Source organism: Rhopalosiphum padi, chromosome 2, assembly GCF_020882245.1.
Source record: "Rhopalosiphum padi isolate XX-2018 chromosome 2, ASM2088224v1, whole genome shotgun sequence".
Lineage (NCBI taxonomy): Eukaryota > Metazoa > Arthropoda > Insecta > Hemiptera > Aphididae > Rhopalosiphum > Rhopalosiphum padi.
Window position 1 is genome coordinate 38,645,142 of NC_083598.1, and position 276,604 is coordinate 38,921,745.

The 276,604-nt window shown below is 27.3% G+C and overlaps 14 protein-coding genes, 1 non-coding gene and 1 pseudogene across 29 annotated transcripts; 7 read left to right on the forward strand and 9 right to left on the reverse strand.

Annotated features, from left to right (window-relative positions):
- Positions 1-2,948: 2,948 nt before the first annotated feature.
- LOC132923498 (ATPase family gene 2 protein homolog B-like) lies at positions 2,949-7,925 on the reverse strand. Its single transcript, XM_060987534.1, has 11 exons — positions 6,850-7,925; positions 6,588-6,774; positions 6,331-6,527; positions 6,061-6,248; positions 5,781-5,998; positions 5,474-5,674; positions 5,260-5,369; positions 5,018-5,184; positions 4,848-4,938; positions 4,666-4,784; positions 2,949-3,067 (listed from the first exon to the last, which is right to left on the reverse strand). Exons 1-11 carry the CDS (start codon positions 7,540-7,542, stop codon positions 3,034-3,036), a joined length of 2,205 nt encoding a protein of 734 aa, XP_060843517.1. The 5' UTR covers positions 7,543-7,925; the 3' UTR covers positions 2,949-3,033.
- A 19-nt stretch (positions 7,926-7,944) lies between these two features.
- On the forward strand, positions 7,945-8,764 carry LOC132923500 (mitochondrial cardiolipin hydrolase-like). Its single transcript, XM_060987538.1, has one exon. It carries the CDS (start codon positions 8,102-8,104, stop codon positions 8,690-8,692), a length of 591 nt encoding a protein of 196 aa, XP_060843521.1. The 5' UTR covers positions 7,945-8,101; the 3' UTR covers positions 8,693-8,764.
- Positions 8,765-10,868: 2,104 nt separating this feature from the next.
- Positions 10,869-12,524, reverse strand: LOC132923501 (geminin-like). Its single transcript, XM_060987539.1, has 5 exons — positions 12,136-12,524; positions 11,926-12,026; positions 11,720-11,853; positions 11,451-11,623; positions 10,869-11,254 (listed from the first exon to the last, which is right to left on the reverse strand). The coding sequence occupies exons 1-5, from the start codon at positions 12,175-12,177 to the stop codon at positions 11,138-11,140; spliced, it is 567 nt and encodes a 188-aa protein (XP_060843522.1). The 5' UTR covers positions 12,178-12,524; the 3' UTR covers positions 10,869-11,137.
- A 451-nt stretch (positions 12,525-12,975) lies between these two features.
- Positions 12,976-17,190, forward strand: LOC132923502 (uncharacterized). Of its 2 annotated transcripts, none has more exons than XM_060987540.1 (3): positions 12,976-13,403; positions 16,338-16,605; positions 16,687-17,190. In XM_060987540.1, exons 2-3 carry the CDS (start codon positions 16,355-16,357, stop codon positions 16,970-16,972), a joined length of 537 nt encoding a protein of 178 aa, XP_060843523.1. In that variant the 5' UTR covers positions 12,976-13,403; positions 16,338-16,354; the 3' UTR covers positions 16,973-17,190. The 2 variants fall into 2 exon arrangements, with proteins under 2 accessions (XP_060843523.1, XP_060843524.1); XM_060987541.1 differs by lacking the exon at positions 12,976-13,403 and adding an exon at positions 13,480-13,612.
- A 2,487-nt stretch (positions 17,191-19,677) lies between these two features.
- On the reverse strand, positions 19,678-22,485 carry LOC132923504 (uncharacterized). 3 transcript variants are annotated; one of them, XM_060987544.1, is made up of 4 exons: positions 22,318-22,485; positions 22,146-22,167; positions 20,227-20,498; positions 19,678-20,150 (listed from the first exon to the last, which is right to left on the reverse strand). In XM_060987544.1, exons 3-4 carry the CDS (start codon positions 20,478-20,480, stop codon positions 19,892-19,894), a joined length of 513 nt encoding a protein of 170 aa, XP_060843527.1. In that variant the 5' UTR covers positions 20,481-20,498; positions 22,146-22,167; positions 22,318-22,485; the 3' UTR covers positions 19,678-19,891. The 3 variants fall into 3 exon arrangements, with proteins under 3 accessions (XP_060843527.1, XP_060843526.1, XP_060843525.1); XM_060987543.1 differs by lacking the exon at positions 22,146-22,167 and having other exon boundaries at positions 22,325-22,483; XM_060987542.1 differs by lacking the exon at positions 22,146-22,167 and having other exon boundaries at positions 22,318-22,483.
- Positions 22,486-25,882: 3,397 nt separating this feature from the next.
- LOC132920731 (inositol-trisphosphate 3-kinase homolog) lies at positions 25,883-101,158 on the reverse strand. 5 transcript variants are annotated; one of them, XM_060983368.1, is made up of 8 exons: positions 100,857-101,158; positions 85,853-85,997; positions 27,865-27,966; positions 27,256-27,729; positions 26,996-27,130; positions 26,742-26,915; positions 26,484-26,657; positions 25,883-26,399 (listed from the first exon to the last, which is right to left on the reverse strand). In XM_060983368.1, exons 2-8 carry the CDS (start codon positions 85,973-85,975, stop codon positions 26,325-26,327), a joined length of 1,257 nt encoding a protein of 418 aa, XP_060839351.1. In that variant the 5' UTR covers positions 85,976-85,997; positions 100,857-101,158; the 3' UTR covers positions 25,883-26,324. The 5 variants fall into 5 exon arrangements, with proteins under 5 accessions (XP_060839351.1, XP_060839350.1, XP_060839353.1 ...); XM_060983367.1 differs by lacking the exon at positions 100,857-101,158 and adding an exon at positions 94,916-95,117; XM_060983370.1 differs by lacking the exon at positions 85,853-85,997 and having other exon boundaries at positions 100,857-101,157.
- A 3,032-nt stretch (positions 101,159-104,190) lies between these two features.
- Positions 104,191-105,450, forward strand: LOC132922413 (tubulin-folding cofactor B). Its single transcript, XM_060985918.1, has 2 exons — positions 104,191-104,718; positions 104,802-105,450. The coding sequence occupies exons 1-2, from the start codon at positions 104,374-104,376 to the stop codon at positions 105,180-105,182; spliced, it is 726 nt and encodes a 241-aa protein (XP_060841901.1). The 5' UTR covers positions 104,191-104,373; the 3' UTR covers positions 105,183-105,450.
- A 1,107-nt stretch (positions 105,451-106,557) lies between these two features.
- LOC132919159 (large ribosomal subunit protein mL62) lies at positions 106,558-107,767 on the forward strand. Its single transcript, XM_060980513.1, has 4 exons — positions 106,558-106,831; positions 107,000-107,185; positions 107,280-107,449; positions 107,526-107,767. Exons 1-4 carry the CDS (start codon positions 106,697-106,699, stop codon positions 107,611-107,613), a joined length of 579 nt encoding a protein of 192 aa, XP_060836496.1. The 5' UTR covers positions 106,558-106,696; the 3' UTR covers positions 107,614-107,767.
- A 794-nt stretch (positions 107,768-108,561) lies between these two features.
- Positions 108,562-138,383, reverse strand: LOC132919158 (trafficking kinesin-binding protein milt). 7 transcript variants are annotated; one of them, XM_060980508.1, is made up of 15 exons: positions 137,948-138,383; positions 134,758-134,894; positions 133,842-133,964; positions 133,309-133,413; positions 132,908-133,015; positions 113,615-113,691; positions 113,256-113,460; positions 112,787-113,100; positions 112,209-112,516; positions 111,962-112,129; positions 111,677-111,893; positions 111,325-111,605; positions 110,956-111,263; positions 110,772-110,887; positions 108,562-110,709 (listed from the first exon to the last, which is right to left on the reverse strand). In XM_060980508.1, exons 3-15 carry the CDS (start codon positions 133,942-133,944, stop codon positions 110,422-110,424), a joined length of 2,598 nt encoding a protein of 865 aa, XP_060836491.1. In that variant the 5' UTR covers positions 133,945-133,964; positions 134,758-134,894; positions 137,948-138,383; the 3' UTR covers positions 108,562-110,421. The 7 variants fall into 7 exon arrangements, with proteins under 7 accessions (XP_060836491.1, XP_060836495.1, XP_060836488.1 ...); XM_060980512.1 differs by lacking the exons at positions 133,842-133,964; positions 137,948-138,383 and having other exon boundaries at positions 134,758-134,872; XM_060980505.1 differs by lacking the exons at positions 133,309-133,413; positions 133,842-133,964; positions 134,758-134,894; positions 137,948-138,383 and adding an exon at positions 128,093-128,463.
- Positions 138,384-145,438: 7,055 nt separating this feature from the next.
- On the reverse strand, positions 145,439-147,328 carry LOC132922579 (small ribosomal subunit protein eS21). Its single transcript, XM_060986159.1, has 4 exons — positions 147,154-147,328; positions 146,901-147,036; positions 145,735-145,790; positions 145,439-145,668 (listed from the first exon to the last, which is right to left on the reverse strand). The coding sequence occupies exons 1-4, from the start codon at positions 147,201-147,203 to the stop codon at positions 145,659-145,661; spliced, it is 252 nt and encodes an 83-aa protein (XP_060842142.1). The 5' UTR covers positions 147,204-147,328; the 3' UTR covers positions 145,439-145,658.
- Positions 147,329-151,535: 4,207 nt separating this feature from the next.
- On the reverse strand, positions 151,536-161,202 carry LOC132923499 (syntaxin-like). Of its 2 annotated transcripts, XM_060987536.1 has the most exons (10): positions 161,014-161,202; positions 159,915-160,058; positions 156,621-156,749; positions 155,995-156,094; positions 155,773-155,847; positions 153,849-154,046; positions 153,662-153,738; positions 153,408-153,545; positions 152,036-152,146; positions 151,536-151,903 (listed from the first exon to the last, which is right to left on the reverse strand). In XM_060987536.1, exons 3-10 carry the CDS (start codon positions 156,711-156,713, stop codon positions 151,802-151,804), a joined length of 894 nt encoding a protein of 297 aa, XP_060843519.1. In that variant the 5' UTR covers positions 156,714-156,749; positions 159,915-160,058; positions 161,014-161,202; the 3' UTR covers positions 151,536-151,801. The 2 variants fall into 2 exon arrangements, with proteins under 2 accessions (XP_060843519.1, XP_060843518.1); XM_060987535.1 differs by lacking the exon at positions 159,915-160,058.
- A 2,130-nt stretch (positions 161,203-163,332) lies between these two features.
- On the reverse strand, positions 163,333-168,114 carry LOC132919940 (uncharacterized). Its single transcript, XM_060981887.1, has 8 exons — positions 167,799-168,114; positions 167,233-167,296; positions 166,633-166,801; positions 166,263-166,385; positions 165,118-165,173; positions 164,868-164,946; positions 164,633-164,761; positions 163,333-163,824 (listed from the first exon to the last, which is right to left on the reverse strand). Exons 1-8 carry the CDS (start codon positions 167,899-167,901, stop codon positions 163,609-163,611), a joined length of 939 nt encoding a protein of 312 aa, XP_060837870.1. The 5' UTR covers positions 167,902-168,114; the 3' UTR covers positions 163,333-163,608.
- Positions 165,317-165,387, forward strand: Trnag-gcc (transfer RNA glycine (anticodon GCC)). Its single transcript has one exon. It is a non-coding gene; the product is annotated as a tRNA-Gly (tRNA).
- A 256-nt stretch (positions 168,115-168,370) lies between the features above and the next one.
- Positions 168,371-172,747, forward strand: LOC132919938 (histone H1-I). The gene is made up of 5 exons (XM_060981886.1): positions 168,371-168,529; positions 170,035-170,912; positions 171,357-171,484; positions 171,570-171,746; positions 172,599-172,747. The coding sequence occupies exons 1-5, from the start codon at positions 168,505-168,507 to the stop codon at positions 172,681-172,683; spliced, it is 1,293 nt and encodes a 430-aa protein (XP_060837869.1). The 5' UTR covers positions 168,371-168,504; the 3' UTR covers positions 172,684-172,747.
- Positions 172,745-174,433, forward strand: LOC132919939 (protein yellow-like; annotated as a pseudogene).
- Positions 174,434-177,169: 2,736 nt separating this feature from the next.
- On the reverse strand, positions 177,170-182,562 carry LOC132920764 (pre-rRNA 2'-O-ribose RNA methyltransferase FTSJ3). The gene is made up of 12 exons (XM_060983414.1): positions 182,355-182,562; positions 181,978-182,277; positions 181,599-181,906; positions 181,366-181,512; positions 179,443-179,694; positions 179,090-179,376; positions 178,952-179,025; positions 178,736-178,887; positions 178,342-178,651; positions 178,077-178,279; positions 177,568-177,755; positions 177,170-177,503 (listed from the first exon to the last, which is right to left on the reverse strand). The coding sequence occupies exons 1-12, from the start codon at positions 182,419-182,421 to the stop codon at positions 177,272-177,274; spliced, it is 2,520 nt and encodes an 839-aa protein (XP_060839397.1). The 5' UTR covers positions 182,422-182,562; the 3' UTR covers positions 177,170-177,271.
- Between the last annotated feature and the right edge of the window lie 94,042 nt (positions 182,563-276,604).

Consider the following 276,604-nt stretch of genomic DNA (forward strand, 5'->3'; position numbering starts at 1 on the left):
ATACCTACTGAACAGAGGCGAATTTCCCATTAAGCACTATAGGCAGCTGCCTAGGGCGGCAAAATGAGGCGGGGCCGGGGCGTCGAATTTTGTAGTGTTTTATTAAAAAACATCAAACTTATAAAAAAAATTGGAAAATTAATTATTTTATATTTACGAAAAATAATTAATAATTTTTTATTTTTTTATATTTTTGTATATCGTATATAGTATACAGTATACCTATCTAGTTTATTTTAATTTATAGTCATAACTCATAAATATACTATGTATATAGAAAACAGTTTTTGATAATACTATATTTAACACGTTGGTAAGAAACAGCATGGCAATTCTGACAATACACTACTGTCTACTATTGTCTATATATTTAATATTTAGAGTAGGTATTTTGGAGGGAGTATTGTAACTTATTCATCACCTATTATAGGAGCAGTAAGTTGTTGGTGCCTATAGCCGTAAAAAAAGATAAATCCGCCTCTGCTACTTAAATAAATAGTTATCAAATAAAATCTACTTATATAATAGTTTTCAAATAGGTAAATAGAAAAACTAAATTCGAGCGTAGTTTTTGGTGGGTGGCCTGGATAAATTTTAATTTCCCAGCCTGGATTTGGTTCTCACTTCGCCCCTGAATAGGCCAGTGTTCATGGGCCTATAGTTCTATATTCTATTATTTGAACTAAGTATAGAATTATAGATCAATTTCAGATGATGGCTAAATCGCCTAAATCACGATAAATTTTAGGGTCTTTGTTTTTGCAATTAAAATTGAAAATTAGACATAACCTCCTATTTTTGTAGATTTTTGGTTTCAAAATAATTTTCATATTTTCGCGATTTTGACAAATAAATACATAAATAAAAATCTGAACTTTGAATTCTTATAAAAATAAGTACCTAGTGCTTTATTATTTCCTGTGTATTTTTGAAATACATAACAGTACTACCCCGCATTTAATTCAAAGCTTTTTGATTAAACATGAAATGTTTTATCTATATTTTTTTTAAAAATAAAAAATTCGAAATATTTTCAAATGTGCATAATTAGTTCAAATATATACCTATTTTAAAATATCTAGTATTCTTAAAACAAGCAGCCTCTAACCACTCAGATGGTGATTCTTTTATCATTATACACTCAATATTTTGTCAAGTATTGTCTTTTTTTTAAATATTTTGTTTTTTTAAAACTGTATGAAATTTTTATTTTTCACCCATTTATTTAATAGTGAAACCACTATAAACATTTTATTTTTAAATAGTAACCTATATATAAAATGTCATTGGCCTATTTTTTTTTATGAATTTTAACGTTAAAATCAATATTTTTCATTAAACCATTAGTAATAACGAAGTTATAGCTGCTCAAAGTTAAGTGGTTTTAGGTTTTTAGGTGTTCATCCTACAGGTTATTAGTACTTATTATGGCTGTGAGGAGTTGGTATGGTATAATTACAATTTACAGGTATAAAGTTTATCACTGCGTTGATAATCAATAATGAGTTTATTATAAATGAAAATATGTCCCTTTTATTATCTATTTCAGAAACAATAAGTAGTAGAAAAATCAAAAACCACCCAACATTGAAAAACTATATCTCGTTAAAAAAATTAACGAAAAATAATAATTTGACAAAACATTAATATATACATAATTTTATTCATAAAAAAAAATATCCCTATTAATTTAATACATTTTAAATGTAGGTTGCCACTTGAAAATCAAAAGTTGATAGTGGTTTTAGTATTAAATAAAAATGTCATACAGTGAGAAAAACATGATACAGAATATTTTGAAAATAAATGAAACAAAGTCAATACTTGACTAAATAATGAGCGTATAATGATAAAAGAACTACTCTGTATACAGTTTTAAGTATCTTGCCTGTTCTTGACAATAGGTAAATTTTATAAATTGTATACCAATATGGCAATATATCATGCCTAGTTTAGATTATATATTTTTTTTCATTTCAAAACATTGTATAACTATTTTTATTTAGTATTTAGGTAGGTGGGCAGTGGCGGCTTGAGTCTTCAAAACAAGCCACTCACAAATTAAATTTACTAAGACCAATGTAATATTTTTAGGTTCTTCTTAAGTAAAATTTTTTATTAATTTTTATAATTTATGATATAGACATATAGTTACACTTATATTTTACTTAAATGATCAATCTTCTGTTATGAATTATGATTAAACCTATTAAACTTAAAACTTTTTTTCCCATTTTCGGGGCAGGAGCAGTCACTCCTAGTATTCTTATAGCAAGCCGCCCCTGTAGGTGGGTATAAGGTATCTATCTATACAATATGGCGTGTATTTACATACATTAATTTTTAAAATCTATTATGACAATCACTTTTGCAATACATTTTTTTTAAATTAAGGATGTTAAATACAATTGTTTTGTAAATCATAATATTACGATTGTGATTAAAATTCATTAAAATGTATTTAAAATTTAAATAAAAATAAAACTTATGTTTAAAAAGTATCAATAAACAGTAATTTAATATATTATTATATGCTACTATTTCATAAATTTTGGTTAAGGTCAAGAATAAGCATCCAATGAAAACTAAAATTAATCAATCATATCTAAAATGTTAAAATATATTTTTGATTCATTTAAAAGTATTTTTATAATTCCTTTATTTATTTATGAGATTTATCTAATGGTTATTGGTAGTTGTCATTCATCATTAATCATTATATAGTTAGTATCTGTATATTAAACAATACTTGTTTTTATATCCTGTCGGAAAAACTATTTTTTTTTATGATATATTTATGATTTTTACACATTAACTATGACTAGAAATATGTACTCAGTGTAGTCATATAAAAATACTTATAAAAAAAGTCAAGAATAGTAGGTTAGATAGTATATACTTTTTAAAAATTAAGAGGAATAGTTAATGGATTATATATTTGAATAAAAAAAAAAAAAAAAATTTTATATATATTCAAGTATTGTAATTATTTACATAACAATAGTAGTTCAAATTCTTTATAAAACAAAATATTTACTGTTTTTGCCGAGATGAAAAGTTGTTATACCTGTGAACAAAAATACAAACATGAGAGATTATGAAAGATCTGTAATAGTATAATTAAATTAACATTTTAAGAGAACACAACACCCGCATGTGTTGTCTTTGTCCTACAAGTGTGCAACATAGCAAATTTACACTTAGAAGATCAAGTTATGTGATGACGCCCTCTTAATATAAAATATTATATCATATTAAAATTGTGCATATTTTCCTTTATTTTTTAATTATAAGTTTTACCAAAAACTTTAACGTAAAAAAAATTAAATGTATATTTTGATAGTTTTTAGTACATGAACTTCTGGGCCCTAGTTATAACATTGAAGCAATTCAAGAATAATGAGCCTTGTCGACAAAAATAGAAAACCAATGAGATGGTATGCAGAGTAAAAATTTAATACTGATGTACATTAGTTCAATTATTGAAAATATAAATGCATGCTTTAGTCTAGACTCTAGAACTTAACTTGCTATGTTACGTAAATGTAAGATGGAGACAACACAAGTGGATGTTACATTCTCTTAAGGGAATTTTATATCAACTATTTTTAAGGAATTCAATACAAGTAATTTTCTAAGTGCTTAGTAAATATGAAATGACCATAATTGTGTAAAAGAAATAGCAGAGCGCTCCTATACGCACATATCAATAACATACTATAGTCTATTCAAAATAAGACCGGACCTCGGCGGCGACCAGTTTTCGTTCGCGACGGTCAGGCACCTCCCCCACCATAGATCGCGTGTCAGGCCGAGCCGCAGAAATAAGCCACGCCCATGCGCACAACTCGGCCGCCGAGGTCCGGTCTTATTTTGAATAGACTATACATAAATAACGTATATATATATATTTTTTATGATTAACCATTAATATTCTATCAATTAAATTATGTAACAAACCAATTTATTCAATAAAATGTTTGATATTATATTTTAATTTGTCATGAAATTTAATATCAACTTTCTTACATTTTTAACTTTAAAATTTTTCAAATTTTCTAATTCTTAGTAATTACAATTTAAAAATCTAGTTTTGAGCATTCAATTTGAAAAAAAGTAGAAAAATGTTTTCTGAAGTATAATTTGCAATATAAATCAAATATTAATAATATTTAAGAGGACGCAATACCCACATGCGTTGTCTCTGTATTACTAACGTACATCATAACAAATTTTTGTTCAGCAGAATACATTTTGTGATGTTAGTTTTAATATTAGAGTAAATTTACCTATTATCAAATTTAAAGATCAGAATATTATCTAGACAATGACAAATGCTTTTAATGATATTACTATTTTAAAGTGAGTTACAGCTATGTAAAATAAACAACTTTAAAATGTTCATAATTCACTTTAAAATAATAATATCAATAAAATCATATGTCATTGTCTAGATAATATTCTTACCTTTAAATTTGATAATAGGTAAATTTACTCTAATATTAAAGCTAACATCACAAAATGTATTCTGCTGAACAAAAATTTGTTATGATGTACGTTAGTTAGACAGAGACAACACAAGCGGGTATGGCATCCTCTTAAGCACATATAATATTAAAAACATTGATATTATAAATGATAAATATTTAATACAACTGAACATACCATAAAATTTGCTCTTCAGATAATGATGGTTTAACATTAGCTAATGCATCCTCAAAATGTTCTTTTTTAACTGTTGTAAATGTTTTAAGACCATCTTTAGTTAAACAAGAGAGACCAGCCTTTAAAAAAAAAATTGTAAAAATATAATTTATTTAATTTTTAATTTATATTTCAATATTTACTTCTTTCACAACAATTGCAAGATCAGCTGCTGAAAACCTATCAGTCATTAAGGCAACTTCATTCAAAATTGATGAATCCGAAAGTGGCATACTAAAATAAACATTTAATATTAAGTTATTTCAAAAGGTATATACAAATTTAAAAATTGTATACTGGTTAAACTGTATACCTTTGTTGAGGATTATTAACAATAGTATGAAGTATGTTAAAACGCTCTTCAATTGTTTGTGGAGGAGGAACATAGATCTGACGATCAAATCTTCCTGGTCTTAATAAAGCAGTATCTATATTGTCTGGACGATTAGTAGCTGCCACAATCACAACTCCTTGTCCATGCTAACAATATTTAATAAGATGATTTAAATAATTGTATACATGTTTATAATGTTGATTATTTCAAATATAAAATACTTCTGTGTCATTTGTGATACCATCCATTTCAACCAAAAACGTTGATAAAACTCTGTCATCAAACCCAGATGATCCTTTATTTCCTTCAGAACGACAGCTGACTAATGAATCTAATAAAAAAATAAAAATAATGATTTTAATTTTTAAGATTAAAAAAGTAAAAGGTTAGGAAAACACTTTATATATATTAAATAATAAATAGTCTGTTTATTACCTATCTCATCTATAAACAATACAGCTGGAACATTAGCTCTGGCTCTTTGAAACAATTGTGAAATATTTGCTTCTGTTACACCTAAATAAGGAGAATATAATTCGGCAGCCATTGCTGTAAGGACATTCAAATTAGCTGATGAAGCTATTGAACGTACAAGGCTTGTTTTACCACATCCTGGAGGACCATAAAGTAAAACACCTAAATAATAAATATCACAAAACAATTACAAATGATAAGTGAAATAAAAAAAAATTAAAGTACACAATTTACATAATATGCTTTTTATATAGACTTTAGTCCTCACCTTTAGGAGGTGGAACTGCAAAATATTTGAAAGCCTTTGGATGAATAAGAGGCCATTTAATACAAACATCTAGCATTAATTTGACATTTGTTAAGCCACCCAAAGTTGTAGTTGAACAAGATTCTGACTTTGTAATGACTTGACCAATTCCTGATCTCAAAGATGAAGCTGGGTACTTGGCAATAAGTAAAATAGTACCATATAATATACCCATTTCTCTGGAATTCATAAATATATACATTTTTGATTTGATACTAATTTAAACTAAAGATTAACATACAATTCAGAAATTAAATTAGATTCATTAAGAATCTCTTTGAAAATTAATTCTAAATCAGCTGAAGTGTATCCTGGTGTTAATTTAGCTAAATCTGACACAATATTAGATTTTATATTTATATTTAAAATTCCACAAAAGCCTTGTATTAATTTTACTCGCTCTTTTTCTGATGGAACACCAATATAAATCTAAAAATAGAAAAGTTATGAATTAAGTTAAAACAATTATAACTAGGATTTGTACTGTGGCATTTGTAACACAGCTAATTACCTCATATGAAAATCTTGACCCTTGTTTAAAAGATGCATCAATTAAATGCGGCATGCTGGTAGTTGCAATGACTATAATTCGACAGCTATTTTTAATAGAAGTTAAGCAATCTTGTATCTGAGCACAAATTCGTTTAGCATTAGAACTTTTACTATTTAGCATGCTTTCAGCTTTCTCCAGCATTATTATACACACAACTGTAAAATATCAATTTAATAAATTTGAAAATGTATTTATATTAAAACTATATTATTCACTTTTGCTATCCTGCTCTAATAATAACTGTACTCTTTTAAATAAGCCACGAATAACTGACTCAGTAGAACCTGGATCAGCTTTTACCAAATCTGTAGATATTATGTCAAAAAGTATGCACTTCAATGATGCGGAAACATGAGTAACTAACCTTGTTTTTCCACTACCAGATGGACCAATCAATAATATCTAAAGAACGAAAAATAATAAATTATATTTTATAAAAAATATGTGCTAATGTAAATTTTTTAATAATATACTTGCCATATTACACAAAGGACTACAGCCATTTTTTGCAGCTTTGATGATGCTTTTCAGACATTTCACTTGAGATTCCATGCCAAATAAAGGTGGCACTTCTAATCCAATTTCTGCCTGATAAAATTGTATGGCAGACATTGTTTTAATAACCATTATGGTAGTATCTGAATTAATACGTGCAGCATTGTTTTTGCAATCAGTCTTGTGTACAAGTATAAAATCAATATTAAAGTTTTGTTTTAACTTAAGCCTTTTTAAATTTACTACACAATCATTATGTACTACAAATAACCGCAATAAATTATTGATGGCATCAGCCAACTTGAAAAGATTCTTGGACCAAATATGTTGATGTTTCACATCTTTAAATACGACACTAACTACCATACGTTTAGAATTGGCAACACCAATTGGTTCTATGTGCTCTTTGTTAATAGACATTTCTAGCTTCACTGTCAACGGATTGATTAGTTTGTGAGGTGCATGTTTAATAACGCTTGGATCACAACTGGCAAATACGTTTGAACAGATTACTCGAGGAATTATTTTACACAATATTTTGGCATTGTCTGATATTTTTAGTAAGACATACTGGTTGAACTGACTGTTGTCTAATATAGTATCGGATGCGTACAATTTTTGAATCATAGTCGTACCTTTAGAATCCGGTATGGCGGACAAAAATATTGTGTCCATAATGATAATAAATAAAAATAGTATAAAATAATATGTAAGTCAAGAGGAAAATTATAGTTACATTATAAATAACTCGAACATTAGATCACTAAAAGAATAAAAATGACATTTCCGATTTTCGAATGATTTAAACCAAATTAACAAAACAATATGTACACTATTATTATTACTTAGCATACATTTTTACTGTCAAATGAGAGCCATTAGTTAAAAAAACTGACAAATAAACCTAAAATGATTAAAGTACTGAAGTAGTCAACTGTGAGTGTATGAAGTATAACAAAATTCAGAAGACAGAACTACAGAAGTACTTTTTCTGTTACGATTTTACCATAGGTTTTACCCACGTGTGCTGATAAGCTGTTATCAATGTTATTGTTATTTACAAGTTAATTTAAATTTATTAATTTTATATTATATTCTAATTTTAATTGATTTTAATGTGTAAATTTTAAAAAGTTTTTTAAACCTTAATATTGTAAACTATTTACAAGATACAGTTATTCGTTATGAGCATTAAGTATAAATTTAATGTAATTTATAAGTTTTGCATAAAATTATGACCATAGTACGTTTCTTAGGAAGTGTTTTATTGGCCTGCTGTAGTGCATCATTTTCAACTTTTTTGTACAATTATTTCCATCATGAAAAAACGGAAGTAATATTTTTCTATGGAACCGTGCCAATTTGCAATATTCACCGCAATGTAGCAGCTATAACACCCATAGTTCAAAACATTGAGTGTTTTGAGTGCAAACTAAACATAATTATTGAATGCCTTAATAAAGCAAAAACAACTTTGGACATCTGTATGTACATGTTAAACCATGAGTTACTAACAAATTCAATTATTGATGCTTATAAACGTGGAGTTAATGTCAAGATAATTCTAAATGTAGATAATCCAATGACTACTTGGCAATTGGGTAGTATGGGTATCTTAAAAAAAGTTAAAAAGAATAAATATGATGAGTATTTAATGCACCACAAGTTTGTTATTATCGATAACAAAAAAGTGATCTTAGGATCTATGAATTGGACCAAAATGTCAGTAAGAGCAAATTGGGAAAATGTATTCATTACAAACAATTGTGAATTGGTTAATCCTTTCAGACAAGAATTTCAAAGGTTATGGAAACAATTTGATTAGTTTTAGAATTATTTGTTATAAATTGTAATGTATAAAATGTGCAATTTGTTATAGTAATCATACTTATATAATTATGTTGTATTTAAATTTTTAATCACTGATATTAAATATATTCATCAATTATCATTATTTAAACTAATATTAAGTTTTAACTCTATATGATACATAGTCTCTTTACCCCAGTCATATCTTTCTAGTATTACAATAAATAATAATTCATTGGTTACCAAACAAGAATTGTTATGTTTATTTAATTTCATACATATTATATACTATGCTTAAAATTATTCAATGATGGCCAACAAATAAAAACAAAACTATCAAGTTTTTAAAATCGGCAGTTTTTTTATTAGGAATATGCCAAGACCATAGTCAACAACAGAAAATTAAATTAAAAGAAACAATTAATAATAAAATGTAAGGAAAGATAAAGGGTTATAGTTAGGGCCCGGAAGTTCATGCATTTGCATGTTTTTATTGTGTGCCTCAAAAAATTGCTGGATGAGCTAAAAATTTGAATCACAATCTAACAAGTTTAAAAATGAAATTTTAGTGTGCATAATTTTGGATATTTTGAAGTTTTTAAAAATATATTCATATTTTAAAATAAAATTGCATTTTACTTGTGTTTTTTTAAAATTAATATTTCATGAATAATGTTGAACTTTTGAGTATATTTCAAAATTTATTTGTTGAAAAATATGTCCTTATAAAAACGTTGCTAATAATAAAAACCTGATTAAAATTAAAGGTCATAGGTATTTTGATAATTTAAAATTATTTAATTTATATCCAGATATGGCCTTCCAGAAGATCTTCAAATTAAATTCCATACATTTCAAATACGCGCCAATTTCTTCTGTTGATGTGGAATGGAGCATTTCTCTTTACAAGAATATGTTGGCTAATATTCGCCGTTCATTTCCATTTAAAAACCTGCCAAAATCCTTTAAGGATAAATTTTAATTATTGAAGTTAAGAGGCCGCAACATCTGCATGTGTTGTCTCCGTCTCACAAGTGCGTAACATAGCAAATGTATGCTCAACAGTTCACGTTTAGTTCTGTTAGTTTAAAAATTAGAGTGAATCCACCTATTATGAAACTTGATGGTAAGAACATTATCTGTGTTTGTATGTTGGTTTTTTACAATTATTAAGTTTTTAAGTGAGTTATGAACATTTATAATTTACGCTATGTTATATATGCATAACTTGATAAAAAATTGAACTATCGTGGAAAAACCAACATACAAACATAGATAATTTTTTTACCATCAAGTTTCATAATAGGTCGATTCACACTAATTTTTAAACTAACAGAGCTCAACGTGATCTGCTGAGCGTAAATTTGCTACGTTATGTACTTGTAAGATGGAGAAACACATGCGGGTATAACACCCTCTTAATACAAAATATTATATCATATTAAAATTATGCATATTTTCCTCTATTTTTTAATTATTAGTTTTACCAAAAACTTTAACGTAAAGAAATTAAATGCATATTTTGATAGTTTTTAGTGCATGAACTTCCAGGCCCTAGTTATAACATTGGAGCAATTCAAGAATAATGAGCAGAGTAAAAATTTAATACTGATGTACATTAGTTCAATTATTGAAAATGTAAATGTGTGCTTTAGTCTAGAATTTCTTTCTAAAGGCATGTCGTATGTACATGCTTATTTTAAGAGCTAATCACTAATTACATTTGACTGAAGGTAAAATTTACATTTTATGACTTACTAAAAGCATACATCCATATATTTTAGTGTAATATACTATACACTAACTCAAAAGAGAATAATCAGTTGGTCAACCGATTGTTATCCATTTACAGATATCTTCCACCAATGACCCATATTATTAGGCAGTTTTCAAATCAAATATAATATTAGTCATAAATGTTGGTATGTTGTCTTCAGAAAATGTCGACTAGCAAGATTAGGTGGGGGGAAATTTGGGCTCGCCACTACCAGAGCCGTCCATCGGTATACTTGAAAAGTGATTAATGATTATCCTCTTTTGAGACAAAGTATCCACTATAACATAGCGTGTGTACCAAAAATGTAAGTAGAATTTATGTTTCGATTAAAAACCAAGTAATTAAAATACAGCACATATTATAATGTTAATTATTGCACAGTAAACTAATAATAAATTTTAACTATAAATAAAAATAAAAAAGACAAACTAAGTTTTTTTATTAACTTTAAAATTAGTTTATTGCTTCTAAATGTATATAATATATTGTAAACCAATTTAGTTTAGATTTATAAAATAACTAAATCATAATTATTTTCAGTTTAATATATATTATCATAAAAAATGTTCATTCAAAAATGGATATGATTAAGTTTCATTCAAAATTAATTATTACTTGGTAGGAACAAAAAAAATCAGTTGAATAATATGTAAAAATGAATTATTTGTTAAATATAAAAAGAATTTATTCAGATTCACTGCAGGAAAAATCATTGTTGCTGTTTGGTTGCTTTGAGTCGATTGACAAATTGTCATCGTCGACATCATCATCAATTGATTTATCTTCTTCATTGAGTACTTCCTATAATTGTTTAAATATAATTAAATTTTTGTTTATGAATTAATAGTTAACATATTTTTATATAAATACTGGATTTTCATAAAAGTAACTAAAAATAGAAAAGCTAGTTAATTCTTTGATGGAAATTAAATAAAAATGTTTGTTTTAGTTTCTAGTTTAGCATAATAATTGTGTGAATAAATTATTTTATATATACCTTTAATGTGTCAACGAGATCAGTTGTTTGCTCAAGTAATTTTTTACAAGATGCATTTTCGTCTTCCAATGCCATAACCATGTTATGTAATTTACGATTTTGTTCAAGAGCTTCTTCCAAAGCCTTTCTGCGCCTTTCTGCAATAACTTCCCAGTATTTTTCACTAGGACCAGCTAAAACAGCAAATTCATAGTGATTACATTAATTGTACACAGCATAACTTTTTGGAAAAATGTGTGAAGTACAAAATGCAATTAGGAAGTTCATACCAGTGCTAGTGAGATCTTCAATAATTAACTTTTTGTAGAGGGATGGATTTATTTTTGCAACTACAGACTTTTTTTCATTGGATTTAACTTCTACTTCAGTCTTAGTTTGTGGCTTCAATATTTTAGGATCAGGACTATATGTAACATATTTATACATACAAATATATCATTATGAATATAGAATATCTCTAAATATAAATTCATACTTGTTTTGATGAATTCTACCAGTCCCAACCAAATTTTCTTTATCACCGCCGGACGGTTGCAACGTTTTCAAGCATTTTCTGGTACCTTTTTTGTTGGACACCTGAAAAATTCCATTTGATCAGTTCAACATAATATTTAAGTACCAAATGCCTCTAAGTTGATTGGTTGATTTGATTTTGTGATTTATTATATTATAAAACAAAATTTACCTTGTCCGAAATTATTCGATTATTTTCTGAAACAGTTTTCATCGTTTTATTATTGCACGACTATCAAAACGATGAATAGTGAGCGATTAATGAATACTGCTAAACACTAAAGAGGAAAATTTTTTTTATTCTATTTTAATGTAGAATGTAGATATTTGAAATCGAAAAACGTTTGATAATGTTGAAGCCTGCGCTGACTACTCGGCAGTCGGCACGGTATTCAACAAATCTTAAGTGGGAGAATCATAACAGTATGAGCTGTTTGCAGATAAAAACAAGAAAATAATGTCGGTAATCAGCTGGACACACTGGTATACAGTTTTTGTTATTTATACTTGTTTTTTTTTATTACAGAAGATTGAAGGAATGATGAATACAGCTGACCAAATGACAATTGATGTATTTGATGACAATTATGACTTAGGGTTGTGTTTTTTTTTTAACTCGTGGGACAACTTTTTTAATTGTAGTCTTGTAAAAATATCGGGGTATTGACGTATAGCTATTTTGTGGATTCAGGAAACTAAAAAAGAAATATATATATTATATATTTATTTGGGTAGGCATTTGCTATAAAATATTAATCTATACGATAAGATTTAACTAAAGAGAGACGAACATAGGTATTTGAGTGTATTTCCTATAGTCTATACTCTTTAAAAAGTAATTATAAGAACTAAAAATCGGGACTTTTTGTCCCGGTCGCTTGTAAGACAAGGAGTACAGCTGGACGCTGTACAACAATAATTAAAAAATCGTGACACGCGTCCCACTAAGAATTGAAACGGGACGCGGGACAAGTATATTAAAATTCAGGAATGTCCCGCCATGTCTAGGACGTTATAATTCATTTTCGTTGGCCACCATAGTATTCGTTATTCCATGACTTATAGCCTTTATTAAAATCTTAGATCATATATAAGATTAAAATGTTATATAGCATTTCTTTGTGTCGAGCACGTGCGACGGTTGAGGAATGACGATGCGTTTTGTATTGTTTCGTAGCCCGATGCCGCGCAGAAGTTTGGTTAAGTTGCCACCCTTGCGGAATCCGGGTGACAGACTGACTGGGCGCGGAACGTTTATTTTGTTGTTTATTCTCAATGTTTGGAGCATGATATAATAAACTTAATAATAATAATAATACTTAATAATAAATTTATTATTTCATGGTTTGGAGTTGTTACCTTTGATCTGCGTCAGTGAATTTTTACATTTTCGTCCGGTACTTCGGTAAGAAATAACGAAATACGAAGCGTCTGTAAACTGTAAGTATTTAAAATAAAATAGTAATATATAGTCGCTGATATCAGTGATATCGGTTAATACTTTGTACGTATTACATACATTGAATGCTCATTTATCGCTTCCTGAATCTATTTCATACTAGTAGTATAATTAAAAGATTTATTATTGATATATGTAAAAAGCACGCTTTATGACGTATCATCATTTTTAATTTTTTAGTCAATTTTTTGTAAGTAGTGTGTGTCGTGTGGTATTTGTAATAACTTATACACTTGTTTTGACAACAATTTTCATATAACCATATTGTATGTATTAATTGATTTACCTATACAGACTTCATTAATCTATTTATAACTAATATACTTATTTAATTTTGTTTGAAGACTAAACGTCCTCGTACTAATCAATGGTGGCTGTATAATTCTATTATCTGTAGTATACTAGTATGCTCTGTCTATAGTATTATATTGGCACGCTAATGCTAAACCAGTGAATAAGTTAATTGAGTCCGGTTTGCATTTTACTGCTACTGCCATGGCTACCTTGGTATATGTGATCCTTAATAGCTGATTGTTTGATTAATGCACTTATCAATGGATTTTTACGGATCCATAACGCATGATTGTTGAATATATTTTTTATTTTAATTATTATTGCCTTTGATTATGATAATATTCAAATAAAAATTTATGAAATAAGTCTTTTTAAACATTTTCTAACAAGAACAAATTATACAAGTGTAATTCTAAATCAACTAAACATTAATTATAAGTTTACTTTAAGACGAAGAAGTATTATATTATAATATGGTATATTTGTATATTATATGTATTAAATATCTTGTTGACTGATTTATACTTCAACTTTCAACCTAAAAATATGACTAAACACCCTCTATGACAGATTATTTTTATAACTAATATAATAACAATACCATTATGGTATTTTAACTCGACATTTTTTGAATAAGATTACATATTAGTCCACATTTGATACTCATCCCATCATGCACTGAATATGTATAACATTCAGGGAGACATTAATGTTATATATTTGGCTCACTGCTAGATATTTATAAGCTACTAATTGGGCCCAGATTTACAGGAATTAAGAAAACAAACTATATACAGAATGTCCCAAAAATAACGCTTTATTTTTAAATTAGCTAAAAAATATTTTATTTTCCAAAAATTTGCAAAAAAAAGTAGGAAATATACAGTTTCAATATAACATCCAGTTTATGTATAAAAAGTTATATTATGTTATATTAGTTATATTATGCGATTGTCCTCCACTAGTTTGTTGACAAGCAAAAGTGCAGTCTTAACCTAACTGGGACTTAGAGATGACACATTAGGAGTAACATCTCGACCACATAAAATACAAAGTTATCATATAGCCTCCACACCACTTGTTCGATTGGTAAAAGGTTTTAATAACCAACAACGCATGTTTCAATTGACATTCAGTTCGTGTTGACACTTGACAAAGTTCATTTTAAGTTATTAATTTAAGGAGCCGCTACACTAGCATTTGTTTTCTCTGTCCATCTCCCACATAATATAGTAACATTAGGAACAAAGATCTTCCGTATTTCCACGATTACGACTCTCTGCTTCAGTTAAGAGCAAAAGCACCTATTATATATTTTATAAAGAAGAGTATTTCCTGTGTATTGACTGGATAGATTTTTAATATTTAAAATTTTGAAAAAATAAATAATAGCTAAAAATAATCAAAATTATTTTAAATTAAAACATGCTTATATTTATAAAAAATGTAAAAATCTATCAATTCACAGGAAATACTCTTCTTTATAAAATATATAATAGGTGCTTTTGTCCTAAACTGAACCAGAAAGTTGTAATCGTGGAAATATGGAGTATCTTTTTTCCTATATTATGTGGGAGATAGACAGAAAACAAAAGCTGTTGTCATGGGTTATAATCTATAAAAGAAAAAAAAGTAAGATACAAGTACAATACTGTAATAGATTTTAAAATAAATACACGCTAATAAATTAATTTAATATGAAACTTTTGCAGAAAAATGCAAATTATGTGTAAAAACATAATAACTAACAATGTGCAAAGATTTGTAACATAAAACTTAAATTATTTTGTGGAAATCTTTTGAAACCAATATACTTGTTAAGTTGATAAATTGTATGTGTTGATAAAATTTAAAAAAAAAAGTTTATTTACTTATTTGTATTGTTTTAGTAGTAAGAAAAACTTTTTCATATGCACATCAACAGAATTTAAGCTTTCTAGTCTCTCAAAACTTTATATTGCTCTCTTATGCAACCTTTTTTGGAATATTCTTGTATTCTCTGAGATCCTTTACGGGCTCTTCCCACCTTGAGCAGGTTCAGAGGCATTTTTGTTCTTCTGTCATATATTTAAAAAAATTCACATCCATTTTTGCTATACAGGAAAACATGCTAACTGAGATTCAAATCCATTTCATAACAATAGTAATAATTATATAGTTTAATAGTGCATATTTATCATATAGTAGATTTTTAGAGTTATTGGTGCATATTATTTCATAAAAAAAAAAAATATATATTTATTTATTCAAATATTTTGGTTCTTTTTTGTTACTTATTTTTATTTATTTTGACTATTTTAAAGTGTATAAAAACTAAAAGAAATAAAATACTTTTAAAATGGATTGATGTTTTTGAAATAAAATTTTCTTATGATTTTTTTACATTGTACATATTTTCATGCATATTTTGGCAATGTTTAGACTTTTAGAGCATGAATAAATGCTAATTTATGCATTTTTTAGTGCATGAACTTATGAGCCCTTATAATGATTATTGTCATATTTAAATATAATATCTATTGTAGTGAGTAGTGGCCTATACCCAGCACCTACTGTAAAGTATATGATGAGCTATTATATTATTCTTAATATACTTACAAAGTTTTAACTTTTGTCAATAGAATTTCTACGCTAAAAGATGTCAAAAAATCCATTTGTGAATTGTAAATCACGTAAACGAAGAAAGGTAAGAGCTCCGATTGTCAAACCAAAAGAGAAACTATTTTGCCCTCGTACTATGGTGAGATACGATAATTGTCCCACTGCATTCAGTACTATATGGGTTTGCAAAATGTGCTTAAGAAGTATGTTGAGCGAAGATGCTGTTAACAATCATTTGATTACTTGCAATGCATTAACAAGAAGAGATAAAGTTAATCCACCTAAAAAGTAATAGTTCATATAATAGTCTTATTTTTTATTAATTATTGTTAAACATGATGCTAGTTTATTTATTTATTTTTTGTTCAGAAATGAAGATACTCATTATATTTGTGAGACTTGTAAAAAAGTATTTGCAAGGCGTGTTACACTAAAGAAGCATCTAGAAGTGCATGAAAAGTCATCGAGTAGTATAGATTCTGAAGAATCTAATGATGAAGTCGAAGAAATGGATGATGTTGATGAAGTTGATCTTTTAAATGCAGAAAATGAAGATGATGACGACGACGACGACGACGATGATGATGATGATGATGATGATGATGACGAATCTGAGGAAGAAAATCTATGCAGTAGCATTGATTTGACGACTTAATTTCATTTTATTATATTCATATTAATTTTTTTTTTTTTTTTTAATTAAATTAAATTAAATTATCTTTTATTATTTTTATATTTTATATATTATACAATTTCTTACAGGTCTTAAACATCTCAAGTTTTTTCATAGGCTCATTGTATTTTAGTTACAATTATATATTTAACTTTGAATTATGATATAAATACAAATTATAACAAATTAATTATACTTAATTTATGATTTTAAACATTTTTGTCACTATATTTGTGATGTTACAAAAGTCATATGTAATATACAATTGACCAGTGGCGTAATTTGAGAAGCATATCAGGAGTTGCAAAAATTACTCAGGATGCTCAAATCTGTGCGGGCTTTCCCCCACACCTTCCAAATTATAAAAACAAACAATATCTTAATATATTATAAATCTAAATAATTCTTCTGTTATATAGATACATATTATTAAAAACTATTTATTTTACATTTTTATAATTAATATATAGTACACAAACATTAATTTTATTTAAATTTTAAATCGCATTATCTTTTATAATTGTAATATCAATCGTTTATAGTTTTAAAATTATAGGCTGTAGCAGTCTCATTGTTATTCTCTATTTTAATGTATTTAATTTATTATAGCGAATTGTAATCAATTATATTATTTTCATTGTTGGAGTATTGATAATATTTAATCTCAATTTTCTCATTCTTCAATATTTTTTTATTTTATAATTAATTAAGAGGATATAGTACCCGTATGTGTTGTCTCCGTCTTGGACACTAACGACATAGCAAATTTTCATTCACCATTTTCAATATTCTACTGTTAGTTTTGATATAAGAGTGAATTGACCTATTATCCCACAGCCTTTTTTTTTTAGTTATGATCATTTTAAAATGTCCTTGATAATAATCTTACCTTTACATTTTATAATAGGTCAGTTCAATCTTTTATCAAAACTAACAGTACAGTATTGAAACTGGTGAACAAAAATTTGCCATCTCGTGAGTGTGTAAGACTTAAACAACACATGTGGGTCCTCTTAACTAAATAAATACTTATTTCACTTATTTTTCACTATCTAGCGATAAACCATAAATAGGAATAATTGAATAATTAACTTGAACACTACAAAAAGGACTCCTTACCTAACACCCAACTATCTTAACAGCATTTAATTATTTTTTAAATATTAATTGATGAAATTGACAAACACTGACAAAAAAAAATATTTATATCTTTCTACTTCCAAGTACATAAGTAAAATAGTACTAATAACAAAAATAACTAAGTATAATCAAAATGTTGAAATATCACAACCACTGTTCCTGTATACTATCATTATTACTCGATATTGTATAATTTAATTTTGATTTCATAAATACACCTCTATCCAAATGATTATACACAAACTAATTGACAGTTTTTTTACTAGAAGCGGCACATAATAGCTATATAAATGAATATATTAGACTTAAAAGTTGTATAAACAATCTTATGAGAAATTACAATTATTTATTCATAGTGGTTTTAGAGTAATCAAAAGAAAATAATGTTCGAAGATAATCACATATCATGTACAAAAATACTATTTTAAAAATCGATAAAAAGTTGTTTCCGAGTATTGTTCACTTCAAGTTTTGTTATTAATGATTTTGCTGCAAATAACAAAAACGACAACACTTCTTTGTGTGGTTGTTTTTATACTATAAAATAGGTGATACAACGTCTTTTAAGAGGATGCCATCTCGCATTTGCTGTCTCTTATCAAATTTAAAGGTAATATTATTTATTATTTTGACATGCTATTATTGATATTATCATTTTATGAGTAATGAACATTTTAGTTTTAATATTTTATACATAACTATAACTCATTTTAAAATAATTAAATCAATAATTGCAAATGTCATTTTCTAGATAACATTCTTACCTTTAAATTTGATAAGAGACAACACATGAGATGGCGTCCTCTTAAGACGTTGTATCACGTATTTTGTAGTATAAAAACATCCACACAAAAAAGTGTTCTCGTTAATTTGTTATTTTCAGCAAAATCATTAATAACAAAACTTGAAGTGAAAAATACTCGGAAACAACCTTATATTGATTTTTTAAAACAGTAATACGTAATATGAGATTATATTCGAAACATTATTTTCTTTTGATTTATAATGTGTTTTTACTCTAACACCACTATGAATACATAATTGTAATTTTTCATAAGATTGTTTATACAACTTTTAAGTCTAATATATTAATTTATATAGCTGCTTCTAGTAAAAAGACTCGTTATTAGTTTCGTGTATAATCATTTGAATAGGTAGGGGCGTATTTATGGAATCAAAATTAAATTATACAATATTGAGTAATAATGATAGTATTCAGGAACAGTGCTTGTGACTTCTAGTATTTGCATATTTCAACATTTTGATTATACTTAGCTATTTTTGTTATAAGCACTATTTTACCTATGTACTGTATCTTGGAAGTAAGGGTATAAAGATTTTTTTTTTGTCAGTGTTTTTCAATTTCATCAATTTATATTTATAGAATAATTAAATGCTGTTAAGATATTTGGGTGTTAGGTAAGGAGTCCATTTTGTGGTATTCAAGCTAATTACTCAATTATTTCTATTTATATTGTCAATTGTTATTACATAATATGACATTTGTACCATCATAAATATAGTAACAAATGTTTAAAATGCATAAATTAAGTATAACTGATTTGTTTTAATTTGTATTTATATCATAATTCAAAGTTAAACATATAATTGTAACTAAAATACAATAAGCCTATGAAAAAATTTGAGATGCTTAAAACCTGTAAGAAATTGTATATATAAAAATAATAAAAGCTAATAAAATTTAATTTAATTTAATAAAAAAAAAAATTAATATGAATATAATGAAATAAAATGAAGTCGTCAAATCAATGCTACTGCATGGATTTTCTTCCTCAGTTCGTAATTGTCATCGTTATCCTCATCATTTTTATTTTCTGTGTTTAAAAGATCAACTCCATCAATTTCATCAACATCATCCATTGCTTCAACTTTATCATTAGATTGTTCAGAGACTATACTACTCGATGACTTTTCATGCACTTTTAGATGCTTCTTTAGTGTAAAACGCGTTGTAAATATTTTGTTACAAGTCTCACAAATATAATGTGTACATTCATTTCTGAACAAAAAATAAATAAATAAACTAGCATCATGTTTAATAATTAATAAAAAAATAAGATTATATGAACTATTACTTTTTAGTAGGTGGATTAGCTTCATCTTTTCTTGACAATGTATTGCAAATAGTCAAATCTTCATAGTCAATATCTTCACCCAACAAACTTTTTAAGCACATTTTGTAAACCCACATACTTTTGAATTCAAACTGCTCATTACCGAATCTCACCATAGTATGAGGGCAAAATAGTTTCTCTTTTGAATTGACAATCAGATCTCTTATCTTTCTTTGTTTATGCGATTTACAGTTCATAAATGGATTTTTTGACATCTTTATAGCGTAGAAATTCTGTTGACAAAAGTTAAAACTTTATAAGTATATTAAGAATAATATAACGGCTCATCATCTACTGTACAATAGATATATTATATTTGAATATGACAATAATCATTATCAGGGCTCATGAGTTCATGCACTCAAAAATGCATAAATTAGCATGCACTCATGCTCTAAACATTATCAAAATGTGCACAATGTAAAAATTTTTGACAAATTTTGAAATAATAAGATAAAACATCAATTCATTTTAAAAGTATCTCATTTTGGTTGTTTATAATGTAATCAGTTTTTGTCAAGTGTCAACACAAACTAAATGTTATTTGAAACACGCATTGTTGTTTGTTAAGACCTTTTACCAAACGAACGAAAGTGGTGTGGAGACAATGTGATAACTTTGTATTTTATGTGGTTGAGACGTTACTCCTAATGTGTCATAGATTTATCGGCTTATAAATATTCAAAAAAGCTGGTTCAACTGTTTATCTCCAAAGTTCCAGTTAGGCGGCTCCATAAAACTCACCAAAGAGAACGGATAGGCAGTTATTATTAATTTTCTCGATCGCACTTTTGCATTTCAACAAGCTAGTGGAAGACAATCGCATAATATAATTGTTCATACATTCACCGGATGTTATACTGAAACTGTATATATCCTACTTTTTTTTGACATTTTTGGAAAAAAAATAATATTTTTTAGCTAATTTAAAAAAAAAGCGTTATTTATGGGACATTCTGTATATAGTTTGTTTTCTTAATTCCTGTAAATCTGGGCCCAATTAGTAGCTTATAAATATCTAGCAGTGAGCCAAATATATAACATTAATGTCTCCCTGAATGTTATACATATTCAGTGCATGATGGGATGAGTATCAAATGTGGACTAATATGTAATCTTATTCAAAAAATGTCGAGTTAAAATACCATAATGGTATTGTTATTATATTAGTTATAAAAATAATCTGTCATAGAGGGTGTTTAGTCATATTTTTAGGTTGAAAGTTGAAGTATAAATCAGTCAACAAGATATTTAATACATATAATATACAAATATACCATATTATAATATAATACTTCTTCGTCTTAAAGTAAACTTATAACTAATGTTTAGTTGATTTAGAATTACACTTGTTTAATAGGAATAGAAAAAAATAGAATTGCACACAGTTTTTTCTAGTCAGAAATTTTTTAAACTGACTTATTTCATAAAATTTCATTTGAATATTATCATAATCATAATTCTCAAGGCAATAAAAAATATATTCAACAATCATGCGTTATGGATCCGTATAAAATCCAGTGATATAAGTGCATAAATCAAACAATCAGCTATTAAGGATCACATATACCATGGTAGCCATGGCAGTAGCAGTAAAATGCAAACCGGATTCAATTAACTTATTTACTGGTTTAGCATTAGTGTCCCAATATAATACTATATATAGAGCATACTAGTATACTACAGATAATAGAATTATACAGCCATCATTGTTTTGTATGAGAACGTTTAGTTTTCAAACAAAATTAAATAAGTATATTAGCTATAAAAAGATTAATGAAGTCTGTATAGGTAAATCAATTAATACATACAATATGACAATATAAATATTGTTGTCAAAACAAGTGTATACATTATTACAAATACCACAAATTACTTACATTTTATTTGTCAGTTTTGTTACTGAAAAAAAATGAAAAATGATGATACATCATAAAGGCGTGTATTTTTACAATTAATGCGCGTTTAGACAAAGGTTAATCGATAAATATATAATAAAAAAAAATAACCAAATCAGAGACTATATATTACTATTTTATTTTAAATACTTACAGCCTACGCCCTACAGGTGCTTTGTATTTTGTTATTTCTTAACCGGACGAAAATGTAAAAATTCACTAATGCAGATCAAAGGTAACAACTTCCAACATTGAGAATTTGAGATTGAGAACTAAACAATAAAAATAAAATATAGTAAACACTACGCGTCCAGTCAGGCTGCTACCCGGATTCCGCAAGGGTGGCAACTTAACCAAACAACTTCGGCGCGGGCAGCGGGCTATGAATTAATCATAGACATATTAATAAAGTAATATGTCTGGAATTAATACAAAGCGCAAATAACGAGTTATGTCCCAATTATTTATAAAGTTTACACTAGTTAGATCACAAGAATAAAATATGTTGTTTGGTTAATTGAAATAAACATTTTTTTATAAATTTAAATCGAGAAATTTGGCCATTTCAATTTTGTATAAATACCCACATACCTATATTTTATAAGATATTTACTGAATAAAATTGTTCGATTTTGTTCATTATTATTATCGCGTGGAGTTAAAGTATACATGGAACTACGACGATTGTCATTGTACCATGTATATTTGTACTCATCTATCTAACTATCTTGATTGGTAATCGGTCAAAAAGTCCGTTTTAAAAAAAGTTAAACAAAAAGTCCGGATTCAGTTTTTATAGTCGGACAAAAAGTCCAAAAATACAAAATATTTTATAAAATTAATATTTATTTTAAAAATTAAAAAATGTTTATAGACATTATATTATTATATTTATTTCTATTTTCTTAATTTCATTTATAATTATATATGTAATTTATTAGTTTATTACAACATAATATTAAAACAACAATATCAAAATTTATTTTTAACTAAATACATTTTAATAAACAATGAATTTTATTTTATTTATAAACACGTCAATCTAAACAAAACAAATAAAAAATAGTATATCATAATTATAATAAAAAAATATAAATTTGTCATTATTATAGGTACCAAACTAATACTACCATAGTGGATTTCCGTTATATTTTTGTTAGTTATACGAAAATATAATATGTGTTCAGTATTTTTAAATTTTTAAAATAAATATTAATGAGGTATATTAAAATATTTTGTATTTTCGGACTTTTTGTCCGATTATAAAAAATGAATCCGGACTTTTTGTTCACCTTTTTTTAAAGCGGACTTTTCGTCCGTGATTCATCTTGATTATAATCATCTACTATATTACCATATTAGGCATATCGTATATATACGTATATATCGTATATATACTCGGATATTCCAAAATTGTTTTATTTAAATGTTTGCTTTATATGTAAGATGATTAAAACTATTTAAAACTTAATGTAGTTATTTTTATTTTAAATTTATATTTATTAGACGAAACAACGTTGATTTTTTTTTTTTTAGATTAGATTACAATTTTTACTATGATAATATCACAATATCACTTATAGATCTTTTTTTGTGTAAAATATTTTGATACAGAACATACTTTTTTTTTTATAAAAAGACAAATTAACGATTTGAATTTATAAAAATTGTTGGACATAATTCGTGTACCCAGAAAAATATTGCGGGACACAATTCAGTATTTGAGACACAACTCATTTGTAGCCACATAAAGACAAGTGCATCGTCATTTTTTAACTGTCGCACGAGTCCGACACAAAGAAATGCTATAACATTTTAATAAAGACTGTAAGTCATGGTATAACGAAAAACGAATACTATGGTGGCCATCGAAAATAAATTATAACGCCCTAGACTTAGTGGGACATTCCTAATTTTTAATATACTTGTCTCGCATCCTGCTTCAATTCTTAGTGGGATGCGAGTCACGATTTTTAGTTCTTATAATTACTTTTTAAAGAGTATAGATAATAGGAAATACACTCAAAATTCAAATACCTATGTTCGGCTCTCTTTAATTAAATCTTATCGTATAGATTAATATTTTATAGGAAATACCTACCCAAATAAATATATAATATATATATATTTCATTTTTAGTTTCCTGAATCCACAAAAAAGCTAGGCGTCAATACCCCAATATTTTTACAACACTACATTTAAAAAATTTGTCCCGAGAGTTAAAAAAAAAAATCTCAACCCTACTTCTAGCGTATGCTAGCTAAAGCTAATGTTACTAAACGTTTCTTCGCCCCTTTTGTCTTTGAATAATATGTAAAATATGTTGTATATTATGAACACAGATATATAACAATTTATTGCCTTATTGGTTTGTGAATTTGTGATACTACTATAAGTACTATATTATAAACCATGAATTAAGATAAATTATAATTCATAATAATATGACATAAAGATATAATTGTGCTAGAATATTATCTCTAAAATTACATATGCCTTTATTGATATTATAATTTTAAAGTTGTAATATTTTACATAGCTACAATAAGTAATAACTAACTTTAAAATGATAATATCAATAGATGCATATGTCATTTTCTAGATAATATTCTTACCTTTAAATCTGATAATAGGTAAATTTACTATAAACTCTAATATTAACATACTATGAGGGTTTTTCCACATACAATATGATTTTGAAATTTTACTAGTTTAATATTTTAAAATATGAAAATATTTTTTAAATACTTAATAATTCTAGAATTAAAATTTACCAAATTAATGTATTCAAGGAAAAATTAAGGTGGCATCTTGTTGAATCATCCTGTATACAAACATTATATCAGTTTTTCAGTAATTTTTGCAGGCATACACTTTGTGAACTGTAATATTTTAGTAGTAATAATAATGTTGAAAAAAATCAATAAATTTAAACCTTATGACAAAATACAATTTTATATTACAATTAACATATAATATTTTACCATGATGTGTACTTTTTCAACCACTATTATAAAATAAATTTCAAATTTGGACTAAATTTCTACCCAAGTGTCATTACAATATAAACATAAATAGTAGTGGAAAAATAATTTATGTGTGTAAATTTATGCAAAACTTTTGAGTAGAATATTTGTCTCTGTTAACAATTTTAATGTAATCAAAATGAAGCAATATTATTAATTTTTAACCTCAGCTCAAACATTAATGAAAGTTCAATGGTTTGATTAAACACAATCTGTTAACAACACAAAATGCATCATATTGTGGTGCCTAGTATACCTTTTGATTGTCCTAAGATATCTAAATTGATTGTAAGCGCCAGTCTCTTGGGTCAAAAACCAAAATTTTCTGATAAGGGTTTAAAGTTATAATTGATTTTGATCACTTACAAAGACCACTATATAGCTATTTTAACACATTATTACTACATACAAATATTATAGGCAAATAAAAAGAATAGTATAGTAAATAATTAAATAATTAATAAAGTTTATGATCTATACAACATTTTAAATTAAGTTAGATAATATAATAGATGTGTGTAATATTCCAAAAAATAAAATAGTGATTCAATTGATTTGTAGTATGAAAAGATAAAATTATTATATTTGCAAATATTTATTTAAAATTAATGCTGTAGATAATTTAAAGAATAAAAATAGTATTAATTTCAAAATGATATGATATTTTCACTTAAAAAAAAAAACAATTGTATGTACATATAAATAAATGTATATTATGTAAATACAAAAAAAAAGTTAAAAATAAAAATGCGAAATATTTATACAATGTTAATACTGGACAATTATTATAAATGAATCGAGAATTTAGGTACATAAACCTGTTGTAGTATGGATATAAGGGCAAATTATTAATAATTTATTTTTTTCTCACGCATATTTAATGAGTACTCCGATTACAAATGCTCAGGCAAAATCAGTCGCGTCAGTCAACACTGACTGAATTAGTATTAAAAAAACAATATAATATACCACTTAAAATTAATTTTAAGAACGAAAAAAAAAATAGTTATCGTGTAAAAATGTTAACACGTGATAGTAACGAGGATGTGAACCACGTTTATCTCTCGGTGTACTATAGGCGAAAATATTATTGACTAGATAAATTCCACGAGAAAGTTGAACGACGACAAAGTTTTCAAGTTTCCACTTTAATAGAGCTCGATGGCGCTACAGAATCTTTTGAGACAGGAGTGTGTAAATTCTCAGTTGACTGAAAATAATAAAAAAAGACTGACGGTTAAAGCAATGTGTACCACTACAATATATTAAAGATTTTTGAACGCAATTAACTTACCTCTATGAGATGGTCGAGACCAAACAAGAAGCCCTCCTCGTGGTTGCCCGGCACCCATGGTCGTCTGTGGGTAAGTACTGTATGTTCGGGTACTTGTCTTGTCTTAGCAAAGTCAATCAGCCAAGCGCCGATCTTAGTATCGTCGTATATGATCAAAATACTGCTACCCACAATCTTTGGTAGGAACACATCAATTTAGTATAGGTAATCGATCGAAAAAATGAACAAGTCTTCGAAACGTGTCTCGGGCCAACTTACCTCGTGAGTTTTAAAGTAATGAGAACGATCCAATTTTGACCGTATTTCATTCAGTCTGACAACCAGCCTCTGTTTGATGTCATGGCGGTCGCCCAGGAACAAAGCAAGAGTGTTATTCACTTCTTCGTCGCTTTTCACAGTCTTCAAATCCGTAACGGGCGGAGAGCCTCGAAACTGTAATGTTTTTACACAACGGTTATTATTTGATATTATGTTAGAAATAGAAAAAAAATCCTTAAATGTAGGTAAATTACCTTCATAGCTTCAATTCTAAAACCGTGACTGCACGTCGAACTCTGTTCTTCTCTGAACTGCATATACCGCAGTTTTGTGACCGCTTGCAACTTGCGTTCTTCGGCATTTGGCGCTTCGGGATCGACGGCAATCATCTAGATAAAAAAAAACAAAAACCCCGTTATTATAGCATTTTTTTTTTGCATTATCAACGTTTAGTAGGCACATATATCGCAATATACGCGCAACGCTAAAAATATTGTATTAATCATACGCTCACCTTGAGGTACAGGTCCTGTCGCGCCGAAGAGTTTTTCACCTCTGACTCCAGGAACGTGCGCGTGCCCATTTTGATGTCCATGACGTTTGGGTCTCGGAAGCCGTACAGCAAGTCTTGCAGCTCGATGAAAGTCTGTCCGTTGTACTCGACTTCCCTGTAATACTTGGGCACGATGTCTTGAAGACTAGGCTCGTTGGAAAGCGCCTCATACACGTCCCTCTCGGTGCCGCCGCTGCACTTCTTCCATATCGTACCCAGGCCGGCGGGTGCAAAACAGTCCGGATGTCCGGAAAGCTGGAACCACGACTGCTGTTGTGAGGCCGACCTACAAGTGGTCGACTGTACATTGGATGTCGCCGTTTCTTGAGACTTGACTGCGTTTCGCACTTCAGAATCCGTCGCGGTACCGGCTGTGTTCGTGCTGTTGTTGCGCAACAAAACATCGCTGGCGGGTGCACTCAACTCTAGAGCGTTCTAAAAAATAAAATAAAAGCCACATTATATTTTATCATCCTGCTGATATTTTGAGAATTTAAAATTTTAAACGGGTTTTTTCACGACCATCAATGAAGAGATAATCGATATTACATGACATATGCATATACATACCAACGCCAAGAATTTTAACAGTGAGTTTTCTTTCTTGTGGTTCTTTTTGGCCGATGAAGTCACAGTATTGCACTGCGAGTTCTTCCATTCGTTTTCGGTTTGCTAAAAAATAAAAATTCCAAATATTATTATACTATTACAATTATTGCAATATTGAAGGCCTAAAGGACAAACTATTTAGTGGCACAATAAAATAAATAAATTATTATTTATTATACAATATACCTAACACGATTGAACACTAACGAATAGAGAATAAAATAAACTATAAACACCGATACGGCTGGCACTATATCGATTCTAGACACTGTCAATTTCCGCTTTTTCTCAACCAAAATATACATAAATATGCACAAAGCAATACATAGGTATATAATAATATAATGTCGCCTCCATACTAATGAACACACATTGCGAAGCCCTTGGAATTCTAAAAACAAAATGCATATACGTTTTGCCGACAAGATTCATACGGTCAAGGTAAACCTGATATTATTTATATGTATATTAAATACTTAGAAGTGAATTGGATTCACTTTATATAATTAATATTATATATTTATCGTTACTTTTTATATTTTTTTATAATTTTGTGCGTCATTAAATCTACCTGAATTATGTGCAAATTGCAAATACATACCTACGCGCGGACTTAAATAATAATACTACGATCAACACGAAATTTTTATTTTCGTTGCCCACATTTGACACGTAAAACTGACGAGTTTTCAACGAGGTGGTCGTCAGTCACGCGGTGACTTGGTGTTTAATGGGCACATTCGTGTTATTGTTATTGTTACTGTTCTCAAGACCCCTAGGAATGCTCGACGAAAATGATGCTATGCCAAGAATAATAATTATACTTTTTAAAATCTATTTTTAAACTTATTTACAATCGCAATTCAACCGAATGGGTACTTCGTAGTTCGTACTCGTGATTTTCATCAAAGAACGTGATCGAATTACGAATAGTCATAGAAAGGTGTTATATCTGTTGAATTTAGAGATTCGGTAGTGTGAATAGTATTAAATATTAGTATTATAATGGTCGATATTATTTTCTGTCTTGAACCGTAAAATGAAATTGCGTTTAAAACTATTTAAAACTAACTTAAATAAGACATTATTTATTACTTAATGACTTTTGTAAATCTACATTAGAGAACAATTATTGTCGTGACAGCTAATATTGTTTAATAACTCCGGGTGCGATTACATTTATTTTTCAACTAATACCTAACCACGACTATTACGATTTAAACAATTTAGTGACCAGAGTTTATAATATGGTGATGGTCTGTAGCTTTGTACGTAGACACGTAGTATACCTGCTAGTTGCCACTACTACAAATAAATAGAAGTAATCATAACGCAAAATGTTTATTTTACTTATGACAAATAAATGATTAAACTATGGTGTTTTGTAAAAACTGAAGTGTGCAACGTGTATGGGCCTCTATCACAGCCGCGAGCATAACGGAATGGAGACTTGCACAATTATAAGTGGAAATAAGAGTCTATAATTATAATATCTTGAGACAATGATGGACATTGGGCCAAAAGTAGCAGTATACTGGTTAATCACATTATAATTTAGTATAGCCCGGTAGTACAAAATAAATAAAAATATACTTTTCGTTAGGCGTTCAAACACCATGCTTGAATATAAAATACATATCATGGGGGTACGGTACAGCTATATAAACTATGTGTTAAAAACACATAATAAATCATAAAATATGAGATATTAACTTGGCAAATATGATTATACAAGCAACAAAACTATTTGAAAGTGGTCGTTAAAATATTATTATTTCATTAACCTTCCATTATCATTACGATAAAAATGTTTGTGGTCAATTCTTTATAGAACTTTCGATATTCGAACCCACAAATAATTCTGATATATTATAATATTATAATATTAATATACGTAATATAACATACAATTAAAATAAACGAATCCAAAATGTATTATCATACATACAACATTTAATCTTTAAAACAAGCACTATACATTCTATAAAATCAAATCATAGTATAATAACTATGTAGTCTATGTCCAATCATATACGAATAATAATATATAGTATATTATATATTAAAATACAATAATATACCTAACAACAATATATTATTAATAACTACGGCAAAATCGCTTGTAAAAATATTAAATTTGAAAAAAAAACTTAAAATCAAATAAAAACGTTTAATAACGGTTTAAAATGTTCTCATTTTTGAATAAATTATATTTATTTTATATATTAACAACCATACTAAATTAGCTAATAATACTATCCATCACACTGCATTACAGATGCGTAGTTTTAGCTTTAAATGTAGATACGATATGAACGTACAAAATACAATATAATAATTTTAAATATACAATCAGTTATAAATTAAAGCCGAAAGCTCAACCTTTGATCTATTTATTAATGTACTCAAAGTCAATACATTTGTTCAGTTTACTACACACCTATAAGTGTTACAGAAACTTTTACCCATGAAGTAGCAATTATAAAAAAAATAATTAATATATAGGTAGATTGAAATGTGTCATTTTGTACGTGCATCATCTCTGTGCAATTATTTTTAGGCTTACAACAACGAATTATACCTATCTATACGTTGTGAATATCGGCAGTCGGAAGTACAATACGATTGCAAGCTGCGACGAAACAAACAATAAAGTGGCGACTGGCGTTGTTTCACGTTTTCGTAGACTAGGCTTAACTATATGTATAATAATACGAAATATACAACGAGGAAATCATCAGTATGCCATGGGGCAGCAGCATGTGTGTTATATCAATCTCATTTCGAATGAGCGAACCTGAAATCTGAAAAACAATGATAATAACAACACTTGCGTATTCGGCAAACGATAGATTTCAAAAGAAATTAATTAAAAAAAATTTACAATGTTATACACGTGTAGCGTGAATATTAATAAATAATAATAGTAATAAACAGCACAGCAGTGCTTATAGTAATATACCGTGTACAATACACAATAATAGGACATACAATCGGATTTGTCATTTGATGATATAGGGACCGGTGACAACGATATAACAACCAAGGTTGAAAATAGTATAACGGAAAAATGTTTGAAGATAACGGAAATGATTTAAATGCACTTTTTGTTTGCGGTCAAACGAAGGAAACGAAAACTAATAGGCAAATTGGAGGTGAACAATATTATTATAAAATCACATCACGTGGGTAACACGTTCATGTGGAAAGATAAATAAATAAATATATAAATACATAATATAGTGTGATAAGAAACGCCGCTTTGGTTATAAAAATATTATGTACCTATATAAGTTAAAAAAAAATAATTATTATAATAATAAATGCTGATATTGTGTCGATTGAGTTATATTATCCGGACCAGACTACAGGTGTCAAATGTCAATATAATATTATACTACTAAATTAATACCTTTAAATCTTTATTGAAAATGAATGAATTAACTATTTGCAATCTATATATTTGATTATTTGAATATACAGTAAAAGTATTAAAACTTTAAATATCAAAGGATCCGTTCAACCCTAACGGTCTTTGAGTATATATTTACTGTAGTTGTCTGTTAACACTTAGGTAATAGGATAATAATTATTATTATAATGTATATTTATAGGTAATTAAAAACTATTAATATACAACATTAAACTTTATTTATACATCCAATTTTATATTATGTTATATTTTACATATTGACAAACTTGGGAGTTGAGGATAAAATATGCAACTATGTTTAATGTTTACTCATCATTGTATGACATTTAAAGTTTATAAACCTTTATATGTAAATATGCAATGAACACTTTTAAACTTATTTAAATGTATTTATTTATTTTATCGTGTTAATAAGACGCGTTATATTTACATTTACACGTCGAAAGTTAAATTTCCGTAACTATATTTATTTAAATTTAATGAATTAAATATAATTTATTTTAAATTTATTTGGTTCTTCAATACTTTCATTCATAAATTTAAATTCAATAATAGGCTAAATAACTATGTAAGTCCTTTGTCCTTATAATATACTTTTATGTGTTAGTGTATATAACGAAACATTATTTTAAAAATAAAATCAATAACTATAGGTTAGGTTAAGCCTAATGATAAGTGTGTCAGGAACGATTCTGAAATTTAAAGTTTAAATGTTTTTGCCTTAAATTGATAAATACTAATACCAAGATGACCCCAAGTCCCCAAGTGTTTACACATACACGACGGTTACTCGTTGAATGTGATTATTATATTAATAAGGGTTCAATACTTCTGTTAAGTATAGACAACAATAATACGAATACACTGATAACTAACAATCAATCTTTTCTTTCGAAATGTTTTTTCGAAACACATTTCAATGATATACTACATATTGTATAAAGTTTCTACGAAAACTATTTTATATACCTATGCAACCATGCAAAATGCATAATAAATAAACGATCAATGTTTTGACGTCACAAGAAATTTCAGACTTAACATACCTACTTCATATTTATTTTTAGAAATTATTGCTGTTTGCGTATGCTGTTTTTTAATGTTAAACAACATTTTTACAGTAATATAATTCATTTTTATAATGGTAGGTACACTCTCAGTAAATATTTTTTTAATTTTCACAATCTATTTTCTATAATAGTTATACGTTTATTATACAGAACATCTAAAAAGGGATATTAGAGTGAAGTAAAATGCATTAAAAGAATGAAAAAGTGGTGCAATTCCATTATTTGCAGAGGCCACTGACCTCAATGGACTTTCTCTTTATCGTCTGATTGAAGACGAGTTTTTTTAATTCTTTAGTTTTCTATCAATACCAACAATATTTATAAAAATTGTATTAATGACAGTTTTATAGAAAAAGAAAGTAAATTTCCTAAATAACACCTCCTATGAAGCACTTATGTGACGTTAAAATCATAAACTTATGCATACTGATAGTATTTTATGAACACCGAAAATTGTTTACGATCTTATAAAATATATTTAACTGATTAATGATGCAGATACAAGTTTAAATGATAAACTGCGATTTTGAATTGAAAGTTGTTATTAAAAATTTAATGTAAGAAAAATACGTATAGGTAGTTATTTAAAATATAAACAAGTTTTGTCATAAAAAGCATAAAATTAAATACTATTATCACCCAATATTTAAGTAAATCAATTTTGAATAATAGTCATTATAAAATTTAATCTTCAACAAATAATATAGTTCACAAAGTTGAATGAAATCGTTCAAATACATTTTATAAAACCTTTAATTTTTAATGTCATCGGGATCTTCAAACTTTACTAGGATAAGTAAAAAGTAATTATAATAACAATACAACATATTATATTATACAGTTCGTGTAAATTGTGTTATATAAAAAAAATAACATTTTTAACACGCCTTATTACTAAATCTATAAAATAATTCATTATTTGTAAGTTTTATATACAACATATTATAATACATTAATAGTGATATAAAAAAAGGCAAGTCGCAAAAAAAAAATTACTGTAACTATATTGATTTATTAAACACAAATCCGCAATAAATAATAAAAATAGGATTGATTTTTTTTTTAGCATTCATGATTAAATATAGGTTGACGTGTTGAGTAATGACCAAAATTAACGTATCATACAAAACAAAAATAAAATATTTTCTTTGATTGAACATACTGTATCTACTACCACATGTCTAAGTTTACACATTACTATTATTATGAATTATTATTTGTAGTCTGTACCTATATTGGCTATATTTAAAATAAATAATTTATACGTTAGGAATAGGTAAAATAGTTAAATTCATGCATCACAGTAAAACACTAAAAAAATAAATGTTGATATCTACCAAATACTTAAAAATAATCAATTAATAATAGAAAAAAAAATTGATTTAATATAACTATATCATAAATACTATTATCATTTATCAGTTATAAATAAATATTTTAAAAATATAAATGTAGGCATCTACAGAAATATTATTTAAAATATGCAGACACAAATAATGAAATAAAAAAAAAATCGATTAATGTTATATTAAAATATCGAGATAACAAAACTACATTTATCAATGTATGTATAAAAAAAATGGCAAAAAGAAAAAATAAGTACTTTTAAAGTTTAAAAGTTAATTTATATGAAATATTATTTCATATTATCGTTAATAAGCGGTAGTGAAATTGCACTTATAAAAAGATTTATTTAACTAACTATAACTAAATACACCTGAAATGACGTCCATCGTAAAATCATTTTTTAAAAGAAAAAAATTCAACATTTATAATTTAAAAACAATAAAATTCGAAGCTTGGAAGTTGAAGTATAGAATGGTAAATTATTTTCAAATCAAACAATTTTGAAAAAAATGTAAGATTTTTAAATCGTTTAATTTGCATAGTTACTATTTACTATTATATATTATATTTATTAAGTATAATTAAATATTAAATATATTTTGATAATAACCAAATCATACGTAAATATTTAACTGTAGAATCAATGTATTTTCATTATATTAAATTGAACATCTAATTATACCCAAAATAATACAAACAGAATAAAAACGATCTGCCTTTGTTTATATCGTATACTGCTATAGGTATATTACATACATATCAAGGAACTATGTGTTTCTAAATGAGTTACGGGATGTCGGGATCTGATGAGGTAAAAATCTGTTGTGGCTCACTAGTCACTTAGGTATTGTAGCCTGTAGGTACATATTAGGTGTATATTTGTATTCAGTTTTATCATTTATTAGAAAACACTATTAATTTGTGAGTTATTATTATTTTAAATTATCTATACCATAGTAATTTCCAACACCCTATCATGCTATATAGTTAATAGGCATTATTGAGTTTGTGACGTCATGCCGCATAATGAGTACACTTATAAGTTAAAATAATTAAAAACTGCTTTTAAAACTAATGTGATTAAGTTTTTAAAGAAATAACATGTTTACGAAAATATTATGTTCTTTGTTCATTAAAATATTATAGATTGATCAGATATTGATTAGATCAGTACTAAGGATAAATTTTTCTTACTTTAATTTGTGTTACTACATTATCCTTTTCGTACCACTGTGCCAGTTATGATATCAAAGTATCAACATTTAAGATAGTCGATACAGAATATAGTGCTGTATTATTATAAATAAAAATAGTCAAGACATTACATTGCACAGTTATAAATTATAATTAACTCATGTTATATAATATATTATAAGCCAATGATCATAAACTATGGTATGAATGTATATGATTCGAATGATTAAAGCCTTTATGGTTTTATATAACACAGCATTACATTCTTTTTTTACTAACTCTTTAAGAGCACGTGACATTTTTTCAGCGTATATGTACACAAACGACAATAATGAATTGTAACAGTTAAAAATATAGTTCACCATAACCAAAATTAAAAATATGATATATTAAAAATAAATAATAATGTATAAAAGTAAAAGTAGAAGATTCTATAGATATTATTGTTTTTATTATTATTATCAAAAATTGTATTTAAAATTTTTTAATAGATTATTATAATGTATTCAGAATCGATTACACGATATTCGAATTCGTGGTTTAGGTACACATGAAATCATATAATCTGATATTAAATATATAACTACATTAACAATGATTAATATTATTTTATATTCGAGTTGATTATTAAATTAATTATTTTAATAAGAAACTTAAGATCTGTATTTTAAAATTCATATACATAAGATTAAGTACATAACATTTACAAATAAGGACGCACCAGGGGCGGATCCAGGGGGGCAATCGCCCTCCTCGTTCTTGTCTCAGACTTAAGTTTTTAACGTAATTATTTCATAGTTCATTATTCATATTTCGTAAGACATCATAGATATCATGTTTGCCCTTTAAATTCGCCCCTCCGTTATCTTGGCTTAGATCCGTCCCTGGGACGCATTCATTATAATTTGAGAAATAACAACCACTCAATTGTTAGAAAGCTGTTATAATATTATAATTTATAAGTTTAAATCATAATATTATACAAAAATATATCATAAATTCATAATTATAAGGATCGTTATCCTTTAGGTTTAGACATACGGATTTATGCCTTATATTATAAAGACAATAATATAATTGGTAAAAATGTAAAACTCAAATATTGGTAAAAATAAATAAAATGAAACATATATTATGACTATACACATAATAATATAGGAACCGGTACTGAATAGTATTTTATAATTAACTTAACAATGCGAAATTTATTGGCAAATTAAAACCGGCGATTAATTAAATATATATATAGTAAAATCGGTTAATAATTCAATATAAAACCACCCATATACCTGCCCCAAAAAAGCACCGAGGGCGATAATAAATTATCAACCGACAATCAAAAGTAGTACAAGCTTACGATTTACGGAAAAGTTAAATTATTTATCATGTAGGTACAATAATGTACATAGTACATAATAAGTGGGTAATGTGTACCTAAATCGACACAATACAAAAAAATTTAATTAAAAGTCAAGGTTTTCGTCATCCGACGAGTCTATTGTTTTGAGTAAAAACAGTAAAAAAAAAAAATTAAAATACAAACGTCTACTTTATTATTCCTGCAGTTTAAAAACTAACGGCGGACTCGGGTTGACGAGTCCTTGTAAAGACGTGCAGCAGCGATCAACACCGTTGGCCATTAGGTGCACAGTGCACACGGAGAAATGGCTATTATATATTATTATTATTATATAGATAGGAAGGTATACATGCGATTGAAATTCAAGGGAACACCTGACGACGAAACGGATAGGATGCACGCGCGTAGCTGACATCACCGTCGAGTCGACCGGATGTGTTTTCTCAAACAACGGACCTGGGTCAAAATTCCAAATTGTGTACTTTGAAATCAGAGAGGCCCCCATAGATGCGTGTTTTTCTGGGTATAATATTTAATTTTTCTACTGCACACAAAGCGATCGCGAGAGCAACACAAAGATACACATCGTTGCAGTGATAAGGATCAGTGGCGTTAACATTTTTTATCGACCAACGGACAAAATATAATTACATCCATACAACATGTGATAATAATACATAATAGTACTTGTACCGCTGTGCAAACTTGGAACACACATACCGTATACAAAAAATATCAGTAATTTACGTTGAAAAATTTGCGCGCGTAATAATATAATAAATTTTAATTTTTTAAGGAAAACAGCCAAATAATCGTATCGTTGTGTACATTTCTAGTTTATAAATACACTGCTTTAGTACATATAATATATTATACATGTATATTTATTTAAAAAACATGCGAATATGATTAAATTAACATATATAGTATATATACCTAGCCCATATTATCAGATTAGCACGCGCGTTATGCAAGAACCAAGGCTAAAATGTGTATTTTATACTGTATAATCACATTATAATCTAAAGGCGGGTGTTTTATAACGCATAATTTTTTTTTGTTTTTTAATATTCTTTCTGGCACCGAAGTAGCGGATTGTACCAAAAATATGGTCAACGTTATTTTCTGTCTTAAATGTCACATACCTGTTGAACGAGGTTACCCATCGCTGCAGTCGCGCAACTCGTGCGTACAATCGATACTTGGTAGTTATAAAAATCACATAAAAATAATAATATCTACCTATACACTATACAGTATACCTACTCGTCAACTGGTTGCTTTGCACTATAGCGTCCAGCACGAGTTATATCATAAAAGTATTTTAATAAAATATATTATACAGCTAGCTGCCGTCGACGGGAAAGTGTTTAAAAATAAAGCGTTTTCGGGAATTTTCTGCGATATATTATTTTACCTGCACGCAATCGTGAATTGATAGTGCAATGATGATAATAATCGTTAGTTCACCACCAGGAATAAATTAGAGTAAGAGTAAAGTGCGACTCAGCAAATCAACAAACCATGATAATATTATCATAATAATGAAATCGTGTCAACTCACTTTGCCGGACATAAGTTTCTCTAACTGTCCGATGGCTTTGGAGACGACGGTGAATGAGTCGAAGAAAGATTGTCTGCTGGCCACAGGGCACACAGTCATGTCGCTCATTCTCATTATATTTCTACGTTTGATTAATTGTATCTTGACGACGCGACGGCGGCGCAAACAGTAGAAAATGCGATACAAAATCGCATCGACGGAAACAATCGCAATAAATAATAATAATAATTATATGATATCGAAACGCGTTTACGAACTACACACGGTTACCACGCGACGAACAAACAATATCGACACTAAGGGATGACGACGGATCGAGGGAAAAACGACCGTTATCGTTAAATAAAACTGTTATACGACCGCGGAAACGCACTGTAATTGACAATCAAGGTGAACGATGCCGGTTGTACGCAAGTGCAAAAATGCGATATTTTACGATAATACGTGTATTAACCACAACTTATTTATTATGCTAAAAAACGATATTATTGTAAAAAAACACAAAAAACCTGGCGGACGCGCTTCGTCAACGGACCGTGTTCGTGGCGGACGCGTACGAGAATGGAAGACATATTAAACACGAATACACACGATCCAGTGGTGGCAGACTTCGTGACCAACGCTGCCTCACACACACACGCCTGTAAAGGTGAAAATACGGACGGGTCGACTATATAGTGTGGGACGAACTACACCGACGTTTCCCCTTCCCGACGACGACCGCGAACGACTACTACAATATTAATGTATACATATAATGAAATATGTATAATCATTATTACTGGCGCATTTTAGGTCATCTAAAAAAAACGTGCGAAATGCAGTAGCGGAATATTTATATCTATCAATATTATTATTAAGAACATGCTATATGGTGTATAATTTATATATATATATATTATTTATATAGATACGTTTAGTTCATAAATATATAAATACTATACTAATACTATAGTGTTGGCAGTTGTACTACATGTTGTATATACATACGTATATCGTTGTTTGTTATTGTTATTGGTTGACGTAATATTTACTATGATTTTTGAAAGCAACAAATTTTTCAGTCATACAAGTAACGTATTAATGTATTATTATAATTTGTACGTGTGTGTGTGTGTGTGTCAGTGTCAATATGATATGTGAGATGGAGTATGATATGTGAAACTCCAGAAGAAAATTTAGCGAGGTAAAGAATATCATTTGTTTAGAAACAGCGTGTGAAAGTAGTACATATTATGTGATAATAGGTACGCGTAGATAGGTGCGACACGAAGATCCGGCGACTGCAATTATATATATTATATATATATATATATATATAGTAAGTGTAAGATATTGTTTGAACTCTAATGAATAACATTCCAATGTAAAATAGTATATTATGTATTATTGTATCTTAAATGCGTATAGGATGCAAGGTTTGATTAGTCGATTGGCGATAAATGCTTAGTCGAAGGACTGGGATGCAATGGGAACCTTGTTTTAGTCAATTTAGATAACTTCATATTCAATTTACGTATCAATTATGAACGAAATATGATAAATACTAAAGTCGGAGAAAAATAAATCCTTGAATTTGTAACAAGTACAATTATTAGACATTTAGACAATTTATCAAACATCGCAATTTTCTATTTTACATATATTTTAATATTTGACATAATGATATACACGTAATAATAAATATCAAATAAATTTAAACCAGTAATTTAATAAAATCAAATTGTATCTAGAGGGTATTTTGAAGGGAGAAGTAAAAAATTATCGAAATTCTACAAAATCGCGAAAATAAGTCAACTATTTTGTAGTTTTGATTTCACATTTAAGGATTGTAAATGTAATACAAGATTTTATAAGTTTTTTGCTGGTATTAGAAAAAAGCATTAAGCTTAATAAGTAGCATTAAGCTACTATATAGGTTTCACAAGTAATTGCTAATGTTTTGCCGAAATTGGACATTCACACATAAAATAACGATTATTGTTATTTTTTTATTATTCAAATAATATAAATATTAAAAACTCAAAACATTTCACTTGTGCGTTCTACTTATCACGTTCTACACACAATGACATTTTCAAAATATTCAAATTAATTTTCTGCCATTTAAAAACTTACAAACGCAGTAAAAAAAAATTGTTTGGTCAAAGAGTTTGAAAATGTAAAATAATTTAACTCATAAGTTGCATTGCTAAATGCAATTTCAAATATTGATAATACATATTACTATATTATGCACAATCAATTTTGAGTATTCGATAACTATTTAAGATATTATTATTTAGGAAATAGGTAGTTCTAATCTTTCATTATACTATATATAATATTAGACGTTTAAAAATGACCATTCTTAGGTAGTCCATTGTTTTTTTATATGAATAAATCTTTAGCGATTAATTTAATTTATACTACTTGACTAATTATTAAAATTATAACTACTTAAAAATGTCATATCATTAGAACTTTAAATAATCCTTTAAAGATTCAATATTATTCAATTAAAACAATATTAAAATCTAAATTAAACATAATAGATGAGCGTATTATGCCATACAGAATTAAACGATAAATAAATTTAAGTAGTTATTAAATAATATAAAGTATTAAAAATAAAAATAAAAAATACCAAACTCATATAGATTGTATATATTGACTGTTAAGTATTTATCTTACTTTACTATAAGCTTGGAGAAAGTTAATGTTGTGTATCATGTAGGTTTATATAATATGTACCTATATACAAGTATGTATTGTATTTGTACTTACACATTTAATAATATCGATGTTATTATAGATTTTTAGGCTTGAGCCATAACAATTAAAAACATTTAAAAAGTTTGATTACGTTTTCATGAAAAAGATGTAATATTAGCATAGTAATATGTTATATGTATAGGTAATGACATAATCCAATTTTTCAAGGTTATACTTATACACTTATATATTTTGCAAGGTTATAATTATAGTAATTAATTATTTATTCCAATTATGATGACCAGTTGGGCGACATAAGTATAAATTATATTTTTTAAAGATTCCATAGTAAACAAATTAAATTGTAGTTTTAAAATAATAATTTTAATAAAACCTAACATAAACAAATAAAATATTAGCTATTTTTCATAAAAAAAATAGTATGTAAATATAAAATAATAATCTTAAGTTCTAAGATAATTAATCTCATAATTATACCCTTAAGACCTTATAATATGTGGTATATATTAGTTTATTTAATGGTACGCACTGTATATTAAAACACGATATACGTATATATAAAATACAATTTAAGTTAATAAATTGGTCTTAATTGTATGTAAAATACTTTTTTTACAAAAAATACAAATTAAAAAACAAGATTCTACACAGTAGTTAACAAAATTACAATACTAAATAATAAAAAAAAATCCATAAAAAGTCGATCATGCTGTATACAAATAAAAACATTTTTGAGAGGGAGAGGACTAAGATACTAGATTTTTAGTTTTATGACAAAAAATGAGTATCAGTTTATTTGATAACGATTTTTAGGAAGCTTTTGAGTTTTTTTGAGTCACTTAGGCTTACATCTTAAAGACTTTCTTTATTTTATGCCTACGAAATCAAGTACATATATATATATATATTATATAAGCAAACTACGATTTATGGTTTTGTGAGATGAATAATTAAATCATTCTAGTTGTTATAAATCGACCACATATATTGTTTCCAAGTCATTATAATATTTGTACCAAGGCACTTCAAAAAGTAAAAAATTAAAAACAAATATTTAATTAGTAAAGACGAATATACTTTAACAATTTATTAATTATTAGTTATATTAATTGTGATTTGTGTTATAACTTATAAGTACTGTATTTTAAATACCTATTAAATGGCTTTTACTGATTAATAATTGTTTATCATTAAAAACAAATTATATTTTATATACATACTTATCCATTTAGGTGGTTAGTATATTTTTTAAATATCCTATAATATGATAATTGAAGCTACAAAAGTTGGTTTATGAAATTATAGAAATATAGTTTATATGGGATCATATTTTAATTATATTTTATATTATACAAGTCTATGGACTCATGACTTTTTGCTGATAAGTGATCTGATATAGTTATTTATATTTTAAAGCGTTACTTGTCTAATAAAGTTTATTTATTGCATAATATATTGTTAAAAATGTATATAGACTTTAAACAGCGACTAAACTCTACATAAATAGTTTTCGGAAATAATTTCATTATTATAATTTATAGCCAGTTTCCCTATACCGTTAAAAATTTAATTATAATAAAATATTAGATAAAAAATACCCAGGAACTATTAATGCGCGGTAGATTTCAAAACACCTAAGAAAAAATTACGCTAAAGAGATGAGAGATGCATTCATATATAACACCGCACTGCAGCACACGCGGTGGTGCTTTCTATTAAAATAATATAACTATAAGATATAGTACATTGTGTGATAAGATTAAATCGTCTCCTCTTTTAAAACGCGGTCTCAATTGAGTCAATTGTATGTATATGCAAATAGCCGTATTTTTAGTTTGTGCGAAATTCTAAAGGGGAAAAAAATAATTTAGTAAATTATATTTCTAAAAAATAAAATCTCTGGTAATACATTCCTCTAGAGTCTAGGCTTTAATATCTGTGTAGTGTGGAAAGTATGGGTGAGTGGCATAGACGCAAATAAGAGGGCGCTTAGGGGGTATTAGCACCCCCAATTGTAAAAATAGCACCCTCAATTTTTTTTTTAAATTTTGCCTATGGTGAGTGGTATATCTGCTGCATGTTTAAAAGTAGTACAATTAAAAGGATAATCAGTTATTGAAAGTGTGTGTGTGTGTGTATCATAACGAAATTTAAGGACTTCCTATCCTTGTTAAGTCATAGAAACATGGTATATACACGCGTAAACGAATAATGAGCCACCGTTGTCATTGAATATATTGATTTGTGAGTCGAAGATTATAATACTTGTACAGTCGCTCGTATCAATCAATCAATAATTAGAATTTACGAAGACTGCGCTCTGATTATTTATCAAATATTATACGAGATAATACAAATGTATGTAATTTGTATCCGTGTAGGACGTAGGTGTATGTATGTATTAACAGTATCAAAGTATTAGCATGAATAAATAATTAAGTTTTTTATAAATTACAACTAAATATTATATATTTATATTAGTATACATTTTATTAAGCATATATTATTAGATATATACTTAAAAGTAATAACTAATGTTTTATAGCATTATGCATACTATAACTATAGATACAATAAATTATATTTTAAAGTTTAGAGACAAATATGTTATATAGTATTATTATATAGGCGCTTAGATTTTTTACTTAAGAACTTTATTTGCAGTATTTATATTTATGTATTCAAGATAAATGTTTATAATATATTTAATAATTAATATCATAATAATTATAATATATTATATTAATACAAGTCATACTATATTTTAATTATCATTGTACAAATATTGCATAAAAGACAAATTGGACGTTGAATTCACTTTAGTTTATTTAAATATGTTTTTATTTACAAATCATCATTTATAATTATTATATATGATGTAATAAGTCATAATAAGAATGAAAAAATTGTATCTTATTTTACTATGATTTCCTATAATAGAATATTCCTAGGTATATGGTAAAATTATATATTTTATTGAGTAATTATTTCAAAAATGTGTTTTGTTTTAATTTAAATTAATATTATTATGTGATTATTCATTATAGCTATATTAAAAAACTAAAAAAAAAAATCGTTATCCATAAGAATTGTTATTATCAGCATTAAGTGTTTAAAGTTTGTATTTAGTACGTGAAGTTTATTAATTTGACGAAATACGACACCAAAGCGTTGCAGGAAATATTTATTTTGATATAATAAATATTTAAATGAGGAATTCAAAATTTCAGACTTGAAATTTTAAAAACGTCATATGTTAGATTATAATATGACGCTTTTTCAACAATAACATAAAGTACAACACGTGCCGAAACACCTGTAGTTAATAAATATAACGTACTTACCTATATCGTTATAAGTTAAAACATACGAATATAAGATATATTTTTAACAAAACAAAAATAAATTATTAAAAAAAAATTATAATTAGCTTTAATAACAGAAAGACAGGAAGTGTTTGCGAACTAATTAAGCATGCATAAACTGATAATGTTTCAAAAAAAGTTTATCTTTTATTTTAAGTCTCTACCATTTTTACGTGTATGTATATTTATTCAGTATAAAGATTTGATAAAAAGAATTATACTATATTATGTTGACCTACAAACAAAAATTAAATATTTATACTTGGCACTAACACTAGTTGGCGCACAATTTTGCATGTCGATTACAATTATTCACGATTCTATAAAAAGGAGCAAATTGTACGAAAAATTGAAAACTTTATGCATCATTTCACTTAAAAAACGATTCGCAGAAACTATACAATTCTAATATATCAACTAACTAATGACTAATGAGTATAATATAATGACTAATAATAAGACAATGAACGGTATTTTAAGTATTTTAAATAATTAAGCGCCTATTTTACATTCATATAATATTTTATCACACAATAATTAGTTTGTTCATTATTTATACATAGAATAAATAAGTACAATTTGTTGGTAAAAAATAGCCAATGCCTAGGGTTTTACCTATGTCTATATTGGTGTTCGATAAATATTTTGAAACATTTGAAAATCAACTGTAAATGACCAGTGTCTTGTATTTTGTTACTAATCCTATGGAAAACCACCCGAGAAAATCGAAGAATAGTCTAATCAGAGTAACATCACAATTTTCAATATGTATACAATACATTGTAACACTGGATTTTAAAAGTTTTAATTAGTTCCAAGGGATGAATATACTAACTTAAGACCTATTAGGTAAAAAAAATACATTGGTTAGCTCCTACATTGTGGAATAAAAGATGTAGGTTTCTACACAGTAAAGAAAATAACTTATGTTAGTTTCTCTACTAATTGCTTATCTGGTCCAATATGATTATTATTGATTATAATATGTATTAGCCATTAGGTGTTAATATCTATTATATCATATTACCTATACTTGAAAATGTTAAACTGTTAAATAATTGTAAAAAAAATATAGTCAAACGGATGCTAATCGCTAATGGCTTAAAAAACTTAAAAATTGTACCAACTACCATTGATTATAAATACTATCATACCAGTATTTATAATTAATGCTACTACCTATATTATATTTCGTTTGATTCATTTTGGAAAACTAAGTACTTAACATAATTATAGTGATTGACTTTTTGTTGTACAATCTGAAATTTGATATTTATACACTTTTATTTTTCAGCGGATTTTTTAGTTTTATTTTTTTTTTAGTACTATTTGTGTTTTCCACAGAAAATGAAGGCACAATAATTTAAAAAAAAAACAAAATAAAGCAATATGATTGTAGTAATGTAGTGTAGTAATGACACATGTAATTTTTTCCACCACGTAGGAATAACGTACGTATACTTATTTTTCACCGAAACTTACACACATCTCCTGCAAACGCCACTTCTATTTAAAACGCAATCTGCAAATTACAACATACTACTCACACCCCAGAGTGCCATCGCACTTGATCACCACCGACGTCATTCTTATATTATCAAGTAGATTCGAAATCATATAATCATATAGAGTACTTGGAACCGTGTGCCTTGGGTACATAAATTATACATTTATACGTTTGTTTAAGTGCAACGTAAATGGGTGATTGTTATTCTCGAATGTCATCTATATAGTAACGAGATCGGTATTTATGCGGTGCCGTCGTGTCGACTATAAACAATATGATACACTACAGAATAGGTTTGTCCGTTGTCGTCAGTCGTATATATAATGACGAATGAACACTAATTTATTATTCTAGTACTTCGGCTCACCCAGAAAACGTATCATCGTTTGACGCACAATAATTCGTTTGCAACAATTATATTATTATAGGATTTGTCGGTGTATATATGATAGTATATCGAAAACTAAATACCCCATCAACATATTATGTACACCGAAATATCGCCGTAAAGTCACCTAACGCATGTTCAACTATTATTCGTCTATAACTGCACCAACCGTGAACCGATGACACTCGTCACGGTGTATTATATAATTGAAAAATGTACAAAACTATTATTATATAATAATAAATTTTATTATATTATACCACACTGTTGTGTTCAAACACACAACAAAGCAATAAGTTTAAATCAGCATAATATATGCATGTGCATTTCGATGTACTTATAACCTTTTTAAACAGAATTTGTTTTCTCACATAAATAAATTGAAGAGTACCTATACAGACCGAAACTAACTAATCTAACATCGGAAACATGTGACGGAAGAGTGCCTACGAAAACCACTCTTTATTTTTTCAGAAGATTTAGAGTATTCCGAAAAGATAGCATATTTTGCGATAATGTACATATTGTTATTATTCAACATTATATATTATATATACATATTATTATAATGACATAATATCAATACCTGTATTAACATGTATTGGTATTATATATTATTATTACCTAACAAAAATAAGCTATTTGTAGTGTAGGTATAGTCCTGTTGCAGACAAGGAGTGTTGTCGCATGCATTGACGTCATACCTAGATGATTTTAATAATCTACGAGTATATAATATAATATATTCTCTTACTGTATAACATGAATCGAGTGGACTCTACGTATACAAAGGATTAAAACTGAACAATAGCCTACAGGTATCCAATAAAATATATATATATATATATATATAATTTATAGTCTGCCGGTATATAGGTAAGGTTACCTGTTTATGTTTTTTTTTTTTTACTGATTACAACGTCGATGCACCTTTAACTTGATAATTTTAAAATATTATTTTTAGACAACGAAATGGACTGTAAAATTGTTTTATATATTTTTGAAAAAATATAATTAATATGGGTACTATTCCTAAAGTAGGTTACATAAAAAAATATTATTATCATGAAAACGTATAGTATTCCATAATAATAACCACGCAAAGTTTGAACGAATAATTTATAATTACCCTGATTTCTGTATTTGTGCGCATAAGTGAATTGATAAATAATCGTTATTTTATACGGTACACATGGTGGCTCCTATTTTTTCTTATGATATATTTAATACCATTTTATCTACTCAATACATTCAATACAAAGCCGATTGGAATACGCAAACAATATTTTTGTTTTGATTTTTTCAACTCCGCATACGTTCTATACATACTAATATATGTATCTAAGCCTAATAGATATTATTTGCGATTCATTATACTTAAATTTTTTATTTCACAATTTTGATTTATAATAGATTATGTGATTATGAGAATATTATTAGCTTAACAATATACAATATATACACATAAACTATATAAGTATCAAAATATCGGCCTTGAATACATATTTTGAATCGTTACCAAATCTCAAATATGCTGAGTTGTTGATACTTCAATCGCACAAATATCTTGTTTATTACAGTCAAAACAGTTTATATTTGTGAAGTAATGTTATTTGTACTCAGTTTATACTGGCTTAGATATAGATTCATAAAAACCAAATAAATCTTTAATTTGTATAATATATCGTAGAACTGAAATATTATTATCTTATTATAATTATAAAATGTTAATAATTGTTCTTACGTTTTGACATAAGGATTTTAAATAAATGTGTGTACTGTGTAGTTTTAAATTATTAATAACGATTTTAGAGTAGATATACCATAATAGAATCATATAATTCAATAGAAAAACAAAAATTGAGCAAATAATGATTTAGTTTCTCGTTGCGATGTTTTTATAACTTCTTTTATAACTATAATATTATATTAATTCACTAAGCCTCTCATATATTCCCATCTTAATCTTAATAATGCATTTTCAATTTCTGATTTTTGGAATTTTAAAGTATATTTATTTAATAAGATCAAATTTTCAAACATTTGATTTTTTTTATGACGAGGTGATATAACTTATTTTTTAATTTCAATTTACCTTTTTTATTGTTAATTGTAATTTAGATTATTTTTGAATATTTTTATGCATAAACATCAACATTTGAACGAGTAGTTCAGTTAGTTAGTTCAGTTACTATGTTTATATAATTTTTTTAAATATTATTAAATATTAATAGATAATAACTATAATTTGTAAATTCAAATAGCCTTATTTTTTACTATTTTGGATTATTTAGCTTTATGTCGTGTGTTACGTGAATGGTGAATGCAGAGAATGCAGTGAGTCCGTATGATTTCTATTTTGACCCTGCTGTTTTTCCGCAGTGCGGTGTGTCTGATACAGCTAAATATAAAGCTGTTTTGTTTTTTGCCGCATTCGTCATATTCATGTAGAACACGGTTTTAGTATATTTGTAGAGATTAAGTTTAGTAATAGAAATTGCTCATTGGAATTTCGATTAAGATATTTCAACATTTTTGTAAAAGTAATCGGCATATTAATTTACAGTTAAAAGGATAGTTTCCATTTCAAGATGTTATTTATCGCCAAAGAATACTCCTTAAACTGCATAACAAATCTAAGTAATTTAAAATATGGTCTAAAATATACATTAAAATTACAAAACTTAGAATTTTAATAAATGTATACGAAGGAGAAATATCAGAGTGAGCATGTTTGGCGAATCATTCTGCATATTATAATTGTTAATGTTTCGTTAAAGAAATACAAATTCTAGGAAATTATAATTACCTATTATGATTTGAATAACAGAATTCATCAAAATATTATCTTGTACGAAATTATCGAAAATGTATACCTAATGATTAAAATATTAAATACATGAAGTAATGGACATCGTAATAATCAATAAATGTATATATATTATATTTTCAGTTTTATAAAATTATATGTACACGCCACACGCATACCTACCTATTATGTCTAGAATTTTAATTTTAAGAAGACAGCCAAGCAAATTAATTAATTACTATTTGTATTTTAGTGTACATATATAATATATAAATTAATATACTTCAATAAATGTCTTTGACCTGTCAATCACGAAGAGTCGGTAAATAAGGTTATTGTGGTTAGGTTAAAATTGATATAAGAGATATTTTACGAAGGTCTCGTCGACTAGACATTACCATTATGGTTCAATACGTATGCACAAATAAAGTTTTCGATATTCATAACACGTTTTATATAGATCAGAAATATATCCTATTTCAATCATTAATTTTGTGCTACATAAAACCGCACTCACGATATTCCATTTTAACGTTTATTTGAAACGACACAAAAACTATATCATAGAATTATTGTTTTAACAAGTTATATCACATGATTTTTATTTATTATTACAAAACTATTTTAGTACTTCTTAAAATAAGACGTATTCATTAGAATAAACGCATTAAATAACACATTTAACTTTTTGGATTAAACACTGAAGTGGTTCATTGTTGTTACTTAGTGCCTTATTGGTATTACAGGTACACGATATTTACATTTTAATTTGCGATGTGTTTAAATAAACTACGTATTATATTTTCAATATTTATTGTTCTATATAATATAATTGATTGAAATTAGCCTAGAAAAGCCACAACGGATTGTGAACAACTACGTTTATTAAATAACGTTTAACGATACATTTTGTAAAAACATTTGATAACCTTGGTAAGTATAAAGTAGTTAATTATATTTGTACTGCCAGACATTAATTTAGAAAAATTTACAGAAATCAGCAAAGGTTTGTTTTGTCATAAAAATAAAAACAAATAGCGCAAATGTTTAAGTACCATTATGATACTTGTATAATATAATGTATTCGTATATCAAACGATATGATAAACATATTATAAAATATTATAATAATCGAAATTAAAAACGTTGCCCATAATGCAGACTAATTAATGTGTGTCTAAAAATAACAGTTTAATATTGTATACTTGGTCAGAAGAGCATGAACGAACGTCCGTTGTGAATTTATAATAATTAATATGAATTTATAATGATAATTATGTGTAGAGGTCGAAAGGTAATACAAATACGTTCATAGATTAAAATTACTTCGCGAAACCTTACCATATAGTATTAATCGTTTTAAAACAGTGACACGATTTGTTTATAATATCCTGTATCTCGAGAACCCAATATTATCATAAATATTTGCCGTAGAAAAGTTCAAATTTCCAAATTCGTTTTGTCCGAAATCGGCGCATTTGAATATATACTCGAGTTTTCATTTTTTTTTTTTTTTTTTTTTTTTTAAATTCCAGTCATCGATCTAATAAAATACTAAATGCAATGTTTTAATAAATATAAAAATACTATAAAACGCACGTATTATATTTCAATGATTGCGGAAATGTGTCTATATAGTGTCTAGTGTCTGACGCAGACGAATACAGTAGGTATACCAGTTGTACATGGTTTATACTTCAATGGTGTCCAACTCGCAGGCCACGGGCCACGGGTCACAATATATAGTATTCGTTGAGTCCATTACAAATTTCTCAAATAAAATATGGCAATTTTACAATTTATTATTAACTCATTAGCTTTCAGACTAAACTACATAACTATAACTTGAAAATTTATATCAAAATATACTTAACCTATAATCTTTATCCAAATAGTCAACACAAGATAAGAAAAACAAATCCAAATAATCCAATATAATTTTTTAATATAGGTAAAAGTGATTATTATTGTATATAAAAATACATATTGATGGCCCGCTCAAAGTTAATTGCAAACTAAAGTGGTTCGACGAAGAAAAAAGGTTGGGCATCACTGGTTTAAACAGTATGAAACGAAAATCGGTCTAGATAAAACGGATTTAAATGTATAAGAAGGAATCGAAAATCAAATGAATCATTTATTTGCTCCGATTGATTGTTGTGTTAAAGAGTCGGGCGATCATTTTAGCCATTGCATAATATAATTACTATGTTATTAAAGAAAAGACAAAATGTACATACGTCACAACGATAAGTAGATAGCTATAATATTAAGTATACATGTTTGCTAATAATATATAGGATAAGACAGAGTGATTTCCTATAATGATTATTCGAAGAAGATTTTAGAGTTAATTTTGTTTATAGATAACACAAATAATATACGTTAGGAAAATGATTTAACTTAAATGTCTTTGATTGTCAACGACCTATGACTTGTTAGATTCGTTAATTTAATTTTACAGAACCACCATTAATTCTTTGAAAATTAGTTTGTTTAAAAAAATTAAATTAGAAATGAGAAGATAATTTTGTACTCTGGTGATTAGGCATGATGATGTATTATCAAACGAAATATTAATTATTTATTATAGTTTTATGATTAAATAATAGAAAAAGTTATATAATTCATTATTTTTACAATTAAATCTAAAATTAACATACATTTTTAAACATTTGTTTTAAACGATCGTTGGTTGATGATAATAACTGTTTTTATTTTATATAAGCTATAGTAAAGTTTATATAATGTTTTTGTTTATCTTAATGGGATTATCAAAAACGACAAAATATATTTAATATGTAATATGAAAGTACTCAAATTGGAAAATTATAAGGAAAGCCAACTCTTAAATTTTAAAAATTGAATGACGATTTATATGATTTAACTCAGCCAAATTTATAGAGGACAGAGACCCTTTTTTTATTTTAAATTATTTAGTGGATACTTTTTCGGAAATGTTGGCGTATTAAAATCAAAATTCGATTACTAGTTTTTAAGTTATTTAACTATGTGAATTAAGAATAATAGGTCTATGATAATGGGTTTGGAAGATATATGAAGCAGGCAATGAAGAGTTGAAAATTGTATAGTAATTAATATTAATCTATCTATATAATTATAATTTGTTAAATCATTTTTAAGGATTATTATTCTTAGTATAACATTTAAATAACTGAGAAAATATTTGTTCGAGTTTCGAATTAGGTAATTAAACATTTTCAAAAAAAATATCCACCAAATAATTTACGATAATAAAGGGGAGTTTTCATTTGAAAAAAACAGAAGTTTGATCACCACAGGCAAGAGTTAGAATGTATCTTAAACAAGTGGTTTTGTTTAAAACATTTTTTACATAAACGTTTAAGACGTTTTAATCACTGTTTAAAGCAAAAATATTAAATTATATCCTGTTTTTTTTCTATAAAATATGCATTTTTTTTTATGGATCACGGTATATACAACCATGGTGTAGATAACAATATAAGAACGATGTTACTTTAAAATGTATACCTATATATTACACTTAGCATGCACGATGACGATATAGTTTTTCACGCCAAAATACAAGGAGAACATTGATTTGTTGAAGCCTTATGGTGGCGGTTATCTGTCAATCAACGATCGACAAAAACGTGTATTTGTTTAAATCATGCTGCCTTGATACTTAAAATAAGACAGAAGAACATACAAATTCATTGTCCGTCGTATAATAAACGACCGCCGACATAATATATCATGTTATGCTCCCTGTATACAGAAACGATATGCACTAGTGTGGTGGCACTACAATGGGCTTTAGGTCACTATTATATTAGATATAATTGACCCTGTTATCAAATTTGAATACCTACAAGAACAATATCGACGATTAGTTAATTTTTGTTTGTTTTATTAATTTAAATATCGGTCAATAAAGCTTATCGTATTTCATAAATCATCAGGGCCATACAACATTATTTTTAATATTTCTCAAATCTGACTGTATTTTCTGCAAGGCAGCTGCAATATTTGCATAAGCTGCCGCAATATTATAATGGTATACTGTACGTGTAAGTCAACAACACTGTCCGTATCTTTCTGTAATGTATTTTGATACTTATTCGATAGTCGGTTTGGAATATTTTGAAAAAGAGTACAGAAATACTTAGTGAAAAGACACGTTCACGTATTTTTTAATAATAATTCATAGCACTACTGACCTATAGGCCCCATATGGTACAAGTAATTAAACCGAAAAAACAAATCTGCATGCATCCTTTTAATGGAAACCGCGTAACATCGTAATCTCGGTACGTACGTGTATTGTTATCAATTATTCTGATGATATCTATCTACCGTATCATATCTACTACATATGCTATTATTTAGTCATCGTCGATTTGAAAGTTCAGTGGTCCGAAAACGCATTGATATATCATACCACTTGATAATATATACTAAACGGTAAACAATATAATTACGATAATGGGAGTACGCGACAAAGAGCCGAGAAAAATGTAACGAATTATAATATATGTATAATAATAATAATAATAATCATATATATGTAATTTTTTTTTAGGAATTTTCATTAGAAAAACCTCTAGGAGACAGATACGTAGTATGATGACGACAATGGATACGATAATATTGTAATAATGTTAATTTTTAATGGGAAAAAATCTCCGGGAGATATATGTAATGACGACAATGGAAATGATATAATAATGTAATTGTTATCGGTCCATTGAAAATATTTCAATACTATAAATAGTTACGTAATTATTATTTTCATATTTCATGTCAAAGTTCGATGCAATTAAAACATATATATATATATATATATGAATAATTGAATAACAAAGTGATTGCCGATCTCGCGACTTTTACGTCATCGGATATACAGTCATATCATAATATTTTATGTGAATCATATTAAAAGTATAGTCAAATTAAATTTTAAAAAATTGGGGAAACTCGCTTAGTTGTATAGCAAATATCGATTATGCCTCATCATTGACTCTTTCTTTCATCACAAGCTTGCTTAATTTATGTATCTTACCTAAGTCGAGTTAAATTTATTATTATTATTATGCAGCCAATAGGTCACTGACCACTGTAAATAAATCCACTGTTACTCGTTTGAATTCGAGTTCAATAATAAATAATTTTACACGAAAAATTATTCGGAATTTAAAAAAAACTGGTGAAAACAGCATCTATAGCTGTATTACCAGATTCCGGCCGGGAAAATAATTAACAAATATAAAATACCGCAGAATTTTAACGTAAAAAAAACAAAATCGATTTGGTCGAAACTTATGTGTAAATATTTCCATTTGCCACGGGTTTTTGTTAGTTTTTCTTTTATTTATTATTTATATATTATTATAATTATTTTTATTATTATTATATTTATTAAGAAGAGACAAAAATTAATTCAACCTACTATTTTACTAAAAGTATAATAAACATAATATATATGTAATATAATATCCTTAGGAATAGAGGATGACAGACCGCCCCCATTCAGAATCGTTTTTGTATTTAATGATTTATCATTGAATTCAAATTTAGCTCATCCGTGATTCATTATAGTAACCTACGCAATGACGAACTGCACTATTCGTAACCTGTAATGCAGCAGATTATCTATGGAGCAAAAGGATAAAATTGGGAGAAATCTACACGCTTGTAGTATACCCTAAACGTAGGAGTTCGACTATGTATAAGTGAATAGTGAGTAGTGACGAATAAAGTTACCTTTTAGTATTTTTAATTCATAATTGTGTAGTATAAATCGTAAATAATTTTTGAACTTTTTTATGCGATATTTAAATATAATTAAACTGTCGTCAAGATAATACTGCGTGGTTTATATATGTGTTTGATAGTAAGAGTGATAGTTGTTATATGTTATACTCTCAGACTTTTTCGAATAGTTGGAATAGAATTTTTAGTTTAAACACCAATACTTGTATTATCTATGACTACCCGCCGATAACGTCTCCGCACGTTTATGCATGCATATAAATATATGTATATGATGTATACATCGCTGTAATAACAGAAGGTTAATGCATCCAATGCATTTGATTGTTCTACGAACAACGCACGTTGCGTAATCCGACGAACAATTTAACAAGTCCTCGCGATTAATTTAAAAAGCTTAATGACGATAATATAATGACATGCTCGCTCACACATCATACAGAGTGATGACGTTACGCTACGCGGCGGTATCAAATTTAAACCGATTCGTTGTACATAATAAAAATTATAATTATACATAATGACGATATTCTTTTCACCTATATAATATTATGTAGTTTGCACAAAAAAAAATAATTTAAAAAATAGTGATGATAACGCTTTTTACCAACACATTTTAATGTATTTAAACTATGTACTATTATGTAGGTATATAATCAATGGTACTACATAGAAAGTATGTCACATTGTCAAAAATATTTTGATGCGACGATTTCACCCGAATCACTTGTCTAAATAATTATACAAAATATAATTGTAATTAAATTATTTAGAAAAACCTCTATACTTACTTGTGGTAGATATTAGATATTTTGATTTTAGATTAAACTAAAACTAATTTACTAATTTAATGATTAGTTACGAATTATGATATTAGTAGATCTTTAGTATTATGTTGATATTTAAGCGTTTCAAAAATACAATAAAATACGAGTATAAGAGTATTTAGTAGGATATTTAAGAACACATTAACCTCTTAAAATGATTACTCTGCAGCGATTGATATACGAAATAATTAAAATGTAATAAAGTTATAGGATTTATACAAATGTACGAATTTGGATTTGTTTATACTATATTTTTTTCTTGAATTAAACCTTGATACAACTCTACACGTGAGATGCGAGATAAGTCGATAATAATTATAATTATATATGTATACTTAATATAATAAAGTGATTCGTTAACTGTTTTAATGCACCAAAGAAAGTGAAAAAAGATTAAACTAATAATTTTGCAAAATGAATAATAAAAAACTAATTTATTATCTACCTATATCATTAGTTTATACTTTAAGAAGATTATAAAAATCAACTAAGTTATTACTGAAAAAATATGATGTCAAGAAGCTTAAAAAAAAGCATTTACGTTATTTATGTTTTTTTTTTATATATATAATAAAAACAATATATTGCAGTTAATTAATTTAAAATAGTGCAATCTAATATAGTTAAAAACAATACGCACGTTGCAAAATTACTGTAATTATTTTCCAAGTTAAAAACATTAAACAAATTACTATAATATTAATTATTTTATTTTCATAATGAATCATTTTAAGTTATTATGTTAAACGTCAAATGTAATCTTATATAAACGTTGACATTAATTAACACTTTATATGTGTGTGTGTGTGTGTGTGCATACTAATTATGGATTTAATAACAAACAATTGGTACCTAACCCATTCATTTTATTTACTGATCATTTTTGGACGTCATTCTCCCGGCGACGCCTCAATTAAAATATACAAATCAATGCCATACAGTATCCGTTATCAATCGTTTTATGCACCTGTATGGCTGTATATTTTATGTATAATATCGTATCGATCTATTTGCAGACTGATTAAGATTGAAAAAGACATCTCGTTCACAAATAGGGCATACGCAAAACGCATATTATTATTGTCTATTTTATTATGCATACGTTGTTATCAATGCATGAAGTATTGTTAATTATTAACACGAAGCAATCAATTAAATATGATTACTCCGACCTAGACGTGCGGTTGTGCATTGATATTAGGAATAATAAAATAATAATTTCAAGGGAATAATCGTCTTTAAAATAGACTTATAGTATTATATGTTAATAATTACTACATGAGTTCCAAAAATATAAGTACTACTGTATATAGGGCCATATAGTAGGTAATATAATGTCTGTAAGTACACTCAACATCATAATCACAGGACCACTAAGTTAGGGTCATTACTAGCAGGAGCCGAGTAGGGTCATATTATTGCGCACAAAATTACATTTTTCATACCAGACGATAAATAACATCGTTAAAAACCTTATAGTATTTGTATTGAAATTTTGCTTAGTTATGGGTACCTAATTATTCATGAAATGTTCATATGAAAATAACATTATGTACCTATAATTATAACAAAATAATACATTAATATTAAGGTATAAAAATGTAAAATGAGTAGGTAATTATTATTTTTTTATTAAATGTATATAAATCACTAGTGTTTCAAAAAGGAAACGCAACTGTAATAAGTGATAACTGCTGATATGTATTAAATTGTTGTAACCACTCAAAAAATACATGCACGATATACCACATTACCATCATTATTTAAAAAATGTATTAAGGTATGCAATACACAATATATTACATTACACCAATATGATATAAAATAGGTAGGTACAAAGAATAATATAGAAATTTAAGAATCATAAATTCCACCCATATATTTATAAACATGTTAATATATTTGTGATTCAACTTGATATTTAATCTCTATACGGGTGTATACCTATATGTATAAGCAGACTGTAGTATTTCACGTATTATTTTATACTCTGTATAGTGTATACCCGTCTACACTTTTAGTTACAACACATATTATTAGTCATTACGGGTCAACATAAAACGTGTAATATAATACGTAACATGTAAGTTGTAACTGTAGGTATACGTATACAGACACCAGACACAGTATAAATGAACGTTTGATATATTATATCTTATATAGTTATATATAATATCATATATTGGTAGGTAGAGGCTACCCTCTAGCTACCTAAGGTACTTAGTAAACGGACGTCTACATAAGATTCAATCGCTAATATCGCTTATAAGCATTCGTCGCAGACGTTTCGTTTCAAGTTTACTTTATTTTTTTTTTTTATATACATATACACAGATTGATTCACAAAGAATGCTCGCCCTTATTTTTATATTATTTTTTTTTACTAAGTAAAATACAATCTGTACATAAATTTGTATATAATAAGTATTTAGGAGCTTGGTTATAGGTATCGTTGAGTATATAGCTTGAACAGAGAAACTATCCATTGATAATACGCCATTGTTTTAAAAAATAGGTTTTAATAAATTAAAAAGTCTTAATGCCATTTGGAAGGGAGGGGTGCCAATCATTCGCAAGTGGATTGCTGTGATTAAAGCAAAGGAGTGCGAAATCTTTTATAATGTGTTTTTGCCACATTAGCAACACAGGGTATGGAAAGGTCATGGCGAAGAGTGTGATTAGAAACGTAATATTATTATGAAGCTTTAGTGATTTGTCTTAGGATTTTGGATTGGGCGGTCGGTAATTGTGCCACATTTTATCTACCTGCTCGATATAAAATATTAGCTTACCTTTTACTACCAGGAGATTGGGCCACAAATTAAATCTATATTTTAAAAGTGTATCCGGAGATTGGGCCATAAATGTAAAACACAAAAATACATAAGTATTTAACGTTTATTAACTAATTTTTTTTCTAATAAATAAAAATATTATAATGATATAGATTTATAATTAATATAATTTTTTCACTTTAAACTTCGTTTTCTGGCTTTTAATGTTCCTATGATCTACGCTTCTAATTTTAATATAAACTTCTGATTGAACTCCCAAAAAAAATTGTATTAAATATTATTTTATAAAAATTTAAAATTTAATGTTGGCCCAATTACCGGTTACAATAATACAAATCGTTGAAAATAGTGGCTCTCTTTCGATTGATAGGTTTATATTCTGCTATAATGTCAGTAGGTTTTGATGACCCTTAGATTTTCACATCTAATAGGTAATTTATTCAAATTCTAATTTTTGGAATTTTTAAATAAATGTCTAAAAGACCCATATTTTTAAATAACTTGATAATATTCGTTCTACTTAAAGAGTTGAATTACAAACTTCTGTTTTTTAAATGAGAAAAAATTTTGAAAATTTTATGATAAAAATTACACATAATTTAAAATTCGAACGAGTAATTCCTTGGTTATTGTAATGTTTACCTACGCTAAGAATATTAATAAGTTTTTATAAATGATTTTACTACAGATGTAATTTTGGATTTAATTTATTTTTTATGCATTGAACATTTTCATAAATTCTAAATATTAAAAATTCACTAATAATTTAAAATAATCATAATTTCCATATCTTCCAAAAACCATTATCATATAATGGACCTAGTTATTATCCTTAATATACGCACAATCGTACAAAGCTAAATAAATCAAAAACTACTCGTTCGTATTTTGAATTTTATATGTCTTATACATCCCGGCTGTACACTATATTATGGTTTTCTATGTGTAATTATTGAATTGTAACTTATATATTATATTTATACAAAGAACAGAAATAATAAATAATTAATTTCCTAGTTTCGACGTGAAAAAATTTTTCTTGAGAGTTTGAAACTCTATGTAGTATTAAGTATACTGAGTAGTTGTTCACACATTTCATTGTTAACAGAACATTATATATCTATATATTGTTATATATTTTTTTAAATTATTATTATTTAAGCAAAGCATATTTACAATCTGTAATATTGTTATAAACAATAAGTAAATTTGGTAGCTTAAATGAATAATAACATGAAATAATGTAAGGTCAACGTGGAAACCCTCAAATATTATTATCTTGTAATTTCAAAACTTGAGTATATATAAATATATAATAAACATTTGGACGATCTATTTGTGTTAAAAAATATTGATTCATTTTAAATGGTACTTATTAATAATCGTACACTTATATTATACATTGTTTTATGTTGGGTAAATAAGTAACGAATATAAATGTTAGTTTTTAAAGTAAATCAATAATGTTATTCCACTAATAATATTAATTAATACATAATACGAAACTACGTTTGTTATTATGATTATAAAGTAAATTTTCTTTTTAACAAATATCATAGCCAATTAATCATATAATAAATAACTTATAGTTATAAACTTATAAATTATAACAAAAATGTATGATTGCATTATTAACTTAAATAATACGACATAAACATTCCATTTATGTAGGCTTACGGAAACTAATAGTTGCTAAATACATAGTTATTATTTGAAATTAATCGTGTGCATATAATAGAAAAAAATCCGAACAGAATATAATGGAAATACTACCTCCTATATAGGTACTCGTATATATTAGTAAATAAGTAATTAAGTAAACTATATCGTATATTCGTGTAATATTTTAATATTTTAACTCAACTCAAGTTATGCATTATATATATATATATATATCTGCGAGTGCAATTGGTTTTTTTCATGACTTCGTAATATTTAAACATAGGTATAACACATATTATTATTATATATTATTATAGAAGGTAAGTCCAGTATATGAGTTCTTAGAATGTATGATGCTGTGAACATTAATATTAGTCACCCTAAAGTAACACATTTTTTTTAATAAATCATACTACTCTTGATTGACGCGAGAAAGTATTGTACGAAAACCGCGAATCATATTAATACGTGCACCTATACGCAATAACGAATGGCGAGTCGACACGTCGAGTCGTTAAAATCACCGTTGTTACGCAGTTTGAAATTACCTATTGTCTTTTAATTTCTTTTCTTATTTATACAAATCCCTGGGGGGCTGGGGGACATTTTTTAACTAACTATTGCGGGACAAACGCGAGTGGGGCGTTGCCAATTCGGACTAATACTGTTTGAACCGTCTCCGAGGCAGGATGCATATATTATACTGATTGACGTAAAAGAAATACCAGAGTCATCTAAGAAATAATTCACGATTTTTCCGAGAAACGCAGATTACCAACTCGCGTGCATGAACGCCTAAATACAGTGTATAATAATATTTTCACGATTAATGCGAAAACTCCTCTACAAGCTATATTTACAAAGAAGTGTAGCCGCTACGTAAGCGTAATGTCAGTCAACCATATGTTTATATATTAAAAATCTTCGATACCTAAAATTCTAAAATGATTTAAGAATTTTAAGAATAAACTTGAAAATTCTTTAATTATTTACAAGATCTGGGAATAATTTATAAAATTTTTTTAAAAAAAGTCCAAAGCCCTAAAATCTTGCAGATGTCAATAAACGGTCACGCATGGATTTTTATTATCTTCTCTCTGTCGATGAAAATGTCTTTCCAATCCGTTCTAGAAAGACTAATTCTTCGGAGTTATCTCTCTCTTATAGTATTCCAACTTGCTACCTTTCAAGACCTATTATATAGTGGTTATATTGACATCGATTTCCCCTTGAATATTTATTTAAATTTTCACTCACGTATAAATTCTATAATTATAACTTTCCGTATTCATCACAAATATCTAATAAACCTAAAGCTATCAAAAGAAATACATATAGGATCTAAAATGATAAATATGCCAATGTTATATGTAGATTAAAAAATCCTTACGCGAATATATGGTCTGAAAGGAATCAACGAGGCTTTACCTTATTCTAAATTACATCAATGCTATATTTATTTTTATGTTTTATTTCATTTACATATTTTTTTAAAGCTGAGTTTGCATTAAATTGTAATTATGCACATAATAACGAGCGCTTCTTCGGAATAAAATATCACGTACACTACTAGTATCAACATAATATTATATTCTTAATTTATATTTTCTTCGCATTGCAGCATTGCACAAAACGCCTAAAAACTAGTTGCTAATCTGACGTAATTATAGTGCAAGAATAATATTGCATACATTTAAATGTAACGCGTGCGTCAAGAAAATTGAGTTCTGATAGTGTTGGGTTACACGAGTGTATAATATATCGTTAAATATATTTTTTTTTAAATTTCAAACGCACTATTTTTCGGATCATCAATCCCCCCTCCATTTAATTAAATTTCATATATAATGTGCGCAATTTTTTAAAAATAACTGATAAAACCGTTACGAATCGTTTTAATGACGTGGCCATTAAATAACTACCAACCCGGCAACCCACCTACCAATAATGGTTTGCGATTATCATCGCGATTTACAAAAATTTTACACGCGTAGGAAACTATACTGCACTGCGTAGTATATGCATATGATGCCCACAGACAATATTATTAAAAAGCTGTTATATGTATAGTTACAAGTTACAACGTTTTTATTGGCCACGTATAATTAAAAACCCTGAATATTTAAACTGCAAGGACTAGCACGCATATATATATATATGTGTATAATGTATATGTATATTATTGTTATTATATACATATACAAAAATATATTGTATATTTACCGATGCAATAAACCTTATGAAATATCTTTAAACTGGTTTAACATAATATATTATAGTTCTATTATTTATATACATAGATATTCGCAATACATAGTAGGTAGGTAGATACTGTATTCAACGCAGTATAACAACGTCGTGATTGACGTCATTGAAGTCGCTAGAATACACGAATTATACGATTATTATAAGGCTATAATATTATATATCATTAATATGATAACAATAAATTAAATACGCACGATTAGCTAACTATACATATTTTTTTAACACCTCTATGTTATACCTACAATACTGGTGTGCGTTTTAATTTTATTTCAATATTGTCGGGACCTGGAAAAAATAATAATTAATGTAATTAATGTTTGGTCTGAATACATTCCAATGGATTTCGCTACAACTTAACTAAAAAACTTTACCTGACTAAATCATAATATCGTACCTATGTCGATTAATGCATTAATTTTTCAAATGATTTTGCACCATAGTTAAATGTGCGCGATTTATATAAGCAGAAAGTAATAAACAAAAACAATTTATTACATAATAATAGTTTAGCGAGTTAGTAGAAATTAAATCGTATATTATAATTTATAATATATACAATTTAATGATTCAATTTTAAAAGTAACCAATAAATATTCATTTACTAGAAAGTTAATTATATGTTCACTGTTCAGTTATATATTTTTACAAAATTTGAAGTAATATACAAAACAGCATTTTTTACTAATAATTATCCTTATAATTTAGTAAGTTTTTACTTCTTCGAGTTCCATCATACGTCATGTTTAACTTAGTATTCCTAAGCGGGATATTTTTCTAAGAATTACAATGTAGGAATTTATGGGTATAAAAATTTGGTTTCTAACCATTAGTCACAAGATTTTAAAATTTAAAATCTTTAAATAAAGGCAGCGGAATATTGAACCGAAATTTTGTGAATTGTTGGAATACCCTGTTTTTGAACCTCTATAGTATAGAGTCTATACTAAACTCATAAACACCATAACTTCTTGTTGCCAAATAATTACTTGCATGAAATTTGATTTAAAATTCTAAGCGAAACAACAAAACGGAGCAGTAATATGAATGTATGTTGAATTTACTATGAAGTATGTTTTTTGAGGAGTTTTTTTTTATGAATTATGATCAAAATCATAATTTTTTTAATTATAATTTATAATTTAATTTAAAACAATTTGAAAATTTAAAATTATTCTGCTTTGAAATATGAAATAAAAAATTACTACATTAGTTTTAAAAAAAATCACGGATAACTATATATATTTTTATAAATAATTTAAAATTAAAATACTTCCAAAACCTATAAAAATTAGTGTTCGACTTCAAAAATCACCTTGTGATTGGTATAAATGTATAACTACTATAACTACAAACTACCGTCTGTTTTATTGGTTTTAAAATATCTGGCCTATAACGCTGTATTATTTTTTTTTAATTTTATTTATCTAAACGCGACTTCCGGGTCACAACAAGTGAAACGAGGTAAACCGGACGCTACAAACGACATATATTTTTTTAAATAAATATTTCAATTAAATTCACCACATTGTGGTAGCCGATAAGAAAAGAATATCATTCACTATCGCTTGGCTGTATATTCGGTATCGGGTCTTAGTATACATATTTACTGTGCATTTTGAACACCGTTACGACTTACTAGTGTACAATATATTATAATATATATATATATATATAGGTGACAACAATCGCATCAATAAATTTGATAGGCTACGTTTTTCGTCTTGGGAGGGACATATTATACAACAGACACGTTCGCGAGTATATTTATATTGTATTTATAATAATATCGACCACCGGGTAGACTGTAAAGTATATACTTTTTCATCGTTTTCGTCGCGAGACACTCAAAAATCAACTCACGCACATGGCACGTAATATATCATTTATATAAAATAACACGCGACATTGGGACGGCACATCGCACATATCCATTTATATAAATGTATATAAATACTTATACTTATATATTATGCACGAGGATATAACCAATAGACATACCATATGTCCGCAGACGAAATATAAAATATTTATATATATATATATATATATATATTATGAGCAATGCGCGCCAATTAATTGTTCACCACTGTTCAGTGTTTACAACATCAGCAAAGCGATATTAAAAAAAAATCCCGATAATAATCCATTAATCCGTTTTGCGACAGTTATAAACTATAGAATTTTAAAGTTTAGGAATTATTAAGTAAAGATTTAATAATGTTATATTTTTTAGTAATTATAATGTGTATATATAGAGTATAGTGACTATAAGTACTACACTATATAGTTAAATAATAATTATACAATGATAATATATATGAATAATAAAGATTTTGTGGGCTAAGTTCATTTGAAAACTTGGAAAAATTATGTGAGTATAATAAAATATTATATTAAATATTACAAACATTATACGTATTATATTTTATATAAAACCATTGTTAAATGGTTTAATTGTTCTATTTTCTTCGCAAGATACATACAATTTAATTGCTCAAAAACTACTTTTTTTTTTAATTTCGATTTAATCATAGGTTCCCATAATGTGCCAAATAATAATCCAATACTGGGAGATTCAATATAGATGCATTTTTAAAAGATAAAAGGGTGGGTGAGCATACTTTCCACTTGTTGGTGTCTGGTGAATCACGCTGTACATATTGCACATATTATAATGAATACATAAGTCCGTGTAGGAGTAGCTCCTCCTCTGATTATGAAAATGGTCTCACGACACCTACGCGCATTAACCGATAGTAAAACACGAAATGTCCATCGTGTATCGTCTGTGGGAATGCAATGGGTGTTATCTACTTCATCGTTGTCGGTCTGAACATGTAACTACAGTAACAACGTATGCTCGTAATAATATAACACATGCAGGGCCGGATTAAGGTTTTTGCCGTCCATAGGCTGAAATAAATTTACCACCTAAGAAAAAAAAGAAGCTATTTCGTTACGACCGTTAAAATTATCCGCACTAGACTTTAGCATAAACAGCTTAAGCGGTAATACGGCCCTGAACACACGTGCCAGTACGCGAAATTATAATATTCATAAATCATAATACATATAATATAATGATGAATTTGGAAAAATTAGAAGAAAATATGTTCGATTACTCCAATACAGGAGTACAATATATTCTGCAGTCGTAATGGTAGATTGATAGATAATGATTAATGACATGCCGCTAAGTCACTGCGTATTTGCGAGACTATTATTGTAGTATTTTACATTGTTATTGGGTATAGAAAAGATTCACAAAATAATTTTCTATTCATCATATTATAATCTCTAAAATCAGGACCGTGAAATCGAAATTATAACCAAAATAAGCGGTTAGTTCTGTTCGACAATCGACGATTTTGTGTGTCAAAATTACGAGCAAAAGAAGAATGAGGATTTTTTTTTTCTGAACTATTTGCGGAATGAGAAAGCTAAAGTATCAATATAATATGCATACCAATCTATTAATGTTTAGATGATTTCTTGTACAAAGAACATATTATTATAAATAAATTAGAGCCCCACGATCTCCTGAGAAAAATGTAAAATCGATTAGGTTAATGTACAATAATTAAGAAAATATATATGTAATACATGCATAAAATAAGAAATTAAATAAACTTAACCGATATAAAAAAATCCTACGGACGGTATCATCGTTAAATGTATACAAAGAAAAGCCAAGAACTTTTTTCAAAATATCAAACACTTTAAAATTAAATTAAACACATATTTTTTTAAATCCAGATTTATCTACTCTGAAAATTATACTTATGGGTGCCTTTGGCTGATATAGTTATACAACTCATATTTTAAAACATGTTGAAAATTATTTAATACTATCACAACACATTATATTATTAATTATTATAATATCTACAAATATATTATATATGCGTTCATTTTTTTTAATATAGTCAAATAGTTTTCAACCTTAACTAATTGTTTGGTTCTATCAATGTTTATATAAACGATAAAAAATAAATAGGTATTATATAGTTGTTAACCAACAATTATTTAAAACCTGTTTTTAATTATTTTTACCTAAACTATACATACTATGTATTCTATTATACTCGTTTTTATGATATTAAATAATAAAAGTAATAATTTCAAACTAATCGAAAATTTAAATATACATTTAAATCTCTTTTTAAAATTTTGATAAACATTAAAAAAAAAAAAAATGAGATAGTCACATTACAATACATTTTAATACTAATAACTTATTCCGGCAATATTTTTTTTATGTATATTATTATTATTTTATTACACTGTTTTTGCTTAGTATACCGGTATATTGTACCTATAATTATCATATACATACATTATAGCATAATATATTATTTGTATCGCTTGGTCAATATAATTACATTTGATTTAGATAAAAATCAATTCAGACCGTACTATGTTATTAATTCAAGTGATGAAAAACACCTAATCTAACCTGTATATTATATACTCAAATTCGCTTTGCATACTTAATTTGACGCGGAAAACACGGCGACATGTAAAACTTTCCTCGATGTATTACACTATATTATAATAGGTCACCGGAGAACAACCATTCGATAATATACGGTAGTTTTTATGTAAAATACCTTTAGAAAAGATCAGCGTAAACTGTTCAATACAGGAACCAATGGTGACTATATATAATAATATAGAATTGAGTTATTTTTTATAAACATATATATATATATATATATATTTAAATAGCTATATGAGTAATTGTCAGAGGCTGTGGTTGTATTATTGCGCGCTTACTCCAAGGGCCGGATAAAGATTTTTGCTGTTATATATTATGTAGCTACGTCACTGTAATAACTTTTCTTCCTACCATTTGTTTTAACACTATAGTGACAAAGAACAGTCGATAGCTTAAACAGTAAGTCCGATCGGTACATACGTCACATATTCACTTATATGCACAGATGAGATCATCAGATTGGATGACTGTAGACAACAACCAATAAAAAAATACGAAATATTATTATACATTTTATTTTATTGAAACAATGCTACGAAATGCACTCGTTTAATACGCATTATAGTTGTTATTATCAAAACTATTATCGGCTATTGCTGTACAGATGAATACTCGTATACGTCAATGGCCCACGTATGTGTATATACAAGTAGTGTACTGTGTATATCACAGGGCGCGATCTGCAATTAACTGGACCATTTGACATGTACTGTTATTTAAACTAGTCACGTACACGGATCACGTCCGCGTGCACAAGAGTATACCTGTAACCCATTTCTCGTTGGGGCAAATACCTATTAAATCATAAACATGTCTTTGGAATTGCGAGGAATTTAAAAAATAAATTTTCTTGTTGATCCTTCATGGTTCATCAAAATAACGAATGATGAACTGATGCAACATAACTAACAAAAAATGCATCTTATGAATTTCAGATAGGTACTCTCATCCAAAAAAACACCTTTGTATCAAAAAATCGTGTGATGTTAGGCGGAGAGGTAAATCAGTAAATTAGATTTATCTTTATAATATTAAATATATATAAATATATATATATATACAGTTCTTCAAAGTCTATTGTGATCGTTTAACTTTTGAAGGACTTAGCCGTTTTTGATAACAGTTGAATAAATATATTCCTTGATGGCTTGATACTCGAAGAGTGTTTATAGATTTTTTCAGCTCCTATAGGTTGCTATAGGATAGCTCACACATTAATTTAATTTTGGCTTACAAAAATCGAATATTTAAAATTTTTTTTTGTTTATTTTAATAAATTAGCTATAGATTATTAATATTTTAATTAGTAGACATTTGGTATAAAATGATTTTAAAAAACACAATCTTAAAATCAAATACTCATGAACTAAATTATACAATGATTACTTTTAAGATTTGATTTATTAATTTTGGACGTATTTTTGTCGTAAACACATAAAGACAATTGGCAAAATGGGTACCCGAACATTGCGGCATACAAGGTAACGAAAAAGCAGATCTCGAAGCGTCAAACGCAGCCACTTCCAACCACACACCATTTTTAACATATACACATACGAAGACAAAAAAAAACAAATCATACAAATTCTAAACCACCAACGGCATAAACAATGGACAAAACAGAATACCAAGTTAAACCAAATAAAAAATAACATTCAGCCATGGCATAACCCAGGATTTAAGAGAAAATATGAAACTATAATAAATAGATTACGAATAGGGCATACATTCATCATCCACAACTATCTCATGTCAAACAAAAACCCTCCCATATGTGAAACATGTGGAGTGGACTACACAGTCAAGCACATAGTCACTGAATGCCAAACATATGAAAACCTGAGAATAAAACACCAAATTTCATCACAAATTGGGGAAGCACTAGGTCCAGAACCACAATCATCCATCAACATCCTACGGTTCCTAAAAGAAGCACAACTATATAATCTAATTTAAGCCACAAAACCTAAATGTAAATATTGTATATAACATGTAACTTAATTACTTTCTGTAAATTAACTGTATATTAAACTAATGGCCCTTGCAGCCGATGTTTTAAGAGATCAATAAAAAAAAAAAAAATTGGCAATCTTAAGAATTTAATTTACGATTTAATTTACATCGGCTTTTAAGCATTCATTCAACGAATCTGTCTCCAGTATTTTGTGTTAAAATTTAAAATATGTTCTGAATTAATAAGTGGAAAATCTTAAAATGATTTATAGTAATTGTAGTGATATTCGTATTATATATTTTAACCGTATTTTAACCGAAAAGCCAAAATGAAAACGATAGAGATATATAGATTGGTTTTAACCGGGGCAAACACAAGTAGTACACGTATAATGATAAATAATAATATTATATAAGTAAAAAATGTTTTTGTATAACATTTCTGGGAGGTGTGGCTTAACTGGCAGGAAGGGGGCCTACTGTATACGGAGACTGCTATGTATGTTATACGGGATCACAAATTCACAACACAGTCAACAATGCTAATTGTTTACTTTACACTTATTCGGATACTATTTATGAATAGTTGTTTTAGAACAAGGCCTAGAACAGAATGTGACAACATATATATAGTACATACCCATTATAATAACAATGATTTATAAACAATTACTATAATAACCTAGAGACCGATGGGTTTTATATCATTTTTTTTTAAACACATTCACAAATAATATAAAATACCTACAAGACCCATTCGTCACCGAAATAGTTGTTTAAGTATTTATCTAATTAATAAAATGATTTTGTTTTTTTTATTATTCTAACTTTAACTCTTATTGTTTTCGAAACGGAAATTAAAACATATTTTCAAGGACTAAGATTACAGAATTTAACCACAATACTTGCTACCTACAAAAAATAATAATAATAATAATAAATAATTAAATAATTTATGTACAAACATTTTTATTCTACAAAATCCAGGTATATTATAAATTACGTATACGTTATTATATAAAATACACAGCTATACCGACGCCTCTATAAGGACGTATTTTCATAAAAATTAAATCATTAATATTATAAATTCAATAAGTATAGAATATATAGAATACTATAAGTCTAATAGTCTATTTCCATACGGCCATTCGGCCATACAAAATGCGGGATGCAATTTTTAAGTGACAAAATGTATAGGGATCTAAGTAGGTAGATTGATTTTATTGAAAATTAATAATATTTTATACTAGGATAGTAGGATATTACTTAAAAGTGCGTACCGTCCTGTCAATAATGTTAAGTCTAATTGATTACAATTGTAAATATCTAAATATCTAATTTAAACCAATAAACGAGTTAATAATATTGCTAACTAAAAAAAATATTATATTATATACTTACTATAGCAAAGTGGTTTAATAATTACTAAATCTTTGCGTGATAGTGTTACGTAACATTCGCGATGTAGGGGTATGTAGATTGTACCTGTAATATTATATTACTATATAATAATTTGTGCATAAACTATTATGTCTATATACTATACAATGAAAAATGATAATTGTATTACAAACAATTTATGTTTATATTCAAATGATTATTTTAACGTATAAAATAAAACATAAATAGTTTGAATAATCAATTTTCAATTCTTATATAGGTACCTACGTACGAGCATATAGTATATAAAAATTTAAAAATAATATTTTTTTTTTGTCTAGTAGCGTCTAGACACTGAGACACTGATACACTGATAAATAACACTATAAATATCTTGCACTACAAAAAGCCATTGAATTTACATATTTCTAAACATAAATTATACATTGACTTGTATATTATGGTACAATATGACGCGGTTTGAAATTAAATATAAAAATAACACAGATTATAATACACCTTCAAATAATCCTCAGCCCTAAGCCCATAACTCAACTGCAACAAACAAATTACTAATATACATAAAAATAGCCAATATCTACCAAAAAATATAAAACAATAATATTATCTAATCTAGTATTTTAATTTTAAGCGAATACCTCTATTCTCTGTACATTTTCTGGAATCTCCAATCACCGTTGCTACGCTACTGTCTACCGCAAATGTATATTTAATATAAAAATAAATACATAATAATAGGTATATATCATAAATCTTAATACACACACTCCTATATGTTTGATGTTGAATAGCGACGAGTCAAACCCTTCGATCGTATATTTTCTATACGAAACCATGTTTCTTTATGCGAATACACGTAAGCCGATGCTATTATCGCAGTTAAATTTTTACTAATTATTTCGTCAGGTCAGGTTGAATCTAACAGTTTGCGCGTCATCCACAACCTGATAACCTGTAACTGTATAAATTGCTCAATGCGAATTTACTAGAGTGCGATTGTCTCAGCCCTATAATGTCAAAGTTTTCTTTCAACGACGTAATAATATTATTGTTTATTAATGCATTCTCGAAATATACGTAAGTTTAGTTAAAATGACAAAATAATTATGGTGACTTCTACAGACTAGATTATATCATGTGTTGGAATGCGACAAAAATACTATGAAAAAAATAAACACATCATAATGTGTCATAATATCATGATGTGAAGGTACTACGCGTGTAAGCCTATAGAAAAAAGTAGTACAATAATAATATTTAAATATTTAATTCAGTATAAAGTCGGGTGTTTTATAAAAATTTTTAATCGATTTTCAACCATCGTTGATCTTGTAACTGTATTTATATTTTATACTAATATTATACAGTTATGACACGCGATAATAAGTGAATGCTGCGGTGCAGGCAGTGTGACGTACGTAATGGCCTAGGCCTATATTTATTATAAATTATAATGTAGTGTTATAAGACTCGTAACGAGATAACTTTGAACGAGTGGTTATGTGGTACCTGTAGAAGGACGTAGACTTTACTATGATACCTATACCATTGATTATACAATAATCAATGCCTATACATACCGACGCCCGGTTATAATTTTGGATTAATAAAAATATCATTTTATTTACAATTATTACATGCAGTAGCAGTGCTACACTGTGGCGGGGGAAGGGGAGGTGAGAAAGAAGATAAGTGCTACCACTATATTTTGTTTTGTCTCAACCGTTTTTTGACATTACCTATAATATATATAATATATGTGTTTATAATACGACTTAAGATATTATTATTGTATATGTATATGTATTATATTGATACAAATCGTGGTATATAATCAAGGTAATATTTAATATGATGAGAAATTAATTTTTAATAATCTACTATAGTCTATAATCTATATTTGTATGTTTTGTAAATTTATGGAATGAGAAAATATGTTAATAACAATTAGAGGATAACGATACCGGCTGGAAAAAAATTCTGGTCTCTGCAAATAAACCACCGTACTTGTAGGTAATTTATTTTACACGTTCAATGCACAATCATAATTTAATATTTCAAAAATTCTGACTTCTGTTACGTTGTTATCATTAATAATAATTTGGTTATTAAATTTGAAAGTATTACAAAATCTTCAAAGATAATATTATGATAATAACAAATATATCATTATCGTTATGTCGACTTTATTATAGCTGATGCGTTGTGTAACGCGAAGGAGCCACAGACCATAATATACGTATTGGTAATCGAATCGTATAACGTGTGTGAAAGCAATAAGGCATTTATTTTAAAGTATTAGGTATATTTGTTACGTCTTGAACGTCTACAGTTAGGGTCATAATAATACATAATGTAATTTTCGCTGAAAATATAAATGTAAAAATCTGCAGATAAATTTAAGTTATAAATATGTTATAGGATTTTTTAGTCTTCGAACAAACGCTCCAAATTAGTTATACTGAAAGAAAATAAATGCTTGCAAGTTGCAATCATCACGCGCTAGCCAATATAAATTATAACTAAAATTATTGATTTATTAATTTTATTATACTAGGTAATAAATACTTCAAAATATCTAATAACCATAATTTGGATTATATCACAATAATTAATAAATAAATCGTACGTAATATATTTTTTTAAGTGTACCTAACCATAATCTTTATACAAGGTGGTTTACTTAATCCTCTACACTCACTATTTCAAAATTATTTAACTATATAAAAAAAAAATTAAAACTGAAATAGTTAATGTAGGCACTTAAATGTATCACCTGGTATATTATATTGATGATATTTAATGCAATTCAAAGAACTGAATTTTAATTCATATAATATCTAAATAAAAAATGATAAATCTTCAAAATGAATATATTATGTGTACAATATTTAATAATTTATATGGTTTATACCTAAGTATAATGTATAAATTTAATTTAAACGAAATATTTTTAGCTGTCTAGTTTTACGTAATCTGTTTAATAAGATGAAATTCTCGACTTAAATTGAGTTTAACAAATTCAATAGTTCACTTTCAGTACACAAATTAGGAAGCTACAAAATATACAAATAAAAACATACACAAAGTCCAGCATGTTGGTATTTTAACAAAATTTCCATAATTTTATAAGATTTAGATAGTGGATTACAACGCAGACACTTATTCATCGTAGAAACAGTTTCACCATGAGAAATATAATAACACTTAACATAACAATAATGCCTAATCTTAAGATATAATACAATATATTATAAATATTGACGAATTTTTACTCAAAATAGATGGTACGAAATCTTAATCTGTTGAATAATCGTAATAGTATTGACTGAGGCGTGAATTTGTAAAGTATTTAATTGTAAAAATTCATTTTTGACACAGATAAAATTGTATACTCGTATATAACTGGAGACTGTATTATTTGTTAAAATGCATTTGATTTGTGTTAGCAAAAAAAAAATTACGCTCATCATGCACAAATGACAATATACATTATACTTATTATGGTTTCATAAATTATTTATGGCTGTATTTTTATCCTCGAAGAAACTTTTATTTCCCACGTTAAATTATAAAACTGAAAATTTATGATTACGCAACAATCAAAAGTGCCACTGATAATAGATCCATTTCACATGTGTAACTGCATTTCTTTAAAAATGTATTAACATTTGTTATACCTACACATTTTTCAAAATAATTAATCGAAATTTACTTTATAATGTGAGCGCATTTAAGTCATACATGTATCCTTTACCAAGTGTATTAACAAGTTTAAGAAGTCTATAAAAAAAAGTATTATACTTACATTATAGATATTATTGTATTGTAATATTAAATTTAAAAAAATATAAATCACTAAACTTCTAAAACGATATTCAGCGAAGTTAGGTTGATCATTTTTTTATAATTTTTATTGGACAATTTAAAAATATAAATATCCATTAAGTATATCCGCGTCAAATTTCTAATTTTAAAAAGGCAATATATTACTTTTTAAGACTTCTATATACTGCCTCAAAAAGTGGCGTCCTTGTAATTAAAATATCAAGGAGACTTAAGTACCTAGCTAATACGTTATCACGTTGAGTTATGTTCGTATGAATAATTTTCAAGCTAAAAGCCTATGAAAGAAAAAATGTAATACATTTTTTTAAGTATGTCTAAATGGCTAAATAATAATATTGTAAGAATTAACAAGAAATAATTAGCATATTTAACGAACTAAGTCAAACATTTTGAATGATAGGTGATTTCTGTAACTAATTATTTTGGACACTTGTTGATAATTTTACAAAAAAATAAATACTAAATACGCGTTGTACAGAACAGAAACTGACAAAGCTTTAAAATTTCATATTTTTCATATATTTTACATATATATATAAGTATATGTATTTCAATATAATACATCAATACGGTATCACTTATACCAGCTTCCACTTGTTGCATATTGCATATAATATGATCCTATTAAAGTAACATTTAAATCAATTTTCGAGTATATAGTTATATATGCTTTTGTCCGCATGGCAAAACGATCACAAACATACAATTAGCTAAGATTAGCGCTTTTAAGCTAAAAAATATTTTTAATCCGGACACGGCACAAATCTTAATATACCCATCATACTAATATTATATATATATACATTTTTAAACAAAATTATTAAAATATATTGTACTCTAACTCTATTGTTTTACTCAAAAACCAATGTTAGTCGTCTGGTGTCGTCTGTCTTAGGTCATCCTATTACTATTTCTTAATAACATTACATGACATCAGACTATCGGTGTTCCATAAACTCAAGAAATAACTTGGTCGTAGACGTCATATGATCGAATAAATAAATATGACACATATATATATATTCACGGTTATTCGAAATGATAATTGTTATAGGTATATGTATATAATATCTCTCTCTCTCTATATATATATATGACTTGATATACGTATACTCATTCCTGACGTTATTATAAAGTTGAACCGGTATTTTAAGACAGTAATTACACCTAATGCATATACTGAAATTTGATATCAAATGGAAAAAAATTGCAACTCCGATTATTAAGCATTAACCAAATAGTTTAAAATATATGACGTATGGACGGATATGCGAATATGGCCGTAGGTATACAATACGAATATTTAAGAAATCACAGTAATTGTGTAATTCGTACAAAGCTAAAAATAATTATTGATACATAGATAGTAACTCATTCGAAATAATATATGTATTAATAATAACAACAATATATATATATATAATATATATAAATAGAGTAAGATTATACATAATTATACCGTAAGGTAAAATAATATAATAATTATAAAAATGTGTTCTTATAATATCTATAGTCATATAATATTCATTATATTATGCTCTTCTTGGTAACTTATCTACCTATTACCTTTTTTAAGACACAACGTTATTGCCTATTTGCATACATTATGCAAATACATACACATATTATTGTATTATATAACCAATAAATTATTTTAAATAACCTACATTTGCATGAAATTTATTTAATATTAAAAAAAATAATAAAATTTGTATAAATAACTGTACGAGTATAATTTATATATTTAGGCACTATACTATTTGATTTTTTTTTTGATTTTTTTTTTTTTAATGAAACGATTTACTCCCGAAAAGATCTATCCTTTATTTCCACTCGTCATTTTTAAACAGACTGTGTCGACTTTTCTTATAAAAACGCTAGTTTTCAATTTTTTGCATATTATCGTATAATATTAGCAGGACAAATCTAAGCCCTTCACGCAGACTTCAAACAGTTCAAACTTCTCACAGTTAAAATCTATTTACAAAATCAATCTACCAACTTGTTTAACCTACTAAGACATGCAAAAAGTACGTAATATTTCAAACTAAGTGACAAGGTCCGTTTGCTCAAGCGTGGACGTCCCCGTGATGCTCTCGCTTAATCGCTTAACAAAAAAATAAAAAAATATATATTTATTATTATCTATTATATCCTATACTTATCATATATTTTACATATCTATGAACATTTTTGGAAATAATTTCATTATCATAGATGATTGTCAGGAAAACTTTATAATAATAATAATAAAAAAAATAATGAAGTGAGAAAAATGTTAAGTATCTAACATGCTGACCATTCGTTCGAATGTGTTAGCTATAACTATTATCATAATCTTTTTTTTTCAAATCTTGCTTATTGGTCACACAACAAGATCTTGCGTACTATTATTAATTTATGTAATGTGTAGATAAAATGTATATACGTATATACGTATATACGTACAGTAGTTTCCGCGTTTGCACGTAATTTTCCTGTTCAGCCAATGGCATACCTAGTTTCATATTATACTTAATTTTTATTTGTCGTACCTACGGCTTTATACGTCATGTAGAGGTACGCGATTTAACTTACTGATCTAAAAACCTCGATAGAAAACAAGGAAATCAAAAGGAGGATATCTTTTCGGATTTAATATTAATATATATTATATTATGATTATTATATATAATATATTTTTATTGTTAATATATATATGTACAATGTACATGTATATAAAGCTCTTTTAACAGTTTTCTTAATAAATTAAAATTCCTTTCATTTGTTTACCTTACTAGCAGTTTATCTTGTAAAATGTTATAATTTTTTCCATTCATAAGACAATTTATTATTTTATTATATCACCTTGGGTATTTACTGCTAAGTAATATTTTTTTTATTACGTAGGTAGCTTATAATCATATTTTCTTATACTAGCAACAACTATTAAAAGTATACGAGTTAATTATTTTAAAAAAATAATTAAGTTATAATAATAATAAAATTGAGAATGATAATTTTTTACACGAAATTGAACAATCAAGCTTATGTTTACATTGAAAAAACAACAAATAATATAATGTACGTAAATTATAACATCAAAACATTAATATAATTATTATTTGTTATTATTTAAAATGCTACTGTAGTACATCGAATGGTTATTAACATACAATTATCAAAAGAATAAAAATAGATTACAAGAATAAAAAATATATGATTAATTACTAATGAGAGATATTATTAAAAATAAGCCCATGTTGTTTTAGTTCATATAAATTGATTTTCTGTATACAATGTAAAAAAAGGTTAAACTACAGAGGGCTTAATTAAGTACGAGTAGAATCATTTTATTTTAATTTCACAACATTAACTTTATAGTGACGTAGGAAAATTGTATTATTTCATCACGATCTAATGGAAATATTCTTATCGATTTATTTTGAATTTTAATTTATTGGAAACTGATAGAATCATAACTGACTAGAAAAACTGCAGTATTATAATACAGAAATATAATTTTCAAAAACAAGTGATAATAGGGTTAAATAATATATTCCAATGTACGTACTACAAAGTACACAGTCGGGTGGAGAACAATTAATCAATATATATAATATGTATACATAATATATAAATGCGTATAATATGACTATACGAGTATCTACATAACTTTAGAAAGACTTTACAAAAAAAATAATAAACTAAAATATTTTAAACAGCATTGACTCTGATATAGAAAACTATTACTTTCATAAATTTTTAAATAATTGTTCATACATTAAAATAGTGTACAGTAATACAGTATTGTAAAATACAATTGACAACAATAACCACCAAACATATAAATTCATTTTTGAGTCTACATATATTTTTATTGTAGGTACATCAATATAATATTATATAATATCATAATTAATAACACTTAAATTTGCTGTTCTTCAATTATTGTACAGAATTATATTTTATAACAAATTTGAAATTACACACACTTAAATAATTACTTTCATAAAGTGAAGTGCACTATCTAAAATAAAGTAAATATTTGAAAATGAGTTTTTCTTATTTTTGAATTTATTTGCTTGTTACTAACACAAAACAATAATAAACATATATTTATTTCTAAATCAATTTTTAGTTTATACCATATTTAATAAAATTAGTATATAGATATATGTACCGTGAACCTATTAAATTTATTAAATATTTCTTAGAATATTATTTTAACCGTAACATATTTCTATGATATAAGTGGTGTAGTAATTTACTTTTTTTTATCCTATTACTGATTAGGACGAATAGGTAATAAAAATATATTACAAAATTTCAATTTAGAAAGTTAACTAGATCAAAAATAGTTTGTCTCACTTACACTTAAAAATTAAGACATTATATGGTCTGTAACTCATTATTATTGAGTTAAAAATTTAACTACGTAAACGCAATCGAATTCTATAATTAACCAAGCAAATAAATATCAAGAAAAACAATATGACATGTCATTTTTATAATAAGCTATAGCCTATAAGAGGGGTCTGGGTGCAAACATATGCTGCGTTTTTTTCAAGGATAAAATACTTAATGTTTACACTTATTTAACTAGTATAACTCATAAGGTGATATTTTGATACGCACTTTATACCAAAAACTAATTTTAAGGTTCAAATTCTAAAATCCAAATTATATTTAATTTTATTTTAAAAAATAAAAAAAACGATGTAGTGTAAGCCGATAAACAATAATCTGAATGGTAATCTTTAACTTTTAAAAAAGTTCAGTTATTTACTGCACTTCAGTTTAAGAGTACAAAACTGCTCGGTATACATTACAAAATAAAATAAATATTTTAGAGTAGATATAATTTTCGATAGTTCGATATTGTCAAATGTACCCAAGCAGAGAACATTGCTTTTAATTAGAATTTTTATTTTTCAATATTTGTAAGTATTATGCTATAGGTACCTGCTGCATGTAAAAAACCTAAACTATTAATACATTTGTTTGCTATAATTAAAACATAATTATTGTTATGTTTATTCAAAAGTATTTACTAGTATAACTACTTATCATATACATTTATATTTTCGTTTAACATTAAACATAATATAGACAATATTGTACTTCGTTGTTTTATTTAAAATTAATTATAAGGAAATTTAAATATTAATAATTAATAATTATTGTTGACTGTTAACTATGTACTTGGGAATAACTACTTATCGTCATTATCATTAAACTCAACATATAATATATGTAGTATTATTATGACGTAAAACGAATACATGTTAAAATATACAATATATTACGTATTATTAAAATGAAGTAAATCAGAAAAATATCTATTTAACAACTATTAATTGCGGTAATCGTGGTACTTATGTTCAAATTTTACCGGAAAACTAAAGACACGTAACCTCACGTATAAAGTTATCAAAACTATAACTACTTATACATAGTTAGACTTTGGGGACGCTATAAAGTGTAGGTAGGTATTCTTATAAGAATCCGTCAGTAATAATCTGCACTGCAATTTCTAAAAATGGTATGGTCGACTGGGAAGATTGGAAGAGTATATAATTAATTTCTATATGGTGTGGTTTACTGAAAAACCATGTACGGAGGGGACAAAAAAATAATATTATCATACAATATTCTAATAACTCGGTATCCGGCGATTTGCACTATAAATTATATTGAATAAATATACTACTAAAATGACGGTTAGCTAAAATCCACAAACACTGAGTACTGACGTGAAAATGAAATCGGCACGTGTGAGAAAGTCGTAATACGCACGACAATGGATCGAATCGATCTATAAGTTATAAACAATAAATTGGTTGACAATAAAAAAACACCATAATTTCATATCATAGTATAATAATTAATAATACATTATACAGTGCGATTCACCAAAGTATGCTCACTCTATTTTTTTCATTTAATAATGTATTTATTCAAATTCCAATTTTTAATTTTTAACCATATTTTCAAATCTTTAAGATTTTTTTATACTACTTAATCCTTGTCCTGTGGCGGAACAAACTTCTGTTTTTCAAATAAGAACCCCCTTTTTTGAAAATGTTGATGTAACTACTTAACTCCAAAATTGTAGGAGTACTTTTTCAGCTAGTTATTAAAATGTTTATACTGAAAATAATATTACAATCCTCAAAAATGGTTTGACAAAAGTAAAAAATGTTAAAACAAATTTAACATTGGATCTAGACATCTAGTGTTTCTTATACTTAAACCATTTTTACAAATTATAAATATTATAATTACTAAAATTGTATATAATATATAAATTCACATCTTCCAAACCCAATATCACCATGGATCTAAATATTATCCTTAAAAATACAAAGTTGAATAACTTAAACGTTTCTGGTAAGAATTATAATTTTAATACATTAACATATACAAAAAAATTATTAGCTAAATAATTTACAATAAAACAAAGGGGATTCTCATTTGAAAAATAGTAATTTGTATCTCCACAGGAGACAGGACACATCCCAAGTAATACTAACATCTAAAGACATTGAAAATGTAGTCTTGATGTATATTTAAAAATACAAAACAATCAGATTATGAATATCTGCATTGTTGAAGGAAAAATGAATGTAAACATGCTTGATGTATCAGTTAAACATCCTACATTTAAGTAATACCATCGCCGTCATACAAAACGCAATCGTTGAGCACACAGGACTTTGAGCAATAATAATATTATAATATTGTACCTATAATATGTATATTATGAAATAACAAAGTACGAATATCACACACTCACACGCACGTGCGTGATATAGGTAGCAATGGCATAAACGTCGTAACACATTTGCACTCAAACACATACGACACACAAGTATACCCGCATACACACACGCACGCGCGCAAGTATGCCCCACGGTATTATACACACTGCGACGACGGCCACAGGACAGACGGACGGAGAAGGAGACTCCTATAGTGCTATGTCGACCGCATATGTCATTTAAGGTCACCATTGACGTCATTCGCCGAGAGTGTCTTTATAACAAATGTCTATATATTCCGCCGCCATAATATTGTTATTATTATATACATATAGATAGTATTATACACCAACTATTACCTATATAAATATAATATATAATATACGATCGCCCAATGTTAATTATTATTATTTTCGTTACAATAATATATTATTATAATATACAGCGTGTCCGTAATGTTCATGTTAAATTGTGTATAATATGCATATTATAATATTTATTACGTCTGTTTGCATTAAACTTCAGGAGGACACGGCCCACGGCCGCTGGCGGCACTAAAACTTCTAAAAGAGAAAAAACTCGAACTTCAAATATTCTATCTACAAATACTACAATATTGCTACACTGATATGTACCTACTTATTCCGTGCGCGTCATCGAAAGTGTTTTTGCATGTGCAATAACTGGTATAGTGGGCATTATATTATAGGTACGCGACGCAGTAAAAATAAATTGTAGGTACGCGATTTTCCAAAAAACGTGTTTATACCGACGGATCAAGAGACCTATTTACTATTTACGTACCTATCTACGTTTTAATATTATAGTTTTTATAAGTAGTTCGTTTTTATATAATATATCATTATAAACCAATAAACTTATATACATATGTAGTATGTTTAAATATATATACAATATACATAATATACATGCACTAATATATACGTGATGCGCCGGATGTACCTAATAGCCAATAGGTAATAGGTATAAAGTTTGATCTCTGCCGCACGAGTATGCGGACGATGGAATGCACTCCATTATAATCAATCGTTGGCGGGTTAGTCGTCAACATAATATTATGTATATACCGCGTGTCTAGTACCAGGGTATCTATTTTTAATGATTTTTTCTCAAATCCGATATCTATATACATCCGGGGTACCACAGGGAGACCATATTTGTCCATCATTATTTCTATACTATACGTCTATACATAAACGATATTTTTTCTTCTGTATGTACTAAAACATACGAATATTCTATTTTTTTACCGAAGACGTTTAATCCTTTAATCTATAAAATTATTCGCTCCGTATCTGAAGCTTTGGAGTTGCAATCAAATTTAGACGCATTTTGTGATCGGAGCACTAATAACGGCATGGAACTAAATATAAATAAATGTTCAATTATCTCATTCTATCTCAAAAAAAACTATTCTTGATTTTAATTACAATTTTTTAAAGCTTTAACGTGTGAATTTAATAAATGATTTAGCCGATTTAGGTGTATTTTTTGATACAAAAATGAATTTCAAGGAACATATCAATAAGATAAAAAATAAAGCATCCTCAAAATTAGATCTCTTGAAACGAAGCTGTTCTAATTATAATAGTCATTTCACTATAAAAAAAAAACATTTATTTTTCTATTGTACATTTTCAGTTTGAATATGCTGCTTTAATTTGGTCTCCTAGTTTCTTAATTTTAAATTAAATTCTTGATTCTGTTCAAAATTATTTTCCCCTTCAAATTCACTATTGAACGCTCTTTCCATTCAAGGTTACGAAGGAGTATCCGGATTTTTTAACATTTCTACTTTAAAAAATCGTAGAAAATATCTATCTTTTATTTTTCTCTTTAAATTATTAAACAACAAAATCGAATGCCAAGAAATATTATAAAAACTAAATTTGAAAGCAAAAACTAACTTTACAAGGAATAGCAATTTATTTACTTTAAAAAATATTCGTATAAATTATTTTTTTCTTTCCTGATAAATTCACTGATGCACATTGCAAATTCAGTTAATTTTGATTTGTTTTTTAATATTTTTTATTTTTCACTTTTAAATTATAATTATATTTAATATATTGTAAACTCTTCTTGTACTATATCTATGTTTTGTTATACTACAACACTATATATATATATATATATATATATTACTATTGAAAATGGATTTATTCCGTAAATAAATATAATATTAATATACCGTTAAGTTAAATAACATAATATACGATTCTATATGATATATACACTCATTATAAACACTCACGCGTTATACTCAATAAGAAATATCGAATAAGAGATTGGAAAGTGGAAAACTCAACGAGTGCTATCCCGGTATAATAAATCAGAGAATATTACATCACGTGCGCCTAAAGCGGGAACAAAAAAAAAATTGTTTTCTTAATATTTGGTTAAAAATGGGTCATTTTAGTAAATCATTTTAAATATAATATGTATAACATAGAAAAAAAATCCTGAATCAAATTGAAGAAGTTTGAAAACAAGGTTTCTCATAATGTCTATGATAGAATTATCCCTAAACGCATAATAGATACGCTGGACGCTGAATACACAACTTTAATAAATTATATACTCGTTGTACTATAATAGATCTTTAGCAAAAATAGTTATGCATCATGGTGTTTTATAGTCAATATATGCAAAACAATATATAGTAGCAAAAGCAAAAAAAGTAATTTATTCAAATAATCGTATAATGTAAATAAATGTATATAAATGATTGCGATGAGTATCGAATGGAATCAATAATAGACACTAATTGAGAGGACTTAAGTTACGTGCTCATAAAACAGAAAATCCGGTATTAAATGTACCTATAGTATATGTACCTATTGTAATCGTTTAAACTGAACTATATAATTGCTATAGAATAAACCTAAAAGCATGTATTAAAATATAATTTTAGTCTTTAATAATCTATATATTACAAAATAATATTTTTTATACGATTAATAAGACTTACTAAACAATTTAGTCTCTATAGTCTGCTGTCGCCAGTCTCTACCGCAATTCATTCAGTACATGTATTTATCGTATTTATTGAAAATGTGATAAATAATATATTTAATGATATATATTATATACAGTTAGACCCTATATACAAATGCATCAAGTTAACACGCGAAGGGTACTTATCGGCAAACGACAGAGAAGGAGTGCAGCACCACTATTATATATATATATATATATACCTACGTGTTAATAGACAATACGTTTGTTAGGCAACTTATTGTACAAACATTCCCAAAGAAAAGTACCTGACATTTACAGTACTTACTTATTCAAAACAAGCATGACTTTTAATATTTTATATTATGATTAAAAAAACCTCTGGCGCCGTAGATAAACAAACGTATCGAACTACCTTGAAATCGATGACATATGTTCGGTTGAAATTTCAAGTGACAAAATCAGTAAAAAAACCTCAGAAAACTTTAAAAAATACATCATCACCTCACCAGTCATTTACATGGACGTTATACCCTATGCATATTATAATATCATTAAAGAATAATGATTATGTGTTAATAATAACATAAGCGCCTGTAGGAAATTTATCAGGAAGGTACATAATCAAATTAAACACCAAAAAGTGCATAAAAAAAAAGTTTATTTATTTACTAACTACAAAATAAAAGCAAAAAGTTTATTTTGAAATCCAGAGGGAGGGGGTAAATTCCCTACCATATTACCCTCTTAGAACTCATGGTTAACATTATAGATTACTTAAGCAAAATATCAACATCTGTTGGTGTTAAAACATTACATGTACAATGTACATGGAATATTCAGTTAGAATGTAACGTTTGATATCTTTGGTAATTTGAACGTAATTTTAAATAAGGTATAATATAGGTATAATTACGAACATTTAAATGATATGTTAACATGATGAAAAACATTGTGTGATGTAAGTAGGTATGTAACAAATGCTGACATCTGTTTCATAATTCATTAATTCTAATAGTTAATTGACTCGTTTGCAATTATTTTTATATACGTTATAAATATTAATAAATACTTATATGTTTAAAACAAAATATTTGTTTTTTTATATTTAAAAATGCAAAATAAAGGTTTTACATTTTTACAATCTAATAATATGCCGTAGTAATTTTTATAATTCTTAAACATTATATGTTGGAGAAATATTGCGAAAGCCACATAACGACAATATATATATATATAATTTATAAAAATATATAATTTCAAATTATATAACTGTTTTTATAAGTCATTGATTGATAGTAAAAAAAATTCAGTTTAATTTGGCACTCAATTATAGGTTGCAAAAATGACGGTCCCAACGAAATCCTATTGACAGCTGACGTAACGTCAAAGTATAATACAGAGAATCAAAAAAAGGTCACGCGCAACAGAGATATTAAGTCTAAATATACTTTAACATTTGTACTGCAGTCAGTTAGTCTGTAGTTATATAATGTGAATATAAAAAAAATTAGATGAATTACAACGCATAAAATATTAAATGTATTCAAATAATATTTTAGGGATCAGTGTTTCTATGATGAATAAGCCTAATTTTAGTACAAAAAGTTTAAAAAAATCATTTAAATGTAAAAAAAAAATGATAGCTTGTATGAAAAATAATTCAAATTCAAATTTTTTATTGTTATTTTATGTTTCCAACAATGACGTTTCAGAAAAATATACGCGTATATTATATTTAAATAAAAATCCGAACCAATTCATAGATACTAAACCTATATTGTAACCCGTACTCGTATTATATTACATCTTATATAAATAAATATTTAAATGGCAATGACTTTAGCGCCGTGTAAATGTTACATATTGTACATTATAGCGGAGGGATCGTGGAAATATAAAATATATTATAATATATGGATAAAATTATATTACACGCATATTAATAAATACAAACTGATAGGCACAGTGGTGTGTAATATATAAGTACAAAATATGTACAAAATCCGGCGATAATTAAGAAACTTATCGTCAATGGTAGTAAAGAAGTGAACGAAAATAGTAAATAATAAACGATAAATCAATCGTAGGTTATGATATTACATATACGTTCTACTCTTGAACAATTTTAATATCATATTTTTACGTTATAACAGATTAATATAATATGTCCTAAATATATACCTACTTGTAGCCGTTTAGGCCGTAAAATATAAAATAGTGTTTAATTATTATCGAATAGATAACTGTTTTTTTTTAATTGCGTGCCACAGTGATAAATCCATATAATCCGGATTAATGTGTACACAAGCGGAGGATTATTATATTATTTTAAGACAACGAAATGAACCTATAATAACCTACATAACATGCTATTATACTTTATTATTAATTTTATTATGTAAACATTTTACCGATTTGATTACGTGCCGTATAAAAGGTTTAATTTATTTATTATTTTTTACCTGCTGGTGAAGAGCGATCTCGTCGCCGTCGCTTTCCGCACAACCGTGTCGCTGGCGTTTCGTTTCGCAAAACCGCTGCCATTGTCGTCGGGGCCCCATGGTCACCAGGTTCCAAAAGCACATGGTACCATCTTTCTGCGCGTGTCTGTTATAAGGTTTTGACGTGTTATTTGCAAGAAAATATTTTTGATTATGTGAACGGGATTTATTGACACTATACGACTGATAGTTATTTATTGGTCATTATAGATTATCGATAGTATATAAAAATATAGTTCATAATATCATCATCATTTATTGGGTATTTGGGTTTACACGAAAACATTAATTTATAAAATGGTTATACGAAGCCACATATAAGTTCAGAATACCTCAGGAGAATAAAATATATAAATCAATATTATTATGTAGAAAATTGCATGACCAATTGCTAAAACCATCATGGGGGACATATTAATTTAAAGTCATAAAACAATATTATGGCAAACTGCAAAACAATTTAGTATATAGGCTTTACATTAAAAATAACCATCAACGAAACATCAATGCGTTATAAATTCATGCAACATTTAATGAATAAAATATAATTTTAAAAAGTGGTCAAATAACTTAGATAGCGGTGTACCTTGTCATTGAGTAAATCGCTGTAACGATGAGGTATTAAATCAAGAAATCCAAATATTTATGAATATCACTAAAAAGGCCAAAACATAATGTCTACTAAATGCTAATATGAATATTAAGTGAACGTTTTAAGATTCTACGGTCGTTTTTTATAAATTATGAGAAACAAAATAAAATAAAATTTATTTTGTTAAAAACTGGTTTTACGAGAAAATTCTCGTTTTCACCTTTTTTTCTCCCATTTATATTGACAATTACTGAGAATTTTTATTTTCGACCTACCAAAAGTACTAATTAGATCTAATTTGTTACCAGAAACCACCCTCAATGTTGAACATTAAAGCGTTTTATTTATACTATAAGCAAATAATTAAACATAATCAAAGTTTAAGATGTTTAAAAAATTACGAAAACTGCAGCAGTTTTGACAAAAAATTCATACAATGAATAATTTTTTAAACAAAGACTTGACAAACAGGATTAGTGTGTTCAAAACATGTTTTTATTTTTTATGGTATCAATTGTTCAAGAAATTTTTTTTTTTAAATAGAAAATTTATAATCTGTAATTTATAGCCATATAGGTACAATAAGCAAATAGGATATAATGATGTATAGAGTATATTTACATGATAATATATTATGAGAAGGGAGGCTCTGTCCAGTGACAGAACCCGCATGCGGTATTATGGTTAGGGATTTAATAAATCCCTGCACTAGCGTATTTTTAATAACCGACGGAGGAATTTTTTGGCAGTTAGCTCCGCCTTAATGGTTATAAATGGGTTGGCGTGAGCAGCTATAGTTTGGAGTGGAATTGTTTATAATGATTGGATGCAACTGTGTTAATGGTTTTAATGTTAAGGTCATTGTGGAGCGAATTTTTAGAAACATCCCAAGGTGCAGAAGTTATAGTAAACGGAGAGTAATTGATTGGAATGTTCAGATTGTTTTGATTTGGGATGCTTTGGCACAGCATCCACACTTTTATTGCTTAAAATCAGAACAACTATGTTTTTGACAATTATGTTGAAATAAAATAAACATTTGACACAATATAATATATACGTATTATTGTTTCTACTTTTAATACATCATGATTTTTTTTTTATATAATAAATATTTTAATTTTAAAGTTTAATAAAATTGAATATTTTAAGGAAAAATAACAATTAGTTGTAGCCGTTGTAAGTAATATAAAAAAAAAAAAACTTTTTTTGTGAGTACTTTAAATTTTAACATGCATTGTTATATATTATATTTTAGTATTTTTATTATATACACAATGACATTTTCAAAATATTTAGATTAATTATAAGGTATTCATTTCATTTTACTTATTCAAATTTAAAATTATTAATCATATTTCATCGTCGAATTTTATTCTAGATCATTAACAGATTATATGTTATTATGTTCATCAACTAAGCCCTGCTACCAGCAACCAGTTCATTATAAATGAATTATTTTGTTATACCCTTATATATTATATAATTAAGTAATGGTATATTTTTATTTTACTTAAGGCACTTATCTGTGTAAATATATTCAAGTGTCTAATAGATCAATTTCAATATATTTATAATGCTAATAAGTTATCAATTATAATTTTTTTTACAAAATCATAAATCAAATACACATAGTCAGAATATGTACAATTTTAATAAAATATAAATCTTAAGAGGACACCATACCCACATATGTTGTTTCTGTCTTACTAACGTACATCATAACAAATTTTCGTTCAGCAGAATACATTTTGTGATGTAAGCTTTAAAATTTAAATGCTTTAATATTAGAGTAAATTTACCTATTATCAAATTTTAGGTAAGAATATTATCTGGACAATGACATACGATTTTATTGATATTATATCATTTTAAAGTGAGTTATGAACATTTAAAGTTGTAATATTTCACATAGCTGTAACTCACTTTAAAATAATAATATCATTAAAAGCACATGTCATTGTCTAGAAAATATTCTTATCTTTAAATTTGATAATAGGTAAATTTACTCTAATATTAAAGCTAACATCACAAAATGTATTCTACTGAACGAAAATGTGTTATGAATGTTATGATGTACGTTAATAAGACAGAGACAACACATGCGGGGTATGGCGTCCTTTTAATTGATCTTACTCTGACAAAATGTATTATTCCTATTTTATATCATTTTTATTTACAATTGCTATAATATATCATATACCTTAATACCTACATATAAATAATCATAATCATTGTAGATATACATTTACATAAATCTTTATGAAAGCATTCGAATCATAAAATATACAAAAATAATTCAAAAGTGAATCTAATATTTAATATAAATTTGGTTAAGTGTGCAGTAAAACGTAAATTCTTGCGCTTGTGATAACATTTTTTTCTTTAAATGTAATTTCTAGGTAACTTCTTAAATATTTCTATAGTATCATTTATAAATATCATGAACCCAACCAAAAGTAGGTATTTACAAAATTAAACAAGACCAAGTAAGAAATAATTAAACTATTAACATAAAAATGAATTAAAAATGAATTTTGAAGTTCAGTGTTTGTAAACTTAAGTTTTTATTCCTTGGACTAAACATCCTTAACTTATACTTTAAACAAGAAAAATTAGGTAGAATGTAGATATTTGTTTAAATATATATGTTAAAATCTGAATTACTTGTTTAATAATTTATTTTAATAATAATAAAACGAGTTTGTATAGTAAAAAATATTATTAGGTATTTATATTCTTAAATATAATTATATACAAATGTGATTATTTGCATATTTAAAAATAGTACCTTCCACACATTATGCAATCACATATAATTGATTAATGTTAACTTAATTTCATAATAAGTTTTTAAAAAATGAAATTCCATTATTGTAGTACATTTATACTATTATGTAAACTTAATGACAACTTTTTTTAAAATCTAAGGAGCTTTTATAATGTACAAGTATCTAATTCAAAGAAAAAAATATAATTATAATTTTATTGCAATTGTTACAAAGGAAGACATTGCTCTTGCTCATATTACAATAATACAATATTCAATATTAATGATTCTAAGAATAAATGAATTATATCCATAGCTAATTTTATGATTTAATTAATTAATGATTGAGTATTCAAGTTTAATATGAAAATCATGACATTGTCATTTATACTTATTACAAGGATGTATAGTGAATAACTTATTATTCAAAACATTTTCTTCATTTTTTTTTTTTTAATTGATAAAATTAAAACAAAAATAAAAAAAATCATTTACAACTTCTATATATTTGTAAACAATTGAGTGTTAAGTCTTGAACTAAATATTTATCAATACAAATTAATAAAATAGATTTTTATTAAATGGCATATTGGCAATAATACTATCATTATATTATTATTTTATTTTTATTGTCAAAAAGAAACAAAACAATCTGTACAAATTTGTTTGATACAATAAGTAATTATAATAATAAATTGTAAAAGGAATGAGTAGAAATTTTTTGTTTAATGTTTCGTTTATAGTGATCGTAATTTCTGGTAGCAAATATGATCTAGTTGCTAATTTGGAGTGGCAAATTGAAGATTTAGGCGTTTTTTTCGACGAGAATATACATTGTAAAAGTGTAAATACGAAATATAAACATAGCTCTGTATTTTATATTTTTATATGGTATACCAATATACGAGAACTAAAGAACTTACGTATTATATTATTATTTTTTTCCATATATTTTCCATGCCAACTGTAAACAAGTTAAAATTAAAAATGTCAACTCAATTTTAACGACATTTTCATGTTTTTTATTTTTAATCACGTAAAAATATATAAATATCCAGTAAACATTTAAAAATTCAAATTTTTTACCTAGCATTTTTTGTATAGTATACAATATGTATAATGTATAAAAGTAAAAATATATTCAGTTAAGTATCTAGAACCAATTTGGTGGGATACAATATTACAGTACCTATATAGTATATTATATATTATTGAATTTATAAGCACTAATGAATATATATTTAGAAATAAAAAACAATTCTGAGCAAATTTCATATCAATATTTTTAAAATTATAATATTTCGGTAGCTTTTCATACATTTATGGCAACTTGAAACTTGTGAAACATTTTTATACTAATTAACAAAGTGTCTTAAAAAGAATAGTAAAACCAATATATATCTTAAAATTAAAAAATAATAATAACAATTGATTTAACATCTAATCATATATATATTTTTTTAATAACAACAAATATTATTAAGAACAATGCAAAAATAAAAACATATATAACAATTCATAAAAATTCATAAAAATTAAATAAAATATTTATTATCAAAATTTGTGTCGTACATTTTTTTTAATTTAAAAACCACAGGTACAGTACAAAATGTACAAGGTTATATTTTAAATAATTGAAATTGTTTTTCTTACTTGGTGTGTAAAATACTTAGATACCAAATAAGAAATAATGTTATTAATAGTGCTGTGATATAAATGCCCTTAAAAATACCGAAAAATGTTCTTTCTAAAAAATGCATTTGTGACCTAAAAACTCTAAAAAATGTCAAAAAAATGACTTTTCAAAAACTGCATTAAATAAATTCAAATTATTAAGTAAAAAAAATATAGTATTAAAAAATAAGTAAAAAATTTAATTATATTTTCATTTAACTGTACAATAAGAGCAATTTAAAATTGCAGCCTTCTTTAATTTAAAACATTGCCTGGATGTTATGTTCAAAATGAAAATAACTTATATTTTAATGAAGTAAATCTTTTTTTTGTCATAATATAAGAAATAGGTCAAAACTGTCCTAAAAATTTAAAAAATGCACTAAAAAGTAAAAAAAAATGTGCCCTAAAAAGTATAAAATCCGTTAAAATGCAAAAAATGGCCCAAAAAAATTTTGTGGTTAGAACTTGAAACACATTTGTAACTTGGAAAGTATCGTGTAAGATATTCCAAAAAAAAAATGCAAATTCATTGAAATCCGAGCCCTAGTTATTAAATTTCATTGAACTTTATAATTGAATATAATTTTTCATGTATTGTTTTAGTGTCCGCATTTTGCATTTCTGACTTTCGTTTTTAACCTTTTAACTTCTAAGTAGTAAGTACCTATTCACAATTGTGAAAGACATTTTATTTTTCAAAAATATATAATTACTTGAAATGCGAGATTTTAAGGATTTTGGTGGGCTCAATTGCAAATTTTTATTTCTATGCGATAAAATCGATTTGTCATACCACAATGAACAAATTGCTTTCGGCGTGGAACACTCCTTAATTTTTACTACCTGTAGTAAATCAGTAATAATAGTTGTATACTTGTATAGCAAGCAGTGGGTGCAGCATATAACTCTGGTATAATCTCAATTATAGTAATAGAATTTAATTTTGTATTTTAAATTATAGCAGTGTAATAAATCTTTTGGTTTAAAAATCTTGTAAGTATGATGTATTTAGTATGTTTGGGTTTTTTGTGTTCGATGTCCGAATCTGTGGGTAGCTTTAATATTGAGTCCGATTTAGGGTTTTAACTAAAGGAAATAAAAGCAAAAATTTCCCAGTGTTTTAAAAAATATCTAACACCAGTTATCGACCAAATCGATTTTGTTTTTATTTTGTAGTTTAAAAATAAATAACAGTAGATACTTGATATTTTCACTAAATATTAAATACCCTAGAATTTTTTTGACATAAATTAATTTATTTGCCAAAAACATAAATCATTGTAAAACCAATATATTGATTGCCTCAAAATCTAAAATTATAAATATTTTAAACATACCTAGTTATAGGTTAAAATATAAACCTACAATTTCAAATGTTATATTATAGTATAATACAATTAAAATCTTTTATTTTTAGTATCTACTACCTAGGTGTATGTTAATATATATACATTTATAATAGTTCATTGTATGTTAATATCTAAATGAATATATGTAAAAATATTTACCTTTGCCTCGACAAAATTTTTTTTTTTTAATTATCACCTTGTTTTTACTTCAAGGTATAACTAGGTATATACGTCATAATGAAGAACAAAAAGATTAATTTGTTCACTATAGATATGAGAAAATAATTATAATAAGAAAAATAGATATTTAAAGACTGTTATCACAATAATTAGTAAACGATAATTAATAAATTAACGTAAACTAGATTGATTAAAAAAAAAAACCACAATATAGTAATCTATACTCATTTTGTTGATTAAAAAGTGTGTCAAGCATTGTCAATTCCAGTATACTTTGTTTTAATAATGAGTAGTAATATTAAGCATATTATTAAATGTGGTGATTCTATACGCAATAATTTATTTACATGTGCTTATATGTTTATGAGTGAAACAACTAACAAGAGAGCTATATTATATTAGCAATCATTTTTATCACATAGTGTCATAGTCTATTAAAATAAAATAAAATTAACAAATGGCTATTTGCCTATTTATTTAAGCAAATTGAACTCATTTTACAATAATTATATAATGGCTATGACTAAATTTAAAATATAAATAAAAACATCTCTTTATTTTGCACAAGGTGATAATCAGGCTTATCAATTATCACTGATTTTATTTATACATACATTTTATATGTATTCATATTAATTTAATTGTTTATTTAATTATTAATAATTATCTATTTTATATGAAATATGACCACTGCAAGCACATTTATGAAAGACTTGATACATATTTAATTACCCTCTCCAGAAGTTAAAAGTATTTATATTTTTAAAATACATGCATATTAATAATTAATTTAATATATATCACATTTTCAGATATCTATAAAATGTATTAACAAATTTATAATTTACTAGATTAAGTGAGTAAGTGTATCTAATTTTAAAAATCATTTAATATTTCCAAAATTACTAAATGGTTTATAATGTGTTTTTTTTTTTTTATATAATTTGTGTATAAATGTAAGTTTTACATATTTAATGGAGTATAATCTACAATCTTCTTCACTGTGTCAACGATGTACAATATATGTATTCCACAATGGTCAGGAACCTACGTTGTAATTATGTTGATTTAAGTAAACAAAAACCAACAAACTAAAAGATAACACAAAATTTGTTCACGTTTTATAGCTTCTTCTCTACATGAAAAAATATATAGGTAAGTACTCCTTAACATTTTGAATTTTGTATGCATAACTATTAAAAGGATTACTAAACAGATTAGAGTAACAATAATGTTTTTATGTTTGATAATAAAACAAATTAATGATATTGTAACTGGTCAGTTATAGGCAATTATAAAGTGAAGTATGTAATAGGTATTCAGAACTTTGTTAGTCTTGACAGATGTCATTAAGAAAAAAAGTTACCAAAAATGTCTCATTTTGAATGAGAAACTTTTGTTTACATGTTCCTCAGTAAATTTTAAATTTTAAAAAGTATAATAAATATCTACATTAAATTCTTTATTTTTAATCTATACATAGATACTAATCAATGGCAGCGCATAACCATTACATAAAATAATTTACAAGTTTAAAATAAAGACAAATTATATTATACCTATTGAGATACATAAGCCATTTTGTATGCCTATGCCTAATGCATTACATATTATTCTATAAAATATTTATTCAACATTACAACACCCATCTTAAACTTAATCGAATCAAATAAACATTATACTATTAATAAAACCCAAAAATTGGTAAATGTGAAGTGTGGACACTAGAATATATTTGAATGATAGTTTTTAAATTCATATTAGATATTATTCATAGTTTATAATGTATTTTCTATTCAAGGACAATAGATTATAGATTTACCTATGTTATATGTATAAAGATGTGACTAAAATCATTAAGTACTATTAAAATAAAATATGATGTGTAATTAGGAATAGAATAAATATTTTATGTTAAATATATATGGCTGAATGAAACTTTTACAAATCTTAAACATATACCTACTTTTGGTTCTAGAACTTAATCCAGTTTAAATACGACAATTTTTTCAAAATATTAATCCTAATATTCCCTACATCAAACCAAAACAAATAAATTTCAAGATCCAAAAACTAAAATCACATGAAATAATTTATGTAAAGAGATTTTATCTGAAATTCAGGTATGTATAACTATACAAAATTTTATAAATTACCATCGTATTTTCTACTTTGAAATACCAATGAGTACATGAGTTAAACAATGCACATATGAATAAACAATACATTTTGGGACGCATCGTATTAATTTCAGTAAATAAATACAATTTTAATTATATCTAATTTTATCTGTTTTTATTGGAAACTAAAAAAAATAGCAGAATCTCAACCTAATTCAAGGCACAATTTAATCGATTAACATTTAAGAGTAAACGTAAAATAAAAAAAAATGGTTAAACTGTGTTTTTTATGAAAATAATCGCATTAATGTCAATATAAAATATATTAGGACTCACCCTGCATTTTAAAACATAATAGTATCCAACATTTCTCCAAACACAATAATTCTGATTCTTTTCACTATAAAATTTAAAAAACTAAGTCTTTGGTTATTTATTTTTTTTGTAAAAATTCGAAAAATAAAAAACAAAAAGATTTTTGTTGAACGATGGGCATATTTTAAACAACAATAATGCACGGTGCGCACGTATGGCTGTTCACTATTAAACTGAGGTACTACCTATGACCAAAGACAGTTTAAAGGTGCGTTCAGTATAGAAAATAAAAATATTAAAAAATATATATATACATATGTAGGTCTATTGGCATGTACGAGTGTGTGTGTATGTGTGTATATGCTATAGTATAATATGGACATACACTCGTATATAGGCACGCATTAAATTGGTCTTTTTTAATTTTCACCGGTATTTTTGTTTACATAAAGTCGTCGGAAAATTGACAAAATGTAACTACACACAGTCGCCCACGCGCAAATACTATAGTACTAACAATGGAATGTATACATATATACATTATACATATACATATAGGTAATATGTACAAGCAATTTGTTAGTTGAAATTTAATATTTAGGTAAGCTCCATCATTTGTGTACTCAAGTGCGCGATCTTTACCACCGATAAAAAGTAATACCTGTGTATAATAATTGCTCAGTAGAACTAAAACACAATCCACATTTACCTCGAAAAACGTATATCGCTTGACGTAGCCTGCATTATGAGTTGTGTTAGTGATAGTTTAAATTGTTGAATATAATTTAGACATTTAAAAAAAACTCAATAAAGGTTATAATTATTTTACGAATCGAAAAATGAATATCAATGATTTGCACTGCATGAACGCAGCTGAAAAAATAATAGAGTAAGTACCTACTATCTACATAACTACCTAAAAGTATAAGTTGCATTAGTAACATACACTCACTATAGTAATGTAGTCTGTGACGGATGTAGTACAAAATGTAAATGACGACGACAATTAAAGGAGAAGTCATCACAATAATTTCCATGAAAATAATTTACGTGAACCATGTGAATTAAAACACAATACACATAGGTTTTAATTATATACTATATAAGAATAAAACATGTATAGTAATAAATTACGAAATTCTAAGTTTGACTTGTATAAAAAAACAACAATAATATTATATGTAACAGCCAGGTATAGGTGCAGCGATCAATAAACTCAGCCATCTTATTTATATATAAACGTCGTTGTATATGTTATTAAAATAAATATAAATACAATATTCAGTATTTAGTATATTGTTTAAGAATGGTAATTAATAAACTGAATTCCCTACAAACGAATAACAATTAACTAATTAAAAAAAAATTAACGCAATAAATATATTTAGCATTGAAAACATTTTAAAAGACATGACATTTGAAAAGATTATTTTATTGGATTTTTACCAAATATAAAATGTATTCCCTTAAAAGGGTTAATGATTTCAAGGTTCCCTTATTTAAAACAGTTATTTAAATGTCTAACATTAAAGGTGAAATATATTTCAATATTGTTATTTGTATTAACTTTAAAATTGAAATCGTTTTATAATGAACGAGGTTGATTAAGAATTTAATATCCATTAGTTTAGGTATCCATCTGTTTATATAAACATAAAAAATAGGTTAGACTTTTTGACCAAGCCTAAATATCTTTATTAATATTTCAAAAATAAATAAATAAGAAATAAAGCGCTTCAAATTAGACTAAATATTTTTAATAACTCATAGTGACCTAGATGAAAAATTATGTTTTAAGAAATAATATCTGTTTCATCGAATAACACATTTTGAATAATACCTACCAAAAAAACATTTAAGGATAATCGAATCTGTGTGAAAATTCTCATAATTCTGGAGTTTTATTTATATTTTCCTGATTGTTTTGAAAACCATGGGAATTTTGTCTTTGGACTTTGTTATCAAATATATTATACGAATATATTAAGTTCAAAATATTTTTGAATTGAAATTGAGAATGGTTAAAATAAAGGATTTATATTTTTATTCATAAATCATGTGACGTGTAAGTATTACTTCGAATTTACAACTCAGTTATAACTTATAATTCATGTTTTAATAATATTAATAATAATAATAAATTACGAGTAAGTACATTTTAAAATACAATATGTGTACACAGTACACCATACAATAAATAATATATTAAGTATTTAATAAATAATAAGACCATACAGTTTGTTCATCGTAACGATTATGACGTAGTTTTTATATTTTACAGACCCGACTACCCGAGGTAGGTCAAATAAAATTATACACAATATGAGTATGATAAACGACCGATTTAGACAATTATTATCCATAAATCCAAGAAAAAAAGTCTAAAATATTTAGTCAGTTTAAAATAATATGAACTTGACATAGATTTTCAATAAATTATTAGATACGTATTTCAGTATCTATAACTGTAATACGACTATGTAATATTATACTCGTAATTATGTTAACCACCAAGGTAAAACATCAGCTAATAACAAAAACTAGCAGATGCAATAATTTGTATTATTAAATATTTAAATGTTTATAAAATATGTTTCGGTATTGCTGCATCAGCGTGGATAGACAAAAAATAAACTCTTAGATAGACATTATTTCAAATATCTATCGGGAAAAAAAATGAGTTGTTTAAAATTAAATAGTAAAATCTAATAATCATAATAATGCATTTTGAGACTACAAAACCATTTAGAGTTACCGCTATAAAGCGTTATTATTTAAAAAAAATAAGCAACCAGAATATATTTATATAATATAATATATTTACAATTTTTAAGGGTTTAATAAAAGCAATTAAAACTGAAGAAGAACATAAATATGCTTTAATCAAATTTTTAAGAAATTGAACAGTAGTCATATTATTAACTATTTGAATTGTTTTACAATTGTAACATCTTTCCAAAAATATGTTTGCAGTTACACATCATAACTGAGAAAACGAACGTACGCACACGTTAAATAAAATCTAATAGTCATAGACTTACTTAAAATTGTTATGAGATTGAATTAAGAATACAGATTTAACATTCAAACTTCTCTCTTTGCAAAATCTACACTAGGTACCGCATGAACATAATATATTATATTGTAATATTGTATTATTGTTTTAGTCTAATCATACTTAGAAATAATTAACATCTAACATGTATCAATTTTTAATAACTAGGATAGAAAAATAAAAAACAACAGTCCTTAATCCTAGATTGGTGACTGGTATATAACCGGTCATCCATATTATATGCATTATAAAACTATAAATTTAATCAGAATATTTAATTAGGTATCTAAGAATATAGACTGATTCACAGTATTTTATTTAATATATTATTACTTTGAGTTTTTTTTGTACATGCACAATAGTGTAGTCACTAGTTATAAAAAGTAATAATAAAATATAGGAGGTATCGTTAAAAATGGTAAATAATTCAGATTTTTCACAAAGAAAAATAAAATTATTTTAATCATTACAAGAATTAATACAATATAGACTATTAAATAGTAATAACTACCTAATAACTAATAGCCGTCAAGTGTTGCCATATCAACAATAAATTAAAATAATATTTAGACAAATTTAAATATAACATGATTTCCTAAGAGATATTGTACGATTTGTGCAACCCACACACGTCTGTAAAAATATTTAACGTTTCGATCCACCTTGGGTTCAATAAAACTATTCATTAAATAGATTTAAAGTTCGGTTTCATGCAAGTGAAACCCGGCAATAGCGATATTATTATATAATTTGTTTATTATTTAAGTATTAAATAGTATAATATTTGTTATACAATTAAAACTTCGATAGTTCGATACTTTGATACATTTAGATATAGAATACGCTTAAAAACGTGTTTGATAGTAACCAGTCAATACGCACGTCGCACATAGGTCGTTCGAATCGATACAAATATTCTAAAAAAATTACTTACCTATTTATTATGTATTTGTTTTTCAAAAAAACCGTCTCTATATATAATATTATAGTATTCTTCCCAATTTTTTTTTTTCTATTAAAGAAAATATTTACAATTCATACATAAATATAAATATAAGTAAAACTATATATAGAAGAAATAACAGAATTATAAATTTGTAAGTTTGTGACATGCATGCACAGTTGTCTTGAGGAAAATGGGTATCCACTATCCAGTAACACCACTTAACCAGAAAAACCAGTAACCCAGAACTCAGACGTCTAAAATACTCAACGTATTATAGCTACCTAAATATCTAAGTATTTCGATAACGATTGCAAATCAAATAATTTAATTACATAAAAATGAAATATGTTATGTATTATATTCAAATACATTATTTTCATCTCTATGGTCTTTACACATATGTAATGTACATACGAGTTGACATACCTACTAAGCAAAACATTTATATTCATCAATATACAACTTGAAAAATGTAAACAACATCAACAAGGCATCAATATAGGCAAAATGTATGACATGATAATTGATAATATTACAGGTATGTACATGTAAATATGTATACACTAAGAAATTTTTTCCAAGGCGATAGTATACATTAACTTATGAGTTATGTTTAATTTACCTGAAATAAAATATAGGATAAATATAGTTTGAATACAATATATATCCTGGTTTTAAATGAGTTTTGTATAAGTATCTTTATTCAAAATACTTAAAAAGAAAATAAAACAATTTTTTTTAGAATTTGTATTTTATAAAACTTATCTATTTTTGATAGAAAACATTGTACGTGGTACATGATCTACATAACACAAAAATAGTGTTTTATAATTTTTCAAGCGTTTGACCAATAAATTTAATTTATTTTTTCTTTTCTTTTTTAATTTTTACAATCAATTATTAAAATATTATTTTAATTTTTGAAGATTATTATCAACTAAATAAAAAAAAAAAACAAATAAACATACAAAAATATTTATATACAAAGCGGATTATAATTTATTTGTTTTACTATTATTTTAAAGAGCCATATGTTGGATAAAATGTATTGATTCATATAACCAGGGGTGTTCCCATAGGGTATACTACATATACGCCGTATACTCTCAAGATTTTTTTTCAATATTATGGGTAACTGCGTATACCCATAAATCCATAATACATGCGTATTTGATGATATAGTATACTCTCAAAAAAATTCATGGGAACACCACTGCATATAACTATATTAACATATTTATAAAGTAAAAAATAAACTTAAAAGTTAGCTGGTTAATTTTCTATTTTAAAATATATATTGAATAAAATATTATACATGATTTTAAGACAGCAAAGTTCTCTGTGACAACACCAATATAGATTCTTGAAGATATGAAGTCATTCAATATATAAAATTTTTGTTAGTTGATTCTATGAATTAGTTTTATAGATATGATTTTTAAGAAGCTTAAACTTTTTGATAACATAGCTATAATACAAATATACTGTAAAAAAAATTGGGAAAATAAAATTGATTGGTCATTGCTTAAGATGTATTCAACTAAATTGTAAAGGTGGTAGCCATTTAAAATCTGTTAGAGAAAATCAAGTAATATTGTAGTATCTAGTATCTACAATAGGATAAAATATAGTAATTAATTAATTACTTTAAAATTATTATCTTTGATTTATATTAATTATTAACCCAGCTATTGAACTATTGATATGTATTTTATACTTTTAACATTTTTAAAAAGGAATCGATGACACTATGACAGATTACAATTCCGATAACCAAACAATCTTTTGTACGAAAAATTATCATAACCACACATGTCTTGGGAAACCCTTGACTTTATATAATCCTAGTCCAGGTCCTGTGTGTAATAGACACTTCGCATACTCTTCATAATATCATACATATTTTTTTTTGATCTAAGACTTAAGCTTAAGCATACCTACATAATTCATTATCGACATACCTTATTCGTGATGGTCTCTGAACAATAATCTGGTGGTGGAAATTCTCTTAATGGGTGCGTCATGGTTATTATGCTTCAACAAAGTGGTCTCACAAATATATCCATTGATCTTTCACGGTTCACACTGTAGGACTTTACTTATAACATTTAACAGGAGTGAGGAGATATTTAACAAATAAACAACACTAGAAGCTGGCATTGTTTAAAGTTGACGTTTCATCATCGTTTTTCATTAATCATAACTAACTTCTAATACTCAATGCTGTATTATTGATATTAGTCGCTGGCTACAATATTTGCACATAGTCTACATTATCTTACATTTCTTCATACCTGATAGCATTATCGGTGTTATCATATAAATATAAACAATAATATTTTATTTACATTTTTCATTGAATGATAATTTATTATCATAAACCATAATACCATTGAATATAATAATATAGTAAACTATATTCTATACTATATAATCCTAGATATAATCAATGATAATACAATAGTTTATTATACGACAGCGGACAGATAATATAATATTAATTATTATTATGTCTTATTGTCTTATTATGTGCTAATAGTAATGCAGTATTGCAGTATTGTTTATTTCATTAACTAATTATATGCCATATTTCCAAGTGAATCTATTAGTGAATTTATTATTTTAGTAATTTAAATTCAGTTTTTAAATAATTTTTAGCGGTTACAGTTATTTATAAATTAAACTTTGAAATTGATTTAATCTTAACATAAGAGTAGAGGTAATCAAACAGTAAAATGTGACTATATGAAATAAAAAATTGGTCCATTATACATGGACACATTGGTATCAATGGTATCCCCGTAAAACTGTCTCTAAATTATAACTTATATTAGATACCTATTCATAATTTAATAGTTAGTTTCAAGTATGGGGTTAATCTCAGTCCCCCGTGTGCTCTATTTAACTGTGATGGTAAAACTAGTAACTTCCATCATTACTTACATTCTATATCATGCAAAAAATAGAAATATAAAAAATCTAAAAATGTGTTTGCTGAAGATTTGACAAATAATTAGGCAATCAAAATAAATTTAAAATTAGTAATTGTCTCAATTTTTAAATATTACTCAAAACAAATTATTTTATTTAAACCGAAGCAAAGAATTGGAATTTAATTTTGTAATAAAAATAAATGTGTATTTGTCGTAAGGGTGACTAACCTGATGATATTTTATTAATATTTGCTCATGTATCATCGTTCATTCAAAATTGATGTCCATAGTCCATATTCCATATTTACAAATCAACTACCAGTATTAAATTACTATTTATAAATAATTGATTAGGTACATTTTAAGTATAATGCATATTATATTTTGTGATTTATGAGCGCAGAAGTCCACAGCCATCCTAACCTTTTTATAACTTATAAGTTTAAAAAAAGAAACTAGACAGTTATTATAAGTAATTAACAGTTTATTAACCATCGATAAATGTGATAAAATATATTAATATGTATAATAATCTCTCACAAGGCGTTTTATATAGGCAATCAATAACTTTCATTGTAATATAATTTATAATACAGCTCGGGCTGTCGGCTGTGAGGCTATAAACTATATTCATAATATATTCAGTAGGACCAGTAGGTTCTATGGTTCTATATAATTAAATATTAATGATTGTGATCAGTCATTTTCTAAGGAAGGTTGGCTAAGAAATAGGACTTGTTAGTGTTGCAGGCCTTCATTCATAAACCTCCCGGCCAATCCTCGGATAATAAAGATTTTCTATAAGTTCTTTGAAAAGATCCTTACACTTGAAAAGAGAGAAGAGAGGACAAATAGATAAGCAACCTTGTAGTTTTGTGGCGAGCTCCGACAACATTGACTCCCTAGACTCTAGTGCCTAGAGGCTAGAATGCAAAATCAAGAGCGCGGGTGTGGGCTTACCTTGTGAAAAAGTTGCACGTGAAATTTTGGGTGGTGGATGCTAGTAGGTCGGAAAAAAAAGTTAACAAAAAGTTTATTATATGTATAATATAAATATATATATATATATATTAAATATCGAAAAAAATATAACATATTATTTAAGGTCTATAAATAGTATATAAAGCAATATTATTGAAAAAATGATCATGTTCATAAAATGCTAACATAAATATCTGTTAAAAACATAAATTACTATTAAGAAACCATTATCTTTTGAATCAGATATTCAGATAAAATCATTTTTACTGCTTCAAAAAGGCAGATACAAAAAATATTACACATTATACGCATCGTATTCATCACTAATCACTGTAAGACAAAATACATTCATTGTTTCGCTCAAAATCTAAAATAATGGCAATTTTTTCAAACACTTTAATATTTAGTACTTTAAATTGCAAATTTTTACAATTTAAAAGTTAAAATGAGTAGGAAGTAAACTTATTTATTCCAAAATAAACATCAATGTAAAAGTCTTTGTAACTTTGTTTGAATAACTCTAGTTCTAGCATTAACAATAATAATAATAATTTATGTTGGTGGATAAAAACTTAAAACTATTAAAAGCTTATAAAGTATTGATTAGGAATTTATGTTTATTTGTTAAATTATTAATAATGATGAAGCCTTTAGTGGTATTAATGTAATTATCGAAATTTGCATTGATGTGTAATTAGTAATTACAGTAGAATACAATTACTATGAAATCATGTTATGCTGTTGAGAGCAAGATTTTACTTCATTAGGTATTTATATAAAATTAGATCGAATTGACTTATAATGAGATTTAAAAGTAAGAATATTATCTGGTGACTCGTTAAGGCTTTAAGTAGGTACTGAACATTATAGAATCACAGATATAAAATAAAAACTACCTACGTGTGATCTGTTAAGTGTTGACTGATTGAATGTGTGATGTAAACAATGCAGTAAAATGTCAATAGATGTAAATTAATGTGAATAAATTGATCAATTTACCAAATTTGTATAGCAACATCTGTTTTATAGGAAAATAATCAAAGCAATATAATACAAATGCAAAATTACAATTATAAATTAATACTATGAATATAATACACTATCACTTTGTATAAATTCATTATTCATTATTCCACTTAAATAATTCTATAGACCATGATCAAAAATAAACATTGAATATTTATTTCAAAAATCTAAAATAATAGCTATTATTAATTTTTAAATTACGCACAAATAGTATAGCCCATTTTCTACGTAAATACCTGACGCATTACTAGTGAGTAGTGGGCAGTGACACGTTTTTCAACATTGTGGCGCGGTTAGATTGGTATCCTTATCTCTAAACTTTATGGTTCTATGGTGGTAATGCGGTATTAAAAAGTTATCCCACGAGCAGCTGCAAGCATTCGAGTTCGAGAATGATGAATGACTAACCGTTTCTTGTTTGTACTTTGTAGTTTGTTGGTTGGATGTTGGATTATTATTAAGTGATATATTAAATATTTATTGAAAAACTATAATATTAATTTTTTCCGTTTACATTAATCTGTTGTGTCTTATAAACATGAATTATCAAGAAAATCAATTGTCAGACATGTTAGAAGTTTACATATGTACAAAATTGTCAGAACCGGAGATAAACACGAGGAGATACAGAAAAGGGATGACGATTAATGATCTGAAAAATAAATTGGAAATGATCACTGGACGATCGGCCAGTACTATGATATTATCAGCATACGATAAAGATAAGTTAATAGCCAAATTGGATGATGATGATTCACAATTGGGATCATATCCAGTGGAAAACGGTATGTTTTTATTGGTGGACGATCCAGCATTTGAAGCATCTGATCAGGATTCTGTTGATGGCTACAAAATGACCGACGAAGAATATAATGCTAAACAAGTATGTATTTCAGCTTATATTAATACTGGTAGACTGTGTAACTGTGTCTTATGTATAATTTAATTTAAACAACATTTTTTTAGGAAACATTGAAGAGCTTTTTAAAGAATAATAAGTTGGGTAAATACAATCCCGAATACCTAAAACAACAAGAACAAGAAAACTTGGAAAAAGAACAACAAGAAAATATTGAAAAAGAACAAATCGATAAAATGGAAATTGGACAGAGATGTTGTATTCGACTACCAAACAAACCTGCTCAACATGGCACAGTTATGTACAAAGGACGATTAGATGACAAAAGTGGCTATTGGGTTGGAGTCAAATATGATGAACCGTATGGCAAGCACAATGGAACTTTAAATGGAAAACAATATTTTGAAACACCTCCTAAGTATGGATCTTTTGTTACTCCTTCAGCGGTTGAAATTGGTGATTTTCCAGTGCTTGACGATGAACTTTAATAATTTTAAACATTCCTTATTTCTATATATTACTATTGTTGTCTTCATTATTAGCTAACATCGATAAATTAGTATTAATTTTGCAATGTTTTAATATATACTATATTTTTTACACTTTTTTTATTATATTAATACTATTTAACAACATTAGAGGTGATTTAGATTCATATTTTTTTTTAAAATCTTAATCACTTATTATAACTTTTTTAAGAAATGTCCATGAATATTTCTAGCATTGCTTGTGATAAATAAATAATATTTAAATTAATACTGTGATATTCATACTTATTGGTAATATAAACATTAGTTGATAAATATTTCATTAATTAATTTAAAAATTGGGTAGATGTTTAAACTAATTCCTAATTGCTCAGAAAATCATTGAAGATGATAATGCGTTGTCATTAATAACAAATATATTAATATATTAATAACAAAAACAAACTATATAATGTACATGAATTTATATATTTTCATAAGCCACCTTACTTTCAAGATATTTTTAGTTTAAGTGTCTTAATATTAAGGTTTTAAATATAAATTGAAAATTATTGACTTAGTATTTAAAACAAAAAGCTAAGACTGGCAATAGTATATATTTTATTTAAATCCTAGGAATACAAAAGGTATCACATTTTCAGAAATATTTATAGATTTAATTAAAATAAAATTTATTTGATTTGTATTTTAACTTGTATGTTACTAGTGTTACTACTCATTGTAGAAAATGGATTTAAAATAACATAGAAATTTATCGATAAATGTTTTTAAAATAATGAAAAGTTTGATACTTTTTTTGGCTAGATTTTATATTTAGTAGGGTGCTAAATATATTTTTGTCATCTCAGTAATTTCAAATATGAAATTTGTAAGTTGTAACTACTTTTACGTATTACTATCTTTTATATTTTTTACTTTGAGGTGACAGTTACACACAGGTATTAATTACGGACAAAAGCTAATTCTATATTTCAAAAAATGTATTCAACACATGCACTATTTCATAATATAAGACATAAAACATGGACGTTTTCAAGGAGAGATCCTGTTCTTTTAACATTATTAGGTTTTGGAGGTAAAGGGGATTACCATTTTTATATAGGTTTATTTTGAATATATTAATGTTTTTTATTTTTAATACAACTTTTATGTCCCTAATCCATATTATAAATTAAATCATAATTGTTTTTATTATTTAGAAAAAAAAGTGAATATGTGGTGTAATATGTATCAATCGTACTATTAGGATTTAGGATATATTATTATCTAAATCTGTGGGTTCCGTAGAATTCGTTTTTATCGTTTCTATTGGCGACAATGATTTTGATAACTCGTCGTTATCAAACATGCTGTATTATTTTTTGATAATTTGTAAATTACTAAACTCGATAGTCGATAATACTCGATATATAGTAATTTCAATGACCATTGCCCGGAATTACTGAGTTGGGAACTTGGGATATAACAGTTGATAGTTAAATAGTACGTATTTCGTTTCGAAGCCTGAAATAAACATGAGTTTCACGGTTTCCAAGTGTTTTTGCAACGTCGTAAGGACCTTGTCTCGCTCCAATTACACGAGTGCCATAAGCTTGAAAAATCTACACCCTAAGAGTTCGTTGAAAATTACCACACCATCACCTGAACAAGTTCGTATCTACTAGCATTAATTAAATATATAATCAATAAGTAATAACTAATAGTTAACATCCTATAATAGCAGTGAGACTTGCATGCTGAAACTCACTTAAGTATTTATATTATATTTGTGTGACCCATACAATTTCATTACTGAATGGTTTTATTTTCTTTGCCAGTTGTCAGTTGATGATAAAATTTTTACGGGATATATACCAGTAGAAGAACTGGATATCACATATAGCACTTCTAGTGGTCCAGGGGGTCAGAATGTTAACAAGGTCAATACCAAAGTTGATTTGAGATTCAAGGTGGAATCGGCTAAATGGCTCAATGAAGAAGTCCGACAGAAACTTATTGATATTGTAAGTTAGTGAAAACAAAATAGTGTGGTATTAACTGGGAAAAATATTCACTACAATTATGATACACATTAATTTTTATAATTTCTTTTTTTAGCACCAAAATAAACTTACTAAAGAGGGATATTTGGTAATTCGGTCAGAAAAGACACGGTCACAACAACTGAATCTTGCAGATGCCATGGAACGATTACGTTCTCTTGTATGGAAAGCTGCTGAACCTGAGCCAAAGCAATCTGAAGAAACCATTGAAAAAATAAGACGCAGGTACCAATATATTATTTACTTAAAATACATAAAATTGAATAGTTTGAATTTGAATTAATAATTATTTTAATATTAGGATTGAGAAAGCAAATCGCACAAGATTGATAGAAAAGAAAATGAAATCCTTGACCAAGAGCAATCGTCAAGCACCAACAGTGTTCTAAGTACATGTAGTATGATACGTTGCATAGCATGCATTATTGATTAATTCAGCAGGGGAACAAGATTATTATTCACTTTGTTGTAACATTTTATCTTATATTAATATTTAATACAAAATGTTATTTGTAAATAAAATTGAATTAGTTATTCATTCTATTTCAAAGGTTGCTTCTAGTATCTAATATAATCAATTTTAATAATTCAGTCATAAAAAAGTCACTACAATAAATCAAGTTCGAGTATACCTTATCATAGAGTATGAATGTATTACATTTGAATTCTATGTGATAAATCATTGAATATAATGAAAACCAATTCTACTGTTATTATCTTATAAGTTATAAGTCAATACTGACATACAGAAATGGGTTCATGGTTTTATTAACTTAAAATGTATGTTGTATTTTAAAATAATTCTGTTGTATGCTATAATTAATCATGATTTATGTTATAGCAATAAGTTTTATGTCTTTTCAAAATGCTGTACCCGTTTAATAACCACTCATTAGGAATTCCCTCATATTGCATTTTCAAACCTTAGCTTATAAAATTAAGAATTTTTCATTGTCCAATGAAAGTAGTATGAATTCTTAATTATTTGAGTTATAATACAATTCATATTTCCATTTATATTGTTTTATTACTTTTATTGTAATAAATAATAATTAAGTGTTATCACTGAAACTTTCAAAACATGTTCTTAAAAATCAAAAATGAACCATAAAAAATATGCAAATTCGGAAAAGTACTTATAACCATTTTAATGCAATAACACTTTATACATATTTTGTATTATTGATGTTTTATTTCTTCTCTGTTACATACGGTCCATATACTTTTTTCATAGTATTTTTGTCGTCCATTACAAATACAATATAATACAATAGATGAGGTATGGATAAAAGGAAAGTAATTCAAATGAAATATAATTTACACAGTTATTGTCTGGCTTCAGTCAACAAATACATCTTTATATTTATTTCAGCTAGTGCTAAAAATAATTACATAATACAGAATAAATTATTTTATCAACTAATACAACACAGTGGTTGATTTTACATGATTAAAGTGTAACCATTTGCACTTTTTGGACTATTAGTATACAATTTTTCAACCTAAATAAAAGAGGATGTTACAAGTTGAAAAATATTTTGCCTAACATAACTAATTAAAAATATAGTAAATTTACAAAATTTGGTTGAATACTAACTCAGTCTCGTCAAAATATTTTTTTTTTATATATATATCGAACCTCGGGGCTCCATCGCTTAATAAACAACATTCATAACTAAAAGAAATGTTTTATTTTTCTCTTACACTAACAGAAAAAGTATCCATATGCGTATGAGAAACATTAACACAGAAATACTTATTTTGCAACTATTACGGCAAGGTAATGCGCAACATAATAATAAATAAATAAAAATGTATGTACAATATAGGTACGTATAACGCATTCTAAAATCGGTCACTTGAAGTGAGCAGTATAGAAGATATTATATATATAAAAAAAAAAAAAACAATTTAAAAACAAAATAATTGAGTTTGATATTAACTTAAAGCAAACTAAAAGGATAATTGATTTTAAAACAATCTGCTTGTTCAGTTTTCATTCTTATATATCGTAAACAATAACAATATTGTACTACATTTTTTAAAGTAATATTGATCGAATAGTATTTTTGATCTTTAAAGCAATGAAAACCGGACAAACTTAACAAAAAAAAAATGAGAAAATTTGGTAAGAGAATTAATTGGTAAAAGGAAAAATAAACTTAATCATCATAAAATTAATAGTAAAAACTTATCTAAAAAACAAAAATTAATAAAAATAATAAAGATATAAATAATCGCACCAATAATTTTTTTTTTGGTCGAGATGAAAATAACTAATTTTTACACTAATTTAATTATATAATAATAATAATAAAAAAAAAATGACTGTTTATTAAATGATTTTAATTTTAAAATTTTAAATGCAATAATAGATAATTATTATTGAATATTTTGTGCGACTTAATGAATATTTTTTTCAATACTCAAATTTAAATAAAATTTGAATAAGAGATTAAATTTATATTGGTCAGATATAATAAATTGAAAACAAAATTATAATATTGTCAGGTTTTATAGAATGTTTGACCACAGGCAGAATAAGAAAAAGAAAATTAAGAAATTAAATAATAATTACACTCCAGGTATTATTTGCCTAAAAGCATAAGTCTTTATGTAAAAGCTACACAAATTGAAATGATCAACATGATGCAGTCTAAAAAGACTTATTTAAATAAGAAATAAAACAATACATACATATATATATACATATAAATTAAATTATATAGCACCTTAAAGCATCTTGAATACGTTATTTGCGTATTATAGGCATGAGCATAGCACGACTATTAAATAATTAATATACATAACATTTTAATGGTTACTATTTATGTAATAAATATACAAAAATAGTTTTGCTACTACTGGTTAAATCAGAAAAAAAAATTGTCTATCATTTGAAAAAAAAAAGTTAAGGATTTTTACCGTGAATTTTTTTAGAAATACCTAATATATTAATACTTTGGAATTTAGAATAAACTAAAGGGTTCATAAGGAAATCATACTTAATGATTAAAAAAAAAAAACCTATGCAATCGTGTTTGATTCTTAAATATGGTCAATTGAGTAGATTTTAAACCTGCAAATACATTTGATTGCCTTTGGTTTCTACTGTAACTTATTAAGAATAAAATTATACATTAACATTGCACCATTGTACCATTGTACATTTAAAGAGAACTAGGTTTAAATATATTTTATAGTAACCCTCCTTTGCGTGCAAAAAACATGGAACTGATGAGTGTCCCTCGTGAAGGCTGAGGATCATTTGTTGAAGAACCTACAGTACCCAAGTCCATACGAAGCCTGGGACCACCACCATCATTGCCACTATCCAATTGTTTTAGTCTTCGTTGCAATGCACCATTTTCAGGCTTAGGGGGAATACAGTCTACGATGTCGAATACAGGATGACCAGACATATCTGGTGGAACAGTTGGTATATAGTGTTTCATTGTCTCTACAAGTCGAATTCCAGCCAATGTCTATAACAATTTAAAATGTGAAAAAAAGTACAATTAGAGAAATAACAATATTATTTGTTTACCTTTTTGTCTGGCCTTACGAGTGATTTTGTTTTGCGAGCCTTGTGGTGTTCTGTTCCTCGTTCAGTGCCTGTCAATGTCTTTCTCAACAATTTTGCACCACTGTGCATTAAATATCCTAAAAGAAAAAAAAATTGTTTTAATAATAAACATTTAAAAAAATGTTAATGAGCTAATAAAACTTACCAGGTAGTCCAAATGGATGGGAGTATGGAGAATCTGATGGCGAAGGTGAACGAGAACGATCTGGAGATCCACCAGGTGATCCGTACGGACTGTTACAAGGTGTAGCTGTTGTAGAAAACATAGGTGTTGCTAGGGCAGAAGGAGTAATTGCCCTAATACCCCTTTCATTTAACATAGCTGCTAATCCACAATTAGTAGAAAATGTCGTAGTTGAATTTCTCCTAGATAACATAGGTGTAGTTTCTCTGGTAGGCACTCGACTATTGACACAGCTATTTACTGCAGTTGACATAGCACTACCTCGAACACTGAAAATTAAAATTAAATATTAATTTCTCAAAACAAAAACATTAAGTTATATTATATTACCTGGTTGTTAGACTTGTACCATCATCTGGATGCATGACCCTGGAATTGGTAATAGTAGTGATGTGGGTGGACATTTGAAACATTTTTCCAGGGTGTGTTCTAGGTTCATCTTCTTCAATTTCATCAAGTCTAAAAGTTTGAGGAAGCCCTGCTATGGGAGCAGTCGAATCACACTTTTTGATCACACCTTGAGGTTGTTCTTCAAGAATAGAGCTCAGAGATGGGACTGATTGAGCATTCCACTGTTGTAGCGTAAATGAGCCTTGCATCGGTTTAACCAACTGTATACCAAACATAAATTCATAAAAAAAAATTTAGGTATTAGAGAATATATATTAATATTATAAATCACCTGTAGTTTATTTGGTGTCTTCCAAGTTGACAAGCTTATGCTACCAGTAGACATAATCGAATCAGGGGTTCTTGTATCGGCAGAGTCATAAGGATCAGCAAACATGAAACCAGATCCTAACGCTGCACGTCGAGCTTTTATCGATGCTGGAGTTAGACGTTTCAAGGCATTGGCTAAATCTTCAGATCCGGGAGCACCAGGTATACCAGGTTGTTCACTATAACCAATCACATAAAAAAAATTAACTCCATGCCAATAATTTAAAAACAAAAATTATAATTTTACATAATAAATGAATCGGTGTCAGAGAAATCATCACAATCACTATGAGTAGGAGATTCCTCAGTAAGATCATTGTAAGCTGTTTGCCTGGATAAATTTCTAGTACTTGTTTCCATAGCTGATGTCAGCTTCATCATTCCAATAGACTTCTTATAACTACTCGCTCCAGACCTAAATATAGTGATAACATTAATGTGTATATTGTATATTTGTATGTGTAGTGTACCCATAACCAAAACAGTTCACTTACATTCGTCCTGTACATATTCCTGAGTCCAGACTGAGTTCAGAAAACAATGAGCTCTCCAAAGAACTATGACCATGACTGTGCAGCCCATTTGAGTTCAAATATGGTGGAAGAGACGTGAATAAAGGTCCAGCTCGAGCTAGTGGTATGTGTTTGTCTCTATACCCTTTGAGTTCGGTTTGACATTCATGAAGCATGGTAAGCGCTTCTTCGTATTGTTTTTTCACTTCAACAATTTCAGAAGCTAATTCATTTTGCGTATCTCTTGCCAACATTAACATGGCCATAAGTTCTTCATTCTCGTCGTTTTTCTGAAATATTATAAAGCTTTATATAAAGTCACGAAAATATATAACTAAAAATGAATTATATTCCTTTCTGGCTAATATACAATACTATAATACAAAACATAACAATTTTTAGTTTTAAGTGTTTTGAATAATAAAATTTATTTTTAAATACTTAATAAACATATATGAAGTTTTCAGTTATTTAAAAATTTCAGTACGAATTTCAACTCAAAAACCAGGGTTTGAAACATCATTAGACTACGAATATTAATAAGTAATTAGATTACATACGATTTTTAACGACGCTTCGATGCTGGACAATTTAGAGCGTAAAAACTCGCAATTGTTATGTAGTGTTACGTTTTCGTCCCTGTGTTTGTCCGCTTGTTCCATGATGACGGATAGGTCAGACCTCGTGACACTGAGTTGAGATGCAAAGTCAGACATTAGCTGTGCTTCTTTGGCTTCTACCTCGTCGGTTTCCATTGCAAGTCTATTGGCCTCACCACGCAAAGTACGGTTTTCGTCTTCGAGATTTTTGAGGCGCGTTTGCAAATAACCGACACTGACGCCGTAATACTTTTCGTTTTCAACCGCATCATCATCTAACGAACAAACAACAACAGAAATAACATCATTAACAATATTATAAAACGCAAATCTTTCGGCGTAGACTAAAGGTTTCTATTTTTTAATTAAAAATATTTAAACTGTCTCTAACGGTTGTCTTTTTAATTTAAAATTTCTCAAATATACTCACTCGCTTCGTAGCCGGTTTCGTCGGCATCGTTGCTAAGTATTTTGATGAGGTCGTTTTTTTTCTGTAGCTCGTACGAAGCCTGTGTGTAACGCTCGTTGACAGTCTTCAACTCTGTCTCAAGCAATCCCACCCTGGCTTCAAGCGTCTGGTTGCCGGTCAAAAGTTCTTTGCCAATGCGCGCAGTTAGCTCCAAATCTTTTTCTTTCTGTTAATTGAAGAAAACAAGGAAATTACGAAACGTTAAAAACACGATACAAAAATTGCAAAAATCAAAACAACTTATTTTAATACATATTAGTATTTTAAAAAACAATAAAAACAATCGTATAATAATGTACAATATATAAGTGTCTACTCACTTCTGCTAATAGTTGGGTTACTGCTTCGATATCATTATAGGTTTTTGTCATTTGGCTTACGCGGTTGCTGCATAGAACTGAAACATATATCACGATAACATATATGTAATATAAATTAATTTAACAACAAAGGACAATTAATCAAAATGTTTGTATAAACTGAAAAGATAGTTCGACGTCATCAATATGTTGATAAGCGCTAGCACTACCATGTTTATCCGTATGTGACGCAATTGATATTTTAAAAGGGGTGGTGTTCATATGGCGAATAGGGTGGTGGTCTAAGGGGAGGAGTAGATACGTTTATTGATCCGCACGCGCTGTCGCTTCAGCGGGCGTCTGTACACCCGGAGTCTGTTTGTTTATTTTTTGAAACTGCATTTTCGATCTGTACAAAGTAATGTTTATATTTTTATAACGAACAAATAAACTCGTTATGACAGTCAATTATTGTTTTTGAAAATTAAGTTTATTTTTTTTATTACAGGGAGTTTTGTACTTTTTATTAATCCATATTTTTGAGTTGAAGCAAAATATTTTTCTCAATATTTTGATGCAAAATAACGAATAATACAATATTTTCAAGAATTAAAGTTAAGATGAGCAATGTTGTGGAACCGATAATTTAAGGTGTATCCAACATATCTACTAAGCTTTATAAGTATAGATTATTTTTCTAACTCGTTAGACATTTTTCAAGTAAAAACTACTAAAAATTATAACGAGTATTTTGACATTAGGGTACCAGGTTAAGACCTAATGTTAAGAAGTCACACTGTAAAATCTGCAAAATCACTAAAGCAGATTAATTGGTCCATTATAACTGTCAATATTTACCAGAAAGCCAGAGCATTTAAAATAATTCTCTGCATTCTATGCATCCCAATTTTTGAAAAGATCACACTTTAAACACGTAAAAAGTTATATGATTATTAAACTTTTTATGTAGGCGCGTTCAAATTATACAATAAAAATTTCATCAAATATGATCATTATTAATGTAATTCATAAAAGCGATATAATTACTTTGTTTAATTAAATAACACAACAGAAAAATGAAAATAAACTATACATGAAATGTCATAACTACGAAATTAAATAATACTGTGTCAAAACAATAGAATAATTACGAGAGTTTGACATTCAAACTTTACCCATAAGATAATGAAAATATAAAATAATAATTCATAATTTTCAAGTTTATAATGCATGTGCATATAAACGCGTGTCGCGTTTTTGCCAAGGTTAGTTATTATTTATTAAGTACATAAAATATGATCAAATAATAAGTATAAAAATAAATACTATTAAATACTAATAAATAAAGTATTATCAGAAACCTTATAGAGTAAACTACTTATTACATATCATAAAATAAATGCAGTAAGAAATAAATAACAATATTCTAATCCAATATAATGTTTATAATAAAATTGTTTACTGTGTATGAAAAAGTGATTGAATTTGGGTTAAATGTAATTTCTTACCAGTCATAGTACCTATATGTTCTGAGAATTAGTATCAAATGTATTTGTATACTTACGTTTTTGATGAAATAATAATAGAAATTATTTTAGGTCATCGGATTTAAACAGTAACTACCTAATGATAATAAATAATAATGTATTCAATTATAATTTAAAATATCTATAAGTGAATACATCTATTAGTTGAATAAATTACGTAAATAATTACATTATAGACACTAATGATAGTGATGTTTAAAAGATGAATTTAATAATATTATTATTGCCATTATAACAAATATTAAATTAGACAATTCGTCGAGTACAAATTCAAACAGGCCGAAAATCCAAGGCTGTAAATATATAGGTACACGATATACACGAATGAACATTATGTGTATGCGTATTTCCTCATTTAAAACAATAGTTTGAAAATAATTGTACATTAATACAATATAGTATAATATAATAATATATACATTGTAAATAGCATAGAAAGCATGAGAAGTTGTTTATGAATACACTGGGCAAAAGAAATGTTATAGATCCATGTAAGGTGTTATACTATAATAAATAGTATAGTATAATAAATAATCAACAAAGGTCGTAAAATAAACAATTGAAACATATAACGTATTGTAGATGTACACATGTACCACATGAATTATCATTATAAGAAATAATAATAAAAGAAACTATATATATGCATCATACGTCTTGAAATCACACACATGAATGTGTTAATCCATAGTTAATATGATTATGACTGGTCACTAATACACGTAATTGAAGACTATTCATACATACGGACAACCGCTAAGATTTTAGAATGATTCACCGGAAAAAAGATTACGTAAATAATAAAAATCAGTTAAAATGTATGTTTAAAAAATAACTTTTATCAACGTAACACCAATACTTGAATAATATATATATTATATATAGAATATAGATACAGTATCGTATATGTTTACGAGTAGTAGTAGTTAAGACATGGAAAATTGGCAAATAGTTATAAAAATAAAAATTTCAACTTCTTTGGTTATTCGGTTATAATATGTGGTATATACATTAAAAACTAACCCAAATATGCAATGATGTAACACGAGAATCACAAATATGACGAGAGAAACATATGTGCAATATGTGTACAATATGTATACAATGTAGGCCACTTAATTTCCCATTTATCGACATTAAGTAAATACTTAATATGAAAAAACGGGAAAACACCCCTTTATATATGCTAAAGTAAATGTGCAGAAAAAAATGATAAGTACTAAAAACATTTTTAATAAACGAAATAAACCATGTATAGTATGATAATTACGTATTACATAATGCGAAACCAAATAATATACTTCGTTAAGTATTATTAAATTTAAATATGAAAGTTATTAAACGTGGAAAAGAAAATGAAGCTTTTATTACATTTAATACATAGTAATTATAAATCAGCACGAATTCCGTAGGTAATTAACTACATCCTACACTGGTTAGTCTATTTAGTTGTTACAGCCTACACTATTTCAGTGTACCTATATATAATATATATAATAATACAGGATGACATCTACCTATTTTTAACGTAAGACATTCATTAATTATTATATTTTTTTATTTTGAAAATTTATGATTTTATAATAACTTTAAATTATGTAGAAAAAATATATTCTTAAAAATGTTAGTAGTTTTTAAAATAATAAGTCTTTTGTTAAATGACTAGTACTTATTTAAAACCCACCACTAATCTATTTATGGTTTTTTTAAAATTTTTTTAATAAAATGTATTTATTATTAGACATCAAAAATAAGTATATACTATTATTTTTTTCTTACACTCATATTTTGTATAATACATTTATTTATTTATGCATAAATACGAAATCACGTTAAAATTAATTAGAGGCGAAAGTATGTTATATATACGTGGGTATAATTGATAACATTTAACCATCAATGCAGGTTTTACATATTTAAATTGTAGTAGATACGTAATTAAGGTTTTTTTTTTAACTCTAGTTAATTATTAACAAATACTTAATAATTATTATATAAAAACGTTTTATGAACTATGAAGACAATTATTTCAAAACTCAACTATAAATTTCTCTATAATTTTATGAATAATATATTAAATATAACCATATCTTCTTTCTAAGATAAAATTAAGCATTTTCTCTGTAGCTGTTAACGTAATAATATTTTATTTAAATGATTTAAGTTTACCTAAATATTATTTATATTGTTAATAAATTAAGGCAAAAATATAAATTTTGTACTTTTGTAGGTAAATATCAACTTAACAATTTTAACATTGAATTAGAAATAGTTAAAGATATATAAGATACTTTACACATAGTAATACTGTACAATTTGTCAGTCAATTGCCAAAAAACAGCCAAAATTAACATAAATATGTATGTATTGATTATTAAAAAGCGCAAGAAAGTATGTATAGATGCCTTGATGCCAAATTATACTTTAGTGTTTGAAACTCAACACGCACCGTGTCATACAAGTGTCACCCCACAATAATAAACGAGAAAAATTTCCAATTCTATACTATTTAGAAGGTATTCTTCAGAAATGCGTTGACAGTCTTGTCATGTTTTTGAATGTTATATATATGTTATCATCTAATATTAAATGTGTTGTATAATAAACAAAAAATTATTTGTAAATAATTTTCTTGAGTATGAATGCAGTGAATTATAATAATTTATAATTTATAATAATCGGTACTGTGTACCGATAACTAAGCTTAGAGGTAATAAAATGGTTATAGAATATACCTAGCTAGGAAATATATTAAAATATAGTAAATTAAAATCTAAAAATAACGAATACATATATTGTACTAGTTGATTCATAATTCATAAAGTTTACACTTTAATATAAATAAGTATACTTAAAAGATCATTTCTGATTAATAATAGGTATGCTTATGCACATTCTATCTTTTATATATAATATGTTAAATAATAATAATAGAAATATATTCATTCACTTATAAGTTATAAATTTATAATAAACAATCTTTTGTTTGTATTATTATTTTGTAGAAATGCTATAGTTACCACCTAAAATAATAACTATTCTACTATAATATATTTATATAGTTGAAAAAATGGTTAATTGTTTTGTTTACATAGGGAAAAGAACGAACTTCTTGTGTGAAAAACGCACCATAAGTAAATGATTTATTACTTTACATTGCCTTAGTAATGAAAAACAGAAACATAATAACAAATCGATACTTGTTAAGTATACATATACTACAATACAACATAATACTATTAAATGTGTTGGTTATTACTTATTACCTATAACTGGCTATAACAAATACATAGATATAGTTCAACGATTTCGTAAATCTAAAACATTTTTTTACCATTCTATGTATTTATATTAATTCAAAAGACAAATATTTATTAACTGTCGATGATAAGGTTTTTTTTAAGTATTTATATTTATTTCGTTTAGTGTTCAAAGAATGGTATGAGGTTTCTATATAATTACTAACTAGTAACCATACATAGTAAACCTACTCTATTCGAAAAGAATCTATTACAAGTTCTGTTATAAATACATGGAATCTAACTTATTATTATACAACACTAATAATGAAGAACAGTGTGCGATTTTTAATTATATCGACATCATCAACCCATAACAGTACCTAGTATTAAAAAAAAAAAAAATTAAAAACATAGGTTCAATAAAACAATGCATGTCGATAATTTGTAAAATTATATGCAATATTCGCATCATTAAACGTGTGGCTAAAAACGGTACATCTGTAACATCGGTTTTCGCGGTGATTGTCATAATACTACACATTACAGAAATACTAATACGTAAAGTAACTACCTACGATTAGGTCGATTGGCGTCGGAATTCAGATTAAATATAGATAGATATACCGTTGCATAATATATACCTAGTGAAATCGTTCAGGTACGACCGTTTAAGTTACAATAAGTGGTTTTGGCCGGTGAACTTTTTTTTTCTGAAACAAAAGAACCTCTTACGAATTTCCTGTAGTTGAAATGTGTATCAGCCGGTAATATACACTAACAAATCTTATATCATCATGTTTGTCGGGTACACATATAAGACAGCACTGCACCGGTATTGCTCCAGGCACAAAAAGTAAAAGCTCTAGAGATGTCGAAAGAGTTAAATCGTGCATAAACACGCGAAAGTGGTATTTGAATGCCAAAACATAAACGATTGTTTGAAAAAAAAATGATAGCATAATATCATTTGCACATGACATTATATTAACATTAATCGGGAGAATTTGACGATGATGATAATAATAATAATAATAAGTAATAACCCGCTATATAGAGAATGGCTCGGTGAAAAAAATTGTATCACAAATCACAATGAAAACGTGACATGACCGGTCAGTCCGGTGAAAGGCTTTTTTCTCGCGTGTTGCGTCTGTTGTGAGTATTTGATCGGAAATGCATTCTCACTAATGTTGACAGTATGGAATATTATTTTTATACACAAATAATCAAATGAAAATGTTGACTTCCGTTCATAGCAAAACCGAAATGATAAAATCATCACCAAATGATCATAACAAATAATGAAATGCGGCAAGATAAAACTCCCACGCACACATAGTTCAACGGTATTGGCCACTATTTTTAAATGTGTAAAAAAAAAATCATGGCTCCATACCAAACCATAAATATGATTTGTACTTTTTTAAGCGAATTTCAATAAACTAGAATAATAGACCAAAGTCGACCACCAGAATATATTAAAAAACGTGGGAAAAACTTTTTTTCGTTCTTATTAATACTTACTATAATAAATTTAGGATTGATTACACGAAACACTATAAAATAGAATAAACTTAAGACATGAACGATTTCGTGTTATTTATTTTTTTATAAAACTACACTATTGGCATATCTAAACGTTAACTACAACGTATATTACGTCTACTACGAATACTCTATAAATGGACCACATTACATATTAAGGTAAAAAAGAAAGAACTAAGAAGTTTTTCAAACAAAATTATTATGTTAGAAAAATGTTCTATTAAACAGAATTAATATATTCAATAATCTGAATAATTCAACTAACGAGAAAATTAGGAAATAATATGAAATATGAATACAGTATGTAAAATTATAGTAACAACTAAAATATGCTGCGTATTATGATTGGAGGTTCAAAAATAAAATTAAGATAAAAAATAGAATTGGTTTATTTAAGTGGCTGATATATACAAAAAAGTTAAACCAACTAGGTATTAGAAAAAATTATAAAACAGAAAATATTGCACAAAAAATATATAATTAACCTACATGTTTCGTTGAAAAGTATATATTTTCAGATTCTGATTCTATAGTTACTCTTCCATCTGATTTACTAATTTAAGTTTAATAACAAACCCAGATCAAAATTTGTAATTTAAAAACCTACTATTTTAAAAATTGAATTAGGATTATTTCGATATACTTTTCTTTTGCAAATAATAGTAGAAAAATATAAGTATAGGTACATAAATTATAATTATTTAAATCATTTTTATTAATTGATACTGGTAATATATTATTAATAATATTTTATTAATTACTCTAAGCACTAGTAATTATATAATAATCAAATAAAATATAAACAATGTAAAGGTGCCTATACATAATAGTCGTATCTAATCATAAATAGGGTTATCTGAAATAGGTATGTAATTTAATATTTTGAACATCACCTAATAATGGCCATTGTTGCCGCAGTTTTATTAAAAAAAAAAAAATTAATAACGTGTATGGGTAATTTGTTAAAATTTAATTTTTGATCCGTTTTAATACTACTTTAAGAAAATACGAGAATATTTAGAAACTATAATATTAATTTATGGAACTAAATTATTTGTACAGTACTGTGCAGTTCATTATCGTTGTTAACTTTGCATATATTATATATTTAAATATTTGCTTGTATATAGACCCAATAATTACTAATTTGAGATTCAACTTAAATATTTAATTAGAAAAATTGTATTAGCTTATAAATTGTATTATACCGTTTGAACTAATTTTTATAGAAAAAACACAAATAACAAATATAAAACAGCTATTAATAATATATATTATAAAGGTAATTGAAAAATAAATTATATAGTAATATAAAAAAAAATCCTAAACTATTCTTATTTCTTAGAAATAAGAGGCTGCAGATAAACTATTTTCGTTCAGCTGTTTTTCATGTGCAATGATATATCATTGAATTAAAATTTAACACATTTTTTACAGTGACCTAAGAGGTAAACTTGAACCTATACTATACAATAAAACTACTTTTCTGGTTGTAAAAACGTATGTCTCACATCATACAGAAATAAGGTGGTAAATTCCGTATAATACTGTGTAGTATGAATACAGATGTTTAAATACTACCATTGATTAAATATATTTAAATATATTAACCCAATAACTAAAATAATATACAGAAAATGGAAGTTTTTTCATTATTTTTTAATAATAAAAATTGCAAGGGTATGATCTATAAAAACATAATTATAAAAACCAACAGTAAAAAGTCTTATAGGAGAGGTTCAATGTAACGTTATTACTTATTACATTCTTCTATAATTTGATCGTAATGTAGGCTTCCACCGCAAATGCAGTTTTAAAATTGCACAGTTGACTAAACAGTAAACGCGCACGTACTTTATTAAGTTTATTATAATTTATAAAGTATATAATATGAACGAATAACTTGTCTATAATTAGCTATTATTATTAACATCAATATCAATTAGTATTTATTATTGATTTGACTAATTGATACTAGTATTTTGACCTCGTAACAAAAAGTAACAATAATGAATAAATGATTAAGATTTTAAAGTGATTACCTACATACTATTAATATTTTTTACTATGTATATGTATTTTAATTTATAAGAGCTTGATGAATTATCAGTTGCAATTGCATACAATAGTTTAAATACACAATAATATGTAATAAATAATACGCCCTTGATACCTACTGTTGAAGGAATTTTAAAACACGCTCAAATAATTTCTTGTAATCATCACAATAGAGGTCTATATTATAAATAATACATAAATAGATAAGAAAGAACACCGATTAATATAGTCAAATCGACAATAGAACCTAATATTATATAATAAATTATTGTTTTAAGTACAGGGGCATATGTACCTTCGACGAGCAACTGTTCGTCGTCGTCCCGGACAGAGTGCCGAGGCGGCTGTGGTGCATCGCGGCGACCAAAATGCAACCATCGGGCTAGCGGCCGGTCATCGTCATCGCTACTGCAGCAAAACTCGTCGTCGTACTCCAAACACTCGACAGAGTCACGTTCAATTTGGCCCTCCACGATAGACCGGTTTTGAGGATGACCAACGGGACCCGGACCGAAAACGCCACTGAGCGGCTGCAACGACGGCTAAAGACAGACTACGGCACACCATCACACGCGACAGATGACGACGTGAACAAGGACGCGGTCAACCTATACTATTATTATATTTTTAGAGTAATGACTCGGTTGAAGGACCACAAACACAATAAAATTATGATATTTTTGAAAAGCTCCAAATCGGAAAACGACGAAGAAACTTAGTCTGCTGATGACATATTATACAAAATACTAACGATGTAAAGATGATTCCATGGTTTTTTTAGAAGCTACCCAATAACTAATTAGCGAGTGGTGCTAGTGGTGATCGATAATTTTAACATTTTAATTATTCAAAGAAATAAATAACGAAAACATAAGAGTGATTAACTCTACATATTGGAATATATAACACAGATAGTACAATCTTAAATTTAAGATAGATTATAAGGTAAATTCATAATTTTATGAACAATTAATTCAATACGCTGAACTGCATATACTATGTAAAACAACATTATGTGAAATCGCTACAGATTTGGGTAAAAACCATGTCAAGTCACTGGGGTCGCCGCTTTAATTGAATGCTGCTGATGAAAGTGGAATTTTTAACAATTCGTGTAATATATGTAAGATTGGTTGTTATTTACAATTTTCAAACCCATACACGTAACCTATATATTTAGGCAATTCAATTAAATCGAGATGAAAATTTAAGAAAATTACATGCCAACAACTGATTAATTCACCTACACTTGCAAGCGAACACTATGGACGTTTAATTGCATTTACGGATTACTGCACTTAAGATACACTGTACATAAGAATATATAATACTATAGGAAACTATGACTCTGGGTCGCAACATTCGATATAATATTATTATTATAAAGCAAAATTATAACAAAAAATGAAAATAAGAACTCGAGCGTTTAATTTAATAAGCGTAAAATTGACGTTTGAAACGTCTCTATTATCGTGACCTTGGTAGTACGAAAAAAAGCGCCCTTGAAGGAAAAACAGGAAAACTTTTTTCAATCATCTTAATCCTTATCGATATATCACCACACAAGGTTTCGCACTATACACAAAAATATAGTATAACGTTATTGTATTATATTATTGTTAAGATGGTGATGGCGATGCCACAGCTCATATAGGACACATCAGCTGTCATAGATTTATAAACATGAAAAAAAAAACACAATAAACGTGGAAAGGTAATTCTTTTAACTATATAATATGGCATCGAAAAATAAATATTTGATAAAAAATATACATTGATTCAAACTGTTTAGATGAAAAACAATTATTTTTTCAGCTCACCTCAAGAAAAGTTTTAAACGATATTAGGACAAGGTTTTTAATGATCCGCATGATCGAAAAATTTGCAATGGAATATATTTATGACAGGTTCAAGACTTCAAGTACTACAATTTTTAGAACAAACAAAATATGATGGAAGAACTTATAAGCATATTTTTTTCTAGTAAAGATTAATATTTTTTAATAGGAATTTTTACACCTTGAATACTTACGTTAACATTATTATTATTTAAAAGAACAATAACTAGTATTTAAATTTTAAAAAGTAAGTCATTAAACATTTACAGTAATTATTTTTTATTGTCTGCAAAAAAATAAAAACCAAAGATTATTAACGGAGATTATAATGAGTGATAACTACTCATATAGGTCTAATGAACAAACTTATATTTATTATAATAATTAAAATCACTACTACGCTGTACGCTTGTCTTTAATATAAAGTTAGTTTTTAATTTTTATTTATTTTTAATATAAAATGGTGGATTACGTGATAAATAATATAGATTCGATAAACATTTTTATAAATTTTATGTTCATGAATAAGAAAAAACCAACAATAAAATTATATAATGCTAAATTTCATATAACTTGAATTAATCGAAGTAAGAACAAAACTATATACTTATTAGACATCAGAGCTTTTCAAAATATATCAATAATTTATCATTACACCAATATATTATTAAACCAAGGTTGATACTTGATCAACTTCGTATATTTTAGATAATATTCATAACATACTAGAGACGTCTTCGAAGAGATTACGTTTGATGAGTACATACACTACTAATATACGCGAATCAATAACGCTAAGTAAGTAATAACACTAGTTTAATATATTGCTGAATACAAACATAAGAGTTTAATGCAAACATAAAATTTAGTTAAAAGAAATTTCTTATATTAGACGACGTCAACAAAATATTGTAATATGCGTAAAAAAATAATACACATCTGAAAATAAATAAGATATAAACTACAAAACGAAACCGATATGAAAAAATAACACGGCGAATGGGCGTGCAAGACTGAACATTGTATCACACCGCATTCGCCGAGTGGTGAGTGTGACAGAACAGCGCAACTCTCCGGGAAAAGCGCTGTAGTTGCGGTGCGTCTGAACTATTTTCAATATCAAACAGTGGTAAATATTATATGACGCCGTTATCAATTATAGTTCTAGATGTGATACGTAATATGGTTCGTGTTTCATAAATTAATTATAACACGAACATTAATGGTATTCACTAAACATATATCAGTTCATTGGACAATAAAAAGAAAATTAACATCATGATATCCGACACGGTTTATTTAAGTGCGGTTGATACGCCGATACAAAACAACGGAAACAATATTATTGAACAAATAGCCATCGGAAAAGTTAAAACACAATGATATTTATTTATTTATTGTATTGGTATACAGGCCGCAGTAATGTCCTGCGAATATTGCAGAAACTATCAAAAAACTATTCGATAACTCAAAACTTAAGGAACAGTTTTTTTTTATCAATATATTTTACTTAAAAAATCACCAAAATGTTTGTTATAATATTCAAAACACTAGAGCCGCTAGAATAATCCATTCATTTTGTGTTAAGTTTAATCAATCAATCAAAAATATTAAACTATATGGACTAGGATTTAAATAATTTGAATAAATCCCATTAGTATCCATTAACTATACTTAAACAATTTCCGAAAAATCAGCTTTCAAGTAACCATTATTATTAAAATCCATACGTACAAGACAAGTATAATATTAATAAAATACTAGGCGTACAAAAATCCCACCCAAAGTAAAGTAGATCAAAATTGTATTATAATTATTTATAACTCATAAGTCATTAATACATAGATTATGGACATTCCATACCACATATAGTATGCCATACACTTGGTTTTATAATTTACATGCGGTTTGAAAAAAACCACAGGGTGACAAAAACCCCCTTGAATATCCCTGCAACCGCGTTAGCTAAGGCACTGGTCTGTGTTGAAGTCAATGTGTGCTTAAAACTTTAAAAAATTATTTCAATAATAATAATTTTTTCTTTTAAGAAATTTAGTATTGTAATTAAGCTTATAAAACAGAATATTAATTTAATACTTTAATCGTGAATACGTTTCTACAATAATATTGAGTGTTTTAACTAGATGAGTAGGTATTTAATAAACAATTAAAAAATTTCATACTACAACTATTAATTAAACGTTTGAGAACCGTAACTAATTAATAACAAATTAACTTAAATTTGTAATTAGCCATGATTAAACGGGGAAATTATTGATGTAAGAATTTAAAAAAATCAGATTAATTATTTACATAAATAAATATTTTATATTATATAATTAATTTTACTAAATCGTGTTATATTTTCGATATTATAATCGTTGAAATGAATTAAAAACTAAACTATAATAATATTATCAATTAAAATCTAAGTAAAATCGAATATCTCCAAATCATATATTCATACTATCATACACTTAAATATAAGTATTTTTTAAACTAATATAGACGCGTAGAATTTATTGTATTCACTATTCGTGGTTGTATTTCATGCGATAACAATAATTATTTTTAACGAACTATATTGACAAAGTAACAAAATATTAATGAAGTTATTGTCCACAACAACAACGAACAATAAACTGAAACTGGACACTAATGTTTAAACATATTTCAAACAAATCAACCGAATAAAAATTTAAAAAAAAAAAACAATTAGTTGATTAAATGTTTTAAACGATATTTTTAATTTTACTATACTAGCAGTATTATGCTTAAGTAAATTTACTCATAATAACGCTTTCAGAATTAATTTCATAGTAATATAGAGATACATATTTAAGATTTATTTATTGTTTTAACAATAGAATTGTGGCGTATTTTAAGATAAAAATTTTAATCAAAACTTTTAGTTATGTAATACAAATTCAATTATATGGCCCATTTAAAAAAATAACGTAACTACTAAATGTTCTCACGAGTCACATTAACTAAGTAATATCCTCTAATGTAGTAAATATGCCAACTAAATATCGTTGTTAATGTTGTTATTATAATATTACATTTACCTTTATAGTATATACTACTTTAATGTTTTAGACATGAATAGAGATAACATATCATAATAAGTATTCTCACATAGTAATAACAAATTTAAGTAGGTAATTCACTAGATTTGATTATAACAGTATTAGGGTATTAGATTACAATTTAAAGAAACAAATGGAACATGAGTTAATAGTTTCACATAAATTTTTCATTTTTCATTCTTTCAAATTATTTGTGTATAAAATTTTCGTGTGCTTGTAGATCTGGGACACTTTAATTGTATTTAAAAAACAACCTTTTTACAGTCGCGGAAAGTTGAAGCGTAATTGACATAGAACACGAAACAAATTATTGATGAGATAAAATAACATCTACTAAATACTTTTAAGTTTTTTTGTATAATTTTTATTTTAAATATTCTTGTATATGTATAATTTAGTTTTTAGTTTAAACAATATATATAATACAACATGATTCATATTTCCATCAGAATCGATTGTACAGAGGTGAAGGTTAAAAGGTACTTTGCTACTTTACTATTGAAATTAAATGGAACAATAAGAAAGTATAAAGCTTGAACAATAAATTCGATTTTAAATTTTAGTTATACATCTGCAGCTTATAACTTTTACTACCTAATCGTTTTGTAATCAAATGAATAATTTAGGAAAAATTGTATACATTTTAATAATAAATTATAAATACAATATTACAATACAAATACATATTTTAATCTGGTTACATTTTAAATTCGAATTAATTTTAATTACAGCATTTTCAGCAAATAAAAGTATATTTTTTCACGTGGAATGAAGGAAGTATACAACTGTCAATAAATATCGAAATCAAGTTCATGTTTTTAAGTCCTTGAGCAGTTGAATATATAAATGGAAAGTACACAAAATAATTTTGACATTGAAAATATTTATTATAATTCATAAATTATGATGTTGTCCAGTTACTATAAAACTAAACTTATCGAATGCAGTGAAATTATAAAATTTTTCATTTTTAACATTGTACACTAAAATTAAAGATGACTGTAAATTTTTAAATACACATAATAACGATGTTGTTATGAAATTTCAATTTGATTATTATTAATTCAATATTTTATTATTATTATTATTTAAACTAAGCATTTGTTTTAATTTCTTTTTAAATTAAAATCCACATTAAACACGCTTAATAATGGGAATTTGTACCGTAGTAGTTTATTACCTCTATTGAGCTCCGGCAATATCATTCGTATCCGCGGTGGTTTCTCCGAAGAAAATCTAGGGTCTACAGGTGTTTTGGCCGGCACGGTCGGCGACAATAAGTGATACATGCACTTAGGTGATTCACCTTGTGTTTCCAGCGTACTCGAGCTAACCACCAGCGGGTTTCCGCAAAATTCTTCACTGCCGTCACACCGGGATTCGGCACTTGTAGGGCCGACATTTTCAAAATCGATCGGAAAATCGATCGGATGTCCGTCATTTTTGCAGGTCGCTAGCTGTATGCGGTTGACATCTTCATAGTCATGACGGATACTCATTTCATTATAAGTTACGGATATTTATCACATTTTGTCACAATAATTAGTAGTCCTAAATTAAAATACACATTTTATAAAAATGCACGCACACGCAACCGAGTACAAAAAAACGAAAATTAATTCCCACTATAAACTGTGAATATTATACCTATATGTACTTAATGTTAGATTATTATGTGAATAATTCGTATCTATGAAATATGTCTGATAACTGTTACGGTCCAAAAGCAAAGTCTAAACTACTGATAATTGCACATTGTCGAAAATTTCTATTTAAAACCTTATACCTATTGACAATTTCTTGAAAACATTCCTTGTAAACAATAATTATCACATCATTATACTTCATTCAAGTAAAAAAAACCATTAAAACATATTCTAAGGCTATATAGTTTTCTACTCACGTGTTACAAAATTACTACGCATGACTAACCGATTCTAATACGCTCGTGCTTCATTCAATATGTATACGTCTTTTTATACATGTATAATTAACACATGGGTCAGGTCGTCATCGTCGTCTCGCTATCAAACGAGACTACGCAACTCCAATACATAACTGAAAACCATCACACACATTTTTTCGATGTTTTAAAATGATTATAGGTCAAATAACAACTTAATCTATGGGAAGATTATGGATGTTTTTTTGTAAAATACTATAAATTATTTTAATAGAAAATAATAATTGATATCTAATATTTAATATTATTTTATATTTCTAACATCCTGATTATGTGACAGGTTATAAGTCTAACTTAATAAAGTTTGTTCGTAATTATAAGTATAAGTCGATTTTGTGCTCGGGTACGTGCACATTTATCAACACTGTTTAAAAACAATAAAACCAGCAATAACGAACTAACATTCACTTCTTACTTAAAATTTAAAATGCATATAAAATTACCTATATATTTAAAATTAAAATTAAAAAGAATTATATTATCACAAAACTTTCATAACCGATAAAATAAACGACACGAAACAGTTTTAATTTGTGTAACTTATCGTACAGAATACATAAAAAAAAAAAACACTCAAGAATTGAAGAATTTAAACACCGGAACTCGGAACGCACTTCGGGCACACCACATAACATATCACACACGAAACAATATTACGCGGTCGACTAAGGTGCCGGAAAAAATTGCGGTGGCACAGAGCCACTACGGAGAGTAAAGCCCAGCCCATAACGTAGCAGTGATGCAGAGTGCACGATAATTATTGTACGTTCACCAATAATATTTAATAATAACCTAACGGGCAATCGTATTTAGTAAATAATATTAACAACCAGCCATGATAAATAGATTTATAATGCCGGTGAACAATTATGTATCTATACAAATAACAAACTTACATACATTTTCGAGATTAACAAACATGAAATATTGTAATACATATTATTATTTATTATGTCGTATATCATTCTACCCACAACAAAATTACTCATACTCATATGTGAATGTGAAACAATCTTTCATTCACATTGCATTATTCCAATCACGTTTTGTTTTATTTGCCAATCCTGTGGTCATTTAGCCATTATCCACTTTTGAAGAACATACGCAATACTTTAGGCTGATGGTATAATATTTTGATAGCTTTCAATAGGTAATCATTAAATGATGTTATTATACTACGAATTATCTATATTAATACTAGATATCATACAGATAACACTTGTTTTTTCACAAATAAAATTTTAAATCTTTAGTATACAGAAAGAATAGAACAATAATAATATTTTTTAGACAATAAAATAAAAAAGCTGATCATTTTAATGTATAGGTACATAAACGTATTTATTACAAAAAGAAAATAGGTAGGTATAACGGCAAAATGTATACAAGTGACTTGGTAACTTTATAATTACCTAATTATATTATTATTTTAATATAGGTAATTAATGTTATCACTTATCAATATACACTTAAAGCATTTAAATAATAGCCTTCACCTGTGAAAATTGAAATAATTACGTTTTAAATCAAATCATATATTTACACGAATCACACAATTCGTATTCCCAAACTTTTAGTACTAACTGTTGTAGCAATATGTAACTTTACATTACGTGGGTACTAAGTAACTACTTACTGGCACAATTCAAAACAAAAATGAAATTTAATAAGACATTGTTAAGATATTGGATACATCCAAGATCCAACGCGTATAAAAATACGTAATGTGAACAACAAAATTTACTGACATTTAAGCCAGCACGTTATTATGTATGTATATCAACAAAGTCAAAAAATAAAATAGCATGCATTTTGACAACAACAGATGGCCTGACTAAGAAAACATAGTACATACAATAATATGTACAACGTTAGCATCGAATTTCATCAACCTGACTGATAAAAATTAATACGAGAGAAAGCTGACCATAGGAGTATAGGACTATTATTTGGGGTGAACATGCAACTCCCTTGTGAGAGAATAACTCGATTCACAAATTTGAATCACTTCATTTGTACGGCTTCTTATAAACAATATATATACACAGAAGTCTGCAGTACTGTATTCATGCTTGTCACCCGAAAGTATACGTAGTAAAATGATTCGTTTTGTTATTATTATTACAAAATGTATTATTGGTTTGAATTGGTTTCATTTTACTCGTAGTTCAAAATGTGATGAAACTTATAAAGTATATGACATGTAAAATACATAAAAAGATCATTTCTTTCTAAAAAAGAATATATATTATTTATTTAGAGCCCTTCTATCACTTGTCAGTTGCAATTTAAATATTAAAAAAATATAATTGTATATGATAGTTAGTCCCGTAATAAGAGGTGAAATGGGTGAATAAATAAATGATTACAGAAATGAAATTACTTACTTGAAAATGTCTTAAAAAATATATCAGTGAATATCAAAGTATTATTTATAAATATTATCGTAATTAATTATAACGTATAATATTGATATGATACCTTAAAAATAATTTCTGTTGCAACCTCTAGCTTTTTTGTTAATTAAGTAACAACAATGAAGGTAATTAAATATAAAATTATATAGACGATCGGTAATTGGGCCACATTTTATTTACCTGCTCCATATAAAATATTAGCATACCGTTCAGTACCTGAAGATTGGGCCACAAATTAAATCTATATTTTTAAAATATAGCCGGAGATTGGTCCATAAATGTATAACACAAAAATATACAAGTATGTATCTAACTGCAGTATTAACTATAATTTTTTTTAAATAATATGATACAGATTTTACAAATACAGATCTATCTTTCTTTCCTTCTTCGTATTTTTTAATTTCATTAGGATATCATTTTTTCAAATAAAAATTCGTTTCCTGGCTTTTAATGTTCGTATGCTTCTAATTTTCTGATTAAACTCCCAATAAAACTTATCTTAAAATTAAATTTAAAATGTAATTTTGGCCCAATTACCGAATACAATAATAAAAATCGTTGAAAATAGTGGCCTAATTACCGTATACCTTTTTGAAAAAAAGGCTAATTGTGACCCAATTCCCGGGCGCCCAGTTAAATAATATCTAATCAATAATAAAATAGAAAAATATTACAAAAATTAAGAATTTTACTTCTAGGAATTATCATTGTAAAGAATAAAGTAAAGTGAGTAGTTTTATAATAACCGTTAATAAAAAAATTACCTATTTTTTATTGATCAAGTATAATTTTTTACATATGAAAAAAACTTAACATTTTTAAAAACAAAAATACAAATGAAATTAGTCCTAATTAAAATGTGAAACCAAAAGATGATATGCTAGGCAAAAGAACCCCCTCCCCTCCATTAATCAACTCATAAGACTGAAACATTTTAATTAAAACTAGTTAAACTGGATACCCAATGTTCATCATACGCCTCATTTTTTTTTACTATAAATGTATATAATAACATTAGACAAAACAAAAAAAACTGTATATAATTAATAATTACATTTTTAGAAATAAATACAGATACCAACCCAGGACTTTACTACTAAAAATAAATAACTGTTAACTTCCAACAAATTTACACTATATTAAAAAAATTAGGAACTACAACGGGTTCAAGTATGTTCTAAGTCCACAAATTATTTTTATTTTATTGAATTTTATACGAGTAAAATTATATTTAATATTTTAAGATATTTAAAATAAAACTCTTAAAACTTATAGTTTTTAGTTACCTACTATAATAAAAGCAAAATATAAACATTTTCTATTCAATATAATACACAATTTAAAAAAAGAAATAAATAACTATTATTTATCTTAATAATACAATATACAATATTAATGAGTATTTTATCTTTTAGTTCCATTTAATACGCCTAATTGCATATTTAGTAATTGTAATGAAGTAGTTAAAGTAATTAAATAATAGAATTCAAATAATTACATGTACATGTAGTTCAATCTATTATTTAAATTATTTAGTAACATAAGCAATATTCATCGATCTTTCTTTTCAGTTTTAATACTAAAGTTATACTAAATAATTGCATATACTTACGAAAATAGTTTAATGTTTCACGAATATATTCTTTTGAAAGACTAGCTGTATCAACTTCGTCTTCATTTAATGCTGGACTTGGAATATACCAATCTTTATTTTCATAACCTAAAATTGTACAAAATATTGATAACAATAAATTGGTGTATTAATAGAATAAAATAAAATATTAGATATATTATTTTAGGTTCCTTTTTTAAAAATTTAAAATATTCACAAAGTTAAAAATGTATTTAATAATATGTGCATACAAATATACAAAATGTCAATATACATACTAAATTATATCTTTTTTTTAATTAAAATAATTGTATGGAAATTTAATATAAACATTAACAAAGAATTTATAGTTAATAAAGTATTAAAAATAAAAAAAAAATTCAAATGATTGAATTTCTTACCAGTAAATTGGGTTAAAGTGTCTGCTCTCAATTTATACTGTGGTATGGTTTCTTCCAGCAAACTGATTAACTCAACTTCTGGAAGTTCGTCATTACTGCATATTTCTAAAAAAAAAAAATGGTCATAACAAGGTATGTAAGTGTAAGTTATTTCTATAAAATATGAAACAAGAAGATTTTGAATATTATATATATTTTAAGTGTTTAGTAAATTTGTTTATTTTAGTTAGTAATAATTTTAGTGACAAAACAGTTTGCTAATTTAAACCAAAGAATCAATTTGAAATAGTATTCAAAGCAATAAGCAGTAATAATAAATCATTTAAAATTATGAACTAAGTAGACACTCTATTGGTGTATGTCCAAATTCTGTGACGTATAACTGCTACCTAGTACAAATGACATTTTCATAAATTATTCAACGTGAGATTATAAATTTAGTCATATGTTCCTAAACAAAAGCTGTTAATGTAAATCAAAAAATCAAAACAATTTAGTCACTGAACACTTGATTTTTTACTAAACAGACCTACCTGATTCCCAAGTATTTAAAATGTCTTGTTGTCTTTGATCAAATCTGTTCCCTTTGTTTTTAAATCGTGGTCGACATACATGATCGTCAGGCCAAGGAAACATTGCCTCAAATAATTAAAAACCTACCAAATTCTTTTAATTAATATATTCTTTTTTTTTTTGAATATCAACACTAAAACAAGCCTAAGTAGATGTATTGAAAACATAAAAATCTAATACAATTTATAAAACATTTAAAAAAACATAAAATGTAAATTTGTTTATGCACACCTTGATTACGACCACACAATCTGGTAAAACATAAAGGAAGCATGGTATCTTTAAAAGTATTACAAATTATTTCTTAAATAAACTGAATAGATGATATGAAAGAACACACAAACTTAACTACCATTCCATATGGCTATGTTAGAGAAAATACGGTTATGAAGTCAATGAAGTGGAAATTTTTGATCAGAATTAGTTCCAGTTACAAAATGCAGACAGTTTTCTTTTGTGCACTATATATTTGAAAATTGATCAACATTCATGTTGTTATTATTGTTATTATTTATTCCCCAGCTCTTATGCAGAGTTTACAATGTTTTAAATATGTATTAAGTACTTTGATTATCAAAAAAGAAAAATTAAAATTAAAGTAGCCAATTAAATTATATTAAACATGTAAATGAAACTGTTTAGACACCATCAATCGCTGACAGACTGTGACGTTGTTGCTTAAAAATACCGGCACAAAATGCACTAGATATTTGGCACCTGTACATTTTGGACATGAACCAAACAAGCAACAGAATCAAAATGGTTTGTGATAGGATATTTGAATATAAAAGCATAATAATTACTATAGACAACTTTTATATATAATTAATATGTCTACACCCTTAGAATAATTCTTGTAAAATTAACATATATTACCAGTTAAAGTATAAACGCTACAGGTTTTTTTCGAGGCTTGTCTACTCAAATGAGATGACTCACGAAGCAGCTTTTTTACCCCGGACGCCTCCAGCTTGATTAAAATATAACTCAGTGGGCCTCAATTTTGCTAATAACTGAAAACAAACAATAAAAGTGCTTTTATATTATAATAATAAAGTTATTAACAATTATATATTAATAATATGTAAGCAAGTAATATTATAATAATGTGAATAAAAAGTATTTAGATGGTTTTTAGATAATAGGTTTAATATTATACCCTCCAAAAATTGTACACACAATATTATTTATGAATTAAAATAAAAAAAAAATTAAATAATACCTAATATAACTACTTAATTATTATATTACTTCGTTATGATTAAAAAACTTGTATACCTAAAAATTATAATCTCTAACAAATTATCCTATAATAAACATTGCTTAAATTACAAACAATATTAAAAATTGTTAAATATTTTTTTGAAATCAAAGAAACAAAATTACACTGAAAAAATATTTTAATTATCATACCATCATAAAAATGAAAAATTTAATTAAAATAAATAAAATTAACAGTTTAAATGAAAAATTAAATATAATTTAATCATAATTTTATTTAACTAGAACAATATCATAAAACATTTCAATTTTAGCCGATTATATTTAATACATTGAGGTTGAGAACAATAAAATCCCCCTCACATTTAATTGCTACAGCTATTAAACTAACAAAACTCAAAAGTAAACTTTTTCCAAAATGACACACCCAATCACAATTTATTACATAAATAAAATCAATTTTTTTTTTAGCAAATTTAAATTATACTTAAGTAATAGACAAAATATAATAGAGAATAAAATAATAATTATAAAGATAATATATTTTGATTGGTACTTAGGTTGTTTTATAATACTTGGACTTAACTAAAAATGTACAAAAAGGAAATTGAGAAAAAATATGAAACTTTTTTATTCTGGTTAAACTACATAATCTAAGATTTGATTATTTAATAAATAGCTATGCCAGAGTAACTTCTGAATTTAATTTAATTTAAAAACATCTATAGATATTCATAGATAGAAAAAATAATAAACATTGATACATCTTAACAGATTTAGTATTGACCATTTGACCAAGACCCAAAATTTTTTTAGCATATAGGTTAAAATTGAGATTGTTTTTATTTAACCTTGAAAATATTAAATTAGTAGCCAAGTTTATTTAAGTTATTTTTTACTACCTGTTTCTATAAAAATTAATCATAATTTTCTAAGTACAACAAGTACACATTGTATGAAGTAATAAACACATAATATATTTTAAGCTCAAAGATCATGTATCAGTGCATCTATAGTTATTACCTACTTCTAACAAAACACCAATAAATCACAAATACTTTTCTTATATAATAAGTCATAAAAATCTAAAATCTATCATATAACTTATACCTAATGATGAGCTTTGACATTATTTAATGCTCAATATTTATTTTTAAGAACAAATCATTAAGTACTTAAAAATTTAAGTCCATTTCAATTTACTAATAGATATAAAATAAATAATAAAAGAATCATAAGTAATAAACTACCAACAAAAATAAAAAATAATAAGTTTAGATATTTCTTATTAACAATGTGATGTATATATATATTTATTTAAACCTAGAAAATGTTATAAACTTACATAGATTTATTCAGAAAAACTTAGAATAGAGTATACACACCCATTAAATTATTTATACATAATAGGTATTTATCAGTTTATAACCCATGAAACTAAAAAAAAATGTAGATATGGTACCTAAAAAAATCAAAAACCTAAATTTAAATCTTAAATAACAATAACCAATAATAGAAGTACTGCCCAAAGCTACAAAAGAGAAACTGTATTATACCTTGTATAATACCTCATATTTGCATCTGATGGTATAGTATACATGTAGATATGTTCCAAAACACAAAGGGACAAAAATAAACTATTCACCTTCAAAAGAAAAATGTTATAGACAATTCACAGACCTGTTTGAAAACAAAATGAGGAACATAAAAAGTGAAAAACCACGATATAGAAAGGTTAAAATATAATAAGCTAAATAACCTGGTTTTTTAAAAGCCAAATGATTGGTGTGGACTGGCTATGTTTAGTGAATTGGTGAAAATTTAAACCTAACAAAAAAGCGACCAATGGGAAGACCGTTCTAGTAATAATTAGATAGAATGAAGAATATTTCATATATCGATGAGTCAGTGATTGAACGACAAAATGGACAGAATGGATGGAAAAGTTTGGTAGAAGTGTGCAAAAGGTCTTAACAGCTTGTATAAAACATAAAGAATATAAGTAAAATAGGTTAATTTCTTTTTGATTTTCTATTAACAATATAGCAATATTGAAAGAACTTTTATCGTATACATTTCTCTCAACACACCAATTGCAACTGTTCATTTTTAACTAAACTATAATAAGTTTTAATTGTATGAAGACACAAAACAACATTATGACATCATTATCATTTGATATTTTATAGACCTAATATTTGTAATTTAATTTAATATTTAATCAGTAGTCATAATTTTTAACTGTACATCATTCAATAATTTATCATAGTTACTTGCACAAGTCATTTATAACATACATAATTCATGTGCAATTTTAATATCTATTATTGATATATTTTTTATATAAATATAAATATATTATATAATTAATCGTTATGTCAACAATGGTAATTATAAGTTTATGTTATATTAACTTTTTATGAGTAAAAACCTGTTTCTCTACCTACATAATTATAATAATATTAAATCATAGACACGGATAAATATAGTTGATAATGTCTGTAATCATAGATATTTTGATTAATTTAACGCTTGGGCCACTAGTTAGGCATATTAATATTTGTTGATTACACTAAGATACCACAACTGTTTTAATCAGTCAATAAAATTTGTACGTGCAATTATTTTGTAAACAATCAACAGTAAGACTTATTAAGCGGCCAACTGATTGAAAAGAAAAAGAGCAAAATAAAGTTAATCAAATAAAAATTAAAACAACATAAACACGAATCAGGGGAGGAATGAATTACTTATCCTAGTTTTACCGCCCTCTGAAGACCAACGCCATAGGTGTAGTTTATCTTTCTATCACACTTTAAATTCGAGGGTTTTGTTAAGTACTTACGTGAACGGTTGTGTCCCCTAAGCTCAATAACGAAGAACTCAACTGGTAACCGCGGATCCCAACGGCGGGTTGCTTTGCATGGTTTATGATATAAAACAAGAGTACAACGACATCGTAGACGGCAAAACGACAAACGAAACAATAACGAATGCGTTCGCGAACAATAAAAACGACTGATAACGATAATCGCAACGGATTTAAATCAGACGACGAACGACACTGTCGACGGCTAAATACTAATGAATCATTTCCCGAGAGCCGATAGTCAATGCTGTTGGTGACTCTCCAACTCTGGGGGGGCCGTCCACAGATGAGTAATCAGTAGATTAACTTATGGTCGGACGGTAGAAGAGAGGTTCAAGACTGCAAGAGTGCAAAAATTAACAAACGGGAGCGCGAAAACAAAATAAACAGAATATCGTACTGGTCACGGGGGGTTCGCAGCTGTTTCAAAGGCTGGGCTGCTATTATCACACACTGATAACGGTTATTTCGCAGTGTCGCCGAGAAAAAAGAAATACATTATCCGCTAAATATTATATCTTTGAAATATTATTATTTAAATTGATCTTATAAGTAAACAGTTATAGTTATATAGCTATAGTTCATACTTCGTGTTATTAGTTTATTACTAAAAATTACTAAAAAACATTATGCATGGCAGGTATATTGGTTCTGTTTCTGACGACTGACATTCAATTGCATATTACGCAGTATGTATGGCTGTAGAATGTATATATTATCTACAGCCTATCAACAACCGTGTTTGAAACTCTAAATTCTAGAAATAATTAATGTTTTATAAAAAAAAACCAAATACTATAAATAACATTCAGTGATGAATATTACTGACATTTGGCATTGCCTTTATAAAACATAGAAGTTGCCTATCCAATATTGTAAGTTTCATATTTTTATGATGTACCTATGCATGTACCTATACTACATTGCTACTCCATATAATATTAAATATTAAATCAAAATAATGATCAACCACACTTTTTTGATATTTATTTTGCTACCTTCGCTAATGACACAGCTATAATTTGTTCCAACCATACTAATCAATGTAAATGTTCAATATATATATTATATATAGGTACAAGATCAGGTTACTAGACCATCTATCAATGCTCCAAAGCTGGTTCCAACTTTTGAGAATAAAGATATATTTAGGTATATCGTATATGTAACCAAATCTTTACATTAAACTCTATTAAAACTTAAAAGTCATCCACTATTTATCAAACTTTAGGATAAAGTTAAAAATTCAAATATAAATATTCTTTAATCATGTCATCAATAAATTTATGCATTATCACAGATACGCCTTTTACGTATTAGCAATAATTCTTTATACCAATTAAAATTACAAATACTTTCTAAACTAGCTTCTCAATATACAAAAAAAAATCCTTACAGCCATAACAAATCACCCAAATACATCAATCGCCTAATACCTATAGCTACCTCTAATCAGTATCTAACCCAAACAATCCCTTACATACTCTCCCAATAAACTAAAATGCAACTCATCAACAAAACTTTTAAATATATGAAAAGAATAAAATCATAAGTACCTAATGATATTTAAAATTTAAAGTGATATCACTAGATTATACTATTCACTCAAACCAATACCTCTTTAACATAACTTTTACTTATTCCGTTGTACCCTTATGCAAATTGTAAATGTAGGTATATTTTATAATAATCATAAAAAAAATTATTTTAATCATAATTATTATAAATTATTCAGTAAACTATCACACTAATGCATTATTGTTATATTTATTAATACAGATTACAATAATAATAATATTTATCAAGTAATTTAAGTATTTTTATACCTACCTACTCAAATTTTTGATCGAATTTTTTTTTAAGCTTTTAAATTACTTACAGGCTAAAACTAAAGAATATTTTGTTAAATAATTAGAATATAAGACGTGTGTGAACTTAAATTTATTATATTATAATTATATTTAGTAGAAAATGTGGCATATAGAAATTAAAAAATAAAATACAAAAATTGTGTGACATGATAATTATTTACAGGCAAAACAAGATTTTGAACAAACATTGATCTAGAAACAAACTATGAATATTTTCGAATACAATTAAAATAAATGCATATTACAAACTTAACACGAACAAAATAATTAAAAAACATATTAATGATATTTAATAATTTAACATCTAAATAAGATCAATTAAATTAAATAGGTGGTAAAATTTCTTTCATAACTGTACTTTTTACCCATTCTGGCTGGTCAAAATCTTTGCCCCTCTCTATTGAAAACTGAAATGATGCCACTGATGTAATAATCATATTATTAATTATTATTAGCATTCAATTCAAAATTAACACATCCATAACAATAACTTACTCGGTAAAAGGTGTTGTAAACCTTTTATACACAATACAGTAGATCAAACTCTCAGTTTTTCACACTGGAAAATATTCTGTTTTAATTTCAAACACTAAATATCTGCAAGCTAAGAGCTAATATTATTTATGTTATGTTTTTCTCCTTATCACTTGGTATAGGGCATAGCCGCATAGGCAATTCGTATATACGTTTAGAATCGCCGTCTATTATACCCTATAGGCAACTAATAGGTTTCCTTAAGGTTAAGATCGTATAAACAACAAACAAACCTAAATATGCAGGTTTATGAGTGAGATAGTGTTTAATTTTTAGTTCTTATTAGTTATTATTGTCATTGTCAGTATTGTCACAACTCACAATGTTCAGAAAATTTCTTCACTCAATATCGTGGTTAGGTAGCACTATTGATTATATAATTTATATCATAATAGTTAGTATTTTTAGTAGTTTTAACAAGCGTTATAAGTTATAACTTATAATTTTATATGTAGTTATACATATCAATATATAGGTACACTCGTACACTTACATTAGCATTTAGCTAAAAATTATGAAGTCCGTGTAACTAGGACTAGATTTTTTGGTGGTCAATTGGTTTATCAATTACCTGTTCTATTTTTTTTAATTTTACGTTTTACGTCACGGAATTATAATTTTAATGTACTTACATATTTGCATGTTATTTTTTATTAAAATTTACAATAGTAGTTTATCTTGTATTATTTATAAATAACATACAGAATCTTATTATGTATACTTTTGCATATTTAACGGGTTAAAAAAAATGTTATATAAATGATTTTACGAACTGGTTCTTCGCATTTTTTCTTATTTTAATATTTTAATTAATTTTTTAGTCAATCTGGTCTAATTGATAATAAATATTTTCGTTTAAAATATGAATTTTAGTTTTATTTGGTATTATTAATTATGATAATAAATATATAATAAATAATAATTGTAGGTAATATTAAAATTAAGATATAAAATTTCAAGTATTTTTTAATAATTTTATGTTTTTAAGTTATAATTGTAGACTTCATGCTATATATTATAATAGTATTTATTTTTTTAACTGTTATTAATATTTTTTGACTTTATGAGTTTAAAAGTATTAATCTTTAGACAATTGTTTTGACTATACTATTTCGATATTTATGCGATAAAATTTATGAAAATATGAATGGATTCAATATGCATGTTACGAGTTCCTTAGGTATTTAAATTAACTTTTTCGTGTTTCACTTCAATATATTAATATATTATTAACATTTAAAAATAAAAAATCTGATAGTAGCATACTTTTTGGTATTCAATTTAGACCTTTATCGGAGAAAACATTTTTTTATGACTATTAGTTATTATACTTATTAGTAATAAGTTATTACTTTATTAGTCAATAAGTATATATTCGAGCCTTCGAGGTGCGATAAAGTATTTGGGACGTTCAAGTCTAACGAAACACGATTATTATTTTTAATTGTTAATTGTTATACTTTAATTTTAACAATGTACCTAGCTATAACCAATAGGCAATAATCATAAGTAGGTATCGACTATAAGTTAAGAATCTAAAATGATTTAACACAGGGTAGGTATACACAGTGTGACAGAAAATTTATGGTGTATGTTCTGTAAACCATACAATTGTGTAACTCACATAGGCGTAACTATAGGGGGGACTTAGCCTCCCAATATTAATTTTAGTTCCCCTCTGTCATACTTCCTAGTACCACACTCCTGCTAACAGTAGTAACATTTTTATACATTAATATAAAATATCGTTTTATTTTTTTTTGTTATTTAATTATATTATTGTATGTAATGACCCTGTGTAACTGTATATTTGACGTATCATGATGTGTAGTTTATTGTTTATATACAAAATGCTTTCAATTCCAACGAGTCCTGCATCTTGTGAAAGAACATTCTCAGCAATGCGTCAAATAAACACTTACATATAAGGTCAACATGTTACCAAATCGATTTTCAAAATTATCTAAAGAGATTTGTCAAACGTTCTTAACAAAGAGGACATTTAAAATAAACTTGCCAATACGCGGCGGAGGCTTAAGCTGTAAATTGTAATAGTTATGTATAAAATTCCTTTAACTATCATAGTTTTATTTATATTTTAAGAAAATTTAACTTGTATCTAAAACAATACTTAATATTATGTAAATATGTTAATATTTTAATGTTTAACCTTAATACCACTTTGTTTTTTATTTGTTTTATAATAATATAACAATACTATAAAGATAAAATATCAATTTACATTCATAATCAATTAATGTAACGTGTTGAGAGGTGTGGAAGCAGAGCCCCCGCTTAATTTACTTATTATAAAAATTCTAGGGCTGAAGCCCGCTAACTTTAAGGTCTAGTTACGCCTATGGTAACTTTTTAGCCGTTAGGCATACATCAGACATCTTTTCATTTGTTTATTTGCATTTAAAAATAATTTGGTTACCTTTTGTATTATTAAATTGTATATATACATTATACATATAAGATAATAATTGTAATTAACTATTGAGCATTTTGACAGATACAGCATTATTGATATTAATTTACCTATTTAATTTGTAAGAAATACACAATATACCTGAACATATATTGAAATAGGTAATTTATAAAAAAGCTATAATATAGCAATAAGGTAATAAAAAATAGAATACCTTTCAAATAGTAAATGATAATATAATGTATCAAAAATAGAGTTGTTATAATAATATGGTATCCGGTATACCGCAAATGGATAAATAAAAAATAATTTCATAATATATATCATTCTACAAAAAACAAATAAAAATTTAAATTATAAATTACAAGTACAAACTTAATGTTAATTAATTGTAGGTATTTAAATTAATGTGTTATTTATTGTTGATTTGCATAGAAACTACTCAAAGCACACATTATTCCATAAAAACTTCCGCCATATCACTCAAAAGACAAAAATGCATAGGTACTCTTATGACATTGAACATTGTTTGCCAAAATATTATTATTAGGTAATTAAAAAAAGGTGGGCAAGTTGGTATCGTTCTGCTGTATAGTAGTGATATAGAGTACCCAGGTCACTTTAGTGGATGTGTTAAATATGAATGCAATGACAGGTATCATTGTATATGAAAAACAATTCTGAATGGAGATGATTTGTCAGTCTAGGATAATTAGTATTTAGTAAGATATATTTCATTATTACCCATATTTAAATTGTAATATATCGTTATTTTACTCGATTTCGTAAAAAAATAAATTTCATACGCTCGTAAATTTTTTTCTATATTATCGCTGGAATATTTTTTTATAGTTACTTGAAGGAAATCTTATGGAAAACCTTGTATTGGGTTTTTTAACCTTAGGTATAAATCACAAAAATTTTACAAAGTTTCAACTTCAAAATTCTTTGCAAATTTTCGCAATTATCTATATTTTGTAAACATTCAAACTTTAAATGCTTATAAACAAAAATTGTTACTAACGATTTTCGATTTTTTTACTACAATTAAGAACAACTTATAATAAAGGTAAACATTTTTTGAAAATGTAATTGTTAATAGATAACGTTAATACAAACATTTGATGAGAATTTCAAGTATTTACAATTACAATGATTCGTTTTTGAGTTACAGCAAAATAAAAAAATCGATTTTGTCAAAAACTGATTATGCGTAAAAATTCCCATTTTTCCGTCACTTTTTAGGGTTTTTCCTAACGCTTTTGAAAACTACTGGAAATTTTTTACTTTTGTCATACCAACTAGATGAATTTTCCTTTTCAAAGAGGGGCCGAAATCAAAAATCAAAGCATTATTTCTACTTCAAAACGTGATGACAGACACAAAAAAAAAAAAACACATCATTGTATAATCAATACATTCCTTACTTTGTTCAGAATCTAAAATTGTGTTTAGTCCAACACTCCTCATAATATTTTAGTTAGTCAACATATTGAGCGAATGACCACAGATTCCATTTATTTATTTTGTGATTAATTACGTAGAAATTGTTGTGTCACGCAATAAGTAACGTACTGAGCGTCTGAACAATATTCTTACGAATTGTCAAAGTATTGTTATCGAAAGTAATAAAGATAAAATATTAACCAAGTCGTACCGAATAAAGCTGGTTCAAAGTCCGTGTAAAAACCACCGACCGCATGTAAACTACATCTTATATGACATCCAAAAATAGCTTGTTAGAAAAAGTTTTAGAGAAAACAGGAACCTTTAAAAGGATGTGGAAACCTAAATTTAAAAAGAAAAGATATAATTGAGTTCAATTAATAATATTCATAAATCAGAGAAGAAACCCTTATTTGTGAATCCTATGGGGTAGGTAAGACTTAGCTTCCTCCAATTAAGATTTAATAATAATTTTAACATAAGATAGCGACTAGTGAGATACATCCTATGCAATATGACAGAGAATAATTCAAAAGTAAATTATATAAATATTGAAGTTTATTATTTTGCAGTATTTAATTTAATAATAATATTTGAATCTAATAAATATCATGTAGGTATGTGGTGATCACCATCCGACATTTTAGTTTTGCTTAATGATTAAACTTCTGTACACCACATTTATTATTTTGATAGTTTCAAACTCAAAATTGTACATCACCTAGACATTTTACTTTGATTATACACAATTACACAAAGGGTATAAAATTAAGCCTTCTTATAAAACATATTATTGAGTGTAACTCGTCTATTTGATATTATTGCATTTGTACTATTATTTAATTTGTCAAATAGACAAGTTACACCCTATATATTAATATTAAATAATACATTTTTTTTTTTTTAAATAGATACAAAGTATGAGATAATAATGATATTCACACTATAACTACATAAAAGACACACATTATAATGAAAACTAAAACCTCGAATTAATAATATTATCACCTTTTATTTAAGATTCGTTATTTGATACTTAAAATCATATTTACTATTTTTTAATTTCTATTGTCTATATATGTATAATATTTTTCTAAGACTAACTCTTGTGGTATTATTTAACACAACAGATTAATAATCTTTCTCGACCAACTTGATATGTTTTAGACCTTATCTATAACTCGGTTATAATTTTTAAATTATTTATTTGTTTTTATTTTAATGCAGAGAGAATACATTTATGGATGATTACACACTTAATAATAAAAGGATCATAATTAATTCATTAAATACTGTATTAGAATACAGTTAGATAGATAAAATATCAAATAATAAAAACACCAATTTTTTTTTTTTTTTTTTTATTCACATTTTGAAATAGAATAAATTCATAACTATAGTTATCCTAGAAATTCCTGAAAAAACAATAACAGATAATTTAGTTAGTTTTTATTCAAATAAGCTAAAGAATATTGACTTACTTAGCTACAATCCCGTGTTCTTTTGCTAACCTCGTTATGCAGTCATCTGACTCTCCCTAAAAAAATTAATTTATTTCATTACTAAATTAGGTTAGGTAAAAATGTACTACAAATAGAATATCCAAGTTTAATTGAAGAATGTGTGACTGACTGTTAACATACATTTAAAAATGTAACCTTAAAGACCCAAAACATAGAAAATTTGAAATTTCTACAAAGCTATACAGTTTTAATATATTAGACATGTAAGTACACACAATTATACATATGCCTATGCTGTCATAGTTAATTTTTTTCATTAAATAAATTAAGAAAAAATTTTTACATTATAAAAAATTGTACTCATTTGGTAACATAATATGTGCAATGACACTGACAAACATAACATGTTTATTATTTTCTAACACTGGCAGAATTCTAACTGATTCAAACAATAAAGAGAATGGATGAAAATGTACGTAAGCAAATGACACAAATATGCATCATATATAGCAAAAGCATTAAAATATTAAATACATTTACCATATTAAGATATAATAAAAATTGAGAAGCACAAAATATAAAACATACATTCACAGTACAACTGGTGAAAAAATGTGAATTATAGTAGGAATTTTTTCTTTTATGTTTGTCACATAAAGATGTGAAAACAATAACTATGGTCTGTGTGACAATATAAATTTAAAGTATACTTTAATACATTTTAATTATACTTATCTATAATCATTATTAAAAATCATATTGAAACTTAATGAAAACAATAATAATTTAAGATAATCTAGTTTTACAAAACTGATTAGTCAATATGACAGTAATATTATGTGTAATGATAGACTTGTTTTTAGTTAATACATTTAGTAATAAATCACTAATCATATTTAATTAAGCTAATATATATCAGCTGATCAAAAGGTACCCAGTCTTAAATACTTAGGTATGAAAATATATTTGATAGAATAAATTAATTAAGTTGCTAATACAATAGCACAAACTAACATGTTAAGTCAGCAATACAACTAATAAAGTATTTAATTTAATGTCAAATATGTAAATTACTCAACTAACCAACCAAATACAAAATTTTATAATACATAAATGTACTAGTAAACACATGTACTGCCTTTATCAAAAAATGAATTAAATATATTTTTATTTGATATACTAACCATACGACGAATAGCTCCACTAATGGTCAAGATTTTGTGATTTCCAGTAATGCGACCAGTGGACGAGTCAATTTCGGCTAAATTGATCTGAATGGAAGCGTGATCTTTAGCGGGAATGATACGGTTGCTGGCAGAGCTATTAAAAAATTACAAAATGTCAAAAAAATATGAACACTGAAAAATGCCATGTGGCTCGAGACATTGTAGATGTCATAGTTAAAAACAAATTTGCCATCATTTGAAAAACGCTTACCATTTCCTTGGACAGTACAAGTCAACAAATTCTCCGGCGTCGTTTTGCATTTTGAATTTTGTAAGTATATGAATTCTCAATTCAAAAATCCTAGATCGAAAGAAATCTATAAAGATTTTACAAAAGTAAATACGCTAAAGAAAATCAAGAACCCGAGAATGATATGGTATACATAACCTTAAATTTCTCGTAGACAATTGCAGTGTCTTTGGTGATAAATAATGTGTTGAGTGTGGATTGCGAAAATTGCTCGTACACACACGTCACGTCGCTTATTCCATGAAATATTCATAAATTTCAAATACTTTTCCCGGGTTCATACTACTAAAAAATATTCCACAATAATGATGAAATCAATTTTATAAGTTAATTAATTTCTTTAAACATAACTGAAGATAAACATTCTTATTCTTTTTTACGAGAAAATATTATTAAATATGAATTATAATTTATTATTTGATTAATGCATAAAACGTTCATGTAATATGTAATACAGAATTGAATTTGTTTTGCATATTTCGTCTATATATTATATAGACTCGAATATTTAATATATTAATTATAATTAATAATTAATAACTAATAAGTAATAAATTAGTAATGCTATAAACAAAAAATTAATCTAGAATCGCCATATTAACCCGAAAAATGATATTTATTTAAGTATATAGGCTATAGCTCATTACCATTGCTTATGTCGTGTAATATATTTATTAATTATTTATTGAGCTATGGCAGTTATGCATATAGTATATGTGTATATACAGCGAGTATTTCTGAGTGAATGAGGTCAATAATATAAGCGTACTCACTGTGGAGACCCATTTATAGTTATTGTAGGTATCTATTTACTTTTTACGTATTCTGAAGATATCAATCAATTATTTCTCGTCGTTTATTAAGTATAAGAATTGATTTCTATATATTTATTTTATAATATATTATTATGACTATTGACTATTGACTACATTTTGTAAATTTTGTCAAAAGTAGGTATGTTTTGCACATTCTTATTACTAATACATCTACAAGTATACTAATAGGTATTAATGCTAATATAGCTAGGTTATGAGTTTAGTAAAGTAAAAATGTATAATATTGGATAAAAGAAACAAAAAAATGTTCTATAAATTGTTAAAAAGAAAATATTCTAATTATATTTTGTTTAAAATATATGGAGATAAAATATTATTTATTTTAACAGTCAGCGTTAAAGCTTGACGTTTATTGATCTGCTTCTAAAGTATTCACTTCAATTATATAGTTATAATCGTTTTTTTTATTTTTAAAATTTCGGCTGGCGAGACGAAGCTAGGAAGAAAGTATATTCTAGTACACTACCCTATGAACAACCTTGTATCCTTGCTCATAGTAAATGAAGAAAAAAATTGAGGCCCCAGAGGAAAATTAATTGTGGCCGAGGCCTTTTATATGCCGGCCAACACTGTGAACACTGTACTTATAACGTTAAGGTCGGAAGGAAATAAAATCTATTGCTAATTTTATTATTTAATATAGTTTCTCGTCAATGTGTAGGTATACTGTATGTCTCAATGTCTGTGTATAGTATAAATCGAATACGTTTTTAAAACTATAATTTTTCCACGTGTGTTGATTTTATTGCCTACTCCCGTCTTAAACGCGGCTCACGCGTGTTTTCTGTTTCGGATTATCATAATTTATTATTATGTTTTTTTGAAAATCGATGTGACATTGTGATTGGTGATAGTGTCCATAAAATTTATATTATCGTACAGAATTCGTCTGATTATAAATTAGGATTCTTTATTATACTATTAGGGTCTAGGGATCATTAAAATCTGCGTTTGAAAAAAAATATCCAAACTTATTTTAATTAATTCACGTTCTTAACACTAGATTCAAATACTCACATATATATTAGGCATCATAAGTGGAGAATTTATTTGAAGTGATAAACTTCTGGTAAGGGAGTTACCTGAATGTCCACTATATGTCTATATTGAAGGGTACTTGGCTATATTAAGATATATAGTCTATACTTCTACAGCACATACTAATTTAATAAATTATATTTGGTACCACTAGTTGACTAATAGCTAATACCATGATGTTGAAAATATTAAGAAAATTATTTTCATTAGTTAATTGATTATGATTTTTAATTAAAAATTAAAATAGTACCTACCAGAAATCCAATATAGGTAATAATAATTGAGTTATAAAAATATTAAGGATTATACTGAATCCATGTAAATAATAATAAGTACATAATAATAATAAATAACACTAACAGTATTTTTTAAAGAATAAATAATATAATACAGTTTTTAATATTGCTTATATTTTCTATAAATAATTATACTATTATAGTGAATATATTACTGGTTATTGGTTAGTAATTTAATATTCTTGTCAACTTTTTTTGTTGTTCATACTTTTGTATTCATATGCTATAGCAGCAGGTGATCTACTACGGGCTAGTGATTTACCAATTTAATATAAGTGATCTAGTATCTACCACAAAATTCGAATAGATACATTTTTTTTTATTAGTTAATTTAAGATTCTAAAAATAAATCAAATCGTAAAATGACTGTTGCAGTGTCAGTTTTTTTGTAATAGGTATTTGTAGATATGACTTCACACTTTTTTTTATACAATATGCTTTGTTTTCGACATCCGACAATATTAATTATTATGGCTAATGACTAATGACTTATGAGTATTATTGCAGTATAGGCTCTCAGTTCTAACAATGATAATATTAAGTATATACTCGATAATAATTAATAATTATTATCATGTGATGTGTCAATTTAATTTGCAGTAACGCCAGTACCTAATCTAAAATTATATTGTTTATTACTTTTAAAGTTATAGATATTAATAAGTATTAAGTACCTACTGCATTATCGTTGAATCGCCATCTACATAAATATTAAGTCTATAAACCTTTACCCTGTATTTAGGTACCTGACTATATGTGCTTGGTAGTTGGTTAAGTTGCAGGTAGTTATATGAGGTATACAAAAATTTGATAATTTAAGTTTTGTAATCTAAAATGTTTGTTAAAAAAGAAACACTCATTTGAATAATAATGATAAAATAGATAGACTTTTTTTGACTTCACTATTAATCTTGTAATATAATTATGTATATGATGTATATTTTTTTTAAATCTTAGTATGCATTTACTCATGAAATAAATTAAAAATCTATATTACTATCTATTTAGTTTTGATGTAAAAATGAGAAGAAAAAGATATAAAAAGAAATAATATAGGTTAGGCAACAGTAATAATTATATAATTATAATTATAATATTTTGTAATGTATAACAATATATAATTCTTATAATGTAATTAAATATAACAGCAACAATTAAACAATAAGCAATTAAGCTCTTAAAGGATATCTAAATGAATCTTGATGACGTAATCCTAACAAAATATTTAGATATATCAATGAGTTGTTAGTGTCGTTTTTATAATATTTTTATAATAGTGGTTTTTCCTTAAAAATAACAATAATCTACGATTATTATTATGGTCTTGGTTCATTAACTGAACTAATATTATAGTTAGCACGAAAAATTTTACCAGCCCATAAAAACCACGAGATTTAAAACTCGATTGACTGGCGCCTTTAGAAAATTGCAGGGGCAACCCGAGCACCCTAGTTTGCAACCGTAGACATACCTATGACTGTATTAGATATATTGATGTACATAAATTATACAATATAGATTATAGTTTTGTATCCATCCATTGATGAAACTTAATGACGTGGAGTAATAGTGAAGGTAATCGATTATAGTACCTAGGTCACGAAATAATGATCGTCTTAGGCGTATTCTAGGTTCATTTGAAATAGTGGGAATTAATAATTTATATGTTCAGGGGGTTGCAATAGTTGAATAACAAAGATTGGATTGTAGACGTTTGTAAAATATTTTGGCAACGTTTTGTACTGTTAGGATAGAAATATCTTTATGGAGAGTATTATATTCAAATCAGAATACGGGGGTTTGTTTATTTGATTGAGTCATTTGGATTGAAATGTTGGTGGGTTCTAGGGTTTAAGTCCAGACTATATTATTAAACTCTATATGTATTTATCATCTATGCGCTTATACATTATATGCGTAGATATAACTGCAGAAGTATAAAGAGGTTATCAATTTCAATTATCATTATTACGTAGATTTGTACAAATCATATCCAAATTGGCTATTATATATATTATATATCATATAATAAACCGTACACCGTTGTGTATCATCTTGAAATTCTTGACACGCACTCGAATAATAATAAAATTACTCTCCGGATTTCGAGTATGCAGTTAATATTATAATAAGTAAACATTTATTTGTTGATCTTTTTATAACAAATGAACCGTTTTAAAATATAGATTATTTTTATTAGGTATAGGTACTTACCTAGTTTAAAAATACATAATTATTAACATTCAATTTACCTAATAATTATTTTAGTCAATAATAGTACTGATGTAATCTACATACATTATGTATGATACATATTTATAGTTATATATCTATATATATAATATATACACATAAATAATAATATATATATAGTTGTACAAATATCACAGAATTTTACCTAACAGTTACAATTAATATATTACAAAAATCAAAGAGATGTCAAGTTTCGGTGGTTTCATCATTTCCAAAAAAACTTGAGTATAACCACGCTACCACGCATAAGACAACACAGATGCAAATCATCATGAAGACAATTTTTTTCTGCAACAAATAATTAAATGGCTTTAAAAATCAATTGTATTATAAGCACTGTACTCATTAGTATTTTGTTTAACACGGAAATTCGTTTCCTAGTTAAAAAAAAATATAATATTATTAATTTATTATTCGTACCACTCTCGCTTTGCTAGTGTATATAACAGCTTTTTTGGTTTCAATTTTGGCATTTTCAGCAGCTTCTCCGGCCCTTAACACATGTTGTTCTATACTATTAATTATGTCACCCTGTAAAAAAAAAAGTTTACAATTAAATATTTATAACATTTTTAAAAATAAAACAATTATAGCTACAAGCAATTAGTAACGAAAATGTAGTAAAATTAAAAAACAAAAAAATTATTTAGGCCTATTAATATGAAAAATCTAGTTAGTGTATATTAATGTATTGTATATAGGAAGGTATTCAATCAATTAATATTCACATCATAAAGCAGTTATATCAGTTTTACTTTTTAATTTTTACATTCATTCTTATGAAATGCACGACTCATCAGAAATAAGAAATTACACGTGAATAGATTTTAATGATTTTCTAAAATTCTTGTTTACATACTTACGTGAAATTCATATTTTATTAATATTTTAATCGAATTTCGTAAGCACCAAATACAAGATATTGGCACTTGGAAATAAATACCTGTTATGTCTATTTAATATAAAGATTTGAGTACTATGAATTACAATAGGTTAAATAGTATTATATTTACATAGAAAAAAATATAATATAATATATTATATTTATCATAATTTATTGCTATTAAAATTGATTCACAAAGATAAATAAATCGAGCTAGTAGCGACGAACCATAAATAATTAATACGGCTTTCTTATACTAAATACCAGTAATTAAAATTTTAACAATTTAACCGTTTTAATGGCATGATTGTGATACAATAATTATGTGATATAATATTATAGATATGTACCTAAATGGGTTTGTTTCGAATTTGTTTATACTTTGTATGAATAAAGACTGCACGGCACTCGCAATACAAGATATTGCAGCGCAAATGCGCAATATAATATAGGTACGCACGTGTACCAGCAATTAGTTGATATTGAAAATTAGATATAGAAAGTAATATAATCTTAGGCGATAGTAATAGACAATAATACGTTTATACGTTTATTACGCATTAAGAGTCGTATATTTTTGTTATACGTTTTTGACACGTCCATGATTCTTTAATAGTGAATACATGCATAATGTACCAGATAGATTATTACAATTACATTGTATAGCAATCAGTCGACAAATGATGACAATAATAAAAATGTATTTATGTCATTTGTGATAACCAGAGACCGATATAAGTTATTGGGTAAGAAGGTTTAAAGCGAAATTATCGTACCTATATACCTACGCCACTGCTGCAAGATTTGGATTATATACTTGGATTATATATGTACAGCTAGGAAAGGTATAAATGAGATATTATTTACAAGTATAATATTTTATATTTATAATTTATATTATCGTCATACTTGCTTTTCGACCAGCATCGCCATCTCAACAAACATGTCCCGGAGCTCCTGGATGCTCTTCTCCAGTTTCATTAATTCCAAGTGCCTGTCTTGGACTTCCTGCAACGTGCTCCTAGCTTCCAGCGTTTCGGCAATTATCTGAAAACATTAATTTATATTAACATATACGCGTACTGCATACACGACTAAATATATAGCTTTTATATTTTGTAAGACGTGATGAGATACATGAAAAAATCAAAAACAGCTCTTACGTTGCCGTTGAACACGGCGGAGTAGTTGCCTTGGCTGACTAGTTCGTCGAATTGATCGTTGGATATTTCGGCTTTTGCTGCAGAAAATATATAACAATAACATGTCATAATTGGATTGACGATGGATAATGTATTAAGTCATTAAGATATATATGTTCCATTTGAAAAAAAAAATATAATCACTCACCTATGCACACGACTTTCTGCATGCGTTCCTCGCATTTTTCTTTGTAGACGATCTGCTCGGCGTTGAACTCGGCTAGAGCTTCGACCAACATGTGTATCGTGGTGGCGTGTTGGGTTTTTCGTATCCGCAACGCGGCGCTCACTTGTTCGTTGTCACCGGAAAACTCGTCTTCTTCCTGATTAATCTGTTTCTCTAGGCCTAAAAAGAAAATTCCATAAAATATTTTAAATGCTCCAGCGAACACGACTACACGCTTCCTGTTTTCTTCTAGTTTCGTGGATAGGTACCTATATATTTTGATAAGCCAAATTTAAAATTTTAATCATGGTTTTCGAACAAATATATATATATATATATATATAATAATATTATTATTTTCGTGTGTTATACACGTGGCTGATTGTAATCTGATTAAATATATAAAGTATAATTTTGGATAATAAATTGTAATACCGCATTATTTTATTTACTTCGAGATTTTTACGTTTTTCCTTTGTCACTGTATATTATTTCCTGTCACGCGACTAAATGATTTTTATTATTTTTAAATATTTTAACAATGGTTTCAATCAATTCTAAATTCAGTCACAAAGTGATTCAGCAATTACTTTTAAGATTAGTATTTAGTATAATTTTATTTTGGTGAAATTAGTCGAATGATTATGCAAACATTATTTATAGAAATCTATTATAGTTAGTAGTTTCGTATTTAAGAAAACAATCACGCTGTCTTTTAGTTTTAATAAGCATTTATATAGAATTTGAATTAATATTTGATTATTTATACTCGTCAAATAAGTACGTACTTTTCAGTTTTCATAATATAATACTTACACAAGTATATGATATATATGTAATATGTGTTACTTAAAATAATAGTAGGTAACTAATAAGTCAAGATGTCCGGTATATCATTTAATGAATCGCCAATGAAGGGCCTTGGCGGTGTTAAAGAATATTTTTTGTGATATATATATATATGTGTACAGAATATATGACATTTCCGAAGTCCACTGTTGTTCGAGACCTTGATGCCCGTGAATCCGTTCTGGACAGCCTACAGATTACCATTTACGATTTTTTTTTATTAAGGATATTACCTCGTCCATATCATGTGAATATATATATATAATTAATGTACATAGGTACATGTGATAAAAAAAAAACATTATTGAGCGTTTATTATTACCGTGTCATTTCTCATTTCTATGAAATATTCGTGAAACTGTTTGATAATAATAATAGAAGTGTGAAGTATACCTATACCAATAATCAATATTATATACGAAAAGAAAAATTTCAAACCAAATAATATTATGTATATTATTATTATTAATACTCACATGTCCATATTATGTCATTATTTATATTTAATCAACATTTAATTTAAGAGCTGAGTTATTAACCCGATAAGTTTATTTTAAAATCCAGATAAAAAAATTCATACTTATTTTTGATTTCAAATAAAAGTTTATAATACTCTATATTTCGGTAAATTATATTTCAAAAGTTTAGTTGTAAATAATTTTAAACTAGCGATTTAACTTGGAGTTATCTAGTTGTATTGATATTTTTTTATAAATATATTATGAATTCAAATTAAAACATTAAAATAAGTATTATTATATTATAAGAGTTATAAAACGTCAAAACGAATACTAATTTAAAATTCTCGATAGGGCGTACAATATAATGTCTCAATTCAACAGTATAAATTCATAAAAAATATTTAGACATATATCTAAATTACCATGGTGCATTTTTTTTAGCATCATAATATACTATAAAAAAGCCATACTTCGAAAAAGGTGGATATGATGGTTGTTACACTCAATCATATAATTAATATAATAGTTGCATTGTTGCGTCCAAATCGAACACGATTTTGTTATTATTATACATTTATTATGTTAAAATGTATAACCTTTCAATGTTGTGCTGACTTGTTTTCCCATTTTTTTCACATTTTCTGTTTTTATATCTATATCTCGTTTCATATCTGCAAAATAAATACAATAACGACAATATTATTATCTATATTAAACTTTTACTGTCGAAAGTACAGCTGTTCAGCTGTTGCGGTGTATTATTGTTTATTAATTTATTTTAATATATTAAATAAATATTATATACGACAATATCATACTTTCATCTTGCCTAGGTAGAAGTAGTAACTTTCCGTGTAATGTTCTCATCAACACTACATGCTCTTTGATTTGTCTTATTTTCAGCCGACACTGTTCGATCTGTAATATTGATGTAGTATTATGATTTGATTTATGTTGTATCAGTAATCAGTTTAAAAACAGTTCGTGTTTCAAACGAAACAATAATCGTAATAACTAATAAATAATATTCATTTATATGTATTATTAAGCCATATTTTATTTGTTTATATTATTATATTTTATATAATAGGTATGTTTCAAAGAAAATTAAAGTAATAATCAGACATTTGATGAAGCATCGTTATCACCAAAATATTATCTTATATACTATATATTATTATTATTTTGCCAAGGTACCTTCATAATACATACATATATATATATATTAATATAAATATAGGTAGGTAGTACTCAATACTCATCATCACAATCGGTATTGATTTTGATTAACTTTCTATTACACAAACCATAAAAACGCTCACGTCATAATCATTAATCATATTTTGATTAAATTATACAATTTTTTTTTAACATCGAACTCATTTGGACATGATTATATACGTATTAACTATTAACAATAGATTTATTTTAAATTGTATAGTACTTGATCGAAGAAATGTTCCATGTAACCATACTCAGAGTCTTGAATATCCAGAGCTACGTTATCCACTCCTCTTATGTTATTGCGGGAATCCATTCTGTTGACGTGATTTGGAAATACATCTTCAACAATCTTTAAAAAAAATTAATACGATAACCATAAATAAACATTACGTATATATTTAAATACGAGAAAGTCAATGGAGTATAAACGTAATTTGTGAGAGAAGCTTAAAGTTTATATAAAGCTAAACACCATTGTTTCAAAACCAATATAAAGCTCCACTGAGCACTAAGATATTATTTTAAATCTATAGATTTCCAAACCGTATACGCTTATTATAATACATGGATTTTAACTAAGCAATATATGTAGTTCACTTTTATAAATCATGTTTATGTATTTAATCAATTTTGCTTATAGAAAACTTATTTTAGCTGGAAATCATATATTATTGCAATAATTACAACATACACATATTTTTAAATGTACCATTAATTCAAACTAATAATTAATAATATTATATTTAACTGGCTATACTTAATATATTTAGTAATAAAAACAGTCTAATAAATTATTTTTTTATTTGTATAATATAAAAGAACTGTATTTTATGTATAATTGAATATTGATGTCATTTTTTAAATTGTTATTTTAAATATTAATAAATATACTTAAAACGATACAATCATAGTATAAATATATGTATTTTTTACTTGTTTTGTTAATAATTTATATAGATTTTATTTATACTCTTATATTTAATATTACATGGAACTCCAATTAAGAATTTTTTTTTAAATGCTCGACTCAAAAAAGTAAATTATTAGAATATTATATACATATTTAATGATTTTACCTAATCGGTCTAACCAAACTGAATATATAATTTATTTTGTACCTTATAGATCGGTAATTAACTAGGTATTTAATCGTATTTTTAAATTTTTACTTCCTATTAAAAAAATTAGTTAAGATAATACATTTTTTTTAAATATAATAATATAGGTAGGTTTATAAATAATAAAATGAAAATATAATGCCACCAAAAAAAATATATTGATAGTTATGATAATATTTTTAAATAGTTACATAGGTAATATAAAAAAAATGATTATTATCATTTAGTTAATAAATATTATATTATTTTGGTAATTAACATTTAAATTAAACAGATTTATGATAAATATCTTAGACTTGAACAATATGTTTTTTTAACGATAAGCTTTATAGAGTGTTACTTGGGTGTCTTATTGAACATAATCCATTTTCATCTTCCATGTATTCCTAATTCTCTTCTTAACTAACTACTAACTATTTTCGTAATAAAAATATTTATAGATTATGTTTTTTCTAACAAATAAATAAAAAAACGACGTGCGTTTTCTTTTATAATTATAATCACTACATTTTATCTCAACTTCTAACACGTTTTAGATTTAAAACATAATAAGAACGTAAAATTATATCATTATTTATTAATCATTATTTTTAAAAAAAAATACTGTTTTTGTATGCAGTTTAAATTGATCTGTTGTTTAAACTATCTATCTATAATTCTATAATTACATTGAAATTCCCACATTGTTCTTTTTTTTAATTAGTTCAATTTCATCTTGACATATTTATTTATAATTAAATTTGAAATAATAGCTAAGTACTATTTAAGTAATAACTGGCATTTTGGTCAATTCAGGTTATGACTCATGTATTATGAATTTATGATAAATTAGAATTATATGTTATTACTTTTTTTTTTTTTAATTGAAAAATCAATGGTCCATGATTTATACGATTTAATGAGATTTTCTTTTCTATTTGTCGGCTATAAAAGTTCATTGGGCATAGACGGTTTTCTTATCTTACATTATTATTAATTATTATATTCAATCAAATATATACATTTAAAATCTGTACATGCAAATTACGTGGATATTATACATTAATTTTAATATTATAATGACATGTATAATGTATTTATATTAACATTATATTAACTATTAACAAACATAATTAATATTCATAGGATTAATGTTTTGATGTATCTATTTAGATAATATGTCTTTAGTTCAATGGCATGTTAGATCTAACTGTTTAACCAAAATTATTTTATTGACTATTGTCTTGTGAAGCATGCATTAAGATTTAAGACTACAATACATGCCTATACCTAATTACAAATAAATAGCAATATAATAAAAAAAAAACAGATATAAATTAAAAATTATACTATATTACCTACTCAATATTATATGTACGAAACAACAATTTCAATTTGTACGTCTATCCGGATAAATAAATGTCGTCCTCGGCGAGTAATATAATTTACGAGAATATATATTATATTAATATACACATGGACGCATGGTACCTACTATATGGTAGGTATATAATAATATTTATATAGGTATTATTTCCCTCGTTTTTATATCGATGATCGCTAACCAATCACTGTAGCACATATTTGTATACTAACACGAATATTAAAAAAATTTTACGTTATTTTTTGGAGTATCTAAGACTACATCAATGTTATCATCTTTATAGTATATTTAATATTCACATATCACATGGGTAGTATTATGCTAAGTGTTGAATGTTGACGATGTGCCGTCCTGTCCTTCTACATAAAATGTTGTTTACTGGTCTACAAAACATGTTACTATATTTAATAAAAGTATAATATAATTATGTAATATATATATATATATATATATACACGGATAATCGTTTTTTTCTTTCCAGTAGGTATTTTGTGTTTGACTAATACGGCCTTTTATTCGCTATAAATTATTGTTATATTATGAATACAATAAAAATAATGTTCCTTATGGTTCCGCACTACCGAATATTAACTACAGCGGCACTCACCTAATGCAGGCCTTGAAGTCATTGTGTTAGGAAAAATTAATTGGTGCCATTTTCAACAGATAGATCAGAACTGCAGTTGGCACAACAATAAACCAATTGTGTATGTATGATGTTTGTGGTAAAAAAATATATTTATATACCTACCTATACGTAGTATATATAGTATAAATAATAATTTAAAATTTATACATAATATACGAGAAAATTGAAATTTTTATTTATAGTCAATTTACATAGATATATATATATTCTATCGTTGATGTGTAGATACGCCAAAATAATATTATAATGAGCATAACATCATAACATACAATATATGTCCCACGTTTTATTTAATCGTGTCGAGTTTTTTCTAAACAATCCGTATGTACTGCAACGAGGATTGCCTATTCATTATACTATACAGGTAGTATTATAGGTACCTACCTACGACACAATCAACTTTTATGTTCGGTCACTATACTTGCACTCAGTATCACAGCTATATAGATTTATTATCTATTTAGTTATGCTCTGTATGACTGTATATGCAATACAAATTAGAATGTTGAAGATTGTATTTTGTTCGGCCTGTCAAAACGAATATTTACATAGTTAATCAACTGAAAATCAGCGAGAACAAAAATACTATCCTAAAATTGATTTATTTCCATCTTAAGATACATTTTTTGTAACCGTTGTATTTTTGTGTGTTTTCAGTTTTAACACAATTTATGTAATTTTAATTCAAAACCTCTTTGTTTCATCTAATAACTAAACGAAATATTTTTAATTGTGTTTTGACAGTCAGTTTTTTATTGTAGATAAGACAAGTGCAATTAAGTCACAATTATTACATATATGTCTCAATCAAATATTTAAAATCCAAGGTTACTTTGTTACTAAATACTGATATTAATTTAGTTATACAATGTGCAATTAAATGCCTATGTTTATGTATTAAATACTAAATCTAAATATAATAATAATAAAATATAATATGAAAGATTCGGAAAATGATATCAACTTTTAAAATTATTATATAAGCAATTTAAGTATTTTGTAATTAAATGTTGAGTAAAAAGTTAGTTTTCTTACTTATGTAGTAGGTGTTTGCCACTATTGTTTGTGGTTGTTTATTAATTACTAATAATGTCAGCTGACATATTATAATTAAATCTAAAAACTAACAATAATTTACAATTTACATTTATATAGTAAATTGAGTACCTATTGATAATCGGCATGTTGTACATTTATAAGTACTATACTAATATTAAAAAATAAGTATATTAAATCTATATGCAATATTGAATTCGAATGTAACTAGGTATTTAAATTATCTATATTGTAAGATTATCAAAAATAATATGCTACCCTGTTAAAATATATTTGGATAGTTTAGACAATGGGAAAATACATTATTTATGAGAGGGGTGATATACTAAAATATTATAGTATTGTACAATGTTCTTACATATTGTTTTATATTGTTTAAAAATATTCATATTATCTATAAATAACATCGTAAAAAAATTCTACTTACAGCTTGTAACTCTTTCAGTCTATCTTTAATCATAATAATTGTAATAAATAAAAAAAATACTATTCACTTTTGCAGCACAAACATGTCAAACAATTAAGATTACACTAGAATAGATAGGTACTAAATACATTATTATTGTGACACTGTACATTCGGCGCTAACAAACTCGAAACTGAAATGACGATACACGGCCACGAGTTTTGAACGGTAACAACTTTATGTAACTCCCACTACGTATAGTACGCGTATTACACCGTATAAGATTATTACAAACATTATTAGTTATTACGCTTTTAATTTTATAGGTATCCATGATTCATACATAAACAATAAAGCATGCATTGTTTAAATTAACTATTGAAATCATTGATTTTTATTAGCTATCTGAATAAAATATTATTACAATTATTGTAAATTTATATTTTAAATACCATTACGCATGTGATTATTAATTATTAGTTCAAATAATTTATAAGATTTATTTATTTTTTTGATTTGTATATATTATGGCATTATGCTTATTAATTAGAGTATAAACATTATGGTTATTACTTATTCCCATATTATTATATCAAGGGGGCATAGGGCCATAGGACAACGCCACTAGAGCCCATGTATATAAATGGCCTATAACTAGTCTAGTTAGCCCTATAAAAATAATTATTTCCTAAATTATTATAGTATTTTTTTTATTTTTGTGTCTATCATCACTCATTGCATTTTGAGCAGTAAAATCAATTTAATCTTCAACCTCGATATATTTTTTGGTAAAAACTGCATTATAAACTACTATACCAATACCTACCTACTGTAAATAAAGTTTGTACTTGGAGAACAAAAGTAAAAATTTATCAGTACTTTATTTTTTTTAATAATAGGGAAAATAGAAATTTTTTACGCAAAACCAATTTGTGAAAAAATCAATTTTTTTTTATGTAAATTGTAATTTTAAAACAAATAAAGTTCTAGACAATTTTATACAATGTGTCTAAAAGAATTTTTTATACGTGGATTGAATTTTATTTTTTTTTAAATTTATATATATAAATAAATAATAAGTAATATAGACTGCAGACAATTAAGAACAATACCATCAACATGAAACACATGAAGAGGAGACCATTCAACAACAGAACCTCAACATTTTAAATTTAGATTTTTTTGTAATATTTAGGTATATATTTTATTCTATAAAAGAGCTTGCTGGTGCCTACTGTCTAGTATCTCTATTTATTGTGAAGAATATTTTGTGGTAATGTTAAAGAAGAATAAGGATATATTTATAAAGAGGTTAGTATGGTTGATTAAATGAATTATTTTGTATTGGTTTTCAGCAAATGTGTTTTCTATTTGTTATTTAAATCCTTATGAAAGGTTGCATTTTTTTGTATACCGCGGATCACCTCTTATGGCGATTTATTGACTATAAGGTTTAATTAGGGACTAAGGTGAATGTTCAAGGGTTTATCAAATTTGAATGCCGTAAGGTATGACTACTGGTTAGTGGTTAATTTTTATAAAATAATTTATTATTAAGACTCATGTAGTCATGTATTAGATTTTAGTATAGGTCAAAGTAGACGGTGGTGTGAGTTAAGTTGTTTTTGTTTTAATTTAATGTAATTCAATTATTTTAATCTTTTATACAGAGTAATACCAAGGTATTTTGTTGATCTGATTTTAAAAATATTTTGGCTTTTTTTGAGCTATTAATAAATATTTGATAATTATGAATGTTTTTTACACACACATTACAAGATTCATAATCATGAGGCAAAGATTTTATCTATTGATATTATCTGATAATTAGAGATTATCCATACTATATTTGATAAATAAATTCTTAATTGTATTAAAAAACTTGTAATAACGTGTAATATGTTGACACATTTAAAATATAAATAATACAATAAATGAAAAAAAATAATCTATTAATATAGATTATGGACTGAGCGAAAGCCAGCTAAAATTACATTCTGAAGTATTATCAACTTTGTTAATTTTGTTAACTCTGTTAATTAATTTTTTATGATTGATTGATTTGAATTTAATTCAGAAAAAAATGGTTCTATTTAATATATTTATTTCATTTAAAACAAATATACAATATAAGAACTTACATAAAAATAATATTTAGCATGTTATTAAAATATAGAATTTTTTTTTCAAAATTTCAAGTAACTTCTTAAAACTTGAAATTTTAATCTAAAGATTCTAACATAGATCATTAAATATTAAAAGAACAGAACATTTAATGTTAGTTTACTTTTAAATTTGTTAACAGGAACCTAGAACATATTACAATAAAAAAAAAAAAAATGGTAAGTCAATAAAAAATGTATATCATTTAAAATAATTAAATATATTATAAAATTAAAAAAAATTAATAACTAAATTTTTTTGTTAAAATTATTTGGTCCTTAATCTTAAGATTAACAAGTTAAATACAAATTAACATTTAATATAAAATTCATTTTTAAATAATTAAAATACAAAACATATTAAACAATATACCTGTGTTTCTAAAATAATAGTTTGACAAATATGAATAGTTATCCATCTTAAGATGTTATATATTAAAGCTAATGTAACATATTAAATTCTATTTTTGCGTTTGTGTGGGGTCGGGCAAATATTTATATCATCAGGTGAAATTAATTCTGCTGCTTCAATCAATAAATGATCATATTGTCCATCCCTGGCTGTAGTTTCCTTAGCATGATTGGCATATTTTTTTATATAATCGATTGCTAGTTTTGTATCCACGTCATTCATGTACAGTCTGTTACCCCAAGTGACAAGCACAATCGGCTAAGAATAAAATAAAATAAAATAAAATAAAATATTAATTTAATTTTAATCTTATATAATCACATTCTTTAATTCTTAGTGGAAGACTGGTAATAAATCAACCCTTTGTTATTGATTACTATTATATATAAAAATTTGTAGTTTTTGTTTACATCTAAAATGACAAAAACTTAACAAGCTGTAACTTGGAAAATTACTAATTAAATAACAAGGGCTTGGATTTTTATAGCATTTGCTAATTATTATAGGATACAGATAAAAATAGCAGAGTGAGCTATAAATTTAGTAATAAGTATTTTAGGTTTTTAGTACTATTTTTCAAGTTTTGGTGCTAGTTTTTGCTAATTTACATAATATATAACGTTTTATTTTTTATTTTCAAATGTTTAAATTTGGCAAAACATTTAATCATACAGTATAACTCAGGTAAAATAATTTAAGATATTATTTAATTAATAAATAATAATTTATTTTATTTTATTATTATTTCCGGATAATTTTGAATAGTCTCCTGACTAATTAAAGTAATTTTAGTAATTAAAAAATTTAAACAAACAGTTTTTAATTAATTATAAATGTACCTATTAATTCACAAATAATCTTTAGTTAATAAATATAAGTTTTTTTTAATTATGAACAGAATACATTTTTATTTTTGCTATTTTTCATGTTTTTAGAGCATATTATAGCGCTTATTATAAGATTTTTTAGGTCATATTATAGCACATATTTCATTTATAGTGCTATAAAATCCGAGCCCTGCAAATAACAGTCCAACCCATAATAATCATAATATTAATAAACGCACCCGATCTTCAGGCACTAAATTATATGGAGTAATAATATGTCTGAAAAGACAAGACTTTAAAACTGTTCGCATACGTTGAACTAAAACTGGATGAGTGCATGGATGATACAACATTACTACTGATCCATGCTGAAAAAAAATATAAAAATATCATACATTATGCAAAGTAATACCTAGAATAACTTAAAAGTAACTAGACAGCTAATAGCCATTAATGTGATATACTAATACACACCTCTAAATTGTGTAACCATCTCTGTTTTGGTAAAAATTTATATTCGCCGTATCTGGCCCAAGCAGGACGATGTGAACCACTATCAAAAATTAAAAACACACATTATATTAAAAATTTAAACTTTTTAATGTTAATAACATATGGTTAGCATTAGGTCTTAAACCTAAAAAAATATTAATTACCTATATAGTAATAACTTATAATTACACTTAGAAATAGTTAAAAATTAAATCTGTAAATAAGTACTTACAATGAGGGAATATCGTGGTTGTAAGATATCGATTCTTTCATGCACACGTGATTAGCCTATAAAAGTTAAATATTGAATAAAACAATTAGAAACCAACCATTAATTCATTATTTATTTATCAACTTATCATATGGACAATTCATTATAAATGTACTTGATTTATTATAAATATGTAATATTTTACATTCTCTCATAACAAGCATCAGTGGTTCAGTGGTAGAATGCTCGCCTGCCACGCGGGCGGCCCGGGTTCGATTCCCGGCTGATGCAGAAACTTTTTTGCTTAATTTTTAATTAACATTTTTTTTTTCACATAAAAATTTTATACAACTTAAAATAATTTTTTTATAAATAAATTGAATGCGAAAAAATAAATACAAATCGCCAGATTGTTATACGAATGAATAACTTCCTTATTTTCTCAAAATTTGTAATTAAAAATAAAGCTGTCAAGTAGTGCTTTGTTTTACAGCAGGTGTAAGTGAATACATTAATATATTAAGTATATAGATAAATGTATTAATTTAAAATCAATGATAAAAGTGTATTGAAAGACTTCTATAGTAATATTAACTATAGAGCTTAAATTATACTAATTATTTTTAATTTAAAAATGTATTATAAGTTTCAAAATGTACAAGAAAATGCTATGTGGGAAAAAGATATAATATATATTATTAACTATAATGATAATTTTTAACTTTTCGATTTAAAAAACTTCAAAACATTTTACTTTGTTTATCAAAACTGAGTGTGTAAATAACCTTAATTTATAGTATATTGGATTTCTATAATATTTTGAATACATTTATGTTAAGGTTTACATAATAAATGATTCTTAATCTTGGATAAATAAGTATTTAAAATAATTTAAAATGTTTAATATAATTTTAACATAATATTAAATCTACAATCTGCATATTTTACTTCTTAGTGTCAAATTCTTGAAGTAAATATATCACATAATAGGCATCTATTAAAACTATCAAGGTTATAAATATCATTATTAAAATATTAATTAGCTATGAGCAAAAGTGCTCAAAACTACCATTAGGCAGTCTTAGGGTATAATTTATAAATTTGAAAAATAATGTTGTATTATAATGAAAAAAAAAAAGATACAGGTTAATTTAAATAATAATTACCACATAATATTTAGGCACGAGATCTCTATCCAATAATGGTTGAATATCAGATACTGGTAAAAAATCTTTCAGCATGCATGTATAATTGTAAAATGATTCATCCCAATCTCTTGTTAAATTCGTCTAAAATGATAAACATAAGTAATAATGTATAATGCATAAAACTGCAGAATGCACAATTTAAATGAAAAAATAATGATAGTTAATTATTTATATTACGATACCTAAATCAATAACTTAATAGGTATTGTAATATATAATATCCTTCAATACTAATTTTGTGTTTTTTTTTATATTTAAACTTATATGTTTTTTAAGTTTTAATCAATTTATAATTTGATATACACAAATATAACAAAATTAATAAAACCTTTCCATCGTCACACGTAGAATTTATATCCATAGATCCCATTGTCACCATGTTTTTCTTTTGTTTTGGGGCACTAAACACAGCAAAATCTTCGTTTTCTGTAACAATTCTTGAAATACTACCATAGTTTTCTCCATTTGAACGGTCAGGTAAATACCTACCAAGCCATCTGTAATTTAAATATTATATTTATCAAACTAAATAGAAAATTTAAAAAAAATGATTTACAATATATTGCTAACTTTTAAATATAATAAAATAGATTTTAATACCCTTCAAAAGTTTAAACACTAAGTTTCATACTTATAAATTTAAATTTATTCAACTAAAAATTTCTTTAAAAAATAAAAAATATCTTTTACTTTTATAACAAGAATTTAATAAACAATAGTTAATTTATTTTATTTTATAAAAATGTATACATTTTAAATATTCTAGTAAACAAATTAAATCAACAAAATTATTTGAAAAAAACTTATTAATTTTTATTAATTAAAGACACAATTTAACAGTTATTCAGGCTTTCACCTTCCAGTTATGTCATTGTTTTAGATATACCTATATTTATACAAATAATTTAATTAATCAATAACAACTAACTTGCTGTGTTTGTCGGAGTTATCAGTAGGTTTTAAATTAATAACATCAACTGACATTGGTACATCTGAAAATAAAATGTTTTATCATCAATATTTAGTATTCAATGTACAAAGCATAACATAAATTATAAATTTAAAATGCTGTGATATTTATATAGGTCGTTATTATTTTATTTTAATCTAATTTTACTGTATAGGTACACAATTCATTACTTATATATTACCAATGATAATATATCATCATTCTTCATTCAGAACAATATGTAATTTTATTAGGTATTTTATGTTTTCATTGAAAATATTTATTTTTATTTACCTAAACATACAACAGTTAAAATATTGTATACCAATTTAATTATAAAGTAACAGTATTATATAATGTCAATGATAATTCTTATTTTACACAGACCTTTATTAATATGTACCTATGTTATTTTACCACATATCTTAGTATTTAAATGATTAATATTATTACTAAATTTAACTTTACAATTTGTGCGTACAAAGGCATATAATAGTGTTAAATGCCATACTCAAAAATAAAACTAGACTTATTAAACTACTCACTATGTTGCTGTAATTGAAATGAAGTTCCTTTTTCATTCGCTAAAGTGGATACCCACAAGAACAATAAATGTAGAACGCAAAAATGTGTTCTTAACAAAGACATTATGTTCAGATTTTTTACTAAAATACCAATAACCAAACACTGAAAAACTCAAATAAAATAAGCAATGTTAAGACATCTTCACCGATGATTCGACGAAAACAAACTAATTGTAATTGTTATTGCTCATTAGCGTTCAACTAAGCATGAAAATAATTAGATTGAAAACAACTTTCTCAAACAATTCAAAAACCAATTTGGTTGTTTTAAAATCATTAAAATACCTTATCACTTAGAAATTTGATAAACATATTGATAAAAAGTTAAACGATAAGAAAATCGTCAAAGCATTTATAAAAATAATTAAAATTTAGAATTATAATTAAAAATATTATTTAATGAGAAAAATGCAACTAAAAAACATAATCAATTTAATTAAATCTATTATACATATTTTATTTTCGTAAAATTACTTTTATTTTCGTCTTATAGAAGTTGAGTTTGTTTCCTCCTTGGAGTATCTGCGCGTCACCAATCACCGTCAATTGAGGTTATAAACAAATCCACTATTATTTTTTCTTTCCTTGATTCTTTCACTGAAAAGTTCTGTTCGCGTTACTTCATTTAGTTACATTAACATCTTTTTATATTTTATAATCCGGTAAAATGCCACCTAAAGGTGAAAAAAAAGGTAATTATATACATATTTTTATATTATTATTGTTGTATTAAAGCTGCACTAAATATTTTGTATGAAAATTTGATGATCCATTTTGTGCCGTCACTATAAGCACATGGCCTGTCACTAAAATCCATTCTCGGTTAATTGCATTATATAATATTAAATAAATTCATTCAGAATGTTCATCGCATGCTTATAGAAATCCCAAATCTCATTGATGTACTATACACATTTTTGTTATAATTTAAAGTTGATCGATGCATTTGTGGCAGCGATTAATGTCTAACTAATTTCAATTTTCTTATACAAATACTCAATTTTCTATTGTCTCGTGTGCTACTTACACTTCAAGGTATTAAATTATTTTTGTTTGATTTCTACAATTTATTGTGAACTTCAGGTATAATTATAAATCAGAAAGGTTTAATTATTTTCTGATTACAGAAATAAAAATTATTTTCTACACAATGCATTTTAATTTTATTACATTTATTCATGATGACTACATTAACATTGAAATAACAAAAATATACAAATAGATTGGAATTATATGTATATACTTAGTAATGTTCTGTTTCTTAAATAGTTAAGTTACATGTAATTTTCCAATATAACCATGCTTGAGCCTGAAAAATAATATACTAAATTTAAGATAAGATACTAGTTGAACTATTGTTACATTAAAGATTTAAAAATAAGTAATTTGAGTATCAATTTGAATCATTTCTATATTGATCTTTTAAGAAATTACTTGTGCGATATACCATTAAATTGTACCAACTTCATATCGATTAGGTTGTTTTTGAAAATTTTGTTTTAAAAAAAGATATATATATATATATACCAGGAAGTTATAGACCTAGAAAAAGCATCTTTATCATGCAACAGTTATAATCAAATATAAACATACTACTTATTGCGTGCTTTGAATAACTACCTAGGAGCTATTGTAATTATACTTAAAATCAAATCAAAGTTAATTTCATTTTTATAATTTTCAGTTTAACTTTAAAAAATTTAAAGGTATATTAATTATAGGTATTTTTATATATATATATTTTTATTTTTAATTTGTTGGAATTAGTAATTACACTAGGAATAATTGTATTTTTAATCTAAACCTATTGAATTATATTGTTAATATAATTGTCATGTATACTTCTCTAAACATTTAATTTTATTTATAGTTTGATTTATTACATAAATTAGTTATAACTTACAAGTAAATTGTTTTAATAATATATAACTATTTTGTATTCAAAAAACAAAATCTGACTAAACTATGCATAATTAATACTCAATCGATGTATGAAATTATGTAATAAGAAAATATTTTAGAAGAAATTTGGTTTGGTAGTTATACCTATTTAATTTTAATGTCGACTATGCTTAAATATGTTTTATTTCATAGTTAATTAATTTATACCACCTAATCCTGTATAAATGTATTAATAATATTCTTTTACGGTGCTAAATAATTATCTGATTTTCTCTAATTTTGTTATTTATTTCAGCTAAACCCGCTGCTTCAGGCAGTGGTGGTGGAGATAAGAAACCATCAGGTAGTGAAAAGAAGCCTGCAGCTGCTTCATCTGAAAAGAAACCAGAAAAGAAGCAACCAGCACCAGCTCCTTTACTTGATACTAAAAAGCCCGCTGAAAAGAAATCTGCAGACAAGAAACCTGCAGCTGATAAAAAACCAGCTCCTGAAAAGAAATCTGCCCCCGAAAAGAAACCAGCTCCTGAAAAGAAAGCTGCCCCTGAAAAGAAAGCACCAGCTGAAAAGAAACCCGCAGATAAAAAATCTGCACCAGCAGCTGCTGAGAAAAAACCCGCTGATAAGAAGAAGGATGAATCCAAATCCAAGGCTGAATCTTCCAAGAAAGCTGATCAATCTAAACAGGGTAAGAGTGCAGACAAAGGTACCAAACGACCATCCACTGAAACTGAAAAGCCTGGACCTGCTCCTAAGAAATCTACAGCTAGCAAAGCTACTGATAGCAAATCAAAGAAGGAGCCAGAAAAGGCCAAAAAGGAAGCAACCAAGAAGAAGGCTGCTGATGCACCAAAATCTGCCCCAGCAGCTAAGAAAGCGGCAGTTGACCCAGCTGCTCCTAAAGCACCTAAAAAAACTGTAGCCAAAAAGGACAAGCCCAAGTCAGCAGCTAAATCTAAAACAGGAGATAAGAAAGAAACCAAAGCTGCTGATAAAACCAAGAAACCACTTAAAGGTAAATCGGCTGCAGCTAAAAAATTAATTAAAGGAGCTGCTGCCGCTGCCGCTGCTAAGCTCAGAAAAGAAAAGAAAGCTGATAGTGCCAAGGGTGTTAAAGGAGTTAAGGTTGGATCAAAACGTGATGCTGTAAAGAAAGCGTTGAAGTCTAAAATTAGGGTAAATTTAAATTTAACATAATAACTAATATTATAATGAGAAACTATTGGAGGATGTTTGTATACAATTTGTTTTCTCTTTAATCCATGTACCACAAAGCAAATTGAAGTTCAGAAAAACAAATTTTATGTTAGCTTAGAAAACATTATATTAACCTTAAAGTTACAAAAAATTATCAGTGCTTAGTTCAGTTTTTAAGTAAAAGTTTACTTATAAAGTATTACAATTTAAATTTATATATATTTTATAAAAATATTTTAAACATGATAATGTATAAACATATACGCAATTAACTTAAATATTTAAGCTAACAGTAGAAGATTGGTTCTTCTGATCATATATTTGTCATGTTGTGGTACATGAGTCGGAGGGAGATAACAAATGGTGCAATGGCATCTTCTTATATCAATATGGTCATTAATAAAATTTTCTTTTAATTTTCAGACTCTGAAAGGACCCCATGGTACTAGAATTCGCAAGATCAGGTATTCTGTCCATTTCCGTCGTCCCAAGACTTTCCAACCTCCGAGGAACCCAAAATACCCAAGGAAATCTGTTCCCAAGAGAAATAGGTAACTACATAAATTTGTTAATTATTTGTGTTTTATTGCTTAAATATATATACTTAATATAATCTAATACATATGATTCAATTAGGATGGATGCTTTCAATATAATCAAATTCCCCTTGACAACTGAATCTGCAATGAAAAAAATTGAAGACAACAACACCTTAGTCTTTATTGTACATTTACGTGCCAATAAGCACCATGTAAAAGCTGCAGTTAAGAAGATGTACGATATCAATGTGGCCAAAGTCAATACTTTGATCAGGTAATTTAGAAAGTATACAGGGATATAGTTTTTACATTAGTTTTTATATTATTTATTTATTACATATTTAGAGGTTGTATGATGATTTAATGAGAATCTCTCAGAAAAATTAAAATTATCTTGTGATTGATACAATTATGAACTGATAATTTCTAAATATACTTATATTACTTAAGCGATATATTAAGTACTAATTCATATGATGACTTATTGAGAATCTCTCAGATATTCAAAATAATGTGATTGACATTTATGTCTGTCTGATGTAAAAATATTAATTAGGTATTATATACAAAAAAAAAAAAATCATAAGTAATTAACATAAATGATGACTTTGAGAATATCGGATATTATTTGTAATAAATGTTTGAAAAAATTGTGCTGATAGTTTTTGATCGAAGATATGTTGTTGATAATTAGTATTTACCTTTTTACTATTACACTAATTACTAATTAGTTATTACCTTATTACTATTATATTAATGAATTAATTGTGTATAATATTCAAGGTATTTTGTTTATAAAATAATTTAGTATAAGTTGTTATATGATGACTTAATGAGAATCTCTCAGATATTAAAAATCATATGATTGACAGATATTTGTCTGATAATATATTTTGAATTCAATAATTTAATTTGATATTTAAATACTTTTTATGTAAATTATTGTTTTAATTAAATGATGAATTTGAGAATATCAGATATTACTTGTAATATATGATTGAACATTTGTTCTGATAGTTTTTATAAATATATAGCTTGAGAATATTATGGAGTTAAAGATGCTATTGAGAAATTACTGTCCTTAGTTAATTTGTGTATTCACCATCAACTATTATTTCTTTTTCAGGCCCGACGGTAAAAAGAAGGCGTATGTACGATTAGCACGGGATTATGATGCATTGGATGTTGCGAACAAAATTGGTATCATATAAACGCCTGATTGTTTCATATTTACTTTTATTTTAATAAAATAAAAAAAAAACTAAAAAATCCAAATCTGTATTCTTTTTTTTGCATTTCAATGTTAGTAGATTTCACATTTTAATATTACTAAAAAATTCTTTGGTTCCATAGCAACTTGCTAATAGTATATAATATTATATTATACAGCGTTGTCGGTCCTTATCACAAATTCTGTGGTTTAATATAAAAGTATATGCCAAGTTAGACGGCTTTAATAGTGGTGGTTATGACGGGAGGAACTACGATCTTGATGCTGCTTGTCCGAGTTTCGTGGCTCGCGGCGGCGAAGTACGGTACGTTTCTGTTGTCCGGCTCCAACCTCGAGTGGCCGTCGGTTACCGAGGAGAGCAGCGACATACTGTACGGCCGGTACGAACCGCGCAAGATCCTCGTGCACGGGTTCCAAATGGACGACGAACGCGCCTACGTGGCCATGCCCAGGTTCACGAAGTCCGGGGTGCCGTGGTCGCTGGGCGTTTTCCGGTTGGACGTGTCCGACTTCGAGCCGGACATCCGGCCGTATCCCGATTACGGGAATTACGGGTCGTGCGGCGGCGGTCGCACGTGCATAGTGAACGTGGTCGACGTGTACATCGAGACGGGCGTGCTGTGGGCGCTGGACACGGGCACCACCAACGTGCTATGGAAGCCGTTGCGCCTGGGACCGGCGCAGCTGATCGCCGTCAACCTGACCACGGACGCGGTGACCGGGGCCACCGACCTGTCGGCCGTCACGTGGCCGGACAGCGTGCTCGAGCACGTGGTGGCGGCGCGCACGTCGTGCGGTCGGCTGCATGTTTACGTGTCGGACGTGGCCCGGCACAAGATCATCGTGTACGACGCGGACGCGGGCAAGTTGCACACGATACAGCTGCCCGAGACCATACCGGTGGACAGCCACCGGCGCGCCGTTCTGTACCTGGCGCCCGTCACCGTGGCCGGCCGCGCTTACGTGTACTTCACGTACCGGCACAGCGGCTACATGTTCGCGCTGGACGCGTGGTCGCAGGAGAGCGTGGCCCACGGCGCCGTGTCCGAGGTGGGCGTCAAGCCGGTGGGCATGCTCGTGCTGGGCTCGGACCGGGGCACCAACGTCTACTTCCGGACTGCCGGCGGCGGCACCGACGTGTGGGCGTGGGACGTGAACCGGCCGCTGGAAGTGCGCAGCTTCGTGCTCGTCCACCGCAGTTACCTGTACCTGACGCCGACCGCCGTGGTGGCCGGCTGGCGGAACGCCGTGTGGACGGTCGAGTCCAACTACGACGAGTACACAGCCGGCAACGTCGACTGCACCGGTCCCAGGACGCTGTTGCGACCGCTGAACGGCGGTGCGGCCGACGACTGCGACGAGATCGTCTTGTAGTAGATGTCCGTGCACGATCGTCGACGTGCCCATTTAGATTTGTACTTCCGACTCTTGTTTTTGTCCTGCAATATCCGTTGTTTAGTTTTTAACTTTCGTTTCACACGGCGATCGTTTTTGCGTTGCCGAGTGGGTTGTGTTGACATGTTGTAATGAGTTGTAATCAGTTTTGAATGCCGAAGTGGTAAACAAATCAAGACTCGACAACAAAGTATTATAAGTTATAACGTTGTGTGCTCGGTCATGAGCTATCATTTTGAAAATTAAATTATGTTTGATCATTTGATTCACTGATCCTATGTATGATATGGTTTTTTTTTTAAATAAACTGCTTTCTTAGAAAACTTAATAAACAAGTTGATTGTAACTTATTTATTGATGCAATACTATACATTTTTTCATCATTAGAATTTAAAATTGTATAATTAATAATTCTTTAACAATCCCTGTCTATCTTAAAATCGAATTCAACTTCCCTGTCTTCCATTTATGTATATTTAATGACATTTTACTATTTTAGATTTAAAAAAAATTGTTAGGTTAGGACATTATAGCACTGTTTAAGATATAATAGTAAAGTATATACTTAGGATTAGTACGCTATCTGAGTACTTGACGTTTATGTGCACTAGATTGAAACAATGAATTTGAATCAGAATTGCCTATATAAAAACCCCTTGAACTACGATATTTCCGTTTAAGGTTTATGCATTCAAGATACTGCTGTCTGCTATTGTATAATATTAATACTATTTCATCTAACAGTTCGGTATAAATAATATAAATGAAGTACGATCGGTCAGTGGTGGATTAGAAAGGGGCAGATTCATCTTTGACAGTTATATAATGGGTAGTTTGTAATTTGCACCACTGCAGGTAGTCGAAAGTAGTGTTTGTAATTTGCACCACCCTCAGGTAGTCGAAAATAGAATTTGTAATTTGCACCAAAATGATTAATTATTTGTTCGATTTGAAATATTCGATTATTCCTCGTTGACGTCAAGACTAGATGAACACGAATGACAATAATAATTTTTCGGGATGTTTTGCCTTCTCTGGTAATATTTTGATGTTCAACGTCCAATTATTGGTCGTAATCGCATTATATATATATATATATATTTATATAAATATATAATGTACATCAGTTTATTATATTGATCAAAGACTAAGGTCTAAGCTTTACGTTTAGTTTTGCCGTTTCGTTGTATACGTAATTTAGTGTAACATTTTTTTAGTGCAGTTTTTAATTTTTTGCTTGAAATAAGGAAGTTAAGATAATTAAAAGTAATTGCGAGGAAGATATTTTAGAATATAATAATCATACTTTTTATTTTGCATATAAAACAAAAACTATAAATATAATTCGTTGGCGTTGTACACAGAGAAAATGTTCAACAAAATTGTTTACTACAGGTGAAAATATGACGATTGTCCGTGATGAAAGTGTACATAATAAATCACGATGAGAAAAACTTAAACGTTTATAAATTAAATCAATTGTGTAAAATAAAAAGCACGAGAATCACCATATGAAAAACCAGTTAAAACTTTTTTTTTTATTTATAATAATACGACTTTAATTTTACATATAATTTTTTTAAATGGCCAACTTTTTTATATTCATAATACCTAATACGATATTTTATAAACTTAAACTAAATTTATACTAGAATATAGAAACTTGTATTGTAAGTTGGTAATATCGATATACTACCGAAAAAATAATCGATTTTAATTTTGGTGTAGATTACAATTCTTATTACTTACTACCTGAAAATGGTGCAAATTATACATGTTGTGTTTATTTTGGATCAATTTTGGTGCAAATTGACTACAGCCAAGTAATGTATGTAAAGCTTAAAATCGAATCCTAAAAATTGTGTTTACAAAATTATATAGGTAAGAATGTATAAGGTTGACCACCCTAAAAAAAAACCTTGAATCCGCCACTGCGATCGATTAACAATAATTTCATAAATATCCTATGTCTCTTGACAGATAATTTAATAAGCCTCTATTATTGAGAATAAATCTAAAATAAATTAATTTTGTGTTAAACCTGCAAATAAAATGTATTTTTGATGCTATTTGAAGAGTTAGAACATGATTCAGATTATTATTCATCAAAAAGGTTGTGTCCATGCTTGGTTAACTACTCTTCATATACAAGTTATTTCATTATTAAAATTAGAACATAATGTTACTTAAATTATTTGTAATTTAAGATTTGTTCTCGGAGAAGAATACAAGTTTTGGGAATCATATGAATACATATTTACATATTCAATATTGCATTATTTTTTATTTTATTTTCTAAATAAATCCATAAATTCTTTAATGAATAATATGACTTTAAATCAAAGTATAATACAAAGTCGTGAATTTACGAACAAATTATTGAATGGATTATATTATTTATATTAATCAATATTTAAAATAATGAAGTTCAGATTTTTATAAATTAAAATAATGTGCGTGTAACAAGTACGTGTGGATGAAGTGAAACTTCTTTCAGTCATGCAACTGATATTAGGTGTGTATTGGAATAAAATAAAAATATCACACTTTACAATTTTATTTTCAATAGAACTGTATTTTTTTAAATTTTATTATTTATTCATTTATTTACTATATGCAAAAGGGGGGCGGTCCATGATGCCAACCGTGGTCTTTTTTTTTTGTACCCTCTGCAAAGAAGTTTCACTTCAAAAAATCATGTATTATTCATTACATACTTGAATCTAGTAATCTATATAGTATTATACACTCCACCATAACCATTGATGTACATATAAAAAATCTCAAATTTAAGCTAAATAAAGAAGTTATATTATTTCTTTCAACATATAAATAAAATAGTTATGCTATTATTTATAAAATTAATATTGATATTGGTATATTAAGTTAATTAAAATAAATTTTAACAAGTATAGAAAAAAATATATTCAATTATATTATTATATTCATTTAATATTATTTTTTCATGGTTAGGCAAATGCCCTTTCTCCTCACCCCCAATAACTTAATTTAAGACTAATAATATGATTTATAATTATTATTAGTAGTAGGTAGGAATAAAAAAATAAACATTTGTGAACAGGTGGAAAAGTTTATCTTATTAGAAAAATACAACAACAATTTTAGTCACAGAGAAATAATTGTAATAAAATTTTATTTTTTTAATACATTTTTTATTTATGACCTCGTCGTGTTTTAACTAACGGCTTAGCTCTAGCACCTTTTTTATTTGATTTCTTTTTATCCATACGCATTTTAGCACGCATATCTTTTTTCATTCTTGGATCTACTACTTTGTATGGTCCTTTCACACCAGCTGGACGTTTCGCTCGTTTGGCAGCTGTATGTTTTTTGGATACAACATATTTAATTTCTTGTTTAGGCTGTTTCAGTTTTTTGTAAATCCTAAATAAAAAAATGTTATGTGAGATTAACTGTATTACTAGAAAAAAATTACAAAAGCACTTACTGTCTGACTTGTCGAGCTTTTTCAGCATCTGTAACATCAGAATTTTCCACAACACCTTCCAGTTTCTTCTTTGCCTTTTCCATTTGACGTAGTGCACGCTTCTTCTTTCTAGCTTTAGCTTCACCAATTTTTTTAATAGGTCTTATATTTATATCTTCATGTCTTTTGCCGAATTCATCCACTAGTTCCTAAAAAATAAGAATATTATACAATTAATATTATGTTTACAAATAATGATAGTTAAGGGGATTCAATATAAACTGATTCTGTATATAATTTCTTTAATAATTGAAATATGACAATTTTTTAATTTTTACTATTTGAGGTCACAAATGAAGGAAATTTGATCTCAAGTGAACACAACAACAAATTCAAATCTGTTTTAAAAATTATAGCTTCACTAGATTAATTGGTACATCTGGTAAAGAATAATCAAAATTTTTATGTTGCGTGTGTTAAAAAAAACCTTACTATATCAAATCTCATTAATAAAATATTTTTAAATATACCTTAGGTACAGGTACGTGTTTGCGCATATGTTTTGCTTCATCATCTACAAACCAATCTGGCAGATCTTCATCATTGAATGCAAACCTATTCCAGGCAGCATCAATAATGTCTCTTTTCATTTTTTTTGATGAAGCCATCATTGTACCCAAAGCAAGACCGTCATCATCCAAAACTTTAGCATTCCTCTTTTTCTTTTTTTTACCTATTAATAAAAATTATATTTAAGTTTTAAATAAAAAAAAATAACAAATTTCCTTTTCTTACCTGCTGGCGTAAGTACAGGTTTATCATCCCATTCATTTATAGGTATTGCAGCACTTTGATCTTCAGCTTCACTAATTTCAGATTCAGTATCAGAGTCTGTAGTTTCATCATCATCAACTTTTTGGTTTGCTTTAATATTTTTATTAGACTTTTTTAAATTAACTTTTTCATTATCATCATCATCATCATCATCTTCATCATCATCTAAATTGTTTCTATACATTTTGCCACCTTTAGATTTAATTACAGCAGCCATCTTTTCTAACTCATAATCTTCATCTTCTTCTCTTTCTACGTTTTTAAACACATCCTATACAAAATTAAAATTATTTAACTATTTATAATTTCAACCATATTATAATGCTATTAAATATACTATTGTATAGTTATTTACTTTATCAAACCAAAGTTCAGCTTTAGAAGTACGCTTGTCCTTTACGTCTCGATAATCAAGATCAGTAATCAGAGGATGGTTTTCATTTGGATCAGCAAAAGTTACTTTCTTTTTGGGTAATGCTTTTGATGATAAATTTTTATCCGTAAAACCTATTAAAACAATTACCATTTAAATGACTGAATTTTTTATAAAAACAAAAAGCATTTAATATACCTAATCCTTCAGTATCACTATCAACTTCATCTGATGATTCTTGTTCTGATGCACTTTCATCTGAACGGTAAAACCTACACAAATAGAATGTATGATAAAATAAATTAAAAATAATAAATGAATATTTTTCATTATTACATTCCAGATTTGTCAAGGTATGTGTTATTTGGATCATATTTCACTTTTTTAGGTTTAATCTCGACATCAGAATCCTCAGATTCCACTATATCTGGTTCTTGATCAACTACAGTGTCCAAAGCTTTTTTTGTTTTTATATTAGACAGTTGAAATACACCAGTTTCACGTTCTTCAGTTGGTCCCAAATCGTCTTTATGCACCATTTTTAAATTCATTTTAGTCTGTAACTTAGTTCTTTCTTTGTTGGTCTTCTTCTTCTTGCGTTTTAATTCTCTTCTTTCCTCGTCCTATATTCATTATAGAATTATTAATTAAAAGTATGTATAAAAATTAAATGTATTAGATGTACAAACCTGCAGCTCTTTGATTTCTTTATCAACTTCATCCAATTCTCTTTCATCTTCTGAAAGCTCAGCATTATTTTCTTTGTTTTCATCACCAGAATCTACAGCTTCAACCTTTTCTTCCTTATCTTGGAACACCTTCCACCAGTTCATAAGTGATCTTATATCTTTTCGGCCTAAAACTTTAATATCTTTACAACACTCTTTTATTTCGTTTGTTGTACTTGGATGGTTTGCTATTATTGGATCATCTAAAACAATCTAAAAAAAAAAAATCAAGTAAATCAAATTAGTTAATATATTGACTGATAAGTAACCATCAGCATATAATTTTGTAAAGTTACTATTTTTTTTTATAGATTATTATTTTATTAACTATAATATAAAGAATAGATTATTGTTTTCTTTGACCTAAAAGAAATATAAAACGTACCCTAACGAAAACACATTGATGCATCCCCCACCCATTTGAAATACCAACAATGTTGGAGTTGGTTGACATTGGTCTGCCGCCTGTCTATACAGGGTGATTCTTTTATTATAAAACACTCGTTATTTAAAATAGTATTCATGTTTTTGAAAACATTTTTTTACATAGTTTCAAGTTGTTAAAAAGTCAAAGTTTTTATTAAAAACTATATTTTTAAATATTTTTTATCCATATATTTAAGTTTTAATTTCATATTCCAAAGCAGAATAATTTTCTGAGTATTTTGATACATAAAAATTGAATTTAGGGCGAGTAGTTTATGAGTTATATGTATTTAAAGTTTAAACAAGTGAAGTAGTGGGACAAACATTTTGCGGGGTAATCCCGTTCTACTCCACTTGTCTAAACTTTAAATACATATAACTCATAAACTACTCTCCCTAAATTCGATTTTTATGTATCAAAATACTTAGAAAATTATTCTGCTTTGGAATATGAAATTAAAACTCTATGTTGTCATTCAAAAAAGTAAAAAAACTTTAAAAAAAATAAGGATAAAAATATTTCAAAATATAATTTTTTAATAAAAATGTAGTCTTTTTAACAACTTGAAACTATGTAAAAAAATGTTTTCAAAAACATGAATACTTTTTGAATTAATGTGTGTATTATGATAAAAGAATCACCTTGTATGTGCAAAACGGTTTACTTCTCTTGTGGGCCAGAGTATAAAAAAACAAGACTGATATCATTATAATATTGTTTTATCTTCCCTTGTATAATTGTATATTATTAATAGTAAATGATAAATGGCAGTTTGATAATGTCAGAATTACTTATTTGCCATTAGACAAGATGGCATTTAAAGTTTATATAATTAAAAAAAAATGTAATACAACAAATTCTTTGCTACCTATAAAATTTAAACTTTGGTTTATTAGAAATTGGCTAAGTGAGTGAAGTACATATATTGATAAAATAATAATAATTTAATGAATAATTATTTTAATTTTAATTATGGTTTAGTTTTTCGTTTTAGAAAGACTGTATAAATTAAACCATTTGAAGATTTGATCATTGTATTGATGTAATTAGTTTACGATTAAAGTAGGTATTTTTGTGTTTAACTGGGTATAAAAGGGCAACCAAATTAACAAGACTTGATACTTTATCCTAACCACATCAGTTTATGTTTAAATTAGCTGGATAATGTATACATTATACATATTAAGGTGGATAATTTAAACATAGATAAATTGTTTTGTTCATATTGATAAGGATTACATTGCCCGAGTAAAATATACACTATCTGTTTTTATATCTTACTCATAACATATATTATTTATATCCACTTTTAAGCCATAAAAATTATAAATCTGACCACAAGGAAAAAATATAATTTACAAGTAAGTGAACTATCAATATTTATTAACACTTTTAAAATATTTAGTATCACTCAAATAATATTCTAATATACTCCTAGTATATTATTAATAACTTACTTCATATGCATCTTGTAATGCTATGGCTGGGTTTTTAGCTTGAATATAAGTTGATACTGGGAGTTGTTTAAATAATATAGTTGTGTTATCTGGATAACCTTCAGCTTTTGGCTTCTTTTGAGTTTTGCTTTCAGAATCTAATTTTACCTAAAATCACATTTACCTAATATATAATACCCATTGATTTAAGAAGTTAAAAATTGTTAATGTAAAATCATATAATAATCAATTACTTGTGGATTGACTTCCAAGTCTTTGAAAACATAGTTTGGATTAAAGAAACGCATATCTAGTTTTGATGGTTTTAAGTAATATTGACAAACAACAAATATTTCAGCAGACTCGCTACGCGAAGCTTGAGGTTTGGTAGCATGTACTTTTTTGAAAAGTTGTTTAAATACCCACATAAGGGCATTGTAATCTTTTGATCTGAAAACTTTTGTAATGAACCATCCACCTTCTCTGAGATTATGACAGCACAACTTCAATGCACTCAAAGTGAGACAAGATTGAGAATAAGCATCATAAATCCAATTTTGACCTAAATATAGATGTAATTTAATATAATTCCAATTAAAGTGAATACTTAAAGAAGACTAAAGATTTACTGACCGACATTAGGAGCTCCATCGTTTAACACAACATCCGCTTTGTAGGTCTGAAGCTCTTTGCTGAGAGCCGACTGACATTGTGGAGTTGTAATGTCTTCTGTTAAACATATACAACCAGGTACTGGTTTTATAGGATACAAATCGATACCAATAACGATGCTGGAAACCGGCATATTCTGTTTGGCCACTTGCATCCATCCTCCCGGAGCAGCACAAAGATCAATGAGAACACGGGCTTTCTGCAGGAACTCGAATTTTCTGTTCAACTGGAGTAATTTGAAAGCGGCACGAGATCGAAATCCTATTTAAATGCCACACGGAATTTAGAAATGAGCGTCATTAGAGGTATAGCTGGCTTTGTAACAAAAAATCACTCACCGGTTTCCTTAGCTAAATGGTAGAACTTATCTTTACGCTGTTTTCCAATTTTACTTTTTTTACCCATCTTGATGTGTACGAGTTCAGGATGCTATGAATTTGATACAATATGTGACAAAGTCACCAATTATAATTTAAATTATATTTTACACATTCTACCTACCGACTGTAGGCATTTCAAATTTCGAATAAGTAATGTTTTTGAACAACTAAGTAAAGTGATAAGTTATCTTGTTAGGTTATGTATACACGTGATACACGGCCAATGTGCGTGCGCGGATACCAATGAGGTTATGAATAGGGTGAATAGATATTACGCGGGATTACATGTGTATTTGAATAATTACAAATACGACTTGCAGTGTTGGAAAAAATGACAAACACATGAAAATAGACATTAATCGAATTTGTCGATTTACTTTATGATTAATATATCATACGTATAAATATAGTTAACGTAGTTATATACTTTACGGAAATGTATTATGAATATTGAATTGTATGATATTATTTTAATGCGCCTATATTTGTAATTTTTAATTTGTTTCCAGTGCCACCACATTATGTCACCAGGTCACCTTACACGATAATAATATGTGTATGACATATAAATGCATAAAATCGTAATATTTATGACCTATGTTGTGCGCGAATTTAGTATTAAGACTTTTACTATAAATGTGTAAATTTGTGTTGTGTTAAGTTCTGTGTTTAATACGGTTCGATGGCATGCATGTCTTGCAATCATAACGAGTGACGATATCATTTACAAATTACGTTGCAAGACAACAATGTGTTCTATATTTCCAAGATTTGTTTTTACGTTTACTACTGATATACTAAAAAAATTGAAATCAAAAGATCAGATGAACACGGTAAGTACAATCTATAATAAGTGTTCACATAGTATGTACATATTATGTATAAACGCATAGACACAATAGGCCTACGAAAATGTGAGACTATTTTGTAATGTTATGTGTTTTTTATTATTATTATTATTATTATATTATTATAAGTTAATATACAATCTATGCACGATAGCATCACATGTACAATATTATCTCCAAACGGGTATTTTAAAATGTAAATCTATATTTTACGATTATTATTAATAACATCGTAATCGTATATTATATTAGTATAATATTATTGGTAAATTGTAAATTTCAATTGCTTTTATGGTTTGTTAAAATTATTATCATATAAAAAGTTAGATTTGATTTTTATGTTCTAAACATTTTTGTTTTTAAAAGCTTAACACTGAGATTCAGTACTTCCTCTGACAAAGAGAAGGTTTCTATACCATCTGTGCCTAGGGCCTATACGAATATGATATTACGATAATGTTAAGTCAGGCCTGAATACCTAGTACCTACATAAATCAACCGCATACGTAAGTTGAAGATATTACGAAATAATTATATTGATTTCGTCAAGTATTTTTTTTAAGCAGTGTCGTCCATAATATTGTACATATAAGAAAATTGTCTTCCCATTTTTCCGATTCGGCCGCTGTAACACGCGCGGATGTAGGTATACTCAAAACTCGAATACATGTTTTTGGCGACTAATCATAATTCTGCACAGTGAGTCTGATGAAAATTTAAGTATTTATACTGATACTCATACAGAGGTTATGCATTATGATTCATAATTTATGAAACATAAATCATAATGATATATTATATAATACATATTATATTTATAATAATAATGCATTTTTATGGGTAGGTACACGTTTTATATACAACTGTGAAGTTTCGGTTATTTCACACTTTACTGTTATTGTTTTATTATAAAGGTTAAAAATGTTGAAATAACTATTAAGAGGACGTTATACCTAAAGTAAAACGTATACAACGGCTAATAGAATGCGCCTATAGGCTATAATAGAGTTCGGCTGTTTAGTAAAGTTATTATTATTATATTACAGTCGTTTATCTTGACTGATTGTTTGCGCACGGGGACGGAATAGATTTGTTATAATAATAATAATATTCGAGGAATACTTTGTATATAGGTACTTAAAACCCGGCCTTGGAAGTTTCCATAAACACATTTCGGGCAAACAAGCAACAAATAAAAACCTTTCTGTTTCGTTGGTTTATCGCTACACCAACTTAGTGTAAGTAATGTAATGTAATGTAACTGTAACTCGTATAGGTACATCGTATATGCCATATCCTACATGGGCTATCGCCAGTTTGCCACAACATATTTTCATTACATTTATTGATTATATTATTAATTGTATACACGCGTTATTATTTATTGTGCCTACGAGAAATGTATAACTATTTTATAATGTTTACATTAAGTTGAATGTGTATTGTGTGGAACCTTTGGCCTCTATGTTTATATACAGGGTGGTCCACCAGCTATATTTAGGACATGGGCATGGGTACTTGGCACTAGTTGAGCTTCATCTTACGAACGGGCGAAGTATTCGTTAGTACCTAGATGGTACTAAACGTAACAAATGTTTATTATAATATGACGTAGTTATCATAATAATTATAATTTAAAACAGTCAACAATGAATTATAAATAGATAAATCCCCAAAAAATAAAATATTTAATCTTTTAAAGGTTTTGTAACCTTAAAAACATAAAACTGGTGAAGTTAATCCCTTCTTTGTGGACGATGAATGGTATTTTTAAATGACTTATTTAATTAGAAATGACTGTAGTTAAAAAAAAATCCAAATTCAAAATTTATGATTGGAAACTCCTAAAAATGTAATAAATTATGATTTTTTTTTAAAGAAAACAATAACTAAAAATAATATGTTCTCTAACTTATTTACATTTTTACAAGTACCCATGTGTCCATGGGCCATGGCTTTGGAAATTAACACTACAGTTTGCGAACACAGTTTTACTGTTATAGTGTTATGACTTATATCTTATGAGCAAAACATGGCAGGTAAGGAACATAAGTCTGTGTCTGTCATAGGTATAACAGGTTTAATAATTCATCTATATTACACACGGAAAAATATTTGCAAATAATAATTGATATTGTAATTATAAATACGTACCTATATTTTCTCCTAAAAGTAGATATGTTAAATTAAAATAGATATAGTGCATATATCAATATTCACTAAATTTCTATTTGATTGAAAAAAGGGTCGTTGGTTGTTCTCTCCCTTTTTTTTAAAAATAAACAAAGGTTTATGTATGCATATTAACTATTGATATTATTATTCATTTTAATGTTTTTAATTTTTAATAATTTAATTCTTAATAATATATTTGAGGATGCGGGGGGCAAAGCCCTTATTAGTCGCTTTATCTTGCCGTAAAATACTATATAATAGATATATACCTCCCCCCCAAAAAAATCTATCAAATCTCTGATTATGCTAACTATGCTATTATAATGCCAAGGTATTAACAAGAGTATAACGCAATAACGGCGGAGTTCGACGATAAAAATATTCGTTTGATTTTACGCGCACAGTGGCCTTGCATATTATATAGTCGTGTCGGGCCGTCGGGCAGTTAACCTACATAATATTTTATATTATACAGCAATATTTCTAACAGGAAATCGGCAACACTCGTCCGTGCTCATTTAAGCGAGCCGTCGGGATTTATTATGTCGTGCGGGCGCGACCGTGCAGGGTATCTGCGTCGCGATTTTTTCAATCACTTCCGCGCTGAATTCGGCGACTTGCGTAAACAACGATATGCAAACGAACTCGTTTAATTTGATGTCATAACCTATTGACATATTATAATATAATATATCAATATATCATGTATGCAATATTATAATATATTCTGCACCCAACATTATAACGATATTTCAGGTGTTTGTATAACAATATACTGCAGACGTTCGGGCTGCAAACACGCGTATTATTATAGAAAATAGGCACCTATACTAAATACTGTTGCAGCGTTTCGCAGGTTTGACTTGCAGCAGGGGTAGACGACATTTTATTGTGATTATATTATAATTTACGGATAAAATATGTATTACTCATAAAAATGTTTATGAATAAGTAATAAACCAATAACATAATAACATATTGTGTAGTATACTAGGTGTAGACCTGTGTAGTAGTCAGTATTGGTATACTTACAAACAATTACATATTTTGATCTTATTGCTAATACAATGCTAAATAAGTAATTTCACTAATATTTAATAACTTTCACTTTATAATATAATATAACAAAGTAAACATTACATACCTATTTAATTATAATAACAACGACTATATATCATTTAATATTTAAAATGTAAATGAATAACATTTTCAATCAGTGGATGTGATTGTTGTAAATAGTAAATATGTTTTAGAACGATTATGGATAAGACCGCGTATTAATAAAGCAAAATCGTTTATTAGAAACATATCTTATTATGTACCTACTTACTATTTATATATATCGCAGTGGCACTGCGTTTTCACATTTGAATATTAAACCTAATTTTTTATTTATAAAATTTATGTAATTGCATGCTATTCATTATGTTAGGCACCTAAACGTTTAAATGTTAATTTACTGAAAAATTACTGAATTAATTTCTGTGTGCAATGATAACAATTAACAACTATTATGATGTAAAGTGTTATGCAACTTTTGTAGCTATAAAAGAAGTTTCATATAGGTAGGTACTTACTTTTAGTACCTAAGGAAACGAACTTAAAAGTTGGTGATATTGTATTAAAACTTGCAGTAAAATAATTAACCCTATTTGTCATTTACAATTTGAAATTGTCATAGTTTTAATTGTAGGTACGTACATTTTAATTAATAAACAAAAAACAGTTTACAGCAATTTTAACGAAAACTAAAAACGTAGGTATCGCTGTAACAGTATATAAATTTAGTGTCGGTATTCTATATAAAAGTCTCTATTGTGATTATTCTTTGGAATATAATTTTTACTTTACACTTTGCTTTTATATTACAACAAAGGAATAATAATATCATAACAATATACTTTTGTTATGGGTTTGTTTGTATTTATTACAAGTTTTTCAAAAATAAGAAAAATCCATAAGAAACGAAGGGGCATCTGGCCACTGGTTTGCACGGTGATTCAAATTAAAACATTTATTTTAGGCTAATTATATAGTGGTGACCTTTGCTAACCCATCATGATGATATATACAAACTAATGCGTGTGTTTTACGTAGTTTTGTGCAATTTTGCAATATATGAATATTCTATTAAAAATAGATAAATGCATAACCTTGCAATAGATTAATGTTAGATTACATACCTATATTCCATTTTGAATAAGTAATAGGCAATGTATATGAATATTAACTATTAAAATTATAATGAATTCTTAATTTTATTTTAGGCTTTTAGGAGATATCTATATTATATACTGGGTATGTGTAACATTAGTTCTATAGAAAATGTAGTATTTTTTTATCTTAGGTTATAGTAGAAAATAAATTGGGGGTACTAAGAGGGGGAGTAAGAAGGTAACTTTAATCATTCTCTGAACATTTAAATTGTAAAATTCAAATAATAATCATATTTCTATTTTCTACATAATATAATTTAAACATTTTCGCGAGTTTTTAAAATTTATTTAAGCGATGAATATTTCATTTTAATTATTTTTTTGTTTTTAAACTTAATATTACAGCGATTTTCTTATTTTTTGTAATTTTTAAATGTCAATAAGCCTCTGCTTCTATGATTCATGCGTATTCCATGTTTCTTTTAGAATATTCACTTTAAGATTTTCCCTTATTGGTATAATTTTACAATTTTGCATTAATAAAAAGATGATAACAATTTATATTTTACACAAAATCAAAATGGTTTTACGACTAATTAAGTCACAACCCACAATTTCACAAAATTATAATTTATAACAATTGTATTTCGGTAATTTAATCCAAATGACCAAATATCAACAGGCAATATAATAATTTTAACTAATTATTTAATCAGTATGCTGAGGTTTTGAAGTTTAATCAACACAATTTATCCACCGATAAAAGTAATTATTTATTTTCAAAAATGTATTATTTTATAATTTTTAGTATGTATATGGTGGTATATATTTTTTTGTTTAATAAAAAAATGATTGACCAGTAAGATATTGTAACTGACGTGCAACATCCTGCATTCCACTTAGTAAGTATTTATAATATAACGGACGCACTAACAGACTACCATAGGTACTAACTGATACAAAGCGTCCCAAGATGTAAACAAATATAATATTTACGAGCCTAAAGCGATATAGCCTATATTAGGTAACAGGAACTTTTTTGAAGTAGGATTTTATATATTTTATAATCACATATAATATTATATTATTATTATGTATTAATCTATTGACTAAATTTTCGTTGATTAAGCGGTGATACAAATTACGGGAAATGCAGTCAACAGGTACTATGACTTATGAGCTAACATATGAAGAGACTATAAGCGTTCTGTTGTCCTACAGTATATTAAGCTGTATGTAGCTTTTTGACACTTAAATGGCTTCAAATCACTTACGTCTTTTCAGCACTACACATCAATTTATGTCACGGAGATATAAATCTTTACATAAAAATATCGTCAATAGTCATGAAAATGTATGATAATCATATGCTAATTGCTAAAAAAAACATAATTGATAGCATCTTGAATCGATTTATCGCTATTTTAAAATGATTGTAAATTATATTTAAATTTAAAAATTGTTTGATTAAAAAACTACCATTTGTATATCTCCCAATTTTATCAAATAATTAATAAGAGAACAAAGATACATAGAATCAAAATTCAATGATAAAAACATCCAACATAGCATAAATAATAGAGCCATATCAAGCTGATTTTTGTGATACACTCCTGCTATAATATTATTATGTCCGTTGGGTACGATAAAATTGCTAGGTAAAATTGCTAGGTATTGTTTTTCGAGTTATTGTAACTTTTTAAGTATGTGGAATTCTATTCTATATAATAACTACTAACTAGTAAGTATGGTTGATGACTGAATCCTATTAATTTTAAATCACGTATAAGGAGCGAAAAGAGGATGCTGGTATATAATAATAAAATTTTTTCTTAAGGGGATGTACGATAAGTAGTTTTCAACGTATCTACTGTTTATTTTGTTCATACATACAAATACAAATAGGGAAGGAGAGATATGAGAGATATATACACGTCATATATTTTCAAAATAATTATCGGTAATTCTAGAACGCTATCGGTTATTGTAGACTATAATTTTTATTATTATTTTATAGGATGTATAGATTCACGACCTACGCGTTTAACAGTACACTTAACAATCAATCCTACACACAAAGAAGAAAATTCTAGACCTTTTATAATTGGCCTTTATTAAACCCAGTCTTGGATTTCTCGTTGGTATATGCCTCATTTTCAAAGGTGCGGATAGATGTAACAGATATAAGAAAAAAATGTTTCTAAAAAATTTAGAATTTTGTGGAAAATAAAGGTGTCTATACGGTTATTCGTTTTGAATTACAGCAAAATAACAAAATTCGTTTGAGGAAAAATAGTTATTTTATATGCAATATTGTAAACAATTAACTTCGAACGTCCATAAAAAACTAATTTGACTTTGATAAATTTTTTTTCATATACCTAGGTTAAAAAACTTATAAATAACTTTGTTTTATTTTTTTTAAATTTTAGATATAAATGGTTTTTTAACTACAAAATGATTTGCTAATTTTTAAGTTAAATTTCAAGTTTCAACATTTATTGAATTATAACAAAATTAATTAATTGATTTGGTCAAAAGCGTTAAAATTTGCGTTTTTTTTTACTTTTTACTTCCCCCAAGGACACCAACTAGATTCAATTTGCTACCAGAAATAATTCCTAAAGTTTAAAATCGAATCATTTTTATATTTTTTCACAAAAATCACACCAATATAAAAATCAATAATACTTTCATCTCCGTTCAGAATCTATAAAAAAACCAACGTGTAACAGTTATTTAATAATATAATATGTACAACTACGATTCAAATAGTGAAACGAGAAATAATAGAATATTGGCAGTCAATGCAAAATTGATACACACAGTTGCAATTGCTGCAAATATGTCAAAAAATAACAATAAAAATTATTATCGTTCTCCAAGGTTGTAGGCCGGACGACAAACGCGTGAGAATCCGACAGAAAAAGCACCGATATCATATTATCGACGCCATTCGTTTACGTAACGACAAAGCAGATTAAATGTATTCCGTTACATATAATGAGATACAATACAAACGAGTATATATTATATATATATATATATACCTATAATCTATATACATATTTAGTTATGTATAAATATCACCGTTTTGATTGGAATCTATAATAAAATAAAAAAATTAAATTTATTTTAACGCCATTCATATTATTTATCATATTAAATAAATAGATACTCATCCGTAAATGCACGTTAATTACGTTATAGCTAGAGTGATTAGGTGGGATGGTGGGGGGAATTAGTGCAGTAGGTTGTTAACCCTACAGCGCTTTTTAGCAATTGACTTATAGATGCAGTACATTTTGGTGATTTTCGAATTGTTAATGTTTAAAAAAAAAGTTTTCGTTATTTTTTATAAATTTCTTTAAATTTGGTCACTTCTAATTTCTGTGAAATATGTTATTAATATTAGTAAATATAGTGCGTACCTACTAATATTGTGTATACACAATAATATATTATACATATATACATACACATATATTTAGAAATAACCTATATCAATAATTTATATGATCTAATTCTTAGATGACGCAGTCGGCGAACCCGTGATGACCGACGGGTAGAGGAGTGTATAGGAGGTACTTCATCAGTAATTTCATTTCATTTTTCCAACAACGGACGGTAGTTTATAATTTATATTGACTATAAAAAATCGCACGAACCAAAAGAAAGTCAGTTTACCCCGCAGCCCGTGGGTATTTTGTATAAGATTTGCCAACTAAACGGCACTTGTTATCCCGCCAGTCGCCACCCGCGATTGGCGTGGGCAATTATTTTACGTCTCCGCGTCATTAAAATAAATATCTATCGTGCGTCTGGTGGTGTGAGAAAACCAATAAACAATATATTTTTCGCTTTAATAGTGCGTGCGTTACACGGCTAAAACTGAACGTACGGCCTTGAAACAACGTGCAAAAAGTAAATAATATTATGTTCTATTTTCCGCTGGCGTCGTAAAACTGAACTATACAACCAAACCCACGCGTGATCTTGTCGATCTAGCGTATAGATGGCGGGACGGAATTCACTCCGCGGTAAAATGCGTTATTCTCATTCAAATATTCGGATTATAATTTATAATATTCTTAATTAATACACGTTCGCCGTTCGTTCGTTCATTCATAAAGACAATATTATTGACACGTAGTAACTTGTTCTTATTACATATAATATTTATTATTAGTGTACTTCACAGTTCACACTTCTACTAATATAGTGTTGTCCGTTACAATACTCGCATAATACCTATGCCTGCAGAACTATTATAAACGGACAACGCAAACTGCAGGCAACGCTGTCCATTGCGTTTGTTGAAGTTTCATCGTTTTTCATCTTGACCACGTGTACAAAGAACTAAAGAACGAGAATAACCAACTACGTAAATATTTATATTAAAACAATAGAATCCTAAAACACAGTATTTCAGTTTTGACGTCAACTGCAATATTATTTATAGTAATTTATTTTAATTGTAAGATGTCAAGATGTGTCCGCGTGCCATAGTAATTTATTTATTCTTATTAATACATTTATCATACACCTTGGAAGTCATACCGAAACGGATAGATACAATTTAAGCGCCAGACGTCGTTTTTCAACACTGTAAGCCCGCAAACTTCTAACCTTGAAACAACTTGTATATAAATGTGGTTTATTCACAGAAGTTGCATTTTTCTTCGAATGCAGGTATAGGTGCTTAAGTACATACATTTTTGTATAAATGTTATATATTTTTTATATTTATGTATGTATATGAATACAATTTTAGTATGTATATAATGTATGTATTAAGTACATCTCGTATATAGTTCAGATCGAAATACGTGAACAATAATATGAGTTAAAGGAGTATATTTAATAATGTACTCGTATATATAGTATACGAATATTATAGCCAATACGGCAATACATATAATATAATTTTTTGAACTCATTTAACTCATTTTATTGTTCACATATTTCGTAATACAGATATATTATTTCATTCGAATTAATCGAATTTGAGGAAAGTCCCACTACAAAAATATGTAGCAATAGCCTTCGACTGACCACGAGCGGGGGGATGAAACTTGCTATTATTATTGTAATGCTAATTTTGAAAAACAACCTTGGTAACAATGGTAACTATGATAGGTATGGCTTTTAGACGAAATGTATTAATGAATAATCATAACTAATATAAGGGTGCGCGTGTTGCGCATATATATATAGTTTATTCGTGAAAATGTTATGTTATGATGTATATATTTACAGTCCAACGTCCTTAAAAAGTACCTACGCAGTAGAGGGATCGCTGTTATATGGGTCTAGGTCATACTTAGACATTTAATATGTAATATCTATAAATATGTATATATTATGTTCAATGCACATGTGCATTACCTATAGGTATACCCTTTCGACCTTGTCGTGATTTTCCGTTTTCCCCAATTATTGCAATACCTATACATATGCATATATAATATGTATAGTAATAATATTATAATATATATATAAATATGTGCGCATACCGGTAGGGGGTCACGCTTATAAACAAAATGCCTAATGTAGGACATATATAATATTGTTTTCACAACTATTTCCAAGACGATTGTTAATATTTTATTAGAACATCAGACACGAAACTGAAAACTATAGATGGTTCACTTTCATCGACGGTAATTTTTACAGACAGAGAGAAAAAAGTAAAACTGCACAATAAATGAAATTCACTAGCCCACTTCTTTACTATCGTGTTTGACTGCTTTGATATTTAACAATTAATGCAGTGTAAAAATATTTATATTCTAGATAAATGTATTTGTATTCATAAAATTATTTATTCAAATTTATAGTAGCTAGATATAGAATGGATAAAAAAAGATAGAGAGAGAAAGAGTGAACAGGGAGAGAACTGAGAAGGATATGAAGAAAGTGTCATATAGAAATTTTTGAGGTCTGAAATAATACCAAAATAACGTTATAAATTGATAAATTAATTATGATTTTTCGCTAAATTAGAATTTTATTTTTTATTTTTATATTCAAGAACTAGGAAATGTAGTAAAACGCTATATATAAATGTTGTTATAAGTATAATAAAAACGTTGCGGTTTTTATTAAAAGTGTTTAAGTTTGATGTACGAAAAACCGACTTATTATCTCTATAATTTATTAGGTTTTATAATATTATCTCTTTTTACTATCTTTTTCTATGAACACTTATTAAATACGGAGTAATCAACTAATTAAATTAAATTTATTTCATCTAAGTCTAGGTGACCCATAAAACTAAGCTGGATTGTATTTTCAAGAGATCAATTTTAGATTGCTCAGTTCTGTTTCTATAGGAATCTGGAATGATATCTGCTCAGGATCATTTTTTGGCTGTGATGATCTATTATACCTTCCAATTTAATATTACTGCAACAATGTACATTATTATAGTATTAAAATATTAAATTATTATTATTATTTTTTTATTATTATTTAGTGACATTTATTTTTTGAAGTGCAATGTTTATTTTTACTATTTTAATTTAATTAAACTAATAAACATTTTTGGGTTGCTACAACAATTTCACGTGGCCATATTTTTTTTTAATACAAATTGTATATAGTTGGTAATTTAAAAAATAAAAATTTGTATTTTCTTAATAGTTTCTGCTTGGAGGTACTAAAAAAAAGTTGGAAACTTCAAAAATGTTTAACGACTTTTTACAACGACTTTTAGGTACCTTTGACTTACTTATATAAATGTATTAAAATAAAAATAATAACCAACCAACGACCTGCAGATTTTTAATTTCATCCACAGTTATAATTATTTCAATATTAAAATTCGTATTATAAATTTGTGCTGAAATCATTATTTTTTAAATTTGATGCTTAACTTGCTACATATTTTAAAAAATTTTAACAAGAAATTATTGTTTTTTTTTTTTGTTTCAATTATTGTTTTATTATCGTCTGCGATACGTTTATAAAACTATACATTGATATATTTGAGCCATGATGTACGATTACCTAACCTAAATAATTTTTATATGTGATTTGTGTTATATATTTTCTTGTCTACTGAATTTAACAATACAAGTTTTATTTTCCGCAGTTCACATATGTATTATAAATCTGTACAATACATATAAGTATAATACGTATTGTCTGCGGCGTCATCGAAGTTATATATATATTATATAGGTATTATGTAATATATTGATTTTTGTGTTAGCCTAACAGATATAATACCTACACAGTTGTTACTCGTTTTCATCTCTCTAGAAGTAGCGAGGAGAGACACGCGTTAGATTATATAGTTGCTCGTATACTATAAGGCATAAACCTTAGTATATAATATTACAAATTATCATACAAGTGATATTAGTATACATGAAAAAGTATTTGTTTATCCCATTTCGTCTCTTGCTGCGTATCTACACAAAATACAGATGTACACGTACATCCAAATACGCGAATATGTAAGATGAAGTTTATAAAAATAAATTGCAATTTTTAAATTTTGCAGGAAAATGTGTGATAACTTGTGGTTGTGTCAAGTATAAATATTGTCATATGCAATGATATAATGAAACTAGTTGTTTGCTAGTATAATTTATGTAATAATATCTCATACGTATAGGTACGTTTAAATATTTTGCACACAACATTTAATATTATTGTCATTTGTTACATGAGGAATATATTTAGCAATTTTTTTTGATAATAATTTTACCCATACATATTAGCCTATATAGGATTTATAGTTTATATACTATAATTATTAGTTATTATGTAAGACATAAAACAAGGTTTATATTAAAATAAATATTATGACTGTAACCTAAAGACATAAGTATAACAGAATAAAACACATAGGTAATAATATTGCAGGTAGGTATAAGTTGATCGGTATTTTTTTTTTATTATATAATTTTATTGAGATGGGAACAATATAAAAGCAATATAACATAATAGCTAGTATGTTAAAATAATTACACACATTGACACATATAATTGTATATTATACACGGCAAACAATATCAAACTGTATTACACGGTAATTATGTATATATGCATTATCTACACATTGTTTATTTGTGTATATACTATATACATATAGTAATATGTAATATAACGATTGCGATTGAAAAAATAAGCCTGCAAGTACAAAAATGACGTAACTGAACCAAAATGTCTGTAATATTTTGACGATGATGGTATAATATTGTATATACATATATATCAGATACTTTCACACTATTAAGCAGTCGATTTTTCGCGAAAATGTCTTGTTGATGACACGGTTTAATGTATTTTTACATACAATAATAATAATAACACTAATAATAATACGCGCGTTACACTCATTATATTAGCTAGAGCATAATAGATATTGCCATTTACAACTCGATTAAAGTAACGTATAATTATTATTGATTAAATTCGTTTAGAATTTATCATTTTACAGTTAAACTACATAAATTATTATAGTGGTATAGTATTATAATAGTTGATATACAGGCATTCATAATCATGTATATTATATAATATAAAGTACAATAAATTAATTCGATTTCTGGCCTGATATATATAACAATTAAAACGCGTGTGTCACTGTAGATCAGTGTTCAAATTGTTCAATACATATAAACACATATTCAATATAGTATATATTATATACAGCACGCGACTTGCTTGTACGTAGAAAAAATAAATATCAGAAGACTTAAATATTTAAAAAATAGTGTCGATGAACTTAAATATAGGCTTTCGTCGCTCATTATCGATGAATATTTCTTACGAACGGGTGACCGCTTTAAATAGTAGTTGAACAGTAAATTTACGAAATGCAATTTTCTCAAAAACACTATTATTATATAAATATATATGTGATGTATATATGACATACATTATACTGTATATACTATACTATACTTATACTTGTTAGTTACTTTTTATTATGTCTAATCACTCTTTTATCATTATTTGTTCCACGCTGAACGATTAATTATACTTTGGAAAATAAAAATGAAAAGTGGTCACGACATCACGTTTTACTGTGATGAAGTTAGAGATGTGTAGTGAACCATTTCAAGTGTTTAACGTACAGCATTAATAAAATAGTTGTATACCTAGATTTAAAATACAAAGATAAATATTTAATATGCGAATCAGGCCACGTTTGCTATTTATTATTAACATTAGTCATAATGTAGCTAGTATATATAACATTATAATATTAAACACTTATATTCGTAATTTTCTATTCACTAGTATAATAATATTAAGTGAGTGATACAAAGTCAACATGTATTACTTTTAATTATTATTATTGGTTATATATATATATATCGCCTATTGTAGTTTTTAATCAGCTAATGACATTGTAATTGAATAGTGACACGATAGTGTCTCTTTCATTAAATTACTTGTGGCTATAATATCTCATTGTTTTTCGATGTAAACACAAAGTATTTTTTAAAGAAATATTAAACCACTTATAATTTGTACCTACGTTTAAATTTTTAAAACCTAATACGCAGTACCCAAAAGTTAAGAACAACGAACATGTATGTATGTTTGTGAGTTTGTGATAAACGATAATTTATTTTTCTAATGATCGGTCATCACCAATGTCAAATATAACATTTTTTATGGTTAGAGGTCGATTCAAAATCTTACAATTAAAAATGAATATTATATTTATTCAAACATTTCAATCCAAAATATTAAATAAAATAATATTCTCATTGATTTTAAAGTATAATCATTAATGATAAATAATAATGTTATACATACTTATCGAATGAAAAAAATAACTATGGAGTTTACAGTGTTTACACTTAACAGTAAGTATGCAGCGTTAAATAAAAGAGAATGGATGTAAGGTACCTAATTGATAATAATAAAATAATATATAAATTCAATTTGATAAATAAAATAAAATTAGGTACCTAATATCAATTTTTGCAAATAAATAATTATTTCAGTATCAATCACAAATATGAAAATAAGAAATTTGCCAATTTTAACAGTATAAACTTTTTATAGTATAACTATTTATTATTATTATCATAATTACCGATTTGTAGCATAAATTATAATATTATATTCTGTCACTCAATTTAACAGATGAAGGGAAAGTGGCTAATACAGAGGCTAACCGATGCATTATATACATAGAATACACATATAGTCTTTTATAATTTATGCGATAAATAAATACGATAAATACTTATGCACAGCATAGTCACTTTAATGGTCAACATGTCATTATGTTTTTGTATTTATATTTCATAGTTGATCGTTATACCTCATCTACTTATATTATACAAACAGTCAAAGTGTAGTACCATTAAAATTTGGTTTGAACAGTCAAACAGTTTGTCATTACATATTTTGTTTCCACAAGTGAGTAAATTTGTAGTATACGTCATTTTTATAGTTTCTATACAAATACAAAAATGTACCACATAATATTATGTACTGTATTATTCTGTATTCCTGACCTATGTTTTGCAATGAATTTATTTAGAATTTATGTTCAGTTACTTGTGGCCAGAAAACTGTGCCCCTACTTTATTTGTGAGTAGGTAACTCAAGTTACCGATTTTATGTTTATTTTATACTATATTATAGCTGTTCCTGCACGGCGTTACACGTAACAAATTAAGCATCAGTGAATTTAACCTTCTAGAACTGTTAAATATACACATATTTTCAACACATTAATAAATTTCATTTTGACTAAATATAAAATACAGGTTTAATATTGAAATGTAATGGATCTGTATCCAACTATAATAACTATTTTATAGTATGTAACCAATTTCAACTCTCTTTAAACAAATACAATTCGCTTTTTGTGAGCCAAAAAGTCCTTGTATAAGCTCCTTTTTAAAATGTACAATTATAAAAATAAGTATTGGTAATTTTTAAGTTTGACCTTAAGAGTATAAACCAGATCCAACTTTATATCCAAAACCACTATCAATTAGAGGGTAGATTATTAATACCTGACCTATTGACCTACCAGTTTATTTCAAATAAAAAAAAAACGACCTCGTGCATGAAAAATGGCCCACGATCAAGTATGAGCTCTCGGCGCTTTTAGGCAACTTTACTATTGGTCGTCATAAGGGAATATCAGTTTTTGTTCACCACCCGATTTATTATTATTTGAAATAAGGTATAAGACAAGTATACAGTGGCGTCATTTAGACCGTACTATTGCACAAGGTATACATTTGCATATTTTAAAATATAGGTATAGTATAGAACTTTATACTTGCATAGATCACGCCCAGACTACAAATAAGACAATATGTGAAACTTTGAAAAAAACTAAATATTATATTTCAATTTCACTATTAATTAGTAATGTTATATTATCCAATGTTGTATATAGACACACGGTAGCCTGTATCTGAATCATTTATCGTATTGATATATACAATTGCCTCTGTGGCTGTTTTCAGCATATTTTTAATGTAATACCAGTTGCCTTTAACCAAATGTACCAATAATTATACTTACATATTATTATATACATGACTACAATACCAATTCATAAAATAGGGGAGGAAAATTTATAAATAAGTGAAAATAAAAAAATGCATCTTACCATTTATTATTATAAATATTATATTTATTGTTTTATTGTATGTATATTTTATTTATTTCCACATATTCATGTCCCCTAATTTACGAATTGATATTATAATTTGTAATAGTATATAATATAATAAGTAACGAAAGGCAATAGATACATTTTTTTTGTGGGAAATTGGTGCATTTTTCTGGTTGTAGTTTTGGGGAGGGGGATTTATATAAAAAAAAATATATTTTTGAGGACACCTTACTGGGCTAAGTCATGCTTATTTTTGGTAGGTACCTTCCTATGGCACGATACAACTGTATATTACCGCTGTGCTAGAATAGGCAAAGGGATCCGGTCAAAATCGTGAAACTAAATAATCACGAGGGTTATGATAGCAAAACCAAAGTAGTAAACACAAAATGAGCAAATAATAAAAGTATCAAATGTACCTACCGATTATAAAAATGTTGAACATTTTAACATTTTAACTTATAACATTTAAAAAAATTAATATTTAATATGTTAAGACCTGTTTTTAATAAAAATATTTGGTGTATAAATTAAATATAAAAGTATAATAATAACACTTGCAAATTAAAATTATACCCATGCAATAGGTACTTTTTTTATATTATATTTTAATTTTTACTGTTAATTATTAATATTATATTATCCTATGTCGAACGTCGTAGACACACGACATATATGATATGTCCTGTAACTTGTAAATAATTGCTCATATTTTAGCTATCAATAAATATCCAAAACTTTGGATGGTGTAAACTTACAATGCATAAAAAAAATTAATAATGTATTTATCGTACTTAATAATATATAAGTAATAAATATGATTTACAGAATCCTCTGTAGAAATAATATTTTATAATGTTATTTTGTACGTACTCGGGAAAGCGGCATCAGATGATATATAATTGTTCAGTATATAATCAGTAAATTCAAAATTATCAGTAGGGCTATTTCCCACCGATTTTATGGGCAACTGAACCTTCAACAGAGGCAAGAACGACCAATGGGCCAGAATCTTTCCATAGCCACTATAATGCTCAGTTTTATACTTCTCATCCATCTATTCACCAAGTTATACATATTTTATTGGGTATTCAAAGTGAAACTTATTTAAAAATATATAGTATAAAACAACAAAATATTAACAAGCCTCGTAAAGAGCAAGAAGAGAATATTGCATTTATAATTAACACTTGGGAAAAATATAAAAATAATGAAATATCTTTAAATGATTATTTGCTGATATTAGGACCACGTTTTTGTGCTAAAAAGTTATAAGAACTTGATTTTTATTATATATATATATATGTATATTTTTATTTTGACGCGTAATAATAAGTTACTGTAATGTATATACATATACTTTTTTTTTTACTATACGAATTATGTAATTAATTATTATTATTGTCATCGTTATGAGTGTATCTTAATTCTTTATTTTTATAAATAAATATCGGCATATTATTCCTTTTTTTGACGCGTAATTACTGTGATATATTATAAGATTTTTTTACTATACGTATTAAGTTATTATTAATGTTGGTAAATTTATTTAAATATTTGTGTTTGCTCAAAGAAAAAATATTTAAGGTGCGCAATCGTGTTGTTTTTTCTCAAATATTAAAAGGTAAAAAGTCCGCAATCGTGTTATGTTTTTTTCAGGTAAAAAGGTAAAAAGTCCGCAATCGTGTTACGGCCGTTTTACTCCTCCAATTTATATAATATAACCTAATCAAATTTATATACATACTCGAGGAAAAAATACTTTACTATTTATAAACATTTAAATGTTTAAATGTAATAACTAATACAATTTGTTCATATTTATGTAAAAAAAAAAAATGAATGAATCGTAAAAAATATTTATTGTTTCGAGTTCGTATTGCATATAATTTTATAATATAGACAATTTATATAAGGTCATATCGAAAAATGTTTTCGTTTATTAAATTTGTTTACAAAAAAAAAACATAGATCCCACAGAGACAACTCGCAGGGTGGCCCAAGAAATATGATTGCTGTCTAAAAAAAAAAAAAAACAATATCGAACTCTGGGTGGTTTTTTTTACACTTTAAAAACGATTTAAAATATGTATAATTATTGGAATGATTCGACCGAAATTAAATACAAAATAACTCGAGTCTTTCTCTCGCGATTGCTACGTCTCGAATAATTAAAGAAAATCGAGAAAGTACCTATAATTTAACAGACGTTAAAAGTACTTTACAGACTGAACAGAGGCGTTTTGTGCTATCTAATGTCTGCGTTTCACTTTAACGCGTGTATTCTTCACGGTGCTGTCAATTTCAAATTTCCACGCAGGCTGCTGTCGGAAAGCATAATATATACTCGTAGGTATCTACATTTTAGTGAGCGATTCGATAAATCAGAAAAAGGGTAAAACGTTCTTTTTTCCTGGAATTACGTAGGCTTTTGGACATCAGAGATAATACCTATGTTGCTGTTAAATGCGTTATCCTGAAATCCTCTCAAAGCCGACTCGTTAATACGCGCACGACGTATATGCGCCGTATTTATTATATTATACATTATCTCGTTAAAACGCAGTCCCAAAACTTATTTGACACAAAGTCTTCGTTATGCACAGGCAAATGTAACACAAAATCACGTAGGTTGTGTAAACTTTATTTTACTAATGCTGTAAGCCTGTAGGCTGTAATGAACAATAGAAACAATTCCATCTATGTATAGTATTATCTTTGCTGGTTGCCGTGCGTGAGGGTACAGGTTTATTATAATAGATATACGTATTTAGAATGCTGCAACGCATGGATAAGATACACATTATAACACAGTATAGTTGTGGTGTTAAAATTTTGTACATAGCACGGGAAATGCGATGAACGAATAAACTTTTTAATGAACAAAACTGATTTAATGTTTTGATGTATGAAAAAATAAGCAACGACTTTTTATTGATCACGATTACATCAAACTCAGAAAATGCACATATATTCGTATTATTATTATTATAGTTTTAATATAACTAATTTTATTATGATTACATCGAAGTTCATGAAAAATGCTTGAATAATATGACGAGTGGGTTTCTATTCGCGATAGCGAAAACAATATTCCCATCGTGTGCTCGAAAACGTTATATCTTATTTGATATTTATAATAAGTACTTTTTTTTTTTTGAAAAAAATACTTTGTTTGTTATACACAATATTATGTACACAAAGTTATAAAAATAAGTTTTGAAATATTATGGCGCGTGGGTAGTAGAAATCAAACTTATACCTTGTGTATATAGGTACCTACATTGTCAAAGAATTTACAATATGTCAATATAGGTATATCATAGTACATATATTAATATAGGTATCGTAATGTATACATAGATTTACTTACAGAGCATATACTACGCGTGGTTGAAGATATTAAAACAAAATATTATTAATATAGGTGAGGACTGCGGATGTCAGCACTCGGCGGACAGCGTCACGCGCGTTTCTCGTTTGGTGCAGTCACGCGAGTCTTCCGACGTCAGTATACCAAACACTTTCTCCGAATTTATATTGAACGGGTGAGATAAACACTAATTTTAATATTGTATAGTTATTATATTATTATTGTCGTGTGTTTAAAGTTTAAACCTTAAAAGTATTAAATCACGGAAACAATATGCAATTATCCACAGAGTTAAAAGCGTCTCGTACCTGGAAGTGAGCTAGCAGGTTTGTGGGTTAGTACCGACTTCTGCGGCAACGAAGTCATTAAAGTTTATATTACATAATATGGCTTAACGATGGTCTTCTCGCCGCGGCAGATAGACGAAAAACGACCACTAGTGGCGTGATTTGAGTTTTTTTTATTGGGGCGCCAACATATCGGGACACTTTTCATTCATCATAGTATTTAGTATTTATACTATACGTAGGTATTTTATGTGTGTACGGCGTTAAATATTTTTTTACATTTAAGTTTGAAATTGGAAATATAGCATACTTTTTGACTTTTTGTACATCATAATAGTTTACAAATCCATGAATGATCAATAAACATTATTAATTATTACACCCACACGCTATATATAGGTACTGTACGCATTGCAGTTGTCATAATATATTTTAAGTCTTGTTCGTTGGCCAAGAGGACACAGAAGAAACGAGGGGTGCCAAAGCACACCCTGCCACCTACCAAATGGCGCTTATGTCTAACATATAGCTATTTTCGTTCAAGTAGGCTATGCGGCTGTGTTTGCCGGTCGGCCCTCGCGTGTCGATAAAAGTACGTTTTTCTCGTGTTTTCACCGGTCAGGTTACGCCTATCCTGCAACACGTGCGCATATAAATTTAAAAAAAAACAATATATTATAATACATATCATATAATTATAATTTATAAATGTTAAGTAAGCCAACGGGGTATACGACACGTCCAAAAAGGATTTATTTTCTTTTTTTTCGATGTTTCGTCGAGCAGTAGTGTTGGTAGCGGTGGCGGCTGCATCATCTCGTCATCGTCGCCACTCCCACGACGACGAGAATGTGTCCCAAATCCGTGTGAATGTCCCGGACACACAAAAGCGTCTTTGTTATAATAACGTACCACGGCGGCCGGTCGCGAACCGTACCGTCTATATATGTACTTTATACAGCATACGCGCTCAAAAACGGACAGTAGTTTCAGATTTATCATTTCGTTATCCTTCCTTTTCTCTTACTCTCTCTGTCTTTCTCTCACTCTCTTTCTTTTCGTTCTTTCTGTTCCGATCGTTTCTTTTATTTCTCCACCGCGTGTATATTATAAATATAATATAGGCGTAGGTACGCCCGCGCAACACACTCTCCTGACGCGCACCTCGGCCGTAGATCCTGCAGACGCGTCGACGATCATTCCCTTGACCCAGAAACGCGTGCGCCATTAGATCCGACCAAGACCCCGCCGTCCACTCTCTTATAACATAATAATATAAATCGTTGCCGACGATCGTGCCGCCGCCGCCGTAGTCGTATCGCTGCTCCGTTTATACGCTCCGTTTAACGCACGCGGGCCGACGATATCCGATCGACCGGAGCCGGGGGGGTACGAGCGGAGCGCGCGACGAGACGCTTTCGAAAAAAAATATGAGAAATTAAAATAGGAACAGAAAAATTCGTCGGCCCAAGGTCTTCCGCGACACGCACACGAACGATATTTATGTATATTGTACGTACACCGCCGACGAGAATATATTTTATAATACAATAAAGTATAATATTATGAAGTTGAAAATTAAGAAATCTATGTACACGCATTATTTATGTCAATATAAAATAACAGCACGTTTTAAACGAGGAAAAGTCCGGCATCATCATTGACGTTAATAAAATAAATAATAATAGTTAGGTACGCGATATTAATATGTTTTTTAGTCATTACGTCAAACGTATAATAATTAATAATTATGTCCAACATTGCAGCTGCAGAAAAATTATAATAATGGATCAACTCGATATAATACGTGTATTTCGTGTATTCAAGTGAATATCACAATAACAGCATTATATGCTAATAAAATAAACAAAATATGATGTAATAATAAACGGCGAGTCCGAACTGTCGATACTGACCATTTAGAATTATTGAATATGTTTAGTATAATATAGTACATGTTCCTATTTTTATATAAATGATGCAATACAACCGTAAAAGCATAACGTGTATAAAAACAATACACGTATTTATATATTGATTATTGAATTTGTGTATATTGTGATTGGTAAATATTATACCTTGACCTTAAACGCCACACTTATTTCAATGTCATAGTGTATTATGTTATGTTCACACGTATTGAGTGCCCTGCCGTGTTGGCGAGACGAGTAGAACGAAGTTTATACATATTATAGTAGTCGGGGCCCGTACTTATATACATATATAAATATGATGTTTGGTACTATAGACACTCTATACATATATTCCTACTTATAATTTACTTGTGCTTATTAATGTTTTTTTTTTTAAACAATCGTTTATAGTTTTACCGTATATAATATGCTATTAATTATATAAAATAAACCGATACGTTTTCGAGTTGAAAATATTATTTATATTATAAATTATCATATCATATTTTTAAAGATTATACCCCATGTCTACGGTTATTATATAATGAGTAGTGTACGTCATCTCCTCCGATTAATGTATTAAATGTGTAAATGATTTATAAGTTATAACTAATTTCTTTACTAAAAATGTAGTCCAGTAACTATTATAATGTGTAAAAAAGTTTACCTGTCCCGTGGCAAATACTGGTATATATATTTATTTATACATAGAAATGGCTGGATAAATATAGGTACGTTGAGTCTCCGGGTCCAGTTTACAAACAATCATCCTATAACAAAAACAGGGAAGTACCTACTGTCCACACAATATATAATGTAAATAAGTCGTACTATTATCGTGTTGTGAAATTCGTATTAGATATAGATGTAAGCAGCAATGGCCTATACGGCTATACCTTATATGTGAAACGTTTTATTTGTTTTTATTTATACAACGATTATCAAAATGTCTCAAAATTATAAAACTATATTCAAAACAGTTAGTAACTGATAATAAATAATATTATGTGTATCTACTGTGTATTTCGGAAAAATTTCGAATATATTAAATGAACTAATTTTGTAAAACAATGTCATCAATATAATACATTTTAATTTATTTAATTATAATTATAATTATTAATTTTGTGATCAGTATTAGGTTTATTATTAAATTCTTCTTATATTATTATTTATTAGACGAGACTCTCGTCTATAAAAACGAGGATTTATCCTTAGTGATGTATGGTGCAGTACAATATAAATATACGTAACTCAGTCTTATAAACCTCAATTCTGCTAAATAAATAATAATTATTACATTAACAGATCGGTCGACGTCACCGTGTCGCATGCCAAATGTGGTATGCTATTGGCGACTCATAGGGTTATGGTGAGACTAGTTATCTTATAGCTAAGATATTGTGGTGGGTACTGGATATACTAAGAACATATTGGTAATATTTTTATTCATATACAATATACATATTATACTATAATAAATTATTACTTAGATTAGAATATTAGAATTTAGATAATAATTAATATTAATTTATTTACACAGATAACAAGTAATTTTAAAAATACAAAATATATTACCGATATTATAAATTAAATTCAGACTATAGTTGGTTGTTATCAAGACTTACAGCCTAGACCCTATAGTGTCTACAGAAATACTACTATAAGATATTCAGAATAAAGAGAGCTAAAAACAAGCTAAAAACATCCAGAAAAGAGTCACACGACTAAACGATTAGGCTGTGGTTGCATCATTTGCTACTTTAACCCATGTAATGTATAATAGGAATTATTCATGAATTTTACGTTTTTTAGAAAATATATGCAATATCTTTAACCATGAAACTTTTTAGATTGTATAGTTTGTAAAATTATGCATTCATAGTATTCATACATATGTGTATAATGCACTTCATAAGTAATTTATTATTAAATTAGGTATTATATATAAATTATTTAATTAAACAATGCGTTATCACTGCAGTCAAGGGGCACTGGTAAAATGCATTTAAAAATTATATTAATTATAAAGTGATGTTGTATTTCTATAACCCAGTAGCCGATGACTACAGAATATTTTGAGTTTTATTCCCAATAATTGAATAGCAATTATATTCATTGATAATTACTATATTGTATTGGAAGTTCTGAAATCTATATCGTACAACAATATAGAATGTTTATCTGAATTTGTTATTATTATAAATTACAATAAATATTTACCAATTACATAAAATGTTCAAAATTTGTTACGCCAGCGATAATTTTGTTTGCAAACTATTTAAACAAAACTACAATATCTTCATAAATATTTAAAATTGTGAAAACTATATTATGATGATAACGATATATTATATCTGTAACACCCATTCGTTTAATGTCTTTACATTATTATTTACGTAACGTTTTAATTTTACATAATCAATGAGAGTATAAATGTTTACCTTATATAATTACACTAAGTATTTAAAATTGTGCAGAGAGTTAAAATAGTTAACATAATGAATTATGACAATAAAATAATGACATCGAAACTTACTATTATATGGGGTTCTGAACTAATATAATTAGGTATATATAGACTTAATAGGGTACTTATACATATAGTGAATTTACGATTTATTTGCATTTTAAATTAACACGTAACTCTAACCTTATGGAATGAAAAAAAAGAAGAAAAAGAAACGTTGACATGTTCGATATTATACAGTAGTGCGCATATTATCGTAATAAATATGTACACGTGTAATGTGTATATAGATAGGTATAGAGGAAATAATAACGCGCACACGTTTGTGTCCTGTTTTTGAATAACACGTTGGTTTATAGGAATTTCGGACCTCCCTCAGCTCTCTCATTCAAGTAACGGTTTATCCGTTCCTAACCCTTTAGTTTTGAACATGTGTATCTGTTATATGTACCTATCTATATAATAAAATATAATCCTTTTTCAAGGTCCACCTATGCACCAGGGTTACTTCCTTGAATAAACTGAGGTCAGCAACATCACTTCACCGGGAGGTCGTATAAGGTATATCTACCCCCAACAATATGAGAAAAAAAACCGACAATAAATAACCGAATGCTGCTGCCTGTACGCGATTCGAAGAACGACGTATTATTATATTGTATATTATAATAGCAGGGAAACACAATCGATCGCCGCGTACATCATAGTACGAGAAAAGAATCCTTTTAAGCGTTTGACCACCGTTAAGCGGAATGACCGTCGGGGACGAACATTTCGAAACCTGCGTGGCGCATATATGCGTAGGTGTAACCAATAATGGTGTTTTAGGGTAGCACATTGGATGGAAAAAAATGTATTATGGTCACACACATCAGAAATTATCGTGACATGATATACACGTATACGTACAGTGGCGGACTATGCCGACGGGATATTGGGACTTTTTCCGTATTGCCTGCACGGCTATAGTAGGCATCGGGCTGTTATTTATTATATAATATATAATTAATTAAATTAGAAGCATCCCTGCTTTATGGCTGTAGAGAATAAGATAGGTACTAAACAATATTAATGTAGAATACATAATTGGCACTGTTAAAAATAAAAGTGGCTTATTAATTGATATAAAACTAAGAACATTATTTTTTTAAATTATATTAAATATAATAATCTATTTTTATTAAAATGAAAAGTATTAATTATTTTGTTAAGTAATTACTAATTAGAGGGCTTTTAATGTTCCATTAAACTTCAAAACAACCATACATTTATACGAGTACTAAACAAAAATCACTAAATATATCCGAAACGAAACAAATTTGAAGACCGATCAAACCCGAGTAGGATTTTTTTCTTAGTTCACCATAGTTATGCCTACCAAATTCGATTCGTTTATTATTTATGTGCTGTATAATATAGAACAGAGGCGTTCTCGGGATTTTTTATTGAGGGGGAGGATATGAAAATTTATTAAAAAGTGAGCTTTCCACACTCCCTTTCTTAAGTAATCTTGTAATCTGTGTATAAATCAAGATGTATCTATACATTTTAACATACCTTGATACGAATATTATATGAAAAATGATAACGAATCAGAAAAAAATTTTTTGATTACTTATATTTATTTATTTGATTATTACCACTAAGGAACTAAATATCAGTTAAGCAGGAATCCCTAACAATATAAAAAAAAGTTCACAAAGGATCTATCCTCCATATCCCCCCCCCCCCCGTGAGAACGCCCATAGATGGGAAATACTAAAGTACCAATTTTTAGAACTTTAAAATCTAGTGGATAAGAGAGTATAGAAAGCAAAAAAAAAGAAAAAGGTCAATAAAATTTAAAATTTACGATCAACATTTACTTTTTATACTTGTTTATTTATATTTACAACACGTTTTAATGTTAAAAAAACATAATAAAAAATAAAATACAGATAAACGCTAAAATTGTGTAATGTAATTTGAAAATGTAGTACGGGTCAGACAAAAAAAGATACGTAGGCCAGATGTGACTCGCGAGCCACCAGTTGCCCATCCCTGATATTTAGTGCTACTGCACATTTTGTACGATATTGTAGAAAAGCATAATAAATAATAATTAGTTGCCAGTAGAAGTAGTACTACATCAACATGATATTATTATACCAATGGGTAATGTTGTTATGACCTTGCCGAAAACCGTAAATGAGTAAACGTACAACAATACGAATCATATAATATAAACGCAATAATAAACGCGTACAATGCTATAGGTATATTATTGTTTAATGTTTAACAGTAAGCTGTTATTCGATTGTTTACATTAACTAACTACCGAAATCAAACTGAGATTTTACGTTAGTCGATTAGTTGAACAGTAAGCAATTTGAATTCCACATCAACCTGAATTCAAATGATCAGTCTTTTTCTGGAATTATTAATAATCCCTCGAAAAATGTATTTCATTTAACTGCTCGTAGTTTTGTACTATGTGTAATCGTGTCGTATTCAATTTCCACTGATACATATCTGATTTCTATAATATATAAGGTATCTACAACTTAATACTAGCCCTATATAATTACCGATGAAAAATGTCTACTATTCAAATAATATAAAAGTGCAGCGCGTAATTCGTATTGTTAGAGTCAAATTGACATTTATGGACAGATTTTTATTGGAAAAAAAATTTTAGTTATTACCTAGTTACCATCAAGTATTCGTGTACAATACAAATTCATATAAATTTGAAAATATAAAAAGTTATAGTACAACTTAAAGTTAAAAGTGAATACGCAAATAATTTTTAATGTCTTTGGGAAATCGAACCTATGAATAGTTAAGTAAAAAAATTTAGTTCATCATACGTAATTATAATTTTTTTTAAAGTAGGTGTTATAGTTATACTGTCTATTCTGGAACAACAGAATTGAAGGGTTGTGTGGAAGTCCGACGAATTTTTAATCGTACTTAAGAGTTTAAGACACTTAAGTATTCAAAAAAGATAATAATATGAAATAATATGGAACTTTAATTGCAAATAGGCTGTTAAAAAACGCGATAAATTTATTGAAACGTTAACTAATTCTTAATAAGTCAATTTTTAAGATACAAGAATAAATTCATAAATTAAGTTATTTAAAAAAAAATTATTTTATTCATATTCGAAATCATAAAGGAAGGGTGTAACATTTATTCGTTTTAATAGGCGCACGTGGAATTTTTTTTTTAAATTTAAATTTTTCAAAAATAAGTGTTATGTTAAGTGCTTTATTTTTTACAGTAAAAAAATTCAAATGAAATTCAGGGTCATGATTCGAAATATTTTGTGTTACCTTTATTATTGAACACGTACCTACATCACAATACGTAAATTACGTATATATCATGTCTTTTTTATCAACAAAACGTCCTTGATCCCCAAAAAGGGTCTAATACATTTACACATCGTTCAACACATATTTATACATGGTCGATTACACATTGAAAGTTAGTATAAGTGTATTCGATAACATTTTAATGTTGAGTTTTAAAAGGATAGGCATTTCACTATCATATTATAGTTTATTATAACATACATGCATATGCTAATCGGCTGGGAAAATAGTGTGTTATTAAGTACGATTCAAATCAGTAAATTGTTATTATTTTTATGTATTGAAAAAACAAAAACAACTTATTTATACACACTTAAATATGTGTAAATCGAGTTTCAGTCGTTGTACCTAATATAATGTATAGTATGTATACAATATACTTATACATTTCATTTTATATGTAAGCTTTTCTTAAATTAGAGTCGCTGGACGTCATCCAGTATAATAATTATTGTTAACTATTGTGAATTGTATATTAAATTTATTTATTTTTAATAAATAAAAGTCTTTCCGCAAAATGTATAAAATCTGTGAAAATACAGTTCACTTAATTATACATCGGAACAAATAATGTTTTGTCAAATGTCATAAGTAGAGATTTGATAGAGTTGTAGTGGTTGGGGGAGACCTCAATTGCATTTTACTGGATAAAAAGACAAGTAAGGGCTTTCCCACACTACGAATATTTTACCATAAGTACTATAGCCACTAGACATTAAAAAAATAAAAATAAACATAAATAATAATTTATACATATATAATTAAAAGGCACTCTAAAGGACGTATCTGAGAACATAATCTATATTTGTCATCCCATTTATTTCACTCTCTAATTTTTCAAAATCATACTTGATAACGTAGCAAAATTTCCTATCCAAAATCACCTAAATTATTTATTGCATCCGCAATATTTATACATATAGTGATCGACGCCACTGATTAAAATACCAAACAAATATCTAAATTTATAAAATTAAATAAGCACTTCAAAAACAGTTTAAAAAATATGATACAATGTGCCAGTGAACATAATGAGGGGATCCCGAAGACAAATTTAGATTGTACTGTATCAGAAAATTTTAAATTCCTGATCTCCAGAGCTTTTTCCAAAATTAAATACCAAACTAGTATATTTGCAATAATAATCTACACAATATTTATATAAAATTGTGTAAAAAGGTATTTTTAGATTTTGGGAGGGCTGGGGAAATGCCAAAAATGTTAAAAAACGTATTCCAGATAGATGAGATTTCGTTTAAGTTTTGCGAGTGGTCGTACAAATTAATTACTAAATATTTGCACTAAAAAAAGTGTACAAAAGATTATTTTTAGTTTCTGAGAAGGCTGTGGAAATGCCAAATGTTTTTAGATTGAAAGAGATTTTGCGAAAAGTTTACGAGAGGTCGTACAAGTTACTTATATATATACTAAATATTTGCATGAAAAAATTGTGCAAAATGTAATTTTAGTTTTTGAAGGTGCTGTGGAAATGCTTTCCCGAGTCTTTCTCTACCAATAGATGATGAACGAAGTCGTATGCCTCCAAAGTATATGTATAATCCAAATCGCGTTCAAGAACGGAAATTGTAGTACACAGCTTTGCTCGTCCTGATATAGAAATACAACTGACCTCCACTGGCTCCACCTCGTTATATGATACTTGAGGCAAGTTCAACATATAGTTATATATATTTTCCAGTATATGAACAGGGCCATTTACTACTAATAAAACAGTAACTGCAATTTTATTTCTCCGGGATTTACGTCGTTGAATTCCAACTCATTGAACATAATTTGGGAAATCCATTTGATACGAATTAAATACGGTGCCTCGATGCTTTTTGGTAGTTTTCTTAAAAGTAAAAAGTAGAAAGTTTAAAGTTATACTTGAGTGTCTAGTGATCATTCATATATGCTATGTAAATCAGACCTGGGTGGTTCACTACGTTGAATTGGCTACGATACTCCGATGCAAGTTTAAAGATGCGTTTTTGTAATTCTATAAAAGTTGAAAGTTGGCCTAACCCATGATTTAGAACCAATTTGTCAGTCATATTTGGTGTAAATAAGATCTGGTTAGGATTGTTAGGAAAACAATTTAGTGAAACATTGAATACGGCAATCGGTGTATTTAGGTTTGAGTAAATTCAGTTCAGGTTGCGTAATTCGCTCGTATTATTAGTTGGTTTGGTTAAAATTTGACAATCGACGCGTGTATTATTTTAATGATTTTGGGAAAACAATTCATCAAATTTTGCGGTAAGTTTTTAATTGGCGATCATTCTTTAGCGTTTATCATAATATTATACCTACGCATTTATATTATACAACATTTGTTTTGTAATATTTATTTATGTACCCATACCGTTTAATATGGGGAAATGTGTGAATAAAATAGGTAATTAATATCATTGGCTAATCTTAATACATTACAATGAATAATATCTCAAGCTCAAGCTCACAGTTAAGACTACATTTATACGAAAGAATGTGTTATGAAACTTGAAAGGTTTTTATTGAAAACTATTAAAAAGATTATTTTTATCCTTTATCGGCTTTGTAGACTAAATATAATGTTGTATATTTTTCTACTTACACCGTCACATTAAATATAAGAGCAGTATATAATATAAAAATATTTGATGCTAAAATAGTAAAAAATATACCTGTGCTCACAAACAACTGTAGCAGGCGCGGATCCAAGGGGGGGCCCAAGGGGCCATGCCCCCTGTAGACTCTGCCATACAGGTACATTTTAAATTGTTTGTTTTTGGCAGCCGATAAATACGATACGCACATAGTATCCTCCCCCCCCCCGTAAATTTAGTCTGGATTCACGCCTGAACTATAATATAATATAATACTGCAATCAGTGCAGACACTAAGATTTGCGAAACCGTAGGTAAAATATTTATAGGGGTTATGAATTATAATAAAATCTTATACGAAATTTTAATTATTAAATTTTGTGTTATTATTGTTAATTTTTGTAAGAATTAATGCATTAATAAAACTATTATAAATTATGAATTTATTATACTCACTATTTTTCCCTTGTATTATTAAAACAAAAAAATATAACAATAATAACTATTATGAAATTTGTGGCAATTCTAAATTAAAATTTATTTTTTACTTGCTATCAAATATAATATTATTTAAACATTATTTAAACATTAATAAATAAAATAAAATAATTACCTATTTAAAATTTATCTCTCTGCGTTTTGAGGCATGGGATTAGATTTTAAGTTTGCTTCTACCAATCTCAAATAACATTTTTTTATTAGACTATTGAATTTTTCAGCCATTTGGCGCAACTACTCCGCGTTGTCTTGTGACTTGCGAGGAGTGTACTAAAATAATTACTAGATATAATAGGTACACTTTAAACTGACAATATTAAATTCAATAATTATATTAATTTAATTATAAAACGCCTTCAAATATTTTTCACCTGGAGGAACTACTCCTTTGTCCTCATTCAACATGATTTGATATATACACTTAATAAACACAACGTTATGAATTGCGTAATAAAATAATTATTTCAATAAAAAGTTCAGTAAAATAAAAATGCAATCTAAAATGTGTAGCCGGTTTCTATCATTTTTATAAATTTAATGCTGTGTGAAATCGATATGTAAGGTAGTAATATATTATGGACAGTAGCCGACGCCGATGGTATCAATAATATATACTTTTTTTTCAATTAGCCATCAGGATGTTTCGGCGAAATCAGAAATCAATTAATTCGTATTTCATAAAAAGAATGCCTCATATATACCTAATACACGTTTTATTCGTACGTCACAAATTTAATTACATTGTTGATTTTTCTAATATTTTTGAAAAACACAAATATGCTATAATATATTGCATTAGTATATTGTATAATGACGCACTAACGGATAATTATTATGTTTTATTGAGTATTAAATTAATATCTACTTATATTTTCGACTATATGTTATTATATTATTATGAATTATAGACATAATTGTATATTCTATATTTCTATAGACATTTAAAAAAATGTATGAATTATTGCTTATTTTAACTTCATGTTACCTATATATTAGGTATTGTTGTTGGATTAAAAAGTCCCCCCATGTTCTGTTCTATCCGTATATTGTATAGGTAGTATAAAAAACGGATACCTAGTATGATTTTATTGTATCTAAAACATTCTAATCAGAAATTTACATAATTGAAATGTTTAGACTATTGCAGGTATAATTGCACCGTTACTACGTATGATGATCTACATAATTTCCACATAATATTTATTCGTACTTGATGTAATAATATTATCTGTGTACTATGCTCAACAGCCATAGACCACCTTCATGAAATATGGATCATATACATATGTGTGGTTGGAGTGATGGTCAAAAACTAAAAACAAAAAATAAAAATAACGAATTTAATAATAATGTTAAAAAAATACCTATTAAAAATTACTAAAATCTTCGATTATCGCTTTCCTCGTCGTGTGAATAGAAAACCACGGTTCTTCCTGAAGTTGTTGTTTCAAAAGTGGAGATGCACATCGTTTATATGACTTTTCCGAAAGACTTATTTGTATGCGTATGTGCCTCAGTATCATACTTCTATTACATGTCTCAGTGGTAAATATGAATAATAAATATCTCCATAGTAGATCACTAACGTTATAAACGTATAATAGATCACACGAAACGATGATGGTGTTAAAATTATTCTATAAATTGAATATTAATAGTATTCCAATAAAATTTCAAAATCAAAATACCAATTGCCTATTGAAAGTATTTATTTATAAACTATAAGTTAAACCGATTATTAGATAATTAGATTTTAATTAAAATTCTTGTACTTGGTGGATAAATAGATAGTTAATATTAGGTCTTGAGTATTTAAAATGTGTGATAAATTATTTCTAAATAGAGAATATGTAACCAACGTATTTCAAATTATTCATAATACCATAAAATTACTAAATTTTATTAGTAAACACAATTGTATGATAAATCACAATTAAATATAATATACCTATGTACTATTAAAAGTGTACCAAGTACAATATGATAAAATAATAATTAATATATTTATAAAGAAAAACGAATATTTTAATAATTTCCTAAGGTCATCTAATTTAATTTTTTTTTAATATCATATTTTATATTATAAGACTTAAGAAATAAGTGAGTTTCGAAATGTAAAATCTATTTAAGAACCATGATTATTAAGTTATGTATCACATGTTAAACATCTACTAAAAAAATATAATAATTGCAATACAATTTAAAAATACATAGGTGTACCGTTTCAAATCAAAACATAATTAAAAGGATATAGGTAATTTGAAGAAGTGTGTTAATTCGTTTCATAACTACTACAGCCAACTACTACAATAAACAAAATATTATAATTAGAGCTAGGATTTTAATGACCTAAAAAATACACTAAAATGCACTAAAAAAAAAATGCAAAAATGACCTAAAAACTCTAAAAAATGACCAAAAAATGTACTTAGATGAGTGAAAAAAAATTATTTTTATTATATTAATTAATTATTATGGTTTATACTTAAAATATGAACGTAATATTTGTAACTTTCGTAAAAATGACCTTAAAAATGCAATAAAATGCAAAAAAATGCAAAATAAAAATTACATATTTTAAATTGTTATATAACGAAACTAATTTAGTTTTTGTTTAGAACTGTATAGCACTTAAAGAAAAAAAATGCAAAAATCACCAAAATCATAGCTCTAATTATAATATATATGAGAAGAAAGAAATACTACATTTTGGTATATATTAATATATCATAACTGTTTTAGATTATTTATAATACTTAACGTATGCTAACTTTAAATATTAAATCAATTATTGTTGGTTTTGTATTTTTTCTTTTAGAAATAAAAACCATTTTTATACTATTATACGTATATATTATAAAAAAAAATATATTTACCTTTGTTAAAATTATTTTTTGCTGTATGCGTTATGTTACATTTTTCTGTTGAAATCATTATGTTTTTCTACGAGTATAGGTACTTAAAATTAACACTTAGTCGAATGTACATCGCTTAATGCCAAATCTAAATAATTTAATAAATTCCATTTAATTTTACTTTGAAATTCCAGTGGTTATGTTGTTACTTATTTTAAATTTTAATGATTTTCTTTTGTTTTCAATTTCATATTTTGTTTTATTTGATTTTCAAAATTTTAAATCATTGAGAAGTACTTAACGAAAGTTTACTTTTTTTTTACTAGTACTTGTAAAATATTCCATATTTTTAACATAAAACGTTAAACTGTTAGACTAATACTTAATATTTAACAAGGTATATTTTTATAATATATACTCTTTGATCGTAAAATTTCTGTAAATGAAATTATATGTTTTGCATTAAAAATAAATAACAATAGTAGACATAAAAATATTCGGAGTAATTATTGTGTTACCTCATTTACAATAAAGGTATTGATTATTCTGTGCAATGAAACAGTGTGTCGATAAATATATAACGTTGATAAAAACTTGTTGTGTATATCATTAAAATGCATACACTAACGATGGTGTTTCATAAAAGTCCAGACACTGTTAAAAATGTAAGTATATTGGCTGCAAATTGTCTATTGACATTTTTTTAAGTATAAGAATATTATTTTTTTCGAAAGATTTCAATCTCTCAGTAATCAATTGAATACGTTTTTAATTGTAATAATATACATTGTTTAATATGGATGCAATTAAATGGGACAAAAATATTGTCATATCTATAGGTAAAAATAAAAGATAATTGCAATATTGGTTTACTGATCAAACAGTGCAGACTGTTACGTTATTATAACTATAATTATGCAGAGAGTAGTGTGAATATTACGTGATAGCGATACTTTATGACAATGGAGTATAATATAAGAATCATTTATAAATAATGTAATATAGACAGAACATTTTATAGTATATCAATTATAAATACGTGTAAATTATATTAAATCTGGGACATAGGTGTTGTAAGTAGGCATTTATTATCATTAGGGGTGCTACCATATCTTATGCGGCACAGTCTAGAAATAATTTTTAAATAACCAATATGATAGCAGGTATCATATTGTATAAACACGTAGGTAGATCAATTCATAATTATATAATATTTTAATTAAAATCAAAGTGATCGGTCAGATATCCTTCAAGTCATAGTATGTGACATTTTCAGAACCATCATTGGTTTTGGATACGAGAGTAGGTAGATGCGATTTTAAGTAAAACTATTGAATAGAATTAGTTATCCAAACTGTTTTATATTGGTTATTGGCTTAAATATTATGACGATTTAACTACTATTATATATTATTATTATGTATTTATTCGGATGTGGAATTATGATCATATATGTTTCTGATAACGTGTCAAATAAATAAATAAAATAAGTATAGGTACTTTATATAGGTACCTAACAATAACAAATCAAATCGGGCGCAGAGTCAGGGATCAGTGGCGGTCATGTTGGGGTTAAACGGTCGAGAAAGTGAAATAAGATTATCGTCTCTGTAACGAACTCCGAATAAATGTGTGTAATAAAACGGACGTGTCTCTCGACGACATGAATATATATATATTATATACATATAAGCCACTGACGTAAGACGTCGGTCGTCTCGTTTCGGGTGAACGTTAATCAATAAAATCAGCAGACATCACATAAATATCGTACAACGATTTATATGCGTACGTATATACACATCTCGGCACAAAAATTCCTTTAGATAAACGCCATAATATTAAACGTATATATAACATACCGATATCGCGTTGTTATTGCGCGTATATACACACACACACGCATAATATATAGGTATGATATAAAAATATCCATGAAAATGTATAATAGCGATGACGTACACAATTTAAAAATTGGATATATTTTTTTCGCGTTTAAACGTGGCTTTACCTCGCGTCAATTGAACATCACTTTACCAGGTATATCCGTTCAGTACGTTTTATTTGTGAAAGCCCTTCGCGTGCGTGTGTTTGTATAAGGAATATGCGCGCGAATTTAGAGCAAATCGTGCGTCATACGTAAGTCTATTAAATTATAATATATATTATATCGGTGTTCAAATACGAAATGCGAGTTTGACCAAAATCTACTGCGTGTGCAGTATATATATATATATGTGTATACGACGAACTCGGCGGATCGGGCGGGGGATGTGACCAGCGGGGTGAGAGGTTGTGATATATATATATATACATATTATTACACACGGCAGTGGATTTATGTGCCCGCTGTTATAGGTTAGAACAGTGCGCGGTACACATAGGTTAGCCAATGTGTATACGTCCGCGTATATATAGGTAGGTATATGTTGCACGTATAGGTATATAACGCGACAATAATACATATATACGTGACGTTCAGTATATGTATGTATAGATATATAAATGCGGGAGGGCGCACGCGCTCTCGTGCGTGTGTGTGTGTGTGTGCGTAATAGGTATGATGGGATGTGAAGAGCTATTGCCGGGCGCGTGGCAAGTATATATGTTTTCACTGGGAGAGAAGACGTGGGAGTGAGAGAGAGAGAGAGAGAGAGAGTGTGTGTGTGTGTGTGTGTGTGTGTGTGTCAAAGCGAGGCGAGGGAACGACGAGAGGGGTGGAAGGATGGGGGTGGGGTGTGGGAGAGAGAGTGAGTACGGGTCTTCCCCTTAGACGCATTCTTCGTGCCCGGGATAGGGCACAATATATATAGAGTTTTGGCGGCCGGAGCTGCTACAGAGGGAGTTCCGTGGGTTCCGGATGGTTAGCGGTCGAGAACGGCGGGGGACGTGGGCAGGAGAGGAAGGGGCGCGAGTGAGTTAAGGGGAGGGCTCGTCGAGCTCGTTACCCGGGTGACAGCCTTGGCACGCATCCTGCACACCCACAGCCACCACCGCCGCCGTCACGGTTTTTCGCCCCCGTCGTCCGCGGTCGAGCGCGGCGGCCGTGACCTGAGTCGACCCCGGAAAACAATCAGACCCATCATCGCGCGCGGCGCGCATCATCCCTACGACGTCGGCGACGACGACCCCATTACGACGCTCACATCATCCGCCAAATCCTCAACACACTCGACGTCTGTTATCATCATCCGCACTTTGCGATTCTTTTTCACCGCCATCGTTTGTAAAATATATTCCACGTGTGTGTATATACACATCGCTCTTAAAATACTATATATGCGCGTATTGCATTCGCTATTTGTTTACGACAAAACGATTTTTACTCTTCTTGGCGAGTCGTAATAGATTTTATAATTCATACATTTATACACAATACAATATATGGATTTACTCGATATATGTATATTGTATATTATGTTTTAGTAGTACTCATATATTATCTGCACAGTGACCTTTTATTCGGTTACAACGCGACGCGCATTTTCCTCGCGTTGTACTGTTTTTTTTTTATAACAATTCCAGATAATATGTACACCGCAGTATTACAGCTATTCAACGCGTATTACTTTGTAAACAGATTTTTGTTAAAAAACAAATAATAACTTATATTATAGTACTTACCTAATTAGTAATAATTATTATCAAGAGAACGTCAGCCGTGCAAACCAAATCATGTCAACAGAATGCGCTTCACTAAATGTGGTGGCTATGTAAAATATTCCAAGTGTTGAATTGAACACAATCGTTTTGCTTGATTAAAACCAAAGTGTTATGAGATTTTCGTAAAATCCTCGATTTTCCATAATTTATAGAAGACCGCATTATCTGTGTTGCAGCTAGTTTAAAAGTTAGATAACTCAATCAACACAAACCTTTATTTTTCATACTACAAATGACGGGTCATGGCCCATGGGTGGGTAACGTCATCTATAATAAATAAAGTTACTATTTTACTAACTATAGAGTATAGAGGTTTATCTATATTCTATGCTAACTATAAAATATGCATTTTAAGTATAAAGTTATGGTAAGCCTCAAAGGTCAAATGGAATATTCGATTTTAAATTTAAACTCTAGGTATAAAAATTTTTTATGTATTTAAAGAAACTAAAGTTATACAGAACAAAGCCTACAAATTATGTATACACTTTAAAATATTAATTTTTAATTAAATAAATAAGCAACTCCTATACTTTTTTTATTAACTGTATAACTAGAAACCATAAAATATAACATAATAATAAAAAAAATGTAATTCTTTGAAATCAAGTACCTAACGATAAAAACGAAAAGACAATAAATATTTTATTTTATTTTAATTTGAAATATAACATTGTTTTACAATCTATATAAAACAAATAAGTTCATAAGAAGAGAAAAACTCGAAAGACTGAGAGTAGGGAAGTTATCAAGTTAAGTGTAGGACCTTAATAAAAGTTTTAATTTAAAATTTAACGATTTGACTTTAATTTAATAATATGTCAAGATTATGGTAGTTAATCATAGATCAGATAATTTTAAAAGTTGATAGTTCAAACAACAAGGTAAAATGAGCCATGGTTTAATTCTTAAACTTAGTTATTAATAGTTACTTTTATTATTCTTCACAGTTTCGAATATTTCTATCATATAGATATAATAGTAGTATTATAATAGTACTATATATCTAAAATCGTGGTTTTAATACCATAAATTATTGGCAAATTATATCCAAATAGTTTGGCTTAAAACCACGTTTAAAAAAAAGAATTATTCAATGATCGTGTTTTAAAATCATGAAATAATTCCCGAAAAATATTTTGTTAGATTTTTGTTTAATTCAAAATTGCTACTAACACTTTACACTTTTTAATTTGCAATTAAAAATCGTATGATCTATCACACACGAATACGGCTTTAAGGTAAACATACATAGGTTGACTTTTAAACTTTTGAATTTATGTATTATTTATATTATGCTTTTAATAATTTTTTAAAAATTTTCTTTATAATCCATTAAAACTAGGTACCACCTATAATGTAAGTTGTTGGGTGTGAAGTGTTAAAAATACATAATTTTGTTTTAAGTAAAATAAGTAATAACACATGTTATTTATACCTAAGTGTAAATCGAGTTACAGATGTTGTAATATATGTATAATGTATATAAACATCACATTTTAAAAATAAAAATAAAAAAACTTTAATAATTTAATCATTACAATTTTTAATTTTTCCACGAAAATGCAGTCAACATGACATATATTTAAGCCAATATTATCTTCGGAAACGTGACAAATAATGTTTACCGAACGTCCGAAAGATTAATGAGTGTGGTTCGCGATAAAATAATCGTCTGTATATACACCGCGCCCTCGTGTTTTTAGGGCATTCAGTCCTTTTATGTAATAACGACCCTGCAAGCGTTTTCTAAGAATCCGCTAGAACCTTTTTACCGACAGCGTTTATTGATTCGAATACAACACTACACACAACAGTTTTTGTTCACCCTCTTCACGAAAATCCCTGCAGTGACGAAATAATAATAATACCGAGGTCGAATCAGAACCTTGGCTAAATCTTCTCTATAAAAACGAGTTTTAAGACCTTCATTCCCTCCGTGTTTTAAAACGTATTGTTCCCACCACTTCTTGCATCAAACTTTTAATGTACGTGTGTACAAAAAGATTTTTTGTTGAATTCCAATAATAATAATAAAAAATTCCTGAAATTCCTATACAATATGAATTACATAAAACTGTGATTTTCTTTATAAAATGTTCTCTTTGACATAACGAATAATATAGTTAAACAACGGGCATTGGATTCGCGCTATTAATGATTAATTATAAAACAAAATATAGGTATACATTGAGGAAAAAAGGTAAATTAATATTATATTATTTAAATAAAATATAAGCGTCATACGTTTCCGGAATAATAGTAGTCATACGCAAATCTTGTTTACTGGATAATAATGATTTTATTTCATCATAATAGTTGCATTGTAAAATAATAATATTTATTTAATTAATTGAAAATGTTTTATTTCCACAGTTTTAACAGCAAGCGATATAAATAAGAAAATGTTTTCTAGAGCAATATATACAAACAATAATAATAAAGTGAATCAAGAATTAATGAAAACAAAAAAAAAAAAAATAAAAAAAAATATTTATTTGCTATATTTACAATAAAACATGATATAAAGTGTAAGATAGTGTAAATTAGATATTTTTAATGAATACCTATACTATAATATGAATTTCATATTTTTTAAGAAGTAAAAACGTTACTTAGTTTAAATGATTTTAATAAATAGGTACTAAGTAGGTAATAAGTAAGCACTAAGTAGATACTTTAAATACGCGTTCTGGTTTATTTATCAATACACAATAATTCAGTATCTATATTATATTATGTACTTAAACAAGTAAATAATTTATAAACATAATATTGCTCGACTTATATATCGGTTAATAAAATGTAAAGAAAATAATAGTGTGTAATCTGCAGTGGATATTACTTACTCGTAATTACTTAATCTATTTATGAATTAACTCAAACGTTAAATAATTTAGATAAAACACAGAAGTGAACCTTCAAATAAACTATTTACGAGATGAGTCCAAGGTCAAGGACTAATCGGGAGAGCTTATGATCGAAGTTCGGGATCTGTCTATAGTCCATTCTTGGCTATATTTCAAATGGTTTCTATGAACGTTGTTCCGGTACATTATTTTATTATATATATTATATACATATACCTAAATATACTCACAAGGATATCTATTAAATATTATTATATTTATAATATGTGTGTGTGTGTTTATATTTTAAACGATAACCCCCAAAGCAAACAATTACTATTAAGTTTAAATTTAAGTTTAGAAACCCGATAAGTGTGGAATTTTAAAACACCAAACATTTCTTTGATTTTAATTTGATTATCTAAATATTTGGCACGGACCTACTTAACAATTTTTTTTTTTATTTAATTTGCAATGCGAACCTACATTAAACGGGGAAAGTGAATAATATATAGTTATTATGAAACAGAACCTAATAGCAGCGTATACACCAGATCCTATATATTATAGTATTCCTACTAAACACTAAGAATAATATGATTTATGATTGGAAATAATATTATAATCTCGATTATTTATATTTATAGGGCAACGGTATCGTATAGGTTTATAAAACATACAAAGATTTATTCGTGTCAAACGGCGGTATCAGAGTAATTTAATACATGGATATAATTCATTATCCAGTGTCAACGTAGCTTCGTGGAGCTCACGCTGTATATAATAATAATCGTGTGTATAGCATACTATATTAATATATTATTATATACACGCTTGTTTACGGTTTATCAATGAGGTCAAATTGGGCATTGGATAACATAAAACAATACATTGTTAACGTTCATTTGTTTCATTAATGCAAGAAGGCGTTGACTTTTTAAATGCTCATTAATGACCCTGAATAAAGTATAAAACTATAATTATAATAATAATAATAATCCTTGGTTAAATTAAAGGATGTAAAGACATTTTGTTTTCAATTTGTAGGTTGTTAGCCACTGTTGAAGACCCAAAATGTGTGTTACATAATTTCGTTCAATATAACATTATATTATGCTTTATGATTTATGAAATTATATAAGAATCAAAACGTGAATTCCTACTAAACGGTTATCAAGGTCAACCACTAATTTCCGTTCTTATGCATCGATATGATATAATATAACTACGGGCAACTACTTAAAATGACTACGCACCTGTCCTATTTAATGACGACGAAAGTCCGACTGCAATGTGTTGGAAATTGGAATAAATAAAGAAAAACAAGTAAAAGCTCAATATTGACGCGACTAACTCGTTTAGCCGCGAAACTATTAACGGTATCAAACTATAGGTTTATACGCGTGCAATACCGTATACGTTTATTATTATTATTGTATATATACTGTTTCGGGTTTCTCACCGCTATTTTGAAAATCGTCACGTAAAACAAACCGTCTGTTGCCTGTACAATACCACCGAAGTAAATGCAAATTTCACGAGTAAACAAATTATAAACTATGAACTAATGTAAATTATTATACTCTACTAATAATTATTTACGTTGGCCTGCTGCATAAAGTTCGTCAACTATGCATTTGCCCTATATGTATTAATATGTGTTATGTATTATATTATATTCTGTGCTCGGCCATAGAAATCATTTCAATCAAAGAAACATTTGAATTATTTTCCCGTTCGTGTTTCAAAAATATGATACTTACATCTAGATGGTTTTTTATGTGTTTAAAATTTTATCGTTCGCCCTATAATAACCAACGGACACGAATAAGGCGATTATATTGATTTCCGACTCGTTAAAATTTATCGATCTGAAAATCCCGAGTAGAATCGAGTGTTAGCATACGTCGATTGTATTCCATTACAACCTTTATAATATTTCGTGTATAATGAGTAATGACACACGAACACAATCACTAATTAAATGTAAACGGGAATAGTTACGCCTCGCGTACACACGTAGTTATGAGTATATACATTTAATTAAATTTACAAATATTATATGACGGCGGTGCAGTGGAACGTGTGTAATATTATTTGTAAAATGATTAACTAATTTATTTCTGACCTTCAAATTTAAAATAATAATCGTTTTGTGGTTATTTGTTGCCATATATTAATAACTCGCGTAGTTGCGTATACGATGTGATCAGAATTTGTTAAAAATCGTACGATTTGCAATTATTTTTGTGACACAAACTTTTGATAATTTTATAGACTACAAAACATTAAGTCATTAAATATTATACAATATGACATATCGTGCTATTATAAGTCGATTGAATTCGATACCTATTTATAGGTACACACATGTACATTACGAACACTGCACGCGGTACTTTTAACAAGTCGATCATAAAAAACAAATAAAACGCTAGTACTTATTAATTCTACTATCAATACTCTAAAATACGTATTAATATATTATCACAAACGATAACGGGTAAAATTAAAACAGAAAGAAAATAACATTATTATATTATTCTGCCAAACGTTGTTTTCATCTTATAAACATAAGACATAAAAATTTTGTGTTCGGCCGGACTAATTTTGTGTTGTTAGATTTTTTATTAAATTGGATTGTTCGGCTATAAAACTAATTAAATATACGTACATTATCTGCCATGTGCCATACTATGTACATTTGTTTTTACCGTTTTATATAAAATATTAATTATTATAGTTTAAAAATGCTTATAACTTACTTAAGAATTAAAATATCATTATACCCATTATACAAGCACAAACTATTCTATACCCTTAGGCCTTAAGTTATTAAATTAAGTATAGTATAGGTAGATACTATCTAATATTAAAGTCAAAACAAAATAATATTTTAAAATGGTTCTGCTGAATACAATTTTGTTGTTTTATATAGATAGACACAAGCACAACACAATATGGTTGATTGACAAAAATCCTCGAATAAAAATTAAGGACGAAGCAATACGACGAGCATATTAAAATTAATTAAATATAAATGATTGTAAAATATTAATAACTGTATATAAATTATATAATAATGTTATCATCTAAATTAAATATACAAATATTAGTGTAGATGTAAAATGAATTGTTTGTTATAAATGTCCAAGAAATTATTTATTAATTATAAATTAAATATTGAGATGAGTCCGTTAAATTTAATTAAATATTGTGCATGCCAAGTTTAGCTTATTTTGTTTTTGTATTATTGTTAGTTTGAATTAAGATAAAAAAAAATATAAAAATTGCGAAAATTAAACCATCGTTTTTCTCTGGTTTGCGTGTCTGTAAAAAAATGTGGGTCATTTATAAAGGGCATTATTGAGTTGAATTTGCATTTTTAGGGAATTTAAATCTGGGATTTAATTATAATTAATAAAGTATATAAATTGATTAACTTTTATATTAGGGATTTTTTTTCCTGGAAGTGAGAATTTTTTTTTCCACGGGATTTGTTTTCCGTAACTCACACATGCAGGTGTAGAAATAGCAATATGCCAATATCAGATATTCAAGTATTCAACCAAGCTATATTGATTAACTGATTAAGTATACAAATATTTGTAATACACATGTATAACATCATAATGGATATTATTAATTATTATGGTGTGTAGACACATATAGATATAGTACGCTGTTCTCAAAATTTCCTCGGCAGTATCAATAGGAGCAATTATTTGGTAGAGTAACCGCCTTGATAGCTTATATTAATTAAATGTTAAGACATCCCAAAATTTTGGAAAGCTTTTCATTATACACAGCCATTGCGTTATAATTCAAACAATTTTTATTTGGACATTTTTAGGGTGCTAATCAGTTATCAGTTATCAGTTATAAGTTATAATGTTTACGCATCCAAGCTACACCTATCCTTCATAACACACACACACACACACACACACACACACACATTAGTACATTACATCAACTTATCACGACACACATCGCGTACTACCTATAAGATGTAATTATTATAATTCACAGCACAATAATTCCAGTCGTATACACGCGAATATATTAAACCTATGACTCCGACCGAACAAACGCCGCTAATATATCTGCGATAAGTAGGTCAATAAAAAAGAAGTAAAACCATGGAGTCGCTCTGCTGTATAGTAGGATTAGAGTGAACCTCGTCATTGAGATTGGTCGCTGTAATAGTGTATAATGGATGTGTTAAGTTTAAATTCAATGATAAATCAATGCATGAACGAAAAATGGCTCTTAGCGGAAACGGCATGTTAGCGCTCAGCCTCGATATTACTTTTATTTTGTAACACGGCACATGTTAACTAATTTTGTCGAAAAAAAAATCCCATAATGAATATAATATTATGTAATAATTATAGTATAATATTATAACAAATTTATAATTCTTATTAACTCATAAATTAAAACCGACTTTAGGATGGAATACGTGAATAATAGAACGATACGTATACGACTTAAAGTTAATCTAAATATTATTTTGAAAATTTCATTGCGCAGTTTAGAAAAGAATAATATACATAGTGTTGAAAAGATTCAATTACAGCAAAATAAATACGCGTGCGATTCGAAATGAGCGGAGTTTTGAAAAATATAAAAATTTAATAAATTAACAGCCATCGGTATAAACATGAACACAATATAGATATATCGTATGTATGTGTATAATACGTATCCATATGTATATGTATGTATACTCAGAATTCAGATGTATAGGTGCACGTGCAATAGGTTAGGTTGCATTGTATGGTTGAGAGAAACGGCAATAATAATTTTAAAGGGCCTTACAAATTTTACGACCGTTGTAAAACGGCACCTGTTTTTCGAGAAGTAGAAAACGACGAAACTGGGTCAATGCTGTGTTCGGACGGCCGTCGGCGGCGGCGCGCGTATATTATAAAATTTGCGACGTTTACATTATGTTTTTTTTTATGTTACTTGTCTTCGCAGTACGCAATTCCATATTTTCACATACACATTACACATATTATATACAAATTTATCTGGTATGTGTATTATTTTATACCAATGACGTTTGATCGTCAGCACTATGTACACGAGTAGGTAAATGGTTTTGCGTATTTCAACTTCTGAGAAAATCAAATACGAATCTGTCCTATATAATATTATAATAACGGGTTGAATTTCATCGACGACACAATATAAGTGGGTTCGTCATTGTACATAGATATAAATAATTATGGCCGGGGAATGGGGAGGTTTGCAAGAAAGTTTATTATACATCACTGGGTACTTTATCACCAGTTCACCAAGAATTTAGTTCACTATATTATACTTAGGTCTGTTGTCTCAGTCTTACTAACGTATAACATACCATAATTTCATTTCAGTAGGAAAGACTTTTATTATTAGAGTGACTTAACTTACTAACAAATTTAAAGTTGAGAATCTAAGGTCACGATTTTATGACGTTCTTGTAAGGAACGAATCTAACAGTCGAATAAATAAAAATTTTAAATACAATCCTAGACCTTACATCTGTACGTACATACATTTTTTGGCGTAGTTCCTAAGATTAGAGTGTGAACAAGGAAATAACAACTATTTGGCAATCAAAGAGTTATCCTTTCATTGATGACAAAAACTATAGACAAATTAATAATACGAATTTAAAACAAAAAATTAAGAATAAAATATATAAACAATTTCACAATATATTTAAGGCGAGGACGAGAATATAAAGAAGATCCGAATTACTACATACATATTGAAGATCATATAAAGTATTAGAAAAGTCGGAGTAATACCTAATATAAGTAAATTATAAAATATCTTCAGAAATAATAGTCAATTAGTTTGATACTGACATGTACCGTCTTTGCTCAGAATTATTTCTCGCATGCAATGATTGTATTTAAATTTAACAAATTTACTACAGTGCAGGCCTATTTAATGATTAGGTACACTTGAAACCGACTATAAAGTATAGCGATTTTACTGGTTTTTTTAAATTATGTGATTACAAATTTTTTGTTAAGTATAACGTATTATGAAAATAACATTTTGTAAAAAGTTAAATAAAATAGACAATTAAAACATTACAAGTACAATGCACATAATTATTGAAAATTGAATTATATTTATATATTTTGACGAAGTTTGATTTTAAATAATATTAATCAATTTTTCTATCATAACTATTTTATAATGACTTTTAAAATAATTTTAGTTACATAATGATATTTATTAACATTGAATATATATTTAGTATCTATTTATACTGAATGGTATTTTTTAACAAATTAAAATTATTTTTTTTTAAGTTCATATCATCTATAGGAGTATACGATATATTATAAATTGATAACAACTAACAAGTATAGGTTTCGTAGAATGGTGTGTACTGTGTACCGTGTATAGGTCTGTAGTATAAATATAGCTTAAAATATTAATAAAAATAATTTTTTAAATGTTCGCGTTTTGGCCTATAACTAGTTTTACATCAATTTTCCAGTTATTTTCGTATTTATTTTATTGTTTTTCCATCGAATATTTTTAAAAGTACGGAAATATTTTTACTTTTTATAAAGCCCAAACTTAAACTAGTTTGCTACCAGGCATCAGTGCACCACTCTTGAAATTGAAGACTGAAATATTTTCATTACCTATTCAAAATATCGACGAAAAACACAAAAATAAAAAACACACCTCATTGAAATACCAATATATATTCATTAATCAGCTGATATGGACCTAAAACAGAAAAAGTAAGAAAAACATTTAGGAACACACACACACACACATAATATAAACTTATCTAGCAACTCAAAATCTAAAATAAAGTGATATGGATAAAATCATTGTAATATGATTTCGTTGTTAAGAATTATTGAAAATATAATATTTTCAGTGCTAAAAGTATATTATAATTCGATAAGAACAGATTTACAGTAGTTATCATTATTATGGTGACTTCTAAATCTAAATGTTGGATAATATTATTATATTCTCCAATCTCAATTGTCAAAGGGAGATACGCTTAAATTGGATACTTATAAAGTTATAAACCTATTAACTATTAAGGTGCATAAAGGAGGTATATGATGCATTATTAATGTAACTCAATTACTCAAATAGTCAAATGATACCGTTTCACACGGGAAATATTATAATAACAGTTACAAATTAGTTAGTACAATATTTACAATATCAATGTGTAAATGAAAGATGTCATAATATTAGTCATCACAATAGTGACTGATAAAGAAGAAAGATGAACTATGATTTATGAGAACTGAATTATGCTACTATGTTACCATACAATAGTATTTAAGTTAGTGAACAATAATAGTTTTGTTTTTAAATAAATATGTGCTCTTATTTACATTTATTTAATTTACATGTTACTTAATATTTATTATTACATTGAATAGTTTAGTTCTGTACTTATATTATAATACTAATAAAAACTGTCAACTAATGTAATCTACTTTTTTTGTTAAACTATATACAGGTATGAATCTCCCTTTTGGCGAAGCTCCATTTTTGAAGTTGAAATATTACATTTTATATTTTAATAGACAATACAACGTTTATTTTAAATAAAAATCATATTGTATTTTTATTAATTTAGGATTTAAATACATTTATTATTAATAATTTGTCTTGTTTTGGGCGTATGAAAATATGTATTATAAATTCATAAAGGCATAGCCTTTGATATTATACATTTAATTGCTAAATAAAATTGTCTTAAATAAACATCCAATTATTAATTTAACTGAACAAAAACTTCTTATACAAGGAAATTCAACTGTTTATATAAAAAATAGGAAAGGAAGTATAATATAAAAAAAAAGTTTCTCCTTTACTAGAACCCCAAGGCTCGCACGCAGTTGTAAATTTTGATTGGTTTTATAACGGTGTTTCAAGCAAAAAATTTGATTTGAACTTCAACAACGATGGTAGTTTTTGGTAGAAAATATTATCTAGATCAGTGGTTTCCAACCTTTTTCATTTTACGCCCTCTTGTAAATTTACTAAAATCTCATTCCCCCCCTCCTTAAATTAGAGTTCAGGAGAATTTTTTTGTAAGTGGTACAAATAAATCATACAAAATAACTATATATTATACAATATACAACTATTTACTTTTATTATTTTCATTATTTTAAAAATTTAATATAAATCAACTTACAAAGTAATAATATTAAGTATATAAGAAAAAATTATTGAATATAAAAACATTATAAAATTATATAATTATTTTCGTAATTCCATCATCACTATATATTCCCGCGAGCAGACCCTAAATTACCCCCGGTTGGGAACCCGCTGATCTAGATGGTAATTTTGGATCACAAATAAAAAAAGTTATTGTCTTGTATTATTGTTCTCCAGTTAAAAAGCTTGAAAATATCATTCATTCCTCATAAGTCGTTGTCACAGTAGTTATAAAATATCGAAAATAAATTGTCACATTTTTTTTGTTAATCATGCTGTATATATGTGATTTATGATAAACTCCAATCTGCGGCAACCTTACGAATGATGTATTCTGTATTCATTTATAATATCTATATTAAGTATACAAAATTTGTCAACGTTCGCAAAAAATTTAAAAAAAACTATTGTCATATACCTCTAAGATGATTGAAAAATATTATGTTGATTCAAAATTCTCTATTTCATCATACTTCTTTGAGATATCCAAATCATTAATTAGTAATTTTATAATATTCACATTTTAATAGATCCGATTTAATTTATTCGATATATTTCCTAGGAAAAAACTCTAAATTTGTTCTACATAAAGTTTTTACAGTTTTCAACTTTAAAGGCCTTCATACAATGTCTATGTATATATAGTATACATTACAGGTGGATCGTTATTTACCTCAGATGGATACAGAATTCGTTTTGTAGGCCAAATACAGTATGATAGTTATTTTGTTTTTAAGTGTTTAAAGTTTAAATATTGACAAAAATGTAAACTTATCTGTACAATAACAATTTTACCATTTAACGATTTCGTTATTATTTTATTATTCAAAAAATATTATTTTTACAGTCTTGATACATTCTGCAATTATGTATAGATATAATAATTTTCTATACTCAAATGAGTACCAATTTTAATACAAAATGAACTATTCTTATTCTTAGTCCTTTTCAATGATGCGTTACATTTTTATTTTACTACTATAGGTATACCTATACATACTGCAGAACCAAGTTTCCCAGTTTTTAATATAACTACATAGTATATTGCCTATAACATTATAACTTAAACTCTTTAAAAAGTTCCATTAGTTATTAGAATGCAACTCGCAAATAATCGTATTAATACTATTATTATTGTTATCTAGTTGTTTTTTTCTAGATGTCTTTAGACTACATTTTTTTCGGTCAGTTTAGAGTAGAGTTGTATATGGCTTCTAAATTTAATATAAACATAAGTATAGGACCTACAATTTTTATTAAATGTACGATAGGTAGATAATATTTAAACCAAAAATTGTGTTGTTAAAAAAAAATTTTAGCTACTGATTTTATTATCCATAATCCATATCGTCTTATATTACTATTATTGTTCGTTCGTTATCGTTGATAAAAATCATGAATTTTTTGATTAATTAATACCTAATATTATTTTAGAATTACTGTAAAAAGTTTTGCTTCATCCATACAGTCTATCTTTTTAATATTATACATTATACTACTTTAGTTTTTCCTATACAAACCATCGATTTATTTTCAGCTTTGGCTACTCAACGAAGGGAGATGTAATTAATGTAACAGGGTATTCAACCTGTTATTGTATTATTTTTACAGTGACATTCTCCTAATTCCATGTACATAATATTTTATTGTATAATCAATATAACTTATAACTATAATAGATAATGTATTTTGTATTTTATTATACATACAATTATGCATGTATATATATTATATATGCATTATTATAAGGCCATATTAAAAAATAATGTTTATATAAGATACTAATATTTGTAAATTTATTAATAAATTTGGTATTTAACACTAACTGGTAAATAATAAATATATACAGGGAATCGTTCCGATTTCTTTGTAGAATTCAAAACTTTTTAAACAATTTTACTAGGCAGAGTAATATATTAATTTATTCATAAAATAATATGTGTATGCACTATGCGTGTTCTTATTATTTCAATAATGATTTTCTGACGTCCAAACAATTTTTTTTTTATCTACACTGTTGGTCAATGATCTCATATGTGCGTGTGCGTGTGCGATATGATCCCATAAAATGTTGAAGGCCATTTATTGGTGTTCCAGCACTACTAACTTAAAAAAAAAAATTAATTACAATAATTATAAAAAAGCCGATAAAAAAAACCCCGATAAAATAGAAAAAACCTTATTTGACAATCACTGTACGACGACAACTGAGTATACAACATGGTACTAAGTGTTAAAAATTACGATTGCTTATGAGTTTTGAAGAACAATACTGTTATATAGTTTAACATTTGCATAATATACTATATTATATAAATATTAATATAATAATTATATTGCAGCCTTACTCGAGTCTCGCGTGTATTATATTAGCATATAACCTAAATGTCCTAAATAATATATAACTGGTAACTAAAAAAAAGGAATTTTTATTATACTTTATAATACTGTGACAATTAGATACGCGTTTGAATTTTAAAAGATTATAATTTATAATAGAATTATTATACGATTATACGGTGTATTATAATGTCGATGTAGTTCGAGGGACGAATTCTTGACCTAATCAACGATTTTTCGGCATACGCCTGTATTGCCTGCCGTTTATTTGATTTTTATAGGTACATATTTTTTCTACATAACGACGTGCAGTGTATTATAATGAATAATGATCAACATTGATCGAATTCACTCGCGCCACATATTATGTAAGGACCTACAACCTACCTATATAATATAGATGATGTTTCTAGAGGTCGAAATAGTTAGCCGAAACTGGTCTCAAAAACTACGATGATAACATAATATTTATATATACTCGTATATTTATATTTTTATATTATATTTATATATATAATATATATATATACTTAATACTTATAGCTAAATAGGGTTTTTTTGAAATATATAAAATAGATTTAAGATATATTTTAAGTATTTAGCAACCAATGATTCTTATACGCGACTGACGGGATGCGATTGGAAAATGCGATATAATAATATTATGCCGATAGTTGTTTATTTTTTATGCATTTAAATTATAATACGATAGTGTACAAACATACATTTAAATTTTATTAATATTCGTTCTACTTATTTAAAAAAAATATATTTTAGTTCAAGGTCTACATGAATTATGGTATTTTTATTTTTACTGCTATTTCATTTATTTTGAAAGATAATGGGCATACGTTATATTATGTACTCAATGAAAAAATGCATCAACCTACAAATAATACTAATTATACAAATAATTCAAAGACAATTAATCTATTTCGATAAATTACTGTGAAAAATAATTAATGATTAATGCATCGATGTCCAATATATTATATGCATATCATAGAATACTTTTGTATTATATTATTATTTTTCTGTTTTATTTATTTTATTATAATATTAAATTATTGTTGGTGGGAAAATAAAATTGGTTTTTTAGTTCTATATAAAATTGTGATATTTTGAATAAGTATACTAATATATAAATAAATAATAATTAATAAATTAATTAATGTAGCCTTCAAATGAATTATTGTAATTTTTAAAATACCATTAGGAAAAAAAATCAAAATAGTGAGGCACAAATGCGAATAAACGATACTATTAGAATACAAAAACGTATGTGTAGACAAGTATTTAAAAATACAGTTTAACAATAAAAAACATTTAAGTCGTAAAAAAATTAAATTTTAATTTAAAAATGATTTTTGTCTCAGAAAACCTTTAGTAAGATTTAGTGGATTGTGTCTAAACCTTTTGCACTAACTCAAACTAGGTCATTCCAACATGTACGCCTCGCGTTTAAAAAAATACAACTTGTTGCTGTTCTATATAATAACGACCTTCTTTTAACAATTTTTCCTCTTCAATAATTATGTCAAAAGTAAAAAAAATACATAAAAATATCATGAAAAAATATATTAAAAGTATAATTTTAATCAAGGTGAATGGTGATAGGTACATCCTGATAAAATAATAACATTAAAATATTTAAAGCAAATAATCATATAAAAAAAAACCGAATAAAAATGAGTTTAAGTATATTTTTAATCGTAAATAATTTTTTTTTTTACGATTCTCAGGCTTTAATTTGACGTGGTTAATAATTATAAATATATATATATATATTAATCAATTATACATTATACGTATTATATAGGTATGGGTGGGGATAGAAATCGTCTACGAATGAGACGATGCTTACGCAGAAATGTTCATTACGAATAATAAACAATATTATAATACAGTGATTTGACAATGATTAATTTATTACGCATTTCGTAGATTTAATAATATTATCTTGTGTGGTTTGACTATAGGTTATTTTCACTTGCATTTACTGGCGAAACGATTATAACTGAATACCTATATAACGGCTATAACACACAATTAGTTAAATATTATGGCCTTCAAAAATAAAAAAATAAACATCTCTAAAACTACTAGTAAACAATTTAATTCATATTATAATATATAGAATAAAAGTTACTTAGTTGCATTGTATTGTTTATAGATACATTATGTTTTTCAATCGCAGGACGCGTAAATATGTGAATTGCGAAATACATACAATTAAGTTACAAATTTAGTTTACCATTACAAGTTTTTTTACTATCTATTTTATTATTTATTATCATTATTATATTTATTTGATATTGTAACTTATAAGTATTCTTATCTATTAGTAAATACAGAGTGATTCATTAAGTACGCACACTTATCCTCTCTCCTCTCCAAACAACAACTTCATAATTCAATGGATTTATTCAAATTCTAATGTTAGACAAAATAATCAATATATTTTATACTTTATAGTTTATGTAAGATCATTTAAACGATTCAAGGGCTATAATTATTGTTAATCATACATTTTAATAACTTGAAAACTAATATAATTATATTTAGATACCAACCTTAACATTTTCATCTTATTAACAAATTTATGTAAAAAATTGTATTTTTATTTGAAAATAGTAAGAAAATTTCTACTGTATAGTAGTCGTCGATTGTATCTCTTTACTGAGTAGATAAATATAATGTATATATTAAATTTGAATTCAATGATACATCATTCTCTGTAGTGACGATCTGTACGTCTATATTTAAAATTATATTTTATTATATAGTTTATAGTATAATTAATAGGCAATAGCTTAAAATTTATTCAAAATTTTAATAATTCAGAAACTTCAATGAGTATAAAGAACGATAATTTAAGTAACAGTAGAATTCTTTACTTTTGATACTTCCCCTCCTGCAGGCACTAACTAAATTATTAGTATATTATGCATTTTTATTATTCCTACACTGGATGATTATTTGATCTAATAATACTCATTAATAGGTCATTATTTAATCAGTTTTAAAATCTATTAATGTTTTTAAAAATATTGTTTTTGCATAATTTCTAGTCGAAATAAAAAAAGATTTTTTTAAATTTCATATTCTAATATATTCTGAAGTAGAATATTTTTCAAGGTATTTCGGTTAACAAATTCGACTTATAAGAATTTAAATCTAAGTTGATCGGAATAGTAGCCCAATATTACTACTCCACTTCGTTCACATAAACTTTAAATGACTCATCATGAACTACTCATCGAATTTCAATTATAATATATCTAAATACAGCCGGTCCACCATCTATTACACTACGCACGAAATAAAACTAGCATCTAGGGCTCTAGGTACTGACGTCTAGCAATACGATTTTAAGTTAATAATTCCTTGTATTATATCAACAAATATTTCATAATGTTGAACTTTTCATAAAAATATCGCTCCTATTGGATTTTCAAAAAACGTTCTTTAAGGACATCATATAATAGACCGTACTTAATATAAATAGACGTCACCGCAGCTATTTATTGTATATATACCACGTGGCAATTTGACAAAATTTAAATAGACCTCCTCCACCCCTTCACATATATATCTCAACAGTGCTAATGAACTCTTATTTTTTTCTAATTCACTTTCCACTATTTTTTTATCCTTCTGTTTCTTTTTATCTATGTATCTAATGCTTGTTTGATATTTTGATTTCTCTGTTCGATATTAAAAAAAAAAAAATCAATTTTGCTGACTATAGTGTCTCTGAATTTATTTTTTACAACAATATAATAATATAGTACACACATTATTGTATACTATTCCGTACCATTATTGTGTCCGGATAGGGTTAGAAAATACACACGTCATAATATCAGTGTCTGAATTAAGTATAATTGCAAGAGACGCACTTCTGACGGCATCAAATATTTTCAAGGTGTTGCAAAACGATACTTCTGCAACACCTTGAAAATATTCAAATAAGTATTGTTCATGTTTAAAGTTTAAATATTTTATCAAATCAGTCATTTGTTATCGAGTTCATTTTTATAAACGATAGCGCACGTGTACCAAACCATTGATTATAATTTATAAAATATAGCAATAAAAAATTTAAAATAGGGGTCAGGTTAAATCATTGTCATTTGGGTGTTTCGAAATCATTTTGATTTGATTCATACGTTTTTGTAATACGTTTTTTTGTGATCATACGTATCCAATACTTTTATTTTTTTTTTTTTGAAGAGTAAACTTTGTTACATAAAAAAATCTAAATAAAATTACAACACTATTTCATAATATTTTGTAAGTAAACCTACGTCTTAAATGGCGTTATTCATTGTATCGTTTTCGTTATTATAAATTACTATTTCTGTACAATATAAAAATTTGATGTCTTATATAAATGGTTATAAGTAGGCATTTATTTATATTTTAATATATTAATTAGATATTACATTTTTTTTCCATATACACGTGTTAGACGCTGTGTGACACGGATTACATAATGAAAATAATAGTAATAAATCATATTTCGTAAAATTAATGCATTATGGGTTAAAACATTATAATCAAGTACTAATATAATAATATATTCTTATAATCATAATGACATTAATAAAAAACAGTGTTCCAAGTATTGAGCATGGAGCGATATTTAGGAATTGCAAAGAATCGATAATTTAATTTTACTTGGTAGGTACTTTTTAGTTTTAGAGCAGAAGCTATACAAACGAATTTGAGAAGAGATTTATTCGTAGAAAAATAGACCATTCCTCACATTAACTATTCGGTATCGATCAAAACAGAAGCGAATAAACAATGTCATGTTAACAATATTAACAATAGCTGGTATATCAACTCCTATATTGTTTTGAAAAACACAAACGATTCTATGAGTTTTCCATTGAAACTTCTTCAGGCGCATCACTGCCGAAAATCGAAAATTAACCTTGAAAATGTTGTGAGCGTATCATTAATATTACAATAAATCTATTACATATTTATATAGTAATATTGTAAATCGTAACATTATTGTTATATGTTTTAATTTTTGAACGCACAGTTATCGTGTAACTTAACCTAACCTAACTTTATATAAATTAACACAGAATAGGCACCTATATGAAATGATAATAACATTGATCGTCTCTACGCAAAAAAAAAATAAATAAATTAAATCAAGTAAAATATTGTATCAATACTGCATAATATTGAACAGGAAAATATTAGTAAGCCGTAAGAAATTAAATAATGTATTTCTATACACACACATTATTATTATACACATTAAACATTGCACATTAGCACATTATTATAATAATTTATAAATTATTACCATTATCAACTTTTAATACTTTACGATGAAGCATTGTGTGGCGTACGGTAGCAGTGGCGCGCGCGGTCGTGTCAATGACTCGTGTAAGGTTTTTCTAGTCGCACGTTGATAAGGTGACCTTGGCTCGAGTGCAGCGGTTGACGCGTTATCATATAATAGTATATAATACGTTTTATGTGTATATAATAACAGCCATATACAGACACACACACACAAACACATATTAATAAATATAGCTATAGCTGTATCATAGGAATAGGAGGTACATAATACGTATTACGATATACCGACACCGACACGCACACACTCACACACACACACACACACACACATGCATACACACAGGAAGTGCTCGTGAAAAACAACTTGTAATATTTTATATTTATAATTTATGCACGCATATTTGACTAAATCTGTTTTTGTGAGTTTTTTTTTCAAAAAAATTTAATCGATAGGTATAGGCACGCCATTCGTTTCGAATGTGCACGTTTTAATCGTTGCCCGCGATGACGACTATATTTTATAATTTATTAATTATATGTAACATATATAATATCATACGCTTCAAGCGAATTATTGTACAAAAATTTGATTTTGTTTTAAATTTTCTCTGAACGAATATTCAGTGTTCAATTCGTGCGAATTTTTGATCAATATTCACAAAAAAAAAGTTGTAAAATGACGATTTCCGGCGAAGGGGATGACTGGAGTAACATACGTGATCGATATTTCGTAAAGTTTTGTCATAACAATTTACTTGATGGATGATAGTATGGGTATGCATATTATTATAAATTAACATACATTGTCGTCATCACTGGGGACAATTGAATTGCGCATAATATTCCATAATATATGTATTGCCTGTATAGGTGTATAGATAGGAAATGCATTGAAAAAGCTTAATAAAACAAATTTAGACATAGTAATATAGTATGATGGTATTTTTCACGGAGTAATGCACGACGCACGTGTATACCAACCAACGACGAGGATTTCGAGCATCTAGAAAGGCGTGTGATGATAACTATGATATGGTGTTTAGGACATAGGTTTTATATGTGTTTATTTTGATATTTTCTGTATCGGGTGGCTGATATTCTGATATTATATACCTACGTAATACCTAATGAGTAATGACATACCCGCAACAAAAATAATAATGTCGTAAATCTCGCTTGTAATATTATCCGCGCCAACATTGCAATTAATCTATTTGCGTATATTAAAAGTCATCGACTCACGGAAAACTATTTTCAAAATTTTACGAGATAGCAAAAACGAAGGGTTTAATTGTATTTGTATGCGCTTTCTTATATGCAGATTATAAATGAGTATATTATATTATATTTGGTTTTTTTCAAGTAGGTACACGACTTTCTATTAATTGGTGTAAAGTTAAAAAAGAAAATTCGTTGTTTATCTGAAAATACGTTAATAAGTCAAACTTTTTAAAATTTTTTTTTACAATATAAGATAAGTACAATTTGTGTATTATTCATAAAATCATAAAATCATAAATGTTAAATATGTATATGTAATATTATAATATAACAATAAGATAAAATATTGGTTTATTTGTTTAGAAAGGACGAGTTTGTTTATTATAAATATGTCAATCTACTTATAATTATATAAAACACAGTCGCGTGATATTGATTGTGTCAGCGAATAAAAATAATAATTGTATTTTATAGCGTCGTACTATATTGCATAATAAAATCCAAATTATTCGGACTTGTGTCAATACTCGATAACCACATTGAACTTTGCTTTTTGACGAGGGTGCTGCCGTGAAAACCGGAGTATAGTAATTAATAATTATATTATATTATATTGGAAATATATTCATCTAACATCATAATAAAATATACAATACACGGTTCATACTGTACCTATTTATGTCATATGACAAGTATGAGCAATCATTATGATAATTTGATAACTAAATAATTATTAATTTATTAGATAGGTACATTTAACTGAAAGTTCCATATTGATATTATTTATATGTATAATTATGTTCGTCAATAATTAAAAAAAAAATTGGAATCGTCATTTGTTGTCATATTGCATTTAAATAAAGATTTTATAAAAACCCAACTTACACTAATTATTATTTATTTTTGTTTTTTGTATATATTATACACGAAATTTAATTTAAATCAATGGATATTTTACTAGATATTTTAATGATTTTCGTCCATTATAAATTAAATCTAAATAATAATATAATATTACTATAATTATTAATTAATATTAGTTCTGATAGGTACTAAACAGTTTTTGCCAGGACTTCGCGTTAGCAGTTAAGTATTACTAATGACATGATGACTTATTAAACGTTTATTATTATTGATGTAATGATGTATATTATAGTGTATTGATCTATATTATATAGATATATTAGCTTCCTTCTAGAAAAGGTTGGACTATACTAATTTCAAGCTATTTTTTTTAATTTCATTGATTCGGCTAAATTTGAAAATAAAACCAAAAGGGATGATTTAAGAATCACCTTTGTTGTTTAAATACCAAACCAACCTTACTAGGAATCTAACGAAAAAAATGTAAATGTATAATATGTGATTTACTCCAGTAAATTGGAGTTAAATTTATAACAGTGATGGAAAACATAATGTATTTTACCATATTTTGTATATTATACATTTTACGCAGCGAAAAATACAGTGTAACTACCTGTTATAGTTACGCCGTAGCCCAATGATTATACAATACAACTCTAAGTAAATATAAATAATTAAAAATAATTAAATTTCTATATTTTATAGTTTATAATATATATTATTTAAATTTATATTTGTTTCAATTGCATAGTGATTTACTGATATATTATATGCAGACATGAGTATATTACCACACCACACCATATAGAAAGAATAGATTCAATATAATTTGGATATTTTTTATGTACAGGCAGGTAAACATCAAATATAAAATAAATTAAAGTTCAAAATCATTATGATAAAATATATCGTAAAATATTAATTTTCATTATGATTTAAAATTATAATACATAGGAAAGTAACTCAAGTTGAAATTATTGGAATGAGCTGGTCGTGTTTGAAAAGACAATATAGCCATATTTTAAATTCACTGGTTAAAAACTCATCGAAAAAATAACTAAGAGGAAGACCACGTCAATGACGATTGTATAGAATAGTTAATCACCCAAAATAAGTAGACGATTTTGGTCGATGAGATGACGGTAAAATTGACAAGGAATCATGAATTCGAGACAGATGATGGAGAGCCTGGTAGAAAGGCACGGCTTAAGGCTTGTTAAGCACAAGATAAATAATATATTTAGGTAAGTATATTATATTATATTTTAACAATCAACCTTGGTCTTATTTTCGGTGTAATACTGGCTAAAATTGTCATTAGTTTGTCGTTGAATAATTAAACTGTTCAAAAATAATTGTATGTAAAATATATACGAGGAGAAAATGTCCTTTTAGCAATTAATGTATTCTTTAATGAGAATCATTTGTCAAGTAAACATCACTATTCTTAAGTATATTTTTTTTCAATGTTCATATTTTGGTATGCGTGCATCAGTAGTTTGTTACAAACTTATACGGTACGTCAACAATTTTATTGTTCGAATTTTTCAAGTAAAGATAGCACTAAAAAAAAAATTACTGATTTTTTCGTTAATAGATAATTAGCTAAATTAATAAAAATACAATAGATAATAAAAAATATTTAACTATTTTAGACTTATTATCCTATGTTATTGCATGTAATTTATTTTATTTGAACTTTGTTATCAGAACTGATAAATTAAGTTGGACGAATAATAATTATTGGTCATTGAGTAGGTATACAGGAACTCTTGAAAAACTCACACGAACCTGAGTTCGTCTCGACTAATACGATTATTTCGTAGGTTTCTATATTATATTTTTATATTTACTTATTTATTTATTTATTTATTTTAGTTCCTTTCACAGAAATATTGAGCAGTGAGCCTCACTGTAAAAAACGCGTATAGTGGCTCATATAATAAGCTCAATAACTATTATATTGACTGACAGTATTCAAAAAGTACACTAAAATCCGTGCGTGTGTGTGACTCGTGTGAGTATATATAAATATTCGCAAGGTCGAGGCCGACGCCGCGCCGTCGAGTTTTTTTTCCCGTTGCGTTTTCGTCGGAAATTAAATAGGCACAATATATTCGCGGCCAAGATCAAGGTCTACGCGCCGGTTAAACGCCATTTGCATTTTTACGACTATATACAACGTCCTGGCCTCGTTGGCACGCGCGTCATATATAATTATTATAATATAATATTATTACAACGAAAATAATTGAAAAATTAAATAATAACAATAATAATGTTTTGTTTTTGCGAAACGAACGACACATTTGGACTTAACCATAGGGTTGAACTTTTTGGTAACCAACGAAACGCACAGTGTGAAAACGGATGACGGTTTGTGCTATCATGTTATTAGAAATATCATTAACAATCGTGTAATAAATTATCATACAAAAATACAAAATTACAGAAATACTACGATTATCACCGCCCGACCGTTATATATCGTTCGTATCAAACATTCATGCCCACATCACGATTACCTAGTCAAATTTAATAAAAATTGAAATACATTGTGGGTACTCGAACGTAGTTTTTTTCAACTTTGAAGCAAGTTATCTAACCTAACCTGATTTTATATTAAAATATCAAATAAACCTACTCAAGGCACAAAATAATAATGATACTACTTCCTTTAAATTTGATAATATGTCAATTCAGTGTAATATTAAAAATAACAAAGTTAAATGGATAATATTCTGAACGTGAAATTTGGTATGTTATGCGTTATAAGACGGCGGCAGCAGTACAACACATGTGGTGATAAAACCACACCTAATATTAATTATTATAAACAAATATGTGTTGTTGTGAAGTTTTTATTAATTATAAAAAAATAACAATTATTATTATATTGCATTTACACATTACACGACTATAATATTGTTGTATTAAATTATATTAAATTATTAATACCATTCACGTCTTACGGGTTTACAGTTGAGTTGACCTTGTCGATTCGACATAGTATTTATTCATTATTGTTATTATTAATATTATGTATTAATATACATTATACAAATTGCGTTTAATAGATTTATTTCGTTAATTCAATAATATTTTCTGTGCGGACGCTGAATGCGAATTGCATGTAACACCTATCGATTGTACGTCTTATGCGATTATATTGTCTGATTTAAGAAAAAAAATTCCAAAGAAATGAAATACTCAAATAATATAAAATAAGTACCTATACGCCTAATAGTAAAATAGAACAAGACGAATATGCGGCACAGTATAACATAATATCATATATTGTACACGTGTATGGGTGTACACGCAATGGACGTATTTTCAACGAGTACAATATTCTTTCCCAGAAAATCCTTTTTTCCAGACTCCAGACATGGTAACATAATATCGCACGAATACCCCCGGATTGTTCGTTAAAATCATATGTGACGACTAGATCGCAGCTGGTCGGTTGCCGGTTCGAGGGTATACAAGGCCAGATCGTAATATATTGTCGTTCTGTTCGTCAACAATAAACGATAAGATTTGCATGTGAACTGCACATATTTAAAACAACAGCAGACAGCAATATTACAACGTCCATACTACATACTAAAAAAATACACATTTTCTTCTGTTTCATCATATATTATTATATAATGTATTCTCCGAACACGCGATAACAATAATATAATACATATATAGATACACATTACACATACACACACACGTTCGACATACGTATAGGCATCGCGCGTGTGCACATACTTATCATATTATATTATCGTAAAATAGTAAAATTTCCAAATCAAACAATGTGCGATAGGTGCGTTTCGTTGATTAACGTTTCGTTTTCGCCAAGGTGGATATATATCCACCTTGGTTTTCGCAAAATAATCGAAAAACAAACGTTTTCAAAAGCATTTATTATAAAATACTAAAATATCAGATGATAAAAAATATTATAAGTAAATTAAAGTAATAACTAATGAATAATGAATAATAGGGTCGTAAATATTAAACTATTATAACTTTATAAGTATCTTACCTATGATAAGAATTTTTCGTTTGTATAGGACTTGTGATGTTTAAAGAGAGAATGGCCACTTAATGTTTCTACAGAATTCACTAATAAGTAGGTACCTATTAGTTTTTAATCGTTTCTCATCCTCAGTTCTGATAATGTATACATTTTAGGTAGTAGATAGATTGGTTTTTGGGTTATTAACTATTATAAATTACTTATTAACGTAAAATTACAAGCACCAGAAGTCAGAGCTAAAAACACTCAAATGTTCAATAATAAATAATATTATTTATATTGTATAATGTATTAATGTATAATGTATATAATGGTGATATGCCGGTAATACACTAGAAATTATTAGTATAAATAAACTATAAAGAATTGTAAATTTCAAAAAGTATAATGCTCTTTCCAAAATATATTTTACAAATTAAACGTTATCGTGCACGTTTACTTTTATCCAAGTTGACGCAATGATTAACACGCTCGAGTCCTCTAAATTTAGCGTGTATGGGTACCTCGGATGTGTACCGAAAACGACGATGCGAAGGTTTCCGGTCTATTCTCAAACATATACATTCGTCACTCACCAACACTTATGACAAAAATTCGGTATTACTATTATTATTATTATTAGTATTAGGATGTACATGTATGATGTGATCTACGTATATTGTATTATATATGTATCACGCGTATGTCCGTGTAGTACGACTAGTACGCTTAAATAGTGCGATAAACACGTGAAGCAAACACCGTAGACCGAACGACCGTTTTGCCAAAAACGTTTTACAACTACGTTTTGGCGTAGATACCTATATTTATGTCCAAGTGTGAATATTATGTTGTATCTCTTATTAGTCATTATATTATATTAAATTATGTCGTTGCTCGTTTCAAGGGCGCCTTAAAAATAAACGCTATTTCGTCACGAAGTAAGTAATGATTACAGTTAGAATTAAACTTCATTGAACAATTACGTATATGTGGTATAACGTATAGAGACAAGAAACATAGACATCCAATTAAATGCGTGCATAATGCAAACATTTGTGTAAACAATTCGGATATCGTAAATTTATTCGACCCTTATAATAGTATATAGTCCGGATTATACTCGAATACTTATAAGACCCGACACTATAGCGTCCGGCTTAGACAAATTTCCTTTCTTCGTCGCTGAAATATTTTTAATTAAATAAGTTCAAGTACAGTCGTAAGCACTGCGCGTATAGTCGTTTGAGTCGGACAATTAATTGGAGGTCGCCGGTCACGCAAGAGTTTCATTTGAATTCCTTCAATCCATATAATGTCGAGAATACAGAACGTATACAAATGTGCATGCCACCTGGCCACGAATATAGCTATTGCAGTATAGTATTGTGGGCGTTTAAATGTATAATATAACGCCATCATTATAATATTATATTACATTTTTATTTTCATATTTTTTGTCCACCGACGAAGGTCAAAGGTCAATGAGTTTGTACAGAAATAATTGAATTTAAACGGAAGCATAATTATTATAATGGCGTGTCGTAGATTCGTAGGTATAATAATACAATACAATTCATGTGGTAATCTATTTAATACATAGGTTCCTACTGGGTTTGACTGACCGATTGTGGTCATCCGCTGCTGGTGTCTATCGGAACAAGATATTTAGTACGACGTTGATAGTTTTTTTTTTTAATCTTCGATAAAAACCTGACCTTGTAAGTTTTAAGTGTCCACATTTTTCATCCGGCCGTGCATATATCCCTCTACACACACAAACATTATACATGTATATAAGACCTCCGGGTGTATAACGTATACACACATATGTATATACCTGACTTGTATATTTATGTACACGACCGTTTCGGGGCGCAAACTATGCCCAGAGCTGGAAGTCTACTTTCTACGTCCTTCGATCGATGTAATATAATATATTATTATATTCCAGTGTGATTTGTGTAGTGCGCATATATCGTATGGCTCCGTAGCATCTTCGACGGATTTTGGTTTCTTTTTATCGATCACGCATTATAATATTATATTTTGTCCAACACACGAGTTACATGCGTGCGTGTGACATGTGATTTTTTTTTTCGAGATCATAAATAATTATAATGAACGAATCACCTTTTCAGCGATGACGTATACATAAAGGATTTTAATTGCATTTTTGTCATTAGGTCGGAAGCAAAAGTAGGGCGATTCGTTAACAGCAGCGACGCGCGACGGTCCGCCGTCTGACCCCTCATCGTGGACGAGCGCAGTCGTCGTACATTTGGATTTGCACGAGTCCGAATGCTTATCGCATTTGAGTTTCCGCAGGGCGCATAAAATGCCATTTAATAGCTCAACAAAATGTTGTTTGCGAGTCATCTATAATGCGTTGTAGTCAGATTTGTATTAGATATGTGATGTACAGAAGACTTGCATAATCGGTTTATTTTTATTGCCACGCGTGCGTTGTCGTGCTTTTTGTATTGTAGTTTTGTAGAGGAAACAAATGAAATATTGACATGTGCAATATACGTTCTTACTTATATATTAGATGAATAAAGTATATATATATATATATATATATATATATGTATGTATATATAACAGCTGACGACCCTCCTAATGTGGTGAATAATAATAATAAAATTATAGTATTTAAATATCGTAAACAGATATTGTGCAATTTGCGCGTGTGCACCATCATTGTTGTATACAAAAAATAAATATCGAAATGTATATGTGTGCATAATAATATTATATCTGTAGAAAGCATTTTGTTACTTTGTTATAGTGCGATGTTCGAATATTTTGAACACAACCGGAGATTACACGGTTCGATTATTTTTGACGCCTAAGAACATTATATTATACTGATTATGCTTTTTTATGCCTGTATAGTTTAAATAGAATATTTTTTAAAAACGTCAATTTGGTGTCAAGTTTAGGTTTATACGTTTAACGTTACATATTATCGACTGTTGATTTCGTTTGATTTTTATATTTTTGATTAGTCTTCGACGGTGTCTGCCGCGTTTATAACACAGTGATCACTCGGGTCCTCGTTGTTACGAGAGTAAAAATAATATCGGGCGAGAGAGAAAGTGTATATAGCTCAATGGCGCAGCAATGTACAATATTTGATTCTTAAAAAAGTAAAATGAAAGTTCACGTTTGAAAAAAAAAATAAAAATAAAGAATCAACGAGGTCAATCAAATAAGTCGATCCCAAATATCGTTCTATGGTATAATATAAAATCGCTAGCTTTCTACGGTACGTACACCTAAACATTATTTATGTTATATATGTTTCGATGTTTACAATACGTTTTTTTCGACATAAATATTGTATTATAATATTATTATGGTCTTCGAATTTATAATAATAACTAATAAAACGCTAATGTACGTGTAAAATACATGTACACAATATACATATATATATATATATACATTATAGATGATACGGAAAATGAAAGTCAGACGTAGTTTGAGTGCGCGTGCCGGTTCGATCTCCGAAAAGACATTAATATTCATCAAGCGCAAACAATAGTTTAATAGGTATACACATATTATACTATACGCACACAGTTTGATTAATAGAGTAGAATTTTCGAACCGGTTTATAGAGACGGTCCTTTGTTTCTCCGTTTTCTTTTCGACAAGGTCTCGTGGAGTGACCGATTGTCGTTTGATTTTCACACGCGTACCAATGTACCATACGATATACGTATTTTATTAGGACCAAAAATAATAGTTACCTATCAAAGTTTTTTTTATCGAAAATCATCGTTTCACTAGGGACGGCGCACTCTTCCCCTCGGGTCAAAGCTTCAGTGACCGCGCGTAATATATAATACAACGTATACATCATTGCGTAACCGCAAACGCGGTAGATATACGAGCTATGTGTCGTAGCTGCCGGTATCCGTAATAATATAATATCGTGTACTTACACTTATATAGGCCAGTCGTCACAAGGTTTATATTATAATAAAATTCCACCGGATCCACGGTTGATCGCGCGCGCCGGTTACATTATGCGCGCGATGCAGCCATGTAGACGCGTCACGTTTAAAAACCCGCGGAAAAAGAACAATATACATATATAGTACAACAGATATCGTAAAATATCATATTCGAAACAAAGAAAGAAAACGTACGAGGTAGGATGTCGCAGCAGTGAAATAAGAAGATCTGGACGAGCTGCAGGAGAGGCGGTCGTCCTTGCACCACCGCGCCTATATACGGATTATGTACCTATAAATATATATATATATGTATATGAATACAATGTTATTGTAACGACCAACGTCCAGAGCGGTACATGTATAATATATTTATCATAATTCATAATATATATATATATACGTGTGTGTGTGTGTGTGTGTGTGTGTGTTCAGCAGCGTGATCAGTACACGACCTGCAGCATCGACTCTCGCACGTGAAGAACGGTGCGGGGCGAGAGAAAAAACATATTTAAATTTTAAACAACTTTCGTCTTCGTTTGGATTGCCCGCGCGTACTCGTGTTCTATCGTAAATAATATATTTATTGTGGTGGTCATCGTCTGTGCGTATAGTGTGTATATTCTGCAATAATATGGGTTATACGGCCCTCGCGGGTGTACGCTCTGCAAATGCGACCGTATACACACACAATACCGTGTTATACACACGTGCGGCGCGAGAGTTCGTGAAAAACGGAAAATTATAATAACGAAAAAAATATTTATGCATCACACGGGTATATGTATAATAATATAATATATACCTAATACGCGCGACCTCGTTTTCACCCGCCGCCAGTTTATATACCTTTCCCCTTTCTCCCAACGTCTGCAGCAGCGGCAGCGGCGATGTGTACATATTGTATTATTGTACACGCGTCGTATATACTACTATATATACATTCATATAGCAGCAGAGCGGGCCCCGCCACGCGTTTCGCCCACGACACCTAAATACGAGATAAATACGCGCGTACGGCGTGTGACTTTTTATCCGTCTTCGGGACGGCCGGTAAGGTTCAACGGGGGCGTCGAGAAAGTATTTTCGAGATCGTCCGCGGAGATCGTTTCTTTTACAATATAATATACCTATACCTAACCTACCTACATAATATGCACGCACACATTTACCTACATAATAATATATTAATATACGTCGCTGTGTGTGTATGGGCGCCCTTATGCATTGTGTACATTTATATATGTATCGCATCACGTATTATACCCATTTATATTATAATAGGTATATTCCTTTTCTCTACTCGCATATCCGTTTTTTTCTCGTCCGACCCGAATATTATGCTAAATATTCGTACGGGTATCCGCCACCGCCGCCGCCGCCCATCCGGTACGAATTTAGTCCCGATCGTTGAAATAATTATATTAAATCGAGTATATATTATAACGGTATGTCGCCGTGTCGGCGTCTGCAGGTTCTAATATTTACAATAGTATATATAATAATATGAATTGTATGGAACGACCAGTGTGATGTTAGCTATAAGTTTCGATGCAACGCTGACTATGTGGCGTATTGTAGCATTACCCTGACCCAACGCATGTCTGCCATTTATTTTCGTCCTTTATTGGAGACGACGTCGACATTCTCAGTCGTTCAGATGTATTTTAGAAAAAATAGCGAGAAAAAAGCTGGAATATTTGAAAAAAGATGCGGAGCTCGCTCCCCCTCTTCAACTACGATTTGTGCTAATTTAAACAGAATCGGGTTCACGCGTTTATTTTTAATAAAACCACTAAATAATGCGAAATATTTGTATCATTGTCATGACTCGTGACTCATGAGGAATGAGAATAGGCTTTGCAGCACACGTTCAATATACTATATTATAGATACGAATGTACCTATATAGTACAAGATCTGGTAAAGCAGACGTCTTTCCAATAATACTATACTATTTAATATTATCGTTTTAAACACGAGGCAACCGGAGCTGTTTTATTTTTGAACCATACTGTGCTATTAATTAATTTTCACGAATGATTTAGTAGTTATTCAATCGTTTAAAAACATGTTTTGTTTATTATGCGTGCTCGTTTAGTATATCGCGCCATCAGGGTTCGTTACACCATAAAACAATACAAACTTATTATTATTAATTAAAAAGTTGTAAATTATTACCTGCTATATGTTTTTATTAGAATAAAACATTATTGGCGGGATCATTTTCCACAAAATTGAAATGCCGTTTTCCTTAACTTTTAATCCCCCCCCCCCCCCGAAAAAGAAATGTACTTTTCATTTTTTTTTAACTAGAATCGTATATAATATATATCCTACTCCAAATATTATAATCATATAGGTATATGTATTAATATTTCAATTCTTTAAATTGTTTTTTTTATATATAAAATGATAACACAAATTATTTAATTTGTATTCTTATGTATACGTATTACGTAATATATAATATAACACTCATAATATTAATAATAAATTGATAATTAAAATATTGACGATAATTTATTATTTATTTATTTATCTGATAATTATAGAAATGTCGAGGAGCATTGATTACATAAGTTAACAAAAATAATAATAAAAAAAGTAAATGTGGCAGATAAGTGAAGTGTCATAAAACTCGGGTTTGGTTAACCCGGCATAACATTTTTTATAGTGTCTAGCCAAGATATAGAAAATAAGGATCGTTTTTATGTCGGATGAGAAAAAACATGGGTCAGAGGTTGGTTATTGTTTATTTAACAATAAATTATTATAGTTTAGAGTTCTAAATTATTATAAATTTAATATTTTACCATATTTATTATAATGATTTTTAACTTTAATTAATTTCATATTTCATGTTTAGTGTTTACCTACATGTATATAGAAATATAGAATAAATATTTAGAGCAGTATTCTTGGCCAGAAAACGATAGGTTTTTAATTATTAAGGGATAAATATTTCTTATTTTGATCACTATATCTATGATATTTTTTGGAAGAAAATTGCTATGGCTAACATTATAATTATTTTGTATCCGTCCAGGCAACATATTATTTTAAACAATATGTATAAATGTATTATTAACAATTTATATTATACTCAATCATAAACCGAAGAATTGGTATCATTGGTATATATTTAATCTCTTCTGTCTCTTAAGTAATATACATATTATGCCTGCAGTATATAATATAGCGCAGTATATATTATGTAACAAAACAGATATAAATTTAAATAATATGTATACATGATTTAAATTATAAGCTATAAAATATAGAAATTGAATTAATTTTTTATTATTTAACTTATTTACTTAAAATTGTATTATATTTGCCCTTAAGCTGACTATAATACACACCGAGTTTTTGGCTTCGTAAATGATATACAATTACATATAAAATTATGTTATTAACGCGGTGTTTTCATCACCTTTATCGCTCATCGCAATTTAATTATCATGTTATTTTCAAGTTATCGTCGGATCAATAAATACGAGAGTATTATACATTTTGTCTCTTCCACGAAAGAAAAGTTAAAATGTATTTCAAAGAATTTAGTTTGACAGCGCTAATAAACGATTAATCCTACACGTAAATACAAATATTATATACATTCCTTGTTAGTATGATGTTTTACCATCAAAGTAGCATTGAATATTTTTTATTAAATGCTTATCGGAATGATAAACAAGAATAACAACACTATGTTTTCCCAACTAGGGGATACCAATTATATAATATAGCTTATAGAGTTATGCAGTATAGACAGTATAGTGTTTAGAATATGCACTGCTCTCGAAACAATGTTATGAACATTATACAAACACTGTATATATCAAATATCATAGTTAAATAGTTCAGTGTACTTTTACTTCATAGATATTTTACTAGCGAGTATTATCAGACAGAGTTTTTACAATTATTTTTTTATAACATTATCACTGGGTATCATAAAGAAGCAGTAATTTAATACTCATTTTAAACGGGTTTAAGTAACTTCAAAACAGTTTTAAAACCGCCATTTGAACGTTACGCGTGGTCTACTGAAAATAAAAATGAAGTACAATGACTGACCTTGAACTGCTTCGTTTGTTTTTTCATTGGACAAATGAAATAATTCCGACGTTCTGTAAAAAAAATGTAGATAACAAATAAAATGTATACACATATTTAAATTGAATTAACAATAAAAATAAATTGTACGTTTTATGTCAAACAACTACCAATTTCATAAATTATATGATCAAAAAACACGATTCCGATAAAATCGGATATATAGTCAAATCGATTCTCCATCTTACATTGCAGTTGTGTACAAGTAAAAATTGTGTTGATTTATGTTAATCACGATAAAGTAAATTTATTCTGTATTAATTTAATTATTCAAAAACAGTTTATCTCTTATCTTATCAATTTTTTTGCAAACCACCAATATTTTTGTGAGTGAGAAAGAATATATTTTGACGGAAAAATTATTTGGTTAGTCATGTATAATTTATTTTTAGTTGATAGGTACTAATATAACATTATAATAAAAAAATGATATGGACTACACGTACTTAATATATTATATCAATGATATATGTCATTATCAGTTAGTGGTGTATAAAACAATAACAGCGTGCATTGGATATACTATATTATTCAAGTGTCCTATAGGTATTTTGATCAATTTATACAAGAAATAAAAATCAAAATAATTTGACGGAGGAAAAAAAAATCTCGGACGTCAATTAAATAAAAAACCCGTCATTCTTACTATATTCGGCGTAGCGATGTTTTCGATTCATCTGAAGAACCACTCATTAATTCGATTTATTCATTATTCTCCCACCCATTTGGTTTCTATTTCAAAATAATAAGACCCACTTTTGAGTTTAATCATTCAATGTATGGGACGAGTAGCTCTCTCAAATTATATTTTACTTTTGCGACGAACGCGTGAGACGAAATTCCGTGAACTCGTTTGGCAAAAAGGCACGTGCGTGACTACTGACGTAATGATGTGACACTAACTGCACTTGCGACTAGCAACTTTGATCAATCGTAGAGATTTCTGAGGCCCTATTCGAACTTGGTTGTTTTACAATAATAGCACCACCGTTGAATGCATAATAACAGTAATATATCACCATTCACTACGGAACGAAACTTTCTCTTGTCCTACGACACGAGTGAATTTAACATATTAACTATTAAGCTACAGCATGTCAACATGTAATTGTGACAATTATTTATAAATGGATTACCAATTCGATTTATACAGATATATACTACACTACTATTTTACTCACCCTACACACATGAAACACGGTGGAGAGTGGAGATATAATATGTGTGTAGTATAAAGGTTAGATTTTAATAAAAACTTCAAACAGAAATAAACCATTTTTCGGTATCATAATTATTATTGCCTGCAATCTGTTAAAATATGAAATATGAATGCAGTTGTCTACTGCAGCTTCCGTGAAATGATAAGCGCGCTTCGTAGACGGTTGCGATAAACCAACGAGAGAATCTCCCGCCGAAATATGCGCATACCGGAAGTCGTGTACAGCCAGTTATTATTATACTAAATAAAGGACGTAAAATGTGTATGAAAAAACCGTTATCGTGGGGTTCAAACTCGCAGCTGTTAAAACAAAAACACCAATTTCAAAACCGTCACTGCAACCGACTATATTATTTTATTATATTAAAATGCGTATTATACGTTAAGGGTAAGGTGGTACATTGGCGACACTCGTACCTATGTATACCTAATATACGAAAAATAATCGATAGGTACTTATAAACTATATTAGTAATATTAGCCTATTCGTTCATATTTGTATTATTTCGTAGTATATCTAGTGGGGATTCTAATTGGATTATTGTTTAGCACCCTTTGACCTATTTTTTAGCAGTTAGCGCCCTAAAAATACTTTTCTTTTAACTATTATAATTCATTATTAATCAATAGTAAAATTTTTATTTGTATTTTTAACTATATAAAAGCGCTCTTAAAAAATTGAATTTTGAATCACAGATAAGCTATTGATTCAATGTACTATAATCTTTTTTTTTCAACTTATTGTATGAATACATTTTTTTTTATATTTATAGATTTAATATCTAAATATTTGTAACATTGTATTATTTCTTATTACATGTAAAATAGAATGCTTGAAAATAGACAATATTTTTATAGTTTAACTACTAGAATAACAAAATAAAAAGTACTAGGTAATAAATAGGTACAAATCTATATTTATATAATATTATAATTGTGTAAGATTATATTATGACAGTGGAATTTGGGACTTTAGTATTTATATATTGCAACTTGTAAGCTTAGGTATAAGTATTGCATTCTTGTATTTTAACACATTCTTTCTTCATCAGAACAAACTGAAATGGAGATTTATGTCTTACGCTTCTACGCCACAATATTTGCCAAGTATATACTGTGAAGCAATATTGACATACATTTTTCCCTGTATTAACGAATTTTGAAAAGTATTTCGGCACGTGTTTTACCTTGAACAATTGAATCTATATACTGCTGTCACTCTTAAATGTGAAGGGGGTTGGCTACTAATAAACACCTAGTTAATTTTCTTGTTATTTATTTCATTTTTATATTTTATGTTATAACCTAAGTGCGGTATTTAAAATCTCCAGATCTTTTGAGTTTAGTTTCCAAACCTTGAAAAAGTGCTTATGTGTTATCTTATTTTATGGTTAAAATGGTAAATATTAGATTGCAATGGTGAGCCATTCTAATAAAACAAACTTAACATCAATACATCATAACTAGAAGAAATTTCAACGATTTCATTAGGAAGTGGAATTAATATTTCAAGGCCAAAGTGTTTTTACTTGAAAATTTACGAGTCAAAAAAGATTTAAATCCAGTTTTATTCACGATCCACTTCAAAGTAATTCTTTATTCAGATCTATTCTTCTAGGAATCTCAATTAGTTCTCTGTTTAGTTACGTAGTTTCGATGAGCTTATCAACATATATTTGACACCAATTGAACGGCCGTAAACATTATTTAGGCGTAGTAAAATGTTTTTTAGTAGCAAATAATTATGTTGAGCATCAATTAACGTTGTAGTTTGAATTTTTGATTCAAATTATAGTCGGCGAATGGAGAGAATTAGTGGTATAGGTAGTAGTTTCATAATTGTCCTATAAATCAATTTTGCTCAAACGCAATGAATCGAGTAGCGTGGTATAATAATGTTCACGTTCTTGATACGCCTTAGTGACTGATTGTACTGCCAAATATAAATATTCGTTGATAAGAAGACACTTTGACTGCATAATTTTCGAAAAGAAACTTAAAAATTTACAATTCATCCATCATAGCACTTATAATACTTTTTATTTTATTTTATTTTTTTTGTGAAACAATTGATATAAAAACTTAAGATATAACTTAAGATATTTAAGAGTTTAAATTTAAAAAATATCTATTCGCGAGAATTTATAAAACCAGTGTTAGATATTTATATTTTATGTACAATATATTATTATTTTTCTGTAAGTTATCTATATGAAATATTATATCAAATGAAACCATTTCATTTCACGACAGTTATAATATGAACCTACAATCTACATAATATATAATATATGTATATTGTATATGTATTAAATGTGAAAATATTTCTACTTGTACCCACCACGCTGTCGTCGTATTTAAACTTTCTTTCTATTCACGTGACACGCTGTAAATTGTATATTTTAATATTATGTTAAAAAAATATACATATTTACGTATGATATAAATGTAATTTTGCGTACGTCTATAAAAATATATATTATATTATGTAGGCATACTCGCATTATCATTTTTATAACTATCCCTTTTTTTCACGCACCCACACTCCTCTCAAAGCCATTACTGCTTTCTTTATAAATCGTAAGTTTGCAGCGGACTTGACTTTTGAACAAAAATAATAAATAAACAAACTATAAACACAGCGACGGCGGCTTCACGTACTAGCGAATGTGTTTTGTTTAACCGGATTTTGTGTGTAAACGTTGTTGACACACTTTACATACACACAAATACGTCATTATAATACACAGTAGTTGCACGTGCCATCGTCGGTTATAATTGCACTTTACAATCGTTGACCGTATTGTCGACGACGAGTGGCGCTTGTCCGTTGTTAAGCTTTCCAAGTGGTCGCGTAGTCGTTTCTTATACACCGATAGTGTGAGGAATATTCATACAACTCCGCCGGTCATTATAATATAATATGCGTAGATAAGAGAATGAATAAAAATCGAAAGCTGACGACAGAAAATAAAAAAACAGAGTATATATACATAGCATTAAATACGTTGTATACACATTGTATTCAACGACTCAATGATCATCGCGGGTTTAAACGAATATATCGTGACATGTTTTGGCTTGTGTATAATAAATATTTACCTATTATATATTATTGTGTCCCCAAAAGATGAATAGTTTTCAAAGGATTTATTTTATTTTTCGAGGAAAAAATAGCCTGTGATTGTTATTTATATTGTCAGAAATTCAAACAGCGTAGACATGCTCGACACAGGTGGTTAGTAGAAATACATTTGTAGGTACTAGGTAGACAGGTAGTACCTACATAATATATTACTACATATTATATTCACTACCCGCGATTAACCTATAGACAATTGCGTATGTTATTTGTTTCAAATTGCAAGAAATTAACAATAATGTTAAGTCTATTAATATTATCCTCGTGTTATTTAATAATATAGAGATTTTAATAGTTGTGTATTATTGTGGTATGGAAATGAAACTAAAGCATTTTCACGTGCACTTATATAATCAAGAACAGAAAAATGAAAACTGAGCATTCTGCCATTTCACCTAAATATAATTAGTATTGTTGTATGTAGATAATACTGTACATTATATAGTAATTATATAATAAGAACTAAGTAAATACAATGTATGTTCTACACCTGTTGAGTATAATATCTATAATTTCTACAGATTATATATATAATTATATATACGTAGGTAGGTATTATACGTGAAAAAATTATTGACAATACTACACTAGATAATACATAAATGCCCTAATGAGATGACCATATAGTATGTATTATCATTGGTTATCTTATCTGAAAAGTAGAAAAGATAATGAGAGAGGGTGTGTGTTTGCAGTGATGTGTATGAGACAATAAAGAGAAAGAGAAAAAAAAAGAGAGAGAGAGTTGTAGTTGGAAACGATATAAAGACAATCGTTAAAAATATCTACGCCCGACGATGCACAACGACTTGTGCAGTGTGCGATTTGCATAATATTATATACACCAGGCATAGATTATATATATTATACCTCCCACAAACGAGTCATGTATTTAGGACAGTAAATGAGATCGAATGGGTATCATATTCATATATATATATAATTACCGTAGTAAAAGCTGATAAGAAAGTATAAGGTATGATTTGTGATTGAGAAATTATAATCTTTTTAAATATGTTCGTGAGCTTTATTAACATGTGAGTGGTGTGTCGTGTGCGTATATAATATACATGTACATGAAAGTTATAACATATAGGTACACACAACATACACGTTTAATACAATTAGAATGCAGTTCGGATTCGAAAGCAAATGCTTTTTTTTAATTTTATAGAGATACCTAATTCACGTACAGGAATATATTATGTTTTTATTTAAATAGAATAAACTTTATATTTGCTATTAATTATTTTTTAATATTTTGTGTTAAATTATCAATTCATCACAATTGTTACAAATTTACGGTAAAAAAATGATAAGAGGTTGCGAAAACGACATATTATCGATAATATTATGCTTAAAATAATATTGGTAGGTACTAGAAAGTAAATCCACCTAAAAGTGACACGTATCATTGTCACACTGATAACTTCGATGGATGTCGAAAGGACATAATGTTAATATTTCGAATGTTTATTTTTAAAACAGTAGATTTTTCAAATTATATGGTTGTCTATTTTTGTTTTACTACTCATGATAATTATTATGGTGAAAACATAATGGCAATATTAAACATTTTTTAATAAACTATTTTATTTTATAAATTAATTAATATTTATTTTTATTTTTATTAAGTACATTTAAAGTGCTATTTTTATTAGTTATATTCTCATATATTGTCCTTAAACACTTGTTATAACTTCACGAATTTGCAAAAGAAAATATAATAAATATAAATAACACGAAACAAATTATTCTAAGCAAGCTATAGCTATAGTTCCGCCATGTCGTTGTATATATTTATATAACTTAAGAAACAAAATAACTTAAAATTATGTGCAATAAATAATAATACATATTTATTAAAACGAATATTCTAATTTTTTTGAATAGCGTACCTATCTACTCTCGTATATACATAAACACTTCAAACTTTTTGAAATTTAGTTTTTTGGATAAAAATAAATATAATGAGACACAATGGTATACTTATTATATTATACATAATATATTCAGTTATATTATAACATATTGCAATTTACAGCAACGGTAAACTTTACTATACTTTTTCTCTTAGAAACTATTGAATGGTATTAATAATGACTTATAAAGTCATACTTCTGAAACTTCTCAAGTTTTTTTTGTATTGGTACAATACATTTTCAACGATAATAAACATAAAGGTTTATTATTATTATTTATTATAAGTAATAGTTTGAGTCATTTTCCACAGTATCCATCTCGTTGGAAACAATTAGTATTTTTATTTTTTTAGTTGCAATTTTGTCAAACAAATATAATATTAAGTAATTTAATCACTAAGAGATTCATTTATGTCAATAGTTACAAAAAAAAAGCTTTCTTCGTTAGATTAATATTGATATCAAAATTTAATTACACAATTAATAACGATTAATAATCAACATTATTATAGATTAATTATACATGTTTTATGTACAGTTTATTCTATATTTGAGTAATTCATGACGTTTCTAGTAATAATTGCAACGTTAATCTTTATTATTGTTTATAAAGTCATAAGTTAGCAATAATAATATATTATGTATCCAACTCAATTCAACACACTCAGGAAATTATCTACCTAAAACTTCGTAAATGTTTATACATATTATTAATTTTAATTTTAAACTTTTTTCACAATACAAGCAGTTATTAAAATTAAAAAACCACGTATTCTACCCCCAGCAAACACTATACATTTACGAAAATACTTGTAGTATAGACCGAATATTAATTATTTCCGCATTATGATTATATATATATATATTATTATTATAATATTTCCGTAGTTTGCAAGGTTATTGTAGTAGAGCTGTATACATATTATACTGCAGCAAATCGAGTCATTGCACTCGGCGCGATTATAGTGAATGATAATATGCGCTGATTTTTATTGAATAAATTGCATAAATCATACTTTATAATGATAAATATATTATAGTCTTTAAAGTTTATAATTTATACGGACTACAAGTAAAACTATCTATTCTAATATGTATAAATGGACACCAAACAAAAAATTCATACTCTATATCTATTTGATGTACGATATGTGTACAGTAATATACCTACAACTTGTCTATGCACATAGGCGTGCGCACGGGGGGTTCCGGGTGTACCTGGGTACCCCCCAACATGAAATTTAAGTCCTATAGAATATATATGAGTCCGTATCTTAACTAATGTTACTAGAATAAAAACGGTATTTTTTCTAAAAAATATGGTAAAAAAAATTATGTTTCAGACTAAAAACAAAATATTCAAAAATTTATCTTCATTTAAAAATATCTAAACTAACGACTTTTGTATGCCCGCTCAACCCTGACGATCGTATAATATATTAATATGCTACACCATCGAATTGTCATTAATACCTACATCTGAACTAGTGGCCTCATTCTATAATAGGTCGTAGAATCTATATTGTGTAGTAGGAACAAATTAAAAGTGCAACTTACTAAAATAATCATATAATATTATTCTACTGTCATGTATGTTATCGCCGATAAAATAATTTGAATATAATAATAAATAATATATACTTCGAATTATGTGACATAAGTTTAAAGCTTTTCAATTCCGACAGTCTTGTAATTTCAATTCATTAATATCGTTGTAGCTGTTATAAGTAGCAAAATAATACAAAATAATGAGTACTTATTATTCTTAATAATTTTCTCAATTAGTTATTACTTATTATTACCCATAATTAGATAGTATCAGACATTAATAAGTAATAACTTTCTAATTTGGGTAATAGAAAAAGCTCATGTAGGTACATAATAATAACAATATATGCAAGTGCATTATTTTGGTATAATCCGTCTGTTTCGGAAGTCACTGTCTATGAAAAAAGCTCGGGATTCTCATAAATAATCAAAAATAATTAATTTTTACAAATTATTTTGTTCTATCATTATATATTATTAATACGAATAATAAACAAGAATACCTAATAATGAATTTTTTCTTTTATTTGTCTAATTCAATTATCCATCACTCTTTTGGTCCCGTTTAAGACGGTTAATCTAGGTTTTACTGTAATATAAATACAATAATTATAAATTATAATTAATAATATGAATAATAACGGTGGTGATTTCATAACTTTTTATGAAATAAATATTTTAACCAATCTAAGTACGTATCTAATCCCATATACACATTATAATATTAATTATTTGGAAAATACTTAGTATCTATACTTATTAAGTTATTGATACATATCTGAGGGTGGGGGTCAGCTTAGGCTTTAATTTTATTGACCGCGCTTTTTTATGAACTATTGTCCGTTATTTATCTATTATATTTCAAAAATATTACCTACTTAGTACTTATAATATAGTCACATGTTATTTTATTTACATACCGATTTATGTGCGATTTATACGACCCTATAGGCCACACATAGAAGCAAACGCAACAATGATAAATAATTATTTAATTATTACTATATGATTAACAATAATTATGTCTTATCAAAAATGATAGAATAAGGTCTCTAGTCTCTACACCATATATAATTATTATACACGTTTAAAACAAAATATCATACTCTGTTCGTATTACCTATTTGCATGATCATAATATTTGTATATACTATGTCTTAATGTATCGTCCCTGTACATTTTTTTTTTTTTGAAAGGTGTGACGTTTATGAAAAATTTTTTTAATATAGGTATCTTATTCAAATATTCACATTTTTAACGATGAATAAATAATATAATGTAAACTTTTTCTGATTTCAAATGAGAATTATTATTCGTGATAAAAAATATGATATTATATTATATAATAAATAATAATGTACCTACCTAATATTATTTTTCAGTATATAAAATATAATATTTTGTATTAATTGTATACTAGTTTACCTACATCAGGTATATATTAATATAAGTATATTATTATATCGTTTGAGAGCTTGCCGCATAACACATCATACATATTTATTTGCTACTAGTGCACACTGTAAAAACACAATTTCGTAATTTCCATGCAAGTAGGTACCTAGTTGTTTTTTTCGATGAAAAAGTTCTATTATTAATTTTAATTTCATGCCAATTTTATTTTGGCGACAGAACTTGTCTACATTGTCTGAGTTTAACACATCACTTAAACATGCAAATACATGTTTTCTAAACAGAAAACCAATTAACTACTATTTTTTTCGGAACAAATTATTTCTGTTTTAAAAATGAGCGTGGGCACAATAACGACAACGACTTTTATGGTTTTTAGTAAAATGTTAATTAATCTTGTTATATTTTATAGAAAATAAATATTTTGTCATCATTACGTGCACTAAATTATAATATTATATTCTGTTACAGTGGCATTGACATTTTGACAAAATACCTCACCTAAAGTAATAGGTAGATAGTTTTATAATTACATAGATGCATACCTACAACGTACAATTATGTAAGTTTATTGTATGCGTGCGATTTATTAAAAGACTATAATAGATGACTTGAAGTAAATAAATTAAGCGATAGTGACTGTTTTATTACAGATTTTTTAGCCCCTCAAAAATCTTTCGAAACTACACCGCAAAAAGACATCCGACCTCCACCACTGTACTAACACTGCACCTACTATTATTATTATTATCATTATTTTATATATATACTATTACATTAAATCGATATTATAATAAAGTATTTACTGTCCAACCTATAGGTATGTACTCGATTAACGGATTTTTAGTATCAGTGGTCGATGCAAAATGCTACGTAGTGAGTTATTCACATAATATTATAATATATAGATATATTGCACATAAACCGATAAACAAAAAAAACGCTTTGATAAACGTATAATAATGATAACATGATAAAATGAGAAGGAAGTTTATGGTCTGCAGCGTAATCAATCAAATTTTATACCTGTGAACTGACATATTTAATTCATATCCTCCCCGTGGCGGTTTATAGACACATAAATACGGTAGACACACGGACTGCGATTGGCGCAGATACACCACACGATAACGCTATAAATATGTTTATTCTACGTAATCCTTAACTACATATTTTATACTGTATAATTATTACTGTCGACTATAAGCTGAGATCTTAAATAGAATAGTGTTCATCAAACAATATAAAATAATATAGATGTATACGATGTAGGTGCATAAATGTGCGTTTAAAACGTCCGTGCGGTAGGTACCTAATATGAGTATAATAAATTCAATCCTGTGGTGATTGAGTGATTCTGATGACGGCGATCATTCATTATTCCTACGAATAATTAATAAAGCACGCGATTCTAATGTAATACATCACCAATATTTGTTAACCCTTATATAAATTGTCTGTAAAATCGGTATGTCAAATTATCATTTTAAAATGGTGACCTATATATTATATTATTATATTTATAGTTTATTCGCCGATCGGCAAACTGTTTTTATGCTATAGTGTGGGTTGACCAGCACTTATATATGACCATGTCACGAGAGCCTACAACGAAGGTGGTTAACTCAATAGCCAATACCATCTCATCCGGTCGAATCGCGTGATCGCAGCTCAATAACAGTTGCTGTAGCTAAAGCATCGTACTCAGATACTCTCATAAATTACTACACATACACGTACTCGCAAGCCACGGCCGACTATTTTATATTGTATTTTATTTTACGATAAAGGATAAACCGCCGTTATAATAACGCACGGTTTGGACGGGAAAAAAATATCCCCCGCACAAGTAGGCCGCAATCGCAATCGTGTATAAGAAAAAAAGTGTAAAAACTGCCAATGGAAGCGCGATCGGTAGGCACGTGGCGGCCGGAGCCATAATGAGCGTCGTCGAAGGGACCATAGTGACTGGATTTTGTAATGGTGTATGGATAAGGTTTAAGCACACACACAATGTATTATTATATATAGGTACTTGCGAACGACAGACGATAGCCGGTGTGCCGTTCTGCAGGTGTCACGTTGCCCGCACATCGACGTACGTCGAGACGTCTGTCTCTGTTCTGTCCGTGTGTATAATGTGTGTGTGTCTCTCTCTTTCTCTCTGTCATTCTCAGCACATCTCGAATAGGTCGTACGTACTACGTATTATTATAATATTACAGTGTACTACATAATCGGTCCGGCAAAGTGGAAATTGATCAACCGCATCCCGAGTACGTTTATTATAATATTATTATTGTCAGCTGCAGATCTTGTCGTTATACGCATATCACACGATCTGTGCTAAATAAACGTATACATTATTGCGTTATGCAAATTGAAACTTCTGCGTAGGCGTGAACCGACATTTAACTAGCACAACTCTATAATGGTGTACAGCAGATATCGATACGAATTCGTTAGAACGCGACAAACAAAATTTATTTTTATGACCACACACTGCGATATTTGTGTAAATATATAACATTACACAGTATTGGTTTTTTGCAAGTTTGAAATAACTATAATACTGGTACTACACTAACATATATGCGTAATACCATACCGTATAAATATAAATATATATATATATATATATAAAGTTTACAACTTTGAAAAAAAATACACAATACTAAAAATGTATATTATACACAAATTCTCTGTAACCAAATCAACGTTTGTTAAGTTTCGGCATACCATAACAAGTGTGTGCATCATGTATATATAAAAAAAAAAACCAGAATTTGACACGTGGCATAAATGCTCTGTGATTTAATTACAGTAAACTTTTATAGTTGAATTTGTGTCACGAATCATGATCTCAATTATCGTCGAAATGATATAGTCATTATAATATATAATATCATTATATTGCTTAGCTGTGTGAGAACGACGGCTGTGGTTTGCGACAGATCTAAAAGAGAGAGAGAAATAATCATAATTGTAAAATGTGTGTACCTAATCGAAGTTGACGGTTTCAAATACATTAATTCTGCACTGCAGCATTATTCAAGCAAACGTCACACCAACGACATTTTGTTATCTTTGATTGTCTGACACGTGGAATACGGATAACAATGAGTTAAATCTGTCAAAACGCAAAACTGATTTTTAGAGACTTAAAGCTAATAACAGATAATTTACACATAAATAAAAACAGTATTTTTGAAATCATCTTATAACGATTTTTTTTCTAAAATTGTACCTACTTATTAATATAATATTAGGTGCCTTAATTCTATAAAAGTAATATTTTAATCATTTATGACATAATTCTACAAAAAATACTTAATTATACAGTCAAGTCCTATATTAGTTGTGACCATGTTATTGCTAAATCTGAGTCTATATATCTGGTGCGAATTAGTTGAATATATATAGAATTAAGTCGACCGCTTAGTGTACAATGTATAATATTATAATACGACCCGCGTGTATCGTTCATGAAACAAAATAAAAATATTCAGTTACATATAGCTATGCAGGTTATTATAACCTCGATCCTCGGGCAGCAGTGAACACAATAACATCGTTTGTTTAGCAGAGCGGCGCGTTTTCGAATTTTCGAAGGGCATCCGTCGCAGCCGTTGTCATCTATACACCGTATAATGTATATCGTACGCACATAATATATATATATATACATACAAAAGTGTCGGGGAAATATTCACGATGACGTCATTACGCTCGGACGACAGCCCCCGATGATCGAATATAATATTCCACAAAACATCACTCGAGTTGATTTATTACACTACGCCGCCCTGCGTCGCGCTTCGTCGTCACCACGGTAATCGTGTATCGTATCATTATATAAATGTTTAAACGCACCGCCCGAGTGTGTACTTAAAGATAAAGGATATAGGGATTAGGATATAGGAGTCGGCGTATTATATGCACATAAAACGATATGATGTGTGCTTAAAATTTCAAGGGTGAAAAAAGCTCAACTATTTGTTTCACAAAAATATGCATAATATTTTCGTAGAAAATTCAATCGAACGCCGTATAGACCCAGGTGGTTTGAATTTTTTTTTTTAATCGTTAAAACACCCCCGATTACTAAATTACTTTGTGACGTCTCGAGACGTTCGGCCATATTTCAAATAGTGACAAAAACCAGCAGGACACACACACACACACACACAGACATACACACGCAGACTGTAAAGCGCGATTCCTATTATATAGCGGCGATATAATATATATTATATTATCATCATCATGTGTGCGTATGTGTATTTTATTGCAAACATGTGTGTCGAGTGTCGCATGAGAAAACCCGATAGTGCATGGGTGGCAGAGTTCGGCAGACCTTGTAAAACTAATGATCTGAATTATATAATAACGCATATTATACTCGGGGTACTGAATTGTAGTCTGAAAAAAAAACACGCCTCGTGCGGAGATAACATTTCTGCCATGACCCTGCAGTGTGTTGAGGGGTATAAATAAATACGTTTCTCTACGCTTACAGAATTTCTGGGAGTATTATTATTATTATCGTAAATTAGAAACCGACAATAAACGATATCTCAAACAGAGCTATTGCTGTAATGCATTCTAATAAGGGTCATGTACTCATGTGTGCTGATTGCTGACGAAGGTGGTTTTTTCAATATTTTTCGCAGCGGTCATCGTCGGTGATCTTTATTTGATAATTACTCGCACTCAAGAAACTATACCGAGAAAACAACCTTTCCGCTGGTTGAATGAATTCAATTTCCGATCGATAATTAACTTATATACCTATATATAGTATATATATATATATATATTATATATATTATACGTACACAATATATAGATGGCGAGTCTATACAATATTCTTGGAGTATTATTTCTATGCACCTGAGAAAAAAAGAAGAACAGAAAAATAGAATTATTAGACCAATAAATAATAATTTTAAATTGGTGTACAATTCTCAGCACGCGTTTTAAAAGTATAAAATAATTAACACTAACTCTGTGGTGTACTACGCGACTTGTATGCGGTGTATCTAGTTTACTTGTATATATAATACGTATATATGTACAATAGATTCAGTGATTTATTACTAAAAATATTTCTTTTTTCCTTGATATCCTTTTTTACGTAGGTAATAACGATAAAATCTAAAAACGTTATCACAGTAAACATAGTAAAAAAAAAATGATTTTTCTCTTCTTTTGAAATTAGTATTTTTTTTCTGAAGCCTTCTACAATTGAAATGAAACTAATGAAAGTATAATTATGTACTTGAACAAGATATCTTTTGAATATTTCTTGAAGTACTTATAAAAAATTTAAAAAAAATCATGAAAATTGTATCTTATATTAGTCATTACCTACTTATTATTTTTATACATTATTCAAATTGAGTGAATTTAAATTATGTGATGCTAATGCTAAAAATATACTTTTAAATGCTACACACATTATTATTTAAAAGAGTATGATATAAAAAATTAACTTACGATGATGGATATTTTTTAAATTAATAAAAAATAATAGTTGGTAGTTATCGAATTTATGAATTCTTAAAAAACATGTTGAGAATCACATGTTATTTACTAAGTAGGTTTCGTCTGAGATTGAAAATTGCAAATGATATTCTTTTGTTAAATATCTCATGTTTTTTAATACATATTTTGACAAAAATATAAGAACATAAATCAACATATTTTGACTTTTTTATTACATAAAAAACTAAGCTTTAATAATAAGTAAGAGGTAGGGCTTGGAAGTTGATGACCTTAAAAAACATTAAAAAATGACCTGAAAAAATGCAAATATGACATAAAAATGACAAAAAATGTTCTTAAAAAATGACCTAAAATTTTTTACAAATATTTGTTTTAAATTAATAAAAATAATTTTTTTTTAAAATTGTACTGTAATTAAATAAAAAAAATTACAAATATAGTAGACGTAGACGAGCATTAACCAACGTTTTAATTTTCGGCATTTCGAAAATATTACAAAAAAAAAAATAAAATGTGGGTACAATAATATTCACTATAACACGAAAACGACGACTGTAATCGGTGAAATAAAATTGGATGGTTACTATAATCTTAGTCCGTGGTAATTTCAAAGTTTTAAGTAAGTTATCGGCATAATGGCATAATTGCAATCGACAGGAAACAATAATAAAAACTAAAAAGTGAACTAATGTGAAATCAGTAAAAATGACTTAAAATATGGAAAAATGGCCTAAAAATGTCAAAAAATGACTTAAAAAGTAATAAACACATAAAAATACAAAATAAAAATTAGTTCATCAGATTCCCATGCTAATGAAACACATTTGTGGACAGGAGAGCATTGTCTAAAAAGTTCCAAAAAAAAAAAAAAAATACAAAATGCATCAACTAACGTGGTTATACACTACTATACTTACGTACCGTAGTAAATATGTAGTGAGTATATAGTGAAAAAAAAACTAAAGAAGTAAGTATACGCCATATACCCCGTGACCCCCCCCCCCCCTTACAACTGAATAAACTGCTATACTTTAATAAACCACTGAATAGATTACTTACATAGTTACAACAGACACTACTCCGGAAGAAACGACTGCACTATTTCCACCGGGAAAGAAAAATTATAAATAAATGTGTACTCGAGACGATGACCGCCCTGCAGCTAATTGTGTGTCTAGCCTGATTCGTGCAGTTTTTCAAACTTATACTACAATATATTAACGCGCGCGTCATATAATATTATTGTCACCCTTCATTCTGTACAAGTCACGCCGGCAAAAACAAAAAGGTCACACAACGACAGTGTAATCAGGCGAGGTCGTAGATGGGATTGGTTTTTAATTTTTAATTTTGTTCTTTAGCGGACGAATGTCACCGTCGCGGTCATCGCGTATAACATCATATTATACACACGTCACATATATACAATGTATATTATACATGTAGTAGCCACTTCGTGAAATCGATATTTTCATAAATAGATTTCCATTTCATGAAACGGCCTTTTTACACCTCAAACACAAACAATTTTGCGAAACGTCACGTTTTCATGAATGGTTACTCCAATTATTTGACAACAGATGATGACTACAAAATTTCGTGAAACAAAACATTTAAATATTAATACCGTACAAGATTTTATGCTTATTATTATTTTATTATTTATTATTCTTGTTGTCAACTATTAAGGTTGTGTACATATTACCTACACACATATATAATATACATATACTAAAAATAAGTTTAATTATACATATTATACTTAATATTTTATAATTAAATCTACTTATAATAATAAAATTCAATACGACAATACCTAAATAAAAAAATAATTTATAAAATTATAAACTTGTTTTCCTCCTTTATTTAGTTATATTTAGTTTACGAATAAGTGTTAAAATTAAGTTATTTTTATTTCACGAAATGGACAACTTTTCAAGAAAAGATTGCTTTCATAAATAAATTGCCTATATGATATATACCTAGTTTAATTTATACGCAAGTACCTATATTGTATATACAGAGGACTGCGGTGATATTTTAAATTCAATAAGCTCTAAATAAAACTTCTAGTTAAATCTTAAAAAAAAATATTTTTTTAATGAAAAATACAATTTTAAATGTATTTATAAAATAAAAATGCATTGATAATAATTATAATTATTCAATATCCAACAGAAATATATTGGAATTACGTTTTTGAAAATATTGATAAGGGCTCAACACAGCGCTTTTAACCACCATATATATTAAAACGTCAATTTTTCTTCTACTGCAACCAGTTGTCTTTTTAATAAATATACGGGCCGTATAATTTAAAACAGAAGTGCTTTTTAATGAAATTTCATAAAAAAAAAAAAATTTCTTTTGAAAAAAACCAGATAAATTGTTTTAAATTAAATATTCTTATATGAAGAATTAATAAATAGTACTAATTTGAACGTATAAGTCGCATCGTCATTTAATATAATAAATGTTAAACTTTAAATTTCTTCTTTTTTGCGCCGCTTACCTATAGCTTGCTCTAACCGTATGCCACGGATTGTATGTAATATGTATATCCAGTGTATGATACATACGGATAAGCAAACCTATAACTGATTATATTATGGTATACATACATGATTAAAGGTACACATCATAAATCATGATTACAATGATACTTGCCGCGATGCATAAAAGTTAAAACTCAATGCAAAAAAATCATATTATTTGTTTTTTCGGCGGGGCCCATTGATTAACGTAATAAAATATAACATAATACTCTCCAATAGATTAGACGCTTCGTCGTTTAAGCATATTCGTCGAATTATATTTTTGTATAGAAAATTGTGATAAACTGATAACTGTAATAATAATATACCTATGAATAACATGTTTATCGTTTTCAGTATATGATGTATACGTTTCAATGTAATATTGAGTATAATACGAGCGTTTGAGTAATACATATTATATAGTTCGAAATCAGTAAAATAACAAAATCACGTAATTGGAATTAACCATTACTATAATACTACCTATGTATCGCATGTATATAACGGAATAGTAAATGGTCTCCTACCTAAGCGCCATGCTATACTGCAGATAAAACGAAAACGCGCAAGGAATTGATAATGATAATTTGTAATTATTATAAAAATAGGTAATTTTTATTAAAATAATACTTTTTACCGGCGCTACGCTATTTATTTTCAAACGACGTTGTACTATATTCATCATATTTCACGCGTATACCTATAATCTCTTACTGTTGTAATTTAAACCATTTTGTATAAGGACTTCGTCCGTTTAATTATTATAAACAATTAATAAATAAATATATATTATATTTGCAATAATATGTTTGTGCGAAAATTGTTCGGAGTTGTGTAACAGTCAGTTCGTTCTCCCACCCCTACCACTACTCGCACCAGCACAAACATATATGCGCTGTAATAATAATATGTCTGTGCACATTATTTACACTATTGGTAAACTTTGACGCACGCGCGATGTCGTCGAGAATTGATTAAATTTTTTTGAGGTATTATCGCATCGGCGGGCCGCTCAAGGTCACTAAGCTCAAAAATTCAATGTTACACTCGTGATTTCGTTATCGATGCGGAAACGTGAATAATAATTGTATATTACAATTATTTCTGCAAAACCCATGAACCTATGACGTTTATTGTCCAAATTGTGTAAATAAATATATATTATAAAGGTGCTACTGGTATTGTAAGTATTGTGTTATTTATTTATTTTTGGCAAACACGCACGTCGCATGTCATTCTCAGGTACGACTAAAATTGACTACTGTTTGCTTTAAATTACTCAAGGGCAGTCTTTTCCCATAAAAGTCCAAGGTTACGTGAAGCCAAAGTTTATTCGAACAGACCCGACGAAATCGTAATAGCTAAAAACTCATTTGACACGATAGTAAAATAAAAAATATCTGATTTCATTGCGAAAACAACATAATATATTTTTATACATACCTAGTTCACTAGTCCAAATCGGTTTTATGTACGAAGATTTTTTTTACTTTGGCGATCACTAAAAAATAATATTATAATTTATAATAACCTAACGCGTATAAAATTATTTTTCCTCCTATAATATAATATACAATATCCTCAGATCCTCTGTTAAAAACGGAAAACTTGCGATAATTCAGCAGGGACGCGTGTTAGGACTGTAAAAAGTAGGCACAATGTAGACAAATATGTAATTTGTTCTATAACAATAATATAATATGGACATAGTAACGGAGATTTATATTGTTCCGATAGGTACATCTATAAGAATAAACAAATCCGTGAATAGGCTCGTCGGGGAGCCAGTAGGTTTTAAATAGCAATTTAATTATGAAAATATTATTAATATTTTTTACGTTACTATACATATTATATAACTTCACGACACATATTATAATATATCCTTTGATACTATGTATACACATTAAACATGTAATGTAATAATACGATAAAATTATACGCAGACAGTCGATTTGTTGTGTGCGTATAAAAATAGAGGAAGCTGTGAATAGAAATAAAAAAAATTACCCGAAAATACACTGCTGCCGACCGTCCGCGCAGGTGTTTGAACTGTGTATAATTCGTTGCTGGTGCTACAGCATAGGGACAGTGGACCAGAGCCAACATAGCCGCCGTTTTTAAACGGCCGCCGCGCAGTACATCGACCGGCGGAGACGATGTCGTTGAACTTTTTTCCATTTTTTTATTTTTGGCGTGAAATGTAACACCGCAGTCACCGGATGGACGCGCATATTATAAAGCGCCACGCGCGTATGTACTTATCGGTGGACATTTGGGCCCTATACAACAATATTATTATTATTATTATTATTTTACTTCAATCGTTCTTTCCTTTCTATCTGTTCTTAAATTGCAGATTTTAGGTTTCTATATATCAACTATACACTTCAAAATATAGTGAGTATGTTATATTATTATTATACGATCTTGAAATAAAATAAAAAACGCTGAGGAATTTTTTTTATGTAAGACTATGTTTTTTTTTACTGAGTTTTTATTTTGAAGTCACGGCCCACGGGTTATTGCAGGGTGCAACAAGGCACAATAATTATACAAAGAAGTTTATAATCGTGCTAAATAGTGGTAAATAGATTAATAACATTTGTTTGGATAAAAATTTAACGATTTCGATGGTGATTCGACATAACAATCAAAATTAGCAGACACTATCACGTTTTCAGTTTTAAGGCTATCCTTTCATGTTTTTTCTATAGACATCCACCAGCTCTATCACTACATAAAATCCAATGATGGGTCTTTAATAAATACAATATAATGCAGCTATATACTCAATAGTAAAATATTAAAACTGACTACCTAGTTTGATATAGCGTGTGTAGTGTGATTTTCAACCATCCAATATATGTTATATTATATACTAGACAGCTATAGTATAGTAAATAGTAAATAAAAATCCATTCCAGAACATATTATTTATCATGTTTATAATATTATCTATTGTATATTTCTATACGTGTCCTTTCGGCTTGAAATGACTGCTTTGCGCAGTAACCATGTACTTAAATCGCCAAGGTGACGAAACGCCCGTCTAGAGTTTAATGATAATATCTCGCTTATTTGTTATCATAAATTCGTAAACTATAGACGTTGGACGTCAATTTTGTTATATTATTGAGTTCAAAACAGAATTTGTTGTTGAGCGAAATAACATTTTAATATATTATATACCTATATCTAGTATAACGGAAATAGTCCGTTGGCATACATAATATTATGTATGTGTATGTGGTTACGTAACAATATTTTTATTGTTAAAAAATATATCTACATACATGTATATATGTATATATAACAATAAAGTACATATTTTTCTATCAGTGCCAAAACTAAATTTGATTTACGATCGCAACGTACATAAATAGTTTATTTTGAAAATTTGTTATTAGTTATTACTATAATATTGATATCATATTTTAACTTTACTTTATCTATTCAATAAACGATAATTATTATTATTCTAACACATATCTTAATGGAATTTATTTTTACTTATATTTAAACTTTTCTGTGAAAACAAATATCACAAATTTTAAATCATACAATAAATATCCGTTTAAGCTCTTTGTGAACTTTAATATTTCGACACAGCCACTAAGGTACGCATATATGAATAGGTAATATAGTAGGTATGTATAATTTATACATATAAAACAAAAATTGAAATACGTAATAACTTCAGTTTTGAAATTAATCGGACCAAACGTTTATTTATACAATTTTTTTAAAATTAATTGATAAATCTAATGTTAGAATACCAATTAAAGTTTATTTGAAGGACACTTTTTTTAGTATTTTTTCTCAACCTACTCACGAGTTATAAATCATACAATATAAAACGTTTATTTTCACAAAATTTAGCGTTAAATTAACGATAGACTTAGGTAAAATCAATTTAAGATTTAATTAGGTTGCATTCATATTTATAGTTATTTTGTAAAATAATTTAATTTATACTATTATGTAGCATTTATAATATTTAAATAATACTTTTAAATAAGTCATAGGACTTTCAGAAGCCTGATGTATTTATTTTCTTCGATTTATTTTTATCAAAGTTTGTCACGTATTTCATTTCAATTCGATTTTTATACAAACAAATGTGAAATTAATTTGAAAATGTAAGTGTATTTGTTTAAGGTACGTGTTACGCGTATAATGTTTATAGTCAGATCGATGACAATTTTTTTTACTTAGAGGACGTTATACCTGCATATATTGTTTCTGTCTTACTAACGTTTTTAAAATGAGTTATGAACATTTTATATAAAGTTATGTAATATTTTACATAGCTATAGCTCATTTTAAAAAAGGTAGTAAGATAGAGACAATATATGCAAGTATAACGTCCTCTAAGTTAAGGGGCTAGATTCCTAAAAATGTATTATAGCAAATTTTTTTTAATTTGATTATTATGAATTATTTTTTTTATTCGTGTTTATAAGTGATTTTAAATTATTTTAAAAAATACTGGGAATTATTGCCTTCTAGATCTAATTTGGAAAAAAACCACCCAAGTTGAAAATAAAGCATTTTGTAGGTACCTATACTCCAAAATGATGGTCCACGATGTAACCAGAGAGGTAGCAATGGGAACCCATATTTCTCTCTCTGGCCACGATTCCAATCCGAAAAAAAGGTACCTATACTCCAAATGTGATGTCAAAAAAAAATCAGCAGATCACTGTGTAAATCAATACATCGCTCCGTTAAAAATTCAATATTAGGTTATACCCAAATCTAAACGCCTTAAAAAATTACTAAAAAAATAAAGGCTATAAAAATAATTAGACATTTATTTTGCAATGATTCCTTTGAAAAGTGATCTATATATTTTTGATAGAAATACAATAAGTGAAAACGATGGCTTAACTTTCGATATTAAATGAAATAAACGCGATTAAAACTTAATTTCAATTTACCAATTAGTTGATTTTTGTTTGAGTATTATAAAAGCTATAAGATGCGATATCCTATAAATACTTATAGAGATTAACAACTACGTTCATATATAAAATAATATTAACATTTGGTATGGATGAAAAATATCTAAAATTGATTAAAGCTAATAATATTATAAAAACAATATTTTTTATTTAATATATTTTGAATTTCCTAATTTACATTAATTAACTATCATAACAGTATGTTGATATACACTAAAAATTAATAAAATTATCCAAAAATACTAAAAATCGTAAACTAAAAATGTCACCTTTCAAGTAAAATAATTAAAATAAATTAAATTTCTGGAATACATAGTCACTAAGCACACTCAAGAGTTTAAATTCACTGCAAATATGAAATCGGGTTTTTAGATCATAATAAAATAATATCACTATATAAACGACAATTTTTATATCTTCAATTTAGAAATAATAAATGTAGGCTATTAATAATAATTATAGTTTGAAGACTATATAGAAGAATTTTTCATTTAGATGATTATAAATTTAAATCTAGCGATGAAGGTATATGATTGCTATACAATACATAAAATATATATAATATAATATGTATATGTATATTGTACATATACTTAGACATACATAACTAATAACTAACAAAATTAGTAAACTTTTCAGTGCAAGTTGTCAATAATACCACGTTATATTATGTACGATATATATACACATTCATTATTTATATTATAATATGTAACATATATAGGTAATGTAATAATTAATATTTCGGCGTGGACGTGTTCATCGATAAAATAATAATATTCTTTGTGATATGCACCAGTGAAGAATAAAACAATAATAATATTCCGAAATACTGAGCACGAAAAAGAGTAACCTTGATATTATGTTTAAATTTACCTCGGGACCGTGGAGACTGGACCCTTGTGCATTACGATAATATAGTAGGTAAGTGCGGTAATACCTGGTATTTCTCCAGTAATATTTAAATACAATTTTATTATTCATTGACGTTTGTTTAAATTATTTTATGACATACATACAAATAATATATTCGTGCACATTTTTTGTCATCGTATATAGATAGTTTCGTATCAGAATACGACCGTCTTTCAGCCATACGCATGCACCTCATATATTATATTATAAGTATAATATTATGATGAATAGACAAGCTGATGAGCACGTGTCAAAAATGTAAGACGTTTACAAAATTTAATTGAAAATGTAGAAAAAAACATCGAAATCATTTA

Bases quoted from the DNA above. Each gene is read 5' to 3' on its own strand.
- LOC132919159 (XM_060980513.1), top strand. From the start codon at position 106,697: ATGAGTTTCACGGTTTCCAAGTGTTTTTGCAACGTCGTAAGGACCTTG. The intron at 106,832-106,999 runs GTTCGTATCTAC...TTTCTTTGCCAG, and splicing joins CCACACCATCACCTGAACAA to TTGTCAGTTGATGATAAAAT. The intron at 107,450-107,525 runs GTACCAATATAT...TTTTAATATTAG, and splicing joins ATTGAAAAAATAAGACGCAG to GATTGAGAAAGCAAATCGCA.
- LOC132920764 (XM_060983414.1), bottom strand. From the start codon at position 182,421: ATGGGTAAAAAAAGTAAAATTGGAAAACAGCGTAAAGATAAGTTCTAC. The intron at 179,695-181,365 runs GTAAGTTATTAA...TTTTTTTTTTAG, and splicing joins CATTACAAGATGCATATGAA to ATTGTTTTAGATGATCCAAT. The intron at 177,756-178,076 runs GTATATTTAAAA...CTTATTTTTTAG, and splicing joins AACACGTACCTGTACCTAAG to GAACTAGTGGATGAATTCGG.
- LOC132923501 (XM_060987539.1), bottom strand. From the start codon at position 12,177: ATGAAAACTGTTTCAGAAAATAATCGAATAATTTCGGACAAG. The intron at 12,027-12,135 runs GTAAATTTTGTT...GGAATTTTTCAG, and splicing joins ATCGAATAATTTCGGACAAG to GTGTCCAACAAAAAAGGTAC. The intron at 11,255-11,450 runs GTATATATAAAA...AAACAATTATAG, and splicing joins ATCTCGTTGACACATTAAAG to GAAGTACTCAATGAAGAAGA.
- LOC132923499 (XM_060987535.1), bottom strand. From the start codon at position 161,046: ATGATTAAAGATAGACTGAAAGAGTTACAAGCT. The intron at 155,848-155,994 runs GTATGATATTGT...TTTATTTTGCAG, and splicing joins TCTACCTAGGCAAGATGAAA to ATATGAAACGAGATATAGAT. The intron at 151,904-152,035 runs GTACGAATAATA...TATTTGTTGCAG, and splicing joins ACACTAGCAAAGCGAGAGTG to AAAAAAATTGTCTTCATGAT.
- LOC132919158 (XM_060980505.1), bottom strand. From the start codon at position 128,411: ATGAGTATCCGTCATGACTATGAAGATGTCAACCGCATACAGCTAGCG. The intron at 113,101-113,255 runs GTGAGTATATTT...TTTGTTCGTTAG, and splicing joins CGAAACCGGCTACGAAGCGA to ATGATGATGCGGTTGAAAAC. The intron at 111,264-111,324 runs GTAATATAATAT...TTTAATTTTCAG, and splicing joins GGTACAAGTCTAACAACCAG to TGTTCGAGGTAGTGCTATGT.
- LOC132923500 (XM_060987538.1), top strand. From the start codon at position 8,102: ATGACCATAGTACGTTTCTTAGGAAGTGTTTTATTGGCCTGCTGTAGT.
- LOC132919940 (XM_060981887.1), bottom strand. From the start codon at position 167,901: ATGTCTTTGTTAAGAACACATTTTTGCGTTCTACATTTATTGTTCTTG. The intron at 166,386-166,632 runs GTTTTATTAATT...TTATCATTTTAG, and splicing joins CTACGTGTGACGATGGAAAG to ACGAATTTAACAAGAGATTG. The intron at 164,762-164,867 runs GTGTGTATTAGT...ATTTTTTTTCAG, and splicing joins GATGGTTACACAATTTAGAG to CATGGATCAGTAGTAATGTT.
- LOC132923498 (XM_060987534.1), bottom strand. From the start codon at position 7,542: ATGGACACAATATTTTTGTCCGCCATACCGGATTCTAAAGGTACGACT. The intron at 5,999-6,060 runs GTATGTTAATCT...TATGAATTCCAG, and splicing joins TCTAATTTAATTTCTGAATT to AGAAATGGGTATATTATATG. The intron at 5,185-5,259 runs GTATTTTATATT...AAATATTGTTAG, and splicing joins GTATCACAAATGACACAGAA to CATGGACAAGGAGTTGTGAT.
- LOC132923504 (XM_060987544.1), bottom strand. From the start codon at position 20,480: ATGTCAAAAAATCCATTTATGAACTGTAAATCGCATAAACAAAGAAAG. The intron at 20,151-20,226 runs GTAATAGTTCAT...TTTTTTGTTCAG, and splicing joins GCTAATCCACCTACTAAAAA to AAATGAATGTACACATTATA.
- LOC132922579 (XM_060986159.1), bottom strand. From the start codon at position 147,203: ATGCAAAACGACGCCGGAGAATTTGTTGACTTGTACTGTCCAAGGAAA. The intron at 147,037-147,153 runs GTAAGCGTTTTT...ATTTTTTAATAG, and splicing joins TTGTACTGTCCAAGGAAATG to CTCTGCCAGCAACCGTATCA. The intron at 145,791-146,900 runs GTTAGTATATCA...TAATTTTTTTAG, and splicing joins GTGGAGCTATTCGTCGTATG to GGAGAGTCAGATGACTGCAT.
- LOC132919938 (XM_060981886.1), top strand. From the start codon at position 168,505: ATGCCACCTAAAGGTGAAAAAAAAG. The intron at 170,913-171,356 runs GTAAATTTAAAT...TTTAATTTTCAG, and splicing joins CGTTGAAGTCTAAAATTAGG to ACTCTGAAAGGACCCCATGG. The intron at 171,747-172,598 runs GTAATTTAGAAA...TTTCTTTTTCAG, and splicing joins AAAGTCAATACTTTGATCAG to GCCCGACGGTAAAAAGAAGG.
- LOC132923502 (XM_060987540.1), top strand. From the start codon at position 16,355: ATGTCAAAAAATCCATTTGTGAATTGTAAATCACGTAAACGAAGAAAG. The intron at 16,606-16,686 runs GTAATAGTTCAT...TTTTTTGTTCAG, and splicing joins AAAGTTAATCCACCTAAAAA to AAATGAAGATACTCATTATA.
- LOC132922413 (XM_060985918.1), top strand. From the start codon at position 104,374: ATGAATTATCAAGAAAATCAATTGTCAGACATGTTAGAAGTTTACATA. The intron at 104,719-104,801 runs GTATGTATTTCA...ACATTTTTTTAG, and splicing joins AAGAATATAATGCTAAACAA to GAAACATTGAAGAGCTTTTT.
- LOC132920731 (XM_060983368.1), bottom strand. From the start codon at position 85,975: ATGTGCTTTTGGAACCTGGTGACCATGGGGCCCCGACGACAATGGCAG. The intron at 26,916-26,995 runs GTAATTTACCTA...AAAACATTACAG, and splicing joins TTAGAATTGAAGCTATGAAG to TTTCGAGGCTCTCCGCCCGT. The intron at 26,400-26,483 runs GTAAGTTAATTG...TATTATTTTCAG, and splicing joins GTCTCGACCATCTCATAGAG to TCAACTGAGAATTTACACAC.